Source organism: Desmodus rotundus, chromosome 3, assembly GCF_022682495.2.
Source record: "Desmodus rotundus isolate HL8 chromosome 3, HLdesRot8A.1, whole genome shotgun sequence".
NCBI classification, from domain to species: Eukaryota; Metazoa; Chordata; class Mammalia; order Chiroptera; family Phyllostomidae; genus Desmodus; species Desmodus rotundus.
Genome location: NC_071389.1, coordinates 99037216 through 99325573, shown reverse-complemented (window position 1 = coordinate 99325573; position 288358 = coordinate 99037216). Strand labels below are relative to the sequence as shown.

The following is a 288358-nucleotide window of genomic DNA, read 5'->3' as shown; positions in this document are numbered from 1 at the left end:
TTCTCTGAAGATGAGTTAGGTCAGGCTTCAGCCAGAATAGGTGTATTCCAGCACTAGTGTTCTTTAACACTTGTGATCCCAGGTGTTGATCTTTGAACAAATGAGGTGTGTGAAGAAACATTATAAGAACAGAGGCAGGTCTGGGATAAGACAGGTGGGGCTGGCATCAGATGGAAGACAGGGAGACTTACATGGGGCTAGCATCAGTTGGATAGCAGAAAAGTGAGCGTGGCTGGTGTCCGTCTGAAAGTAAACAGATGTGGAAAATCTGTATCCTTTTTAAAGATAAAAAGAGGTGACCAGGGTTGGTGTCAGTTGGAATACTGGGAAAGTTATGTAAGACTAGCTTCAGTTTAAGTGTATTCTTGTGTCTTGTATAAGGGAGTGTTTAGGTCGACTTTGAGCATGTGTCTCTTCTATTTTCTCAAGACCACTTGTTGAAGAGACTGTCATTACTGCAGTGTAGATTTTTACATCGTTTGTCATACATTACTTGTCCATATAAGTGAAGGTTTATTTCTGACCTGCCTATTTATTTCCATTAATCTTTATGGATTTTTTATGCCAATAACATTCTGTTGTGATTATTATTTCTTTGTAGTATGGCTTGAGATCTAGGATTCTGACACTTCCAACTCTATTCTACTTTATCAAGATTATTTTGGCAATTTGAGTCTTTTTGGTTCCATATAAACTTTAGAAGTATTCATTCTGGTTCTGAGAAGACTAAAATTGGTATTTTGATAGAAATTGCATTAAACCTGTAAATTGCTTTGGAAAGTATGATCATTTTTAGCAATTTAAACTTTCCTACTTATTATCATGATTTTTTAATGTGTCTCCTTTTCAATTATTTATTATCTTACAATTTTGATTCTACAGGACTTTCACATATTTAATTTCATTGGTTTCCCAACACTTCATTCCTCTTTATGCAGCTGTAAATGGGATTCTTTTCTCTATTTATTCTTCAGATTTTTTGTTTAGATTTTATTTATTCATTTTTATACAGAAGGAAAGGGAGGTAGAGAGGGAAAGAATCATCAATGTGTGAGAGAAGCATGGATCGCTTGCGTCCCACACATACCCAGTCTGGGACCTTCCAACATTCTGGACATCTGCCCTGACTTTGAAGTGAATCAGTGACTTTCAATATTTGGGATTGATGTGGATCCCAGCCCATGGGATCCGTGTGTTGTGGCAGCAATGGACAAATTCAAATGGTCTACAGAAATCTTGTGGAGAAAAAGGGATGGCATGGCCACTCTCTAAGTGAGAGAGAGGGCGAGAGGGCCAGAGAGAGCCCAAGAGAACCTGACCCCTGCCTGGACAGGTTTTTATTGCTTTTCTGGGCACATTACATCAAGGATGGTCCTCATTTACTATGCACAAGTTCACTGTAGGTGATTACCTTTTACAGACAATAAAGGACAGAATGCTGCTAATTACTTCAAAGGAAGGATGTTACAGATCAAGGGGGAAAGTGGTTGAACTGGTTACACTCCATACTTGGGAGGCTTAGCACAGACTTTAGGAAGTTAAAGGTAGTCAGTAAACATTTGCTGCCTCAATCCAGGGTGAGGGAATTTTAGCAAAAGCAAGTCTCATAGCAGCCTAGGTACATTGCAGGCCTGATTCCCCACAGGAGAACCTGTCTGTGGGTGTGGGTCCTGTGTGCCAGACCTCACACCCACTGGCTTTTCCGAGTGGGCACTGGGCTACATTTCCCACGTGTGGAACAGTTCCCTATATCGGATGATGCCCAATCCACTGAGGCACACTAGTCAGGGTTCTTCATATTTTTTGTTATTTGTGTATATGAATATGACAAATTTTGACATGTTAACATTGTATTTTGATACCTCAGTACATTTGTTTTATTAATTCTATCCATTTTTTGTTTGATTCTCTTGGGTTTCTCTATCTATTCTGGTATCAGCTGCAAAAAGTGACAGTTTTACTTTTTTATTTATTGAAAAATTCATTGATTTTTTTTTCTTTTTAGTATGCTGTAGCTAGAAGTTCTAGCACTAGATTGAATTAAAGTGGACAGAGAGGACATTTTTTTTCTTTTTTCTCATCATAAAAACAAGACTTTCTTTTTTCCACAACTGAGTGTGATAATAGCTGTGGGCTTATCCTACATAGTCTTTATCAAGTTGAGGGATTTTCTTGGTATATTCATTTGAGTGTATTTCAATCATAAATTGACACTGAATTTTGCCAAATTCCTTTTCTGCAACTTTTTGATGATCACATAATTATATTTCCTGATTTGATAAGTCCTCTTAATGTTTAAATGATGTGGAACCAGATATGTATTTTAGGTAAATCCTACTTAATTATAATGTATAATTCTTTGAACATACTTGCCGCGACCGGCATGGCTGGATCAATCAGGTCCTGAAGGAAGGCGACAGGGGATTAAGAAATAAAAAGGAAGAGTCAAAGTGGGGCCAGGTGGAGTCCCTTCTCTTTGATGCAGAGGAGGAAACTCTTTATTGGTAAAGTCAGGCCGTATTTATTGAGCAAGCTTTGAAGCAGAGCATGAGAAAGACAAAACCCCAAGGCTAGGTACATTTTCTTTTCCTAAGAAAATTTCTTGCTCCTTCTTGGTACAGTGATCTAGCAAGTGGCCAAGTCATTCTTTTCTTGCAACAATCTTCTGCGGCCTAGGGCAGCTGTGCTGCCCCCGAGGCCTGCATTCCAACTCCTTTGGCACACATTATCCTTCTTGGCTCTCCACATCTCCCCTCTCTTTTTTCTAATTGCACCTGATGCAGCTTTACTCGCGTATGGAATAGTTGGGCTCGCAGTTTTTGGCAGACTGGGTAGCAATTGATGCGGATCCCGGCCTGCAGGATCCGTGTGTTGTGGCTGAGATGAGACACATCTCATCTCATGAGACACCAAGGCAGGCCCGATTCTCCACGGGAGAACCTATCCATGGGCTTGGGTCCTGTGTGCTAGACCTCACTTCCCACTGGTCTTTCTGAGTGGGAGCTGGGCCCACGCCACGCAGAACGGTCTCCTATAAGCAATGACAGCTAACAGGGTTACAAATAGGGTGGAGGCATCATAGGAAGCAGCTTGCTGATTGACCAAGCCTTGTGCTTGCTCAGTCAGTTTTTTCAGTTGTCCCTATGTAGGAGATTCAGCCTGGCTGGTGCTATGGGCCAACAGCCTCGGTACCCTTTCCCTGGGTTGTCTGGGGCTTATCCTGAGCCGTTTCATCTTTCTCTCTAGGGTATCCAGGAGCGGAGGCTCATACGGTTCCATCACAGATGCAGACCAGTCTCTCTGGGACCCAAACAGGTAAGGATGCAGATGCAGGGAATAAGCACACCTATTCCCTTCCCCTTGTTATGATAGGGTCAGGACTCTGCCGTTGACCTGTGGCAAGATCCTTCCACTTGGCAGAAACGAGATCTGTGGTAACTGGAAAGAACCGGTGTTTTTCTTCTGCAGGGGTAATCCCTTGCTCATCACAATTCAAAAAATTAAGGGTATATAAGGCTAATCCTAACTGTCTTTGGGGTGTATTCACATAGTCTCCCCCTTTTTGTTTTTCAATATAGGTTTTAAGGGATCTGTTAACTTGCTCTATAATGACTTGCCCCTGAGAATTGTAAGGGATGCCGGTGGTGTGAGCAATGTGGAAGTATGTACAAAACTGCTGAAATGCCCTGCTGCCGTATGCAGGTGCATTGTCAGTTTTGATCTGTGTGGGGCGTCCCATAACTGAGAATGTCTGGAGACAGTGAGAGACACTTTATAATGCTTTCTCCAGTGTGACAGGAAGCCCATGTGAAATGAGAAAAGGTATCAATGGTTATGTGAACCCATGCCAATCGGCCAAACTCAGGGATTCATAGATGGGTAGGCTGAAGTCTACGAGGACTGACTCCAACGACAGGTGAGGGGAGGTGCATGATGCAGTGAGGGCAGTGTTTGACAATCTGCCAAGCCAGTTCTCTAGTAATAGAGAACACTTTTGGAAGGGTTGTGTCATTGACAAGAAATTGGGCATGCATATCTGTGGCTTGTTGCACAGGGGTATGCACCAGAGCAGAGACTAGTAGGTCAGCATTATGATTGCCTTCCCCCAAGGGTCCAGGTAATTGACTATGAGAATGAATATGTTCAATGAAAAAAAGGAAGGCTCTATTGTGTACTAAAGACTGTAATTTGGCAGAGATGAAATAATTCCTCGGAGGAAATGTGTCCAAGGATTGCTGACTCAATATGTCATACGGTATGGACAACATAGTGACTGTCACTATAAATATTGATGGGCTCTGCAACAAAATGAATTAGGTCCATACAGACAGCATAGAGGTCAACACGCTGAGCAGATGAAGAGGGGATGGTTTCAACCCAAGTTTGCTGAGGGGTATAAACCCTGGCTTTTCCTGAACTTGACCCATCAGTGAATACTATTACTGCCCCTGAAATGGGAGTCGTAGTTACAATTCTTGGAAAGATAGAAGGATGTCTTTGAGAAAACCAGAGGAGTTTATCGGCAGGATAATGATTATCTATTTGTCTGGGACAAGCAGCTAAGGCTATTTGCCAATAATCCACAGTTTCCCACAGCTGTATTTGTTGAGCAGCAGAATAGGGGACTATAATTTTATTTGGCTCCAGCCCTAACAATTGTTTGCATCTTCATCGCCCTTTACTGATTAACCAGCAGACAGCTTCCAAGTAAGGGAGTAAAGATTTCATGGGGAGGTGAGAGACATGGAGGCATTCTAGAATGCCCTGGGTTTGCCAAATAGCCCCCATGGGAAGATAAGGGTTGGGTAAGATAAGGACCCAAACTTCTTGAGTCGGGTCAATCCAGGTAACCTGGGAGTCTTGAATAGCTTGCTCTACTAATTGTAGAGCGTGCGAGGCAGCTTCATCAAGCTGCCATGGGGAGGAAGGGTCAGGGCTTCCTCTAAGAATATTAAACAGTGGACTGAGCTGTCCTATGGTTAATTTTAATGTGGTTGGATCCAATTAATATCACCCAGTAATTTCTGAAAATCATTGAGGTTTTTAAGAGAATTGCTCCTGATTTGGAGCTTTTGGGGAGGAATATGTCATCCTTCAATAATATAACCTAAATAAGAAAATGGGTGTTGTTTCCGTACGTTTTCCGGGGCTATTGTTAGCCCCCATTTTTCCAGTTGGGGGACTACTTCTTGGAACAGGGAAAGAAGTAACTCCTCATTTTGATGAGACAGTAAAATATCATCCATATAGTAGATAATATAAGCCTTCAGGTATTTGTCACAAATTGGTTGGAGGGCTCATGCCAGAGACTTTTGACAGAGAGCTGGACTGTTGTCCGTGCCTTGGGGTAACACCCTCCAACAGTAACGCTGCATGGGGGCCTGTTGATTAATGGAAGGGACAGAAAAGGAAAACCGCTGACAGTCTCGAGGCAAAAGCGGGACAGTGAAAAACGCTTTCTGCAAATCAATGATTATGAGATGATAGTCCCAAGGGATGGCTGTAGGAGAGGGCACACCAGGCTGTAAGGGGCTCATAATTTGCCTGGTCTCATTGACCTTGCACAAATCCTGCAACAATCACCATTTCCCTGATTTCTTTTTTATGACAAATATAGGAGTATTCCAAGGACTCATAGCAGGCTGAATGTGGTGGGCTTTTAGTTGTTCTTCTACTAATTGTTGAGCTACTATTAATTTCTCCCCCATGAGGCACCACTGGTCCACCCATATGGGACTGTCAGACAACCAGGTAATGGGGTCAGCCGAGGTTACCAGAGGGGGAGCTTTTACCAGGGCCCCTACCCTAAATTTGAATGCTGAGTTTACGCCCTGAGTCCCAGATATTTTGGGCAAGGGGCTGTCTCCATGGGCATTGTCCTACTTTGGTTATTAACTCCAAGCCCTTGATGAGGCAGCAATCCTTGATTGAACATAATTTGAGTTACAGTTTTAGAAGGGCTATATAAATATACACCCATTTCAGATAATATATCTCTTCCCCATAAATTCACAGAAATTGAAGGAAGGACATTGGGTTAGAACCATCCTGAATGCCCTTCAGCATCTTGCCACTTGAAAATTTTTGTGCTTTGCAGAGGAGTCTGAAGATGTCCTACACCCTGTAATTCAGTGGATACTTCTTGAAGAGGCCATGCTTGTGGCCAATGAATTTGCAAGATAACAGAAACATCAGCCCTGGTATCTAAGAGGCCTTTAAACAATTTTCCTTCTATGGTAAGGTTCATCTGAGGCCGCGTCCTTTTAATAGCTTGTATCCAAAAAGCTGCATCAAAGGAGCCAAAGGCTCTATTCCCTTGAGGTTCATTAGTAACAACCTTTCCCATGGCCTTATAAGGGAGGAGTAGCAATTGTGCTATCCTTGTCTCTGGCAATACTTGAATGATGACAAAGGCCTGTGCTATTACTTCCAACTCTCCTGGATAGTCCTCATCTATGACTCCAGGGAGAACTTGGAAACCTTTAGCAGTGAGACTGCTTTGTCCTAAAATGAGTACTATGGTACCAGAGGGCAATGGCCCGAAAAACCCTGTGGGGATGACTTCAGGACCTATTTCAGATGTTAGTACATGTCAGGCGGTGGGGCAGAGGTCCAATCCGGCACTTTCTGAGGTGGCTCTGGACAGTTGGAAGGCTGGAATTCCTGAATCAGGGCCCCTATTCTTTGCTGGGGCTGGGCTGGGCCATGAGGAGTTTCCCAATGGTCCTCGGATGGGCTGACAATTAATGTCAGTTTTAGAGTGGCACTCATTAGCCCAATGTTTATCCCGGTGGCAGCGAGGGCAAAGAGCTGGGGCAACAGGGGTCTTACCTTTGGGCCCTGCGTTCACAGTGCCTTTTCCCATTTTTTGAGGACAGTCGCGTGAAGTGCCCACTCTGTTTGCGGTTAAAGCAAGCACTCTTTGTCTCCAAGGTTCCTTTGAGAGCGGCTGCAAGAGTAACTCCTTGAATGTAGGAGGGGCCAATATCTGCACAGATTCTAATAAAATCATTAAGATTCCCCTTCTTATATGGCCTTAGAGCAGCTTGGTAGACCTTATTTGCATGTTCAAAAGCTAGCTGTTTAACTAATGTATTACCGACCTCGGGATCCCCTATCAACCATCCAGTAGCCTAGAGGAGACAGGAAACAAAATCCTGATAAGGCTCTTCTGGCCCCTGCCGGATTTTGGTGAGGTCTTGAGATTTTTCTCCTTTTGAAGGAAGGTGGCGCCAAGCTTTGGTGGCACATGCTGTAATTTGTTGGTAAATTTGTAAGGTATACCCTAGCTGATTCTGCAAATTTTCATATAATCCAAACCCAGTAAGTATTTCAAATGTAACAGGTATGTTATGATTTCGATTCTTGTCTGCCCATTGTGAGTTTTCTTCATACCAATCAAACTTCCACATTAGGTAATCCACGCCCCCACCCCCACCCCTGCCCCATAAGCATGCTTTGGCTAGTACAATCCAGTCCTTCGGTGCCATGGTTTCAGAGCTAATGGTATCAAGAAGAGCAAGGGAAAAGGGGGGATGTTGGCCCGTACATACTACAAGTGCGTTTTAAGTCTTTTAGAGTTTTAAAGGAGAGGACCTCATGATATCTTTGTCTGTTGTTAGGATTTTGTGGGTCAGGCCTCTCAAACACAGGGAATAGCATAAATCCCTGTATGTCCTCTCCCAGATTTACAGCTTGTAGTAAAGCCTTTTGTAAGGGAGTAGTTTCTGGTGGTCCTACTGGACCATGATAAGGAGGAGGAGCTTTGGGGGATGAGGGATTAGTGGGAGAAAGTACTTCAGTGAGCTTAGCTCTATCTCGAAAGGATAGTTGGGACATTTGCTTTACTATCCTACTACTGAATCCTCATCATCAGAATTATCGGGGAACTCATTCTCTTGCATCCTCTGCCGCTGGTCCTCAGTGGCTTCCTGTTCTAATTCTTGTTCAAACTCTGGCAGCAGCGGCTCGTCACCGGGCTCTAGCAGGGGAGCAGTTGCCTTCAAAGTAGTAAATCCCTCTACAGTAGTAGTGAGGGTTTCAGCGACTTTTTTTTGTACCCTGCGTTCCTCTTTTACAGGATCTAAAGCTTCCCTAATCAGTCCACAAAGTGAAAGCAAAGATTGGAAGGCGCGCGCACCCTTCTGCTGTATATCTCTCCCTTATTTTCTGGCCTACCTAATCCCAAGTATGTTCATTTACCGTGCCTTCTTCAGGAAACCAAGGACAAGTTTGCTGTGCAAAGGTTAAAAATTGTTCCAGCTGAGTGGCGGGGACTTGAGTACCGCGAGCAAGCAATATGGAGCGCAATATTTGTATCTACAACTGCCTCTTGGCGGATCCACAATTCCCCATTTTTACACCTCATTGCTATAAATCCTTTTCACTCCCCCACTTACTGTACCGTGGCCACTCGGAAGTGTCTCCTCGTCTTCTGGCTGAGGCGTTACTTCATACTCAGGTCCCTGTCTTGGGTGCCACCTGCCACGACCAGCGCGGCTGGATCGATCAGATCCCAAGGGAAGGCGACGGGGAATTAAGAAATAAAGAGGAAGATCTAGCAAGTGATCTAGCAAGAGGCCAAGCCATTCTTTTCTTCCAACAATCAGTCTTCTGTGGCCTAGGGCAGCTGCACTGAACCAGAGGCCTGCATTCCAATTCCCTTGGAATTATCCTTCTTGTCTCTCCACAGGGCTAGGGCTAGGGCTCAGGCTAGGGTAAGGGTTAGGGTTAGGGCTGGGGACAGATTTAGGGTTAGTGTTGGTATTAGAGTTAGTTTTAGGATTGGGGTTAGTGCTATGGTTAGGCTTAGGGTTAGGGTTAGGGTTAGGTCTAGGGCTGGGGTTAGGGCTAAGTTTGGGGTTAAGGCTAAGTGTAGGGTTAGGGTTCAGTTTAGGTTTAGGGTTAGGATTACGGCTTGGGCTATGTTTGGCATTACGTTTAGGGTTAGGGTTACAATTAGTATTAGTGTTAGGGTTAGGGCTAGTGTTAGGATTAGGGATAGGACTAGCATTAGAGATAGGAATAGCTATAGGGTTTGAATTAGGGTTAAAGTTAGGTGTATGCCTAAGGTTAGGGTTAGAGTTATGGTCAGGGCTATGGTTAGGTTTAGGTTTGGTTTAGTGCTAGCACTAGTGTTAGTGTTAGTGTCAGTGTTAGGACTAGGGCTAGGGTTAGGTTTAGGGTAAGTGTAGGATAAGGTTTAGGAATAGGGTTAGGTCTATGGCTAGGGTTAGGGTTAGTTTTAGGTTTAGGTTTATGGCTAGGTGTAGGTTTAGAGTTAGGTTGATGGTTACGGCAAGGCCCAGGGTTAGGGTTAGTGCAATGGCTACAGTTAGGGTTAGGTTTAGGGTTAGGGTTAGATTTAGGGTTAGGATTAGTGTTACAGCTAGTCATATGGCTAGGGCTCAGGCTCAGGCTCAGACTATAGCTAAGGCTAGAGCTAGGGCTAGGGTTAGGTTTAGGGTGAGGGTTAAGGTTAGGGCTAGGGTTCGGGTTAGGGTTCGGGTTAGGTTTTGGTGAGGGTTAAGACCAGGGGTGGTGTTAGGATTAGAGTCAAATTTAGGGCTTAGACTAGGATTTGGTCAGCTTTAGGGTTAGGATTATATTCATGGTTAGTGTTTTGTTGGGAACCGCCCTGCCTGGTTTCAGAAGCTGTAACCCCCCATAGTTAGGGCTGAGTCAGAATTGGGACCATAAGCAACTAAGGAGACAAAGCTTATCTCCCTGGCAGGGGTGCCATCTCTGCCCACTTTACCCTCCTTGGCCCTGAGCTTGACCAGTTAGCCAATGACATGTAAGATTCCTCAAGGGAGGAACAACCTAAGACAGGCATGGTCACGAAAAAGACCCACAGGGAAGGACTCTGGGGGCTATAGAAAAAGGGGGTGATAGACCCTCACCCGTCGGCTTTCACATAGCCTGAGTCCTCATTCTGTCTGCAAGAAGTCCCCTAATCTCTTGGCTGCCTTACTTCCTCTGCCTGACTTAAGCCTGAAACAATGACAGAGGGCAGTGCAGTCCTGTACTGGAAAGGGCAGATTCTCCGGGGGCGATCAGGCCTAAGAAAGAATGCATACAATCCTGTGAAACCTGCTTTGTTTATACCCTCAGCTTAAATGATAAGGGTCCAAGCCTGAAATGAGTTTGTTTACCAAAGTTTTATAGCCCTTTAACTAACTGACCCTAACTCAGAATAAGCCCTCAAAGTTCTTTGTATGTTATCTATTGTTTGACCCTTACTGCCTGACAATGATTGAGGAACTTTATCTGTATTCCTGTGCAAAATGAACCTAATAAAAGCCCATGGAGGAAAAGGCTCTTGGCCCTTCTCCTTTGAGAGATCAGCCACCTCTCCTCCCCAAGCAGATCATGTCTTGGTAGACTTATTCTCATCTGTGGCAGATGGGGTGGGGGGACTCTGTGGGCGGAGCCCCCCCACAGTGTTTGGTTTAGGATTATGTTAGGGTTAATGCTAGGGTTAGGGTTAATGCTAGGGTTAGGGTTAGGGTTTTATATTACTACTAGGACTCAGGTTAGCATCAGGTTAAGGCTTGGACTAGGGTTAGATTTAGGGTTAGGGTTAAGGAATGGTTAGAGCTAGGACTTCGTTTACATTTAGGGTTAGGGTTAGGGTCAGGGTTATGTTTTGGTTTAGGTCTAGGGCTAGGGTTAGGGTTAAGTTTATTGCCAGGGCTAGAGTTATGGCTAAGGTTAGAGTTGGTGTTAGGATTGGGGCTAGGTCTAGGTCTATTCCTACAGTAAGGGTTAGGTTTAGGGTATGTTGGACGCCTAGGGCTAGGGTTAGGGCTAGGGTGTGCATATGTCAAGGGTGTGGGTTCGTGTTAGGTTCAGGGCTGTGGTTAAAGTTAGGGCTAGGGCTAGGTTTTGGGTTAGCGTTAGCTTTAGGGTTAAGGCTAAGTTTAGGTTTAGGGTTAAGATTATGGCTATGTTTACAGTTAATGTTAGTATTGGTGTTAGGGCCAGTGTTAATATTAGGGTTATGGTTAGTTTTTGCATAGGAATAGGACTAGCTGTAGGGTTTGAATTAGGGTTAAAGTTAGGTTTACGCCTATGGTTGGGGTTAGGTTTATGGTTAGGGCTAGTGTTAGGTTTAGGTTTAGGTTTAGTGCCAGCACAAGGATTCAGGTTAGGGTTAGGGAAAGGACTAGCACTAGGTTTAAGGCTAGTGTTAGGTATAGGTTTAGGGTCAGGGTTAGGGTTAGGATTGGGGTTAGGATAGGGTTAGATTTACATTTAGGGCCAAGTTTAGGTCATGATTAGGATCTGGATTAGGGTTAGTTTAATGTTCTGGCCAAGGTTAGGGTTAGTGTTAATGGTAGGGCTAAGTTGAGGTTTAAGTTTAGGTTTAGGGTTTGGGTTACAGTGAAGGTTACTGTTAGAGTCAGTGTTGGGTTTATGGCTAGGGTTAGGTTTACATTTGGTTTAAAGCTAGAGTTAGGTTTGGCTTAGGTTTAGGTTTATGGTTAGGGTCAGATTAGGGTTAGAGTTAGGACTGGGTTTAGAGTTAGGGTTTCTGTAAAGCTTAAGGCTAGAGTTTGGTTAGGGTTAGGGTTTGGACTAGGATTAGGGTTAGGTTTTAGGCTAGGATTATGTTTTAGGTAAGGGCTTGGGCTAGAGCTATGGTTAGGGCTATGTCTAGGGCTAGGGCAATGTACAGTTTCACAGACAAAAAGGCATTGTAGTGAAGTAATGTGAAATAACTGTCTTAAATTTCTTTCTTTTTTTTTTTGCAGGTCACAGGATTTTTTCATTCTTTATTTTTTTAAATATATTTATCGATTATGCTATTACAGTTGTCCCATTTCCCCCCCTTCACTCCACTCCATCCTGCCCTTCCCCTGCCTTACACATGTGCCCCCCCTCTATAGTTCATGTCCATGGATCATACATACAAGTTCTATGACTTCTACATTTCCTATACTACACTTACCCTCCCCCTGTCTATTTTCTACCTACCATTCTCTAAGTAGCATATAAATATGCTACTTATTCTCTGTACCTTTCCCCACTCTCTCCCCCTCCCACTCCCCTGTTGATAACCCTCCATGGGATCTCCATTTCTGTGGTTCTGTTCCTGTTCTAGTTGTCTGCTTAGTTTGCTTTTGTTTTGGTTTTAGGTGTGGTTGTTAATAACTGTGAGTTTGCTGTCATTTTTACTGTTCATATTTTTTATCTTCTTTTTCTTTGATAAATCCTTTTAACATTTCCTATAAGATGGGCTTGGTGATGATGAACTCCTTTAACTTGACCTTATCTGAGAAGCATTTCATCTGCCCTTCCATTCTAAATGATAGCTTTGCTGGATACAGTAATCTTGGATGTAGGTCCTTGCCTTTCATGACTTCAAACACTTCTTTCCAGCCCCTTCTTGCCTATAAGGTCTCTTTTGAGAAATCAGCTGACAGTCTTATGGGAACTCCTTTGTAGGTAACTGTGTTCTTTTCTCTTGCTGCTTCTAAGATTCTCTCCTTCTCTGTAATCTTGGGTAATGTAGTTATGATGTGCCTTGGTGTGTTCCTCCTTGGGTCCAGCTTCTTTGGGACTCTCTGACCTTCCTGGACTTCCTGGAAGTCTATTTCCTTTGCCAGATTAGGGAAGTCCTCCTTCATTATTTGTTCAAATACGTTTTCAATTTTTTGTTCTTCCTCTTCTCCTTCTGGCACCCCTATAATTCGGATGTTGGAACGTTTAAAGATGTCCTGGAGGTTCTTAAGTCTCTCCTCATTCTTTTGAATTCTTGTTTCTTCATTTTTTTCTGGTTGGATGTTTCTTTCTTCCTTCTGGTCCACAGTGTTGATTTGAGTCCCAGTTTCCTTCCCATCACTATTGGTTCCCTGTACATTTTCCTTGGTTTCTCTTAGCATAGTCTTCATTTTTTCATCTAATATGTGACCAAATTCAACCAATTCGGTGAGCTTCCTGATTACCAGTGTTTTGAACTGTGCATCTGATAGGTTGGCTATCTCTTCATTGCTTAGTTGTATTTTTTCTGGAGCTTTGATCTGTTCTTTGATTTGGGCCATTTTTTTTGTCTTGGCACACCTGTTATATAAAGGGGCGGAGCCTTAGGTGTTCACCAGGGTGGGGTAACACTGGTTGCTGCGCTGTGACACTCTACGTGGGGGAGGGGCCGAGAGGGAGCAATGGCGCTTGCTCTGCTCTCTGCGGGTTTTCAGTCACTCCCTCTGCTACCCACAATCAAATTGGGCCCCTCTGGTACTGATTCCCGAGTGGGTGGGCTTGTGCATGCTCTAGGACCCTATGTGTCTCTCCAATGAACTGGCATGTGAGGCTGGGAGTTTCTCCTGCTGCTGCTTCAACTTCCATGGGTGTTTTCATCAGAGGTTTGAGGCTTTATTTCCCCGTGCTGGAGCCCTGGGTTGCATGATCTGTTTCGCTCCCCGCCATTCCTCCCGGCTTATCTATGTGCAAATGTGGGGTCACAGGGTCTGCCAGCCACCACCTTGTGGGGTCTGCTAGCTGCAGCCTGGTCTGCCCTGTTCCACAATCTGCCACCTCGCTGGGTCCGCCAGCCCCCACCTTGCCGCAAGTCCTCTCCACCCAGCCGCCTGTCTCTGCCCCTCTGCCACTGGTCTGGATGAATGTTTTTTCCTTATCTCCTTGGTTGTTGGACTTCCATACTGTTCAATTTTCTGTGAGTTCTGGTTGTTTCTTGTTTTTAGGTTGTTGATGTCCTTGTTTTGGTTGTGCGAGTAGGCACAGTGTGTCTACCTATGCCTCAATCTTGGCCGGAAGTCCCCCTGTCTTAAGTTTCTTGAAACCTGGAAGTTGTCTGAATTTTCATGGAAAGTATATGTTGGAAGATCTTCTGATCACTCTCAGCATTCTTGTCCCACTTGCAAAGCCACAGTGCAGTGTTTCAACACATGTAAATTCAGTGTATACCGGGTGAGATTTGGGAGTGCTTATTACCAGAGACTACAAGTATGAAATACAAAATCGTGTTTGTATTTCATAATTGGAATACAATACTGAAGGACAGAGACAACCATTTGCATGGTTATGTTTTTGAAGCTGTGCTCTTATGTTAATATAGATTGTGTGGTAACTTTGTTACTTCTAGAGTTGTTAGAAGCATAGAAATAAAGTTCTCTTCAGAAATCAGATATGGGATTGAGAAGATGGCAGCAAGGTAGGTGGAAGCAGAGCCCAGTTCTCCTTGTGCCCAGCTGGAACTCCTGGCTGATCTTCTGAGGAGTGGAGTGAACAGCCAATGGAATCCCCGTTTGTGTGAGGTTTGGAGGTCAAAAATTGCAGAGGACATTGAAAAGCAGACAGAGAGGGCATTGTGCTGGGATGGTAAGGTCCCCAGGATCTGTGCGGCAAAAAAGGCTGCTGCAGCTCCCGGTCTGGAGCCTGCCACAGGATATGAGGAGGAGAATTAGATCCCCTACCAGAGCAGGGAGGGCAGCCCGGAACCAGGAGGGACCTGGATGTTGGAAGTGGCTGGGGGGAATAGAGACAAAGTGGGAGACACAGAGGCAGTACACATCCACTGGGACTGTGGATGCCAGCACCTGAGAAATTGAGGTGCCAGGCAACACCTGGAGAAGAGAGGAGTTGGGCTGTGTCAGACCCTGACTAGGATAGTTTCCAGACTGGTGGGATATTTAGGCTGTGTGAAAAGCTGTGCACTTGTTAAGAATGGCAGGCAACTGCTTTGTAAGATACTCTCTAGCAACGGCTGTCTTTCCCCGAGGGTGATTTCAGCTGTGCGCCCAGATACTGGGTGGCTGAGTGGAACCTAGTGCCTTGCTTGTCTCACACTGAGCACCCAGAGGCTGATTGGAGCCTCATGCCCAAGACTGACTGCCTGAGTGAAACAGTGTCACTGAGATTGGCTCACACTGTGAGCAGCTCACACTGGGTGGCTGATTTGAGCCTGGCAGCTCATGGAGGACCAGGGATGGAGGCTGAGAAACTGAGAATACTGTGGCCCAGACGTGGTCCCCATCCTCTCAAAACCAGGGAGGGAGAAAAGTAAAGCCCAGCCCCGCCTCTCCTTGTGGCATCCAGGAAGACCAGCAAACTTGCTGAACGTTGAACAGGTTTAAAGTCAGCAGGAAGCTTATTTTTTTCTTTTTGGCTCCTCTCTCCTTTCCCCCCCCTCTTTTTTTTCTTTCCCCCAAGTGAGACAATAAGACATGGAGTTAGGAAGCGTCCAGAGACAGATTGAAAGGGGAAGCACAAGACTAACCACAAAAACTGAGAAACTGAGACAAATGTCCCTTCACTATTCCATAGAGCTGGCATTTTATTGTTTATGTGTATTATTATTATCTTGTCATTATTATTAACACTTTTATTTTATTAGTATTTTTTTATTTCTCTTCCTTATGCATAGTTTTCCTCGCTTTCTTTCTCTGCTTAATTACATTGTTGGACTGGTTTTCATTTTTCTCTCTTTATTGTATTTTAATTTTCCTTCTTTCACTTCACCCATCCTGTAATAACACACAACTCTTGATCGGGTACTTTCTATTTTGATTATCCAAATCATATATTTCTTATCATATTATTGTTGTTCCAGTACTATTGTAAATAATTCCTGTTCCATACAACTGTACACACTACACAGCAACCCTCCGTGATCAATCCTGAGCATTATTATTATTGTGGTTAACTCTATTCTTTCTCACACTACGCCTAATTTCTATCATTTACTCTCACATTATCTCATCATCTAACCTTGCATAAGCTCTCTGTTTTCTGGATCCAGCTCACAATCATCCTCCCCTCTAACAAGAGTCTTATCTCTCTTTCACCTTTTATAAAAAGTGGCTAGTTGGGTGAAATATCACAGTTAACACTACACTTATCCAAAGAATCTCCTATCTCTTCCCTACTTGCTGGTACTTTAAATCCCATAAAATACTCTCCTGCTGTCTTAATCCATTTTGCCTCCCCCTGCCACTGATCACATACAAGAAAAGGTGGGAGCTGGCAATAGCAGTATACCTGCTGGAGGAGAAAAACCACCAACAAAGGAACCACCAAAAGCTAAAAACCCAAGTACAACAAGAGAGCCCACACAAACAGAAGAAAGGGCAAACCTACAGCATCCAGACAAGGAGAGCAAAATGACAAACCACTGAACCCCAAGGATTTCCCACCATAGAACTATAACCTACAAAGACAGCTAGCAAAGCAAAACATCAGGAAGAGTGGAAACAAACAAAAAGAGTCACCTAGAATGTGGAGACAAAAAAAGAACATGCAATCAAAAGGAATAGAAGACTCCACATTAAAACCGCTAAACGAAGTTGAGGTAACCAAACTATCAGATATAGAATTCGATATAACGGTTATAAAGATGCTCAAAGAACTCAAACAAACTACAAGGAACTGAGTGAGAACTACAATAGTATGAAAAATGAAATAGAAACTATAAACAAAACCCATGAAGAAATGAACAATAAAATCTTAGAAATAAAAAAACACACTAAAGGAATTACAAGCAGGCTGGATGAAGCAAAGAATTGAATCAGTGAGCTGGAGGACAAGGTAGAAAATATTACCCAGATACAGCAAGAGAGGAAGAGACTCAGAAAGAATAAAGAGGTGATGAGGGAGCTTCAAGACAACAAGAAACATAATAATATCCATATAATAGGGTTACCACAAGGAGAAAGAGAAGAGCAAGGGACAGAAAACATGTCTGAAAAAGTAATGATGGAAAACTTCCCTAATTTGATGAGAGAAAAAGTCACACAAATCCAGGAAACACAGAGAGTCCCAATCAAGAGGAACCCAAAGAGGCCCACTGCAAGACACATCATAATTAAAAAGGCAAAATTCCAAGACAAAGAGAGGATCTTAAAGGCAGCAAGGGAGAAACAGGAAGTACCATACAAGGGAGCCCCAATAAGACTAGCAGCTGACTTCTTGATGGAAACGATCCCAGCCAGAGGAGAATGGTAAGAAATATTCCAAGTAATGAAAACCAGAGCTCTGTAACCAAGATTACTGTACCCAGACATGCTCTCAATTAAAATGGAAGGCCAAATAAGCAGCTTTCCAGACAGAAGAAGTCTCACAGAATACACCTCCAGCAAATCAAGGCTGCCAGAGATGATAAAGGGATAGCTCTAAGAAAAGGAAGGAAAAGAGTAAGAGAAAGAGGAACACAGGTATGAACAAATGGCACCAAATTAGTACCTATCAATAATAACCTTAAATGTAAATGGATTAAATGATCCAATCAAAAGACATAGAAGAGAGAGAACCAAGATGGCGGCGTAGGTAGACACATTGCGCCTCCTCGCACAACCAGAACTGACAGAAAATCAAACGGCAAGGAAGTCCGACACCAAGGAGATAAAAAATAAACATTCATCCAGACAGGTAGAAGGGGCTGAGACGGGCACCAAGGCAGAGAGGACTCATGTTGCCGTGGCGGGACCAAGACTGGTAGAGTGTGGGACGAACGTGACACTAGCAGACCCTGAGGCCCCACATTCGTGCACAGATAAACCGAGAGGGCCGTACTCAAAGTAGGGGAGAACAGGGCAGGTAGAGCGGTGGGTAGCACCCCTAGACCCCACACTACTGCACAGATAAACCAGGACAAACGCGGGGAGCTAGGCAGACTGCATAACCCAGGGCTCCAGCGAGAGGAAATAAAGCCTAAAACCTCTGATTGAAAATGTCATTGGAGGTTGGGGCGGAAACAGAGGAAACTCCCAGCCTCAGAGGAGAGGTCCTTGGAGAGACCCACAAGGGACTAAGGCGTGCACAAGCCCACCCAGTCAGGAGCCAGCACCAGAGGGGCCCAATTTGATTGTGGGTAGCAGAGTGAAAGAGTGAAATCCGGTGGAGAATGGGGTGGGCGCCATTCCTCCCTCTCTGCCCCTCCCCCACATACAGCATCACAGAGCAGCCACCAGTGTCACCTTGCCCCAGGGAACACCTAAGGCTCCGCCCCTTTAAGTAACAGACGCACCAAGACAAAAAAAAAAAAAAAAAAAAGGTCCAAATGACAGAACACTTCAAAGCTCCAGACAAAATACAACTAAGCGAGGAAGAGATAGCCAACCTATCAGATGCACAGTTCAAAACACTGGTTATTAAGACGCACACAGAATTGGTTGAATTTGTTCAATAACTAGATGAAAAAATGAAGCCTATGCTAAGAGAAACAAAGGAAAATGTACAGGGAACCAAGAGTGGTGGGAAGGAAACTGGGACTCAGATCAATGGTGTGGACCAGACGAAGAAAGAAACATTCAACCACAAAATAATGAAGAAACAAGAATTCAGAAAAATGAGGAGAAGCTTAGGAACCACCAGGACGTCTTGAAACGTTCCAACATCCAAATTATAGGGGTGCCAGAAGGAGAAGAGGAAGAACAAAAAATTGAAAACTTATTTGAACAAATAATGAAGGAGAACTTCCCCAGTCTGGCAAAGGAAATAGACTTCCAGGAAGTCCAGGAAGCTCAGAGAATCCCAAAGAAGCTGGACCCAGCGAGGAACACACCAAGGAACATCATTATTACATTGCCCAAGATTAAACAGAAGGAGAAAATCTTACAAGCAGCAAGAGAAAAGAACACAGTAACCTACAAAGGGGTTCCCATAAGACTGTCAGCTGATTTCTCCAAAGAGACCTTACATGCAAGAAGGGGCTGGAAACAAGTATTCCAAGTCATGAAAGGCAAGGGCCTACATCCAAGATTGCTCTATCCAGCAAAGCTTTCATTTAGAATGGAAGGGAAGATAAAGGGCTTCTCAGATAAGGTCAACTTAAAGGAGTTCATCATCACCAAGTCCTTATTATATGAAATGTTAAAGGGACTTACCTAAGAAAAAGAAGATAAAAAATATGAACAGTAAAAATGACAGCAAACTCACAGTTATTAACAACCATACCTAAAACAAAAACAAAAGCAAACTAAGCAAACAACAAGAACAGGAACAGAACCACAGAAATGGAGCTCACATGGAGGGTTATGAACAGGGGAGTGGGAGGGGGAGAGGGGGGAAAGTACAGAGAATAAGTAGCATAAATGATAGGTGGAAAATAGACAGGGGGAGGGTAAGAATAGTGTAGGAAATGTAGAAGCCAAAGAACTTATAAGTATGACCCAAAGACATGAAATATAGGGGGGAATGTAGGAGGGAGGGGGTGGGCAGGTTGGAGTGGAGTGAAAAGAGGGAAATTGGACAACTGTAATAGCATAATCAACAAATATTTTTTTAAAAAGACATAGAATAGCTGAATGGATAAGAAAGCATGATCCACACACACATATGCTGCCTACAAGAGACCCACCTCATGACAATAGACCTATACAGACAGAAAGTGAAGGGCGGGAAACAAATTTGCCAAGCAAACACACAGGGGAAAAAAGCTGGAGTAGCAATACACATATCAGACAAAATAGACTTTTAAAAAAATGGCCATAAAAAGAGACCCAGAAGATTACTTCATAATACTCAAAGGAAGAATCCACCAGGAAGACATATATGCACCCAAGATATATGGGTGTAAAGATATATGCACCCAACATAGGAGCACCCAAATACATAAAGAATATCTTGGAGGACTTCAAGAAAGATATTGATAGCAACACAATTATAATAGGGGATTTCAACACTCCACTGTCAAAAATGGATAAGTCTTCCAAGTAAAATATCAGCAAAGATATTGAGGCATTGAACAATGTCCTAGATCAAATTAATGAAACCGATATATATAGAGCCTTTCATCCTGAAGAAGCAAAATGCACATTGTTTTCAAATGCATATGGAACATTTTCAAAGATAGACCACATGATAGGACACAACACAAGCCTCAACAAAGTCAAGAAAATTGAAATCAAGTCAAGCACTTTCTCTGACTACAAGGGACAAAGAATGGGTCAAGAAGGAGATCAAGGAGAAACCAAAATGTTTCTGGAAACAAATGAAAATTAACTCACACCAATCCAAAACTTATGGGACACAGCAAAGGCAGTCCTGAGAGGGAAGTTCATAGTGATACAGCCCTACCAAAAAAAAAAAAAAAGAAACATTTCAAATAACAACCCAACCCTACACCTACAAGAACTCCAAGAACAACAACAAAGACAGCCCAGAGCAAGTAGAAAGGAAGAAATAACCAAGATCAAAAGAGAAGTAAATGACATATAGACTAAAAGGACAATTCTAAAGATAAATAAATCCAAGAGCTGCTTCTTCAAGAAGATAAACAAAACTGACAAGCCTTTCAGCGAACTCATCAAGAAAACAAGAGAGAGGGCCCAATTAAACACAATCAGAAATCAGAGGGGAGAGATTACAACTGATACTACAGAAATACCAAGGATTGTGAGAAATTACTATGAAGAACTATATGCCAAGAAATTTGAAAAGCTAGGTGAAATGGACACATTTCTAGGAAAATATAATCTTCCAAAACTCAATGGATAAAAAGCAGAAAGCCTGAACAGACCGATAACACCTGATGAAATTGAAGCAGTAATCAAAAAACTCCCGACACACAAAAGCCATGGACCAGATGGTTTACAGGACAATTCTAAAACGCACTTAAGAAAAAGCTAAGCCCTATAATTCACAAACTATTCAAAAAAATCCAAGAAGACAGAAGACTCCCAAACTTTTTATATGAAGCCAGCATTATCCTAATCCTAAAACCAGATAAAGACACAACAAAGAAAGAAAACTTCAGGCCAATATCGCTGATGAACATAGATACTAAAATCCTCAAGAAAATATTGGCAAACCACATCCAGCAATACAAAAAGATCATACACCATGATGGAGTAGAATTCATCCCAGGGATGCAAGGTTGGTACAATATTCACAAATCAATAAACATAATACATCACATAAACAAAAACAAAGACAAAAATCACATGATTATATTAACAGATGAGGAAAAAACATTTGATAAGGTACACACCCCTTTATGAAAAAAACATTCAGTAAAGTGGGAATAGAGGGAGCATTCCTCAATATAATAAAGGCCATATATGAGAGACCTACAGCCAACATCATACTCAATGGACAAAAACTTAGAGCTTTCCCACTAAGATCAGGAACAAGACAAGGTTGTCTACTTTCACCACCTCTATTCAACATAGTATTGGAAGTCCTGGCCACTGCAACCAGACAAGAAAAGGAAATAAAAGGCATCCAAATTGGAAAGGAGGAACTGAAGCTGTCACTGTTTGCAGATGACATGATAGTGTACATGGAAAATCCTATAGACTCCACCAAAAAACTACTCGACCTAATAAATGAGTTTGGCAAAACAGCTGGATACAAAGTCAATACTCAAAATCAAAGGCATTCCTGTACACCAACAACGAAACTGCAGAAACAGAAATCCGGAAAAAAATCCCATTTGATATAGCAACAAGAAAAATAGAGTACCTAAGCATCAACCTAACCAAGGAGGTAAAAGACCTGTACTCAGGAAACTACACAATACTGAAGAAAGAAATTAAGTTAGACACAAACAAATGGAAGCATGTACCATGATCATGGATTGGAAGAATTAACATCATCAAAATGGCCATACTACCCAAAGCAATTTATAGATTCAATGCAATCCCTATTAGAGTACCCATGACATATTTCACAGATATGGAACAAACATTTCAGAAATTTATATGGAACCATTAACGACCCTGAACAGCTGCAGCAATTTTGAGAAAGAAGAACAAAGCAGGAGGGATCAGAATACCTGATATCAAACTGTATTACAAGGCCACTGTAATCAAAACAGCCTGGTACTGGCATAAAAACAGGCACATAGACCAATGGAACAGAGTAGAGAGCCCCCAAATAAACCCAAGTCTGTATGGTCAATTAATATTTGATAAAGGAGGCAGGAGCATAAAATGGAGCAAAATAGCGTCTCCAACAAATGGTGTTGGGAGATCTGGACAGGTACGTGCAAAAAAAATGAAACTCGATCACTAACTTACCCTATACACAAAAATAAATTCAAGGTGGATAAAAGACTTAAATATAAGTCGTAACACCATAAAAGTCTAGAGGAAAACATTGGCAGGAAAATCTCAGACTTTCCACACAGCAACATCCTCACAGACATGTCCCCTAAAGCAAGGGACATAAAGGAAAGAATAAACAAATGGGACCTCATCAAAATAAAAAGCTTCTGCACGGCCAAAGAAAACAGCATGAAAATAAAAAGAGAACCAACAGTCTGGGAAAACGTATTTGCCAATGGTACCTTGGACCCGGGTCTGATCTCCAAAATATATAAAGAACTCACACGACTCCACTCCAGGAAGACAAACAACACAATTAAAAAATGGGCAAAGGACTTGAACAGTCACTTCTCCAAGGAAGACATACAGAGGTCCCAGAGACTTATGAAAAGATGCTCAGCATTGCTAGTCATCAGAGAGATTAAAATTAAAACCACAGTGATGTACCATCTCATACCAGTCAGACTGACCAACATAAACAAATCAACAAACAAATGCTAGAGAGGATGTGGAGAAAAGGGAACCCTAGTACAATGTTGGTGGGAATGCAGACTGGTGCAGCTACTGTGGAAAACAGTATGGAATTTCCTCAGAGAACTGAAAATGGAAATCCCTTTTGACCCAGCTATTCCAGTGCTAGGATTATACCCTAAGAGCCCTGAAACACCAATCCAAAAGAACCTATGCACCACAATGTTCATAGAAGCACAATTTACAATAGCCAAGTACTGGAAGCAACCTAAGTTCCCATCAGCAAATGAGTCGATCAAAAAACTAAGGTATATTTACACAATGGAATTCTATGCAGCAGAGAGAAAGCGGGAGCTCCTACCCTTTTCGACAGCATGTATGGAACTGGAGAGCATTATGCTAAGTGAAATAAGCCAGGTGGTGAGGGACAAATGCCATGATCTCCCCTTTAAGTGGAACATAATCAATAGAAGAAAAAAGCAAACATAATATAACTAGAGACATTGAAGTTAAGAATAATCTAACAATAGCCAGAGGGGAGGCGGGAAGGGACAGTGGGGAGAAGGGTTTTCAGGAACTACTATAAAGGACACATGGACAAAATCAATAGGGAGAGTGTCTGGGGTGGGGTGGAGGGATGGGGAGAAAATGCAGACAACTGTAATTGAACAACAATAAAATTTTTTTTAAAGAAAAATGTAAAGGGATTAAGATGTACAAATTGTAGTCATAAAATAACTACATGGGGATGTAAAGGGCAGAGTAGACAATATAGTTAATAATATTATACTAACTATATGGAGTCAGATGAGTATTAGACTAGTTGGAATGAGCATAAAGTATATAAATGTCTGATTACTATGTTGTAATATTGAAACTAATATGAATTTGTCAACTAAAATTAAAAAAAATTATAGAAGTCAAAAAAAAAAAAAGAGAAGGGTGGGGTGGAGTGGTTGGAGGTAAGCCCTAGAGATACATCCAGGAGCAGCAGCCAGAGTAGCTAGCTCAGTTGGTTGATAGGGAGGGAGCAGATTCCTTTGGAGGATCATCTGGTAAGTTGTCCAATGGTGGGGCTGAAGGGGAGCTAGCCATTTCCTCTGTTTGCGGTGGTGGACTTTTATTATCAGTTTCAGGAACTATGCCTGCTGTTGACCCATAGACCCCTTCTTTTTGTCTAAATTTTCCTGATCATGAGGATTTCTTGTGTGAATAGGGATGAGAGCTGTCCCAACTAGGCTCCAGATTAATAAATTCCGATTTCCTACTGATGCCCCATTCTCCTGGTACCATTTCAATTTCTGCCCTACTTTTCCCCACACTTCTAAATCTAAAGAGCCTTTATCTCGGAACCACAGACAGTAGCTCTTTACTGTCTTTAATAACTTTGTTAAATTCCATTTTTTAACCTGACATCCCGCAGCCTTAAGAAGCTGCTGAAATAGTCGAGAATACTTTCCTTGCTCCTTAGAAAGTGTCCAGCCCATATTGGTGGCTGGCATAGTTTTTTACTGTCGGTTTCATCCTCTCCCACCGTCACTCCGCCTAACTAGTTCTGTATGCCTCTTCTGACTAATTGCTGGGGAATGAGATAAATGTGGTGAGCTACAGTGTGCTGCTTGTGAGGATGGCCCCCAAAGCTGTCACCCGTTGGTCATCCCCTCCTCTCTTACATGTCTTGGTTTCTCCCCGCACTGTCTAAAACAGCCAGGGGGGCTCGCAGTGCTGGGTGACCAACCGTTATATCACGCTTGCCTGGATGAGCCAAAAATTAAATTGTGGTGATTGGATTTCCCTATGAGGTCCCTACATATCTCAGGGATTGACCCCAGACACCTCTGCAAGGCCCCCACTCACATAGGGATGCTCAAGAATTCAGTCTGGAGTGAAAAAGTGCCTCTTTTCTTTGGAGTCTGGCGGGGACCGGAGCACTCATTCAAGTTACTTTCTGGCGGAGGGCTACTTCCCAGAGTGCCTAGAGGTGGAGGGAGGAGATAATGTGAAACTGAATGCAAAATGTCCGCAAGAGAGGCGGCCTGGAAGAAATCCCCTTTTCCCTTATCTTAGACACACCAGGGCATAACCAAAGAAAAAAGCTACTGGTGCCACTGTCCCTTACCTGTAGGGTGGAAGGTGCCAAATCACATCTGACTAGGTGTGCCTTCCAGGACAATGGCTCGTACTCTCTGGCTGATGCAGGTCCTGAATCGAGGGTCCCTGTTCACGTGCCTGATGGGGGGTGGGGATTTGCCCAGCAGAGCTCTCCCAGCTGCTGTGGATGAAAAGAAAGGAGTCCTCCCTGACACAATCTGTTGTTCTGGCGGGAAAGGAGGTGGTAATTCCCTCTAGTGGAGAATGCCCTGAGCCCTCCTCTGAAATGGCTTTTATTGGGATTAGTATGTGCAGGGGTAGACAGCATGGATGCATAGCCCATCAAATAATAACCAAATGCTATAGTTAATAGAAAACAGATACTATCTATAGATAACAATGGAAGGAACACAGAGATCATCTCAGGTTCGGGTCTGTGAAACATGCTCACACCAGGTAGTTGTTAAGGCATGTTAATGAGGTAAGGAGTTCACTCCTTATCTTTTGAACTCCATCATCTGGCTTATACCAACAGGGCTATTGCTAGGCAGAGCAGGCTTCAAAGGATACAATGTGTATTTCAGGTCTGATTTCCCAGGGGAACCCTGGATGTTAGTATTGAGTCGTGTCTGCCACTCACTTTCCTAGTTTTCCAGGGAGACTTATTGGCCTCTTCCAAGGCTTTTCTCAGTGGGGCTATAGTCTCTGAAACCACCAACAGTGTGCTTTAAACTTAAGCACATTCAAACACTACACAGTTACTCTCCAAGAAGGAAAACATACTGAGAGTGCACAGTAAGTTCTCCTACATACATTTTCCTCATACACTTAAGCAACTTCTAGATTTCAAGTAATTTAAGACAGTCCTTTCACGTACTTTAGCTTAGCCCAAGCCCAAACCCTACCCCTAACCCTAACACTAAACCTAACCGTAACCCTAGCACTAACCCTAAGCCTAATCCTAGCCCTAATGTTAACTTTAACCCTAATCCTGAACCTAACTGTAGCCCTGTCCCTAACCCTATCCCTAGTCCTAGTCCTATCCCTAAAGCTGTACATAACCCTAACCCTAGCCCTAGCAAAACCCTAACCCTAATCCTAACCCTAGCCCTAACCCTAGCCCTAGCTCTAAATTTAACACTAGCCCTAGCCCTAACCCTAAACATACCCCCAGCTGCAAAGCTAACCATATCTGATTTCTAAAGGGAACTTTATTTCTATACTTCCTACAACTCTAAAAGTAACAAAGTTACCACACAATGTAGAAAAACATAAGAGCGCACCTTAAAAAGCATGACTGGGAAAATGGTTGTTTTTGTCCTTCAGAATTGTAATCTCTGCTGATAAGCGCCAACAAACCTCGCCTGGTATGCATTACACTTAAACAAGTTCAAACACTACACTGTTGATATGTGGAAGGAAAGCAGGCTGAGAGTGAGCAGTAGATTCTCCTACATATATTTTCACATAAGCTTAAGGAACTTCTAGATTTCAAGTAATGTGATGATGCAGACCCTGGCCTGCAGGGTCCATGTGTTGTGGCTGTGACAAACAAATTCACATGGGCTACAGAAGTTCTGTGGAGAAAAAGGGATGGCATGGCCACTCTCTAAGTGAGAGAGGGCCCTGACCCCTGCCTGGACAGGCTTTTATTGCTTTTCTGGGTACATTACATTGAGGATAGTCCTCATTTACTATGCACAGTTTTGATGTAAGTGATTACCATTCACAGATAACAAAGGAAAGAATGTTGCTAATTACATCAAAGAGAAAGATGTTGCAGATCGGGGGGAAAGTGGTTGAACTGATTACACTCCATACTTGGGAGGTTTAGCACAGATTTTCGGAAGTTACTTTAGAAATATGCAGCAACCATTTACTGCCTCAATCCAGGGTGAGGGAGTTTTAGCAAAAGCAAGTCTCATAGCAGCCTAGCTACAATGCAGGCCTGATTCCCCACGGGAAACTGATCCATGGGTTTGGCTCCTGTGTGCCAAACTCACTCCCGGTCGGTTTTCCGTATCAGGGGCAGGGCTACATTCACCATACCATGGGGATAGGTTCTCTATAATGTAACACAACACTTTCATCTTTCTTTCTACAATGTGTTTCTCTCCTTGAAACTGTATGTTGCCCTAGACCTAGAACTCGCCCCAGCCGTAGCCCTATCCCAAACCCTAACCCTAGACCTATCCTTACCCTAGCCCAGCCTTAGGCCTGGCCATAGCACATACCTAGGCCTAGCCCTAGCCCTAACCTGAAACCTAACCTTAACATAAACCCTAACCCTAGCCCCAAACCTAAACCTAACACTCACCCTAACCCTAGACCTAAACCTAACCCTATCCCAAACTCTAACACTCTCCCTAAACCTAACCTTGACACTATGCCTAGTCTTAACTTTAACCCTAAATTAAAACCTAAACCTAGCCTTAACCTAACCAAAAACCTAATCATAACCCTAACCCTCATATTAATCCTCACCCTAAACCTAAAGTTAACCCTAGCCCTAACTATAAACCTAACCCTAGCTCTAGCCCTAGCCCTAACCCTAACTCTAACACCAGCCCAAGCCCTAAACATAACCCTAACCTTAGCCCTAGACCTAAACCTAATCCTAATCCTAACCCTAATGCTACCACTAACCCCTACCCTACCTATATCTGATTTCTTTGTTTTTATTTTTAAAAATTATTATAACAATTTTAATTATTTTTAAAATATAAATAGTATTTTTATTTGTTTGTTTATTTATTGTTCAAGTACAGTTTTCTGTCTTTCCCCCCACCCTTTCCTACCACACAACCTTCCCCACCCCATTCCCCTGTTTCCTCTCCCCTCGTTATTGTCCATATGTCCTTTTTTCCCCTTTTTTGAAATATTTATTGATTATGCTATTACAGTTGTCCCATTTCTGCCCCTTCACTCAACTCCATCCTGCCCACCCCCTCCCTCCCACATTTCCCCCCTATAGTTCATGTCCATGGGTCATACCTATAAGTTCTTTGGCTTCTACATTTCCTACACTATTCTTACCCTCCCCCTCTCTATTTTCCACCTATCATTTATGCTATTTCTTATCTGTACCTTTCCCCACTCTCTCCCCCTCCCAATCCCCTATGGATAACCCTCCATGTGATCTCTATTTCTGTGGTTCTATTTCTGTTCCAGTTGTTTCCTTAGTTTGCTTTTGTTTTTGTTTTAGGTGTGGTTGTTAATAACTGTGAGTTTCCTGTCATTTTTACTGTTCATATTTTTTACCTTCTTTTTTTTAGGTAAGTCCCTTTAACATTTCATATAATAAGGGCTTGGTGATGATGAACTCCTTTAACGTGACATTATCTGAGAAGCACTTTATCTGCCCTTTCATTCAAAATGATAGCTTTGCTGGATACAGTAATCTTGGATGTAGGCCCTTGCCTTTCATGACTTGGAATACTTTTTGCCAGTCCCTTCTTGCCTGTAAGGTCTCTTTTGAGAAATCAGCTGACAGTCTTATGGGAACCCCTTTGTAGGTTACTGTGTCCCTTTCACTTGCTGCTTCTAAGATTCTCTCCTTCTCTTTAATCTTGGGTAATGTAATGATGATGTGCCTTGGTGTGTTCCTCCTTGGGTCCAGCTTCTTTGGGACTCTCTGAGCTTCCTGGACTTCCTGGAAGTCTATTTCCTTTGCCAGACTGGGGAAGTTCTCCTTCATTATTTGTTTGAATAAGTTTTCAATTTTTTGTTCTTCCTCTTCTCCTTCTGGCACCCCTATAATTCAGATGTTGGAACGTTTCAAGACGTCCTAAAGGTTCCTAAGCCTCTCCTCATTTTTCCGAATTCTTGTTTCTTCCAATTCTTTTCTGATTGGATGTTTCTTTCTTCCTTCTGGTCCACACCACTGATCTGAGTCCCAGTTTCCTTCGCATCACTATTGGTTCCCTGTACATTTTCCTTTGTTTCTCTTAGCATAGGCTTCATTTTTTCATCTAGTTTTCGAACAAATTCAACCTATTCTGTGTGCGTCTTAATAACCAGTGTTTTGAACTGTGCATCCGATAGGTTGGCTATCTCTTCCTCACTTAGTTGTATTTTTTCTGGAGCTTTGAAGTGTTCTGTCATTTGGGCCATTTTTTTTTTTTTTTGTCTTGGCGTGTGTGTTACTTAAAGGGGCGGAGTCTTAGGTGTTCCCCTGGGCGGGGTGACGCTGGTGGCTGCTCTGTGATGCTGTATGTGGGGGAGGGGCAGAGAGGGAGGAATGGCGCCCACCCCATTCTCCACCGGATTTCAGTCTTTCACTCTGCTACCCACAATCAAACTGGGCCCCTCTGGTTCTGGTTCCCGAGTGGGTGGGCTTGTGCACGCCCTAGGCCCCTGTGGGTCTCTCCAAGGACATCTCCTGTGAGGCTGGGAGTCTCTCCTGCTGCCACCCCAACCCCCATGGGCGCTTTCAATCAGAGATTTGAGGCTCTATTTCCCCTCGCTGAGCCCTGGGTTACATGGTCTGCTTTGCTCCCTGCCGTTCGTCCCTGTTTATCTGTGCGTGAATGTGGGACCGCAGGGTGCGACCTGCCACTCTGCCTGCCCCGTTCTCCGCCACTTTGAGTCTGGCCCTCTCGGTTTATCTGCGCGAATGTGGGGCCACAGGGTCTGCTAGTGGTCAGACTGCCTGCCCCGTTCGTCCCACACTCCACCAGACTCGTTCCCACCACGGCCATGCGAGTCCTCTCCACCCTGGTGCCCGTCTCCGCCTCTCCTACCGGTCTGGAGGTATGTTTCTTTTTTATCTCCTTGGTGTCAGACTTCCTTGCTGTTCAATTTTCTGTCAGTTCTGGTTGTGCGAGGAGGCGCAGTGTGTCTACCTAAGCCGCCATCTTGGTTCTCCATGTCCATGTGTCCTTTATAATTGTTTCTGTAACCCTTCATCCTTTCCCCCCATTATGCCCTCCCCTCTCCCTCTGGTCACTGGCAGCCTGTTCTCAATTTCAATGTCTTTGACTAAACATTGCTTGGTTGCTTGTTTTGCTGTTTAGGATCCACTTAAGGTGAGATCATATGGTATTTGTCTTTCACCGCCTGGCTTATTTCACTTAGCATAATGCTCTCCAGTTCCATACCTGCTGTCACAAAGGGGAGGAGCTCCTTTTTTCTCTCTGCTGCATAGAAATCCATTGTGTAAATGTACCATAGTTTTTGATCCATTCATTTACTGATGGGCACTTAGATTGCTTCCAGCACTTGGCTATTGTAAACAGTGCTGCTATGAACATTGGGGTGCATACGTTCTTTTGGATTGTTGTTTCAGGGTTCTTAGGGTGTAATCCCAGCAGTGGAATTGCTGTGTCAAAAGGCAGTTCCATTTTTAGTTTTCTGAGGAAATGCCATACTGTTTTCCACAGTGGCTGCACCAGTCTGCAGTCCCACCAACAGTGGAGTAGGGTTCCCTTTTCTCCACAGCCTCTCCAACACTAGTTGTTTGATGTTTTGTTTATGATGGCCATTATGACTGGTGTGAAGTGGTATGTCATTGTGGTTTTAATTTGCATCTCTCTGATGACTAGCGATGCTGAGCATCTTTTCATATATCTCTGGACCCTCTGAATGTCCTCTTAGGAGAAGTGTCTGCTGAAGTCTTTTGCTCATTTTTAAATTGGGTTTCTTGTCTTCTTAGAGTGGAGTTGTGTGAGTTCTTTATGTATTTTGGAGATGAAACCCTTGTATGACGTATCAATGGCAAATATGTTTTCCCATACTGTTGGTTCTCTTTTCATTTTAATGCTGTTTTCTTTAGCTGTGCAGAAGATTTTTATTTTGATGAGATCCCATAGGTTGATTCTATCCTTTATGTCCCTTGCTCTACGGGACATGTCTCTGAGGATGTTGCTGCATAGAATGTCTGAGATTTTCCTGCCTATGTTCTCCTCTAGGACTTTTATGGTACCATAACTTATATTTAAATCTTTTATCCACCTTGAATTTATTTTTGTGTATGGTGTAAGTTGGTGCTCAAGTTTCAAGTTGGTGCCATTTGTTGGAATGTAGATGTCCAGCTCTCCCAACACCATATGATGAAGATGGTATTTTTGTTCCATTTTATGCTGTTGCTCCCTTTGTCAAATATTAATTGACTGTAGAGACTTGGGTTTATTTCGGGGTTCTCTATTCTGTTCCAGTGCTCTATATGTCTGTTCTTGTGTCAGTACCAGGCTGTTTTGATTACAGTGGCCTTATAACACAGTTTGATATCAGGCATTTTGATCCCTCCTATTTTGTTCTTCTTTCTCAAAAATGCAGCAGCTATTTGGGGTGGTTTATGGTTCCATATAAATTTTTGAAGTGTTTGTTTCATATCTGTGAAATATGTCATTGTTACTTTAATAGGTATTGCATTGAATCCATAAATTGCTTGGGGTAATATGGCCATTTTGATGATGGTAATTCTTCCAATCCATGAACACAGTATATGTTTCCATTTGTTTGTGTCTAACTTAATTTCTTTCTTCAGTATTGTGTAGTTTCCTGAGTACAGGTCTTTTACCTCCTTGGTTACGTTTATTTCTAGGTATTTTATTTTTTGTTGTTGTTATATCAAATGGGATTTTTTTCCGGATTTCTGTTTCTGCAGTTTCGTTGTTGGTGTACAGGAATGCCTTTGATTTTGAGTATTGACTTTGTATCCAGCTGTTTTGCCAAACTCATTTATTAGGTCGAGTAGTTTTTTGGTGGAGTCTATAGGATTTTCCATGTACACTATCATGTCATCTGCAAACAGTGACAGCTTCAGTTCCTCCTTTCCAATTTGGATGCCTTTTATTTCCTTTTCTTGTCTGGTTGCAGTGGCCAGGACTTCCAATACTATGTTGAATAGAGGTGGTGAAAGTAGACAACCTTGTCTTGTTCCTGATCTTAGTGGGAAAGCTCTAAGTTTTTGTCCATTGAGTATGATGTTGGCTGTAGGTCTCTCATATATGGCCTTTATTATATTGAGGAATGCTCCCTCTATTCCCACTTTACTGAATGTTTTTTTCATAAAGGGGTGTGTACCTTATCAAATGTTTTTTCCTCATCTGTTAATATAATCATGTGATTTTTGTCTTTGTTTTTGTTTATGTGATGTATTATGTTTATTGATTTGTGAATATTGTACCAACCTTGCATCCCTGGGATGAATTCTACTCCATCATGGTGTATGATCTTTTTGTATTGCTGGATGTGGTTTGCCAATATTTTCTTGAGGATTTTAGTATCTATGTTCATCAGCGATATTGGCCTGAAGTTTTCTTTCTTTGTTGTGTCTTTATCTGGTTTTAGGATTAGGATAATGCTGGCTTCATATAAAAAGTTTGGGAGTCTTCTGTCTTCTTGGATTTTTTTGAATAGTTTGTGAATTATAGGGCTTAGCTTTTTCTTAAGTGCGTTTTAGAATTGTCCTGTAAACCATCTGGTCCATGGCTTTTGTGTGTCGGGAGTTTTTTGATTACTGCTTCAATTTCATCAGGTGTTATCGGTCTGTTCAGGCTTTCTGCTTTTTATCCATTGAGTTTTGGAAGATTATATTTTCCTAGAAATGTGTCCATTTCACCTAGCTTTTCAAATTTCTTGGCATATAGTTCTTCATAGTAATTTCTCACAATCCTTGGTATTTCTGTAGTATCAGTTGTAATCTCTCCCCTCTGATTTCTGATTGTGTTTAATTGGGCCCTCTCTCTTGTTTTCTTGATGAGTTCGCTGAAAGGCTTGTCAGTTTTGTTTATCTTCTTGAAGAAGCAGCTCTTGGATTTATTTATCTTTAGAATTGTCCTTTTAGTCTATATGTCATTTACTTCTCTTTTGATCTTGGTTATTTCTTCCTTTCTACTTGCTCTGGGCTGTCTTTGTTGTTGTTCTTGGAGTTCTTGTAGGTGTAGGGTTGGGTTGTTATTTGAAATGTTTCTTTTTTTTTTTTTTTGGTAGGGCTGTATCACTATGAACTTCCCTCTCAGGACTGCCTTTGCTGTGTCCCATAAGTTTTGGATTGGTGTGAGTTAATTTTCATTTGTTTCCAGAAACATTTTGGTTTCTCCTTGATCTCCTTCTTGACCCATTCTTTGTCCCTTGTAGTCAGAGAAAGTGCTTGACTTGATTTCAATTTTCTTGACTTTGTTGAGGCTTGTGTTGTGTCCTATCATGTGGTCTATCTTTGAAAATGTTCCATATGCATTTGAAAACAATGTGCATTTTGCTTCTTCAGGATGAAAGGCTCTATATATATCGGTTTCATTAATTTGATCTAGGACATTGTTCAATGCCTCAATATCTTTGCTGATATTTTACTTGGAAGACTTATCCATTTTTGACAGTGGAGTGTTGAAATCCCCTATTATAATTGTGTTGCTATCAATATCTTTCTTGAAGTCCTCCAAGATATTCTTTATGTATTTGGGTGCTCCTATGTTGGGTGCATATATCTTTACACCCATATATCTTGGGTGCATATATGTCTTCCTGGTGGATTCTTCCTTTGAGTATTATGAAGTAATCTTCTGGGTCTCTTTTTATGGCCATTTTTTTAAAAGTCTATTTTGTCTGATATGTGTATTGCTACTCCAGCTTTTTTCCCCTGTGTGTTTGCTTGGCAAATTTGTTTCCCGCCCTTCACTTTCTGTCTGTATAGGTCTTTTCTCATCAGGTGAGTCTCTTTCTAGGCAGCATATGTGTGGATCATGCTTTCTTATCCATTCAGCTATTCTATGTCTTTTGATTGGACTATTTAATCCATTTACATTTAAGGTCATTATTGATAGGTACTTATTCATTGCCATTTTTTCATACTTGTGTTCCGCTCTGTCTCTCTCTTTTCCTTTTTCTTAGATCAGTCCCTTTAGCATCTCTTGCAGAGCTGGTTTGGTGGAAGTGTATTCTTTTAGACTTCTTTTGTCTGGGAAACTCCTTATTTGGCCTTCTATCTTGATTGAGAGTTCCTGGGTAAAGGTTCTTGGTTGCAGGCCTCTGGTTCTCATTACTTGGAATATTTTTTGCCATTCTCTTCTGGTTTGGAGGGTTTCCGTTGAGAAGTCAGCTGCTAGTCTTATCGGGTCTCCCTTGTATGTTACTTCCTGTTTCTCCCTTGCTGCCTTTAAGATCCTCTCTTTGTCTTGGAATTTTGCCATTTTAATTATGATGTGTCTTGCAGTGGGCCTCTTTAGGTTCCTCTTGCTTGGGACTCTGTGTGTTTCCTGGATTTGTGTGACTTTTTCCCTCATCAAATTAGGGAAGTTTTCCATCATTACTTTTTCAAACAGGTTTTCTATCCCTTGCTCTTCCTCTTCTCCTTCTGATAATCCTATTATACGGATATTATTGTTTCATGTTGTCCTGCCTTTCCTTTAACCCCTCTTCATTCTTTCTGAGCCTCTTTTCCTTTTCTTTCTCGTTCTGGGTGTTTTTTCCTACTTTGTCTTCCAGCTCGCTGATCCGATCCTCTGCTTCATGAAGTCTGCTTTTGATTCGTTCTGTTGTGTTCTTCAGTTCAGAAATTGTATTGTTCATTTCATCTTGGCCCTTGTTGATAGTTTCCATTTCGTTTTTCATGTTGATATAGTTTGCAGTGAGTTCATTGTAGTTTCCCTGTAGTTTTTGGGTAATTGTCTGTGAGCTCATTAAGCTTCCCTATATCCAATTCTTTGAACTCAACATCTGATAGTTGACTTGCCTCTTTTTCATTTAGCATTGTTTCTGAGACTTCTTCCTTTCCTTTCATTTGGGGATTGTTTTTTTGTCTTCCCATTGTTTGTGAGACTCTTCCTGTTAGCCTCTGCTTCTTAAGTTGCTCTGTTCTGACCCCCTGGATTTATGGTGTAAACTTCCATGGTAGAATACCTGTGAGATTCAGTGGTACAGTCTCCTTCATCTCCTGAGCTTACTGATCTTAGGCTGTGGTTTATGTTGGCTCTGTGTATGTCTTTGGTTTTGGGTTGTTTTTGGCTCTTTCTTTGGTGGGTCCTTCCCACCAGCTGTTTATATGAGGGTGAGTCTGTTCCCCACCTCTTGTTTTCTGTTGTGCAGGTGTGAGCAGGTTGTGTTGGAGCTGGCTCTTCTGTGCGTACAAGATTTTGAGGCTTTTCTCTTGCTCTTGTTCACTTGTTTGTGCTGAGTAATTTCTTCATTATTTAATTGTATTTCCAGATAGGTTCTGGGTTGAGTTAGTGTGACTTCCACTCCCTCCTTCATCTTCTTCTGTTCTTAGCTGTTGGTAGTTCCTTTGTTGGTGGGTTTCCTCTTCCAGGAGGTATCCTGGTGTTCACAGCTTCTACCTACTCTTTTTTGTGATAAGTTGTAGGGGGAAGGTGAAATGGTTTAAGACAGTAGGAGTGTATTATATGATATTTAAAGTACCAGCCCTTAGAGAAGAGATAGGAGATCCTATGGATATGTATAGTGTTAACTGTGATAATTCACCCACCTAGCCACTTTTTAGAAAGAGTAGAGAGAAGATAAGACTCTTGTTGTGTGTGTGTTGGGGGTTGGGGGGATTGTGAGTTGGACCTAGAAAGGTGTGAGCTTGTGGGAGATGAGATTATGAAGTAAAGTGAGAGTGAAGGGTAGAAAATAGGTGTAATGTGGGAGAGAATATAGTTAACCACACCACTAATAAAGTTCAGGAAACAGCAAAGTGGTCTGAGATCTGGGAGGGGTTCTGTGTAGTGTTTACAAATGTATGGAACAGCTATTATTTACAATAGTAATGGAGCAACAATCATATGACAGAATCTATGTGATCTGGATAACTAGAATGGGGGTATAGGTCCTAGAGTAGTGTGCTAATGTAACACAGTGAAGTAAAAGACAGTTAATTGACAATACACTATGAAAGAGAGAATAAGGGGAAATCAGTCAAACAATGCAAATTAACCAGTCAAGCTAAGAAGACTAAACAGAAAGAAGAGAGATACAAAAATACTAATAAAATTAGTGATGTAAGAATAATGAAAAAATAATACAAATATACAATAACTTGCAAGTTGTCTGGAGTAGCAAAGTGAAATTTGTTTCACTGTCTCAGGTGTTGGGATGCCCCCTCTTTGGGTCCAACTCTGGTCTTTTCACAGTTCCAGGTTTTATTGTCTCACTTGTAGGGATTAAAAAAAAAAAAAAGAGGGAAGGAAGAAGAGACATAAAGGGAGATAAAGAAGGAGTAGAACAAGAAAGAGGAAAGAGAGGAAGAAGGTGTTAAAAGAAAGAAAAAATAATAATAAAGAATTACTTTAAAAAAGAAAATAAAAAGCCTCCTGCTGGCTTCAAACTGGCCAAGCCAGTTTTGCTGGTCTTTCTGGCTGCAGCCACCTGGGGGGCGGGAGGAGGCTAGCCCATCTCCTTACCCGCACTCAGGCAGCCTCTGGCCCAGCTCTCCAGCGGCCGCCCTGAACCCACAGGTTCAGGAACTCACCCTCCTCCGGACTATGGATGCAGGTGCGGGGCCTTCCTTGATTCACACTCTCCTTGGTGCCTGTGGTCTCAGGTCCCTCAGAGTTGCACTCTCCCTGTGCTTCAGATTTGGGCTCTCTGCCCCCTACACCTCCGCAGGAACACTGGGTGGGTGGCTGAGTGGAGAGGAGACTGGAGCTGCTGCTGCAGGAGAATTCTCCAAAGTGCCCAAGAGTGTCTTTTTCTTTTTGAGAAAATCCTCCTGCTAAATCCTGCCGCTCCATACAAGGAAGGGCCTGTCCTCTCACACAGCCCACCTCTCCAGCTAGACCAGGGACTGTCCAGGTCAGGGCCCCACATGGCCCAACTCTCAACCCTCCCCAGCCGGCACCCTCAGTCTCCGTGTGTTTACCAGACTTCGTCCTTATTCTCCTCCCTGAGACTTCAAGCACCCAGGTCTCTCTTGGTGCTTTTCAAAGCTTGTTTGGTAGGGGAGGGAGCCTTTACCTCGGAGTCCTGCAGCAGGCCTGGCAGGCGCAGGCCTGGCAGGCGCAGGCCTGGGGCTGCAGTTGCGCTGGTCCCAGGGACCTTTTTGTCCTGAAGCAATCCCCTTACGTCTGTTTCTTCAGTGTCCTCTATACTTTTTTGTCTCCTGTCTTCATAAATGCTGGGGTGCTGTTGGCTCTTTGTTTTGTTCCTCAGTAGACTGGCTAGGTGTTTCACCCGTGTGCAGCGGGAAGTGGACTCTGCTCCCACCTATCTCAACGCCATCTTCGATCTCTCCCCCTCCTTCTCCTTTAAATCCTTCTCCAGCCCCTAGTCAGACCACCACCATTATGCAACAATGTTTCTGAGAGACTGCCAAAGCCAGAGATTGGGAAGCTCTGTCTGCTTTCCCCACTGTCACTAAACAGCGTGGGCAGCCAACACATGAGCCTTTGCCTTTTGAGATATACAAAGATTTGAAAAAGTATTAAAGACAATGGGTTTCTGTCGCCTTACACTATGGGGCTCTTATCAGTCATCACTGAAGGACATAGGATGGCACCTTGTGATCAGAAAGGCTTAGCTGGGACTGTCCTAATGCCCGCCCAATTTACAGTCTGGCATTCAGAATACACCGACCACTACCTCCGCAAAGCAGCTGAGAATAACAGCAGCGAAAATCCATTCCAGCTTAACATGCTTCTCTGGACCGAACAATATGAATCCTCTAAAGAGGTGAAAATGGACCCTCTGGATTGCTCCCGATGCTCCCAGGCTGCTTTCCATGCCCTAAAGATGGTTCTAGAAGCTAAAGTCCTTGGGCCAGGCTCTTTCGTTAACATTCTGCAAGGAGCCACAGAGGCTTATTTAGATTTTGTTGATAGACTGCAAGAAGCAATTAGAAAACAGGTTGAGAGTCAGGAAGCAGCCAAAACCCTTTCATTACAGTGGGCTTATGAAAATGCAAATTGCGATTGTACGGCTGTACTCAACCCTCTCAAACTGACCACCACCGATATTAGTCAATTTATCAAGGCTTGTCAGGATGTGGGCACTGAACAGCATCCAGCCACGTTGCCAGCAGCTGCCATAAAAGGGGAGATTAAATGCTTTCATTGTGGCAGACCTGGACGCTCCCATCAGGAATGCCGGAACAAACTACAGAAAAATCCAGACCCTCCCGGTAAAGATTGCCCACGATGTGGCAAGGGCTAACACTGGGCCAATCGATGTAGGTCCCAATATGATAAAAATGGCAAACTGCCTGCACCTCAGGGAAACAGGCAGAGGGGCGCAAACTCTGGTGCCCTGAACTCCCATAGGAGTTATCCACGCAGTGACAACCGATTGTTTTGGTCCCAGAAGCCTGCCCAGTCACCGATCTCTGAGCCACATCGTCCTCTGAGGATTGGACTTGGTCACTACCCAAGAGCTCATCTTAAAAGAACAGAATGAAATCCTCATAGCTCCTATGGGGGTAGCCCCTCACTGTCTGAGGGCACTGTTGGATTGATTTTAGGAAGGTCTAGCATTATGGCTAAAGGGATTTTAGTTCAGCCTGGAATAACTGATTCTGATTATCAGGGAGAAATCAAAATTATGACCAGAGCCTTTGGATATCATGTCATTCCTGCCCAAACTTGTATGGAACAACTTCTTCTTCTTCCCTGTACAGTGCCAAATATTCAAAATATTGAGAGAGGGGAAGGAGGCCTCAGTAGTACTAGTAACCAATCTGTTTTTTGGACCACTGCCATTAAATTAAATAAACCTCTTTTACAAATCAAAATCAAAGACAGAATCTTCCATGGCCGACTAGATACAGGTGCAGATATCTCTGTAATTTCCAGCCAATATTGGCCTCCAGATTGGCTGCTAACAGAGGCCGGCATTTCTCGACCACGCATAAGTGCCCGGTCCCTCAGATGCTATGACCCTGACAGACAGCTAGGGCAAATTCAGCCCTATGTCCTTCCAGCCCCACTTAATATTTGGGGACAAGCCCTTCTTACTCAGTGGGGAATGAAAATCACTGTCCCGCCTTTTCGCTAGTGGCCAGTATTAAATATCTCCTCCACTCCACACATGGCCTTCAGATACACCTGTGTGAGTCTATCCGTGGCCACTGAAAGGGAAGAGGTTAGAAAAAACCCATGAATTAGTAAAACAACAATTAGAGGCAGGACATATTGAGCCATCTAGAAGTCCATGGAATACTCTGATTTTTGTAGTTCCTAAATAATCAGGGAAATGGAGGCTTATGCAGGGTCTTAGAAAAATTGAGATACTTCAACCAATGGGAGCCCTCCAACCTGGAGTCCCAAATCCAGTCTGCCTCCCTGAGGATTGGCCACTTCTACTCATTGACTTAAAACATTGCGTTTTTTACAATTCCCTTAGCTGAAAAGGACAGAGAGTGATTTGCTTTCTCTGCCCTGGTTCTTAACAACTCTCAACCATTACAGAGATTCCACTGGAAAGTTCTGCCTCAAGGCATGTTAAATAACCCATCTGCCAGTATTTCGTCCACCAAACCTTGCAGCCTGTCCTGGAAAAGTTCCCTAATTCTGTAATATATCATTATATGGACTATATCCTGATTGCTGCCCTGTCTTCTGAGACACTAGCTAAGACTTATGCTTATTTAAAGGAAGCCATATCAAATGAAGGCTTAATTATAGCTCCTGAAAAGGTCCAACAGTCTGAGCCTTGGATATACCTGGAGCATGTTCTTTTTCACTGGACAATTTGGCTTCAAACACTCCAAATTAACCCACCAGAATCCCAACCCTTAATAACCTCCAGCAACTACTGGGTGTTATTAACTGGATTCGACCTAGCCTAGGAATTACCACACATCATCTTACTCATTTATTCAATACTTTAAAAGGAGACTCTGACCTAAATTCCCCTAGAACTTTGTCCCCCCAGGCTCTCCAAGAATTAGACCTTGTCAATCAGCATATTAATAAAAGGCAGCTCACAAGAGTTGACTGCCAATTTCCCATCAGGCTATTCTACTTTCCAACTCTAGGTACCCCCATGGGACTAACTGGTCAACTATTACCTCAGTTAGGCATGATAGAATGGCTTTCTCTCTCTCATCAGCCTCAATGTACTAGTACCACTTATGTTACAGCTCTATGCCAGCTTATTATTAAAGGTTGTGGGAGAACTCAACAACTTTTCGGCCATGATCCAGCCATCATTCATGTCCTGCTTACCCAAATCTATTTCTAATAGCTGTCCAGTCAGTGTTTAGAATTTCAATGTGCTATCACAGACTTTGTGATGGAAAATAGAAATTAGCCTGCCCTCAGACAAATTATTACAAAACATCCCAATTCTCAATATTCGTGTGAGAGAGAAAATTAGTAAGATCCCTACCCCCAAAGCAAGAACTGTTTTTATTGATGGCTCAGGCAAAACAGGGAAAGCCACCATCATCTGGCAAGAAAATGAGGAATTGAAACACTGTATTTCTTCTGGTCATGTTTCCACTTAACGGGCTGAACTCTCAGGACGCATTATGGCTCTCCAACAGTGGCCTCACGAGCCCTTAAATCTGCTTTGTGACTCTGGTTATACTGTATATACTCTCCTTCCTATAGACAAGGCTCTTATTAAGGGGTCCATTGACCTTCCTGTACTCTGTCTATTTTTAACCTTGCAAACTTTGTTAGATAAAAGGGAACATATTCTGTTTGTTACTCTTATGCATTCCCATACAGGTCTCCCTGGTCCTCTGTCTGAAGGCAATGCCAGAGCTGACGCTCTGGTGAGCACAGTAGATACATTTCAAAAGGCTGGCTGTTGCCTCCCATCAATTTTTTCATCAAAATAGTCACGCACTTCGCAAGGAGTTCAAACTCCCATGCTCTCAGGCCAAACAAATTATTAAAGAATGTCCAGATTGCCAGGCCTTAGGTAAGGCATTGGCCTCTATTGGCATTAATCCCAGAGGCCTAGAGCCACAAATAATCTGGCAACCTGATGTCACCCATTGCCTCCCTTTTGGGGAGTTTAAATTTATTCACGTCTCTATTGATACTTTCTCCAGAGCATTACATGCTTCTGCCCTTACGGGTTAGGGTTAGGGTTAGGGTTAGGGTTACATTTAGGTTTAGTGCTAGGGTTATGTTTAGGGTTTAGTTTAGGGTTAGGTTTAGTGTTATGGTTAAGTTTTGGATTAGGGATAAATGGGTTAGGGTTAGATTTAGGGTTTGGGTTATGGTTAGGTTAGGGTTATGGCTAGGGCTAGGGTTAAGGTTAAGGTTCGGGTTAAGGATAGTGTTAGGTGAGGGTTAGAGTTGGGGTTAGTGTTAGGGTTAGAGTCAGAGTTAGGTTTAGGGTAGGGCTATAGCTGGGTTTATGTCTAGAGTTAGGGCCAGATCTAGGGCTAGGGCTAGGGCTACAGTTAGGGCTGAGACTAGGGTTAGGTTTAGTTTAGGGCTAGGGTTAGGTTTAGGGTTATTGTTAAGATTTGGGTAGGTTTAGGGTTAGGTTTATGACAAAATTAGATTTAGGTTTAGGGTTAATGCTAGGGTTAGGTTAAGTTTAGGATTAGGGCTAGTGTTAGGGTTACTTATGTTTAGGGCTAGGGTTACTTTTAGGGCTAGGGTTAAGTCTAGGGTTAGGGTTAGGGTTAGATTTTGGATTGGGGCTAGGGCTCAGTTAGGGTTAAATTTAGGGATACATTTAGGGCTTGTGCTAGAGTCAGAGTTCAGTTTAGGGTTAGGTTTATGGCTTGTTTAGGTTACAGGGAATGTGGGAGATGTGTCTTAGGGGGTTGTCAGTTCTGACCTGAGGGAGCTTTAGCAGCCATTCAAATCCATAAGCTTCTGTATTCTTGCCACTACGATCAGCTTTTTTATTGCAGACTCACTGGGACAATGCTCTTAAGACAAACTATTCTTACAGGAAGGTCTGTTTTTCCTCACCTAACAAAATAACCTGAAGGGAATAACTGTATGTATTTTTTCAAAATAGTAAACACATACATTTATAGCTCAGAATATTTTTTATGTTAAAAACTTGTTCTTTCACTCATGTCCCTAAAGCACTGAGAGATCCTGTGTGGGGGAGCTTTACCTCAGAGCCCCCCGTCCACCACGGATGAAAATAAGTCTACCGAGACATGATCTGCTTGGGGAGGAGAGGTGGCCAATCTCTCAAAGGAGAAGGGCCAAGAGCCTTTTCCTCCATAGGCTTTTATTAGGTTCATTTTGCACAGGAATACAGGTAAAGCTCATCAATCATTGTCAGGCAGTAAGGGTCAAACAATAGATAACATACAAAGAACTTTGAGGGCTTATTCTGAGTTAGGGTCAGTTAGTTAAAGGGCTATAAAACTTTGGTAAACAAACTCATTTCAGGCTTGGACCCTTATCATTTAAGCTGAGGGTATAAACAAAGCAGGTTTCACAGGATTGTATGCATTCTTTCTTAGGCCTGATTCCCCAGGAATCCGCCCTTTCCAGCACAGGACTGCACAGCCCTCTGTTATTGTTTCAGGCTGAAGTCAGGCAGAGGAAGTAAGGCAGCCAAGAGATTAGGAGACTTCTTGCAGACAGAATGAGGACTCAGGCTATGTGAAAGCCGAGGGGCGAGGGTCCATCACCCCCTTTTTCTATAGCCCCCCGAGTCTTTCCCTGTGGGCCTTTTTTTGTAACCATGCCTGTCTTAGGTTGTTCCTCCCTTGAGGAACCTTACCTGTCATTGGCTAATTGGTCAAGCTCAGGGCCAAGCAGGGTGAAGTAAAATGGGCAGAGATGGCACCCCTGCCAGGGAGATAAGCTTTGTCTCCTTAATGGCTTATGGTCCCAACTCTGACTCAGCCTTAACCATGGGGGGTTACAGCTTCTGAAACCAGGCAGGGCAGTTCCCAACAATCCTGGGTGATGTTAACTCCTTGACCTTTTGATGGTTTATGAGGGTCATCCAGGAGGCATAAGAAGGCAGTAGCCCATGTGTCTCAGGTAGTAAACTTTCAATGTAGAACAACCATGTACATGACTACCTAGCTGTTCAACTATCTTGCATTTAATACAACACAGTATATCCTGGACCAGCTTTTCACTAGGTGAGTACTGTCTTTCTCCACAGCACAGGGTGCCTACATTCAGCTTCTATCTTGGGAATATTTGTCATTTCTTCGAGCATCAGTTTGCCTGTCTGAAAAGTGGGCAGTAAAAAAATTTTGCATAGTTTTTGGTGGGATTAATTTAATCTGCCATGGCCAGTGCATACCTAGTGCTTTGTTGGGAATAATACACTGCTAGACTTGCTCTGGTTGTTCATGTGTATAATATTCTACTCTCTTTTTTAAAATATATTTCATTGATTATGCTATTACAGTTGTCCCATTCCCCCCCCCTTTATTCTCCTCCACCATGTACACCCCCCCACCTTAGTTCATGCCGTGGGTTATACATATAAGTTCTTTGGCTTCTACATTTCCTACAATATTCTTAACCTCCCCCTGTCTATTTTCTACCTACCATTTATGCTACTTATTCCCTGTAACTTATCCACATTCCCCCTCCCCTTCCCTGCTGACAACCCTCCATTTCTGTGGTTCTATTCCTGTTCTAATTGTTTGCTTAGTTCATTTTTGTTTTTGTTTTTGTTTTTAGGTTAGGTTGTTGACAGCTGTGAGTTTATTGTCATTTTGCTATTCATATTTTTGATCTTCTTTTTCTTAAATCTAAGTCCCTTTAACATTTCATACAATAAGAGCTTGGTGATGATGGACTCCTTGAATTTGACCTTATCTGAGAACCCCTTTCTCTGCCTTTCCATTCTAAATGAAAGCTTTGCAGGATAGACTAATCTTGGATGTAGGTCCTTGCCTTTCATGATTTCAAATACTTCTTTCTAGACCCATCTTGCCTGTAAGGTTCCTTTTGAGAAATTAGCTAATAGTCTTATGGAACTCCTTTGTGTAACTCTCTCCTTTTCTCTTGTTTCTTTTAAGATTCTCTCCTTATCTTTGACTTGGTTAATATAATTATGATGTGCCTTGGTGTGTGCTTCCTTGGGTCCAACTTGTTTGGGACTCTCTGAGCTTCTTGGACTTCCTGGAAGTCTGTTTCCTTTACCATATTGGGGAAGTTTTCCTTCATTATACTTTCAAATAAGTTTTCCATTTCTTGCTTTTTTTTTCTCCTTCTGGCACCCCTATGATTCGGATGTTGGAACGTTTAAGGTTGTCCCAGAGGTTCCTAAGCCTCTCCTCAATTTTTTGAATTCTTGTTTATTCATTCTGTTTTGGTTGAATATTTATTTCTTCCTTCTGCTCCAAGCCATTGATTTGTGACCCAGTTTCCTTCCCATCACTGTTGGCTCTTTCTACATTTTCCTTTATTTCACTTTTCAAAGCCTTCACTTGTTCCTTTATTTTACGACTGTACTCAACCAATTCTGTGAGCACCCTTATTACTAGTGTTTTGAACTGTGCATTGGACAGTTTGGCTATCTCTTTGTCGCTTAGTTGTATTTTTCTCTGGAGCTTTGATCTGTTCTTTCACTTGGGCCCTTTTTCTTTTTTCTTTTTTTTTGTCTCAGTGCACCTGTTATGTTGTAAGGGGCAGAGCCTTAGGTATTCACTAGGGCGGGTCAACCCATGTCACTGCGTTGTGGTGCTGTATGTGGGGGAGGGTCCGAGAGGATAACAATGCTGCTTTTTCAGCCATCTGCCATCTTTCAGTCACTTCCACCACTACCCACAATCTAATTGGGCCCTTCTGGTGCTGATTCCTGGATGGGTAGGTTTGTGTACATTCTAGGACTCTGTGAGTCTCTCCAACACACTTTCCTGAGAGGCCGCAGGTTTCTCCTGCTGCCTCAGCACCCACAGGTTTTTTCAGTCAGGGATTTTGAGGCTTTATTTCTCCACAATTGAACCCTGGGTTGTGTGGTCTGTCACGCTTCCCAGTTGTTTCTCCTTGTTTCTCCACACATAAATTTGGGACCACCTGCTCTGCCAGTGGCTGCCTTGCCTGGTCCACCAGCCACCACCTTGCCTGCTCCTGTCCTCCAGCCACTGCCTGCCTTGTCATGAGTCCTTTCTGCCCAGCTGCCCATCTCTGTCCCTGCTACTGTTTTGGATGAATGTTTCTTATTTAACTCCTTGGTTGTCAGACTTCCGTACAATTCAATATTTTGGCAGTTCTTGTTGTTTTTTGTTTTTAAATTAGTTGTTGTCCTTCTTTTGGTTGTACGAGGAGGCACAGTGTATCTACCTACATTTCCACCTTGGCTGGAAGTTCTAATTTTCCACTTTCTTATGAAAACTTCTCTGCCTCTTTCCTTGCTGGCCTGTGGCCATTCAACATGTGGAAAAGCACATGGAAGACAACCTGTTAATAAATTATATATGCTAAATTTCTTGTCATGATTTTTGTACTTATGGGTTTTTTTTCCAATTATTTTAGTATTTCTTTTTTTTTATTGTTCAAGTACAGTTGTCTTCATTTCCCCACCAACAATTCACCTTGCCCCACCCACCCCCACCTCCCACCCTTGATCCTACCCTTCTTTTGCTTTGTCCATGTGTCCCTTATATGTGTTCCTTTATCACCCTTCCCCTCTTTTTATCCCATTATCCATCCCCTTCCTCACCCCTTTGATGACTGTCAGTTTGTTCTTTACTTCCATGTCTCTAGTTCTATTTTTCTCGCTTGTTTGTTTTTTTGATTAGGTTCCAATTTGAGGTGAGATCATATATTTGTTTTTGACAACCTGGCTTATTTCACTTACCATAATGTTCTCTTTGATTTAATGTTTTTGGTTTCTTTAGAAATATACCATATGATCTCACCTTTAACTGGAACATAATAAATAGAAAAAAAAAGGAAACAAAATATAACCAGAGACATTGAAGTTAAGAACAATCTAACGATGGACAGGGGGGAGTGGGGAGGGGACAGTGAGGAGAGGGGATTACAGGAACTACTATAAAGGACACATGGACAAAATCAAGGGGGAGGGTGGAAGTGGGGGAGGGACGGGGGTTTGGCTGGGGTGGGGTGGAGGGATGGGGAGAAAAGCCACACAACTGTCATTGAATAACAATAAAAAATTAAAATTTAAAAAATAAAATAAAATAAAATAAAAAGAAATATACCCAGGAGTGGAATTGCTGGGTCATAAGTCAGTTGCATTTTTTACTTTTTTCACTTTAAAAATTTGTTTTTGCTGTTGTTCAAGTATAGTTGTCTCCATTTTCCTCCCACCAATCACCCCCACCCCAGCCATCACCACGTCCTACTCTTGATGCTACCCCCATTTGGTTTAGTCCAAGCTTCCTTTATACATGTTCCTGAAACCTTTCCCCATTTTCTGCCCTTATCCCCTCCTACCTCCTCTCCGGTTACTGTTGCTTTGTTCTTAATTTCAATGTTTCTGGTTACATTTTGCTTGCTTGTTTGTTTTGTTGATTAGGTCCAAATTATAAGTGATATCATATGGTATTTCTCTTTCACCACCTGATTTATTTCACTTAGCATAATGCTCTCCAGTTCCATCCATGCTGTAGCAAAGGGTAGGAGCTCCTGCTTTCTCTCTGCTGTGTAGTATACTATTGTGTAAATGTACCATGTTTTTTGATCCACTCATTTACTGATGGGCACTTAAGTTGCTTCCAGCACTTGGCCATTGAAAATTGTGCTGCTATGAACATTGGAGTACATAGGTTCCTTTGAATTGGTGTTTCACGGTTCTCAGGATATAATACCAGCAGTGCAATTGATGGGTCAATAGGCAGTTCAATTTTTGGTTTTCTGAGGAAATTCCATACTGTTTTCCACAGTGGCTGCACCAGTCTGTAATCCCACCAGCAGTGTACTAGGGTTCCATTTTCTCCATATCCTCTCCAAACTTTATTATTTGTTGCTTTGTTTATGATGGCCATTCTCACTTGTGTGAAGTGGTATCTAATTGTGGTTTTAATTTGCATCTCTCTGATGGCTAGTGATGCTGAGCATTTTTCATATGTCTCTGGGCTCTCTGTATGTTCTCCTTGGAGAAGTGTCTGTTCAAGTCCTTTGCTTGTTTTTTAATTGGGTTGCTTGTGTTCTTAGGGTAGAGTCATGTGATTTTTTAATATATTTTGGAGATCAAACCCTTGTCTGAGGTATCATTGGCAAATATGTTTTCCCATATTGGTTGTCTTTTTATCTGAATGCTGTTTTCTTTAGCCAAGCAGAAACTTTTTATTTTGATGAGATCCCATTGGTTTATTCTTTCCCTTATATTCCTTGCTTTAGGGGACATATTGGTGAAAATATCGCTGCATGGAATATCTGAGATTTTCCTGCCTATGTTCTCTTGTATGACCTTTGTAGTGTCACAACTTATATTTAAGTCTTTTATCCACCTTGAATTTATTGTTGTTTATGGTGTAAGTTGGTGATCGAGTTTCATTGTTTTGCCAGTAGCTGTCCAGCTTTCCCAACATCATTTGTTGAGGAGGGTATTTTTGCTCCATTTTATGCTGTTCCCCCCTTTGTTGAATATTAACTGACCATAGAGACTTGGGTTTATTTCCGGGCTTTCTGTTCTGTTCCATTGGTCCATGTGTCTGTTCTTATGCAAGTAACATGCTGTTTGATTATACTGGCTTTCTAATACAGTTTGGTATCATGATTGTGATCTCTCCTACTTTACTCTTCTTTCTCAAAATTGCTGAGGCTATTCAGGGTCATTTATGGTTCCATATATATTCTTGAAGTGTTTCTTCTATATCTGTGAAATATGCCATTGGTACTTTAATAGGGATTGCACTGAATCTATAAATTGCTTTGGGTAGTATGAACATACTGATGATATTAATTCTTTCGATCCATGAACATGGTATATGTTTCCATTTGTTTGTGTATTCCTTAATTTTTTTCTTCCGTGTTGTGTAGTTTTCTGAGTACAGGTCTTTTACCTCCTTGGTTAGGTTTATTCCTAGGTACTTTATTTTTTTTGTTGCTATATCAAATGATATTTTTTCCCAATTTCTGTTTCTCATATTTCATTTTTGGTGTATAAAAATGGCTTTGATATCTCAATATTTACTTTGTATCCTGCTGTTTTGCCCAATTCATTTATTAGGTCAAGCAGTTTTATGGTGGAGTCTATAGGATTTTCTATGTACACTATGATGTCATCTGCAAACAATGACAGTTTTGTTTCCTCATTTCCAATTTGGATACCTTTTATTTCCTTTTCTGGTCTGATTTCTGTGTCTAGGACTTCCAATACTATGTTGACTAGAAGTGGTGAAAGTGGACAGCCTTGTTTTGTTCCTGATCTTAGGGGGAAAGTTTTGTTTTTGCCCATTGAGTATGATGTTGGCTGTAGGTCTCTCATATATAGCCTTTATTACGTTGAGGAATGCTCCCTCTATTCCCATTTTGCTGAGTGTTTTTGTCATAAATGCGTGCTGTACCTTATCAAATGCTTTTTTCCTGTCTATTGATATGATCATGTGATTTTTGTGTTTGCTTTTGTTTATGTGATGTATTATATTTATTGATTTGCGAATATTGTACCATCCTTGCATCCCTGGGATGAATCCCACTTGGTCATGGTGTGTGATCTTTTTAATGTATTGCTGGATGCAGTTTGCTAATATTTTCTTCAGGATTTTAGCGTCTATTTTCATCAGTGATATTGGCCTGAAGTTTTCTTTCTTCCTTGTGTCTTTATCTGGTTTTAGGATTAGGATGATGCTGGATTCATAAAAAGAGTTTGGGGGTCTTCCATCTTCTTGGATTTTTTGGAATAGTCTGTGAAGGATAGAGGTTAGCTCTCCCTTAAATGCTTTGTAGAATTCTCTTGTGAAACCTTACAGTCCAGGGCTTTTGTGTGTTGGGAGTTTTTTGATGACTGCTTCAATTTCATCAGCTGTTATTGGTCTGTTTAGCCTTTCTGCTTCTTCATTCAGTTTTGGAAGATTATATTTTTCTAGAAATTTGTCCGTTTCACCTAGGTTTTCGAATTTCTTGGCATATAGTTCTTTGTAGTAATTTCTTACAATCTTTTGTATTTCTGTGGTATCAGTTGTAATCTCTCTTCTTTCATTTCTGATTGTGTTTATTTGGGTCCTCTCTCTTTTTTTCTTGATGAGCCTACTTAAAGGCTTGTCAATTTTGTTTATCTTTTCAAAGAACCAGCTCCTGGATTCATTGATCCTTACAATTGTGCTTTTAGTCTTTTATGTCATTTAACTCTGCTCTGATCTTGGTTATTTCCTTCCTTCTACCTGCTCTGGGCTGTCTTTGTTGTTGTTCCTCGAGTTCTTGTAGGTGTAGGGTTAGGTTGTTTATTTGAGATGTTTCTATTCCTTTTAGGTAGGCCTGTAGTGCTATGAACTTCCCTCTCAGGACTGCCTTTGCTGTGTCCCATAAGTTTTGGGTTGTCGTGAGTTCATTTTCATTTGTTTCCAGAAACTTTTTGATTTCCTCCTTGATCTCCTTCTTGACCCGTTCATTGTTTAATAGCATGCTATTCAATCTCCATGTGTTTGGGTGTTTTCGTGTTTTTTCCTTGAGTTTGATTTCTAGTTTTAATCTCTTTTGGTCAGAGAAAATGCTTGATATGATTTCAATTTTCTTGAACTTGTCGAGGCTTGTTTTGTGTCCTATCATGTGGTCTATCTTTGAAAAAGGTCCATGTGTATTTGAAAAGTGTCTTTTGCTTCTTTGGGATGAAAGGCTCTATATATATCAGTCAATTTCATTTGATCTAGCACATTGTTCAATGCCACAATTTCTTTGTTGATATTTTGTTTGGAAGATCTACCCATTTTTGACAATGGGGTGTTGAAATCGTCTACTATAATTGTGTTGCTATCAATATCATTCTTGAAGTCCTCCAAGATTTTCTTTATGTATTTGGGTGCTCCTATGTTGGGTGCATATTTCTTTACAATGTTTATGTCTTCTTGATGGATTCTTCCCTTGAGTATTATGAAGTGATCTTCTAGGTTACTTTTTATGGCCCCCTTTTTTGAAGTATATATTGTCTGATGTGAGTATTGCTACCCTGACTTTTGTTTTTTCATGTCCATTTACTTGCAATATTTGTTTCCAGCCCTTCACTTTCAGTCTATGTAGGTCTTTTGTTCTGATATGGGTCTCTTTCTAGGCAACATATGTGTGGGAAATGCTTTCTTATCCATTCAGCTATTCTATGTCTTTGATTGGAGCCTTAATCCATTTACGTTTAAGGTTATTATTGTTAGGTACTTATACATTGCCATTTTATCGTACCTGTATTCCCCCCGCCCCTCTCTCTTTCCTTCCTTTCCTTTAAGCAGTCCCTTTAGCATCTCTTGCAGAGCTGGTTTGGTGGAGGTGTATTCTTTTAGACTTGTTTTGTCTGGGAAGCTCTTTATTTGGCCTTCCATTTTAATTGAGGGCCTTGCTGGATAGAGTCATCTTGGGTTTTTGTACCATTCTGACTGTCACTGTCCACATTTATCCACAGTGCACAGAAGTGGACCTGCTTGAGAGGCTGTTCCCACTTAGCTTCTCCCACAGCCAGGGGCCATTTACAGTTTGTTTGTTTTCCATTCATGACATGTTGCTGACATTGTCTTTTCCTCTCATCTGAGGTTCTGGTGAGTATTACTTTTCATCAAGTCATGCTCTAGAATGTTTACCCTACCCTGATAGTCTATCACCTCTGATGGCTTCCTGTTTTAAATAAAGCAATTAACATCAAAGCCTGTTAAAGATTTTTTTTAAGTTTAGCCAATACACTTCTTTAAGCACAATGAGCTCTCTTATTGGTATCCAAATATCCAAGCTCCCCATAGGTACTAACTTTTGAACCTGTGCTGGCTTTATCCTCAGGTTAGTTTTAACCACAGTCTCCTCTGGTCTTAATAACCCTGCTCCTATGCAAACTCATGATCCTTGCCTCAGCTCAGGCCTGCACCACCTCTCACCACACTTCTCACCACAATTCTCACTGTTATCTCTGATTCCTGGTTCCCTCCTAACCAGTCCTACTTTGCCAGCTTGATAGTTGTATATTAGAGAACTAATCCTGTCACTTCTCCTGTGAGTAGAACTACCAACAGCTTCCCTTCAGCCCAGAGAATAAAGTCTCTATTATCTATACAGTGTTGAGGCTGTTCCTCACGTTTCTTCTCCCGATCTCATTTCTTATCATACCATCCAATTTGGTCTGCTGTCAGCTGGCCAGTTGGAAGATGGTTAAGGGCTTTAACAGGGAGGCACCCCCACTGAGACTGAACTTTGAAGGTAGAAACATGAACAAAATGTAGACTTTAGTTAATAATATGTCAATGTTTGTTCAACTGTAACAATCCTGCAAAAAACTAGAAAGAAAAAAAATTAAAAGTAAACTAAGAGAAACCCAGTGCAGGAGGAACCAAGAAGGTGGTAGAGAAGGTAGAAGCTACACTAACCTCCTCCCAGGACAAACTGGAATTACAAGTAAATTATAGAAAAATCATCCTGAATTACCACCAAAACATCAGCTGGAGAGAAGAAGTCTTATAACCAAGGACTTACAAAAGAAACCCATCATCACATTGAGACTGGTAGGAAATGTGAGAGACCTGACTGGGCTCCCATGGGTGGCTGCTAAAGATCTAGAGGGATACTTCAAGGGTCAGGGGATTTCCCCTGAGAAGTGTGGGGTCTAAACTCCTGGCCAGGCTCCCCAGCCTAGAGCACCAGAACTGGGAAAGGTGACCACATAACATCTGGCTGTGAAAAGCAGCAGGTTTCTTTCCACCAGGGAGAGACAGCTAGAAATGCAGCCATCCTCTTAAAGGACCAATGCACAAAATTTTGTTTGCAGCCACTTAATCTGGGATCCCACAAAGGAAGGGCAGAGCATACTAGAGCCATGTGAAGATAGTCTGGGGTTGGTGGCTCTGGGGAAAGCTGAAGGATTAGCCACCATAATCTTTGTGCTCAGTCATCCCCATACTACATAAGCCATCTTTCTTGGACAGAACAATCCCCTCCATGCAGCATCAGCCAGGAGGGATGCCATGTTCCCACCTGCAGAAATGCCTCTCACTCCACCCTGTGGTGCTTAAGCCCTACTAAGGAGTCATCATCTGGTGTTTCCTACAGTGACAAAGCTTACCAGGCAGCCTCGGCAGATGTGGATCACTGACACAGATCTGGCCGCAGGGTCTGCTGTTGTGGTGGCAATATGCAAATACACACGGACTACAGAAATCCTGTGGAGGAAAAGGGATGGCATGGCCACTCTCTAAGTGAGAGAGGGCAAGAGGGCTAGAGAGAGCCCGAGAGAGAGAGCCAATCCCTGCCTGGACAGGCTTTCATTGTTTTTCTAGGACCCTTACATCAAAGATGGTCCTCATTTACCATGCACAGGTTCACCACAGGTGATTACCTCTTAAGGACAACAAAGGACAGAATACTGCTAATTACTTCAAAGATAAGCATGTTACAGCTTAAGGGGGAAACTGCTCACACTCCATACTTGGGTGGTTTAGCACAGACTTTAGGATGTTAAAGATACTCAGTAAACATTTGCTGCCTCAATTCAGGGTGAGGGAGTTTTAGCAAGAGCAAGTCTCATAGCAGTCAAGGTACAATGCAGGCCTGATTTCCCACTGGAGAACCTATCCATAGACGTGGGTCCTGCCAGCCAACCTCGCTCCCCACTGGCTTTTCCGAGTGGGGGCTGAGCCACATTTCCCACACTTGGAACGGTTCCCCACATCTCCCCCCTTGTTTTTAGTTAGGACTGCTATAGATCCCACAAAGCTTGCTACTTGCTGGTCTCTCATACAACCCTGGGAAAATAATCTGCAAATGCAGCGAAGTACACAGAGCATTACTATAACCAGTAAGTAACCAGTGGCTCCAAAGACCCACATTCTGGTTAAGTTCATCAAACAGGTTTTTTGGGTTTAGCCAGCTGAGATTGTCATGGAGGGTTTGGAAAAACCTCTTGCTTAATCAAGCACTGAATGTCCTGCAGCTACTGATGCAATTCTAGCTGCAATTTAAATTGGTAGAAAAAGTCCCTCTAGGTGAGGTTGAATATCACTCCAGGAGTACTGGATGGAATTTCACTTCAGGGTGGGTGATGTACAGCTTGGAGAATCCTGGATTGGAAGAGTCCAATGGGGTAGAGGTGGGTCGCTGCCAGGGAAGCCTTTTCTCATATGGCTTTACCCTCTTCATCAGTGGCTCCAAAGGTCCTTCTGGAGAGAAAAAACAAGCATACCCTCTTCCCCAAGTTAATAGTGCAACTGGGCCTTCCCATTTTCTTTCCCCTAATGGGTCTTTGTATGAGACCAAGAGGTGTGGGACTGCTTTGCCCAAGGTGTTTGTCTATGGGTGTCTTTAAATTATCATCACAACTCAAAAAATTGTACGTATTTATTGCCAACATGGTTAAAATCTTGGGTGGTAGTGAGTAACTTCTGTTTGCCAAATTATTTGAGGTTGCAAACCTCTGGGGTTAGCACAGAGAGCAGGGTGATGTGCAATCCCCAGAGTGAGGAAGTCCCTGCCCCAGGAATTAAGTGGGGCCAGGAGGAAGTAAGGCTGAATTCGTCCAACTTGCCCATTTGAACCAAAACATTTAAGAGACTACACATCTTTCCAGGGTTGAGAAATGTCCCCATTCCAGTTATAGAAATGTAAACATTGTAGAAATCCTTTTCAAAACTAAGTACATTGGGACCTCCCCTTGGAGACGTGCAGTCTGCTGCTAGGCACGCGAGGAGGCTGGGTGCTGCGCTGAACGGCTGCCCCCCGGGGCAGCCAGCAGGGCAAGATCATGCAGGCGCTGGGCTCAGGGAAAGAAGGCTAAGGGGACCAATGTCTCCTCCACCCCCGCCCATACTGGGCAGAAAAACCTGGCCCCAAAGCGCCAGGAGCATGCACGCACTGGCGCCAGGACTGTGCCCTGAGTGCACTTGCACCCACTCCCTAGCTGAGCTCACTGGAGGAGGCTGTGATGCCTGCTGCAGCTGGAATGGACTAGGGAAAGGGCCTAGCTAGTGCGCATCGGCCTCTTCCTCTTTTTGTCCAAGCTTTTCCCGACTATGAGGGCTGCTGTGCCCTGCTTTTCCCCATATTCCAAATGTAAAGATCCCTTGTCTGGGAGATATTCAGCAGCCTTAAAAAGCTACTGAATTAGCTGAAAACATTGCTCCTGTTCCTTAGAGAGCCTGTTCCCCATGGTAGAGGATTTGTAGAAACCTTTAAAGAAAATTTTTTAATCAAATAAAAGAACCTTTTCTGAAATTCCTCCCGCCGCAAACGTGGCAATTATAAAACCAGTTTCAGTCTTGCTTTTTACTCCACCTGCTCCTTTAAATCCTAGTTCTTGCTAGTGAGGAGAATGTAGTGGGTCAAAATGTGCTGTTGGTGAAAGACCATTAGGGAGAGGGGCACTGGACTTTCCCAGTACCCTAACCGTGCTTATGGGTCTCCGATCCTCCCCAAGCGTTTAGAACCTCGAGGATGGGGCTCAAAGCGCTAGGTGACCAGCCTTTGTATCACGCTTCCCCAGATGAGCCAGAAGTTAGATTAGGTTATGTTGGAGGTCCCTATAAGGCCCCTGCACATTTTGGAAATTGATCCCAGACACCCTCGCAAGGTTCTGACTCACAAAGGAACAACTGGTTTCTCGGGCCCAGGGAAGGAAGTGCCTTTTGTCTTCAGAGCTTGGCGAATGTCAAAAGCTCTCATACAAAACCTGTGACTAACACTAAATTCTTCTGGAAAGCGATCTTCGGAGTCCAGTCGAAACCGAAACACTCATTCCCTATCTGCTTTTCCTTATGCAGGTGGACGGAGCGAAAAGGCAAAAATCGAAAGGACCGCAAGAGGTGGCTTGAAAGAAAGAATTTACTGAGATGCTTTTAAAATATCCCTGTAACTAGCTGCTGTTTTTAAAGCTGATTAAAGGAAAGTCTTTGCTCTTTCTCCCAAGGCTAGACCTAGTTGGGGGTTGTGCCGTGGGGATGGGCTTGTGAGTGATTTTATAGTGTGCCTCTCATTGCGTGGACTTTTGCTTGAGGTTGGCAGGGAAACCTAGTGTTCTGTCCTGGACCATGTCTAGCTTATCCTCTCATGGGTGTCTTCTAGCAGCAAGCACCCTTGTGGCTTTTAACCACTCGACCTGTGCCCGCGAGATTGCGGCAGATGCTTGGGAGAGAGAGCAAGGCTCCTGATTACTAAAGAAGGTACAGTTGCAAAGCGGTCGCAAGAGAGGGCGACCTAGGAAGAAAACCCTTTTCCTCTGAAATACAACACACCCTACGACCTAACCGAAAAGCACTCGGTGTCATCAGCCCTACCTGGGCTGATGTGCGCACCCCAACCTAGTTGGTGTGTTGACTACAACTGTGGCTGGTAGCCCTGGGTCCCTGTTCCTGAGCGCCAGATGATGCAGATCCCGGCCCTCAGGATCTGCTGTGGTGGTGGCAATATCCATATACACACGGACTACAGAAATCCTGTGGAGGAAAACGGATGGCATGGCCTCTCTCTAAGTGAGAGAGGGTGAGAGGTCTAGAGAGAGCCCAAGAGAGAGAGAGCCAATCCCCACCTGGACAGGCTTTCATTGTTTTTCTAGGCCCCTTACATCAAAGATGGTCCTCCTTTATTATGCAAAGGTTTGTTCTGGGTGGTTATCTTTTGCAGAAAAAGGAGAGGATGTCGCTGAATACATCAAAGGAGGATATTTGCAATGTAAAGGGAGAAGTGGTTGAAACGACTGTGTTCCGTACCTGGAAGGTCTAGCCCAGATTTTGGGAAGATAAAGATACTCAGTAAACATTTGCTGCCTCAATTCAGGGTGAGGGAGTTTTAGCAAGGGCAAGTCTCATAGCAGTCAAGGTACAATGCAGGCCTGATTTCCCACTGGAGAACCTATCCATGGACGTGGGTCCTGCCTGTCAACCTCTCTCCCCACTGGCTTTTCCGAGTGGGGGCTGAGCCACATTTCCCACACTTGGAACTGTTCCCCACAGATCACTGGGTGCTTTGAGATTTCAGCGGATCCTCTCCCAGGAACAGTGCTAGTAAAAGCAGGCCTTGGTGCACAGCTTAAGCCTTTCCACACACACCCTAGCCCAGCAGGGGAAACCACAAGCTGTGAATCACTGATAGCTCCAAACAGGTTGTCCAGGGCCAGTCACATATAGCATCTCAAATAGGTCTGCATCAGACTCTTTGCAGATCTACCTAATACACAAAAACAAATACAAACAGGTGCCCAAATGGGAAGACAAAGAAACAGGCTCCAAATGAAAAAACTAGAGAATTCTCTAGAAAAAGAGCTAAATGAAATGGAGGCAAGCAATTTATGAGATATAGAGTTCAAAGTAATGATTATAAGGACACTCAACAGCATGAAAAAGACATAGAAACCATTCAAAAGGACTAGTCAGGCTTCCGATCAAGATGGTGGCAGAGGTAAACATGGCTCACTTCCTCACACAACCACATCTAAACTATAGAACAACCACCATTCAGAACCATCAGAAATTGGGTAGAATGGAAGTCTGGCAACTATGGAATTAAAAAAACCACAAGCATCCAGACTGGTAGTGGGGAGGGGAGGATACATGGAATGAGCTGATCCCACATCTACATGTGGTGGATAAAATTTTAGGAGGGATATCTCTGGAGTGAGGAGTCTGAGCCCCACACCAGATCCCCAGGGCAGAGTTCCAGTACCAGGATGAAATGTCCTCATAACATCTGGCTGCAAAAAGCAGTGGGTACAGAGTGGGTGGAAGAAACTTCTGTAGTCTCAAGCAGTTATTCTTAAAGAACCCACACACAGACTTACACAGACTCACTCTCTTTGAGCTCCGGCACCAGGTAGTAGCTTGAAAGACACCAGTGGGTAAAGGAAGAAACTGAATTATTTGGCATCAGGGTGAGAGCTGGGGGACAGCTTTCTCCCAGACACAAAGGTGGGCAGAGGCCTTTGTCCTTTTTCTGAACCCTCCCCCGACAAAGTAACAGAGCCAGCAGGTGGGTGCCATATCTGAGATTCCATCAACCTGGCTAACACTGCTTGCCCCACTCTAGACATCCTCTGAGACTCCTTTCAACCCAACTCATGGGCCGACCCAAGTTGTTAACAGTGACTTTTCCATATGAATGGCTGGTCTTGGCTCATGCTTCAAACTTCCTACATCCTCTCAAACCAGCAACAACTGGCCTCAGTGCATCCCCAGCCCCTACCTCTTACTAAGTGTCCCCAGGCCCATTACTAAGAGCAGCCAGCCTAGACTCATAACTTGGCTTTGCTTTGGAATACCTAGCCCAGCATAAGTAGTAGACAACTCATATTGTTATATAGCTTAAGAAGGGTGACCTTGGGCAAATCAACACAAGTGAAGGCTGACCTTGGCCTGCATCACCTGGGAAACTGCAGAGCCTGTGCACCAAGTGGACAGCTACAGATCACGTCAGAACACCACCACCTTGCCCCTGCACAGCTGATCCTCCATGGAGGGTGAAGGTTATTGGTCAGTGGTCACAGCAAGTCCCTGAAGCTGGGTAAATCCCTCCCAATGACCTGCAACAGTAATCAAGGTTCAAGTGCAAGAAGAGGGTTACTCAGCTTACACAAAGGGCACACCTTGAGTACCCAGAATGGGTGATAGGAGAGGCTGTGCCACTGAACCCTACAGGACTCACCTACTATATTAGGCCATGCTACCAAGACAGGGAGCCATAGAAGCTCTACCTAATACATAGAAACAAACACGGAGAGACTGCCAAAATGAAGAAATAAAGAGACATGGCCCAAATGAAAGAACAAATCAAAAAATTCCAGAAAAGGAACTAAACAAAATGGACATAAGCAATCAATCAGATACAGAGCTGAAAAGACTGGTTATAAGAATGCTCAAGGAACTTAGTGTGGACCTCAACAGCATAAAAAAGATCCAGTCAGGCCCTGGCTGGTGTGGCTTAGTGGATTGAGCACCAGCCTGCAAACTAAAGGGTTACCGGTTCGATTCCCAGTCACATGCCTGGGACATACCTGGCACATGCCTGGGTTGTGGGCCTGGTCCCCAGTAGGGGGCACATGAGAGGCAACCACACATTGATGTTTCTCTCCCTCTATTTCTCCCTCCGTTCCCCTCTCTATAAAAAATAATAAAATAAAATCTTAAAAATAAAGATCCAGTAAGAAATGAAGGATACACTAATTGAAATAAAGAACAACTTACAGGGAAACCACAGTAGAGTGGATGAAGCCATGAATCAAATCAATGATTTGGAACATAAGGGAGCAAAAACAGCCAATCATAAAAACAAGAAAAAATAATCCAAAAAAATGAGGATAGTGTAAGTAGCCTTGGGACAACTTCAAGTGTTCCAACATTCATGTTATACAGGTGCCAGAAAGAGAAGAGAAACAGCAAGAAACTGAAAACCTATTTAAAAAATAAGGTAAGAGCCCTGGCTGGTGTGGCTCAGTGGATTGAGTGTCAGCCTGCTAACCAAAGGGTCGCTGGTTCAAATCCCAGTCAGGGCACATGCCTGGGTTGCAGGCCAGGTCTCCAGTTGGGGGTGTGCTAGAAGCAAGCACACACTGATGTTTCTCTTCCTCACTTTCTCCCTCTCTCTAAAAATAAATAAATGGCAAGCACACACTGATGTTTCTCTTCCTCACTTTCTCCCTCTCTCTAAAAATAAATAAATGAAATCATTAAAAAAATAATGAAAGGACACTTCCCTAATTTGGTGAAGGAAATAGACATGCAAGTTCAGGAAGCACAGAAAGTTCCAATAAGATGAACACAAAGAGCCCGACACTAAGACACATCATAATTGAAAAGCCAAAGGTTAAAGATAAGAGAAAATCTTAACACCAGCAAGTTACCCACATGGGAGTTTCCATAAAACTGTAAGGTGATTTCTTAAAAGAAACTTTGAAGGCTAGAAAGGGTTGGCAAGAAATATCCAAAGTCATGAGGAGAAGAGACCTACAGCCAAGATTGCTCTACTCAGCAAAGCTATCATTTAGAATCAAAGCGCAGATTAAGAGCTTTGCAGACAAGAAAAAACTAGAGGAGTTCATCATCACCAAACCATTATTATATGAAATGTTAAAGGGAGTTATTTAAGAAAAAGATCAAAACTATGAACAGTAATATGGCAAAAGAATACATATCTATCAACAATTGAACCTAAAAGGCAAACTAAGCAAACAAGAATAGAGACAGAATCATGGATACGGAGAGTGTTTTGATGGATGGAGGATGGGAGGGTGATGTGGGGTAATGGTGACATTTTAAAGAAGGTGACATTTTTAAGAAGGACAGATAGGTAGTTACAGAATAGCCAGTGGGGGTATAAATTACAGTATACAAAATGGAGTAGCAAAAGAACTTATATGCATGACCCAAGGACATGAACAATGGTGTAGGGATTGCCTTGAGGGAGTAGGGGGTGCTGGGCGAAGGGGGACAAATGGGGAAAAATGGGACAACTGTAATAGCACAACCAATAAAATATAACAAAAAATAAGTCTGAAATAAGAATGAAGTATCTGAAATAAAAAACACATTAGAATGAATAAACAGTAGGTTAGAAGAAGCAGAGGATTGAATATGCAATTTGGAAGACAAGGTAAAAAAGGACCCAATCAGAGTAGCAAAATGAAAAAATAATTTTTAAAAATGAGGATAGTTTAATAGACCTTTGGGACAACATGAAGCATTACAACATCTAAAGGAGAAGAGAAAGACTAAGGCATTAAGAATGTATATGAAGAAACAATGACCAAAACCTTCCCTAATCTGCTGAAGGAAAAAGACAAACAAGTCTAGGAAGTGCAGAGAGTCTTAAAGAAGATGGAACCAAAACAGGCCCACACCAAGAAACATAATGTCTTTAAGGCAAAGCTCAAAGACAAGGAGAGAATCTTAAGATTCACAAGAAAAAAGCAATTAGTTAACTAAAAGGGATCTCCCATAAGACAGTCATCTGATTTCTCAAAAGAAACATTTCAGGCCAGAAGGGACTGTCATGAAATATTCAGTGATGATTAGCAAGGACCTACAATCAACTACTAAACCCAGCAAGGTTATCATTTAAAATTGAAGGAGAAATAAAGAGCTTCCCAGACAAGAAAAAGCTAAAGGTGTTTGTTACCGCCAAACAATGTATTAGGACAATGTTAAGGGCTTTGACAGAGAAGGAGAAGAAGAAAGGAGACAGAGAAATAACAAAGGAATATAGTTTAATAAAATAAAAAGGCAATAAATATGGATGTGTCCAGCATCATCCTAATCCCAAACCCAGATAAAGAAACAACAAGGAAAGAAAACTACAGGCCAATATCTCTGATGAACATGGATGCTAAAATCCTCAACAAAATATTGGCAAACAACATTCAGCAATACATTAAAAAATCATATACCATGATCAAGTGGGATTTTCCCAGAAATGCAAGGATTGTACAATATTTGCAAATCAATAAATGTAATACATCATATAAAGAAAAGGAAAGACAAAACTCACATGATCATATCAATAAACATGGAAAAAGCATTTGATAAGGTATGGCACCCATTTATGATAGAAATACTCAGCAAAGTGAGAGCAGACGGAGCATACATTAACATAATAAAGGCCATTCATGAGAAACCTATGGCCAACATCATACTCAATGGGCAAAACTAAAAGCATTCACATTAAGATCAGAAACAGGCCCTAGATGGTGTGGCTCAGTGGATTGAGTGCTGGCCTGCAAATCACAGGGTCGCCTCTTTGATTCCCACTCAGGTCACATGCCTGGGTTGCAGGCCAGGTCCCTGGTAGGGGGCATGCTAGAGGCAACCACACATTGATGTTTCTCTCCTTCCCCTCTCTAAAATAAATAAATAAAATCTTTAAAAAATATTTAAAAAAATAAAATATACCTTTTTAAAAAAAGATCAGAAACAGGATAAGGATGTCTGCTTTCACCATTTCTATTCAAGACAGTATTGGAAGTCCTAGCTACAGTGATTAGATAAGAAAAAGAAATAAAAGGCAACCAAATTGGACAACAGGAAGCAAAACAGTCATTTTTTGCAGATGACATGATAGTATACATGGAAAATCCTATAGACTCCACCTAAACCTACTTGACCTAATAAGTGAATTTAGCAAAACAGCAGGATACAAAGTCAATATTCAGAAATCTAAGGCATTTTTGTATATTGACAGTGAAATATCAGAAACAGAAACCAGGAAAAAAATCCCATTTGATATAGCAACAAGAAAAATAAAGTACCTAGGAATAAACCTTACCAAGGAGGTAGAAGACCTGTACTCAGAAAACTATACAACACTTAAGAAAGAAATTAAGGAAGACAAAAATAAATGGAAGCATATATTGTGTTCATGGATTGGAAGAATTATCATCATCAAAATGGCCATACTACCCAAAGGATTTTTAGATTCAACGCAATTCCTATCAAAATACCAATGACATATTTAACAGATGTAGAACAAACATTTCAAAAATTTGATGGATCCAAAAAGACCCTGAAAGACTGCAGCAATTTTGAGAAAGAAGAACAAAGTAGGAGGGATCAAAATATCTGATATCAAACTATATTACAAGGCCACAGTAATCAAAATAAGAAACATAGATCGATGGAATAGCATAAAGAACCAAGAAATAAATCCAAGTCTCCATGGTCAATTAATATTCGACAAAGGGGGAAGAAGCATAAATGGAGTAAAAATAGCCTCTTCAACAAATGGTGTTGGGTGATGTGGACAACTACATGCAAAAAAATGAAACTTGATCACCAACTTACACCATACACAAAAGTAAACTCAATGTGGATAAGAGACTTAAATATAAGTCACAACACCATAAAAGTCCAAGAGGAGAACATAGGCAGGAAAATTCTCAGATATTCCACACAGCAATATTTTCACATATATAGCCTCAAGAGTAAGTGACAAAAAGAAAAGAATAAACCAATGGGACCTCATCAAAATAAAAAGCCTCTGCATGGCTAAAGAGAACATCAGCAAAATGAATAGGGATCCAACCATATGGGAAAATATATTTGCAAATGACACCTCAGACAAGAGTTTGATCTCCAAAATGTATAAAGAACTCACGTGACTCCACTCCAGGAACACAAACAATCCAAATAAAAAATACGCAAGGGACCTGAACAGATTCTTCTTCAAGGAGGATATACAGAGGGCCCAGAGACATATGAAAAGATGCTCAGCATTACTAGCCATCAGAGAGATGCAAATTAAAACCACGATGTGATACCACTTCACATGGGTCAGAATGGCCATCATAAACAAATCAGCAAAGAACAAGTGCTGACAAGGTTATAGAGAAAAGGAAACCCTAGTACACTGTTAGTGGAAATGCAGACTGGTACAGCCACTATGGAAAACAGTATGGAATTTCCTCAGAAAACTGAAAATGGAACTGCCTTTTGTCCCAGCAATTCTACTGCTGGGATTATACCCTAAGAATCCTGAAACACCAATTCAAAAGAACCTATGCACCCCAACGTTCATAGCAGCATAATTTACAGTAGCCAAGTGCTGGAATCCAACCTAAGTGCCCTACAGTAAATGAGTGGATCAAAAATCTATTTTACATTTACACGATGGAATACTGCACAGCAGAAAGAACGAACGAACTCCTACCCCTTGACAGCATGGATGGAAGAGCATTACATTAAGATCATTATATTAAGTGAAATATGTCAGGTGGTGAAAGACAAAATGGCATGATCTCACCTGTACATGGAATGTAATCAACAAAATAAGCAATGAAGAGAATTATAACCAGAGACATTGAAATAAAGAACAAAATGACAGTAACCAGAAGGGAGAGGGGAGGGGAATAACAGGGTAAAGAAAGGGAAGGGTTGTCAAGGAGCATATATAAAGGACCAGTGGACAAAGACAAGGGGGAGGAGGAGGAGGAATGAAGTTGGGTGGTTGGGGGTGGGTAGGGCAGAGGACAGTAATGGGGGAAAATGGGGACAACTGTAATTGAAATATTTTTTAAAAAATTTTAAACCAACATAGACATTGATATGCACATAATTTTGATATATATTTGTTACATTAATTAATAAAGAGTGCCATCCAATGGGTAAATAAGTCCCACTTTTTATTATCAAGGGGCTCACAGAATCTAGGGTAAAAATAGTTTGGAGTTTGGTATACGGCATTCCAGAGTTTTTAAGCATTTTGGAATTAAAGAAAGAGCAGTAATAAGCTCTTAATATTCTGACATTACTTTTTTAATTTAAGATGGGATTACTGGATTCTACTATTATTTGGGTGAGGAAGTGTTGTTGATTGATGCGGATCCCGGCCGACAGGATCCTGTGTTGTGGCAGCAATGGACAAATACACACAGACTACAGAAATCCTGTGGAGAAACTGGACAGCATGGCGACTCTCTAAGTGAGAGAGAGGGTGAGAGGGCAGAGAGCCCAAGAGTGCCCAACCCCTGCATGGACAGGCTTTTATTACTTTTCTGGGCACATTACATCGAGGATGGTCCTTATTTACTATGCACAGGTTCACTGTAGGTGATTACCTTTTACAGAAAACAAGGGACAGAATGCTGCTAATTACTTCAAAGAGAAGGATGTTACAGCTCAAGGGGGAAAGTGGTTGAACTGGTTACACTCCATACTTGGGAGGTTTAGCACAGACTTTAGGAAGTTAAAAGTAGTCAGTAAACATTTGCTGCCTCAATCCAGGGTGAGGGAGTTTTAACAAAAGCAAGTCTCATAGCAGCCTAGCTACAATGCAGGCCTGATTCCCCATGAGAGAACCTGTGTGCCAGACCTCACACCCACTGGCTTTTCCGAGTGGGAGCTGGGCTACATTTCCCACATATGGAACAGTTCCCTATAGTTGATATTCCTCTGTAATGGAGTTCTGGCATCCTTTTCCATTTACCTTTGTATAGAATATCTAGTGCAGCTGAGACGTTAGTCACCTTCTACCTCCAGATTAGTTATGGTGGTGCCAGCCAAGGCCAGAGTGGTGGAGTCAGAACTCTGTAATAACTCTGTGATTCTTACTAGAGCAATCACAGGCCTAACATTTTACTAAAGCATTTGTATCACCACTTGTGTATGTCCAAGTGTCTTGTCCATCTCTGTGCAAGAAGCTGTGAATGTATGTCCAATTAAAATCGATACTAACATTTTCTCATTTTGGAGCCAGTCAATAAAACATTATGCAGTTACAAACTTAGGTTGAGTATAATCACTTTATGATTTGATCTTACGTATTCATTTTTATTACCTAAACATAAGTCTCATTTCTCAGGCAGTAACACTGAAGTCAGAAAAAGAAAATTCTCCAATTCTAAGGAACATAGAGATTATTGACACTGAAATCAGTCTCTGAGATTTAAAGTATTTACTTATACAGCATTAATTATGGAAGAGGCTTAATAACTACAAAACAGTAAGGAAAACACATCGGGATAGAGTATGACTTAAATCAGTGAAGGGAAGTGGTAAAATTGCCCTTGAATCTATTATAGACTGGAGCTTACACTATTGACCAAACCATATTTGTTGCACATTACAGTTGAGAAAAATGCTATTATAGGAGGTGACAGAAAATGGGTTTTTAGGTTGAAAAAGGATAACTGCTTTGGTGTTGCATTCTATAGTGTCAGTTGCATTATAAGAAAGATTGTAAAACCAAAAAAAAACACCAGCTGCTACTCAGTGACTCCATTTGTTAGGCTGTCAGCCCACCAATGGCCCCAGACTGTAGTGGTATTTTAAGCAATGCAATTCCAGATTTACCAACAAAACATGAGAGCTCCTTAGATTTTCTTGTACTGAAATATCAGTAAATGACTCCAATGGGTATAGAGTCACATGCCACATATGAATGTGAACAACGGACTGCATTTACAATGATAGTCCTGTAAAATTATAATGAAGTTGAAGTTCCTGTGATAAATGGAAACATTTGCGGTTCTTTGGGATTTTTTCTTTTTTCCGACAGGAGCAATGTCTGTGGGGCTTGGCAATAGATTTACTCTCATAGCACCTCAATTCTGAGTGCATAGTTGACATCCCAACGCCGTTGAATGTACCTTTTCTATGTTTACACACATTCAGATGAACTAAAACTTACCATTGTGCTATAATCACCTACAGTGGTTAAGTATGGTAACATGCTGTACAGACTTATAGCTCAGAAGCAATAAGCTCCCTAATGCCCAGGGGTGCAGTAGGTAAAGGGGTCCAGGGGTGAAGTGCAATTTGTGACGTTCACTGTTGGGAACCGCCCTGCCTGGTTTCAGAGGCTGTAACCCCTCATGGTTAAGGCTGAGAGAGTTGGGACCATAAGGCACTAAGGAGACAAAGCTTGTCTCCCTGGCAGGTGTACCACCTCTGCCCACTTCACCCTGCTTGGCCCTGAGCTTGGCCAGTTAGCCAATGACAGGTAAGGTTCCTCAAGGGAGGAACAACCTAAGACAGGCATGGTTACAAAAAAAGGCCCACAGGGAAAGACTCGGGGGGCTATAGAAAAAGGGGGTGATGGACCCTCGCCCCTCGGCTTTCACATAGCCTGAGTCCTCATTCTGTCTGCAAGAAGTCTCCTAATCTCTTGGCTGGCTTACTTCCCCTGCCTGACTTAAGCCTGAAACAATAACAGAGGGCAGTGCAGTCCTGTGCTGGGAGGGGCGGATTCCCTGGGGAATCAAGCCTAAGAAAAATACATACATGCCTGTGAAACCTACTTAATTTGTACCCTCAGTTTAAGAGATAAGGGTCCAGACCTGAGATGAGTCTGGCGCCTAAAGTTTTATGGCCCTCTAACTAATTGGCTGTAACTCAGAATAAGCCCTCAGAGTTCTCTGTAAATCTTGTATTGTTTAACCCTACTGACTATGATTGATGAGCTTTATCTGTATTCCTATGCGAATGAACCTAATAAAAGCCCCTGGACAGAGAGGCTCGGGGCCCTTCTCCCCTTGAGAGAAAGGGCCACCTTTCCTCCCCAAGCAGATCATGTCTTGGTAGTCTTTTTCTTAGTCCCTGGCGGAACCTGGGGGGCTGCATTAAAGCCCCCCCGACAGTTCACACAGTAATAAAATTACCTACTGACATACTTCCTAGAATGCAACTCATTGTTAAGTGAGACATGACTGCATAAAACCAGAAAATTTCAAGTTTTTACATTAATCACTGTAGTTACTTACATAACATCATAACTCATGTTTATCTGTTTACTACCAGAGAGTAAATTAGTGATGCTTTAGTGTTGTTGCTTAATTTGAGCTTAAGGAGACAACCCCAAGAGTTTAAAAACAAATGGCATATATGACAGAGGACATACAACTATAGGTGTCAGAACTGGGCCAAGAACACAGGACTTTGTTTTCTAAGGTCAGTTGTTCTTTGTGATACTGTTCTCCAAAGTTGCTGTGATGGACTATCCAATTTTTCTGTGTTATATTCCCATCGGAGAATCATCTGTACTCATGTAAGTGCAGGATACCTGTGATGATCGCCAGTCTTCTTCTCTGTCACAGCATTGTCTATATCAGGCTTCTCTCTGGGCCTGAGCCTGGGCGTCCTTCTTCCTCCCTGATGGAGCCCCTGTTCCATCAGAGCTCTGCCTTCCTGCTTCTCACAATCTGTACACAAAGGGTTCTCACCCCTCCAGAGCAATGAACTTGCCCATCTGCAACACAGGATGTTGACAGAAAAAGGGGTCTGCCTTTTAGATCTTATCCAGTGTAGCTTGTAATGCTTATATTTTATTGTTTCCTTTCTATCAGAACCAGAACTATTATACACAAAAAAGAATGAACAAAAATGGAACATAATTAGAGAGTCAAAGCAGAATTTAAAGCAAGGGTGATTCAGGATCATATGCAGAACTAGCAGAGAAATTATTGATAGGTGATTTAAAGAAGAGAAAAGCTAAGGAAAATAGAGGCCCGGAAGGCTATTTCTCCAGTCCATCTGACAAGGCATGGAGAAGAGAATGGGAGAATGGATGTGTGGGTTTGTATGTGCTGAGGGGGTGTTCACGTGCAGTTTATTTTAGATTTGATTATTTTGCTCTTTTAAATAAAGTGAATATCACAGAACTCTTCCAATCTGATTCATATGGAATAAAATACCATGATTTTTCTATTTGGGGATAAAGACATTTTAATCTTTTGTAGATGCTGAAGACCTTCTCTAGTGACAGCCCTTTGAGAAATGTAGGCACAACTATGTCCAGTTACAAACACTTACTACATCTTTGATTTAATTCTCCATATTCAAAATGATGTGTTTTTTTCTTATTTTCCTTCATTGTAAATGACCTAAAAGTTGGACATACCTGTCTACAACCACAGTCAGGAGTATATTTTATTTTATTTTATTTTTCTTTCTTTTTTTAATTTTCTTTTTCCTTTTTAATATATTTATTGATTATGCTATTACAGTTGTCCCATTTTCCCCCCTTCACTCCACTCCATCATGCCCACCCTCTCCCTCCCACATTCCCCCCCTATAGTTCATGTCCATGGGTCATACTTATAAGTTCTTTGGCTTCTACATTCCCTATACTATTCTTACCCTCCCCCTGTCTATTTTCCACCTATCATTTATGCTACTTATTCTCTGTACCTTTCCCCCCCTCCCCCTCCCAATCCCCTGTTGATAACCCTCCATGTGAGCTCCATTTCTGTGGTTCCGTTCCTGTTCTAGTTGTCTGCTTAGTTTGCTTTTGTTTTTGTTTTAGGTATGGTTGTTAATAACTGTGAGTTTGCTGTCATTCTTACTGTTCCTATTTTTTATCTTCTTTTTCTTAGATAAGTCCCTTTAACATTTCATATAATAAGGGCTTGGTGATGATGAACTCCTTTAACTTGACCTTATCTGAGAAGCACTTTATCTGCCCTTTCATTCAAAATGATAGCTTTGCTGGATACAGTAATCTTGGATGTAGGCCCTTGCCTTTCATGACTTGGAATACTTCTTGCCAGCCCCTTCTTACCTGTAAGGTCTCTTTGGAGAAATCAGCTGACAGTCTTATGGGAACCCCTTTGTAGGTTACTGTGTCCCTTTCACTTGCTGCTTCTAAGATTCTCTCCTTCTCTTTAATCTTGGGTAATGTAGTTATGATGTGCCTTGGTGTGTTCCTCCTTGGGTCCAGCTTCTTTGGGACTCTCTGAGCTTCCTGGACTTCCTGGAAGTCTATTTCCTTTGCCAGACTGGGGAAGTTCTCCTTCATTATTTGTTCAAATAAGTTTTCATTTTTTGGTTCTTCCTCTTCTCCTGGCACCCCTATAATTCGGATGTTGGAATGTTTCAAGATGTCCTGGAGCTTCCTAAGCCTCTCCTCATTTTTCCGAATTCTTGTTTCTTCATTCTTTTCTGGTTGGATGTTTCTTTCTTCCTTCTGGTCCACACCATTGATTTGAGTCCCAGTTTCCTTCCCATCACTATTGGTTCCCTGTACATTTTCCTTTGTCTCTCTTAGCATAGCCTTCATTTTTTCATCTAGTTTTCGACCAAATTCAACCAATTCTGTGAGCTTCTTGATTACCAGTGTTTTGAACTGTGCATCTGATAGGTTGGCTATCTGTTCACTGCTTAGTTGAATTATTTCTGGAGCTTTGAAGTGTTCTGTCATTTGGGCCATTTTTTTTTTTTTTGTCTTGGTGCTTCTGTTACTTAAAAGGGCGGAGCTTTAGGTGTTCCCCGGGGTGGGGTAACGCTGGTAGCTTCGCTGTGACGCTGTATGTGGGGGAGGGGCCAAGAGGGAGTAGTGGCGCCCGCTCCACTCTCTGCCGGATTTTGGTCACTCCCTCTGCTCCCCACAATCAAATTGGGCCCCTCTGGTGCTGGTTCCCAAGTGGGTGGGCTTGTGCACTCTCTAGGCCCCTGTGGGTCTCTCCAACGAACTGGCATGTGAGGCTGGGAGTTTCTCCTGCTGCCGCCCTAACCCCTACAGGTGTCTTCAATCAGAAGTTTGAAGCTTTATTTCGCAGAGCTGGAGCCCTGGGTTGCATGGTCTGCTTTGCTCCCCGCTGTTCGTTGGCTTTATCTGTGTGCGAGTGTGGGGCCACGGGGTGGTACCTGCCACACTGCCTGCCCTGTTCTCTGCCACTCTGAGTCCGGCCCTCTCGGTTTATCTGCGTGCAAATGTGGGGCCGCAGGGTCTGCCAGTGGTCAGTCTTCCAGTGGTCAGACTTCCTGCCCCGTTCGTCCCATACTCTGCCAGTCTCGGTCCCGCCACGGCAACTCGAGTCCTCTCCGCCCTGGCTGCCCGTCTCCGACCCTCCTACCAGTCTGGATGTATGTTTATTTTTTATTTCCTTGGTGTCGGACTTCCTTGTAGTTCGATTTTCTGTCAGTTCTGGTTGTGGGAGGAGTCACAGTGTGTCTACCTACCCTGCCATCTTGGTTCTCAGAAGTATATTTTAAAGCAACTCCATAAGAAATGTAAAAACAATTCTTTGATTAAACCAGTAACAGAAAAGGAGAGGTAGCGTCTTGGAATTGTTTCTCCTCTGCCACTGTCAGCCACATTAATAGGACAAGGGTCAAGAGATAATCATGTTTAAGAACTTTTATTATTCTTGACAGTTCTTCCAAAGCTCAGGGCTTCTCCATTTCTTAAACTTAATTTGAATTGTTGTTCTTGTTGTTTTAATACAAGAAACAGCCTTTTGATGGGGAAGCAGTTTTGGAGTTTGAAAATGATGGAAATTACTGAAGTACAAGGAGACTTGAATATGAATTCACATATTTATTAGTACTAGGTCAACATGAGTAATAAAATATAGATGCAATTGTTTACTAGACATTTCACAGGTGGATAACATAACAATCTATAGTTTGCTAAACATATTTAAAATAGTCTGTTTTTTCCTTGTTCTTTGGTTAAATGTGGGCCAAAAAAAATCTTCCAATTACACTGATTTGCTTTTATCCCTTGTCATGCGATTTCAAACACCACAGTGGAGAATGCTTTGTTCAGTCCTCATCAAAGCTGAACTAAACAGTGGTTTTAAACATTTATGTTAAAGTTACAGTTCACTTTTTATTACCTAGAAAAAGTTAGGTACTTGCTGACTACAACTGAATAATATTTTTCTTCTTAGCCACATGAAAACTAGATCTTATCATTGGTCTAGCAGATCTTAAAGAATCAGTTGCAATGTACCACAGCTGAAAACTGAAGAGTAATATTTATCAACATTAAACATACACTTGGTGAAGTATGCATAAATATTTCTTCATATAAACATAACAAAAAATTAGCTCAGAAACCCTGAGCACATGTCCACTGTTGTCAAAGTCACCCATAAATACCAGCTCACACTGAATACAAAAGCACGTTCTACTCTGACTCCGGCCATCATGGAGATTCTATACAAATGTGAGACTTCTCAGCTTCCCTCCTCCATCTCTCTTCTTTCTCTCTTCCCACACAACTCCATCCAAAGGAGAAGAAGGGACTCCAACAATTACAGAAGCATCAAAAATGACACCAATGGCAGTACCCATCCTCTCCAACAAAATAGAACATTTAGCATTTTAGTCAATTCAGAGAAAAATAAAACATTTTTTCCCCTCAAAATGTAAGGAAATCTATTTGTAGCATTACATTTAAAAGTGTGATTTTTGGTCAGAGGACATGTGACTTCCTAAATCCTACCTACTAGGTGAAGTTCACAGAATAAAAACCAGGAAGCACTTGCCAAAGCTAAGTAACAAAGGTGTAAGTTTTTTATTGAGAAGATGCCAGGTAACAAGAAATTAAACCCCAGGTTCTCCTTCACTCTCCACCCCACACAGGGTCTTCTACTTTGCCATATGTATTGCTGTATATGGCTTTGAAACATGACACCATTATGAAGTCATAAGTTTAGGTAGCATAAGTTTTGTTTGGACACACTCAGCAATGGAGGATTAAATTCAAATATGTGGATGTGATACATTTTTTTTTTAGCTCAAAAGAACCCAATTTGACTTACTCTGTTGAGAATAACTGTTACAGAACAGACGGGGTGGGGGGTGAACAATATATTATTACCAAAAGGACCCCCCCTTTCTCTCTGGGGGTCCCCCCCAACCTACTGGGTTCACCTTGCTCACCACCAGAGGAAAGATGTCTCTCAATGCCAAAGACTGGTGAAAAGGAAAGAAATTATTTATTTAAAAGTTATACAGACTTAAAGTAATGACTTAATGTTTTCACTAAAATACTAAAGTCCTTTAGAATACCCACAGATGCACAAAATCCCTCCTTCTCCCTCACCCAGTCTGGGGTACCGTATCTCAGGAAAAGAAGTAGAAGTTCGTAATTCAGGGTCCCGGCACCATCAGCTGTGTCACTGCCACGGGGTCTCCCCTCTGCCAAAGCCATGTGGTCCTCTCTCCGGTATGGCTGCCGCGCTTGGGTTTTAATCCCAGCGCCAGTCTTCCTCTACAGCCCCATTTCCAACTCCTCCTACCATCAGTTACACCTGCCAGCATTCCCATATTCTTCCAGCTTTACTGGGCTGCCATAGTAAGTCTGGGCAGGTGTGGCCCCACAGCATGGAGTCAATCTTCTCCAAGCTTCCACGCAGGTGCTATAACCAGGGGGAGTTGCCTCCCAGTTACATCTTGGGTGGAAGTCACTCCCATCTCCCTGGCTCAAAGCATGGCCACAGCTATTTAACATATCTATGAAACCAGTTAAAGGTTATAGATATGTTAAATGACCATGCCAGAGATTCGCTGCACAGCTGTTGCTATACAAAAGAGCTCTGATGGCCCCGCTCCATGTGTCCCTTTCCCCAGCTCAGGCTTGTGGGGCTGAGGACATCCAATATATATTTTTCTAATATTTCCTGGACACCTTGAGTTCTGGACCCCATTACAAATCCCTATTTGGGGCCCTCCTCTTGGCTGCACCCTATTACATAACAACAGAGATAATTTACACTCAAAGTCTGGTCAAGCCATCATGCTTGACCTTAATCACAAGGCTGTCCATGGTGCCCAGACCTGCTGGGAAGGCCTGGCTGCTCTCCACTGAAAAATTTCTGGGGTGGCCTTTGTAAAGCAGCAATTCACTAATTTGCTTTTTTTTGTCTGTTTCTGTCTTGCAAAGTAGGAGTTGACAAATTTCTTTTTTTTTCCACCAACAACAATGCTTAGAGAATGATTTTCTTTTTCATGTATACTGAGAACCACAAATTGAGGGTACCTCATTCCTGACAAAACAAGATAGTAAGAAGCTAGGAGAATTTCTGGGCAAATGGAATGGGGAAACTGAGACAAGAAAATTAAACAAAGCCAAACAGCTGAGTGGAAGACCTTTGCAGAGAATACATAATGACCCTGGCCATAAACCACAGGCCTCTGGAGAAGAGAGGAAGAGGAATTCTAATGCAAATAGAGAGAGAACACCAGAACAAAGTAGCCAGCTTGGGAGGAAGCCTCAACTTCCCTTTTGGCTCTGGCTCCCAGGGGAAACAGCACATTTGTGCTCCCCCTAGGGATTTCCCCCTCTCAAATTCCGAAGGTTCCCTGTGAATAAACTTGCTTCTGAAAGCTCTAGGTAGGGTGGATATTAGGGTTTTAACCCACCACCTTCTTCCCTGATATTAATAAAAACACAATTATAATCCAATCCCTGTCTCTGCCTTTTGGCTCAGCAGTGACAGGCAGCAAGCACTCTAGACTTGGCTGCTCTCTGGTTTCACTGATTTGCTAAAGATAATGATACTGATAGTTAACATTTGGCAAGCACTTACTATGCACCCAACCACATTTCAAGTGAGGTATTAATCATCCAAAACAATTTTCATTTTATAGATTTTACAAAAGAAATTGAGAAGCAAAAGTAAAGTTAACACTCCAAGCTCACATAATTGTTTTGTTCAGGGTTCAGGTCAGGCACTTTGGATCTCTGCAGGCACTTTGTCATGATTATCAGGAGATAAAAGGAGAAGTAAAACATGGAAGATAGTGACATTGTTCTTAAGATTTTTTTTAAAGGAAGAATATTTTTTGATCTGGATTTTTAATATATTTTTCTTCATTCAACATTAAGTTTCTCCTATGTGCCAGGTACTATATGTATGTATGAAACACTCCTGCCCTCAATGAGTCTAGGCAAATGAGAAAATAAAGTTTTAGAGAGTCCAATTGTCTGAGGTCACATTGTTGGAACATACTAAATCATGGGAGTCAAATCTAGATCTATCTGACCCCAAAGTAGATGCTGGGGTAAGGAGTTTGAATTTTATCATGAAAACAGAGCAATTGAATGATGTGAAGTTGAGAAGTCATATTGAAACCGGAAAAGACACTGGCATTTGGGCTGTATGTCACTACCAAACCCAATAAGCAATGACAGCGATTGAATCTTTATGGGTGCTTTATTCAGATGGCCGGCGATCTATGAAGATGGTGGGTTCAATCTCTAATAGACCATCTTTTCCTTCTCTTTCCAGGCCAGACTTTCTATAACAGGGAATAAACAAAGTGTGGTGAGGGCATTGAAATTCAGGGAGGATTAGGTGAAAGAAGCTGCAACATTCCTGTCCTGGGCAGTTAGCTGCTAGCTGGGGCAGTGGTGGTCATCTGTCTCTCCCTGGAACACAAAGGCCCAGATGCCTCCAGTTGTCCCCAGGCGGTCAGCTGTTTTCCCAGGAACCAGGACAGGCCTTATCTGTGGTTTCTGAAACAAAAGTTTTAACATATACATTACTTGCTAGACTTATACCTTTTTACCTTAAACTAAAGTTTTCCAACTCTTGAGTCCCCTATCAATATCAGATGGTTAATAAAGAGTTCACTCAGGACAATTAGGGAGATTAGAAGAAGAAAAAATTTAACCTTGCACACTGAGATGCAAGGTCGCTCTTTTATATATGACGTAGCGATCCGTGTTGAAGGAAACAGGTTTTTATTAGCAGGTTTCCAACTTTAGGGGAGGAGTTAGGGCACTCCTGCTCAGAGCTTTTCTCTCCCACAAGACCCAGAACTTGTCTTACTCCCCAAAAGACCACAGGCCAAAACCTGCCCAGAAGTTCCCCATTTCTTTATCTGTCCTTAAGCTGGTCACACAAACAGATCTTCATCCTTTCTGGCATGTGCACTTGTGGGTTTGGTTAGGTTGGAGTCGCTCAAGAAACCAGATGGGGGCAGCAAGCTAAGAAGCAGGGAATAAGAGGGAAAGTGGAGCTAACCTAAGCAGGTTGGGGAGCCAACCAAGGGAGGTTAAGACCAGTTGTTCTCGCTCAGTTGTTCTTAGGGGAGGGTTTTTAAGCACAAAAAGGCGCAAAAACCCATGGAGGGTAACTGGTTGGGATGTCAGAGTCTGACTGGCTAGAGCTGGTTGCTGGGTGCCATTTCTGCTGACCATTGTTCTTGATACATCTTGTCAGGCTCAAGTTAAAGTTGCTTCCTGATATGCCAGTTAGGCTGAACCCAGACCCCAATCTTAGCTGAGCATCTGTTTGTCCTGGGTAGGGTCAGCAGGCAGTTTCCCAGGCTACAGTTTCCCACAGTACACTTTCCTGCCTGATGATTTTCCATTTCTTCTAGGTCTACCTAGGTTGTCAGGTTTCACAGTCACCATCCTCTTGCAGTAGCTCTCTTTTTCAGAATCTGAGATGTGCTGATCTCAGTCTCCATGTAGCAGTCCAGGATCTGTGTGCTGTGCTGCAATGGATCATAGTGTCCCAGAAGCTGAGGCCCAGGGAGGCACATGTCTCAGTGTGGGACCCTGACTCTAGGAGTGGGCTTCCATCCAGGCAGGGTCTAACCCCCTGGTGGGGCCTGGCATCTACATGGTCTCATGAGTGCTCCTGCCCATTCAGTGAGCAGGGCCAAAGGCCCAGAGGCCCAATACGTCCAAAAGGCCAAAAGCCCAGAGAGAGAACTTGAACCAAGCTCCAAAGTCCCATACCAAGAGAGCAACTTCTCTGGACCAAGCGATTAACCGAGGGAGAGCAAAAGAGAGAGCAAACCAGTCTGTTCCTCTCCTTCAAAAAGGCCCTCCCGAAATCCAACATGTGCAGGAAGCCAGTGAGAGTGTCCAGCTTTTCCTGTGGTACATCAGTGTCTGACATTTTTGTCAGCTCACCAGTGTCTTTGACCCTCTTTCAGGTGCCATTTTTAGTCAGGGCAAAAGTTTCCCAATCACACATAGGCACACAGGCATCTGTTCATCCAGGGTGGGGCATCTGTGCCCCCCCCCGCACCAAGGGCAAGCTGGTGCAGGTTGGCACAGCCAATTTGTCTTTGTTTACAGTTTGCCTCTGGCAGCAGCCTCCTTCCATAGCCTCTCCCTCTGGGTAGGCAAGGCTGCATTAATCTGTCTTTGTTATGAAATATCCCTTAAACACTGTGCCTTCCACTCTGTCAGCACCTGTCTGCCTTGGAGAAGTCAAAAGATATTTTTAATCTGCTGCCTGGCCAGGCTCCCCCCAACCCCTCCTTTTTGCTTGTGGGTGGGGTTCCCCTGAACCTGGGTTTTCTCCTGTTTTCCAGTGACCTCTGCTCCAACCTACACCGTCACAACAAGACCAAGTGAGACACTTTACATTCATCTAGGGGAAAAATGAGGGTTCACACTAAAGGCAGTGACAGTGACTAGAATAAAGGAAAGGAGGTGAGGTCATCTGGGAAGTAGAATAGAATTACTTGGTGACTAGATATGGAGAGAGAAGTGAAGAGGTGAGGCAAAAATTTCTGCTAGATATCTGGCTTAGGGGACTGGGTAAAACAGCTGGGACTTTCTCCTAGAGAATGCAGGAATAGAAATAGGTTTGCAGAGAAAAATAATTTTTGGCTCTGTTAAATGAACCATCGAAATGAAGCTCTCTGGTTGAAAGCTGGATATAAACCATTTTTGCTATGTTCATTTTGTGATATCGAAACTTATATTTTCAAAAATAGCACACATTAGATCAAACCAGAAAAAGTAACTAGGTAAATTTCTTAAAGTTGACATGCTAAGAATATCACATTTGTGTGTGATCGCTTTCATGGAATAACCTGGAATCTACTGTTTTATTAAATGAGGCATCCTATGTACAATAAAACAAGTAAAAATATTTAAAATTGTATTGTCCCTACAGTATATAAAAGGTAAAGCCATGGGCATAGAAGTGATTGCCTTGAGGAGATATGTACAATAAGAAAAAAAAGAAAACTTGGGGAATTAGGGAGATTCAAGTTACATTTCAGTGAAACATGCTAAGGTGAGCAGTGGAAGTCAAGGAATGTAAGTGTACCAGAAATGACTTATCAGCTAAGTCTTACGAGACTGGGGAACACATCTGCCTTTTGTTTCTGTTACAGCAGATGTGGGGAACTGTTCCAAGCGTGGGAAATGTGGCTCAGCCCCCACTTGGAAAAGCCAGTGGGGAGAGAGGTTGGCGGGCAGGACCCCTGTCCATGGATAGGTTCTCTAGTGGGGAAATCAGGCCTGCATTGTACCTTGACTGCTATGAGACTTGCTCTTGCTAAAACTTCCTCACCCTGAGGCAGCAAATGTTTACTGAGTATCTTTATCTTCCCAAAATCTGAGCTAGATCTTCCAGATATGGAGCATAGCCTGTTTCGACCACTTCTCCCTTCACATTGCAAATATCCTCCTTTGATGTATTCAGAGACATCCTCTCCTTTTCCTGCAAAAGATAACCACCCAGAACAAACCTTTGCATAATAAAGGAGGACCATCTTTGATGTAAAGGGCCTAGAAAAACAATAAAAGCCTGTCAAGGCAAGGGTCAGGGTGCTCTCCTCATGAGAGAGTGGCTGCCCCATCCCTTTTCCTCCACAGGATTTCTGTAGTCTGTGTGTATTTGTACATTGCGGCCAGGATCTGCATCATCTGGCGCATCCGTGTCAAGCAGAGCCTACACCAGTGCCTGGCCAGTAGGAACCTTATACATATTTTCCGAGTCAAATGTTGAGAGGGCAGGGAAGCCACAAATGCCATTTGCTATGGCAACTAGATGATTGGGGATGTGTGCCAGCAGGATGGCAGGCAGTAAGTAAAAATAGGAGAGGAGAAAGTGAAGACCAAAAGTGAGGGCTTCTCTTCCCAACTACTTGGCTGAGAAAAGAGATGTGGTAGTAGTTAGAGGGAGACACACTGGTAGGATTTTTTAATTTTAAGATGGAAAATTTAAGTATATTTACATGTTATGTGGTAAGAGCCAATGGAGAAAAAAATAGTTTAAAGTTATATGAGAAAGGAGAATGAGTGAAGCAAGGCCCCCAAGAAGGCAGAAGTGAATGCATTCCAGAGCAGGGGTAGTTTAGCATGGGATTATAGAAAAGCAATAAGCTGCTGTGTGGCCATAGAGACATTTCTGGTAAAGATTTAAGAAGTTATAATTTCAGACCATCTTATGTGGCTACTTTGAGTCCCTACGTTTATAAGGCCCACCATGCCAGCCTCTCCTGAGCTTGTTAGATTTAGTATGTGACCCCTTTTTCGTCCACAGTTCAAATACCTTACAGGAAAAAAATTCTGATTATATTTGCACTCCAAATTTGTGGAGCAGGTTCTGTTACCTTAGTCTGGTGATTTCCAATTTTTCGTTTTATGGCATGCATAAACTAATTACTAAAATTCTGCAGGTCACCGAAAAAATGTATGTTTTGCCAATGTGACCCCCAAAATAGGTGTAATTTTGATTCATTCACATCAGATACCTATTGTTGTATTGGCTATTGCCATTTTTTAAAATTTGACAATTAAGTTTAAAGAGGTCAGTGTCCCTGACTAAATAGTCAGGTACTGTGTGTTTTAAAATTTTTTTCTGGCACACCAGTGACTCACCAGATGAAAATTGCTGCTTTAACCAAGTCGCTTTTTTTTTGAAGCTTGGGTTGGCATCTGCAAAATAGTCTGTGGTACCTCACAAGGTCCCTTCCAGGGAGTAATTATAACAATGCTCATGGAGCCAGGATTAGTGTTGTTAGTTGATTTCATCACCTTAAAGTATGCTACTGTCCCCATCTTACAGATGAGGGTTCTAGGCTGAGTAATCAGCTCACATTCACTGTGGTCGTGTATGCAGCTCTGGGGCCTGTATGTTTCCTGGAGCTGCCCTTCCCACATCCCACAGCTCACGTAACCTCTTCTTCAGTTACTCTTTAGATTTTGGAAAGGAATAGAATATCGTAGTTACAGTCCATGGGTATTTACCCAGTTGAGGCTTCCAGATCAGGGGTAGGGGGTTACGGATTGGGGGTAGCTTTCTTTCCCAGTCAGAAAGTGCCACCTATATACTTCAGGGAGACATCATTTTTCGGGCAGTATGGGCTAAACCAAGGCCAGAAGTGCTGTCACTACCAAAACCCTCCATAATACTCCGAATTGGCGCCTCTCGGTTCTCTCAGGAAAAAGAAAGTAGGGGTAAGGCCCTGGGCAACCACGTACTTTCTGCGCAGAGCAGCCGCAAAGGCGGGGTTTGAGGTGGGCGGGGCGCAGGGACTTTGTGGCGGGAGCCAAGGCGTAGGCGGCCTGCCATCTCTGGTGGGGGTGGTTTGCAGCAACTCTCATCTCTCTCCCGTCCTTCCCGCCTTCAGCCTCGGCCTCCTTACCCGGGCGCGGAGCCCATGAGGGCGTGGGCCCTCCGCCGCTTTTGCGGCTTCTCAGTGCTGCGGAAGCGCCCCGAGCCGTCTAGGTCATGGCCGTAGCCTGAGATTGGAGCAGGAGGAGAAAGCGTAGGAACCCCAGGCGGCAACCATGTCTGAGAAGCGCGCGATCGCGCAGGCCGCAGGCGGCAGCTGGGTAAGCGTGGAGTTCCGCCGCGTGGCCCAGATCGAGGCCGCCAGTCAGGGGACGGGAGGTTAGTCCAGATCGCGGTCAAAATCTGGTGTCTCCTGGGTGCCGGGCACGGACGCTGAGGCAGGAGCGCGACAGCGCTTCCGCTGGGGCGGGAACTTCGGCTCCTGGAAAGTCGGTCCGGTTCCGGGTGAGCCTGCCTAATTCATCCCGAGGCACTTCTAGCCCTGCTCATTGCTAGACAAAACTATGTTTTGGTTATTGTTTCAAAAGGTGCCAGACGGGACCGTGAATGTAAATAATTTGGTTCTTTCTAAATTTTCCATTCATGGGATAGTCGATACCCTTTTTGTGGTACAATTTCTGGCCAGCCTGCCTAGAGGATGTGTGGGAAACCTTTAGAACCGTCATTCGGCTCTCCAGGGGAAGTTGGCGTTGGAGTCTGGCAGCCCCTTTCTACTCCTTGATTTCTAAGCAATCGCAGGAACACTTGGGGAATAGGATTTCAGACAAAGCTGAGGATCCCAGGGCCCGGCAGAGGAACATGTTCAGGTCGGTCTCTTTTTCCAGTTTAAATGAGGTTCATATGGCATCTGAGGCCCTGATGTGATTGGCCTGGATTCAGCAGAACAGGTTTTGTCGGTGGCACTATGGTTTCCCATGGAGGAACACTAAGCATACAGAGTGTCGTTTCTTAAAGACATTTTCTTTTCTTTCGTCTATTTAAAACAGGAAATATAGAAATGTTACAATAAACAGAAACTCTAGCACCAAGGAAACATTTTATCAAAAAAAGAAATTTTCGAAAAACTAAATATGATTATCGGCTTTAGATTCTTAGCTTACCTACCTAAATTTGCTTTTAAAGAATGCTAAATGATTATATTTGGTCATGTGAGTCCCGCCATTAGTAGAACTGAAAGGACAGGTGAGGTAGGAAGAGTCCTAAGTAGAATGGAGGCAGCAGAGCTGGTTTCTAGTCCTAGTTCTACAACAACCAGTGTACACCAGGCAGGGTGCTGACACAGCCTTGCCCCTCAGTGCCTAATCTGTAAACAGAAGCCTTGGTAATGTTGAAGGCTCCTCCCTGCCAAAGTGACTTCTTATTACTGAAAAAGCATGGGGGGGAATCCTCATTTCAAAGATAATATTTCTGGAATGTAGAACATTTGTCTTGGTAGGGGAGGAAATTCTATATAATTGGCTTTTCTCATTTTGTTTCTGATTATGTAAAAAGTAGACTGACTGGTCATCTTCCTGCCCCCTAAACAAAAACCAAACTTCCAGGTCCTCCTGTTTTTTTTTTTTTTTAATTGATACACAATAATTACAAGTCAGTGACCCAAATAGTAGCCTAAGAGGTAGTATCCTTCATTACTTTGCATACCTACAACATTCAAATACATTACTATGTCTAGCTAGGTTTACCAGGTAAAGATTTTAGGTTTTATCCTTCTCTACATTCCTGTGGTTCAGTTCCTTGGCATTTTTGACCAAGATTTTGACTGTCTCTTGAGACTCTTGTTTACCTCACCATCAGTCTGCCTTCAACAGTATGTATTGCAATATTAGTGTAATCTAACATGTAAATATGATCATTACTGCTTTACTTAATTTTTTCATTGGCTCCCCTTGGCTTACGGGATAGAAAAATGACCTGGCAGGTTAAAGCATTATAGCATGGTGATTAGATGAGTATGCTTGGAATCCCAGTCTCCACCATTTATTAAATGTATAATTTTGGGTACGTTACTTAACCTCTCTGAATTAATAATAATGTTTACCTCAGAGGATTGTGAAGACAACTGCAACCTGGAATCTAGTAAGTCCTCAATAAACATTAGCTGTTATTTTTCTTATTACTCTATTTTTGGCATGAATGATTGGTCAGAATGTATCGGGATTTCCTGAGTAATAAAAGTATTCAGTCCTCTCTTATTTACTAATCTATACAGGAACTGGAACCAACCCTAAAAATGAAAATTGTTAATTGTGTGCTTAGAACAGGAACTTTTGAGGAATGTTTACTTAAATAAACCTAGACAATTTATTTTGGAATTCCTTCTGTGAATCCTGATGCTAATTTGGGCACAAGTAGATTTCCTGTCCATTCTTTTCTCATCTCTAATGGTATACAAAGTCAGAATTGATAAACTGCAGTTAATACTGAAAATGAGTTTTGTTGGTGCTTGCTATACTTGTAAAATAATTAGCATGGACAGGTGGCAGAATCCCGTCACTGGTCTTTTTGAATGTATGGTGGCTGCGAAAGCAGTGAATACCTTTAATTCTGTATGTTCATGTCATATGCCAGTACCTCCAAATTATTCATATTTCCTGCTTGCGTTTTCTGTTTAATATCACTTTCAGGTGCTATTTTCTACAGCTCCCAGGACTTCAGGACTTAATCTTATTTTAATGTGTTGGAATTTTCTTATAGCTTCATTTCATGACTTCAGGTTCTTAAGTGCTACTAATACTCTATGGGAACAGTGCCTATGTATAAGGAATTGGCTGACAACTTTTTTCTACCTTGTTTGGCAGAGAGGTGTATCGACCTGAAAAAGATTTTGGCAAAGATATGTATTGACCTGAATAATAGAAAGGAATCAAGTATTTACTGCAAGGAATTATTGCCTTCAGAAAAAGGGAGGTGTGAATTTTTTTTTTTTAACATGCAACACGTGGATGGAAGTTCTTTTTCTGCATGTATATAACAAGTTGTTGCATCATTTGTTGAAAAGACTTTTTTTATTCACTGTATTGCCTTTGTAACTTTTTTACAGTTTAGCTGTCCATATATGTGTCGGTCTGTTTTGGATTCTCTGTTTCGTCTATTTGTTTATGTTTACATCAGTATCATGCAGTGTCTGTTACTGGAAGTTTATAGTAAGACTTGAAACAAATAGAGTTGCTTCTACGACCTTGTCCTTCTCTTTTAAAATTTTTGTGGCTTTTCTGGGTTCTCTGCATTTTAGAATTATAGAATCAGCTTATGAACTACGAAAAAATTAAAAGCCTGCTGGCATTTTCATTGGGATTGTGTTAACCCTAAAGATCGTTTTGGGGAAAATTGAAAACAATATTGAGTGTTCTCATTCATGAATGAGGTATCTCTCCATTTATTTTAGATTTTCTTTAATTTCTCTCAGCTGTGTTTTGTAGTTTTCAGTGTATAGTTCTTTCAGAACAGTTGTTACATTATTACCTATTTCATATGTTTGTGCTATTGTACATGTAATGTAAATATAATATAAATGTAAATTCTTTAAAATGTTTAAATTCACAATTGTTTGTTTTCAATATATGGAAATAGAGTTGATTAAGAAATATGTTTAATTGTCATAAAATACACATAACAAAATTTACCCTTTAACCATTTTAACTGTATATATAATTCATTAGTGTTAAGTATGTTTACATTGTCGTATAACCAATCTCTAGAACTTTTTCATCTTGTAAAACTGAAACTTTATGTCCACTAAACAGTGACTCCCGTTTATCCGTTACTGATCCCCTAGTAACCACCATTCTGCTTTCAGTTTCTGACTTTGACTACTTATAGAAATCTCATGTAAGTGAAATCATATACTGTTTGTCTTTTTTGTGACTAGCTTATTTTACTTAGGGTATTTTCAGGATGGATGTTGACGCATATTGTCTTCACTGTTGAAGGCATGTGTAGCATATGTCTTTTCCTCCTTTAAGACTGAATAATATTTCATTTTTTGTATATGCAACTTTTCATTTTTCCATTAATCTGTGGATGATTAGTTGGGTTGCTTGTAACTTTTCACTGTTGTGAATGATGCTGCTGGAACATGAATACAAATATCTCTTTGGAGATCCTGCTTTTAGTTCTGGATATCTACTGAGAAATGGAGTTTGTGGAATAATTGGGTAATTCTGTTTTGAATTATTTGAGGAGTCACCATATTGTTTCCCCCGTGGCTGCACCATTTTACATTCCCACCTACAAGGCTCTAGGGTTCTAATTTCTTCACATCCTCACCAAACTTCTTATTTTCCTGTTGTTGTTTTTTTGTTGTTGTTTTTGTTTTTGATAGTAGCCATCCTGATGGGTGTGAGGTAATATCATGTGTTGGATTTTGCATTCATCTAACGATTAATGATTTTGAACATCTTTTCACATGCATGTTGGCCATTTGTATATCATCTTTGGAGAAATGTTTATTCAAGTCCCTATTCAAGTCCCTTGGTCTTTTATAAGTTGGATTATTTGGGTTTTTTTCTTATCAAGTTGTAGAAGTTTCTTATATATAGTAGCACATCAAATGTATGATTTACAGATATTTTCTTCACAGATTGTCTTTTCACTCTGTTGATTATGTCTTTTGATTTACAGACATTTAAAAGCTTGATAAAGACCAATTTAAACTTTGTAATTTTGATGAAGCCCATATCTGTTTTATCTTTTTCACTTGTGTTCTAGGAGTTTTAGTTGAGGTCATTATCTATTTTAAGTTACTTTTTACATATGGTGTGAAGTAGGATTCCAGCTTTATTCTTTTTTTTCCTGCTTTTACTTTTATTTATTAATTTAAGTTATATTTTATTGTTAATCCTACTACAGTTGTCCTGTTTTTCTCCCTTTGTCTCCCTCCACCCAGGATCCCCCTCTCCCAGGAAATCCCCACACATTGTCCATGGGTCATGCATATATGTTCTTTGGCTTGTATTCACTATGTTGCACTTTACATCTCCATGATTATTCTGTAACAACCAATTTGTACTTTTAATTCATTAACCTTTTTTGCCCATCCTTCTGACACTCCCTCCTATCTAGTAACCATCAAAACATTTTTTTATTCTGTTTCTATTCTGCTTGTATATTTATTTGTTTTTTAGACTCAATTGTTGATAGATAGGTATTTATTGCCATTTTATTGTTCATATGTTTGATCTTAAAAAGACCCTTTAACATTCTATATAATGCTGGCTTGGTAGTGATGAACTCCTTTAGATTTTTCTTGTCTGGGAAGCTCTTTATCTGCCCTTCCATTCTAAAGGATAGCTTTGCTGGATAGAGTAGTCTTGGTTGTATTCATCACTTTGAATGTTTGTCAATCCCTTGTAGCCTGCAAAGTTTACTTTGAGAAATCAGCTGATAATGGATGGAACTGGAGAGCATTATGCTAAGTGAAATAAACCAGGTGGTGAAAGACAGATATCATATGATCTCACCTATAAGTAGAACTTAATCAACAAAACAAACAAGCAAGCAAAATATAACCAGAGACATTGAAATAAAGAACAAACTGACATTAACCAGGGGGGAAGGGGATAACAGGAGAAAGAAGGGGAAGGGTGGTTAAGGAACATGTATAAAGGACCCATGGTTAAAGCCAATGGGGAGTGGGGTGGGGATAGGATTGAGTGTTGGAGGTAGGATGGGTGGGACAGGGGGGAGTGGTAGGTAGAAAATAGGGACAACTGTAGTTGAACTACAATTTTAAAAAAAGAAGAAATTAACAAAGAAGTCAGCTGACAGTCTGTGGGAGCTCCCTTGTAGGTGACTAACTGCTTTTCTCTTGCTGCCTTTAAGATTATCTCTTTGTCTTTAACCTTTGGTATTTTAATTATGATGTATCTTGGTGTGGTCCTCTTCAGGTTCATCTTGTTTAATACTCTGTGTAGTTTCTGAACTTGTATGACTTATTTCTTTCAACAAGTTAGGGAAGTTTTCTGTCATTATTTTTTCAGATAGGTTTTCAATTTCTTGCTCCGTCTTCTCCTTCTGGCATCCCCATGATGTGAATGTTGGTATACTTGAAGTTGTTCCAGGGGCTTCTTACATTATGCTCATTTTTTTTAGATTATTTTTCTTTCTTGTTGTTCTGATTGGGTGCTTTTGCTTTGTTATAGTGCAGATTACCGATTTGATTCTCGGCTTTATCCACTCTACTGTTGATTCCCTGTAAATTGTTCAATTAGTGTATCCTTCATTTCTGACTAGATCCCTTCATGCTGGTGAGGTTCTCACTAAGTTCATCGAACATCTTTATAACGAGTGTTTTCAACTCTGTATCTAGTGAATTGCCTGTCTCCATTTTGTTTAGTTCTTTTTCTGGAGTTTTGATCTGTTCTTTTTCTGGAGTTTTGATCGTGTTTCTTTGTCACCTCATTTTGGCAGCCTTCCTGTGTTTGTTTCTATGTATTAGGTAGAACTACTCTGTCTCCCAGGTGTGGTAGAATGGCCTAATGCAGTAGATGTCCTGTAGGGTCTAGCAGCACAACCTCCCCTATCACCCAAGCTGGGTACTTGAGGTGTGCCCCCATGTGGGCTATGCACACCCTCCTCTTGTAGTTGAGCCTTGATTGCTGTAGGCACGTCCAAGGTCAGCCACCACCTACATTCTGTCCAGGTCCACCTGGCATAAGCTACAAAGGGATCTGCAGATGACTGCTGCATGTGCTGGGCTTGGAAGTGCCCTGGCGAGGCCAAGCTGTGTGTCAAGGCTGACTGATGCTAGTACCAGTCCTTGGGCCACTTAGCAAGAGGTACAGGGCTCACTGAGGCCAGATGTTGCTTGTTTGAGAGAATTTAGGAAAATCTGAAGCATGAGCCAAGACAAGGCATTTGTATGGAAAAGCCACAGGAAACAGCTTGCGGGGTCCAGGTAGTTGGGTGGGGCACTACCTCAGGCACTTGCCAGGGTGGGGCAAACATTGTGAACCAGGTTGATGGAATCTTAGATATGGCACCTGCCTGCTCACTCTGTGGGGAGAGGGCCCAAAAAAGGAACAGTGGCCTCTGCCCGCACTTCTGTCAGAGCTGGGAGAAAGCTACATCTCCAGCACTTACTCTTCTGCCCGACAATTCAGTTCCTCCCCATATGTCTCTGGCACCTTTCAAGCTGCTGCCCTGTGGTTGAGCTTAGAGGGAATGAGTCCAAGAGAGTCCGTTCACAGGCCCTTTGAGAGGAACTGCCTGGGACTCCAGAAGTTTCTGTCTTCCACAGCCTCAATGTCTTCTGGGTTTTATTGCCACAAGTTATGGGGACTTATCTTCCTGGCACTGGAACCCTGAGCTGGGGGGCTTGATGTGGGGCTGGGACCCCTCATTCCTGAGAATCCCTCCCAATTGTCTACCACACATGGGTGTGGGATCAGCCTGTCTGCATCTCTGCCTCTCCTACCAGTCTTGATGTGGCTTCTTCCTTAATTTCATAGTTGTAGGACTTCCATTTATCTTGATTCCTGGCAGTCTGAATTTTGGTTGCTCTGTAGTTTAGTTATAATTTTAATATGGTTGTGTGAGGAAGAGGAGCCATGTTTATCTATGCTGCCGTCTTGACCAGTAGTTCAGCTTTATTCTTTTCATGTAGAAAGTCTGTTGTATCAGCACTCTTTGTTGAAGCAACTGTTTTTTCCCCATTGAATGGATTTGACACTTATGCCAAAAATCAGCTGGACATAAAATATATCACCAGGGACCCATCAAGATGGGCCGCGTTTGCACCAAGACCGTGAAGAAGGCGGCCCCGGTCATCATTGAGAAGTACTGCACGTGCCTGGGCAATGACTTCCACACCAACAAGCGCAAGTGTGAGGAGATCACCATTATCCCCAGCAAGAACTCTGAAACTAGGTAGCAGGCTACGTCACACATCTCATAAAGCAGATTCGGAGAGGCCCTGTGAGAGGCTGCAGGGAGAGAGAGAGAGAGAGAGAGAGAGAGAGAGAGAAAATTACATTCCCGAGGTCTCAGCCCTGGATCAGATCATTGAAGTTGATCCTGACACTAAGGAGATGCTGAAGCTCTTGGACTTTGGCAGTCTGTCCAACATGCGGGTCACTTAGCCTACAGTCGGGATGAATTTCAAAACACCACACAGAGCTGTTTGAATCTTTCCACTGTAATATTATCAATAAACCACCGACAACTAAAATATACGTGTGTGTGTGTGTGTGTGTGTATATCAGTCTGTTTGTGGACTCTCAATTTTATTCAGTTGGTGTATATGACAGCCTGTCTTTTGCTTCCATGTAGGCAGGTCACATGTTTACCAGGTACTGTGATCTTTAAGTTGGGGATCATGTGTGAAACAAATGGGAGTAACTTTCGACCTTTTTCCTATTCAAAACAGATGACCTGATTGATAAAAGTTGTATGTCCTAGTTTATCTGAACTGTTCAGGTCATGTTGAGAAAGCAGGTGAGGGGGTTAATAGAAATTGTCTTTTTGCCCAGTTACATACTGGCCAGACCAGATGCTTTAGTGTTAGAAAAGAGATGGCTGGGTAAGTAAAGGACTGCACTGTGCTTTGCTTGAGGAGCTGTCTATGTTTGACTGCTGCTACCTCTTACTCAGGTTGCTGCAGTCCAGGCTATCTGCCATATATGTGTGCTAATTCTATTTGTGGAGAAATTTCGGCTAAGAATAACACTGTAATACAGTGGTTAGTAGCACACACTCTGGAGGTATGTGATTCTGGATGGAATACCAGCTTAGGCAGTTAACTAACCATTTGAGTTGGGCAACTTACTCAAATTCTCTTCATCTGAGTTTTGTCAGATGAAGATAATAATGGGGATAATAATGGTTCCTTTTTCAAAAGATTGTGGTGAGGATAAAGTGATAGTATGAGTAATGTGATTTGATCCAGTGCTTGGCACAGTGTCTGTTGCTGCTGTTACAGGATAATTTTTGCCTGAATATAGCTCAGGATTCTTTGTAATAGACTATCCTTGTATTTATTTCCCTTTTTAATTTTGCATCTATGAAATGAGAGCAGAGATATTTTCTTTTGTTGCTACCATTGTTCCCAGCATCCACCTGCCATATTGTAGAGCTCAGCAAGTATGTGTTGAGTGAATTAATCAGTTGGAGTTGAATGTTTTTCTTCTTAAAGAAAGTTGATACAGATGGGAATATTTAAAACATAGTTCTTGGCGTCTTGGTTTGCTTTAAATTGGGTAGTGGTTAGTAAAGTAAGAATTTGAAAAGTTGAGTGAAAAGCAGTTTTTTGTGTGTGTGTTGGTATTTCAGGGTCCTTAGTCTGTATTCCCAGAAGTGGAATCACTGGGTCAAAAGAGAGTTCCACTTTAAATTGTTGAAGGATATTCCATATTGTTTTCCACAGTGACTGCACCAGACTACATTCTCACCAACAGTGTGCTAGGGTTCCCTTTTCCCCACATCCTCGCCATCGCTGTTGTTCGTTGATTTATTGATATATTCATTCTGACAGGTGTAAGATGATATCTCATTAAGGTTTTAACATGCAGTTTTCTGATGATTAGTGATGCTGAGCATTTTTTCATATGTCAATGGGCCCTCTGTATGTCCTCTTTGGAGAAGTATCCATTCAGGTCTTTTTAATTGGATTGTCTTCCTTGCCGTGAGTTGTATCAGTTCTTTGCATATTTTAGAGATTAAACCCTTATCAGAGGTATCATTGGTGAAAATGTTCTCGTGGAGAGCCAAGAAGGATAATGTGTGCCAAGGGAGTTGGAATGCAGGCCTCGGGTCCAGCACAGCTGCCCTACGCCACAGAAGATTGATTGTTGCAAGAAAAGAATTACTTGGCTGCTTGCTAGATCACTGTACCAAGAAGGAGCAAGAAATTTTCTTAGGAAAAGAAAATGTACCTAGTCTTACGATTTTCTTTCTCACGCTCTGCTTCAAAGCTTGCTCAATAAATAAGGCCTGATTTTACCAATAAACAGTTCTGTCCTCTGCATCCCAGAGAAGGGACTCTACCTGGCCCCGCTTTGACTCTTCCTCTTTATTCCTTAATCCCCCCTCTGCCCTCGGGGGTCCTGAGGGCAGGTGAGGGGGGATTAAGGAATAAACAGGAAGAGTCAAAGCGGGGCCAGGTGGAGCTGATCCAGCTGCACTGGTCGCAGCACGTTCTCCCATACAGTGGGTTCCCTATTTGTCTTGTGGATGGTTTCCTTAGCTGTGCAGAAGCTTTTTAATTTGATGTAGTCCCATTTGTTTGTTTTCTGCTTTGTTTCCAGTGCCTTAGGAGATATATCAGCAAAAATATTGCTATGTTGGATATCTGAGATTTACTACCTATGTTTTCTTTTGTGATTTTTGTGGTTTTGCAACTTATATTTAAGTCTTTTGTCCATTTTGAGTTTATTTTTGTGTATGGTGTAAGTTAGTGGTCTAGTTTCATTTTTTTGTATATACCAGTCCAGTTTTCCCAACAGCATTTATTAAAGAGGCTGTCTTTGCTCTATTGTATGCTGTTGCCACTGTTGTGAAATATTAGTTGCTCACACAGATGTGGGTAATTCCTGGGCTTCCTGTTCTATTCCATTGATCTGTATTTTTGTTCTTATGCCAGTACCAGGCTGTTTTTATTACAGTGGCCTTATCTATGTGGCACTAAAAAAGAAGAAACTTACATTTTGCAACGGCATGGATGGATCTGGAGAAAATTAAGCTAAGTGAATTAAGCCAGTCAGTAAAAGAAAAATATCACATGATCTCACTTATGTGTGGAATCTAATGAACACAATAAACTAATGAACAAGATAGTAAATGAAGTTTAGACACATAAAACAGACTAATAGCTTTTGGAAAGGAGGTGGGGTGGGGATGATATGAAAGATAGTGAAGGGATTAACCAAAGAACATTTATGCACAACCTATGCTGATGGACAATATGGGGATTTACTTGGGGTCAGTAGAGAGTGGGGACTGGGTGGAGGTGGGAAAAGGAGAAAAATCGGGAACAACTGTGTAAGCATATAAACAAAAGAAATTTTAAAAATTAAAAAGAGCCCTGGCTGGTGTGGCTCAGTGGATTGAGCGCAAGCCTGTGAATCAAAGGGTTGCAGGTTCAATTCCCAGTCAGGGCACATGCCTGGGTTGTAGGCCAGGTCCCCAACAAGGGGCACATGAGAGGCAACCACACATTGATGTTTCTCTCCCTCCCTTCCCCTCTCTAAAATAAATAAATAAAATCTTTTAAAAAAATTTTAAAGCAGTTATTTTATATTTAATGAATGTTTAGTGTGTCCAACATGATAACCATCTCATTTATCCAACTATTTAATGTCATGCTAGAAAATGTATATATTTTTTTATGGAAAAGTTATTTATCTGGAGAAATAAGAAATACAATTGTTTTTCTAACTCATTTCAATATTATTAGGAAAAAGAAAAGAAAAGCCTTCAGTTATAGTCATTTACTTGATTTTTAAAACCATTTGTGTTCTTCATTTTGTGCATGTATTTTAAAAGTTTTCTGAAAGCCTTATTTTTGATGAAGCATTTCACTAACTGGATAGATAGATAAAATGATATAGGTTAATAGTAGCAAATGTGTGAATTAGTAAAGTAGTGAGAGCTTATACTAAAACATACTTTTCTTATGTGTTTTTGTAGTAACAAAGAAGTGACTGACTGAATCTAGTGTCAACACTTTCCAATTATGAAAACTGGTTTTCCACTAGAAAATACCTCAAAATAAGATTTTTTCCACTTAGAAGTACAATAGACCCATCAGTTTACACAGTTATAGTCTTGGTTCCTTACCTTACGCATACAATTCAAACTAAGGTATCTCGTTTTTAATAACTTAACATTGTACATGATGTGATGATGTACTTGATGATAAGGAGCGTTAGTGTTACATATAATAGAAAAACTGTGCCTAGTGTGCTTAGTTGAGCATCTTAATATCACCAAGGACCTGGTGGGCTCATTGCATTTATATGTTCTGCTCTTCCCAGTATATTGACTTTTGGTCTCTAGGATTGATCTCCTCTGGTCTTAAGATGGTTGACAAAACTAAGGTCACATCCTTACACAACAATGCTCCCAAACTGGAAACAGTAATTTTTTTTATATGTCCTTAGAAGAGTGAAGATAGGTCCATAGACCTTCCCATTTATTTTTGCTATATTCCATTGGCCACGTTAGGGCCATATGGCTCATTCCTAACTTAGATCTTCGAGTTATCCTCATCAGTTTGGCTAGTCAGGATTCATTTCCTGGACCTGAAGAGCTCTCTAGTCAGCAGTCTTAAGGAGGTGACTATTCTAGCTCAAGCACACAGTTGCTGAAACATGACACAATTGGGAATTTGTTAGCAAATATCTCTTGGGCAGTATATGAAGTCAACATTTTCTGCCACAAAAACCTATTATCTGTTCAGTTCATGGTATATTTAGAGAAATACTGTGTGTTACCAGCCTTTGAGAGGTGTTGTGCAGTATAGGAGTAAAGTTAAATGGAAAAGGAGGCTACAGGGATGTGGTAGGGACAGGGAAGACAAGAAATGTCAACAGCTCTCAGATACTATTGTATTGAGTTAATGATATTTATGAACACCACTTTGTATGCCACTTATATTGGGGTCAGCAAACTGTGTTATGTGAAGAACCTGACAGTAAATATTTTAGGCTTTGCAGCCATATAGTCTCTGTTGCAGCTACTCAACTCTGCCAATGTAGCACAAAAGCAGCCATAGGCATATGTAAATGAGTGAGCAATACGTTTCAGTAAAACAGTTTGCAAAAACTGGCAGCGCATTTGGGCTGTAAGCTGTAGTTTGTCAACCCTTGCTCTAATATTTGAGGGCACTAGTTTTTCCCCTACTCCTTTTCCTCCTTTAGGATGTTTTATATTTTTACTCACTTATTTTTAAAATAAAGTTTATTTTAGAATAGACAGAAAAATTACAAACATAGTATAAAGGCTCTCACACCTATCTTCTCTCTTATTAGCATCTTACATGAGTATAGTATATTTGTCAAAATTAATAACCAGTATCCATACATTATGATCAGCTAAAGCCCATACTTTATTCAGATTTTCTTGGCTTTTACCAAATGCATATTTTCTGTTCCAGTATTCTGTTACATTTACTTGTCATGTCTCCTTAAGTTCTTCCTCTTGACTGTGATAGTTTCTCAGGCTTTCTTCTTTTTTGATGACCTTCACAATTTTGACAAGTACTGGTTAGGTAATTTGTTGAATTGCCCCTAATTAGGATTCATCTGATGATTTCTTGGTGATTAAAGTGGGTTTATATGTTTGGGGGAGGAAGCCCACAGAATTGAATTACTCCATTGTATCAGGGATACATATCACTTTTGATGTTAACCTTCTGTCTGTGTTAGTCTTTGTTTGTTAGTATCCACTGTAAAGTGTGCCTTTCCCCCCCTTTTTTGGCAGAGAAATGGCACCAGATGTTAGACTGGTGGCATCAGTCCAGGTCTTGGTTCAGCAACCTCAGTACTTGAGGTCTGACTAAGAAAGAATTCAGAACCAAGGCTCAAACTATAAGAGAAAGTTTATTTAGAAAGTCACAAAAGTAGAAGAAATGGATTCAGGAAACAAGTTTCAGAGGCAAAGGAGGGGCTGTTGGAGCTTAGGAGAAAGAACAAGGTGCCCTGCCTGGTGTGGCTCAGTGGATTGAGTGCCGGCCTGTGAACCAAAGGGTGGCCAGTTCTATTCCTAGTCAGGGCACATGCCTGGGTGCAGGCCAGGTCTCTTGTTGGGGGTGAGCAAGAGGCAACCACACATTGATGTTTCTCTCTCTCTTTCTCCCTCCCTTCCCCTCTCTCTTAAAATAAATAAAATCTTTTAAAAAAGAAAGAGGCAAGGAAAAGACCCCTAGGGAAAGAGGGTAGGGAAAAATGGGCATACTCCATAGAGAGAGCCACACTGGGTTGTCTTGAAGGCTTTTATCTCCTCGCTGATTTGGGGGGATTTCAGGGGAGGTCCGAGGGGAGGATCTCAATAAACTGTTCGTCAACTTTCCAGGTGTGTCCTTTCAGGGTTTTAGTCTCTGATGATTGGTTGGTGCCAGGGCAGGGGGTCATTCGTCAATGCAGCTGGTTCTCCAGTTGGTCATGGTGTCACTAGTCTGGTTTTACTGCTTTTCTGGGCCTGAAGCTGAAACAACAGAGGCCCAGATGTGATGCTTAAGGAATGGCCATGCCAGAGCCTACATGGGAGGCACATGAAGCCACTCTTTGGTCCCTTGTTGCTCCTCTAAGAGGGTCTATCACATGACTAGTGACGCTAGGGGAGGAAAGGTCAGGGGAGGATCCAAGCCACATGACCCATGATATGAAGGGTCAGAGGGTCTAAACCCCGTGACCAGCGATATCTTAGGGGAAGAAAGGTTACCCTGGGGGATGAGGTCTTTGTTTTCCTAGTTTGCCAGTTGCTAGGCACCTGGGCTTTCCGCCTGGTGACCTGTACCTGGCCCATTGTCCTTGCTGTGCTCATGCCTGTCTAACTGCCTACCACACATTTTATACTGGAGTCTTTGGAAGGAAGTCACTATGTGCAACCCAATTTAAGAAATGGGAAGTTTTACTCCATCTCCTTGAGGGCAGAGTATCTGCAAATTATTTGGAATTTTTTGTCTAGATTTGTCTATTCTCCCCCATGTGTTTCTTAATTTTGTATTTTAAAGAAATATTTTCTTTCTTTCAGAGAAAGGAGAAGGAGGGAAGAAAGGGAGTTAAACATCAATGAGCTAGAGAAACATTGACTGGTTTGCAGGCTGGCACTCACTCCACTGAGCCACACCAGCCACAGGGCCTCCATTTTTTTTATTAAACCATTTTATTAATATAGGCTCATAGATATTTACTTTATAATTGGTGTTATAATGCAATACTGCTTTATTTATTTCATTGCTCAAATTGTTCTAGCTTTGGCCATTGGGAGCTCTTTGAAATGCCACTGCCCCATCCCTGCCTTATTTGAGCATTTAATAGTATAGCATTACAAAATGCTCAGGCTTCTCTTGTATGTTCCCTGCCCCAGTTCTAGAATTGGCCATTTCTCCAAGGAGCTCTGGTTCCTTTCATTGGAGAATGGTATTTGAAACCAAGGCCTAGACACTAGATGCTTATTGCTGTTGGGCTATTGGGGTGTTGTTCTTTCAGACTTTCTCACATGACAGAGCAAGAAAATGTATGTGTGTATACCAGCCCATGTATACATACACATATCTATAAATATTTCTGTATGTGACCATCTTTATCTATGTGAAGCTAAAATAAGCTTATAAGGACATCTTCAACTCCAACCAGTTATGACATGGTTTCCTCCCCTTGTTTATTTGTAACCTTCCATTCCAGTGATGAGAAAACTGACCATTTGCTACCACTTACTTGATTGTTCAATTCCAGTATATATGTATAGTGGTTTCAGAATAGTTACCTGTACTCTTGTGGGGAAGGACCTTATCAATTAGAGCTGTACAGTGCTTACAGATTCCAATAATTCCTAATGTTAGTTAGATTACCAACTTTTTCCTACTCTTGTAAATGAAATTGATTCATTCATTTGTAATGTAGGTAGCTTCTCTGTCATATTCTGTGTTCCATGATAAGATTTCCTACCTCCTAAATATTTTATTTAATAAGCACATACTAAGAACCTCTTTGTGCTCTGAAGGTCCATGGGTTTTGACAAATGTATTTATCTACCATTACAGTTTCATACAGAATACTCCCCTGCACTTTATCTATTTAACTGTATTTCCTCAATTTTTAGCGATCACTGATTTATTTACCATCTCTATAGATTTGCCTTTTCAAGAATGTATATAAATAGAATCATACACTCTATAGCCTTCCAGACTTGTTTCTTTCATTTAGCAACATGCATTTAAGATCCATCATCCAACAATTTCATTGTTTTAATTTGCATTTTTAATGACATGTTGAGCATCTTTTCATATGCTTACTTGCAATCTATCTTCTTTGCTTAGGAGCCTGCTGAGATCCCTCCCCATTGTTTTACAATTAGGGGATTTATTTACTCATTTAACAAGAAATATGGAGGCATGACTGTTTCAGGATTGGTTCATTAGCAATTGAACATTGTCATCAAAAACCAAGGTGCTTTTTTAAAAAATTAAATTTATTGGGTGACATTGGTTAATAGCATTTTATGTTTTAAGCACACAATACAATATATAATACATAATCTATATATTGCATTGTGTGCTTGCCACCACAAGTCTGGTCTTCTTTCATTACCCTATATTAGACTCCCTATACCCTTTTCAGTCTCTTCCTTGCCCCCTTCCCCTCTGGAAACCACCATACTGTTGTGATTTTTTATGAGTTTATTTGCCTTGTTTTTTTCTTTCTTTTTAAAAATATTTTATTTATTTATTTTTGGAGAGGAAGAGAGGAAAAAAGAGAGGGAGAGAAACGTCAGTATGAGAAAGAAACATCGCTCAGTTGCTTCTCCAACTGGAGACCTGGGCTGCAGTCCAGGCATGTACCCTGACATAGAATCAAACCATAGAATCAAATCGACCTTTCATTCACAGGCCAGTACCCAACCACTGAGCCACACCAGCCAGGGCTATTTTTTACTTTCTATTTTATATCCCACATATGACTGAAATCATACAGTTCTTATCTTTTTTTTAAATGATATTATTTATTTATTTTTAGAAAGGGGAAGGGAGGGAGAAAAAGAGGTAGAGAAACATCAATGTGTGGTTGCCTCTTGCATGCCCCCCACCAGAGACCTGGCTCACAATCCAGGCTTGTTCCCTGACTGGGAATTGAACCGATGACCCTTTGGTTCACAGGCTTGTGCTCAATCCACTGAGCCACACCAGCCAGGTTATCCTTTTCTATCTATCTTATTTCGCTGGGATGATAGTATCAGGGACCATCCATGCTGTCACAAATGGCAGTATTTCACCTTTTCTTATGACTGAGTAGTATTCCATTGTATATGTGTATAACATATTTATCCAGTCATCCATCAGAGGATATTTAGGTTGTTTCCATGTCTTGGCTACTGTGAATAATGCTGCAATAAACATAGAGATACATACATCTTTACAAATAAATGTTTTCAAATATTGTAGCATTATTAATTTTGCTGTTTTTATTTATTAGCTTTAACGGTTCATGTATGTGTGTGTAAAACCTTCAGAGGTTTTTTATTTTTATTTTTTAATATATAAGATCAGTTTGCATGCTATTTATTTCTTTTTCCTTACTAATTACTCTGGCCAGAACTAGTACTACATTGTATAGAAGTGATGAAAGCAGGTATTCTTTTCTTGTTCCAAATCTCAGAGAAAAAGTTTTTCAGCCTTTTACTATTGAGTGTGATGTTAAGTGTGGGCTTTTCATATGTGGCCTTTATTATATTGAGATATGTGGTTTCTTTATATTCTAGTTTTTGGATTTTTTCTTCATCGTGAAAGGGTGTTCATTTTGTCCAATGCTTTTTTTCTCCATCAATTGAGACGATCATGTGTTCTTTCCCTCCTTCATTTTAACATGGTGTTCCATTGATTGCTTTTATATGTGAACTATGCTTACATTCCAGGAATAAATATCATGGTGTATAACCCTTTTCATATGCTGCTAAATTTGGTTTGCTAGTATTTATTGAGGATTTTTGTATCAATAGCATAAGGGAAATTAGTCTGCAGCTGTCTTTTCTTTTAGTGCCTTTGTCTAGCTGTGGTATAGGTAATGAATGATTTCTTCATAGAATATGTGAGTCCCTCCAATCTGTTTTTGAAATGACTTTGAGAGAGATTGTTGTTAATTCTTCCTTAAATATTTGATAGGATTTTATCAGTGAAACTGTCAGGTTCAGGGCTTTTTTTGTTTGTTGGGAGGTTTTTGGTTCAATTTTCTTAATTAGTACTTGGTCTATTCAGAAGTTCTCTTTTTTTCATGATTCAGTCTTAGTAGATTGTTTCTAGGACTTTGTCCATTTAATCTAGTTTATCTAATCTGTTGGTTTACAATTGCCCACAATTGCTCTTACAACCCCTTTTTCATTTCCAATTTTAGTAATTTAAGTCTTCTGTTTCTCTTGGTCAGTTTCACTAAAGACTTGTGTTTTTTATCATATTTTCATAAAATCAACTTTTAATTGCTCAGGCTGGTGTAGCTCAGTGGATTGAGGGCAGGCCTTCGAACCAAAGGGTTGCTGGTTTGATTCCCAGTCAGGGCACATGGCCTGTGTTGTGGGCCAGGTCCCCAGTAGGGGGCATTCAAGAGGCAACTATACATTGATATTTCTTTCCCTCTCTTTCTCCCTTCCTTCCCTTCTCTCTAAAAATAAATAAATAAAATCAACTTTTAATTTTATTTTTCTGTATTATTTTTTATTATGCATTGCATTTATTTCTGCTCTAATCTTTATTATTTTCCTTCTTGCTTTGTGTTTAGTTTGCTCTTTTTGAGTTTCAATGATGAAAGGTTAGAGTGTTGATTTCAGATCTTTTATAAACAAGCATTTACAGCTATAAATTTATCTCTAAGCACTGCTGCATTCAATAGCTATGTGTGCTTTCAGCCCTGGCTGGTGTAGTTAAGTGGATTGAGTGCGGGCTGCAAACCAAAGGGTTGCCAGTTTGATTCCCAGTCAGCGCACATGCCTGGGTTGTGGGCCAGGTTCCCAGTGGCAGGCCACATGAGAGGCAACCACATATTGATGTTTCTCTCCCTCTCTTTTTCTCTCCATTCCCCTCTCTGTAAATAAATAAATAAAATCTTTTAAAAAATAGCTATGTGTGTTTTCATTTTTGTTCATCTGAGAGTTTTGTAACTTTTCTTGTGATTTCTTTTTTGACCCATGGTTATTTAGGAGTATCTTGTTTAATATTTACATGTTTGTGAATTTTCTAAAATTTCTGTTACTGACTTCTAATTTTATTACACTGTGGTCAAGAACATAGTTTGTAACAGTTTTTTAAAATTAACTCAGATTTGTTTTATGGACTTCCTATGTGCACATAAGAATGTTTATTCTGCTGTAGTTGTATAGTGTTCAATAAATGTCTATTAGGTCTACTTTGTGTATAGGGTTACTGAAATATTCTGTTTCCTTGTTGATCACCTAATTGTTCTAATTGTTACAAGTGAGTATTGAAGTCTCCAACTATTGTTGAATTGTCTATTTGTTCCTTTATTTTTTTAAATTATTTTATTGTTGTTCAATTATAGTTGTCTGCATTTTCCCCCCACCAATCCCCCCTACCCCAGCCAAACTCACCTCCATCCCTTGCTTCCACCCTCCCCCTTGATTTTGTCCATGTGTCCTTTATAGTAGTTCCTGAAAATCCTTCCCTCCATTGTCCCCTCTCCCCTCCCCTCTGGTTATTGTTAGATTGTTAATTTCAATGTCTCTGGTTATATTTTGTTTGCCTTTTTCTTTTTTTGATTATGTTCCAGTTAAGGTTGAGATCATATGGTATTTGTCCCTCACCGCCTGGCTTATTTCACTTAGCATAATGCTCTCTAGTTCCATCCATGCTGTCTCAAAGGGTAGGAGCTCCTTCTTTCTCTCTGCAGCGTAGTATATTTGTTCCTTTGTTTTTAAAGGATATGGGTGCAAGTGGGTGAGGGAAAGTGAATAATTGTGTTGGATTACACTCTCGAATAAAAAAGGTGCAGAGGATGAGCAACAATTTATACAAAAATGTAAATTCCTAATAGTAAAAAAGCTCAACTTCCCTTGTAATCAGGGAAATGCAAAATAAAATGAGACAACTGTTAAATCTAATTAGCAAAATTAAAAATTATTTAGTCTTTTGGTATGGGGAGACAGGTATTTTCAAACACTGTTAATGAGACAAGTTGTTCTTTCTAATATTTTTGACAATTTAAAGTTTTTTGGCTTTTTTAAAAAACTTACATTTTATTATGACTATTCTTCCCATATATATCACCTTACTTCCACAATTAGAAACAAACAAGGCCAGTTTTATTTCATGTGCATTTTCTATAATCTGTCATTAAGTGTCAGCTGAATTGAATCTAAGCTTTTTGTTTGTGGTAAGAGTACTTTAAGTGGTATAATTTTCTGTTATATCACATTATACAGTAAAGAATCTTTGTTTTTTTGATGTTATGAATTGATCAGGCTTCAGGTGTTGTCAGTTCAATGTTTCCCTTGTGAAGTGCCTCATTAATTTTTATGTAATAGTTTTTACAGCCATTAATGGTTATTGCCCAGATTCACTGTTTCAGTGAGATTTGAAAGTGGACATAAGTTAATCATTCCTTCTGTATTCACTATTGTAATTCTTTTTTTTTTGATGGGTGGCTGTCAAGTGATCTTTAATTGAAATATTTTCCTTTGTAGTTCTTAACTAGCTGGGCATCCCACTGCACCGTTGTTCATGTTACCTATGGTGTCATGAGTATGGCGGCTATCAGCATTGAAGCCCACAGACTGAGCATTACCCAGGATCCCTTTAATGGTTCCACAGAGTTCTCTAGCTAAAGATTGGTGTCACTTCTGTTGGGCTATGTTGACAGTCTCATCAAAAGTGGTATTTTCACTGTGATTATTTTTTTTTCTCTTTCTGTTTCTTGGTAGTCACCTCAGTCTGGGCCTGGCTCTTCTGAATGGTCAGTTTCACTGTAATCCTCAGACCTTTCTAATCATCAGCTTCTTTGGTGGTTTTCACCAAACTTTTAAAAAAGTATTTCTTGAATGTTTATTACATGCCTTGTACAATTACAAGCATTTTATTTTTATTATTGTTTATTCTATTACAGTTGTCCCAATTTTTCCTCCTTTGCCCTCCTCTGCCCACCCCACCCCCAGCTCTCACAATCCCCACACCTTTGTTCATTTCCATGGATCATTCATACATATTCTTTGATTAGGCCCTTCCCCTTCTTTCCACCATTCCCGTCCTCTCTACATCCCCTCTGGCAGCTGTTAGTCTCTTCCATGTTTCCATGTCTCTGATTCTATTTTACTCCTTTAACTTATTTTGTTCACTAGATTCCTCTTGTAGATGAAATCATATGGTATTTGTCTTTCACCTTCTGAATTATTTCACTTAAAATAATAGTCCCTAGTTCCAACCATGCTCTTGTAAAAGGTAGGAATTCCTTTTCTTTCTGCTGTGTAGTACTCCACTGTGTAAATGTACCACAGTTTTTTAATCCACTCATCTACTGGTGGATACTTAGGATGTTTCCAGGTCTTGGCTATTGTATATAGTGCTGCTATCAAATAGGGGTGCATGAGATCTTTTAATTGGGATGTTTTGGGATTTTTAGAGTATATTCACAGCAATAGAATTGCTGGGTGGAAAGGCAGTTGTATTTTTAATTTTTTGAGGAAGTTCTATGCTGTTTTCCACAGTGGCTGCACCAGTCTTCATTCCCATCAACAGTGCTCTAGGGTTCCCTTTTCTCCACAACCTCACCAGCACTTGTTGTTTGTTGATTTCTTCATGATGGCCATTCTGACTGGTGTGAAGTGGTATCTCATTTTGGTTTTAATTTTCATCTCTCTGATGGCTAGTGATGCTGAGCATCTTTTCATGTCTCTGGGCTCTCTCTTTGTCCTCCTTGGAGAAGTATCTTTTTAGGCCTTTGTCTCTTTTTAATTGGACTTTTTGCCTTCCTGGTGTTAAGTCATGAGTTCTTTATATATTTTAGAGATTGTAGGTTAAGTGAAGACAGTCTGGCTTCCTCACCCAGGTGTCTGGGTAACTAAGGGAAGCAGTGTTCCCCTAGCCTTGGAGGAGCCTGATAAATAGTGTTCTCATAGCCTTGAGACTGGGTCCAATAAACTATTCCCATAATGTCAAGTAGGCTCGCATGCGCAGAATTATGTTATGCTATATAATTTTCTGGCATTTTTCTGGCTTTGCCTCTAGTACTTAAACAGGTAGGGACTCCCTTCTAGGTGCCACTATGGTGCCACACTGAGGAGCAAGGGCCATGATGTGTGCCACACAGAGACATGCAGATAGACATGCAGCTTGCAGCGTACGTGGCTCGCCCACCCATGAATAAAGGCATGCCAGACATCCCAATGGCTCCATGAATATTTTCCGCCTGCACAAATACCATGGACCTACCCGGCCTTGAATGGTCACAACACAGAGATCAAAACTTTGTCCTATGTATTAGTGGCAAATAATGTTCTCCCATATAGTCGATTCCCTTTTCATTTTGATGGTTTCTTTAGCCATACAGAAGCTTTTTAATTTGATGTACCTCCATTTGTTTATTTTTTTCCTTTGTTTCCCTTGCCCTAGGAGAAATGTTACTGACTATGTTTTCCACTAGGACTTTTATGGTATCACTGTTACTGAATAGCAACTAGGGTCTCACTGCCCACCACCACCTTCAAGGCAAAGGTTTGATGATAAATGAAAGGAGCTTTTATGGAAAATCTTCACAATTTTGGAATAACAGTTTTTCACTTGCATTAGTCATTTAAGCCTGTCAGTTAAGGCTTAACTCTAACACCTGAGTTCTCCTAGCATTCCCGTTACTTTTAATTGTCTTATTTCTATACATTTAGTTTAAAAATGAAAACAAAGTAAGATACAAAAGCTACTCAATATTTGGAAGATTTGCAGGCTTCTGTCTTAGAGGTCATCCCCTGTAGAACATCCAAAGAAGAATAACCCTGCCACCATCTGCCAGGCCAGCCAGACTCAAGGCTGCACCTGGAATTTCTTCCCATCCAAAATACTGTCTGTTGGGAAATGCAGGCAGCTACAGCATGATCATCCAAGGCATCTTCAAGGAAGGAGAGAGCCTGAGAGCCAGAGAGAGACTGTGCCAGCCCATCTGAGAGCCCTTCTTTTATTTCAGATCTTCTTGCCCATAATTCCAAGCACTCTGGAGGCATTCAGCTTCTCAGCCAATCCCCTCCTAGACTGTTTACCATTGCCTTGGCAAGCTCCTCCAATGGATCTCTGTATCAGACAAGAGAAAGATATAAAAGACATCCAAATTGGAACAGAGGAGGTAAAAGACTTAAATATAAGTCTCTTGAGTTTATTTTGAGTTCATTCTGTTGTATGGTGTAAGTTGGTGGTCTAGTTTCATTTTTTTTTTTGCATGTAGCAGCCCAGTTCTCCCAACACCATTTATTGAAATGACTATCTGTACTCCATGTATGCTGGTGCCCCCTTTGTCAAATATTAATAGACCATTTAGACATGGTTTTATTTCTGTTTCTGTATTCTGTTCCATCGATCTATGTGTCTGCTCTTATGCCAGTACCAGACTGTTTTATTACGGTGGCCTTGTAATAGAGTTTGATATCGGGTATTGTGATCCCTCCTACTCTGTTCTTCTATTTCTAGATTGCTGAGGCTACTCAGGGCTCCTTTTGGTTCCGTATAAATTTTTGAAATGTTTGTTCTAGATCTGTGAAATATGCCATTGGTATTTTAATAGGGATTGTGTTGAATCTGTAGATTGCTTTGGGTAGTATGGACATTTTAATGATGTTATTCTTCCGATAAATGAACACCATAAATGCTTCCATTTATTTTTATCTTCCTCAATTTCTTTCTTCAGTGTTCTATAGTTTTCTGAGTACAGGTCTTTAACCTTCTTGGTTAAATGTATTCCTGGGTACTTTATTTTTATAGTACTATATAGTAAATGGGATTTTTTTCCCTTAGGTTCTGTTTCTGATGGCTCACTGTTGATGTACAAAAATGACATCTATTTCTGAATATTGACTTTGTATCCCACTATGTTGCTGAATTCACTTATTAGGTTGGGTAGTTTTTTAGTGGAGAATATAGGGTTTTCTATGTACACTAACTATCATGTCCTTTGCAAATAATGACAATTTTACCTCCTCCTTTCCAGTTTGGATGCCTTTTATTTATTTTTCTTGTCTGAACACTGCATTAGAATATCCAGTACTATGTTGAATAAGAGTGGTAAAAGCTATATGCTTCTTTTGTTCCTGATCTTAGGGGGAAAGCTTTTAGATTTTGCCCATTGAGTATGACGATAGCAATAGATTTCTCGTATATGGCTTTTATTATGTTGAGGTATGCTCCCTCTATACCCACTTTGCTAAGTGTTTTTATCATAGATGGGTGCTGAATTTTATCAAATGCTTTTTCAGATCCTATCAATATGATCGTGTGATTTTTGTACTTCAATTTGTTTATGTGGTATATACATTTACTGATTTGTGAATATTGTGCAATCCTTGCATTCCTGGGATAAATCCCATTTGATCCCAGTGTATGATCTTTTTAATCTGTTGGTGGATCCAGATTGCCAGTATTATGTTGAGGATTTTAGCATCTATGATCATCAGATATATTGGCCAGTAAACACCTTCTTCATTGTGTCTTTCCTGGTTATGGTATTACAATAATACCGGCCTCTTAAGAAGAGTGTCGGAGTCTTCCCTCTTCCTGAATTTTTTGGAATAGTGTGAGGAAGTATAGGGGTTAGTTCTTCTTTCAGTGTTTGGTAAATTCACCTGTGAAGCCATCTGGTCCAGGGCTTTTGTGTGCAGGGAGTTTTTTGACTAATGCTTCAATTTTCCTAGTTCTTGGTCTATTCAGGCTTTCAGCTGCTTCTTGATTCAGTTTTGGCAGATTGTATGTTTCTAGGAATTTATACATTTCACCTAGTTTGTCCATTTCTTGGCATGTCGTTGTTCACAGTAATTTCTTACAATCCTTTGTATTTATGTGGTATCAGTTGTTACTTCTCCTCTTTTGTTTCTGATTTTATTTATTTGGGTCCGTCTCTTTTTCTCTTGATGAGTATGGTTAAAGGTTTGTCAGTGTTGTTTATCTTTTCAAAGATCCAGCTTCTAGAGTCATCGATCCTTTGAATTGTGTTTTTGGTCTTTATGTCTTTTAATACAGTGCTGATCTTGATTATTTCCTTCCTTTACTCACTCTGGGCTTTGTTGTTATTCTGCTAGTTCTTCTAAATGTAGCATTAGGTTGTTTACTTGAGATTTTTTGTGTCTTCTAGGGTAGGCCTATAATGCTATGAACTTCCTGCTCAGGACTGCCTTTGATATGTCCCATAGATTTTGGGTTGTTGTATGTTCATTTTCATTTGTTTCAGATACTTTTTGATTTCTTCCTTGATCTCACTGTTAACCCATTCATTATTTAATAACATGTTATTCAGTGTCCATGTATTTGAATGTTTTTGAGTTTTTTCCTTGAGGTTGGTTTCTAGCATCCAACTGTTGTGATCCAAGAAGATGCTTGATTTGATATCAATTTCCTTAAATTTGCTGAGGCTTGTTTTGTGTCCTACCATGTGGTCTATCTTTGATGATGATCATGTGCATTTGAAAAGAATGTATATTTTGCATCTTTGGGGTGAAATGCTCTGTAAATATCAGTGATGTGCATTTGATCTAGAGTGTCCTTCAATGCTACAATAGCCTTGTTGATTTTATTTTTGGATGATCTATCCATTGTTGACAATGAGGTATTAAAATATCCTAGGATAACTGTATTGCTGTTGATCTCTTTGTTAGTCTTCCAGGATTTCCCTTATATAGTTAGGTGTTCCTATGTTGGGTGCTTATATGTTTACAAGGTTTGTATCCTCTTTTAGGACTGCTCCATTAAGTATTATGTAGTGACCTTCTTTGTCTGTTGTTATGGCCTTTGTTTTGAAGTCTATTTTGTCTAATATAAGTATTGCTACTTCTGCTTTTTTTTTTTTTAATGTCCATTTGCTTTGAATATTTTGTTCCATCCCTTGACTTTCTGGCTGTATATATCCTGTGTTCTGAAGTTGGTCTCTTGTAGATAGCATATATGTCAGTCATGTTTTCTTATCCATTCAGCTATCCAAACATTATTAATGGTTGGTAGGTTATTCATTGCCATTTTTTCTCTTTGTACCCATGTTCTCTCTTTTTCTCTATTCATCTTCTTAAAAAGAGTCCCTTTATCATCTCTTGCAATGCTTGTTTGATGGAGCTGTACTCTTGTAGCCTTTTTTGTCTGGGGTGTTCCTTATTTTGATTTCCATTTTTAATTGAGAACCTTGCTGGGTAGAGTAGTCTTGGTTGCAAGTCTTTGCTTTTCATTACTTGAAATATTTGCTGCCATTTTTTTCTAGCTTGTTGTTCATCTCTTGAGAAATCAGCTGATAGCTTTATCAGAGCTCCCTTATATGTTATAGCTGTTTCTCACTTGCTGCCTTTAAGATTCACTCATTGATTTTAATTATGGTGTGTCTCAGAGTGGGCTTCTTTGAGTTCATCTTAATAGGACCCTTCGTGCTTCCTGAATTGGTGTCACTTTTTCCCTCACCATGTTAAGGAAGTTTTCCGTCATTTTTTCATACATGTTCTCTATCCCTAGCTTAGTTTCTTTGCCTTGTGGTATCTCTGGTATGAATATTGTTATGTTGATATTGTCCCACAGCTTCCTTAAACTGTCTTCATTGTTTTTGAGTCTTTTTTCATTTTGTTTGGTGTTTTTTTTTCTTGCCTTGCAACTCACTGATTCAATCCTTTGCTTCCTCTAGCCTGCTTTTAATTCCTTCTAGCATATTCTTCATTTCAGATACTGTATTTGTATTTTCTTCTGGTTCTTATTCATAGTTTCTATGCCTTTTCTATGCTCATGTAGTTCCTTCTAAGTTACTTATAGCTCTCATAATGTCCCTGTCATTCTCATGGAGTTCCTTGAACACCCTATAACCATTACTTTAAACTCTGTCTGATAAATTGCTTGCCTTAGTTTCATTTAGCACTTTTTTTGGGGATACCTCCTTTCCTTTTGATTGGGGTTTATTTCTTTGTCTCCCCATTTTAGGTGGCTCTTTCTGTGTATTAGATTGACCTGCTCTGACTCCTTGTTTTTGTGTAGTGGCCTTCTGTTGTAGGAGACTTGTGGGATGCATTGGTGAAGTCTCCTTGATCTCCTGAGCTGGATGCTATAAGGATGTCCTTTATGTGGTTTATGTGTGCTCTCTTGTTGTAATTAGGTTTTGGTTGGTGTTATCTCGTTCATTGGAGGATTCTCCCCTCTGGCTGGCTGAGTGAGAGTCACAATCCCCCACCACATCTTATATGCTGTTGTACAGGTGCTATCAGAACAGAACAAAACAACCTAGGAAACAAAACCCACACCAGCAAAAATACCAACGCAACCACAACTGGAATATCAACAACAAATGAAGAAAGATTAATAAAGGTAGAAATAGAATAAGAATGTTATCAGAAAGAAAAAAGATTATGAGATGTCTAAAGGAAAGAAAAATGATTTTGAGAAGATGGAGGAGAAATAATCAGAGTAAGGAATATAACCAGCTTAAGAAAGAAAAAATAAAATTTAAAATGAAAATTTGAAAGGACAGGAGGAAGGCAAAATGGAGTAGGACAGAGAAACAGTAAAATAAGATTTGAAATAAAAAATTGTGAACATCTAAAGATAAAATTGAAGAAATGCAACAACAACCATGGTATCAACAACCAACGAGCGAAGATTAATAAAGATGGAAAGAGAATAAGGATATTGTAAGAAACGGAAAAGGAATGTGAGATGACTAATGGAAAGAAAAATGGTTTTGAGAGGGTGGAGGGAGGAGAAACAGTGTAGAATAGAAACAAGGCATAGAAAGGGAAATGAAATTTGAAATGGAAATAGAAGGAAAGAAGAAGGCAAAGTGGAGTAAGAAAAGGGAAGAGTAAAATATAGGATTTGAAACAAAACTAATGAATTTTAAAAAACTGAAATAATAGGAACAAAATTAAAGAAAAATAATAAATATTAAAATGCTATGGAGGAGAAAAAAGAACTCAAATAATGAAAAAGAATGACATGGAATTTGTCTCAGCAGAATTGAGTTTTGCTTACTGTCTTCTTCTGGATCTGTATCTGATAGTGTCAAATGGTGTCCCTGTCTAGCTTTAGGCAGCCTGTGTGAAGCTACACGTGATCCACAGTCTGTAGGTAGTTCCTTCAGGCTTGGCTGATCCTTGCTATTCGTCCCTGCTGGCTTTTTATGAACACAGGGCCCGGGGATGGTTCATCTAATGTTCTACAGCACCGCATGTACCACCTCCAGCCACCTTCAGAGGGGGCTTCTGATGTGATTGGCAGGGTGTGATGTGTGGGTCTCCTTTGGGTGGTGCTTCTCAGTCCTCGGGAAAGATGGTGGGTGTGTTCCCCTACCTGTGCCACATGTCTTGGTTTGTCCCAGATTATTTCCAATAATGTATAGTTTCTGATGAATTAGCTGTTTCACGTGAGGGTCCAATCTGTGTGAAAGGGTCAGCTTTTTCTTGCTTGGCACTTATGGCAACTCTGTATAAGAGCCGAGAGTGGGCAGCACCCTGTATATCCCTTGCTGTGCCGATTTATAATCTCTGTGCTCTGCTGGTTTCAATGAAATAGAGACTGAGGAACCTGCATAGCTTGTCAGTGTCTGGTAAAATTTCAGAAAGGACCCTTTTGGAGATTCTCTTTCTTTCCCCTGTGGTTATGCACAGGACAGGGGGTTCCTGAACCTCTCCTCACTGCTCTGCAGTTTGCAATCCTACAGTTGCAAACCGTAGGGTTGGGCATGCCTTCCTCTTCCCAGAGGTTGGTACTCCGAAGTGTGAGAGGACCTGCCTGACTGCAAAGAGTCTCAGGCACTCAGCTCTTGTCCATCTAGCTCTCTGCCCACTGCTCTCAAGAGACTCAGACCCAAACTCTCCATTTTTTGCAGGGCCCCCTTCCCCGCCTCACTAACTGCACTGGGTAGAGCCCCTCAGTTCCTTCACTGAGCAGCTTTCTTATTTTCCTGCTCATCTGCATTCAGTGGGAACAAACTGTGCTCTCAATCTGGTTTCTTTGCTGGCAGGGCAGCTGCGTGTGCTCTGTGGTCCCTGCCCAGCCACACTTCAGCACCCCTTTTAAAAAGTTTCCATGTGAAACCCATACTGTAGCACAAAGTCACTAACTAGTTCTCCATGCACTCCACCTGCCCAAAAGGCAAAAAGTCTCTCTGGGTCAAGGCTGCCTGCAGCCTTCCAGTGCCTCCTACAGTTTTAGGAGATAGAATTTCTCTCTGGAACTCTCCTCATTAACACTGCAGTTATGGATGTGCTGCTTGCTGTGTATGTGCAGCCTGAGTCTCCCAGACTCTGTATCATTCTCCCTGGTCTCTCTAGATTAGAGTTGGGGGTTCCCTGTGCAGGACCTGAGGCCCCTGCTCCAGGAGAAGAGGGATCAGCTAAGTTGCATTTTCTATCTGGTCTCTCCTCTGCTGCAGATGTCTCGTACTGGGTATTTCCCCTTCAACTTATAAAATCTCTTACTGAATGGGGCAAAGCATCCTCTGTACTCTTTGGCTTCAAATATTCCTATCAGCTGAGATTCCGTTGATTGTTCAAGTCACTTGTCAGAAGATCAGCTGAAAATCCATACTGGGCGGGGCGGGGGAGGGGGCATGAGCAAGTGGGCTCAGCTTCCACCTACTCTCACCCTCCATCTTCAAGTGTTCACCAGACTTTTTTGAAAACAGACCCAGGGGGTCAATCTTGCGGGCCAGGGCAGACTTGGCACTGACTTCACCACCAGCCTACCTTAGGTACGTTGGGGTTGAACTTCAGCCACATCGGATCAAAGTCCTCATTGTGAAGACAGCTGGTGTTGGATTAACCTGGGTTAGGGAGTTGAAGAAAGTTGCACCTAAGCCTCCTCCAAGCAGAAATTGAAAGTCATTGAAATTCTTAAACTTTCCCTAATCAGGTATTTGGTTACCCTGAGATATAGAAGAGCAAAATAAATGCTTCCTTTCTTTCCTCCTCATTTAATAATGACTTGGTTTTCTAACATCCTCCAAAGATTGATGGATTTACAAATTTGAAGTCTTTGCCCAGTGGGAGTTCGTTCAGCTTGACTCCTGAATCCTCTTGATACAAATGTAGTCTTTGATAGCATCTTTGCTTTTGGCAAGATACCGTATTTTGCCATGTATAATGTGTTCCCATGTATAGTGTGTACCCATGTTTTTGGCCCAAACTTTCAGGAAAAGAAAATTTTCATTTTAATTTTTAAATTAATTGATTATATTTATAAACTGATTATCATATTCCAGGGTATTATTTTGCATATAGATATTGTTATTGCTTTCTAGAGTTACACTTTTAACATATAAGCATAAATAAATTGAAAACATGTATATAGATACAGAATTAGTACTACACATGTACAATTTTGAGGCAATTTTTGCCTCAAAAATTTGGGCAAAAAGTACACATTATACATGGCAAAATACGGTAAGTTCCAGGAGCATGTGTGCGTGTGTGTATATTTTTCCCCAGACCTGGAATCAGCTGTTTGTACACAAAGTCCTATTTTCTTTTAGTGGGAAATGATATTTTAAGGCCACAGTTCTGGGCCCTGGGGGTGCTAACTTTTGGGTTGCTTATTTTTTCTAGGACTTTTCAATGGGTAGAACTAGGAAACCCTAACTATTTTTCTTTAAGGCAATATATAATCATATGTATTGATATTTATAGACCAAATTTAGGATTTCGAATTTTTACTTTGATTTTGTTTATGTCTTTTTCTCTTACAAAGAAAATATTGTTCCCTAGTGACAATAGCATAGTAACTTACTAATATTTACTGCATTTTACTGCTGTAGTCCCCCTTTATTAATGGAGAATACATTATAAGACCCCAGTGGATGCCTGAAACTGCAGATACTACTGAATCTGTATATAGTGTGTTTTCTCTCTATATAATAAAGTTTAATTTATAAATTAGGCACAGTAAGAGATTAACAAAAATAACATATAACCAAAACTTAAATTTGGCTGCCTGCCACAATGAAAGTCAAACTCATGAGACAGGTGCTGGTGCAAAAGGAAAGGGGTTTATTCAGGTGCCATGACCTAGAAGAATGGTGATCTCTGTGGACTCCAGTCTCAAAGACCATTTCCCCTTCCTGCTCAAGTGTAGTTCTTACAGAAATAAGGGGGAGAAAGTTATTTTTCTGTCCAATTTTCTTGCTAGCCTTTGGCATGCTCAAGCCCTATGCATTCATCTTTCTAGTTTTTAGGGCATTTGAGTTCTGTCCCTTTATCTTTCTAGCTTTTGGCATGCTCAGGTCCTGTTCATTTTTCTTCTGTCTCTGGGTGTGGGGAGTTGGGTCCTGTCCATTCTTCTTTTTAGCCTTTGGAATGCTCAGTGTAAGAACCTCCCCCTGTACCATCTTGGCCAATGGGGGAGAATCAATGGGGGACAGGGGCTATGGGACCCTGCACATGGGAAGAGCTGGTACCTGGGTTCCTCTGCTCATTCCTCACTGGGGTCTGTCCCTCCAAATTGACCAGCCAGCTGCCCTCTGCCTAAGGTAATAAACTGTTAATAAAATAGAATGATTATAACAATATACTGTAATAAAAGTTACATAAATGTGATCTCCCTCTGATAATTGATATGGTAATTGATATGGCTACTAAATGATTAATGGGCAGGTAGTGTCTACATCATGGATATGCTGGACAAGGGGATGATTCAGCTCAGGGGTTTAGCTTCCATCTCTGTTGCCTTCACTCCTTTTCCTTCTTCCTGTATGTAACTACTTTTTGTTGGATGCTTATTTTCTCTTCCATCTTGTGTTTTGTTTTTAAATATAATCAAATATATGTGTGTGTAAAAGTATTCATATTCATCCTTTCTTAAATTAAAACTACTATACATTTCACAGTATTTTGTACCTTGCTATTTTTTTTTAAGTTGGCATCATATCCTGGGCATTACTCCAAAGCAATATATAGAGATCTCCTTTTTACTGATGTATAATATACACGTGTGTGAATTTATTATACTTTGCTGAATGAAGTCCCCATCCCACTCCTTTTTTTGGCTAGTAGAGGGTTGCTCTAGCCTTGTGTATATGACACATCCTATTTTTGTCATTTTTTTCTTTGGGACAAATCCCTAAAGTAGGATTGTTGCTTCAGGGGATAAGTATGTAAGTAAGCTTGCTGGATGTTTTCTTATTGTACCATTTTTTATTCCCATTAGCAGTATAAGAAAATATTGTCAAACGTTTGAATTTTTGCCATTCTTATAGTAAAAATTATATATGAGTATATCTTAATTTAGCATTTTTCTTATTATGAATATGTTTGTTGAAGGGCAGTTTTGGTGCCTTATTCTGTGAACTGTTTGTTCATATTTCTTGTCCATCTTTCTATGGGTTGTTAGCCTTTTTCTTGATTTTTTTACAAGCATTTTATGTTAGAGATTAGTTAGCTGACATAAATAGTATTTTTTTCACCCAATTGTACAGTTTTTTAATTATAATTGGTTCTTATTGATTATAATTTAAAACATGATAATTTTTGGCCCTGCAATTCCACTTTTAGGAATTTATCATGAAGTGCTATATAGTTATATATATAAAAGGATATTAATTGTCCCAGCAATTTCACTCCTAGGTATATAGCCAAGGGAACTGGAAACATATTCTTAGAAAATCTCGTACACCAGTGTTTATAGCAGCGTTATTTACAGTAGTCAAAGGTAGAAACAATCTAAGTGCCTATTCACTGATGAAGACATAAAGAAAATCCAGTATACTTAAACAATGAAGTGTTTGGCCATAAAAGTGAATGGTGAACATGGATGAACCTTGAAAATGTTATGCCAAAAAAAACCCCAAAAAACCCCAAACAAAACACAATAGGTCATATGTTGTATGATTCCATTTATGATTCCTTTTGTATATGATTCCAGAGTAGGCAAATCCAGAGAAACAAAAAGTAGATTAGTGATTGTCAGGGGTTGACTTGAGAGAAGAATGGGGGTGATTGCTAGTGGGTACAGGATTTTTCAGGGGGATAATGAGAATATTCTAGAATTGGATAGTGGTAATAGTTTTATAACTTAGTAAATATACTAAAAACTGCTGAATTTGAAAATGGTAAATTTTATAGGACGTGAATTATATCTCAGGAAAACATAAAACATGCACATCATTAATCTAATCATTAGAGCACATTAGACAAATTCAAATTGAAGAATATTCTACAAAATAACTGGTAAGAGTATGTGTCAAGGTCATGAAGGCAAAAAATAAAAGTTTTAGGAACTATCTTTTCAAATCAGAAGATCCCAAGGGAACATGAGAACTAAATGCAATGTGAAATCCTGGATTAGATTCTAAACCAGAAAAAAGTAAAAATAAAATAGTGGGAAAATGGGGAAATTCAAGTGAAACATGTAAATTAGCTAAACTGGTATAGCAATATTAATTTCCACATTTAGAAAATTATACCACAGTTATATAAGATGATAACATGTGGGGAAGCTGGGTAAATGGTATACAGGAACTCTGCACTGGTTTTTACCTTTTCTGTAGGTTTAAAAATGTTGAAACAAAAAGTTTAAGAATTATTAATTGCAACAACATTTAAAAAATGAAAACTCCATAAACATTCATCAGTAGTGGAATGCTTAATGTTATGGTACATTTATACAATGTAATAATGTGTAGCTATTACAGAGAACAAGGATTTGCATATAATGATATGTAAAGAGAGAGATTAAAGTAGACAAGGTAATATACATGTTCTGTTACCATTTATGTAAAAGTATGTTTTTACTTATGAATGTCTCTTCATAAAAATATATAACAAATTTCTAACATTGTTATTACCCATGGAGAATAAAACATTTATTCCCTTACTTTAAGGTTTTACAGCTTTCATATTTATGTAGCAGTTGTAATTTTTTAAGCATATGTGTTTCATAAAAAATAATGCAAAACCACAATGCACTCTGTTGTTTTTACTGCTTTATAAAATATTAGGTGTAAGAGAAATTCTACATCCTAGTATGTAGTTCCTTAAACAATGATTAAACAATGAAGTATTTAATACTTTAAAACTGTCTTTCATAAGGTTTTTTTTTTGATATATTTATTGATTATGCTATTACAGTTGTCCCATTTCTGCCCCTTCACTCAACTCCATCCTGCCCACCCCCTCCCTCCCACATTCCCCCCCTATAGTTCATGTCCATGGGTCATACCTATAAGTTCTTTGGCTTCTACATTTCCTACACTATTCTTACCCTCCCCCTGTCTATTTTCCACCTATTATCTATGCTACTTATTCTCTGTACCTTTCCCCACTCTCTCCCCCTCCCAATCCCCTATGGATAACCCTCCATGTGATCTCCATTTCTGTGGTTCTGTTTCTGTTCCAGTTGTTTGCTTAGTTTGCTTTTGTTTTTGTTTTAGGTGTGGTTGTTAATAACTGTGAGTTTGCTGTCATTTTTACTGTTTATATTTTTTATCTTCTTTTTCTTAGGTAAGTCCCTTTAACATTTCATATAATAAGGGCTTGGTGATGATGAACTCCTTTAACTTGACCTTATCTGAGAAGCACTTTATCTGCCCTTCCATTCTAAATGATAGCTTTGCTAGATACAGTAATCTTGGATGTAGGCCCTTGCCTTTCATGACTTTGAATACTTCTTGCCAGTCCCTTCTTGCCTGTAAGGTCTCTTTTGAGAAATCAGCTGACAGTCTTATGGGAACCCCTTTGTAGGTAACTGTGTCCTTTTCTCTTGCTGCTTCTAAGATTCTCTCCTTCTCTTTAATCTTGGGTAATGTAGTTATGATGTGCCTTGGTGTGTTACTCCTTGGGTCCAGCTTCTTTGGGACTCTCTGAGCTTCCTGGACTTTCTGGAAGTCTATTTCCTTTGCCAGACTGGGGAAGTTCTCCTTCATTATTTGTTCAAATAAGTTTTCAATTTTTTGTTCTTCCTCTTCTCCTTCTGGCACCCCTATAATTCGGACGTTGGAACGTTTCAAGATGTCCTGGAGCTTCCTAAGCCTCTCCTCATTTTTCCGAATTCTTGTTTCTTCATTCTTTTCTGGTTGGATGTTTCTTTCTTCCTTCTGGTCCACACCGTTGATTTGAGTCCCAGTTTCCTTCGCAACACTATTGGTTCCCTGTACATTTTCCTTTGTTTCTCTTGGCATAGGCTTCATTTTTCATCTGGTTTTTGAACAAATTCAACCAATTCTGTGAGCATCTTGATAACCAGTGTTTTGAACTGTGCATCTGATAGGTTGGCTATCTCTTCCTCGCTTAGTTGTATTTTTTCTGGAGCTTTGAAGTGTTCTGTCATTTGGGCTTTTTTTTTTTTTTGGCTTGGTGCCTCTGTTACTTAAAGGGGTGGAGCTTTAGGTGTTCACCAGGGCGGGGTAATGCTGGTGGCTGCTCTGTGATGCTGTATGTGGGGGAGGGGCTGAGAGGGAGTAATGGAGCCAGCTCCCCTCTCCACTGGATTTCAGTCACTCCCTCGGCTACCCACAATCAAATTGGGCCCCTCTGGTGCTGGTTCCTGAGTGGGTGGGCTTGTGAACACTCTAGGCCCCTGTGGGTCTCTCCAACGACCTCTCCTGTGAGGCTGGGAGTCTCTCCTACTGCCGCCCCAACCCCCACGGGCGCTTTCAATGAGAGGTCTGAGGCTTTATTTCCCCGCGCTGGAGCCCTGGGTTACGACGCGGTCTGCTTCACTCCCCACCATTCCTTCCGGTTTATCTGTGCGCGAGTGTGGGGCCGCGGGGTGCTACCTGCTCCTCTGCCTGCCCCCGCTCTGAGTCCGGCCCTCTCGGTTTATCTGCCCACGAATGTGGGGCCGCAGGGTCTGCTAGTGGTCAGACTGCTTGCCCTGTTCGTCCCACACTCCGCCAGTCTCAGTCCTGCCAGGGCCACTTGAGTCCTCTCCGCCCTGTGCCCGTCTCCGCCCCTCCTACCGGTCTGGATGGAAGTTTATTTTTTATTTCCTTGGTGTCGGACTTCCTTGCCGTTCGATTTTCTGTCAGTTCTGGTTGTGCGAGGAGGCGCAGTGTGTCTACCTACGCTGCCATCTTGGTTTTCCAGGGGTTTTTTTGTTTTTGGTCTTACATAAGTTTTTAGGAATATTTGTGCAGTGATTCATTGTTTGGTTGCTGTGTCCTACTTTGAATGAAATCCCAGAATATAGCAGTTTTGCACAGTGACTTGTTTTAATGACAGATTACACACTTCTGTATAGCCAGAGTGATGTAAGACTTTTTTAGTCACCTCTCTCTTTAGGAAGGAATCACAGTTTTAGTTGACAGAGCTGAATCTGGAAGTTTCTTTTCTTCTCAAGCAATATAATATTAACTCCTCACATTAAAAAACAAAAAACAAAAAACAGTGCTTATAGTTTCCTGTGATTGGCAGTATACAGTCTTTTGAACAGAATGCTAGGGACCTTGCTGTTTACTCACCTAAAACCTAACATCTTTTTTTTTTAAGTATTTTTTATTGATTATACAATTACTGTTTTCCCATTTTTTTCCCCTTTATTCCCCCTCCGCCTGTACGCCCCCCCACCCTCCAGCATTACCCCACCCTTAGTTGATGTCCATGGGTTGTATATGTAAGTTCTTCGGCTTCTCTGTTTCCTATAGTGTTCTTGACCTCCCCCTGTCTATTTTATGCCTCTCAATTATGCTTCTTGTTCCCTGTGCATCCTTACCCCCACCATTCCGTTCCTCCTCCCCACTAAAAATCATCCTTGTGATCTCCATTTCTCTGGTTCTGTTCTGTTCCAGTTGTTTCCTTAGTTTTTGTTTTTGTTTCTCAGGTTCGGTCATTGATAGTTGTGAGTTTGTTGTCATTTTACTGTTCATAGTTTATGATCCTCAATTTCTTAGATAAGTCCCTTTAACATTTCATATAATAAGGGCTTGGTAATGATGAACTCCTTTAACTTGACCTTATCTGGGAAGCACTTTATCTGCCCTTCCATTCTAAATGATAACTTTGCTGGATAGAATCATCTTGGATGTATGTCTTTGCCTTTCATGACTTGGAATACTTCTTGCCAGCCCCTTCTTGCCTGCAAGGTTTCTTTTGAGAAATCAGCTGAGAGTCTTATGGGAACTACTTTGTAGGTAACTGTCTCCTTTCCTCTTGTTGCTTTTAAGATTCTCTCCTTATCATTGATTTTGGGTAACTTAATGATAATGTACCTTGGTGTGTTCTTCCTTGGGTCCAGTTTCTTTGGGACTCTTTGGGCTTCCTGGACTTCCTGGAAGTCTATTTCCTTTCCCAGATTGGGGAAGTTTTCCTTTATTATTTGTTCACATAAGTTTTCCATTTCTTGCTCTTCTTCTTCAACTTCTGACACCCCTATGATTTGGATGATGGAACGTTTAAAATTGTCCCGGAGGTTCCTAAGCCTCTCCTCATTTTTTTGAATTCTTGTTTGTTCATTGTGTTACAGTTGGATTTTTATTTCTTCCTTTTGTTCCAAATCGTTGATGTGAGTCCCAGTTTACTTCCCTTCACTGTTGGTTCCTTGTATATTTTGCTTTATTTCACTTTGGGTATGTTTCTTCCTTTGTTTTGTGACCAAGCTCAATCAGTTTTGTGAGCATCGTGATTACCAGTGTTTTGAACTCTGCATCAGACAGGTTGTTGATGTCCTTGTCGCTTAGCTCTTTTTCTGGAGTTTTGATTTGTTCTTTCCATTGGGCCATATATCTTTATCTCCGTGCGTCTGTTTCCTAGTAAGGGGGGCAGAGCCTTAGGTATTTGGCAGGGTGGGGCAACCCTCATTGCAGCATTGTGGAGCTGTCTGTGGGGGAGGGGTCAGAGGGAACAATGCCCTGGCTTGCTCTGTTCTAGCCCTACTTTCCAACAAACACTCCTGTGAGACAGTTTTTCCTGCCACTAGTGTTTTACAGCTAGTTCAGAGCCTTCATTTTCCCCTTAAGCCAGCCCATAGTCCACACTGTTTGCCACCTTGCTGCATATCCTCTCTGCAGGGCTGCCCTGCCTCCTGTCTCCTCCCCTCCTACCATTCTTTGTGAATGTTTCTTTAACTCCTTAGTTGTCAAAGTTCAGTGCAGTTTGATTTTCTGGCACTTTTGGTTTATTGTTTTTAAATTGGTTGTTAATCCTTCTTTTGGTTGTGCAAGGAAGCAAAGTGTTTCTACATACACCTCCATCTTGCCAGGATAAAAGCTAACTTCTTCTTCTTTTTATTTTTTAATTTTTACTGTTATTAAATTACAGTTGTCTGCATTTTCGCCCCATCCCTCCACCCCACCACAGCCAAACCCACCTCCCTCCGCCACCTCCACCCTCCCCCTTGATTTTATCTATGCGTCCTATCCGGTAAACCCCTCTCCCCACTGTCCCCTCCCCAATCCCCTCTGGCTATTGTTAGGTTGTTCTTAACTTCAATGTCTCTGGTTATATTTTGTTTCCTTTTTTCTTTTGCTGATTGTGTTCCAGTTAAAGGTGAGATCATATGGTATTTGTCCTTCACTGCCTGTCTTATTTCACTTAACATAATGCTCTCCAGTTCCATCCATGCTGTTGCAAAGGGTATAAGCTCCTTCTTTCTCTCTGCTGTGTAGAATTCCATTGTGTAAATGTCCCATAGTTTTTTGATCCACTCAATTGCTGATGGGCACTTCGGTTGCTTCCAGGACTTGGCTATTGTAAATTGTGCTGCTATGAACATTGGAGTGCATAGGTTCTTTTGGATTGGTGTTTCAATGTTCTTAGGCTATAATCCCAGCAGCGGAATTGCTGGGTCAAAGGGCAGTTCCATTTTTAGTTTTCTGAGGAAATTCCATACTGTTTCCCACAGGGGCCACACCAGTCTGCATTCCCACCAACAATGTACTAGGGTTCCCTTTTCTCCGCATCCTCTCCATCATTTGTTTGTTGATTTGTTTATGTTGGCCACTCTGACTGGTGTGAGATGATACCTCATTGTGGTTTTAAGCATCTCTCTGATGGCTAGTGATGCTGAGCATCTTTTCATATATCTCTGGGCCCTCTGTATGTCTTCCTTGGAGAAGTGTCTGTTCAAGTTGTTTGCCCATTTTTTAATTGGGTTGTTTGTCTTCCTGAAGTGGAGTCATGTGAGTTCTTTATATATTTTGGAGATCAGGCCCTTGTCTTAGGTGTCATTGGCAAATATGTTTTCCTATAGAATTGGTTCTCTTTTCATTTTAATGCTGTTTTCTTTAGCCATGCAGAAGCTTTTTATTTTGATGAGGTCCCATTCGTTTATTCTTTCCTTTATGTCCCTTGCTTTAGAGGACGTGTGTGTGAGGATGTTGCTGTGTGGAATGTCTGAGATCTTCCTGCCAATGTCTTCCTCTAGGACTTTTATGGTATTATGACTTACATTTAAGTCTTTTATCTACCTTGAAGTTATTTTTGTGTATGGCATAAGTTGGTGATCAAGTTTCATTTTTTTGCACATAGCTGTCCAGATCTCCCAACACCACTTGTTGAAGAGTCTATTTTTGCTCCCTTTTATGCTCCTGCCTCCTTTGTTCAATATTAATTGACCATAAATACTTGGGTTTATTTCTGAGCTCTGTGTTCTCTTCCATTGGTCTGTCTGCCTGTTTTTATCCCAGTACCTGGCTGTTTTGATTACAGTGGCCTTGTAATATAGTTTGAAATCAGGTATTCTGATCCCTCCTACTTTGTTCTTTCTCAAAATTGCTGCAGCTATTCGGGGTCATTTATGGTTCCATATGAATTTCTGAAATGTTTGTTCTATATCTGTGAAATGTCATGGGTACTCTAATAGGGATTGCATTGAACCTATAAATCGCTTTGGGTAGTATGGCCATTTTGATGATGTTAATTCTTCCAATCCATGATCATGGCACATGCTTCCATTTGTGTCTTCCTTAATTTCTTTCTTCAGTGTTGTGCAGTTTTCTGAGTATAGGTCTTTTTCCTCCTTGGTTAGGTTTATTCCTAGATACTGTATTTTTCTTTTTGCTATATCAAATGGGATTTTTTTTCCTGATTTCTGTTTCTGCAGTTTCGTTGTTGGTATACAGGAATGCCTTTGATTTCTGAGTATTGGCTCTGTATCCAGCTGTTTTGCCAAATTCATTTATTAGGTCAAGTAGTTTTTTGGTGGAGTCTATAGGATTTTCCATGTACACTATCATGTCACCTGTAAACACTGACAGTTTCATTTCCTCCTTTCCAATTTGGATGCCTTTTATTTCTTTTTCTTGTCTGATTGCTGTGGCGAGGACTTCCAACAGTATGTTGAATAGGAGTGATTAGAGAGGGCATCCTGATTTTAGTGGGAAAGCTCTAAGTTTTTGTCCATTGAGTATGATGTTGGCTGTAGGTCTGTCATATATGGCCTTTATTATGTTGAGGAATGCTCCCTCTATTCCCACTTTGCGAGTGTTTTTATCAGAAATGGGTGCTATACCTTATCAAATGCTTTTTCCTCATCTATTGATATGATCATGTGGTTTTTGTCTTTGCTGTTGTTTATGTGATGTATTATGTTTATTGATTTGTGAATATTGTACCATCCTTGCATCCCTGGGATGAATCCCACTTGGTTATGGTGTATGATCTTTTTAATGTATTGCTGGATGCGGTTTGCTAATATTTTGTTGAGAATTTTAGTGTCTATGTTCATCAGCGATATTGGCCTGAAGTTTTCTTTCTTCCTTGTGTCTTTATCTGGTTTTGCGATTTGGATGATGCTGGCTTCATAAAAAGAGTTTGGGAGTCTTCCATCATTTTGGATTTTTTCGAATAGTCTGTGAAGGATAGAGGTTAGCTCTTCCTTAAATGCTTTGTAGAATTCTCCTGTGAAACCATCTTGTCCAGGGCTTTTGTGTGTTGGGAGTTTTTTGATGACTGCTTCAATTTCGTCTGGTGTTGTTGGTCTGTTCAGGTTTTCTGCTTCTTCTTCATTCAGTTTTGGAAGATTATATTTTTCTAGAAATGTGTGCATTTCATCTAGGTTTTCAAATTTCTTAGCATATAGTTCTTTGTAGTAATTTCTTACAATCCTTTGTATTTGTGTGGTATCAGTTGTAATCTCTCCTCTTTCATTTCTAATTGTGTTTATTTGGATCCTCTCTCTTTTCTTCTTGATGAGCCTACTTAAAGGTTTGTCAATTTTGTTTATCTTTTCAAAGAACCATTTACTGGATTCATTGATCCTTACAATTGTGCTTTTAGTCTTTTATGTCATTTAACTCAGCTGTGATCTTGGTTATTTCCTTCCTTCTACTTGCTGTGGGCTGTCTTTGTTGTTTTTCCTCGAGTTATTGTAGGTGTAGGTTAGGTTGTTTGTTTGAACTGTTTCTATCTTCTTAAGGTAGGCCTGTATTGCTATGAACTTCCTTCTCAGGACTGCCTTTGATGTGTCCCATAGGTTTGGGTTGGTGTGAGTTCTTTTTTGTTTGTTTCCAGAAACTTTTTGATTTCTTCCCTAATCTTGTCCTTGTCCCATTCATTGATTAATAGCATGCTATTCAGTCTCCATGATTTTAAGGGTTTTGGGTTTTTTCCTTTGGGGTCGGGTTCTACTTTCAGTCCCTTGTGGTCAGAGAAAATGCTTGGTATGATTTCAATTTTCTTGAATTTGTTGAGGGTTGCTTTGTGTCCTATCATGTGCTCTGTCTTTGAAAAAGTTCCATGTACACTTGAAAAGAATGTGTATTTTGCTTCTTTGGGATGAAAAGCTCTTTGTATATATCAGTTAAGTCCATTTCCTATAGGGTATTGTTAAGTGACACAATATCCTTGTTGATATTTTGTTTAGAGGACCTGTCCATTTTTGACAGTGGGGTGTTAAAATCCCCTACTATAATTGTGTTGCTGTCAATATCTTTCTTGAAGTCCTTCAAGATTTTCCTTATGTATTTGGGTGTTCCTATGTTGGGAGCATATATATTTACAATGTTTATGTCTTCTTGGTGGATTCTTTCTTTGAGTGACCTTCATAATCGAAGTTACCTTCTGGGTCTCTCTATGGCCCTTCTTTGGAAGTCTATTTTGTGTGATATGAGTATTGCTACCCCTGCTTTTTTTTCCTGTCCCTTTCCTTGAAAAATTTGTTTCCAGCCCTTCACTTTCAGTCTCTGTAGGTCTTTTGTCCTGAGATGGGTCTCTTATACGCAGCGTATATGTGTGTCATATTTTCTTATCCATTCAGCTATTGTATGTCTTTTGATTGGAGCATTTAATCCATTTACGTTTAAGGTTATTATTGATATGTAGTTATTCATTGCCATTTTTTCATACCTGTGTTCCTCTCTCTTTCTCTTTTCCTTCCTTTTCTTACAGCAGCCCGTTTACCATCTCCTGCAAGCTGGTGTGGTGGAGGTGTATTCTTTTAGACTTCTTTTGTCTGGGAAGCTCTTTATTTGGCCTTCTATCTTGATTGAGAGCCTTGCTGGGTAAAGTAATCTTGGTTGCAGGCCTCTGGTTCTCATGACTTGGAATATTTTTTGCCATTCTCTTCTGGCTTGGAGCGTTTCCATTGAGAAGTCAGTTGCTAACCCTGTTGGGGCTCCCTTGTATGTTGCCTCCTGTTTCTCCCTTGCTGCCTTTAACATCCTCTCTTTGTGTTGGGATTTTGCTATTTTAATTGTTATGTGTCTTGCAATGGGCCTCTTTGGGTTCCTTTTGCTTGGGACTGTCTGTGTTTCCTGGATTTGTGACTTTTTCTCTCATCAAATTAGGGAAATTTTCCATCATTACTTTTTCAAACAGGTTTTCTATCCCTTGCTCTTCTTCTTCTCCTTCTGGTATCCCTATTATACGGATATTATTTCGTTTCATGTTGTCCTGCATTTCCCTTAATCCCTCTTCATTCTTTCTAAGCCTCTTTTCCTTTTCTTGCTCTTTGTGGGTGTTTTTTTGTACTTTGTCCTCCAGCTTGCTGATCCGATCCTCTGCTTCATCAGGTCTGCTTTTGATTTGTTTTGCTTTTTTCGTCACATCAGAAATTGTATTGTTCATTTGCTCTTGGCCCTTGTTGATAGTTTGTTTCCTTTTTCATGTTGATATATTTTGCAGTGAGTTCATTTTAGTTTTCCTGTAATTTCTTGTAGTTCTCTGTGAGCTCACTGAGCTTCCTTACAACCACTGCTTTGAACTCAGTATCTGATAGTTGACTTGCCTCTATTTCATTTAATATTCTTTTCTGAGGCTTCCTCCTTTCCTTTCATTTGGGGATTTTTTCTTCGTTTTCCCATTGTTTGTGAGACTCTTCTTGTTAGCCTCTGCTTCTTGAATTTATCTGTTCCTACTCCCTGGGTTTATGGTATGAACTTCTATGGTAGGATGCCAGTGGGATTCACTGGTGCTGTCTCCTTAATCTCCTGAGCTTCCTGGTCTTGGGCTGTCGTTTATGGGTCTAACTCTGGTGTTTTCAGATCTCCTGGTTTTATTGTCTCACATGTGGGAAAAGGAGAAAAAAGAAAAAGGGCAGGAAGGAAAAAGGAATAGAAGAGAAAAGGAAGGAGGAAGGAAGGAAGACGGAATAAAAAAAGACTGGAGGAAGGAAAAGAAGAAGGAATTTTAACAAAAATTAAAATAGTCAATAAAAGAAGGCAGGACGAAGTAATAAATAAGTAAAGGAAGGAAGGAAGAAGGAATAAAAAAAGAAAGAAGGAGAGAAAGGATGAAGGAGTGAAAAGAAGGAAGAAATAAAAAAGTCTTCTGCTGCCTTTAAACAAGTCAGGTCAGTTCTGATGTTCTTCCTGTATGTGAAATGGGAGGGGGTGGGTGGAAGGATTGGTTTCACTTTTCTCCCTTCCTGAGCCACACTCTTGGCTGTTGGCCTGCCTCCAGTCCAGTTCCTCAGGGTCCTTCTGCTCCCTGCTAGGCCTTTAGTCCACCAGTTGTGCTGCCCTTGAGGTGCACGAGTTAGGGGCAACTCACTCTCCACCTTCTTGCTCTTTACTGTCCTAGATGCTAGGGGCTCTGGGTGCTCCTTCAGGAGTTCAGCCCAGTAGTTCAGCACTCAGTAGTTCAGCCCCCTACTGAGTCAAGTCTTTCCAGGGACTGCAGTCTCTCCTAGCTCTGGAGCTCCCCTCTGCTGGGCATTCTGCCTTCCTCTTAGAGAGTAAGGCCTGCAGTGCTCTGTAGGCAGGGGCTAGGTCGGAGGTCTTCAGTCCCTGGTGTTTCAGGTGGTGTCTCCCCACGCAGCTAGGCTGTTGATAGTGTTGCGCACCGATCCGGGCTTTGGGCCTGTGTGCCCGGACAGCCGGGCTGCTAATCAGAGTGTGCACCCACCCTGGCTTCAGGTGTTTTAGGCCTGTGCACCAGGGCAGCTGGTTTGCTGACCTGGGTGTGTACCAACCAGGCTTCAGGTGTGTACTGGGGCTGCTTATCTGGTGTTCACAGTCCAGGGGCTGAGAGGGTAGGGGCACAAGAGGCCATGGAGGCTGCGGAGAATTGGCTAAACAGCTGCTGAGTGCCTCTATTTTCTCTGTTTCTTTTTGTGAAATTCCTCCTATTCAAGCCCCCCAGTCCAAACAAGCACCTGGCCTCTCACACAGCCCAACCTGGCTCCCTCCCAAGAATCCTGCAGCAGACCCTGTGCCCCGGTGAGGGCTTTTGCCACCCTGGTCCCCGTGCTGGTCCCAGGGACCTTGTTGTCCTTAAGCACTCTTCTTACTGTCTGATCTCTCAGTGTCCTCTACAATTTTTGGTCTCCGATCTTCATATATGCTGGAATACTGTTGGCTGTTCGCTCTGTCCCTCAGATCAGCTAGGTGTTTCACTGGTGCGGAGGGGAAAGTGGACTCCGCTCCCACTTATGTTGCCGCCATCTTCCTCTCCTCTAAAAGCTAACTTCTAAAATGCTAGGAAAATCATCTCAGTTAAAGTATTCCTGCAGTTAGCACCCTATGTGTAAGAGGCAGCTGAAAGACAAGTCTAGACCTGCAGCTGTTTCTGGCTGTATTTGACATTTATTTTTAAAGAAATCGGTCTTAATCCATAGGGATGTCTTGTCATCCTCAATTACACAGGCTTCCTTTCCTTCAGTGTAGGCTGCTTTGGAAAATCTTTTTTTTGAAAGGAGGAGGATACTTTTACATGGTTTTGGGTATTTCACATGCATATACAGTCAGCCCTTAGTATCCATGGGTGTTGCTTCTGTGAATTCAAACAACCTTTGATAGAAAATACTGGGGAAAAGTTACATTGTTGCTGACATGTAGTTAGGCCTGGTGTGGTTGCTGTGTTGCATCTGTGCTGAATGTGGACCTTATTTCCCTGTCACTATTACCTAAACAATACAGTATAAAAACAATTTGTAATGCATTGTATTAGGTATTATAAGTTATCTAGAGATGATTTAAAGTATACAGGAAAATGTGTACAGCTTATATGCAAATACTATGCCATTTTATACAATGGACAATACACATGCGTGGATTTTAGTGTCTGTGCCTGGTAGGGGAAGGGGGTGTCCTAGAACCAATCCTCCACAGATACTGAGGGACTACTGCATATGGAAATATATACACACACACACTTTTCTTTAATTTTGGTAAAATAGACATAACATAAAATTAACCATCTTAATTGTTTTTAAGTGTACGGTTCAGTAGTGTTAACTATATTTACATTGTGGTGCAACCAATCTCTAGAACTTTTTCATCTTGTAAAACAAATTATATGCCCATCAAACAAAAATTATGTTTCCCCCTACTGCCAGCCCTTGTCAACCACCATTGTGCTTTGGTTCTATGTGTTTAACTACTCTAGGTATCTCACATAAGTAGAATAATACAATATTTGTCTTTTTGTGAATGGCTTATGTCACTTAGCATAATGTCCTTAAGATTTATTAATACTGTAGGTTGTATTTTAAGTCAAGTGACACTTACTATCTCCCTTCTCCCGACACTAATACCGTGAAGTATTTTTTTTTTAAATCTGGTTTTCAAACAGTAATATTTCAGGAATTCTTGGTTTCCTCTCTAACCTCAAATGCCTATGATACCTAGCTACTAGTCTCTTCTAAAGTACAATATCAAAGTGACGTTTTATGAATATTATTCTTTTTTAAGATTTTATTTATTTATTTTTAGAGAGAACAAAAGGGAGGGAGAGAAACATCAATGTGTGCTTGCCTCTTGTGCGCCCCATGCTGGGGACCTGGCCCTTAACCCATACATGTGCCCTGACTGGGAATTGAACCAGCAACCCTTTGGTTTTCAGGCTCTCGATCAATCCACTGAGCTACACTAGCCAGGGCAGAAGTATTTTATTGAGTTATGTTTGGACTGAGGGATGAGATTAGAGAGCCACAGAAGGAACTTCAAAACAGTCTTTAAGAATTAAACTCATGAGGGCATAAGAAACTACTTCAGAAGTAAGTGGCTTAAAGCAGCAACCATTCATGACAGTTTTGGGGATTAGCAGTTTGGAGTTGGAGGCTATTCACTAGATTTGATTGTAGTTACACTTCTACAGTCATCCACAGGCTTGATTGGAATTGGATGATTTTCTCCTATGTCATGGAGTTGGTGATGGCTATTCACTGATTGATATAAGGGGCATCAATTAGGAGGGCTTCAAGTACTCTCATTTTCCTGTTCCTAAAAGGGATTTCTCCACTTGGTCTTTTTTGTTTTAAGAATTTTTGTCACTTTTATGTTTTTTTAAAGATTTTATTTATTTTTTAGAGAGGGGAAGGGAGGGAGAAAGAGAGGGAGAGAAACATCAATGTTGACCGGAAATGGAACCGGCGACCCCTTGAAATTCAGGCCATAACTCAACCACTGAGCCACACCTGCCAGGGCTCCACTTGGTCTTGAAGGCCTCTGGAGGCCCAGGTTCAAGTCCATGTTGTCACTTCGCCTGACATCTGTTTGTTAAGCCAGCCCCAATCCAGGAAATTGGAGAAATAGACTGCACCTATTGATGGGATTGGCAGCACAGTTATATTGCAAAAGTGTGTGTAGAGGAACAAGAGGAACCTGGGGCTCATTTTTGCAGTCTTGTGCAGGAGTGATAGGATGAAATTTGCATTTTAGAATTACTACTCTTGAGTGTAGTGTCAAGAAAGATTTGAAAGGGGTCAGGGAAGAGGAGTCAAGGCAGGATGAAGAGGCCATTGAAGTTGTCTATGGGAGAGATGATAATGTGTGTAAAGGCATCATGACACACTTGCTTTTAAATATCTCAAGATGTTCCATACTGATTTATAAAAGGACAAAATAAAGACGGGAGACACTGAACTGATTGCGAGAGGCTGTACTAGATCAGGCTCAACTGGAAATAACTGGCTATGTTTTGATAAAGCCTTTCTAATTAGCTCAGATAATTTAAAAGAGAAATCTGTGACACTCTTTTTCTCAGCTACTGGCCACAAGGAACTTACAAAGAATTGAAAGTAAGGAAGATTTATATTTTTACCTTATATCCAGTTGCCCACACAAAGTTACCATCATACCCAGGCCTGCCTTCTGCTTTTTCTCACCTATCACTGTTACTGGCTAGGGATGCATGATAGTTCAATTAAAGTAATTTATGTAGAGAGGAGAGTAGTAATGTAATATTTGCATTTTAGAAGGGATTTAAAAATTTTTTTTAAACTATAAAGTGAACAAAAAGGTGGGTTGTCTGGTTTTTTGCAAGGTGTTAAAAATGATAGCATGAAAATATATGCACACAGAATAAAGTGTATATCTTTTAAAATATTTACTCAGCATTACAGCCACATGGGTCTCTATCCTGGTGGTCTGCATAAATAAGCCTTCATTTCCTTGGAAAGAGCACCAAACTACAGAAGCTGCAAATGAAAAATAGGGTAGTCTTCCTATTCTTTCCACTTGTAGCTGTTTTTCAGTTTTCTGAGATTCTTGTATACATGATGCTTGATAAATAAAACAAATGATTCGAGAGGAATAGGCTGTTTATTGACATTCACCCTATTTGCTGACTGGTTGGAAGCAGTTGTTTTGCAGTATAGGGTGCATTAATTTTTTTAAAGATTTTATTTGTTTATTTTTTAGAGAGAGGGGAAGGGAGGGAGAAAGAGAGGAAGAGAAACAGCAGTGTGTGGTTGCTTCTCACTTGCCCCATACTGGGGACCTAGCCTGCAACCCAGGCATTTGCCCTGACTGGGAATCGAAATGACAACCCTTTGGTTTGCAGGCTGGCACTCAATCCACTGAGCCATACCAACCAGGGCATTCTTAATTTTTTAAAATCTATATACTAACATAGTTTTTTCTCCTTTTTAAAATTTACCTATTGTATACCATTTCTTTGTTGAAGAAACTGAGTCACTTGTTTCATTTTTTTTCTACATTCTAGATTTTGCTGTTTTTAAAGCCAAGAGAAAAGACATTAGTTTTATTGTTATGACTCTCGTCTTCCTACATTTACTTTTGTCTTTTATAACATTGAGATTTTTAAGGAGAACAGGCCAGTTGTCTTGTTGAATGCCCCACAGTCTGGATTTATCTGATCATTTCATCCTAATTACATTCTAGTTAAATCATACAGATGTAATTTTACCTTTTGAAGATTTAATATAAACATAGGAATAGTGTGTGTTTTATAAAGTCTTTTGTAAGTTCACTTCCAGTTCTACCAAGTGCTAGCAATGTCCGTGATCTTGTCATAAGCATTGTCAGAGTCAAAGAACATTAAATTGACAGGAATTTTAGATTCCATCTCCAGAAGTCACAACTGCAAAAGACTAGCAGAATAGGCACAGTCTTAAAACAGAAACAGAAAGCTGGATTTTGACACTTTTAGTTATGGAGTATGTTTTCAGTTTTTACCTAATTTTTATTGTTTTTCCTCCAACCACTAAATTTAAATCATCTATGCTTCCCTGAAGCTTTTGAGCATATGACTCTAATGCCTACCCATCCTAGATAGCTAGGGAAACTCAGGCTTAGAGCGGCTTAAAGATGCTGAGGAACACATAATTAGTAAGAGAATAAATAGTTAGGTCATGGAACCTCAGTCTCTTAAAGGCTCAGTTGATTTTTTACCAAAATTCCAGTGATTTGTATTGATGGGATGAACAGAAAGCCTATAATCTTGGTACTTTCTATAATTAGGGAAGATGAAAGAACCAGGGATACTGCAGAATGAAGTTATATCTTAAAGATAGGTTCAAAATTTACAATGTGTGTGTGTGTGTGTGTGTGTGAGACACCACTTTAGGATAATGGATTTTAAAAATCCCTTTACTCTTTTTCATAATAACTTTCTTCATTTTTTAGCTACAAGGCTTTGGCCGACCAAGTGTGTACCATGCTGCTATTGTAATCTTCCTCGAATTCTTTGCATGGGGCCTATTGACAACTCCAATGTTAACTGTAAGTATTGCTGAACTGGGTCCTTGTTTATAAGAGCAAAAGAGAAGTGTTTAAGCATATGTTCACAGGGACATATGTCTAAATATGTGTTAGAGAGTAGTTCTTGACAACAGTTTAAGACTGTTTAGTCCATTGGGTTGTTTCCTCTGTGTAGATGGAACCATCTGCAACAAAACACCTGGGCTGCTTGTAAATATTCCTGGGTAGCAACACACTCCCACTGAACTAGAATCTTGGTTCATAATGAATAAACTATATATTTTAAAAGATAGTTAAAATGGCTTAGAAGAAATTATCACAAACCTTCGTTGAAGTTTATAAATTACTTTATATGGATGTGCTGGCCTTTGACTTAAGAACATAGTAAATAGGAAATTGGTAATTATAATGTAACAATGAAAGTGATGATGGTAAGAATGTCCAAATTTCTATTTTTGGTAGCTTACCTACAGATACATATATGTTTTAATTCTCACCAGATATATATTTATTGATTTTAGAGACAGAGAGAGAGAAACATCAATGTGAGAGAGAACCATTGATTGGTCGCCTCCCATATGCATCCCAACTGGGGATTGAACCCACAACCTAGGTATGTGCCCTGACCAGGAATTGAACCTGCACCCTTTTGGTGTATGGGACAACACTCCAACCTACTCAGCCACTTGGTCAGGGCTCTAGCCATATCTTTGCAGAGGCTGTGTTGAATTCCTTAGAAAGAATTTAGATGTTTGCTGTGTGGTTAGAGGAAAGGGAGATGCTAAGAAAAGATTGGGGTATAGATTTTAGGTGGCTAGTAACTATTTAACACTTTTAATAAAGATATTTTGAAATTGGCTTAAATTTCAGTTGCCTTAATTGCTCTTGAAAAATCATTGCAATTAACTCTTCCCAATCACCATTTCACCTTACCCAAGAGAATCCCTTTGGATACAAATAAACTTTGTTTGCAATTAGGTTTGGAAAATAGAGAACTGAATTGGGTGGCTATTAGCCTTACATAAGACTTCGCTATCTACACTTTCAAAAGTTTTAAATTCTTGTGCAACATTTAAAATACAATATGATTAATTAAAATTACAACTTGGGTGGAGAAGTCAATTCACAAAATTGCCATTGTTTTTTACCCTGTTTTATTCTTTCTCATTGTGCTACTTTTTTCTTCCTAATGCTTTACCATAGAAGGTAACTGGTTAGTTAATGGATATAAGTAGTCCCCAGTTTAAGTTTCATTAGATTTTGCCTGCTGTGCTCATCACAGTTTGCCTCAATGTGGCAAACACAGTTAGTACTCAATATGTATTTTCTTTGAACAAATATATGTATTGCAGGTACACACATATATATGTCCCCGAGTGATTGTTTTCTTCAACACATATTGTTGGTATGAATATAGACACATCCGTCCACTTATTTTAAGAAACTGTGTTACTTAATTTTTTTGCCCTAGTTTTCTGTTTATTTTTACTCCAGCTTTTCTAGGTTACAAAGTTAAGAGTTTCAAAAGTATTTTTCTGATGAAACCAGTTGCTTATAATCTGTTGTGGTCACTCAGCAGGTTTCTCAATGCACAAGTAATCCTGTAGTCATTCTTTATTTGTTAAAAATTCAAATTGAATTAAAGAATGCTTTAATATTTTTGATTCCCCGTCAGAAATTCTGCAGCCTCCTTTTTGACTCTAGACTAGATTGTCAGATCCCTTTTAATTTTAATTAAACTAGTTAATTTTAATATGCCCCAGGGACTGATGTACCTTCTTTCTTCTTGTCCACAGCAGGTTCTTTTCTTTTGTGCCCCTATTAGACCCAGGCAGCCAGCCAAAATGCTGCTCTTTTATCTCTTTGCAGTTTCTAAGCAGTGGTGCTATTTGCAAGGATTTGGTTAAAATGAACGTTTATTTGTGAGGAGCACAGAGTTGCTAGTATCACTTTGATACTCTGTAGTGTCACAGAAGTGTTTCTGTGTTAATAGATGTGCTTATTCTTATTTTCTAAACTCTTTGATGTTACTAAATTAAGCCAGATGTCCTTTACTTTTCTATCTTCCTCAGCCTTTATACCACAGTTTGCTAATAACTCTTTTGTTTGTTTGTTTTAATGCAGAGGAATGGTTCACTCTTTCAGAAAAAAAAAAATTTCCCTCTGGCATATCCATTTCACTTTCAGTCTTTTTTGGTTGGAAAAAGAAGTGAATAATAATAGGTGGTTAGATGAGGAAAGGACAAAATTAGGGTTTATCTCATTGCAGCTGGATTCATTTATCCTATCCTTTATGTTGTGGATTTCTAGTTGTTGGCATCGTGAATCTGTCACCTACCACAGTTTAACTATTAGGATGGTGGTGGTTCTCATGTGTGTTCTTTATTTTTAAACTTACTATAGCTAGTGGACAGAACTCCGTCCTGTTTCCATCAAAGTGAGAAAAACAGTTTTGAGATCAGGATTTGAAGATACAGAAGAGCACATGCATATTAATATTTTGTTCAGTCTGATTATCTACATTTAGCATTCATTAGGACCCCCTGAAGTAGTGTAGAACAATTTACCTCTTCTTAGTAATTTTTTCTGTGAGATTTGTTTCCTGTTTTACATAGCCATGTCCTGGATTACAATTTTAGTTTGTTAATTAAGCATTGTCAGAAAGGTGTCCATGCTTAAAACGCTGAAGCAGATTTGTAAAATTGATTTCACACAAGAAGCCTTACCTTTTAGTAGTAGTAGTTTGTACAAGAAAATGAAATGCCTAACATTCTACCATCAGGTCAGAAGCACATCCTCTTGAGAGCCTGATCTTATTTTAATGTAAATAAAATACCTGTAATCTGATTAAACTAACGTAAATGTCTTCAGATATGTTTAAATAGAGCACTTATTTCAATAAAGATATGCTTTCATTCTTGTAGTTTGCAGATTTTCTTTTGTAAGTGACCTTTCTGAAATCCTGCTAGAGATTCTGGGACTCAGTATTTCCTACTATTCTGTCCTCTTCATATGGTGACCTAATAATTCAGAGATTGCTCAGTAAACACTTTTCTGACATATTCATTTCCCTATTTTATCCCTTTTTCCTTATATGTGCTTATTTACAACAAACATATATTCTATCTTATCAGCCTATTATTGGCTCTGCTTTTTTTCACTACATTAGTGTTTCCTCTTGGGAACTGAAGTGGGTGGGGTGGGATAGGACTGTTTGCCAGGCATTTTTGGCTTAAGACAAAGGCACTTCATTGGGTGATTTGCTCTTTACATGAAAAGGAAGTAAAGTTCTAACTATAGTCACACGGAGACCATCTTGCTTTCTGGAATCTAGATGTTTCAGGCTCATCTTATGGTTTTGATAGTTTTTTTTAATGGTGTTTTGACCATCGTACCAGAAAGTAAATTTCAGAATGAAACCAGTTTCAAGGCTTTCTTTCCCAGATGGTAGAAATGCTACACAGCATTTCAAGGACTTCCCTTCTTTCTTGCTGACATAGCGTTTCTTGTGATGTTGGAACACATGGCAATATTATCAGACCAGGTTCCTGACTATTGAGTTAGTTGTGAGACATGTCTGCTTCCTCCCTCCTCCCTGCCTCAGTTTACTGTTTATTCTACCTAGGTGGTAAAAGGCATTTCCTGGCAACCAGGATGCTAGACACTAGCCCATAACAGCAGTGCAGTCTCAGAGTTATTCCTATGCTGTCTCCTGCCTCAGCAGGACTGCTGGTAGCTCACTGGGAAGTAGAAGTCACAGTGATGGAAGTGAGCCAAGAGGAGGCTGCTTTTAGTGCACTGGAAGGTCAGAGAAACGGGGGGCCTGGAGACAGGTTGAAGGATTAAGCCCAAGATGACCTGCCACTGCCCTCTGTTCCCCTGGTTACAAGTTTTATGGGAAGCAGTAGAGTTTAGGACAAAGGAAGTAAAAAGTTCATGCCTGAGAAAAGGCATGGGCATACTCCAGAAAGAGCCTGCACTGCATACTTTGTCTTGCGGGTTTTTGTCTCTCTTCTGTGGGTGAGAATCTTAGGGGAGGGTTTAAGCAGAATATTTATCAGTTTAGGTGTGTGTCTTTTTTAATTTAATTCTTTTTTATTGTTATTGTAGTGTGTTTTTAATATGCTGATGCATCAACGTGAGCATATAGGGGAGTTTGGGATTATTCTCTGGTTAGCTCCATTGCTTTCTTTACTTTTAACTTGGGTCTATCTGGTTCTAATGGGGTTTTGTTGTTCCTCTGACAACATCAGTTCTTGGTTTTGGCTGGCACAAATGGCATTCACTGGGTCTCTCCAACCAGGGTGATTAAAGCTATTTATTCTCTGGTTAGGGAGGAGAGGTTCTCCCTAACCAGAGAATTTGTCCTCAAGTGTCCTTGTTTAGGACACTTGTTTAGACCTTTCTTGCAATTCACCAGCTATCTTTAAATAGTTTAAATTATTTGGCTGTATTAAATTATTGTCTCAGTTTCCCCATTCCACTTGCCCAGGAATTTTCCTAGCTTCTTACTATCCTGCCTCAGTATGTTGTAGTCTGTATATAAATGAACTTTTGAATGCTTAAAAAAACACAGTGTTGATTTCCAATTTAATACAATTATAAGAAAAGTTGACATGGAAACATAAGATAGCCATTGATGGGTCTGCTTGTCTTAAAATTTGATATATAAAATGTTTGGAGTGCAGCCTTATTTTGTAATAGATTTACCAGCACTTTTAATACATTACTATATTGCTTTCTGGCATCCATTGTATATGATGGAAAGTAAGTTGTTAATAAGTATCGTTTTCTTTATGTCAGGGTGGTGCAAATTATAGTCCACAAGCCTGATCTAGCCTATTGCCTGTTTTTATGTAGTCTGTGCACTGAGAGTAGTTTTTACATCTATAAATGGTTGGGAAAAAGTCATACGAAATATTTGGTGACACATGAAAACTATATGAAATTCAAATGTAAGTCTCCGTAAGTAAAATTTTGTTGGACCACAATAAAACCTACTGAATATGGGTGCTTTTGTGCTACACTGGCAGAGTTAAGTAGTTGCAACACAGACCATGTACCCTAAAATGTTTGCTACGTACTACCATATGTCCCTTCACAGGATAAGTTAGTTCTGCTATACATGGTGATTCATTCGTTTTCTTGATGGTTTAGAGATTTTCTTTGTTTTTCAACAATTTGACTATGCTGTCATGTGTCTAAGTGTGGATCTCTTTGTGTTAGTTTTACTTGGGGTTTGTTTAGCTTCTGGGGTCTGTACATTAACATTTTTAATACTACATTTGGAAAGTTTGGGGCCATTATTTTTTGAAATATTTTTGCTACTCCATATCTGCTTTCCTTTTGGGACTTTAATTATGCATATGTTGTTACACTTGATAATGTCTCGCAGGTCTCTGAGGTGAAGTTCCTATGTTCTTTTTTTTTTTTTTCTTAATTACTGTCAGACTTTTGACTGACTTTTGGCATGACAATATAAAGAGGTCAACTTATTCTGTCCAGTAAAGCTGGGCAAACAATCAAAAACAGCCATTTCAGTGCTCTGGAATTCAACCAAATACATACAACAGACTGGGAAGCATTTATTCATTAAGCCACTAAACTTCAGGCAAGAATAGTGAGTTTGCAGTTCTGAGCTATATACTTTTGCTCTAATAAATTGTAACTATGAGTATAACAGTTTCAGAGTCCTGACTTTTAGCAAATCACTTGGAATCCATTCTATTCTTGATAGATGATGTTTGGATTTCCAGTTTTTGCCTATTACAAATATTGCTGTTGTGACATTTTTTTACATGTTTTCTGATGAGCACGTGTATGTGTATATATATATATCTTGTAATACATATACCTAGGAGTAAAATTGCAGGGTTTCATTCAACTTCAATATACACTGCCAAAACGTTTTCCAGAGTACTTGAACCAATTTATCCCCCAAATAACCAGGCTTCACATCTTCACAAGCAATTAGTATTTCATTTTAGCCATTCTGATGGGTATAGTATGGTCTTAATTTGCATCTTCCTCATGATCAATGAAGTTAACCCCTTTTATATATATTTATTGGCCATATGATTATCTTTGTGAAATGTCAATTCAAGTGTTTCATCCATTTTAAATAAATGGGTCTGGTCTTTTCTCATTTGTAGGAGTTCTTCATATATTCTGGATGCAAGTTCTTTTTTGGCATTTATGAACATGTATTTTGTGCTTTTACACACAAACATCTGTTGCTGGTATCTTTTCTCTGTCCTTGGATTGCCTTTTACTCTCTTTAATAGTGTCTTTTGATAAACAGAAATTTACAATTTTTGTGTAATTCAGTTTATTAATTTTTTTTCTTTTGGTCAGTTTTTTCTTAAAATTTGTTTAAGAAACTTTCTTCTTTCCCAAAACTTTATTGATTTATTTTTAACACATAGAAAGAACTCATCTAGAAAAAATTTCCATCCCGGAATTTCTTTTTCTTTTTAAAATTGGCTATGATCTTTAAAATCGGCTATGCCTAGTTCAAGAGTATTAAACTTATTTTCTATATTTTGGAACATGGAAAGCATAGTCATTTTAAAGTCTGTGTTGAATAATTCCAAAATGTTAAGTCTTCGATAGTCTGTTTCTGTTTGTATTTTTGCTTGTTTGTTACTATTTTTTGTGTATGGTGTCTTCCTTTTATATCTGATTGCCTTTGATTATGTACTGGTTATTATATACATTTGAAAAAAGTATGTATGTGTGTTTGATTTGCAGCCTAGATGATAGTCTTTTCAGCAGTGATTTTAGATTTTTTCTGTTAGACATATGGAGGTGCTGCCAGTCTGGAATCATTATAATCCAATTTTAAGGCTTGATGTTTCCTGAACTACCTACGTGATGTGAAACTGAGCTGCAGGCCCATACCTGGGTTAATAAAAACCTTTGTGGTACCTGCTTAAAATTGTTGGTGATAGAGGGGGAGGTTAATTTAACAATTCATTTTTGCTGCAAATGCTTTTGTAGCAAATGCAACTGAGTGGAGTACCTTTTTAAAAAAGATTTTATTTATTTATTAGAGAGAGGGGAAGGGAGGGAGAAAGAGAGGGAGAGAGACATCAGTGTGTAGTTGCCTCTTATGCACCCCCAACGGGGGGACCTGGCCCGCAACACAGGCATGTGCCCTGACTGGGAATAGAACCTGCGACCTCCTGGTTCTCAGCCTGGCACTCAATCCACTGAGCCACACCAGCCAGGACTAGAGTACCTTTTTAGGTTCTTGTGTTATGTAGATTTCTGCCTCACTAGCTTGTTACCTTTCCATATATTTAGGATACTTTTCATATTTTATTGAAACTTAAAAATTGTTCATTGCATGGTTCCATCTTACTTACTATTAACAGAAGCGGAAATCCTTCCCTTTAATTTGCTTTTGAATTTGGCTTGATATCTGTTTGCCTTTTATAGGTTCTACATGAAACATTTCCTCAACACACATTCCTTATGAATGGTCTCATTCAAGGTGTAAAGGTAAGAATGATTTTTGTGTGGTTCATTGTGAAGAAAGCCAAGAATTTTTGTTTAACTCTGGAAGTTTAAATGGGGTTTAGGAAAACAATTACTATTGCTTGGGAGACCTAAATCTAAATTTTTAGCTGGATTAACAATGTCTAAATAAAATATAATTCAAGTACATAAGGCATAAAATGATTTACTTGTAAGAAAAGTACTTTTTTAAAATTAACATGTGCACTGCAGTTTATGAAGTGGTTTAATTCTTTGAACTTTTTATTTCTCTGCCTATCAATAAAATAACATGGGCAAATGTTATTGTCTTCTTTTGAGAAAAAGTATCAAGACTTAGTTGGGTATATAGTCTTTTGGCAAGGCTGGTATTCTAACCACAATTTTCTGAGTTCTCAACCTTTTAACTTAATTAGCCTTAATTTATTGTTTAAATTTTAATGTGATATTTATCAGAAAAGATTATAAATATGTAACTTTTTAATTTAAATGAAATGTTAAAATATAATGTTATTGTCCAGTTTCACTTTATAGTAAAGTATACAGGAATAGCATTTAATTTGCCCTTCCCAGCTTTGGACATATAAATCTGTTCATAATTATACTTTGTGCTGAACAGAACACTTAAAGTTATGCCCTAATAATTTGCTGAATTCAGCGATAGGAATTTACTGAATTCAAAGCTTTGAGCAGCATTAATTGGAATGAATGCTATTTATTATTTGCCTATTTTGAAAAATAATTTGAGAATGTTTATGAAAACATAAGTAAAACAAGGCAATTTAAATAAAACTAGAAACAAAAAGTTTTTAATACTTACTGAAAACAAGAGGCATATTATCAAGAATCTGGCATTAGTTATTTAAGCACCAGGGTAGATAAAAAGAAAAAACTAAATATATGAGAGAGAGCATTGATCAAAATGATAAGGTAAGTTTGTCCTTACAGTAGATTCTTGGCAGAGTTCATAGATCTTTTGTCCTGTGGACTCGTTAATAAAATGTGTTTCAGTCTCATTCTGCAAAATAAAACCAACCATGTTACACTCTAAAGCTGAATGCCATACTTCCACTTAGAGACATTCATGATGTTTAAAAAAGAAAAAAAAATGAATAAAACAGAAGGTTTTAGTTTGATTCAAGGTCTTGGACAGACTTATTCAGCTTCAATAACTGTTGAACTTCAACTTACTAAATTTATATACTTCACTAATTGTTTATTATTTTAGAGGTGGGGGTATAATGATAGAACCCTACAGCAAAGCATAGCTCTATTAAGATATCTCAATATGCATGTGAGCACAGTGGAATAAATGTGGCTTCAGATTGCTTTAGCTTTTAAATCTCTGCTGTGTACCTATGTTATTCTTAGTCATAGAATTTAACCTCCCTAACCTCAGTTTCATTATTCATGAAATGAGAAGGATAAAAGATCTTTCTAATAGGGTGATTATGATGATTAAATGAGTTTGTGCATATAAAGCTATTAGCAAAGCATCTTCATGTGCTAAATACTCGATAAATGTTGCAAAGAAAAAAAAATTAAAAACCAAAAACTATTAGAAAGAAATCTGGTGATCATCAGTTGTTTCAGGAAACAACTGTTTTTTTTAGAACAAGAATTTAGAAAGAAAAACATTGAGTTATTTACACAAATATTTTATCTTTGGTATGTCAAACCATTATGATCAAAATTAAAAGAAAATGACAAAAATTTTTTTTGCAATATATACTATAGAAGGAGGAATACATAATCGAGTTCACAGAGTAAACCCATAGGAAAATGACTATATCCCAGAAAGGCAAAGAAGGATGTAAGCTGGTGAGTCTATTGAGAATAACAGCATAAAAATAAGTTTATCATAAGTAAGCAGTGAATCTCAAAATAAGTAAGGTAATCTTTTCACAAACATATTGGTTAAAAAGTTTAAACTGAAAGAACTACTTCACTGTATGCAAGTTGGGCCCCCATGCATACTCAATGAGAAGATAAAGTGCTATAGCATTTCCAAAAGGCAGTATTTTAATATCCTTAGAAATATTCACATATTTTAACAAAGTAATTTTATTTCTAGAGAATTGTTCTAATCAAATAGTTATTCAGATATTCCAGCAAAGAGCTATTTGTAATAGTACACATGGAAGTAATTAAATACCTTAAAATTAAAAGAACAAATATGTTGTGGTATAGCCATATGATGTTATTAATACAGGCATAAAGAACACATTTTTTGAAGAACATCATACAGTAAAAGGATATAAAACTATACAGTATGGTTTCAGTTTTGTTCAGTCCCAAAACACATGTATATGAGTGAGGGTGGGAGGTTGGGGGAAGGATTAAAAAGGAAGCACCTGAAGTTTGAAAGTGTATGAATTTATGGATGATTTTTAGTTTCCTATTTTATATCTGTTGTTAATCTTTGTAATTTTTTTTTGGTTAACTTTTACTTTTTAAGTTCATTATTATACTGCATGAAAGAGAAGGTTTAGATTTTGGGTGAGCACCAAGAAAGGACACAAGAGTAAAAACAGTTCTCCAGTTTTAGTTTTGGGTGTTTTGTTTTGTTCTGTCTTTTTTGGTAGTAGCTTCATTGAGATATAATTCACATACCATGCAAGTCACCCATTTATGCAGTCATCAGTACACATCAATTTTAGAACATTTACTACCCCCCCCCAAAGTAATCCTGTACCCATTAGCAGTCACTCCTCATTTCTCCTTCACCTCTTTATCCTTAGGCAAATACAAATCTACTTTCTTCTCTATAAATTTGCCTGTTCTGGACAGTTCAAATAAATGGAATCATGCTGGGTAATGGTCTTTTGTGACTGACTTCTTTCACTTAACATAAAATTTTCAAGGTTTACCTGTATTGTAGCACATAATTAGTTCTTCATTCTTTTTATAGCTACTATTCCATTGTATGGATATACCACAGTTTATCCATTCATCAGTTGATGGACATTTGGGTTGTTTCTACTTTTTGGCTGCTATGAACATCTGTGTACAGGGTTTCACGTGGACATGTTTCCACTTCATCCTTGGTGTACACCTAGAACCACAATTGGTGGGTCATCTGGTAACTTGATTTTTTTTTAATGCTTTCAAATTAGTTTATTTCTTAACCCTGTTTCTGACTAGCAATATACTTGCCTAGCAATATCTCCTAGACTACTGAAAGATGGGTGGCTCAAGCCTTGAACAGTAATTTTTTATCTCGGTATTCATGCGCATGTGTACTCTCTCTCTCTCTCAATAATATTGTCAGACTTAAAAATTTCAATTCTCCAATAAATCCATCAGCAAATTCTGTAGTACTACCTTCAAAATAGGTGTGTAATCAAAACAGTACCTGGTTCCTTCTCAGTAAGGAATCTGCAACCAATCCAACCTTTTCCACTGGCAGCTTCCCTGTTTTCTTCTCGATACCCTTGTTGATGTTGCTGCAGCCACAACCTCCTCAGTCTGAGGGCTTTGTAGCTACTGTTTTGCTGCTTGGATTGTTTTCTCTGCCATACTGGCAAGACTCATTAACTCTCAACCCCTCACCCAGATGTCAATTTTAGTAAAGTTTTCACTGACAAATTACCATCTTAAATAATGTGTCCTCTTCTCATTAGTCTTAGTCCCCCTTCTCTGCTTTGTTTTTCTCTCTTGTTTTGTTATTCTTTTTTTTTTAAATTGAATTTATTTGGGTGACATTGGTTAATAAAACCATATAGGTTTCAAGGTTACAACTCAATAAAACATCATCTGCTGTTGTATTGTGCACTCATAGCCCAAAGTAAAGTCTCTTTCTGCATCCATTTATCCCTTTTGCCCACTTTCACCTACCCCTGCCTTTTGCCTCAGTCTATCACTATACTGTTGTCCATGTCTATGTGTTTTGCTTACTCTATCCAAACAGCCCCCAATCCTCTCCCATCTGATACCTGTCAGTCTGTTTAATGTATCTATACTTCTGTTTCTATTTTGTTTGTTAAATTATTTTATTACATTTCACATATAAGTGAAATCATATGGTATTTAACTTTCTCTGACTGGCTTATTTCACTTACCATAATAATCTTAGGTACATCCATCCTGTTGAAAAAGGTAGGAGTTCCTTCTTTTTTGTGGCCGAATAGTATTCCATGGTGCAAATGTTCCACGGCTTTTTTATCTACTGATCTACTGAGGGGCAGTAAGATTGTTTCTGGATCTTGTCTATTGTAAATAATGCTACAGTGAACTCAGTGGTGCATAAATTCTTTCAAATTAGTGTTTTAGGTTTCTTCACATACATTCCCAGAAGTGGGATTGCTGTGTCAAAAGACAGTTCCATTTTTAATTTTTTTAGGAAATTCCATACTGTTTTCCACAGTGGCTACTATACTAGTCTGCATTCCCACCAACAGTGTTCTAGGGTTCCCTTTTCTCCACAACTTCACCGGTACTTGTTGCTTGTTGATTTATACCTCATTGTGCTATTAATTTGTATCTCTGATTCGTGACATTGAGCATCTTCTCATGTCTATTGGCCATCTGAATGTCCATTTGTCTATTCAGCTCCTTTGAACATTTTTAAATTGGGCTGTTTCCTGTGATGTTGAGTTTGTTAAGTTCTTTATGTATTTTTGAAATTAACCCCATATCAGAACTATCATTGGCAAATATATTATCCCATTCAATGGGTTGCCTTTTTATTTTGCTGATGGTTTCTTTTGCTGTGCTTTTTAGTTTGATATAGTCCCATTTGTTTATTTTTTCCTTTGTTTCCCTTGCCTGATGAGATACAGAAGCAAAAATATCACTACTAGAGGTGTCTGAGATTTTACTGCATAGTCTTCTAGGATTTTTATGGTTTCACAACTTACATTTAAATCTTTTATCTATTTTGAGTTTATTTTTGTGTATGGCGTAAGTTGGTTTCATTTTTTGGCATTTACCTGTTCAATATTTCCATGACCATTTATTGAAGAGACTGTCTTTACTCCAGTGTATATTCTTGATTCCTTTGTCATGTGTTAAGTGACCATAAATGTGTGAATTTATTTCTGAGCTCTCTGTTCTGTTCCATTGATCTATATACCTGTTCTTAGGCCAGTACCAGGCCTTATAGAGTGTTATCTGGTGGTATGATATCAGGTATTGTGGTACCTCCGACTTGATTCTTCTTTCTCAAGATTGCTGAGGCTATTTGGGTTTTTTTTTTTCCAAGATTTTATTTTTTTATCTTTAGAGAGAGGGGAAGGGAGATAGGAAGAGAAACATCAGTGTGTGGCTGCCTCTCATATGCCGCCAACTGAGGACCTGGCCTGCAACCCCGGTACTTGTGCCGTGACTGGGAATCAAACCTGCAACTCTTTGGTTACCAGGCCTCTGGTGGCTTAGTGTATGGTGGCTCAATCCACTGAGCCACACCAGTCAGGGCCTGGGTTTTTTTTAATTAAATATTTTACCGTCATTCTATTACAGTTGTCCCAATTTTTCCAACCTTTGCTGCCCTCCACAAACCCACTATTTGGCAATTTTTTTTGGTTCCATATAGATTTTTGGAGTATTTGTTTTAGATCTGAGAAATATGCATTAGTATTTTAATAGGGATTGTGTTGAATTTATAGATTGCTTTGGGTAATGTGGACATTTAAGTGGTGGTAATTATTCCTATCCATGAACATGATATATCCTTCTACTTACTTTTATCTCCCTCAGTCTCTTTATTCAGTATCCAATAATTTTCTGAGTATAGGTCTTTTACCTCTTTTGTTAAATATATTTGTAGGTACCTTTTTTGGGTTTTTTTGCTGCAGTGAGAATGTTTTCTTAATTTCTCTGTCTTATAGTTCATTATTAGTGTATAAAAATGCCATCATTTTTTAATATTAATTTTGTATCTTGCTACTTTACTGAATTTATCTATTCTAGTAGTTTTTGGTGGAATCTCTAGGGCAAGGGTGTCAAACTCATTTTCACTGGCGGCCACATCAGCCTCATGGTTGCCTTCAAAGGGCTGAATGTAATTTTAGGACTGTATAAATGTAACTACTCCTTAACAAGGGGAAAGGAGTTTGGTGCTGCTGCCAGGTAAAAAAAGGTGCAGGGCTGGATAAAACAAGGGGCCGGATTCGGCTCAAAGTTCTTGTGTTTGCCACCTGTGCTCTAGTGTTTTCTATGTACACTAACATGTCATCTGTGAATAATAACAGGTTTCCTTCCTCTTTTTCAATTTAGATGTCTTTTACTTCTTTTTCTTGTCTGATGGCTGTGGCTAGGACTTCCAATACTATGTTGAATAACTGTGATGAAAGCAGACATTGCTGTCTTAATCTTAGGGAAAATGCTTTTTAGCGTTTGTCCATTGGATATGATATTAGCTATGGACTTGTCATATATGGCCTTTATTATTTTGAGGTATGATCCCTCTATTCCGACTGTGCTGATAGTTTTTATCATAAATGGGTGCTGGATATGATCAAATGCTCTTTCAGTTACTGTGATCTTGTGATTTTGACCCTTCATTTTGTCTATGTGATGTGTCACATTTATTTATTTGCAAATATTGTATTAACCTTACATCCCCAGAATAAATATCATTTGATGCTGTATGATCTTTTTTTTTTTAAAGGAAATGAACTGCACCGTTTTTGTTTTATATGCGTAATAGAGAAACTGCCTCACACAGGATTCGAACTTACACAGTGTCTCACTCCCATGTTCGTTTCCAAGGGCAGTGTCTTAACCACCAGGCCACCAGAGTAATACGTATGATCTTTTTAATGTATTGGTGTAACCAAAAGCAGGTCTGGCTGCCTGCCACTATGAAAGCAAATACTAAAGTGGTTTATTTTCAGATGGCAACAGCCTGGAAGATGGGGGACTCACATCTTAAAGCCCAACTCCAAAGCCCATCTCTCCTTGGGAAGATGGGGGACTCATGTGTCAAATACATCTCCACCTGTCAGTGGAGGCAGAGGTTTTTATAAGGAGGAAGAGAGAAACACAACAAAGAGATTTAGGGAGGGGGTTGAAAGGTTCTATATATACAGATTAGCACAGTCCATTCCAATAACAGAAGTCCAGTGTGCATCATTCTGATTTGTCGTTACGGATTCACATCATCTTGACTTCACATCATCCTGGCTCCACAGTTGAATATCAGGAAATCTCCTGGAACTGAGATGCTTGAAGGTCAGAATCTATATCTTTTTTTTTAAATATATTTATTGATTGTGCTATTACAGTTGTCCCATTCCCCCCCACCTCACTCCACTCCATCCTGCCCACCTCCTCCGTCCCTCATTCCCCCCCTATAGTTCATGTCCATGGGTCATACTTATAAGTTCTTTGGCTTCTACATTTCCTATACTATTCTTACCCTCCCCGTGTCTATTTTCCACTTATCATCTATGCTACTTATTCTCTGAACCTTTCCCCCCTCTCCCCCTCCCAATCCCCTGTTGATAACCCTCCATGTGATCTCCATTTCTGTGGTTCTGTTCCTGTTCTAGTTGTTTGCTTAGTTTCCTTTTGTTTTTGTTTTAGGTGTGGTGGTTAATAACTGTGAGTTTGCTATCATTTTTACTGTTCATATTTTTGATCTTCTTTTTCTTAGATAAGTCCCTTTAACATTTCATACAATAAAGGCTTGGTGATGATGAACTCCTTTAACTTGACCTTATCTGAGAAGCACTTTATCTGCCCTTCCATTCTAAATGATAGCTTTGCTGGATAGAGCAATCTTGGATGTAGGTCCTTGCCTTTCATGACTTGGAATACTTTTTGCCAGTCCCTTCTTGCCTGTAAGGTCTCTTTGGAGAAATCAGCTGACAGTCTTATGGGAAGTCCTTTGTAGGTAACTGTGTTCTTTTCTCTTGCTGCTTGCAAGATTCTCTTCTCTTTAATCTTAGGTAATGTAATGATGATGTGCCTTGGTGTGTTCCTCCTTGAGTCCAGCTTCTTTGGGACTCTCTGAGCTTCCTGGACTTCCTGGAAGTCTATTTCCTTTGCCAGACTGGGGAAGTTCTCCTTCATTATTTGTTCAAATAAGTTTTCAATTTTTTGTTCTTCCTCTTCTCCTTCTGGCACCCCTATAATTCGGACGTTGGAACGTTTCAAGATGTCCTGGAGCTTCCTAAGCCTCTCCTCATTTTTCCGAATTCTTGTTTCTTCATTCTTTTCTGGTTGGATGTTTCTTTCTTCCTTCTGGTCCACACCGTTGATTTGAGTCCCACTTTCCTTCTCATCACTATTGGTTCCCTGTACATTTTCCTTTGTTTCTCTTGGCATAGTCTTCATTTTTTCATCTGGTTTTTGAGCAAATTCAACCAATTCTGTGAGCATCTTGATAACCAGTGTTTTGAACTGTGCATCCGATAGGTTGGCTATCTCTTCCTCGCTTAGTTGTATTTTTTCTGGAGCTTTGAAGTGTTCTGTCATTTGGGCCTTTTTTTTTTTTGTCTTGGTGCTTCTGTTACTTAAAGGGGCAGAGCCTTAGGTGTTCACCAGGGCCGGGTAATGCTGGTGGCTGAGCTCTGATGCTGTATGTAGGGGAGGGGCTGAGAGGGAGCAATGGAGCCAGCTCCCCTCTCCACCGGATTTCTGTCTTTCACTCTGCTACCCACAATCAAATAGGGCCCCTCTGATGCTGGTTCCCGAGTGGGTGGGCTTGTGCACGCTCTAGGCCCCTGTGGGTCTCTCCAACGACCTCTCCTGTGAGGCTGGGAGTCTCTCCTGCTGCCGCCCCAACCCCCATGGGCTCTTTGAATCAGAGGTCTGAGGCTTTATTTCCCTGGCTGGAGCCCTGGGTTACGTGGTCTGCTTTGCTCCTCTCCGTTCGTCCTGGTTTTTCTGTGAGTGAATGTGGGGCCACAGGGTCTGCTAGTGGTCAGACTGCTTGTCCCGTTTGTCCCACACTCCGCCAGTCTCGGTCCTGCTACAGCAATGTGAGTCCTCTCAGCCCTGGCTGCCGTCTCCGCCCCTCCTACCGGTCTGGATGAAAGTTCATTTTTTTATTTCCTTGGTGTCAGACTTCCTTGCCGTTCGATTTTCTGTCAGTTCTAGTTGTGCGAGGAGGCGCAGTGTGTCTACCTATGCCGCCATCTTGGTTCTCCCCAGAATCTATGTCTTTTAAACTAGTTCCTACGATTCTTATACAAACATGCTGTTCGTTTACAAGTCACATATATTAGTCAGAGTCAGCAATTTAAGAAAAATGTCAAAAGAATGGTGGGGTGGGTTATAATTTCCCATGGTTACAATTTTCCACTGTTACATTACTGGATCCAGTTTGCTAATATTTTGTTGAGGATTTTAGTATCTTTGTTCATTGGGGATATTGGCCTGCAATTTTCTTCTTTGTAGTGTCTTTATCAGGTTTTAGAATTAGGATAGTGCTGGCCTCATAAAATGAACTTGGAAGTCTTCCCTCTTGGAATTTTTGAAATAGTTTGAAGAGGATTGATGTTAGTTTTTCTTTGAAGGTTTGGTAAAATTTGCCTATGAAGCCGTCCAGTCCAGGACGTTTGTTTGCTGAGAGTTTTATGATTACTGCTTCAACTTCATTAGTTGTTGTATTCAGATTTTCTGATTTTTTTTGACTTGGCACATGGTGTGTTTATAGAAATTTATTAATTTCACACAGGTTTCCAATTTGTTGGTATACAGTTGTTTATAATATTTTCTTACAGTCCTTTGTATTTCTGTGTTACTTCTCTTTCACATCTTCTTTTATTTATTTGGGCCCTCTATTTTTTTTTTTCCTTCATGAGTCTCATTAAAGATTTGTCAATCTTTTCAACAAACCAGGTTGGTTTCATTGATTTTTTGGGTTGTTTTTTACAGTCTCTGTGTCATTTTCTTCTGCTCATATCATTATTATTTCCTTGCTTCCACTGACTCAGGGCTTTGTTGGCTTTTTTTTCTTGTTCTTTGAGGTGTAGGATTAGACTGTTTGAGATTTTTCTTCTTTTGTTAGGCCTGTAATGCTATGAACTTCCCTCTGAGGACTGCTTTCGCTGTGTCCCATAGATTTTGGGTGGTTGTGCATTCATTTTCATTTGTCTTCAGGTAGCTTTTGATCTCTTCCTTGATCTCACTGTTAACCCATTCATAGTTTAATATCATGTTATTTTGTGTCTGTGTGTATGAGTTTTTCAGTTTTTGGTCTTGTGATTGATTTCTCATTTCAGAGCATTATGGTCAGAGAAGATGCTTGATATGATTTCCATCTTAAACTAATTGAAACTTTTTGTGTGTGTCCTAACATGTAGTCTGTCCTAGAGAATGTTCCATGTGCTCATGAAAAGAATGTATATACTGCAGCTTTGGGGTGAAATACTCTGAAGATATAAATTATAACTATCTGATCTAGTGTGTCATTCACCACTGCTGTTTCCATGTTGATTTCCTGTCTGGAAGATCTACCCATTGATGTCCATGGGGCGGTTAAATCTTCTACTATGACTATTACTGTCAAACCATCTCTTTATGTCCATTAGGATTTGCTCTGTATATTTAGGTGTTCATATGTTGGGTGCATAATGTCTACAAGACTTATATCTGCTTATTGGATTGCTCCTTTTATCATTATGTAGTGTCCTTTTTTGTCACTTACTATATAGTCTTGTTTTAAAATCTATTTTTGTCCTGTAAGTATTGCTACCCCGACATTTTTTTAAAATATTTTTTATTGATTATGCTATTACAGTTGTCCCCAATTTTTCCCTCTTTGCCCCCCTCTACCCGGTACCCCCATTCCCTCTGGCAATCCCCCCTCTTAATTCATGTCCATGTGTCATGCATATAAGTCCTTTGCTTACTCCATTTCATTTCCTGTACTGTTCTTAACATCCCCCTGTCTATTCTGTACTTAGCAATTTGTACTCTTTAATCCCAGCACTTTTACCCCCATTCTCCCCCTTCCCCCTCCTAACTACTAACCCTCCAAAAGATCTCTATATCTATGATTCTGTTTCTCTTCTGCTTGTTTGCTTAGTTTGTGTATTTTTAGATTCATTTGTTGATAGTTGTGAATTTATTGCAATTTTAGTTTTGATCTTTTTTATGCTGTCGAAGTAGCCAGTGAGTTCCCTGATCATCCAAATAACCAGCGTTTTGAACTCTGCACCTGACAGATTGCTCATCTCCATTTTCATTTAGTTCTTTTTCTGGAGTTCTGTTCTGTTCTTTCATTTGAACCAGATTTCTTTGTCTCCTGATTTTGGCAGTCTCCCTATGTTTATTTCTGTGGATTAGGTAGAGCTGCTTTGACTTGCTGTCTCAGTAGCTTGGCCTGTTGTATGAAAGTACAGCAGTAAGTTGAATGGGGTAGAGCCTTAGGTAATCACCAGGACGTGGCAAACTATGTAAACCAAGTTGATGGACTGCTCTGTGACTCTGTTGTTGAGGGCTCAAAAAGAGAACAGTGCTGCTGCCTGGCTTCTGGTGTTTTGTCTAAGAGGAACCTGTCCCCTGGCACTCACCCTGATGCTTTGACACTTTAATTTCTCCCATTATGCCACTGTTGCCCTTCCAGCTGCTTCCCTAGTACTGGAGCCCAGAGGGAGTAAGTCTGCTTAAGTCCTGAGTCTGTTATGGGCTCTTTAAGAGGATACTCCTGAGAATTCCACAGGTTCTTCTGTTACCCCACCCCAGTTGGTTTTTAAAACCCGAAGTTATGGGGATTTATCTTCCTGGCACTGGAACCATGGGTTAAGTGGTCGGGTGTGGGACTGGGACCATTGCTTCCAAGTTATTACTCCTGATTTTTACCCATGACATGTGGGTGGGGGACTGCCCATTCCTCGTCTCTGAACCTCTCCATGCTTCTCCACATCTCTGCTCTTCCTACCTGTCTGGAGGAATGTGACTTACTTAATCCTTGGTTGTTGGACTTCCAAACAGCTCCATTTTCTGACATTTCTGGGTAATCATTGTTTTGTAGTCTAGTTGAAATTTCTACTGTGGTTGTACAAAGAAACAAACTATGGTTACCTGCACTTCCATCTTGACCAGAAGTCCCCAGCTTTCTTTGCTTGTTGCTGTTTACATGGAATTTTTTTTAATCCTTTCACTTTCAGTGTGTGCGCATCTTTTCTTCTAAGGTGCGTCTCCTGTAGACAGCATATATTTGGATCATATCTTAATATGCGCACCTATCCTTTGTCTTTATTTTTACAGTAGAAAATAATGCTTTATTATATCATACAATTGAATACTTATAAGAGTTACAGAATGAAATGGAGTCATTTAGAATGACAGCATAAGGAGCTTGCTGGACCCTCTCCCTGTAAAACAACTTAGTGAAAATTGTAAAACAAAAATTTTAAGTCTCTGAAAATAGTCTTTTTTTTAAAACAGATCCAATTTACCTTTTTCAATTTATTTTCTTTTATTTTTTTATATGTATTTTAAATTGCTGTTCAATTAGAGTTGTCTGCATTTTCTCCCCACCCTTCCACCCCAACCCAGCCAAACCCACCTCCCACCTCTGCCTCCATCCTCACCCTTGGTTTTCTCCATGTGCCCTTTATAGTAGTTCCTGAAAACCCTTCTTCCCACTATTCTCTCCCCAATCCCCTCTGGCTATTGTTAGATTATTCCTAACTTCAATGTTTCTGGTTATATTTTGTTTGCTTTTTTTCTTTTGTTGATTATGTTCCAATTAAAGGTGAGATCATATGATATTTGGCCCTTACCGCCTGGCTTATTTCATTTAACATAATGTTCTCCCGTTCCATCCATGCTGTTGCAAAGGGTATAAGCTCCTTCTATCTCTCTGTTGTGTAGAATTCCATTCTGTAAATGTACCATTGTTTTTGATCCACTCATTTGCTGACGGTCACTTAGGTTGCTTCCTGTACTTGGCTATTGTAAATAAATGTGCTGCTATGAACATTGGGATGCATAGTTTCATTTGAATTGATGTTTCAGGGTTCTTAGGGTATAATCCCAGCAGCAGAATTGCTGGGTCAAAGGAGTTCCATTTTTAGTTTTCTGAGGAAATTCCATACTGTTTTCCACAGTGGCTACACCAGCCTGCATTCCCACCAACAATGTACTAGGGTTCCCTTTTCTCCTCATCCTCTCCAACATTTGTTTGTGGATTTGTTTATGTTGGCCACTCTGACTGGTGTAAGATGGTACCTCATTGTGGTTTTAATTTGCATCTCTCTGATAGCTAGTGATGCTGAGCACCTTTTCATATGTCTCTGGGCCCTCTGTATGTCTTCCTTGGAGAAGTGTCTGTTCAAGTCCTTTGCCCATTTTTTAATTGGGTTGTTTGTCTTCCTGGAGTGGAGTTGTGTGAGTTCTTTATATATTTTGGAGATCAGGCCGTTGTCTGAGGTATCATTGGCAAATATGTTTTCCCATACTGTTGGTTCTTTTTGTAATTTGGTGCTGTTTTCTTTAGCCATGCAGAAGCTTTTTATTTTGATGAGGTCCCATTTGTTTATTGTTTCCTTTATGTCCCTTGCTTTAGGGGACATGTCTGTGAGGATGTTGCTGTGTGGAATGTCTGAGATGTTCCTGCCAATGTTAACCCTCTAGGACTTTTATGGTGTTACGACTCATATTTAAGTCTTTTATATACCTTGAATTTATTTTTGTGTATGGCGTAAGTTGGTGATAGAGTTTCATTTTTTTTTGCGCGTAGCTGTTCAGATCTCCCAGGACCATTTGTTGAAGAAGCTATTTTTGCTCTGCTTTGTGCTCCTGCTTCCTTTGTCAAATATTAATTGACCATAAAGACTTGAGTTTATTTCTGGGCTCTCTGTTCTGTTCCATTGGTCTATGTGCCTGTTTTTATGCCAGTACCTGGCTGTTTTGATTACAGTGGCCTTGTAATACAGTTTGATATCAGGTATTCTGATCCCTCCTACTTTGTTCTTTCTCAAAATTGCTGCAGCTATTCGGGGTCATTTATGGTTCCATATGAATTTCTGAAATGTTTGTTCTATATCTGTGAAATGTCATGGGTACTCTAATAGGGATTGCATTGAACCTATAAATCGCTTTGGGTAGTATGGCCATTTTGATGATGTTAATTCTTCCAATCCATGATCATGGTATATGCTTCCATTTGTTTGTGTCTTCCTTAATTTCTTTTTTCAGTGTTGTGTAGTTTTCTGAGTACAGGTCTTTTTCCTCCTTGGTTAGGTTTATTCCTAGATACTGTATTTTTCTTTTTGCTATATCAAATGGGATTTTTTTTCCTGATTTCTGTTTCTGCAGTTTCGTTGTTGGTATACAGGAATGCCTTTGATTTCTGAGTATTGGCTCTGTATCCAGCTGTTTTGCCAAATTCATTTATTAGGTCAAGTAGTTTTTTGGTGGAGTCTATAGGATTTTCCATGTACACTATCATGTCACCTGTAAACACTGACAGTTTCATTTCCTCCTTTCCAATTTGGATGCCTTTTATTTCTTTTTCTTGTCTGATTGTTATGGATAGGACTTCCAATACTATGTTGAATAGGCGTGGTGAGAGAGGCCTTGTCTTGTTCCTGATCTGAGTGGAAAAGCTCTAAGTTTTTCTCTGTTCAGTATGATGTTGGCTGTAGGTCTCTCATATATGGCCTTTACTATGTTGAGGAATGTTCTCTCTATTCCCACAATGCTGAGTGTTTTTATAATTAATGCGTGCTATACCTTATCAAATGCTTTTTCTGCATCTATTGATATGATCACGTAGTTTTTGTCTTTGCTTTTGTTTATGTGGTATATTATGTTTATTGATATGCGAATATTGTACCATCCTTGCATCCCTGGGATGAATCCCACTTGGTTATGGTGTATGATCTTTTTAATGTATTGCTGGATGCGGGTTGCCAATATTTTGTTTAGGATTTTAGCATCTGTATTCATTAGCGATATTGACCTGAAGTTTTCTTTGATATGTCTTTATCTGGTTTTGGGATTAGGATGATGTTGGCTTCATGAAATGAGTTTGGGAGTCTTCCATCTTCTTGAATTTTTTCAAATAATCTGTGGTGGATTGGGGTTACATCTCCCTTAAATGCTCTGTAGAATTCTCCTGTCAAACCATCTGGTCCAGGGCTTATGTGTGTTGGGAGCTTTGTGATTCCTGTTTCAATTTCATCAGGTGTTATTGGTCTTTTCAGGCTTTCTGCTTCTTCTTCAGTGAGTTTTGGAAGGTTATATTTTACTAGAAATTTGTCCATTTCATCTAGGTTTTCAAATTTCTTGGGATATAGTTCACGTAGTAATTTCTTACAATCCTTTGTATTTCGGTGGTATCAGTTATAGTCTTTCTTCTTTCATTTCTGATTATGTTTATTTGGACCTCTCTCTTCTTTTCTTGATGAGCCTGCTTAAAGGCTTGTCGATTTTGTTTATCTTTTCAAAGAACCAGTTCCTGGATTCATTGATCCTTAGAATTGTGCTTTTAGTCTTTTATGTCATTTAACTCTGCTCTGATCTTGGTTATTTCCTTCCTTCTACCTGCTCTGGGCTGTCTTTGTTGTTGTTCCTCGAGTTCTTGTAGGTGTAGGGTTAGGTTGTTTATTTGAGATGTTTCTATTCTTTTTAGGAAGATCTGTAGTGCTATGAACTTCCCTCTCAGGACTGCCTTTGCAGTGTCCCATAGGTTTTGGGTTCTTTTCAGTTGATTTCCATTGTTTCCAGAAACTTTGATTTCTTCCCTAATCTCATTCTTCACCCATTCATTGTTTAATAGCATGTTATTCAATCTCCATGTTTTTTAACGTTTTAGGGTTTTTTCCTTCAGATTTGTTCCTAGATTCAGTCCCTTGTGGTCAGAGAAAATGCTTGATATGATTTCAATTTTCTTGAACTTGTTGAGACTTGCTTTGTGTCCTATTATGTGATCGGTCTTTGAAATTGTTCTTTGTGCATTTGAAAAGACTGTACATTTTGCTTCTTTGGGATGAATGGCTCTCTATATATCAGTTAAGTCCATTTCATCTAGGGCATTGTTCAGTGACACAATATCCTTCTTGATATTTTGTTTGGAAGACCTGTCCATTTTTGACTGTGGGGCATTAAAATCCCCTACTATAATTGTGTTGATATCTATATCTTTCTTGAAGTCCTCCAAGATTTTCTTTATGTATTTGGGTGCTCCTGTGTTGGGTGCATATATATTTACAATGTTTATGTCTTCTTGGTGGATTCTTCCTTTGAGTATTATGAAGTGTCCTTCTGAATCTCTCTTTACAGCCCTTCTTTGGAAGTCTATTATGTCTGATAAGAGTATTGCTACCCCTGCTTTTTTTTTCCTGTCCATTTGCTTTGAAAATTTGTTTCCAGCCCTTCACTTTCAGTCTGTGTAGGTCTTTTGTCCTGAGATGGGTCTCTTGTAGGCAGCATATGTGTGGGTCATGTTTTCTTATCCATTCAGCTATTCTATGTCTTTTGATTGGAGCATTTAATCCATTTACATTTAAGGTTATTATCGATAGGTAGTAATTCATTGCCTTTTTTTCCTACCTGTGTTCCTGTCTCTTTCTCTTTTCCTTCCTTTCCTTACAGCAGTCCCTTTAGCATCTCTTGCTGAGCTGGTGTGGTGGAAGTGTATTCTTTTAGACTTCTTTTGTCTGGGAAACTCTTTATTTGGCCTTCTATCTTGATTGAGAGACTGCTGGGTAAAGTAGTCTTGGTTGCAGGCCCCTGGTTCTCATTACTTGGAATATTTTTTGCATTCTCTTCTGGCTTGGAGCGTTTCCATTGAGAAGTCAGTTGCTAACCTTATTGGGGCTCCCTTGTATGTTACTTCCTGTTTCTCTCTCTTGCTGCCTTTAACATCCTCTCTTTGTCTTGGAATTTTGCCATTTTAATTATGATGTGTCTTGCAGTGGGCCTGTTTGGGTTCCTCTTGCTTGGGACTCTGTGTTTCCTGGATTTGGGTGACTTTTTCTCTCATCAAATTAGGGAAATTTTCCATCATTACTTTTTCAAACAGGTTTTCTATCCCTTGCTCTTCTTCTTCTCCTTCTGGTATTCCGATTATACGGATATTGTGACGTTTCATGTTGTCCTGCATTTCCCTTATTACCTCTTCATTCTTTCTGAGCCTCTTTTCCTTTTCTTGCTCTTTGTGGATGTTTTTTTCTACTTTGTCCTCCAGCTCACTGATCCGATCCTCTGCTTCATCAGTTCTGCTTTTCATTCCTTCTACTGTGTTCTTCAATTCAGAAATTGTATTCTTCCTTTCCTCTTGGCCCTTGTTGATAGTTTCTGTTTCCTTTTTCATGTTGATATAATTTGCAGTGAGTTCATTGTAGTTTCCCTGTAGTTTCTGGTAGTTCTCTGTGAGCTCAGAGAGCTCAGTGAGCTTCCTGATAACCATTGCTTTGAACTCAGTATTTGATAGTTGAGTTGCCTCTTTTTCAGTTAGCATTCTTTCTGAGGCTTCCTCCTTTCCTTTCATTTGATGATTGTTTCTTTGTCTTCCGATTGTTTGTGCGACTCTTCTTGTCAGCCTCTACTCTTGTATTGATCGTTCTTTTTCCCTGGGTTTATGGTATGAACTTCTATGTTAAAATGCCAGTGGGATTCATGGGTGCCATCTCCTTATTCTCCTCCACTGACCGGTCTTTAGCTGATGTTTATGAATCTAAAAGGGTCTAACTCTGGTCTTTTCAGAGCTCCAGGTTTTATTATCTCACCTGTGGGAAAAAGAGAAAGAAGAAAAAGAAAGAAGAAGGATAAGGAAAGGAAAAAAGGAATAGAGAAGGAATGAAAGGAAGGAAGGAAGGAAGGAAGGAAGGAAGAAGGAATAAGAAAAAGATGGGAGAAAAGGTAAGAAGGAATTTTAACAGAAATTAAAATAAAAAAATAAAAGAAGCCAGGAAGAAGGAATAAAAAATAAAACGATGGAAGGAAGAAGGAATAAAACAGAAAGAAGGACAGATAGCTATAAGGAATTTAGGGGGAAAGGAGGGGGAAATAAATAGAGAGAAAAGAAAAAAAAAAGTCTTCTGCTGTCTGTAAACCAGTCAGGGTAGTTCTGCTGGTCTTCCTGTCTGTGAAATGGGAGTGAGTGGTTGGAGGGATTGGTTTCACTTTTCTCCCTTCCTGAGCCACACTCTTTCCTGTTGTTCTGCCTGAAGTCCAGTTTCTCAGGATCCTTCTGTTCCCCCCTAGGCCTTTATTTCACCAGTTGTGCTGTCCTTGAGGTGCACCAATTAGGGGCAACTCACTCTCCACCTTCTTGCTGTTTGCTAGGGGCTCTCCGTTCTCCTTCAGCATAGTTCAGCCCCCTACTGAGTCAAGTCTTTCCGGGGACTGCAATCTTCCCTAGCCCTGCAGGTTCTTTCTGGGTGTTCTGCCTTCCTCCTAGAGAGAAAGTAGGCCGTGCAGGGCTCTGTGCACAGGGTCTAGGTGGGAGTTGTTCAGTCCCAGGTGCTTCATGAGTGGTTGCCCCCAGGCAGCCAGATGGTTGATCAGGTTGCATGGCGGATCAGCGGCTTTGGGTCTGTGCCTGGGGGCAGCCAGCCACTGATCCAGGTGCACAACCACCCCAGGTTTCAGGTGTGGGCACCCGGGCCACTGATTGGAGTTCTCACCCACCAGGCGCTTTTGGCCTGCGAGCCGTTGATCTGGATGCACACTGTTCCCCAGCTTTGGGCCTGTGCTGCTGCTCCGCTGATCAGGTTGCGGGCCCACCCAGGGTTTCAGTAGTGGGCGTCCAGTCCGCTGATCGAGGTGCGCACCCACCTGTAGTTTCAGGCCACTGATTGGGCTTGGCGCCCACTGGGGCGCTTTGGGTCTGTGCGCCCACCCAAGGTTTCAGTTTGGGGCGCCCAGTTCACTGATCTGGGTGCGCGCCAACCAGGCTTCAAGTATGTGCTGGGGCTGCTTATCCCACATTCACTGTCTGGGGGCTGAGGGAGTAGGGACGCAAGAGACCTCTGCTGCTGCAGAGAGTTCTCTAAGTAGCCTCTGAGTGCCTCTATTTTCTCTTTTTCTTTTCCTGAAATTCTTCCTATTCAAGCCCCCCTGGTCCAAACAAGCGCCTGGCCTCTCACACAGCCAGCCTCGCTCTCTCCCAAGAATTCTGCAGCAGACCCTGCGCCCCGGCCGGGGGATCAGCCGCCCTGGTCCCCGTGCTGGTCCCAGAGACCTTATTGTCCTTAAGCACTCTTCCTACCATCTGATCTTTCAATGTCCTCTATCTTTGGTCTCCGATCTTCATATATGCTGGAACACTGTTGGCTGTTCGCTCTGTTCCTCAGATCAGCTAGGAGTTTCACTGGTGCCTAGGGTAAGTGGACTCCACTCCCACCTATATCGCTGCCATCTTCCTTCTAAATATATTTATTGATTATGCTATTACAGTTATCCCATTTCCTCCCCCTTGACTCCACTCAATCCTGCCCACCTCCTCCCTCCCACATTCCACCCCTCTAGTTCATGTTCATGGGTCATACATGTAAGTTCTTTGGCTTCTACATTTCCTACACTATTCTTACCCTCCCCCTGTCAATTTTCTAACTACCATTTATGCTACTTGTTCTCTGTACCTTTCCCCCTCTCTCCCCCTCTCACTCCCCTGTTGATAACCCTCCATGTGAGCTCCATTTCTGTGGTTCTGTTCCTGTTCTAGTTGTCTGCTTAGTTTGCTTTTGTTTTTGTTTTAGGTGTGGTTGTTAATAACTGTGAGTTTGCTGTCATTATTACTGTTCCTATTTTTTATCTTCTTTTTCTTAGATAAATCCCTTTAACATTTCCTATAAGAAGGGCTTGTGATGATGAACTCCTTGAACTTGACCTTATCTGAGAAGCACTTTATCTTCCCTTCCATTCTAAATGATAGCTTTGCTGGATAGAGCAATCTTGGATGTAGGTCCTTGCCTTTCATGACTTGGAATACCTTTTCCAGCCCCTTCTTGCCTGTAAGGTCTCTTTGGAGAAATCAGCTGACAGTCTTATGGGAACTCCTTTGTAGGTAACTGTGTCCTTTTCCCTTGCTGCTTCTAAGATTCTCTCCTTCTCTTTAATCTTAGGTAATGTAGTTATGATGTGCCTTGGTGTGTTCCTCCTTGGGTCCAGCTTCTTTGGGACTCTCTGAGCTTCCTGAACTTCCTGGAAGTCTATTTCCTTTGCCATATTGGGGAAGTTCTCCTTCATTATTTGTTCAAATGAGTTTTCAATTTTTTGTTCTTCCTCTTCTCCTTCTGACACCCCTGTAATTTGGATGTTGGAACGTTTAAAGGTGTCCCAGAGATTCCTTCCGGTCCACAGTGTTGATTTGAGTCCCAGTTTCCTTCCCATCACTATTGGTTCCCTGTACATTTTCCTTGGTTTCTCTTAGCATAGCCTTCATTTTTTCATCTAATTTGTGACCAAATTCAACCAATTCGGCGAGCTTCCTGATTACCAGTGTTTTGAACTGTGCATCTGATAGGTTGGCTACCTCTTCATTGCTTAGTTGTATTTTTTCTGGAGCTTTAATCTGTTCTTTCATTTGGGCCATTTTTTTTTGTCTTGGCACACCTGTCATATAAAGGGGCGGAGCCTTAGGTGTTCACCAGGGTGGGGTAACACTGGTTGCTGCCCTGTGACACTCTATGTGGGGGAGGGGCTGAGAGGGAGCAATGGTGCTTGCTCTGCTCTCTGCGGGTTTTCAGTCACTCCCTCTGCTACCCACAATCAAATTGGGCCCCTCTGGTGCTGATTCCCGAGTGGGTGGGCTTGTGCATGCTCTAGGTCCCTGTGGGTCTCTCTCCAACGAACTCTCCTGTGAGGCTGGTAGTTTCTCCTACTGCCGCTTCAACCCCATGGTTGTTTTCAATCAGAGGTTTGAGACTCTATTTCCCTGTGGTGGAGCCCTGGGTTGCGCGGTCTGCTTCCCTTCCACGCCATTCCTCCTGGTTTATCTAGGCGTGAATGTGTGGCTGCAGGGTCTGCCAGCTACCACCTTGTGCGATCTGCTAGCTGCAGTCTGGCCTGGCCCGTTCCATAAATCGCCACCTCGCTGGGTCCTCCAGCCGCTGCCTTGGTGCTAGTCCTCTCTGCCCTGGCTGCCCATTTCCACCCCTCTTACCGGTCTCGTCGAATGTTTCTTCTTTATCTCCTTGGTTGTTGGACTTTGATACAGTTCAATTTTCTGTCAGTTCTGGTTGTTTTTTGTTTTAAAATTGTTGTACTTCTTTTGGTTGTGGGCGGAGGCACAGTGTGTCTACCTACACCTACATCTTGGCCGGAAGCCTACTGCTCATAGTTTTCCTTTTTCTTTTCCTTTCATAAGTTCCCTGTAATGTTTCATATAATAAGTACTTGGTGATGATGAACTCCGTTTTTCTTGAACTTATCTGGGAAGCATGTTTTCTACCCTTCTATTGTAAATGAGAGCTTTGGTGGATAGAGTCATCTTGGATGTAGGTCCTTGCTCTTCATGACTTTGAATACTTCTTTCCAGCCTCTCTTTGCCTGCAAGGTTTATTTTTAGAAATCAGCTGACAGTCTTATGGGAACCCCTTTGTAGGTAATTCTCACCTTTCCTCTTGCTTCTTTTAGAATTCTGTGTTTATATTTGATCTTGGATAACTTAATGATGATGTGTCTTGGTGTGTTCCTCTTTGGGTCCAACTTCTTTTGGGACTCTCTGGGCTTCCGGGACTTTCTGGAAGTCTTATTTCCTTCACCAGATTAGGGAGTTCTCCTTCATTATGTTTTCAAATAAGTTTTCCATTTTTTGCCCTTCCTCTTCTCATTCTGGCACCCCTATGATTCAGATGTTGGAACGTTTAAAGTTGTCCTGGAGTTTCCTAAGCCTCTCCTCATTGTTTTGTATTCTTTTTTCTTCATTCTGTTTTGGTTGAATGTTTATTTTTTTCTTATGGTCGAAACCGTTGATTTGAGTCCTGGTTTCCTTGTTGTCATTGTTGGTTCCCTGTACATTTTCCCTTCTTTCACTTTTCATGGCCTTCATTTTTTCTTCTATTTTGCAACCATATTCAACCAATTCTGTGAGCATCCCGATTACCAGTGGTTTGAACTGTGCATATGATAGGTTGGCTATCTCTTTGTTGCTTAGTTGTATGTTTTCTGAAGCTTTAATCTGTTCTTTCATTTGGGCCTTTGTTTTTTTTTCTGGTTTTTTTTGGTCTCATTGCTCCTGTTACTTTGTAAGGGGCAGAGCCTTAGGTGTTTACCAGGGCAGGCCAACCCATGTCTCTGTGTTATGGTGCTGCATGTTCTAGAGGGGTCCAAGATGGAACAGTGCCGCTAGCTGTGCTCTCTGCCAACTTTCAGTCACCCCCTCCACTACCCACAAGCAAACTGGGCCCTTCTTGTGCTGATTCCCGGATGGGTGGGTTTGTGTATGTTCTAGAATCCTGTGGGTCTCTCCAACGAACTCTCCTGTGAGTTTGGGAGTTTCTCCCACCCCCGCAGCCCCCACAGGTTTTTTCAGTCATATTTTGGGGCTTCGTTACATCCCCGCAGTGGAACCCTGGGTTTCGTGGTCTGTCTTGCTCCCCAGTTGTTCCTCCTGGTCTATCCTCATGCAAATGTGTGACCGCTTGCTCCGCCAGCTGCCTCCTTGCCCTGAGTCCTCTCCATCCCAGCTGCTCTCTCTGCCTCTCCTACTGGTCTAGATGAATGTTTCTTATTTAATTCCTGGGTTGTTGGACTTCCATACAGTTCTACTTTCTGTCAGTTCTGATTGTTTTTTGTTTTTAAATTTGTTGTTGTCCTTTTTGGTTGTGCAAGGAGGCATAGTGTGTCTACCTATGCGTCCATCTTGGCCAGAAGTTCAATTTTTTTAAATGAGGATGTGTGATTATTTCTAAAGAACGTACTTTATTTTATGATTATCCTCTCATATTTTAACGATTACTAATTTAGACTTGTTCATCTTAATAATTAAATAATTACAAAGGAAAAAATACTCATACTTCATTCTACCTCTCAGATTCCCAAAGTCTTACCTTTCAATCTCTTCTCTACAGCATTTTTAATTTTTATGGAATTAAAATATGTGGCAGACATTGGTATATGAATAGCAATAAGAAGTGGTATCAGTCATGGTTCTCCAGAGAAACAAAACCATAAGAATGAATATATAGCCATATATACATAAAAAGAAAGGAATTTACTTTAAGGAATTGGCTTACAGGACTGTAGGGCCAGCAAGTCTGAAATATGAGGTCTGTCTGGAAAAAGTCCTGCTATTGTTAATATAATGACAGCGGTTTTCACTACATTGATGTAACCTGGCAGCTGAGGAGAGTGGACTGAAATGCATATGTGTCAACAATGACAACTTCATTATACTAGTCAGTGGGGGCAGTAGACACTGTTGAGTGAGCATGTGTGCTGTGTGACCTTCACATTCAAAATTACTGAGCATGTCGAGCAACATATCTGCATCCAGTTTTGAGTTAAACTTGAACATTCCTCCATGGAATTTATTCAGGTGATTGAGAGTGCTGCAACTATGGGCAACTGGTGATTGACAGCCTCATCATTAACAACATGCCCACTCATGCATCACATCTTGTGCAGAGTTCTTGGCAAAATATCAAATCACCCAGGTGACTCAGCACCCTTACAGTCCAGATTTGGTGCCCTGTGACTTCCTGCTTTTCCCTAAACTAAATTCAGCTTTGAAAGTGAAGAGATTTCAGACCATCATGAGATTCAGGAAAATACGATGTGGCAGCTGATGGTGATTGGGAGAACTTTGTGACATCTTAGGTGCCTACTTTGAAGGGGAATGAGGCATTATTGTCCTATGTACAGTGTTTCTTGTATCTCGTATCTTCAGTAAACGTCTCTATTTTTCATATTACATGGCTGGATACCTTCTGGACAGACCTTGTATGGAGGTCAGGTCTGTAGACTGGCTGGAAACTGTGCTATAGTCCTGAAGCAGAATTCTTTCCTCTCCTGGAAACCTCAGATTTTTCTTTTAAGGCCGTCAACTGATTGGATGAGGCTCTCCATATTATTGAGAGCAATAACCTTTAAAGCCACTTGTTGCAGATGTTAACCATATCCACAAAAATATTTCACAGCAATACCTACACTAGTGTTTGATTAAGTAACTGGTACTATAGCCTGGAGAAGCTGACACATAAAACAAACCATTACAGAAGTTTGGCTACAGTTTGTTAGAACTAAAACTCCAAATTGAGATGCTGTGGTTTGACTGACCACTGGTAAGCAGGTGCAGAGGGAGTGATTGTAATCATTTTCTCCATTAAGTCTGATCTCCCAATGTCTGCCTTGAAATTTCTAGAAGCTTCTTTCTTTAACATACTTTCTAATTATAAAATGAGATATCTTCACCCTGGCCTAGTAGCTCAGTTGCTTGGAGCCTGGTCCCATGCACCAAAATGGTGCACATTCAATCCCCCAGGACCTCCACACATATCTGGGTTGCAGGTTCGATCTCCATTTGGTCGTGTCCTTGAGGCAACCAACCAATGTTTTTATCTTACATTGATGTGTTCCTCTCTCTTTTCTCTCCCTGCCCCTCTAAAGTCAATAAAAAAAAAACATCAGGTGAGTATTTTTTTAAAAATTAGATCTCTTCATTGGTATCCTAAACTGAAACTAAGTGGGCCAGATGTCCAGGGTTGATTTATGCCTTGGAGTGATCAGTGTGAAGAAGGTACTCTAAAATTGGCAGTCTTGATCTTATCTAGCTTTCACATCACAGCAAGGGCTTGGAAAAGAGGGGAAAGTAGAAAACCCAGTGAGCCAGCTCAGGTCTTGGCCACAGGGTTTCACATGCAGATGTACTTCCTCTCAAGTCTAATCAAGAAGATGGCCACATAGATCCTCCACCACAGTGCTCTTCTAGGGGCATTTATTATGTGAAGAGTCTCTGTAGTCCTAGGGGCTACTATTTTAATGAATTAAATCATCAAGCAGCTTTTTAGTGTCATAGCTTAGCATGAGCATCCAGAAATTGTTGGTCAATGTTTTCAATATTAAAAAAAATAAAACCAACCAAGATGCCTTTCAAGTACCCTCATAGCTGCCATTATCTGTAAATAAAATTGTTAAAAACAACCTACTTGAGAGATATTACTTCACAAGTTCTAAGTATAGTATTTTGTAACAGACTGCTGCTTTATTAAAAGATATTTGAGAGAACTGGTAAATAAATAAGTTTAAGTGTGTGCTTTAGGTTAAAGATACTGAAATGTCAGTAACAAATTAGCTTAACAGTTGGTTTGAATTGTGGGTTAAGGGATTAGGGCTCAGGTTCTAAAGCCACCTCACACCTGGGCTGAATCCTGCCTCTACTGCTTATGAGCCCTGGGCTTCAGGGTGTAGTTAGTTACCCTAATAGTACCTACCTCAAAGGGTAAGACATTCATGTGAAAGCATAGAACAGTTGACGTGTATGAACACTAGCTGTTAATTACTGTTATTACTTTAAAACACATGCTGAGCTTTCTTGGAATCAAAATTTGTAGTGGCCCTACTACTGAGAATAAGAAAAAGCTTGTTTGTATTTAAATTTATTTATTTTACTTAAAATAGGTTTTATTTATATATGTTATTTCATTTTATTATATATTGAACATATTTAGTTAAAAATTTTATTAAGTTTACTTAAACTTATTTAATTGAAATACAAACAGGCTTTTGTGTTTTGTTTCTGCCTTCTTTCAGTGAATCTTCCCTACATCTCTCCCACCTTAAAAATGAAGAGAAGTCATTATTAGTAAAATACTGTATGAAAACTCAAAATGAGTGTTTCTAATTTGGGGGTAATTCATGTCTACATATTGCAAGATCCTCCTTGCTTATTAAGGAATACTGAAAATTTGTCATAAAATGTGAGAAAATCACTAAATGCTTTCTTGGTCATTCGTGCACAGGGTAAGGGGGTATTTGAGGTGCCCAGCGGCACATTCCCAGTTGAGGTTAAAGGCAGCCTTCTGTCTTCTTATTTCAGATATCATACTGTAAATGTGTCCTTTTTCTATTCCATTTAGTGCCACATTTTTTTTTTATTTTTGTGCCTTTTATTGCTGATTTTGCTGTTTAAGATGGCCCCAAGTATAGTGCCAAAGTGCTACCTAATATTTCTGAGTGCAAGAGGGCTGTGGTGTGCCTCATTGAGAAAATATTGTGTTAGGTGAGCCTCATTCAGGCATGAGTCATAGTGCTGTTGACTGAGAGTGGAATGTTAATAAATCTACAATTTATATTAACTAAGGTACCTTTGAACACAAACACACATAAACCAATGTTATATATAGATTGATTGATGGAAATATGTGGCCAGAGTCTCACAGGAACCTAACCTTGTGTTTCTCCATGTGTAGTGGTTCCATATTTGCTAATTTAGGTTCTCAGCATCCTTATAGAGTATAACTACTGTGAATAATGAGAATCAAATATATTTCTGATGAAGTCCAGGGCTTTGATGTCAGTCCAGTTTTAATTTTTATTCTTATTTGCAAAATGTGCTTAGCAGCTTTGAAACTGATGAAATGCGTGCCCAATCAATCAAGGTACAAATGTCCTTCTCACTCTGTTGCTTTAATAATGTGGCATCATAGGATCTAGGGCCAGATTGCATAGTAAAAAAAGCAACTCTGGACAGATGAAAATATTTGATTTTTAGGAGATACAGATTTTCCAAACAGAAACTGTATTATTAGATTGTATTTTAGTATTTTAATATAAAAGTAGGTCCTCCCAGAGGATATTTTTAGTATCTATTATTGTCACTGAGAATTTGATGGAAATAATGTTGTTTAATCAACGGATTAAATTACAATTTAAATTCCTAACCAAGAAGACAATATATTTTTTTTCTATAAAAACTACATTATTTTAATAGCTTTAATATTTGGCCTTTTCATATTCTTTTGAAAGTGGCATTACCTTCCATATTTTAAAGCATTGTATAAAATCTGAAATTAGAACTGTATAAAACTTTTCCAGGGTTCTTTGTGTTTAAAGAATTTGTGTTACTGTTTTTGTGGTGATGATTATTTCTATAGCCATATCCTTAAATTTTTTTACAAATTTTTCTTGACCAGTTTTATACTATCCAGGTACTCAGGTATTTGATATTTTTAGAGAATTTTCATGCAGCATAAAAGATTTTCTTTTCCAAATTTCATGGAACTGATAGTCTCAAGTCCTGAATTTGAGCCCTGCTTCTGTAGTCATTAGCTCTTTTTTTAAAACTTCTTCAAAATTGAAGAAGTTTAAAAACAATTTTTTATTGTTGTTCAACTACAGTTGTCCCCATTTTCCATCCAACCATCTCCCCCACACCACCTACCCCTACCTCCCACACTCAATCTTACCCAACCGACCCCCCGCCATTGGTTTGTCCATGGATCATTTATACATTTTCCTTGACAACCCTTCCCCTTCTTTCCCTGTTATCTTCTCCTCACTCTCACCACCATCCTCTGGTTACTGTCAGTTGGTTCTTTATTTCAGTGTCTGGTTATATTTTGCTTGCTTGTTTGTTTTGTTGATTAGGTTTCACTTATAGGTGAGATCATATGGTATTTGCCTTTCACTGCCTGGCTTATTTTATTTAGCATAATGCTCTGATGCAGAGTCCGGCCAGCGGTGTCCACAGTGTTGTGGATGCAACAAACAAATTCACACAGACCACAGAAGTCTTGTGGAGAAAAAGGGATGGCATGGCCACTCTCTGAGAGAGAGGGATCTCTTCGACCCTTGCCTGGACAGGTTTTTACTGGCTTTCTAATAGCGTATATCAAAGAAGGTTCTCATTCATTATGCTCAGGTTTGCTTTAGGTGATTACTTTTTACAGATAACAAAGGAAAGGATGTTACTGATTACTTCCTACAGATTAACAAGGAAAAAATGTTGCAAATGCAAGGGACCGATAAGAGTGATTGGTCTGGTTATACTCCATCCTGGGGAGAATTAGCACAGACTTCAGGAAGTTACTTTAAAGATATCAGTAAACATTTGCTGCTTCAACTCAGGGTGAGGGAGTTTTAGCAAAAGCAGGTCTCAAAGCAGCCTGGGTATAATGCAGGCCTGGTTTCACACGAGAAAGCCAATTCGTGGGTTTGGCTCCTGTGTGCCAACTCGCACCTGTTGGTTTTCCGATAGGGCTGCGCTACACTTGCTACACCAAGTGGATCAGTTCCCTATAGTGCTCTCCAGTTCCATCCCTGCTATAGCGAAGGGTAGGAGCTCCTTCTTTCTTTCTGCTGCATAGTATTCCATTGTGTAAATGTACCTTAGATTTTTTTATCCACTCATTTACTGATGGGCACTTTGGCTGCTTCCAGCACTTGGCTATTGAAAATTGCACTGCTATGAACATTTGGGTGCATAGGTTCTTCGTCATTAGCTATTAAAGAAAATCACTTAATACAATACTTGGTCTGTTACTCTTGATACAAGAACACACTGAATGGCCTAGAAATCCCCTCTGGTTTAGAAATTACAAGGAATAATATTTTATTTCAGAGGGACCAAAAAGCTTTTCTTTTCAGTTTGATACCTTCCACTGAGTCTTTCTATCACTTCCCCTTCAGTTTACCTGCCCCGTGGCCTTGGGTTCTGGGTTTACTAGTGGCTGGTTGTAATTGGTATCCTATTCCTTTTCTTTTTAGCGAGGAGACCTTGCAAACTACTGTGAATTGATTTTTCTCTTAAAAGTTATATTCATTTCACCAAACCTCTTTGAAAGCTCTTATTTACCAGGCCCTGTGATAGGCCCCAAGAGTAGAGTTGAAATGGAAACAAGCCATTCCTCTGACCTAATCTCAATTACTAATCCAAATAACAGATAATTGTAATAGAGTGTTATAATTACAATAGAACAAATATGTACCACGTTAATTTCTGCTTGAGTAGCTAAGAGAATGCAGGAGGAGCTGCTTCTCACCCAGAGTTGTAATGGATGACTAGTAGTAAACCAGGTACAAGTGTGGAAGTGCACACAGGCACAACAAGGGTCTGTGAAAAAGCACATTTCCAAAAAATGAATACGGTATATTCAGAAAACTAAAAAATATTCTGTATAGCACAGCATAGGATGTGTATTAGGTGCCAGATTTTGGGTGATTCTATCTATATGCTATGCTGAGGAATTTCAAAAACATACTATGAAAATTCAAATGCACAGAATTAGAACATAATATAATGAACACCCATGTATTATTCATCATTCAGTTTTATTATTTATCAACATTTTTCCCACTCTTGTCTCATCTATCCTGGTTTTTCCCCACTCACTTTTATCTTTTGTATTTAAAAGCAAAGTTCAGACACATTATTTCAAATTGACATACTGAAGAATTTAAACTCTGCACAATGGAGACCATAGCTGGGTTTTAAAGAAGGGATGAAAGAGCTGAGATTTACAGCTTATCATTGCTCTTGGGATATGTGGAGGACATATTCCTGGGAGGTAGGTTAGGGGCCAGTTGGAAGATGGTTTTATTTTAATTCATGTAAACCGTGCTGAAGTGTGTTATAGCAAGGGGAGTATATAGAGAAGTCATTATAGAGAAAATTGTCTAAACAATAGCCTTGGGGAGTAGAGGGATGGAGGAGGAAGCTTTGGAGGGCTTCTTAGCCAAGGTGGAAAGTGTGGGTGTCTGGTCAGGTTTATAGTTGTCCTGCCTTCTTATAACCAGACAAAAACGGACATTCAGCTGCCTGTCTCCACAAAAGCCAAACTTGTCAGGTAGATGCTGATGCAAAGGAAAAGAGGTTTTATTCAGGTGCTGTGCGACCTAGGAGAATGGTGGACTCCTGTGTCAAAGACAATCTCAGCATTCTGCCCAGGCCCTAAGTTCTTATATGGATAGGGAGGGGAGGGATTTTTTTCCTATCCAATTATCTTGCTAGCTCTTTGAATGCTCCAGACCCTATCCATTGATATTTCTAGTTTCCTGCACACTCATAAGAATCTCCCCCTGCCACAATCTTGGCCAGTGGAGGGAGACTCCCCCATGCTCCGACTAACTGTTTTTACAGAAACATCATCTGCTGTAGTTTCTTCCCTAAGTTTCAGTTACCTGTGGTCAACTGCAGTCAAAATATTAAATGAAAAACTCCAAAGTAAACAATTCATATGTTTTAAATTGCACACCATTTCATCAAAATGGTGTGCAATTTACAGTGACGAAATCTTGCACAATCTCACCTGGCTCATGAACGTCCCTTTGTCCAGAATATCCATACTGTATGTACAGTGCAATAAGATATTTTGACAAAGAGAGAGTATATGTCAGTATTAGCTATTGTTAGTAATTTATAAATTACACTTTATCATGGTTATGTGCATATAGGAAAAAAACATTTTGCCATGTATAATGCGCACCCATGTTTTTGGCCCAAACTTTCAGGGAAAAATCTTTCACTTTAATTTTTTAATTCAGTTTTTTATTTATATTTAGATACTTGTTTTTTGTATTATAAAGGAATTTAAGCATTTACTTTTGAACATATTATGGTATAAGAAATTTTATGTACCTGTAACAAACTGGTACTACCCATGTATAATGCGCACCCTTATTTTTCCCCTAAAAAATTTAGTCAAAAAAGTGCTTATACACTGCAAAATATGGTAGTATATACAGGATTTTGTACTATCTGTGGTTTCAGGCAACTATTGGGGGTCTTGGGATGTATGGGGGACTGCTGTAAAGGCAACAGTATGTATCTTAAGTGTCCTAGTTAGAGAAGTCCATTTGACTATAAGCATGGAGCTCAGAAGAGAGAGATTGGAAATCTGTTTGTGCTGTGCAGACAGAGCACATGAAGAGAGGACTGTGTCACCAGCAGGGCCTCAGGGTCAGGCCTTGTAGCCACCTCAGAGGATCCAGAGGTCAAATGGGAAATTGATATGAAAGTGGCCAGCCAAGAGAGTGACTGACCCTCAACATGAAGTTCTTTACTTTGTTTGTTTATGTGTGGTGTTCTTGTCTCTTGTTTCCCCTTACCCTCAACTCTGTTAAGTTTTATTATTTCCTTCCTAAGTTAGCAGGAAGATAGAACTTTAACTTCTCCTATGGACATTTGTTATACACATGCTTGTTCTGTTTATCCCTGTTAGCTTACAGGTGGTTTGAGAGTAGAAGGTGTGTATTCATTTGGGTGTCTTATTGCACCAGTTAATTCACAGCTTTTTACACAATAGATATGCTGTACATATTTATTAAAACAAATTAAGATTCCGGCTTCTGCCCTGGCTGGTGTAGCTCAGTGGATTGAGTACCAGCCTGTGAACCAAAGAGTCACTGATTTGATTCCCAGTCAGGGTGCATGGCCTGGGTTGCAGGCCAGGTCCCCAGTTGGAGGTGCACAAGAGGCAACCACACATTGATGTTTCTCTCCCTCTCTTTTTCCCTCCTTTCTCCTCTCTCTAAAAATAAAGAAATAAAATCTTTTGAAATAAACTTTATTAAAAAATTCTGGCTTCTTCCCATACACTTGGTATATGTTTGTCTTAAGGGCCAACTATGGGTGTGTATGTATGGGTGTGTGTGTGTATTTTATATCACCTCTCTTCCAGTTTCTCCCAGAAAACAAGCTCTTACCTCTTTCCTCGTCTAACAGCATATTTAGGAATTTTATCAGATATTTTTTAAATGGCAGTTTGTATTTAATGTTTGAAGTTATTCTGCTTTGGGACCAACAAAATGAACTATAACATTTAAAAATTTATTTAGAAAATACAAGTTACAAGTAATTGGAATATTGTATCATAAATCTGATCATTGCTTCTGTTTTCTTCTCCAGGGCCTACTCTCTTTTCTGAGTGCACCGCTCATAGGTGCTTTGTCTGATGTTTGGGGGAGGAAGCCCTTTCTCCTGGGCACCGTCTTCTTTACTTGCTTCCCAATTCCACTGATGAGGATCAGCCCTTGGTGAGTGACTTAGCCTTTCATCATCATGACTGTTTTGGGTCACATATGAATAATACATCTGCAAGAGCACTTCTTAACCAATTCAAAGCAGTTGCGTATGTGTTTTCATATGATCTCTTTGGTAACACCAAAAGCCAGTTTTGGCAGTTACCATGTTGCCAGTGTTATAAATGGGGAAATGAAGAGATTACAGAATTAAATCTGAAGCGAAGAAATAGAAATAAAAGCTGTAATTGTCATGAGATGAGTTACAGCATGGAGTCTCAGGAGGGAGCTGAGGATCTTTGTACTTAATGCTGTGGCTCAGTTGACTTTGCAAATGTATTGTTTTTGTCAGCTCATTGGTCTAGAGCACTGATATGACATAGCTTATGTCAGTAGGCAGAGGTCACTTTCGTGTATAATGTGGTGAGACCAATAACCTATTCTGAATCATAATAGGAAATTTTAAAAAAATTTATTGATTGATTTTTAGAGAGAGAGAAAGACATCAGCATGTTGTTCCACTTATTTATGCATTCATTTGTTGATTCTTATATGCGCCCTGACCGGGGATCAAACCCACAACTTTGGTGTATTGGGACAGTGCTCTAGCCAACTGAGCTACCCAGCCAGCACCATGATATGAATTTTAATTTGATCTCATTGTTTGTGATGAATAGGAGGAGAATAGAATACTTAGCATGTAAACAAGTCTGTTTAGTCACCAAGATGAATTGAAATTTGCACTAGAGCTATAACTTACTTGTTTCTGTAAGAGTCCAGAGGTTGGTATTTTGGCCAAAATTCCTGTTGCTAAACTCAGCAATGTGAAGGACCATGTTTTAGAATGGAAGGTTTTTGTGTTTTGTTTTTAATGCAATTAATAGATTTTCTTTTTATGGCGCATGTAAAAATGCCGTCATTTTATTATTTGATAAGAATTTTTTAAAGGTCAACATTTGTCACATTCAAAATTTGTTGGGAACCCATAATGGATCATTTTAGTTTTTACCAGATGAAAAATTTTTTAAAATACTTTTTGTTATTAGTTCTTTCTGTTTAAGAACATTGTGGAGGTGCTCCGTCCAGCAGAGCTCCCCCAGTCACCTCGGATGAGAATAAATCTATCAAGACATGATCTGCTTGGGGAGGAAAGGCTAACCAGTCTCTCAAAGGAGAAAGGCATTAAGCCTCTTTCTCAATGGGTTTTTATTGGTTTTAGTTTACATAGAAATACAGGGTGTATATGTAAACCTCATCAATCATTGACTGGCAGTAATGATCAAGGAATAGATGACATTCAAAGAACTATAAGGGCTTATTCTGAGTCAGGGTCAGATAGCTAGAGTGACTCCAAAGGGTCATAAAACTTTAGGAAACAATTCATTTTATGCTTTGACCCTTAACATTTAAATTAAGGGCATTCTTAGCAAAGCAGGTTTCACAATTTTATGCATTCTTACTTAGGCCTGATCACCCCTGGGGGAATTGCCTTTCCCAGCAGAGCTGCCCCCACCTCTGGCATTGTTTCAGGCTTAACTCAGTTGGTGGGATGTGGGCTGCCAAGAGGTTAGGAGACTTCTTACAGATAGAATGAGGACTCAGGCCATAACATAGCTGAGGGGTGAGGGTCCATCACCCCTTTTCTGTAGTCCCCTAAGTCCTTCCCTGATGGTCCCTTTGTGACTGTGCCTCTCTTAGCCTGTTCCTCCCTTGAGGAATCTTACCCATCATTGCCTATCCAGCCATCCTCCAGGGGCCAAGCAGGGTGAAGTAAAGGGGGCAGAGGCTACTCCCCTGCTGGGAGGATAACTTTTGTCTCCTTAGTGTCTTATGGTCCCAAGGTCCCCTAGCTGTTGGGCCTTTTCACCTGTCTGTGGGGATACAGCTCCTGAAGCCAGGCAGGATGGTTCCCAACAGAACATAACATGTTTTTCCAATGAATTAGGGCTTTATTTTTAGTGTCCTCTTAATACATTAATTTTTTTTTAATTTTTTAATGATTTTACTTATTCCCTTACATTTTTCATGGTGCTGATTTTGCTACTCCTATTGACTAATGAATAATGTTAAATAAAAGATATGATTGTGGACTTATCTTTCTCATAATTAAGGAAGTGTTGTAGAGTTTTATCATTAATGTTAAGCTAGCTTTTATAACCAGCTTTTAGATAGAAAAATACTCATTCTATTTTAACCAGAGATGTTCTTTTTGAAAATGAACATTCAATGTCAAATTATTAAAGATGCCTTTTTGCAAAATGGAGATCATTTGATTATTCTTCTCCTTATATTTGCTATTATAATGAATTATATGAATATATATTTCTAATATTGAAACATTATATCTAGGATAAATCCTCATTTTTGTTCTATGACATTCTGTTTGCTAGTGTTCTGATCGGGTTTTTTTTTAAGGCATCTATGCATATGATAAAAATTTTTGGACTTAATTACATTAATTTTTTTTGTTATCTTTTGTGTAGCTCTTGTAAAGTTATTTCTTATGTATGCTGTCTCTTAACTAAAGCTTGGAAATTTAGAGAATTTTTATTTTCTTGTTGGCATCCTTAAAAACTAACTACTTATTGAAACTGCTTGTACTGATACCTTTTAAACTGACAAAATTAGTATGTTTCTGCTTCTTTATCTCCATCTTGATCATCTTTTATTAGTTGTCCTTTATATTTATACATGCATATTTTTAAAATTTATTTTTTGATTTATAATCTACATGATATCTTTGGCTCTGTTTATAAAAATGTACATACACTACCTCTCCTGTGGGTAATTGAAATGATTTTTTTAGGTGGTATTTTGCAATGATTTCCGTGTCTGGAGTCTTCTCAGTCACGTTCTCTGTGATATTTGCCTATGTAGCTGATGTCACTCAGGAGCATGAACGAAGTACTGCTTATGGATGGGTAAGATAATAAATTTTGTTTTTTAACCAGAAAAATAATTAACATTCTATCAAAAGTTTACTGAAAAGTGAAATTTAAAATAAGTAGTAAATACTGACTTACATAAAAGAAAATCTAAGGTAATTGAAATAAAATACGAGACTTATAAAAAGTTAAAAGATGGCAAGATAGAAATTGCTATTAATTCTCTGGTTTTAGAACTGGAAGATTACCAGGAATGTGTGAGTTCCTAGTTGTAAAATATTTTAAAAGTTGATTTGTTTTTGTTAGCTGATCTCTTGACAAATCATAAACAGTTTATAGATTAGAAGTCTCTGTGTACCTAATTTGAATTGAAGAGGTGTTAGAATCTCAGCCATGTTAATCTATTGTTATATTACTGGTTGTGTCCCAGTCAGTTATTTGGGAAATAATACTGCAGAAAAGGCATTGCACTCATTCATTCAACAAGTAATTGTTTAATGCATTGCAAAAGTTAAAAAAAACCTTTTTTTTGGATAATTGAGTATTAGATAATCATTTCTAATTTTCCTAGGCATGATAATGGCATTGTGGTCAAATTGGCAAAGAAAGACCTGTAGAAGATGACAGGCTGAAACCTTTATGTCAGAGTGTCACTCTCTGAGAGCTACTCAACTTGTTCAGGGGGAAAAGAGGGCGTGTGGGTATGTGTTCAATGGGTGAACCTGTAGTGGCATGTGGGTGTTGTTGAAGAAGAAAAATTTATTTGTCTTACCTTCTAGGGACTTTAACTGGCCTAATAATTACATTGGCATAATACAGATCAACAGGAAAAAAACCAAATTTAATTTAATATATACAGGAGCCCCACAAAGACATAAACAACACAAAGGTAGTTAGGCAGTTGGGGCTTATATGCTATCATGAGCTAAGGAGAAGAATGAGGGTAAGGTTCTGGGGTCTCAAAGGAAGAGGAAGACAATTCACAGAAAGACGAAAAGAGTAAATGATTGGTAAACCAATGTTTGCTGTGTCATGCAGATAAGTCTTTCTGATATAAACAGGTGTCTTTGGTAATAGCTCTCTTTCTGGTATAGTCTCCCTATCTAGTAAATCTTTTAGGCTGTTAAAGGGAGAAGTATAAAGCTTTTCCTAAGTCTTTTAGGTCTTAGTTAAAATTTTCCATTTCAACCCCACTTTCCCTCTAGCTGCTACCTGCTCTCTATTCCCTTCCTTTTCCCCTTCTTCCCTAAATGTCTCGTGCCATGTCCTAAAGCCAGAGTATCTCCAGAGTGTTGTGGAGGAGAACAGAGGGATCTGATAGGAAGGCTTCAAAGAAGGCAGCATGTTCAGGATGGCCCTTAGAGGTTGGTCAACAGAGAGTTTAGAGGTGCCAAAAGCCTCTTTTATCACACTTGTTATGCAGACTGTCTCTACATTTCAGAACACACCTGTTGAGATGCTAATTTCCCTTCTATGTTACTAGATTTTTGATCCTTGCTTTCAGCAGGAGAAAAAAAAAAACCATTCACAAAGCTATTGTGCTGAGCATTAGGGCTTTGAGGAAAGATTTCAGAGAGAGTTCTGGAACCAGTGAACTTAGCTCCCCTCACTAGCTGAGTTCTTCATCTGTAAATAATGCCTGCTCACAGGGGTACTGAGAGAAGTCACTGGGAGACGTGTGCAGCACAAGTATAGGGCTGCCTGGGTTTGGTCAAAGGACTCAGGATCTTAGCTAATGTATTTCTATGAGATTAACATTTAAACTGGTTAAGTTGGGGTAAAGTAGATTGCAGATGCTGCTTCATAATGTGAATGTTTCTCATTCAATCAGTCTGAATAGAACAAAAAACATGAAGGAAGCTGATATTTGTTAAGCACTACTATATTCCATGAACTTTGCCAAATGTTTTACTTATATCATGTAATTTATTCATAACATCCCAGTAATACAAATATTTTTATCATTTTGTAGAGAAGGATATTGAGGTTTGGAAAAGTTACGTAATTAGTAAAAGGTCCCAGGATTCAAAGTATTAGATCTGGGATTTATTCTCAGTTCTATCTGACTCTACAAAATCTAGAGTGAGACACTATGAAAGGAAAATAGTCCCAAGAATCTTTACATTTATTCCTGTGTATTTCAGATGTGGAGATGACAAAACTAAAAGAGAAAAAAGAGAAGTTTGCAGTTTACCTATCTTAGAGATATAGGAAAATTTATTGCTAATTAACAGGATTGTAGCTGAGGTTCTAAAAAGCTGAGGTTTTGAGATCTGTGAAAGAATATATAATATGTGTACCTTTACTTACTGAAACTCCTCCAATAAGCCAAGAAAGTGGTCATTCTCAGGGCCACAGCAATGAATAGTCATATTAACTAAGTTAATGCTTATTGAGAAGTTGCTATGGTGAAGTCATCCTTTAGATTTATTTACCAGAGTCATATTGAATTTTAAGTGAGGGAGGGGTTTAGATAAATATGCAGACTAAGCATGTAGGCTGCTTTAAGCTTTAAGAAAGATACAGCATTTTGCATAGAATTTCATGGAGTCATTGATCCCAGAAGCTCATTTATTTACCCAACAAATACTTTCTAAGCATCAATTGTCTGAAAGTAATACTAGTCTGATCAAATAGACTAGTTAGGAAACTACTGCAGCTCTCTACCCCCTTCTGATATTTGAAATTTTGTGTCTTACCTTTTTACTTTTGTTTTCGTATTCCATGATTAAGTTGGCTTCCAGAATAGTCACTATTATATAGTTTAATATTAAGCAGAGATTTCACTAAAGTCCTGTTATTTCTCACTATTGAGATATATACAGGGTGGGGCAAAAGTAGGTCTACAGTTGAAGTTCTTTACTCTTAGAATGCTGTGGAATTACAAAAAGCAGTTTCAGCTGAAATTTAGCAGCTGTGGATCTGACTATACATTTTAGTGGGGGAAAATAATTTGAGAGATTGGAAAATGGCTTTAGTTCCTGTTATCTATTTGAAATTAAGGTAGTTATTTAACAGTTTTATTACTGTTTATTTGTATATTGTATGGTAGAGTATCTTTGCAATTTATATACAAAATGCGAAAAGGATCAAGATGATGGAAAACTTAGGAATAAATGAATGATTAACCCATTTTGTGCAGATACTTTGTGCACCAGAGGACACTGCAGCATCCCTTAGTACATGAGATGCTGCAGCCATGCTCCCTTAGCTGTTTGCATGTCATTGCAACTCACAATGTACTGATGTGTTTGCCTTGGTCTCTTGAATAACATGGAAAAACCTGAAGGACAGGAACTCTGTCTTCTTATTTATCTGGTACATAGTGGGTATTAAATAACTATTGAATCAATGAATTTGTGTTCCCCAGATTGGAATTCTGTACACCCCCTTTGTTCACCAGAAATGATTGTATTTGACTTACAGTATTTTTAGTGCACCAATTTCAGATATGTTGTATTTTTCTAAATTTAGTTGGGGTATGATGAAGGAAGGATGTCATTTGCAACCAGGAGTCATAATTTTAATCATAAATAATGATTTCTGTGGTTTCTGTAGGAAAAATGGTTTTGGGATTGCCTGAGAGAGTGGGGGGTGCTGGGTGAAGGAAGGCAAGGGGGGGGATTGAGACAACTGTAATAACATAATTAATAAAATATTAATAAAATAAAATAAATAATATGGAGATGGAAATAATAGTAAAAAAAGTTTTTTTTCTGGCCCTGGCTGGTGTGGCTCACGTGGTTGGAACATCATACCATATACCAAAACATTACAGGTTCAATTACAGGTCAGGGCACATACCCAGGTTATAGGTTCAATCTCTGGTCAGGGCATCTGTGAGAAGGCAATCAAGGGATGTTACTCTCTCACATTGGTATTTTTCCCTCCCTCCCTCCTTCTCCCTTTCTCTGTCTTTCTCACTCACCTTTCCTCTCTCTCTAACCAATGAAAAATTGTTCTTGGGTAAGGCTAAATAATAATAATAAATAATTTTTGTTTTCTTGCCCTAATTGTTTTCAAATCACTTATTTGACCCACTACTTCATCTAACCGCCCACAGATGCCATCTTCCCTGGGTCAAGCACTTCTGTCCTTACAGCACCAGCCTGGAGGAATGTATTAGCCTGGTGTTCCAACTCTCTGTAGCCCCACCTGGCCGAGTTCATGACCTGCAGAAAGGTCTGCTGTGGCTTGGGCACCGTGCACTCTGCCTTGGGGAACAATTAAGGAAATTCAGAAGAACCCAATAATAGTGGTATGGGCATTCAGTGAATTGTGTGGTTCTGGAGCAGTGGGCCATTTTTTCACTCCCTGCACAACCCTGGTGCTGTCAGCCAACAGTAGACCCATGAGCCCTGTCTTTCAGATTTCCAGTGGCCCTGCCCTGCTGAGCTCATATTGGCAGGCTGCTCTCAATGGGACTTTTGGTGCAATTTTTTTTTTTTTTAGAAGATTTTGGCAGAGACTCAGACAGACACTGAGTTATGTGGCTCTGGAGCAGGGGCCATTTTTCCCTCCCTATGTGCCACTAGTGCTTCTCCCCCAGCAGGAGACTCACTACCACCCTCCTGCTGAACTTGAGTCCTGCAGAAAAATCTGCTGACTGCACCCAATTTGCACCTGTGGCATACTTTTTCTTGGGAAGCTATTGTCAGAGACTAGGACAGGCACTGAATTGTGTGGCTCTAGAGTGGTAGCTATTTACCCTCAACCCCCCTCCATGCCACTGTTGCCATCCCCCAACAGGAGACCCACTAGCCTTGTCCTTCTGACTCCCATTGGCCCTACTCTGCTGAGCTCATGCCCTGCAGAAAAGGCTGCTGGCTGTACCCAACCTGGACCTGCAGTGCGCTTTTTCTCTTGAGAGACTCATGTTGGCAACTTGGACAGGCACTGAGTTGTATGACTTCAGAGCAGGGGACATTTTTCCCTCCACACACCACCACTGTTATCCCTCAGCTGGAAACCCAGTAGGCCTGGCCTTGCCACCCTTAGGGGTCCCGCCCTGCCAAGGTCATGCCCTGAAGAAAAATCTGCTTGTTGCACCCAGCCTGGACCTGCAATGTGCCTTTTTGAGGACGCCCTGATCAGAGACTCAGGCAGAGACTGAGTAGTGGGGCTCTGGAGTAGGGGCCACTTTCAACCCACTCAGTGCCTGACCTACAATACTCTCATATAGGAAATCCACTAGTCCTATTTGCCTGAGCTCGCACCTTGTGGAAGAGCCTGTGGGCTGTGGCCAGCCTGGGCCCACTCTGCAGTCTTTGAAAGGCTCTTTCAGAAATACAGGTGGCCTCAAGGGGTTGTGGAACAGCTTACAGAGAGAAGCCGATCTCAGGGTGCCTTGAGGCCTTTTACTGATCTGCCCTCAGACTTGGAGCTGCTAGAAATTGACCTTTATACAGGGATTATCCTTTCCCCCACACACCCAGGCCCAGTAGAGGAAGCAACAAACTTGGATTACATGGCAGCTCCAAACACATAGCCCAAGGCAGGTTACAAGCAGCATCTGACATTGACTTGCACCAGAGTCCCTCCCAAGTGGACCCAGAACCAGCACAACCCAGGGTGGGCTTCAGACCACACCAGAGTACAACCAACTAACCACACAAGTGACACATTCAAAGGAAGATCTTGGCAGGCACCAGACTCTTCTGGGTCCAACTCTGCTTGGGGAGGAGGGGGCAGGTCTAGCATAGCAGTTCATACTATGTGGTCAGGGTTTATCCTTATGATTAGCCAGAACCTGGGGTTATCCCACTCACAGATGGGCCAACAGCAGTCAAGACACAACTACAACAGGAGGGCTTATATAACCTACCCAAGAGGCATTCCTAGAACACCAGCTAAGGTGATCAGGAAGACTGTGCTGCTGACTCCCATAAGACACCTACTACATAAGAAATCATACCAACATAAGGAGACACAGCAGATCTACCTAATACACACAGACAAATATGAAAAGGCAGGCAAAATGGGGAAACAGAGAAAACATGTCCCAAATCAAAGAACAGGAGAAATCCCCAGAAAAAGAACTAAATAAAGATAAGGCAAGCACTCTACCAGATACACAGTTCAAAACAACGCTTATACAGATGCTCAGGAACTTGGGAGGACAATGGATGAACTTAGTGAGAACGTGAACAGATACTGCGTATTAAAGGGACATCGAAACCATAAAAAAGAATCAGTCAGAAATTAAGAATACAATACCTGAAATGAAGAATTCACTAGAAGGAATCAACAGCAGGGTTGATGAAGCCAGAGGATCGAATCAGCAATTTAGAGGTAAAGATCACAGAAAACAGCCAAGCAGAGGAACAAAAAGAAAAAAAGAATTTTTAAAAATGATGGAAGTCTGAGGCAGGGGTCCCCAATCCCCAGGAAGTGGACTGATACCAGTCTGTGGCCTGTTAGCAACCAGGCCACACAGCAGGAGGTAAGCAGTGGGTAAGCAAGCAAAGCTTTGCTGACATTACTGCCTGAGCTCTACCTTTTGTATCCCCTCCCCCCACCTCTGATCCATGGAAACATTGTCTTGGACAAAATGAGTCCTTGGTGCCAAAAAGGTTGGGTGGGGACCGCTGGTCTAAGGGACCTTGTGAACAATATCAAGCGTAACAACATCTGATTCGTAGGGGTATCAAGAGAGGAGAGAGCACAAGGGATTTGAGAAACTATTTGAATAATGGCTAAATATTTCCCTAGCCTAGTAAATGAAAAGCACATACCTGCCCAGGAAGCAGAGAGAGTACCAATCAAGATGAACCCAAAAAGGCTCACAACAAAATACATCATAATTAAAATGGCAAAGGTTAAAAAAACAGAGTCTTATGAGCATCAAGAAAAACTTAGTTACTTTCTATAAGATTGTTAGCAGATTTCTCAACAGCAACACTTCAAGCCAGAAGGGGTTGGCAGGAAATACTCAAAGTGATGAAAAGGAACTACAATTAAGAATACTTTACCCAGCAAGGCTGTAATTTAAAACTGAAGGTAAATTAAGGACTGTTTCAGGCAACAAAAAGCTACAGTATCCAGAAATCAATTAATATGATAAGCCACATAAACAAAATGAAGGGGAAAAATTACATGATCATATCAATAGATATAGAAAAGTATTTAACAAAATGCAGAACCCATTTATCCTAAAAACTTTCAGCAACATGAAAGTAGAGGGAACATAGCTCAACATAATAAAAACCATATATGCCAAATCCACAGCCGATATCATACTCCATCATAAAAACTAAACAGGTTTCCTTTAAAATCAAGAACTGGGGGTGTGTACTTTGACCACTCTTATTCAGCATAGTACTAGAAGTCATAGCCATAGCAGTAAAATAAGAGGAAAAACTAAAATGTATCCAGTTTGGAAAGGAAAAAGTAAAACTGTCATTATTTGCAGATACCATGATACTGTATATGAAGAACCCTAGATTCCACCAGAAAACCACTAGAACTGATCAATTCAGTAAAATAGCAGGATACAAAATAAATACCCCAAAATCTGTTTCATTTTATACACTAATAGTGAAGTAACAGGAGAAAAAAAAAACTAAGAAAACAGTCAAATTTAAAATTGCATTTAAAAAAAAGTACCTAGAAGAAAATTCAACCAAGGAGGTAAAAGACCTGTACTCATAAAATTCTAAGATACTGAAAAAAGAAATTGAATAAGATACAAATAAATTGCAGCATATACCATGGATATGATGGATAGGAAGAATTAACGTCATAAAATGTCTGTACTACCCAAAGCAATCAATAGATTCAACACAATTCCTATCAAAATCCCAATGACATATTTCATAGAACTATAACAAATAATCCAAAAATTTACATGGAACCACAAAAAACCCCAAGTAGTCTCAGCAATCTTGGGAAAGAACAATAACCATATTACTACCTGATACCAAAGTATACTACATGAAATCAAAGCACTATGTTACTGGCATAAAACCAGACACAAATGAACAGAATAGAGGCCCCGGAAACAAACACACACCTCTATGATCCTTTAATAATGGACAAAGAAGGCAAGAATATACGATGGGGTAGAGACAGTCTATTAAATAGTGTTGGGAAAATTGGACAGATACATGCAAAAAAAAAAAACGATCACCAACTTACACCATATACAAGAATAAACCCAAACTGGACTAAAGACAAATGTGAGACTTGCAGCCATAAAACTCCTAGATGAAAATAGGCAATAGAATCTTGGACATTTCTGTTAGCAATATTTTTTTTTATGATAAATCTTCTGGGCAAAGGAAACAAAAGGAAAAATGAGCGAATGGGACTGCATCAAACTAAAAAGGTTTGCACAGCAAAGGAAACTGTCAACAAAATGAAGAGACAACCCACTGAATGGGAGAAGATAACTGCCAATGACATATTCAATAAGGGGTAGATATCCACAATTTTTAAACAACTCAGCACCAAAATATATATGGGGTCTGTCCAGAAAATATCCAGCCGTGTAATGTGAAAAATAGAAGCATTTATTGAGGAAGATACAAGGAACATTCTGTGTAAGACAGTGACACCTCAGTCCCCTTCAAAGTAGGCACCTGGGGACCTCACACAGTTCTCCCAGTCACCATCAGCTGCTTCATCGTATTTTCCTGAATCTCATCAATGGTCTGAAATCTTCACTTTCAAAGATGGTTTTGAAAGTGAAGATGAGTTTGGGGAAAAACCAGAAGTCACAGGGTGCTGAATCTGAGCTGTAGCAGGGTGAGTCAACTGAGTTATTTGATGTGTCACAAAAAACTCTGCATGAGATGTGATGCAAGAGCGGGTGCATTGTCACGATGAAGCTGCCAATCACCAGTTGCTCATAGCTGTGGCCTTCTGAATCATCCAAATAGTTTCCGTGGGGGAATGTTCAAGCTTAACACAACATTGGATGCAGATTCGTTGCTTGTTCTACCTGCTCAGTCATTTTGAATGCAACAGCCAGAGTACAAGGTGTCTACTGCCCCCACTGACTACTACAGTGCAGTCATCATTGTTCACGCATGCACATTCCAGTCCTCTCTCCTTGGTCGCCACATTACATCAATGCTGCATAAACCATTCTCAATATATTAACAATGGCTGGACTTTTTCTGGACAGACTACATATAATTTATTTTTTAAGTATGTTTTATTGATTATGCTATTACAATTTTCCCAATATTTTCCCCTTTATTCCCCCTTAGCCCTACACCCCCCAACCCTACAACATTTCCTGCCCCCTTAGTTCATGTCCATGGGTTGTACATATAAGTTCTTTGACTTTGTTTGTCATACCATTCTTAACCTCTCCCCATCTATTTTATGCCTACCATTTATGCTTCTTATTCCCTGTACCTTTCCCGCCCATTCTTCCTCTCCTCCCCTCCATGATGTCCATTTCTCTGATTCTGAGCCTGTTCTAGTTTTTGCTTAGTTTATATGTTCTTTTTTTTTTTAGGTTCAATTGTTGATAGTTGTGAGTTTGTTGTCCTTTTACTGTTCATAGTTTTTGATCTTCTATTCCTTAGGTAAATCCCTTTAACATTTCATAATAACAAGAGCTTGGTGATGATGGACTCCTTTAACTTTACCTTATCTGGGAAGCACTTTATCTGGCCTTCCATTCTAAATGATAGCTTTGCTGGATAGAGTCATCTTTGATGTAGGTCCTCGCCTTTCGTGACTTCAAATACTTCTTTCCATCTCCTACTTACCTATAAGGTTTCTTTTGGGAAATCAGCCGAGAGTCTTATGGGAACTCCTTTGTAGGCAACTCTCCTTTCCTCTTGCAGCTTTTAAGATTCTCTCTTTATCTTAGGTAACTTAATGGTGATGTGCCTTGGTGTGTTCCTCTTTGGGTCCAATGTCTTTGGGACTCTCTGGGCTCCCTGGACTTCCTGGAAGTCTGTTTCCTTTGCCAGGTTGGGGAAGTTTTCCTTCATTATTTGTTCAAATTAATTTTCAACTTCTTGCTCTTGTTCTCCTTCTGGCACCCCTATGATTCTGATGTTAGAACATTTAAAGTTGTTCCAGAGTTTCCTAAGCCTCTCCTCATTGTTTGAATTCGTGTTTCTTTATTCTGTTCCAGTTGGGTTTTTATTTCTTCCTTTTGTTCCAGATCATTGAGTCCCAGTTTCCTTCCCTTCACTGTTGGTTCCCTGAATATTTTGCTTTATTTAACTTTGGGTAGCCTTCATTTGTTCCTTCATTTTGGAACTGAGCTAAATCACTTCTGTGAGCATCCTGATTACCAGTGTTTTAAACTCTGCATCAAACAGGTTGTCTTATCTCCTTGTCACTTAGCTCTTTTTTGGAGTTTTGTTCTGTTCTTTCATGTGGGCCATATTTCTTTGTCTTGGCACACCTATTATGTTGTAGGGGGGCAGGACATTAGGTATTCAGCCAGGCGAGGCAATCCTCTTTGCTGTGTTGTGGTGCTGACTGTGGGAGAGGGGTCAGAGAAGAAACCATGTGACTCACTTGGCTCTAGCCCCGCTTTTTTTTTTTTTTTAACTTTTTTTTATTGTTGTTCAAATACAGTTGCCTCCATTTTCCACCCCCACTCCCCCAACCCCAGCCATCCCTACTTCTCATTCTTGATCCTACACCTCTTTGGTTTTGTCCATGTGTCCTTTATAGATGTTCCTGAAAACCCTTCCCCCTTTTCCTGCTAATATCCCCTCCCCTCTGGTTACTGTCAGTTTGTTCTTAATTTCAATGTCTCAGGTTATATTTTGCTTGCTTGTTTGTTTTGTTGATTAGGTTCCACTTATAAATGAGATCATATGGTATTTGTCTTTCAGTGCCTGGCTTATTTCACTTAGCATAATGCTCTCCAGTTTCCTCCATGCTGTTGCAAAGTGTAGGAGCTCATTGTTTCCTTCTACTGTGTAGTATTCTATCATGTAAATGTACCATAGTTTTTTGATCCATTCACTTACTGATAGGCATTTTAGGTTGCTTCCCGCACTTACTAGCCCCACTTTCCAACAAACTCTGCTGTGTGAGACTGGGAGTTTCTCCTACCATAGCAACCCCCACAGTTGTTTACAGCTAGCATGAGTCTTTAGTTTCCCATTCAGCCAGCCCCTCCTCACTTGAGTGGTCCACAGCCTTGCCTTGGTTCCTGTCCTCCCACCCGGCTGCCCCCCTCTGTCCCTCCTACTGGCCTGGTGAATGTTTCTTTAATTCCTCTATTGTCGAAATTCCATATAGTTTGATTTTCTGGCACTTCTGGTTGTTTATTGTTTTTGATTGGTTGTTATCTTCCTTTTGGTTATGTGAGGAAGCAAAGGGTTTCTACCTACACCTCCATCTTGGCTGGAACTCCCCCCTAGTTGTAGTATTTTCTTATATTTTTTTGTAGTTCTGTCTCGTCCATTGTCACTTCTCAGTTTTTCTTTTTTTTTTTTAAGTCTTCTAATGTTCAATTATAATTATTCTTCTAAGATAATCAACTGCCATACAGGATGGCTCTTCCCACAGCAATCTAAAATGCCATTTTTCCTTTATATACACTTAGAAAATGTATGTCTTTACCAACTTGGAGGAAAAGCAAAATCCTGATTGTAGGGTTTCTCAAATTATAATGTTTTTCCCAAACTGGATTCAATAAGAGCATGGAGCCTTCATAGTCTCTCGGGCTTCTGCTTACATTAATGATCTGTTTTGGGACCAGGCTAGAGGGCTGGCATTCCATTGGAAGGCTGCCATTCATTGCTCCTGCTGCTACGGTAGGGAATTAAAAAATGAGAAACCATACTTGTCATCTGAAGAATTCTTTAACATTTGATTATGTGGTTAATAGAGACCAAGGCTGTGCCTTGATTTTCTCTCTGTGAAAGACATACTTTAAGTAAAAAATTTCTTGCAAATCATCATCTATTATCAGATATTGTAGAATTTTTATCATGGTATCATGGTATCTTTTCAAAAGAAAGAGAAAAGAAGTTCTTTGTAGGAGTTGTTTTGTTTGTTTGTTGTATATTAAATGTCAATGATCACAGAAACTTCTGACTTTTCTTCATTCTAGACCTGCATTGCTGAATATTTTATTGCTTTGACTTCAGTTCCCTGAGGGATCTTGGACAATGAGATTCCCCCCCCACACACCCATTTGGCCATAATTTGAAATTCCTTTGATAAATACTAAGTACTTTCACTTCCCAGGGTATAAAAATTCACCAGCTCGAGACTTACAAAGCCAGTTATCCAAAAGTGAAAGAAAAGAGACTGTAAGTCATCTCCTTTTGTTTCTACTTCTATTGTTTGGAGGGCCTCCACAGTTCTAGTATCTGTCCCATAACCAAATGTGGCCACTGCACATTGCTCCGATGCTTCTTTCAGAGTATCTCCCCATGTGTGTAACTGGGCATCCCCTGAATGATCCAAATACTGATACTTCCAGTTGACTGGAGGATACTTGGCCTTGGTCGCCTTCTGCTCCTCAAACTATAGTCTCTATTACCTTCTTCTTCCTGCATCACGATTTCCTCTCTCTTTTCATCTTGATGAGTCTGGTTAAAGGCTTATCAGTTTTGTCTAGGTTTTTAGGATGTGCTTTGGTGTGGTCTGAAGCTTTCCACCAGGTTGCCTGACTTTGGGGCCTTCTGGGAGGTGCAGGCCAATGTCAACCACTGCCTGTGCCCTACCTAGATGAGATAGGAGTTACAAGGAGTTGTCCAGATGGTTGCCACTTGTGCTGGGGTTGGAGGTATTTGGAAGAGGCCAAGTTGTGAACTGAGGCCACTGCCACTAGTGCTGGGCCTGGGGTCACGTATCAGGAGGTGCAGAGCACACTGAGGCCAGATGCTGCTTGTTGGAGGTTTGTGAACCTTTGGGAGAATTTAGGAGAGTCTGAAGCATGAGCCAAGATTGGCCATTTGTAAAGAACACTGAAGTGGCTTGAGTGGGCCTGCAAGTTGGGTGGGACAGAGTATCAGGGAATTACCAGGGCTGGGTTAATAGTGTTAGCCAAGGTAATGGAGACTCCGATATGGTGTTCACCTGTGCCTAAATATGGAGGGCTCAGAAAAGGAACAGTGGCCTCTGCCAGCATTTCTGTCTGGGAGAAAACTGCCCCTCCAGCCCTCACTCTGATGCCAGACAGGTTAGTTCTTCCTTGTATGTTTCAAGCTGCTGCTTCAGTGCTGGAACTCAGAGTGAGCTAGTCTGTCAGTGAGTAAGTTCCTGTGCGAGCCTTTGAAGAGGAACTCCCAGGACTCCAAAAGCTATCTGTCTCACTCACCCATAATCCCTGCTGGTTTTTACAGATAGAAGTTATGGGTACTTCTCTTCCCTGCACTGGTATACTGAGATGGGGGCCTGGTTTGGAACTGGGACCCCTTGCTCCTTTGAGGGAAACCTCTGTTGCTGAGATATTCCTCCTGATTTTAACAACCACATGAGGGTACAGGACCAGCCCATCCTGTGTATCTGCCCCTCCTACCAGTCTCCATGTGGCTGCTTCTTTGTATCCTTATGTATTGGACTTCAGTTTAGTTTTCAGGAGGCTCTCAATGATGATTTTTTTGTAATTTAGTTGTAATTTTTATGTAGTCATGGGAGGAGGTAAGTACAACGTTTTCCTACTCTGCCATCTTGACCAAAAGCTCAAACAATGCATATTTTTGGGAAATGATAATCAAGGACAATCCCTGGGTAATTTGTAGATTCTTATCATAAGCCCTGCAGGCATTTTTCACACCCTTCTCCCCACATCCCCATTTCTCAATTAAAGAAGACTAAAGCATGTATGTTTTTAAAAAAATGGGGAAGGTTTTCACAATTATTATTTTTAATGACATTATTATATTTTACTCTTGTAGCTTTCCAGGATATCTCCAATTAGTTAATAGTGAGTGAAAAAAAATCTTAAAACAAAATTACTTTAATTTTTCTTTCTTAAAATTTTTGTGCAATGCATTCTTTTGTCTTGTTTAAAACCAATGGAAAGATGACTGTAGGTATGCACCTACAGTGTTCCTGTTCTCACCCAGTGGGACTCTGGGTGAGAACAGGAACATAGGTATGTACCTGCTGCACAGGGGACCTGGGTGAGAGTGTGCTTTTTCCACAGGTCTCAGCCACCTTTGCAGCCAGTCTAGTAAGCAGCCCAGCCATTGGAGCATACCTCTCAGCCAGCTATGGAGACAGTCTTGTTGTACTGGTAGCCACAGTGGTGGCTCTTCTGGACATCTGCTTCATCTTGTTGGCTGTTCCAGAATCTTTACCGGAGAAAGTGAGACCACTCTCCTGGGGAGTTCAGATTACTTGGAAACAAGCAGACCCTTTTGCGGTAAATAAAATTATGGAAATACTTTTCTAAGTATCTTTCTAAGTCATGCAAATAAAAGAATACTTGCCCAACTTCAAGCATCCCAGCAGTTGTTAATCCATTTCTGTCTCCAGTAAAAATACAAAAAAAATAAATAAATTTACAAGGAAGGGATTGAGGTAGACTGTGCACCAAGGAATATATAGAATTGATATTCCGTAAGTCAGGCATGTGGTTATCACAATGGAAGAGAGAAAAACTGTCTATTTAATCCCTCCCTGAGGAGGGAAGACTTTTTTTGTTTTGTTTTTCGCATGGTGGCTTTTATTGCTTTTTTAACAAAATATGTGAAGGTGGCCATTTGAAGTAGTTGTTTTTATTCACTGAAATTCAAAAAGGATAAACGTATTTGGTCTGACTACTTATTTTCTAAGTTGTCGAAATACGTCCACTTAGACCAAAGGCTTTGAACTTGTTTTACAGATTGAATGGATTTTTTGTTTTCTAGAATGTTATTTATTTTTTTGGCATGGGAGAATCGTATTAACATCTCAAAAAAGTACTTAGAAGAAAACTACTCTCTCTCCCCTCTTGGTTGAAGAAAATATGTTCAGGAAAAAAATTAACCAGAGATTTGATTTTTGCTTTTTATCTCCCAAGTTTACCTTTTAGGAAAAATACCTGTAATAAGAAAACTAGCTCATCAGAAATTCTTTTCAAAAACACGCCCTTGGGGACCCTGCCCATTCTTTTTTAGCCCCATCTGTTTTGCCACATGGAGAAAGAAGGAAACCAGGCATACACCCACAGCTGGTCGGACCTCCCACCTAATTTGTCAGCTAGCTTACAGACAGATTGAATACTAACATGTTAAAGAATAGAGTGAATTTATGTGTAATGAAACCCCTATCTGTTTATAGCTTTAAAGAAGTTGTATTATGAATGAAAAAGACGAGATCTTCTTAAGTGGTTCTGGAGCATTGTGTTTTCAGGGTCTGTTTATAGGATGTTCAGGGTCTGTTTCAGGTTGTGAACCAGTATTGTTAAATGAAGATGAACAAGTGTGTGTATCTGCACGCACTTAAGCTGTAATATTTGAAATACATACCTAAGAAATTAGGAATCGTAACCTCAATAGAGAGATGGTGATATATTTAATGTTAAAGTTTTCTTCCTTTTATAATCCATTCAACCTTCGTTATCCACCTTAACAATAAAGCCATTATCGCAGAATATCAGCAACATTAGTTTCTATTTGCTTTTTTTAATTTTTCAGTTACAGTTGACGTACAATATTTTATTAGTTTCAGGTGTACACCCCTGTGATTAGACATTATATAACTTATTAAATGATCATCCTGATAAGTTTTGTACCCATGTGACACCATACATGTTATTAGAATATTATTAACTATATTTACTATGCTGTTTGCTTTTTATGTCTCTTTCTGCTTTTTCCTAGTCACTGAAGAAAGTTGGAAAAGATTCTACCGTCTTACTAATCTGCATTACCGTGTTTCTTTCTTACCTTCCTGAAGCTGGACAGTATTCAAGTTTTTTTCTCTATCTCAGGCAGGTGGGTAGTGGGTGCCTAGTGGCTTTTGAACATAAGGAAAATTAAGATTGGCTTCTGTCTAAAGGTATTTGGGGAAAATTCAGTGTAAAGAACAATAATTGTGTAAACTTGTTCCAAGTTATAAATGTAGGTGCTGACATATAATTAGTAGGCACGAAACCTTTAATGCAATGATGTTTTAAAATATAGTAAAATGTTTATTGTGGAAAAAAATTCCTTGAGAGTTATACATAAAGAAAATTAGCAGAAAGAATTTATCATAATGTCTTAAATCTTTATATTTTTAATATTTATTTATTCTTAGAGGAGAAGGGAGGGAGAAAGAAAGGTCAATAACCATCGATGTGTGAGAGAAACATTCATCAGTTGCCTCTCATACATGCCTCAGCTGGGACCTGGCCCACAGCCCAGGCATGTGCCCTGACCAGGAACTGAACCAGTGACCTTTTGTTTTGTGGGAGGACACACAACCAACTGAGCCATTACCAAAAAGGCTAACATTTTAAATCTTTGATAATATCCATTAAATTTTACAGAGAGGAAAAGTTTACTTCAAAGTACCCTGCCAGCTTGGTGAGCCATCCTTAGTAGACCACAGTTCAGTGTTGCTGTGGATTCCAAGGTGGCTCACAAACAATAATCAAAGTAATCTTCTGTGTCCTCTTACTTTTTCCTCTTTAAAAACTTATACTTTATACCCTCAAAAGGAAACTGACTTAGGACATTTTTTTTAAGTTCCTTTTTCCAGCTTTTCTTTCAGGTTTCTGAGATTGCTGAGACCGGAGTCACTTTCCCTTGCAGTTCAGCCTTGGTCTTTTACTGATTTCACTGGAAGTCCTAATCATTTACTCTACTTGTCAGAGGAGTCCTCCTTAGATGAATTCCTCTATTTTGGAGATATTTTTATTTTTATATATTTTTAAAAGATTTTATTTATTTATTTTTAGAGAGAGGGGAAGTGAGGGAGAAAAAGAGGTAGAGAAACATCAATGTGTGGTTGCCTCTCACGTACCCCCTACTGGGGACACAGCCTGCAACCCAGGCATCTGCCCTGACTGGGAATTGAACCAACAACCCTTTGGTTCACAGGCTGGCACTCAATCCACTGAGCCCCACCAGCCAGGGCTGTCTATTTTGGAGATATTTTTAAATGAAACTAATTAAATTTGCCATTTTAATACTTTTGCTGAGATTATGACACTAATATTTTGCATGGCAGCATATAAGTAAAACTACTTTCAAGCAGTTCTGTTTTGTTCATTTTGCTGGGTGGGTGCTAGAGATTTAGAGGGAAGAGTGGTGATGGTTTAATTGTGCCTTGAATTAAATATGCATTTAATGTAGAAAAAAGGGGAAAGCCCAAACAAGAGGGTGAAAAATCATGTCTCATCTACTCACGTGTATAATAAAGAACTGTGAATAACTTTTCTACCCTTTTTCCCTATATACATATGCTTATTATCACTACCATGACCACCAATAGTTACCACAGATTGGAATCATTCTGTTATTTTGTATTTGTGCTTACTTTAAAGAAGTTTAACACACATTTTAATTAAAGTTGCATTTGATGTTTGTAAGTCTTTTATCTGATAAGGATCTTATTTCCAGTGTATGTGTAGAACTCTTACGACTCAATAAAAAGACAACTAACTCAACTGAAAAATTAGGCAAAGGGTTTTAAATAGGTGTTTCTCCAAGGAAGGGTATATAAATAGACCAAAAGTCCATAAAAATATGCTCAACATCATTAGCCATTAAGGAAATGCAAATGAAAACAAGATACCACTTTACACCTGTTAAGTGGCTTAATCAAAAAAACTGACAAGGATATGGAGATCTTCATAATGCTAGTGGGAATATAAATGCTGTAGCCACTGTGGGAAACAGGTCCTCGAAGTGTTCAACATAGGATTCCTAGCAAACCTTTTCTTAGGTATATAGCCAAGAGAAATGAAAAAAAGCGTATCTATACAGACACTTCTGTGCAAACTATTATTCATAATAGCCTAAAAGTAGAAACAACCTATTAAGTTGACAAAAGAGTTCATTTATTTTTTTTCCTGTGAGATGGCTCTAGTAGCACTTAGTTGTCTTTAACTTCACTTGAAACAATTTTGTTGGATTATATTGTGACAGCTGTCATATCAGTGTACATTTAAAAAAACTTAATCAAAATTGGTGAATTTTTGTATAGCCATTTTAATATTGAAGATGGAAGAAAATACGCAACATTTTTGTCATATTATGCTTTATTATTTCAAGAATGGTACAAACACAAGTGAAACGCAAAAAAAAGACTTGTGCAGTGTATGGAGAAAGTGCTGTTGCTGGTCAAACGTGTCAAAAGTGGTTTGCGAAGTTTCATGTTGGAGATCTCTCACTGGAGTACACTCCACAGTCGGGTAGACCAGTTAAAGTTGATAGCAATCACATCAAGACAGTACTGAGAACAATTAATGTTATATCACACCGGACATAGCCAACATACTCAAAATATCCAAATCAATAAAGTTATTGGTGAAAATGAAAAATATGTCTTTTATTTTATGGGGAAAAAATACTAAACAGACTTTCTGGCCAACCCAGTATTGCAGGGGTGTCAAACTCATTTTCACCAGGGGTTAGGGTTAGTCGTAGTTGCCTTTAAAGGGCCGAATGTAGAGCTCCTTGCCCCTAGGTAAGGAGTAGTTACATTTATACAGTCCTAAAATTACATTCAGTCCTTTGAAGGCAACCACAAGGCTGATGTGGTCCCCGGTGAAAATGAGTTTGACACCCTTGCAATATTGTATATCAACTCGTGAAATGGATCATCAAATGTGGTATATTTATACACAGGAATGTTACTATTTCTCAATTAAAAGCAATGACATGGGCAAAAGTAGGTTTACAGTTGTACAAAAATAATAAGTAGTAACAACAATACTATATCATGTACTCACAACTGTGAACCTACTTTTGCCCACTCCTGTATATTCTTGTGAGGTTTTCTTTGTCAAGTGTTTTAAGTGTTAACAAATTTACAGATGTTTTTATATAATCCATGTTGTTTTAGATTTATTTACACATTTACTATTTCTTTTTTAATGAAGTAAAATTAACATATGTACTACTTTAATGGCTCTTCATTATCATAAGTCATTGAGATTGCTTTCATTCTATGTAAAGAACATCTTTTCTTTAAGTGCATACCTGCCATTTACAAAATTAATCAGCTCCCTGCCTCTCACTGCCTTCCTGCTTTCCTTCCATCCTCCCCACCCCACTCTTTTTGTCTGAAAATGCCTTTAATTCTAACCTGCATTGTTTGGAAGGATAATGTTTCTTTTTCTATTTTTCTGTTCATGCAATTCAGCCCTTGACCTTTTCATCTTTAATCATTTTTTTCTTTTCAGTTTATTTAAACTTAAAAAATGTTTACCCACTTCTTATTACCCACCCCCACCTGCAACCACCAATAAGTTATCTGTATTTATATGCTTTTTTCTTCTTAATTTAAGATTCCACATACAAACAAGATCACATGGTATCTGTCTTTCTCTCTCTGACTTACTTCACTTGAGCATAATGCCCTGGAGATCCATATATATTGTTGCAAATGGCAAGATCTCATTCTCTTTTAATAATATTTCTCTGGGTGTACATGTGTGTGTACACCACACCTTTATCCATTTACCCATCAATAGAAACTTTTTTATGGATTTACACAACATATTTTTTTATCCTTTTATCCATTAGTGGCTACTTAAGTTGTTATATTATCTTGGCTATAGTAAATGACACTGTAGTGAACATGGGGTGCATAAATATTTTCAAGTTAGTGTTTTGGGTTTTTTTAAATAAATGTCCAGAAGTGGAATTGCTGGATTGTATGGTAGTTCTATCTTTAATTGTTTGAGGAACCCTCCATACTGTTTTCCATAATGGTTGTACCAGTTTCTATTCCTACTAACAGTGCATGTGGATTCCCTTTTTTTTTAATCCTTGCCAACACTTGTAATTTCTTCTCTTTTTGATAATATCCATTTTAACTAACACAAGATAATATCATTGTAGTTTTGACTTGCATTTCTCTAATGATTACAGATATCAGTATCTTTACATGTAAGGCCATCTTCATGTCTTCTTTGGAAAAATCTGTATTCACTTTGATGCCCTTTTTTTTTGTGCTATTGAGTTCCATGAATTCTTTATATATTTTGGGTATCAGACCCTTGTCAGATATGATATCCAATTATTTCCTCCTATCCATTAGTTTGCTTTTTCATTTCGTGGATGACTTCCTTTTCAGTTTGCTATAGTTCCACTTGTTTGTTTTTGGTTTTGTTGCTGTTGATTTTGGTGTCATATTCACAAAATCATTGCCAAGACCTATATCAAGGAGTATACTGCCTATATTTTCTTATAGGAGTTTTTTTGCTTTCAGGTCCTGCATTCAAGTCCTTAACCTATTTTCCATTAATTTTCGTATATGGTGTAAAAAGGTGGTCTAGTTTCATTCTTTTACTTGGGATTTCTATTTATCTAATATTTATTTATTTATTTATTTATTTCACTCAAAACTTCCTTTTTTAACAAAAATCTTCTATTTTTTAAATTTTTGTTCAAGTACACTTGTCTCCATGTTACTCACCCACCACACCCACCCTCCCCACCCCTCCCTGCTTCCAATCCTTAAACCTACACCCTTTGGCTGTCTCCATGTGTCCTTTATATCCTTCCCCCTATGTCCTGAAAATCCTTCCCCCTTTTCCCCCTACCCTCCTATCTGGTTACTGTCAGTTTGTTCTTTATTTCAATGTCTCTGGTTATATTTTGTTTGCTTTCTTCTTTTGTTGATTAGGTTCTAGTTAAAGGTGAGATCATATGGTATTTGTCCCTCACCACCTGGCTTATTTCACTTAGCATAATGCTCACCAGTTCCTTCCATGCTGTTGCAAAGGGTAGGAGCTCCTTTCTCTCTGCTGCATAGTATTCCATTGTGTAAATGTACCACTTTTTTTTATCCACTCATTTACTGATGGGCACTTAGGTTGCTTCCAGTACTTGGCTATTGTAAATTGTGCTGCTATGAACACTGGGGTGCATAGGTTCTTTTGGATTGGTGTTTCCGGGTTCTTAGGATATAATCCCCACAATGGAACTGCCGGGTCAAAAGGCAGTTCCATTTTTAGTTTTCTGAGGAAATTCCATACTGTTTTCCACAGTGGCTGCACCAGTCTGCATTCCCACCAACAGTGTACTAGGGTTCCCTTTTCTCCACATCCTCTCCAACACTTGTTTGTTGAATTGTTTATGAAGGCCATTCTCACCAGTGTGAACTGGTATCTCATTGTGGTTTTAATTTGCATCTCTCTGATGGCTAGTGATGCTGAGCATCTTTTCTTATATCTCTGGGTCCTCTGTATGTCCTCCTTGGAGAAGTGTCTGTTTAAGTCTTTTGCCCATTTGTTAATTAGGTTTTTTTTATCCTGGAGTGGAGTTGTGTGAGTTCTTTATATATTTTGGAGATCACACCCTTGTCTGAGATATCAATGGTAAATATGTTTTCTCATGTAGTTGGTTTTCTTTTCATTTTAATGCTGTTTTCTTTAATCATGCAGAAGCTTTTTAGTTTGATGAGATCCCATTTGTTTATTCTTTCTTTTATGTCCCTTGCTAGGGACATATCAGTGAAAATATTGCTGTGTGGAATGTCTGAGATTTTCCTGCCTGTGTTCTTCTGAAGGACTTTTATGGTGTCACAACTTATATTTAAGTCTTTATCCACCTTGAGTTTATTTTTGTGTATGGTGTAAGTTGGTGTTCAAGTTTTTTTTTTTTTTGCATTGAGCTCTCCAGGTGTCCCAACACCATTTATTAAAGAGGTGATTTTACTGCATTTTATGCTTCTGTCCCCTTTGTTGAATATTAATTGGCCATAGAGACTTGGGTTTATTCCTGGGCTCTCAGTTCTGTTCCATTGGTCTGTATGTCTGTTTTTATGCCAATACCAGGCTGTTTTGATTACAGCCTGGTATTGGCACAAAGGCCTGGATTACAAAGGCCTATTACAAAGGCCTAGTGGCCTTGTAATACACTTTGATATCAAGTATTGTGATCCCTCCTACTTTGTTCTTTTCTTAAAATTGCTGCTGCTACTTCGGGTGTTTTATGGTTTCATATAAATTTCTGAAATGTTTGTTCTATATCTGAGAAATGTGTCATTGGTACTTTAATAAGGATCTATAAATTACTTTGGGTAGTATGGACATTTTGATGTCCATATGATAGGGATACCAGATGGAACAGAAGAAGAGCAAGGGATAGAAAACGTGTTTGAAAAAGTAATGATGGAAAACTTCCCTAATTTGATGAGCCTCCTGTTAACTTTAAACCCGCCCAGTGGGTTATGCTGGTCTTCCTGGATGCTGCAGGCAGAGGGGGTGGGGATAAGTTTTTTTCCCTTTCTTGTGGTTCTAGGAATACGAGAGCGGGGGTTCCTCAGTCTGGGCTACAATATTCACAGGTGCCCAGCCTTCTGCCCAAGCTTTTAGAGCACTGCACAGCCCATATTGTCCATATGCCCCTGTCTGTCATCTTTAATCCACCTCGTGGGGCCACCCTTTGATCAGTCCATGAGGTGCACCAAGCGAGAGCAACTTGCACCCCTCCTCCTCCCACTTTGCTGGCATAGGCGCTATGCTCCCACAAGGTTCATTCAGGGCAGTTTAGTTCCCCTGTTAAATGAACTCTCTGGGGACTGCTACCTCTCTGAGCCCCTGCTACTCCATTTTTTATGAGTCCACGAGGCACCCTGATTTGGAACAAATTGTACCCCCCCTTCCTCTTCGCTGGCCCAGAGGAGGTGCACAAGATGACCTTGCATAGCAGCTGAGACCCTTTTTCTCTTTTGCAAATTCCCTTGGGCTGCCGGTGACTGTACCTAACAAATGCCCGGCTTTCCACACAGGCCAACGCTCTGGCCAGTCACGGCTCAACTCTTCTCCCATCTCTAGGTGTCACCTGGCTCCCTAATTTCTCTGGTATTGTCCCAGCCAGCGACCACAGTCCCAACCAGGGGAATGCTGCCTGCTGTGGGTCTCCCACAGTGTCTTTATTCCCTCAGTGACTTCAAGCATCCAGGTCTGGTCTCTCTTGGTGCAGAACTGGTTTCCCTGCTCTGGGAGGGCAGGGACCTGTGAAGTTACAATCAGTGACCTGTCTATCCTCCAAAGCTTCTGAGGTAGCTGTGGTCCCTGTTGCAGAGCCCAAGGAGCTCTGCAGTCATGGACTCCCATGTGAGGCCCAGGGACCTTCCCGTCAGCCAACAAACTCTCTTACTGTCTGTTTTTAAACATCGTCTGCAATCTTTGGCCTCCAAACTTAATATAAGCTGGGATTCCATTGGCTGTTCACTCTGTTCTTCAGAATATTGGCTTGGTGTTTCAGTTAGGTGCAGGAGCAAGTGGGTTCAGTTCCCACCTACTTCACTGCCATCTTCAGAGCTCTTATTTATTTTTTGAAATCATTTTTTATTGTTATTCTATTATAGTTGTCCCAATTTTCCCCCTGCCCTTCTCTGCCCATCTCCATCCCAACTTCCACAGTCAATTCCCGCACTGTTGTCCATGTCCATGGGTCATTCATACATGTTCTTTGTCTACACCCTTTGCTTTCTTTCCCCTATTAGCCCCCTTCTCCCTCACCTCTGGTCACTGTCAGATTGTTCCTTATTTCCATGTCTCTGGTTCTATTTTGTTTGTTAGTTTATTTTGTTCATTAGATTCCACTTATAAGAAATAATATGGTATTTGTCTTTCGCTGATTGGATTATTTCACTTAGCATATTCTCTAGTTCCATACATACTGTCACAGAAGAAGGTAGGAGTTCCTTCTTTCTTTCTGCTGCATAGTATTCCATTGTGTAAATGTACCACAGTTTTTTAATCCACCATTTACTGGTGGGCACTTAGGCTATTTCCACACTTGACTGTTATAAATACCCTTGCTGTGAACATAGGGGTGCATGAGTTCTTTTCAATTGGTGGTTCAGGATTCTTAGGGTATGTTCCCAACAGTGGATTGCTGGCTCAAAAGGCAGTTCCATCTTTAGCTTTTTATGGAATTTCCGTACTGTTTTCCATAGTGGCTGCACCAGTCTGCATTCCCACCAACAATGTACTAGGGTTCCCTTTTCTCTGCATCCTTGCCAGCACTTGTTTTATGTTGATTTATGAATGATAGCCATTCTCACAAGTGTAAGGTATCTCATTGTGGTTTTAATTTGCATCTCTCTGATGGCTAGTATATTGAGCATCTTTTCATATGTTTGTGGGCCATCTGTATGTCCTCCTTGGAGAAGTATCTATTCAGATCCTTCAGCCATTTTTTAATTGGATTGTTTGTCTTCCTGGTGTTGAGTCGTATGAGTTCTTTATATATTTTGGAGATTAAACCATTGTCTGATGGATCATTGGCAAATATATTCTCCCATACAGTTGATTTCCTTTCCATTTTGATTTTGGTTTCTCTAGCTGAACAGAAGGTTTTTAGTTTGATGTAGTCCATTTGTTTATTTTATCCTTTATTTCTGTTGCCCTAGACAATATATCAGCAAAAATATTAGTATATGGGGTATCTGAAATATTTCTGTATATGTTTTCATCTGTGGGTTTTATGGTGTCATGGCTTTTATTAAGTCTTTTACCCATTTTGAGTTTATTCTTGTGTATGGTGAAAGTTGCTGGTTTGGTGTCATTTTATTACAGGTACCAGTCCAGTTGTCCCAACACCTTTTATTGAAGAGGCTTTCTTTACTCCATTGTATGTGTCTGCCCTCTTTGTCAAAAATTAACTGATTGTAGATTCATGGGTTTATTTCTGGGCTCTCTATTCTGTTCCATTGATCTATGTGTCTGTTTTTATGCCACTAGCATACTGCTTTGATTACAGTGGCCTTGTAGTATAGTTTGATATCAGGTATTGTGATCCCTCCAATGCTGTTCTTCGTTCTTAGGATTGCTGAGGCTAATCAGGGTCTTTTTTGGTTCCATATAAATTTTTGAAATATTCTTGATTTGTAAAGTATGCTGTTGGTATTTTAATAGGGATTAGATTGAATCTATAGATAGCTTTGGGTAGTATGGACATTTTAATGATGTCAATTCTTCTAATTCATGAACGTGAAGTATACATCCTATTATTTGTATCTTTGTCAATTTCTTCAGTGTTCTGTAGTTTTCTGAGTAAGGTCTTTTAACTCCTTGGTTAAATTTATTCCTAAGTACTTTTTTTTTTTTGTTGCTGTAGTAAATGAAATTTTTTCCTAGTTTCTCTTTCTGATATTTCATTGTTGTACAAAAATGTCTTCGATTTCTGTATATTGACTGTATTCTGCTATTTTGTCAACTTCTCTTACTAGGTCGAGTAGTGTTTTTGTTGGAGACTATAGGGTTTTGTATACGTACACTATGATATAATCTGCAAACAGTGACAGTGGTACGTCCTCCTTTCTAATTTGGATGCCTTTTATTTATTTTTCTTGTGTAAACACCGTAGCTAGAACTTCTAGTACTACGTTGAATAAGAATGGTGAAAGCAGACAACCTTGTCTTGTTCCTGATCTTAGAGGGGAAACTTTTAGTTTTTGCCCCTTGAGTATGATGTTGGCTGTAGGTTTCTTGTATATTGCTTTCATTATGTTGAGGTATGCTCTGTCTATTCCCACTTTCCTATGTGTTTTATCATAAATTGGTGCTTGATTTTTATAAAATGCTTTTTCAGCTTCTGTTGATATGATCATGTGATTTTTGTCCTTCATTTTGTTTATGTGGTGTAAAACTTGTACTGATTTATGAATATTGTACCATCCTACTCTCCTAGGGATGAATCTCACTTGATCATGGTGTGTGATCTTTTAATGTATTTCTGAATCCAGAGTGCCAGTATTTTGTTGAGGATTTTAGTAGCTATGTTCATGAGAGATATTAGCCTGTAGTTTTCTTTGTATTTTGTGTCTAACCTGGTTTTGGAATTAGGATGATACCCCCTCATAAAGAGAGTTTGAGAGTCTTCCTTCTTCCTGAATTTTTTGGAATAGTTTGAGGAGGGTAGGAGTTAGGTCTTTAAATACTCATTGAAATTCACCTGTGAAGCCATCTTCACAGGCTTGTGTGTGGTGAGTTTTTAAAAACTGCTTCTGTTTCGCTTGTTGTTAGTTAATGCAGGCTTCTGCTTCTTCTGGATTCAGTTTGGCAGATTGTATATTTCTAGAAATTTGTGCACTATGCCCAGGTTGTCCAATTTCTTGGCATAAAGTTCATAGGAATTTCTTAAAATCATTTGTATTTCTGTGGTATCAGTTGTAACTTCTCTTTCATTTCTGATTGTGTTTATTTGGGTCCTCTCTCTTTTTTTCTTGATGAGCCTGCTTAAAGGCTTGTTGGTTTTGTTTATCTTTTCAAAGAACCAGCTCCTGGATTTATTGATCATTAAAATTGTTTTTTTAGTTTCTATGTCATTTAGTTCTGCCCTGATCTTATTTCCTTCCTTCTCTTCGCTCTGGGTGTTGTTGATCCTCCAGTTCTTATAGATGTAGGGCTAGATTGTTTATTTGTGTTTTTTCTATCTTCTTTAGGTAGGCCTGTATTGCTGTGTCCCAGAGGTTTTAGGTTGTTGTGTGTTCATTTTCATTTGTTTCCAGACACTTTTTTATTTCTTCCTTGATATTGTTGACCCCTTCATTATTTAATAACATGTTATTCAGTCTCTTTATATTTGAATGTATTTTAGTTTTTTCCTCATTTAGAATGTTATAATCTCCCTTTGGCAAACTACCAGGGAGTTTGTATCTTTGATAGAACCCATTAATCCACAATGGATATCAATCCATTGTGATCTGAGCATATGCTTGATATGATGACAATTTTCTTGAATTTGTGGAGACTTATTTTGTGTCCTATTTGGTCTGTTTTTGAAAATGTTCCATGTGCATTTGAAAAAAAATGTATATTTTGCTTCTTCGCAGTGAAAGGTTCTGTTCGTATCAATTAAGTCCATTTGATCTAGAGCATGGTTCATTGCCACAATATCAGTATCCTTGCTGATTCTTAGTTTGGAAGATCTATTTATTGTTGACAGTGAGGTGTTAAAATCCCCTAGAATGACTGTGTTGTTGTCAATATTTTTCTTAAAGTCCTTCAGGATTTTCTTTATATATTGAGGTGCTCCTATGTGGGGTACATATATTTTTATAAAGGTTTTACCCTACTGTTGGATTGTCCCTTAAATATTATATACTAACCTACTTTGTCCCTTTTTATGTCTTTTACTTTGAAGTCTATTTTATCTGATATAAGTATTGCTACTCCAGCTTTATTTTAGTGTCTGTTTGGAATATTTTTTTCTATCCATTCATTTCAAACTGTGTAGATCTTTTGTTCTGAGGTGAGTCTCTCATAGACAGCATATGTGTGGGTCATGTTTTCTTTTCCATTCAGAAATCTCATGTCTTTTGATTGGAACATTTAATCCATTTTCATTTAAGCTTATTACTGATAGGTACTTATTTATTGCCATTTTTTCTGTATCTTTCTCTCTCTCCTGTCCTTTTTATAGCAGTCCTTCTACCATTTCTTGCAGTGCTGGCTTGGTGGAGATATACTCTTTTAGCCTTTTGTCTGTGAAGCTCTTTATTTCATTTCCCAGTTTAAAAAGAGAGCCTTTCTGGATAGAGTATTCTTGATTGTAGGTCCTTACTTTTCATTACCTGTGATATTTTGTGTCAGTACCTTCTGGCTTGTAGTGTTTCTGTTGAGAAGTCAGTTGCTAACTTATTGGAGCTCCCTTGTATGCTATTTGGTGTTTCTCCCTTGCTTCCTTTAAGATGTTCTCTTTGTCTTTAAAATTGCCATTTTAATTATGATTTGTCTTGGCGTATGCCTCTTTGCGTTCATCTTTATTGTGACCCTCTGTCCTTCCTGAACTTGTATTACTATTTCCCTCACCAATTTAGGGAAGATTTTTCTCATTATTTTTTCAAACAGGTTTTCTATCCCTTTCTTCTTTTCTTCTCCTTCTGATATTCCTGTAATGCAAGTGTTGTTACATCTCATGTTGTCTGAAAGCTGTCTTAAACTATCTCCATTCCTTTTGAATCTTTTTTCATTTTGTTGCTCTGACTGTGTATTTCTACCTTGTCTACCAGCTTGCTAAAACAATCCTCTGCTTCATCTAGCCTGATTTTAATTCCTTCTAGTGTATTTTTCATTTCAGATATTGTATTCTTCATTTCCTCCTGGTTTTTATTCATAATTTACATGTCCTTCTTCACGCTGCTATAGTTCCCATAAGTTCCTCATAGTTTTCACTGAGTTCCTTGAGCATCCTTATAACCATTATTTTGAATGCTGTGTCTGTTGCTTGCTTGCTTCTGTTTCATTTAGCTGTTTTTCTGGGGATTACTCCATTCCTTTTGATTGTGGTGTTTCTTTGTCTCCCCATTTTCAGTTACTCTTCCCCCCCCTGCCCCCCGCCCCTGCTTCTCAGGTTGCTCTGCTTTGCCTGCCTGTCTTTATGGGTTTGACTTCTGGAGCTGGAGCTCTGTGGGACTCAGTGGTGCAGTCTCTTTGATCACCCAATCTGAAGGCCTCAGGAGTGCCCTTTATATTCAGTTTATTTGGGCTTTGATTCTTGGTGGCTCATTTATTGGTGGGTTTTCTCCTCCAGCTGGCTAAGTTGAAGTCTCAAGTCCTGCCATGTCTTGTATGCTGTTAACCAGCTACTGGTTAACAAAGCACTATTACCAAAAACCAAAACCCATGCCAGCAAAAATAACCCCATACCACACCAGCAATATCAACAGCAGTTGAGCAAGGATTAATAAAAATGGAGAGTGATTAAGAATATTATAAGATTGTAAAAGGGAATATGAGATAACTAAAGGAGAGAGAAATGATTTTGAGTGGGAAGTGGTGGAGAAATAATGAAAAGGAAACATAAACAAGATGAAAAGGGAGAGAATAAAATATAAAAATGTAAGTAAAACAGGGAAGGACGATGGCAAAATGGAGTAAGAAAAGGGAAGAGTATATTCTGTGGTTTGAAATAAAATCATAAAGTTAGTGAACCAAAGGGAACAAAATTGCAGAAAAACCACAGAATAACAATGACATCTGAGCAAAGATCAATAAAGGTGGAAAGGGAATAAGAATATTATACATAAGAGGAAAGAGAATATGAGATGTAAATCCAGTAAAGAAAAATGATTTTGAGAGGGTAGGGGGAGAAAAAATAATACAAGTAAAGAATAGAATCCAGGCTAAGAGAGGGAAAATAAAATAAAATTCCTAAGCAGGACGAATGCAAAATGGAGTAAGACACGGGAAGAGTAACCTATGAGATTTAAAGCACAAAAAATAGTGAACAAATAGGAACACTGTTGAAGAAGAACAGCAATAACTGTAATATCCATGCCAAACAAGCCACACTTCATAAAAGTAGAAAGGAAATAAGAATATTATAAGGGGGAAAAGAATGTGAGCTAAGGGAGGAATGCTTTCTTTGAGAGAATAGAGGGAAGAGAAACAGTAAGAATAGGAATAGGAACAAAGCATAGCTTGGGAGAAAATAAAACTTACTACACAAATAAGAAAGCCAGGAAGAAGGCAAAATGAAGCAAGACAGGAAAGGTGCAATGTGAGATTTGAAATAACAATAAAATAATACAAAATCTAAATGAAAAGAATGAAAAATAAAAGACAAAGAATAGTGAATTAGTTAGATTACATTTGAAGGAAAAGAATAAATATGAATATTAAAAGGCGATGTGAAAGGAACAAAAAAAAGTGTAAATTGATGAAATTCATGTCTGCCATTTGGTGCTTGCCTTCTGACTTCTCTTTCTGGATCCACCTCTGGTTTTTATCAGCTAAAGGTCCAGGTGTGGGTTGTCCCAACTTCTGCCAACACCACCTGTATCACCTTCACCTGCCTCTAGAGGGAGTTTCTGTTGTGATCAGGATGGTGGGACCTCTGGGTTTCCTCTGGGAGAATTGTGGGTGTGTGACCTCTGCCCCTGCACTGCCTGCCTTGGTCTGTACCAGTTGATTTCCAATAATGTGTACTTTCTGATTAACTAACTATCTGTATCACAGGGTGGGGGGCAATCTGTGTAAGAGGTTTAGCGCTCTCCTGCTTGGTGTTGACAACAGCTCTGTGTGCGAGCAAGGCCAAACAGGGTCCTGTCCCCTTGATATACCATTTTCTGATCTCCCTGCTTTGCTGGTCTTAGTGAAATACGGCCCTAGAAGCCAGTGTATTTTGTCTCCCTGGGAGAAGTTCAACATAGTCCCTCTAGGCATTCCTCTTGCTGTCTTTCCCTTGCAGAAATGCAACCTGCAAGAAGTGGGAGCTGAGTGTGGCCTTCCCTTCCCAGAGGCTGGATTGCTGCCAGGGAAGGAGGCTCTCTCTGGCTTTAAATAATCTCAGGTGCACAGCTCCCATGCTTCCAGTTCCCAGTCCATTGCCCTCAAAGCAGAGAAAGGCCTGTACTCTCCACTCTGGACAGCCTCCACCCTTTCAGCTACACTGGACTGGTGCTCAGAGATCCCCTTGCTTCGCACTTTTCTGATCAATCTGCCAGCTGTACTGAGTGGGAGCATACTGCGCCCTCAATCCCTTCCCCTTGCTGGCAGGGAAGCTGTGTGCTAACTTCCCGCCCAGCACACCTCAACTCCCCTTTTAAAGAGTTTCTCTGGGCATTCCTTCTACAGCTCTGAGTGACTGTGTGGCTTTCCATACATGCCACCTGTCCAAAACGTCAAGAGTCTCTCACAGTCACAGCAGGCTGCATCCAGCCTCCTTCGCCTAACCCAGGTGCAGATAGTATCCCTCTCTCTCTGGCACCCTCCTAGTTCACATTTGCCATTGAAGCTATGGGTGTGCCACTTGCTGTGTATGTGTACCCTGGCTCTCCCTGACCTTGTGTACCCAAGTTGCTCCTGGCCTGGGCCGGAGAATTCCTTGCCCTGAGAGAGGAGGGAACCACAAAGCTTTCGTCTCTGACCAGGCTCTCTGTGGCTGCAGGCGCAACACGAGGTATTTCCTCTTCCACTTATAAAATCTCCTTACTGCCTGTTGTGAAGTGTCTTCTGTACTCCTTTGCTTGCAAACTGCATATCAGCTAAGAATCCATTGAATGTTCAGTTTATTTTTTGGAAGATCAGCCAAGTATCTGACTTGGGTGCAAGAGCAAGTGTAATCAGCTTCTACCTACTTGGCCGCCAACACTCGTTATCCCCAACAGTATTGAAAAAACCATCTTTCCATTTCTTTATGTCACCTTCAATTTCATCATTAATATTTTACAGTCTTTTTTAAATTAATTTATTTATTTTTATTCAGTTACAATTGTCTGCATTTTCTCCCCTTCCCTCCACCCCACCCCAGCCAGTCCCACCTCCCTCCCCCACCTCTACCCTCCCCCTTGATTTTGTCCTTGTGTCATTTATAGTAGCTCCTATAAACCCCTCTCCCCACTATCCCCTCCCCACTACCCTGTGGCTATTGTTACAGTGTTCTTAATTTCAATGTTTCTTGTTATATTTTGTTTGCTTTTTTCTTTTGTTGATTATGATCCAGTTAAAGGTGACATAATATGGTATTTGTCCCTCACCACCTGGCTTATTTCACTTAGCATAATGCTCTCCAGTTCCATCCATGCCATTGCAAAGGGTATAAGCTCCTTCTTTCTCTCTGCTGTGTAGAATTCCATTGTGTAAATGTACCATAATTTTTTGATCCACTCATTTGCTGATGGGAGCTTAGGTTGCTTCCAGTACTTGACTTGAACAGACACTTCTCCAAGGAAGACATACAGAGGGCCCAGAGACATATCAAAAGATGCTCCGCATCACTAGCCATCAGAGAGATGCAAATTAAAACCACAATGAGGTACCATCTCACACTGGTTATAGTGGCCAACATAAACAAATCAACAAACAAATGTTGGAGAGGATGCAGAGAAAAGGGAACCCTAGTGCACTGTTGGTGGGAATGCAGACTGGTGAGGCCACTGTGGAAAACAGTATGGAATTTCCTCAGAAAACTAAAAATGGAACTGCCCTTTGACCCAGCAATTCCGCTGCTGGGATTATACCCTAAGAACCCTGAAACACCAATCCAAAAGAACCTATGCACCCCAATGTTCATAGCAGCACAATTTACAATATTTTACAGTCTTAAATATACTAATCTTTCTCTTTCTTGGTTAAATTTATTCCTACATATTTATTCCATTTTGGTGTTGTTGAAAATGGAATTAATTTATCTTTCTGGTAGTTCAACATTATTTTTTTCTGTGTAAAGAAAAAATAGATTTTTTTTGTTAGGTATTTAATTTTATTTTTTATTATTTTTATTAAATTACTGGTATAACATTAGTTAATAACATTATATTCATTTCAGATGTACAATTTTTTAGTGCTCGCCACCTGAAGACTTGTGTTCTTTTGTCATCATGTATTTGACCCCCTTTACCCTCTTCTCCTCCCCCAATCCCCTTTCCCTTTTGGTAACCACCATCCTGTTATCCATATCTGTGAGATGTTTTTCATTGCTTTTTGTTTGTCTTGATTGTTCATTAGTTATTTTTTGTCTTATATCTCACATGTGAGTGAAATCATGCTGTTTTACCCTTTTCTGTCTGACTTACATATTTCACTTAAACACAGTGTCCTCAAGATCTATCCGTGTCGTCCCAAACAATATTTTATCCTTTTTATGACTGGGTACTATTCTATTTTATATATGTACCACATCTTCTTTATCCAGTCATTCGTCAAAGGACACTGAGGTTGTTTCCATGTCTTGGCTATGGTGAATAATGAATACTGCAGTGAACATAGGGACACATAAATCTTTATGAATAAGTGTTTTTGAAGTTTTCAGGTAGATACCCAGAAAAAGGATTGCTGGGTAATATGGTAGTTCTGTTCTAAATTTTTTAAGGAACCATCACACTGTTGTCCATAGTAGCTGCACCAATTTACATTCCCTCTAAGAGTACACAAGTGTTCCTTTTTTTTTGGTAATAATCATTTTGAAAGTTTTGATGTGGTATCTCATTGTGATTTTGATAAGCATTTCCCTTGTAATGAGTAATAGTGAGCAATTTTTCATGTACCTTTTGGCCATCTGTATCTTTTCCTGGAAAAGTGTCTATTCAGATCCTTTGCCCGTTTTTAATTGAATTGTTTTTTATGCTTTTTTTAGTAATGTTTATGAGTTCTTTATATATTTTGAATATTAGCACTTATCAGAGGTATCATTTGCAGTTATCTTTTCCCATTCAGTTGGTTGCCTTTTTGTTTTGTTGATGGTTTCTTTTGCTGTACACAACCTTTTTAGTTTGAAATAGTCCCATTCATTTTTTTTTTTTTAACTTTCTTTGCCTTTAGGGTCAAGTTCACAAAAGCCCTCTGTGAGAATACGGCCCATAAGTTTAGTGCCTATTTTTGCTCTCTACTATGTATTTTATTGTTTGAGATCTTGAAGTCTTTAATCCATTTTGAGTTAATATTTGGGTATCATGTCAGATAATAATCTAGTTTCATTCTGTTGTATGTGTAATTCCAGTTTTCCCAACAACAATTATTGAGGAGACTTGACTTTCTCCATTGTATGTTTTAGGATCCTTGGTTGAAAACTATTTGCCCGTATAGGTGTGAGTTTACCTCTGGGCTTTCAATTCTGTTACATTAGTTTATGTGGTGGTTTTTCACCCAGAACTGTACTGTTATTATTATTACAGCTTTGTAGTATAATTTGAACTAAGACTTTCTTTTTTCTCAGGATTGCTTTGGCTATCCAGGGTCTTTTGTGGTTCTATACAAATTTAAGGGGTTTTTTTCTTTTGTTCTATTTGTGTGAAAACTGCCATTGGGACTTTGATAAGGATTGCGTTAAATCTATATACTGCTTTACGTAGGTAATGTCGCCATTTTAACAACATTAATTCTTCCAATCCAAAAACATGAAATATCTTCCCATTTCTTTGTATCTTCAGTTTCCTTCAACAATGTCTTATAGTTCTCAGAGTATAGAGTACAAACTTCACCTCCTTTTTAAAGACATTTCCAGACTTCCAGCCAAGATGGAGGCATTGGTAGATACACTTTCCCTCCTCACACAACCAAAAGGACAACAAAGAATTTAAAAACAAATAATAACCAGACCTACCAGAAAATCGATCTGTATGGAAGTCCAGCAATGAAGGAGTTAAAGAAGAAACATTCATCCAGACCAGTAGGAAGGGCAGAGAAGGGCAACCAGTGTGGAGAGGACTTGAGGCAAGGCAGCAGTGGGCGGAGCTGGCAGTCCCACATTTGTGTGTGGATAAACTTGGAGGAACAACTTGGGAGGAAGGCAGACCACACAACCCAGGGGTCCAGTGCAGGGAAATAAAGCCTCAAAACCCTTGACTGAAAATACCTGTGGGGGTTGAGGTAGCAGGGGAAATTCCCAGCCTCACAGGAGAGTTTGTTGGAAAAACTCACAGGGTCCTAGAACATACACAAACCCATTCACCCGGGATTTAGCACCAGAGGGCCTAATTTGTTTGTGGGTAGCAAAGGAAGTGACTAAAAGCCAGCTGAGAGCTAAGAAAATGGCATTGTTCCCTCTCAGACACCTCCCCCACATACTGCGCCATAACAGTTGCCACACCCTGGTGAATATCTAAGGCTTCACCCCTTACTATGTAACAGGTATGCCAAGACACAAATTATGGCCCAAATGAAAGAACAGATTAAAGCTCCAGAAAAAGTACAACTGAGCGATGATGAGATAGCCAACCCAGCAGATTCAGAGTTCAAATACCAGTAAGTAGGATGCTCACAGAAATGACTGAGTATGGTCACAAAATAGAGGAAAAAGTGAAGGCTATGAAAAGCGAAGTAAAGGAAAATATACCAAGAACCAACAGTGATGGGAAGGAAACAGGAATCAACGGTTTGGACCAGAAGGAAGAAATAAACATTCAACCAAAACAGAGTGAAAACACAAGAATTCAAAAAAAAAAAAATGAGAGTCTTAGGAACCTCCAGGGCAACTTTAAACGTTCCAACATCCAAATCATATGGGTTCCAGAAGGATAAGAGGAAGAGCAAAAAATGGAAAACATAATGAAGGAGAACTTCCCCAAACTGGCAAAGGAAATAGACTTCCAGGAAGTCCAGGAAGCTCAAAGAGAGTTCCAAAGAAGTTGGACCCAAGAAAACATACACTAAGGCACATCATAATTACATTACCCAAGATTAAAGATAAGGAGAGAATCTTAAAAGCATCAAGAGAAAAGGAGACAGTTTCCTACAAAGGAGTTCCCATAAGACTATCAGCTGATTGCTCAAAAGAAACCTTGCAGGCAAGAAGGGGTTGAAAAGAAGTATTTGAAGTATTGAAAGGCAAGGACCTATATCCAAGATGACTCTATCCAGCAAAGCTTTCATTTGGAATGGAAGGGCAGATAAGTGCTTCCCAGATAAGGTCAAGTTAAAGGAGTTCATCATCACCAAGCCCTTATTATAGGAAATGTTAAAGGGAGTTACCTAAGAAAAAGAAGATGAAAATTACAAATAGTAAAAGGACATCATACTCACAACTATCAACAACTGTACCTAAAAAATCAAAAACAAACTAAGCAAACAACTAAAACAGAAACAGATTCACAGAATTAGAGATCACATGGAGGGTTATCAGCAGGGAATGGATGGGGAGAGAATGGTGGAAAAGGTACAGGGTATAAGAAGCATAAATGGTATGTAGAAAATAGTCAGAGGAGGTTAAGAATAGTATAGGAAATGGAGAAGTGAAACAACTTATAAGTATGACCCATGGACATGAACTAAGGTAGGCGAATGATGGTGGGCAGATTAAAATAAAGTAAAGGCTTTTCTTAGGTGGTATTCTTTTTGTTTTGATTATAAGTAGGGTTGTTTTCTTTATTTCTGTTTCTGATACTTTGTTGTTAGTGTGTAGGAAGGCTACAGATTTTTGTATATTTTATATCCTTCAACTTTATTGATTTTGTATATATGTTCCAACAGTTTTTTGATGGAGTCTTTAGGATTTTCTAAGTATACTATTATGTCATCTGCAGATAGTGATAGTTTTACTTCTTCATATCCAATGTGGATGGGTTTTGTTTTGTTTTTTCTTTTTCTTGCCTCTTTGCTGCTGCCAGGATTTCAATACTATTTTGAATAAAAGTGGAAAGAGTGGACATCCTTGTCTTTTTCCTGATCCTAGAGGAAAAGCTGTGTGTGGGTTTGTGTGGATGTTTTTGTGATCTTGTCATACATGACCTTTATAATGTTGGGGTACCTTCCCTGCATACCTGCTTTATTGTGTTTTTATCATAAATGAACATTGAATTTCACAAAATGCTTTGCCTCTATTGAGATGATCATATGACCTTTTGTTAAGAATCTTCATTTTGTTAATACAGTATAACATTAACTGATTTGCAGATGTTGAATAATCCATCCTTTCCTTTCTGGTATAAATCTTGCTTGATCATGGCATATGTTTTTTTTAATGTACTGTTAATTTAGTTTGCTACTAATTGGTTGAAAATTTTTGCATCACAGATATTATCCTATATGTGGTAATTTTCTTTTTTTGTCGCATCCTCTGGTTTTGGTATCAGGATAATGCTAGCCCTGTAAAATGTGTTTGGAAGAATTCTCCTCTGTACTGTATTTTGGAAGAGTTTGAGAAGGATTGGTATTAATTCTTCTTTGAATGTTTAATGGAATTTACCAGTCAAGCCATCTAGTCCTAGACTTTTGTTTTTTGAGAGATTTTTGATTACTGATTGAAGATCCTTGCTAGTAATCAGTCTGTTTGGATTTTTTATTTCATTGTGATTCTGTGTTAATAGATTATATGGTTCTAGGAATTTATCCATTTCTTCTAGGTTGGCCTTTGTTGACATATAATTGTTTATTGTAGTCCCTTATAAACATTTGTGTGGTATCAGTTGTAAAATCTCCTCTTTCATGTCTGGTTTCATTTATGTGAATCCGTTCTCTTTTTCCTTTGGTTATTCTGACTAAAAGTTTGTCAATTTTCCATTGTGTAAATGTACCATAGTTTTTGAGAACAGGCTGACAATGATCAGAGGGGAGAGGGGAGGGGATAATGGGGGAAAATGGTGAAGGGTTTAACAGGAACAATTATAAAGGACATATGGACAATAACAAGGTGGGCTGGAAATGGGGGAAGGAGGTGGGGAGGACTGGGGTGATGGAGAGGGGTGGGGGAGAGGAAGAAAACTACTTGAACAACAATAAAAAAATTAATAAAAATAGTAAAATAAGTTATTTGGGGAGAAAGAAAATTATATAGGTCAGAAGCTCAGATCTACAAAAACGTGAATGAGTATTGGAAAAAGATGAAATGAAGGTGAAATAAAATATTTTATTTTTCTTAGAAGTTTGTCAATTTTGTTTATATTTTCAAAGAACTAGTTCTTAGGTACATTGATATTTGCTATTGTCTTTTTAGATTCTATGTCATTAAAAAATTTAAAGTCCTTTTTCTGAATTTTATAGAATTTTAATGAAGGGGGAAAGAATTTAACTTTTTAAAAACTTGATATTTAAAACTAAAAGTTTTAGGCATTTCAGAGGTATATTAAGGTTAAGAGGCTTAGAAATCTTTGCCAGCTAACTTTGGCTGCTTGTTAGAATCACCATGAAAGCTTTTCAAAACATACCTTTGTATATGCCCAGAGAATATGATTCATTTGGTCTCAAACAGGTTGCAGAATCTCATTGCTCCCCTCAGCTCTCCCCTTCTTTCTGCTTCTTTGTACCACATGATTTAATGTACAGCCAAGCTGAGAGCCACTGAATTTGCTAGTGAGTAAATTCCAAATTCTGTATCAAAAGTCAGATTTAGATCATTTTCTTTGTATTTTTTCTAATGCTTGATAACATCATATTTGTTTTTTGGTGGGTTGGGGATGGGAAGGAATATGAAACAATAGCTAGGCATATAACAGAAAATATCTTTAAAATATCTGCTAAATTAAGTTGTGCCTGCTTGTATTGTTTTTTTAAAAATTAGAGTTAGATATAAATTTCTAGTTAAATAGGTTCAGCTTTCAGCATTGCCTTAATCTGACATTGTCAAGGCTTTATGAAGTTTTTTCAATTGTTTAGTCCTATAGCTTTACTAGAATACTATATTTCTTATTTTTATAATATCTGTGTTAACAATAGTAGTTTCTCCCCCCACCCTGCCCCCTATTTTCACAGGTCATAGGTTTTGGATCTGTTAAAATTGCAGCATTCATAGCTATGGTAGGAATTCTGTCTATTGTGGCTCAGGTGAGTGTCATTTTACTAATTTCTTTTTTAACATTCGTATTCTTAAATAACTAGGTTCTTAAATAACGGGAAGCTACAAAGAAATGTTCTGCCTTAGTTCCACCTCCTCCCCTGCCATGGTAACATCTGGTATATCTATGGTACAATTGCAGACTCAGTAAACTGACATATATATGATCCTCAGAACCATCCTATTTTCAATAGAATGTTGAGATTGGGATTTGGGAGTAATTTAATACAACCTTTCAGTATTTTCTAGAATACTTGTTACCTCTACTGGGTACATTCAGCAAACAAAAATTTGCTTTCATAACTACCGACTACAATTTAACTAACTGCAGATATCAAAAAGTATACTGAACCAGGAGAATATGTCAATATTATTTTAATGTTGAGAAGTAAGTGGAAGTGAAAAGCAGAAGTGAAAATCAGCAACCAGTTCAACCTCTGATATCCCCAGGACTGAAGAAATATGGCAAATCATTGCATTAGAATATATGTATAAGCAAAGAACATTAAAAATTTCCTCATCTCTTATAAATATAGGACCCCAAAAGGCAGGATATATGTTCTTTAATTTAGTTCACTGATATACTTGGGGTGCATTCACTATATCATATGGGACTTCTAAAGGCTATTTCCCTAAAACAGCTACTTACTGCTTTAAAGTAAATTAGTCCAAGGGTACCATTCTTCTGTAGAGGAGAAATGAGAAGACTGCTAAACTGTTTTTGCATAAATACTAGAATTGGCAAGGATAATAGGAATGTGCCAAGGCAAAGGGCTTTTTTGTTGTTGTTAAACTGTATCAGCAAATATAAATTATGTTAAACTTCCAACTTGCTCATGATTTGGTTTTTTTATGTTAACTGTAGTTAGCCAATTAGCCCATCCTTTATCCTATACCTTTTCAGGCTATCTCAACTAGATTTTTAGCTGACTATATTTATTTAAATCAAGTTTTTATCAGTCCAACTTTGTGAAACTGCTAACGTCCAGCAAAATCATACATATTCTGTAAATATTCAGCAGGGGGTTGCTATTCAGTGGTGGTAGGTGTTACTCACTAAATGATTAGTGTTTCTCAGAAGACACTGAGGCCATGTCCCTCTCAATCACAATAACTTGTGAATGGCTCTGATTACCTTTTTGGGAAAGTGCTAGCAAAGTACCAGATAAAACAGATTTTTGGGAAGGAGGCTGAAGGCACTGAGTCTCAGGTCAGTAAGAGAGCTGCTGAAGTTCCAACTCTTTAGAACTATATTAGTACCAAATGGTCTTCCAGGCGGTCCCTGTTTACCATTATTGGGCTTCTCTGACAGAGCCTGCCTGCATCAAATCTGTGAGTTCATGTGGATTCTCAGGAGTATCTCCTTTGCTTTGCAGACAGTCTTTCTTACCATCTTGATGAGATCATTAGGGAATAAGAATACCGTCCTCCTTGGCTTGGGTTTCCAGATGTTCCAGTTAGCTTGGTATGGTTTTGGATCTAAGGCCTGGTAAGCCTCTTTTGTGGATTCTCATAAAGTAGCAGAAAGATACATCTTTTAAAGGATCTTGAGTTGGTTGAGTGTGGTGTGAAGGAAGCAAGGGTTATTTTACTGGTTTAATGTGTTCAACATTTCAAAAACTATATAGACTCAATTTGGGGAAGGGTGGAGCTGTGTAATTTAGGATTATTTGCACAGATTGTCTTTACCTCATTGTCTTTCACTGAGTTGTTACTTAAGGAAATGTGTATGCTTCCTCCTCCAACCCCTTCAAAAATTTTATGTCTACCTTTTAAACACATTTGTCAGTTTTTAGGGACATCACTCAAAAAACAAAAAGTCAAGGAAAATGATCGGGTTTATTGCTGTAATTAGCTGAGTGACCTCGAGCAGTGATGTAACCTTTATAACATAAAGCATTTCAATTAGATTAATCCTAATAGCTCTTCCAAAATCATGTGTGCTCTGAGGCAGTTGTTACAGCTTACATATTATATTCCCTTAAACAGCGAGGTCAGGATAAGCCCTGGAATCAGAAGAAATAAAAGGAATCCTGAGTGCTGTTTTGTTAAGTGCCAAGTTTCTCTGTGTGCCTGATTATCAAATACCAGAGTTCATATCTCTATTTCAAATATTAGAGTTAGTCCTCATTTTCCATACATGGCATAATTTACAGAAATTATAAATGCTTTAGAGGTCAGGAGATAATTCTTGTTCTTTAAGATTTCAGTCCTATGAGCTTTGTTTCAGTAGATGAATCAGTCAAACTCATGCTATTGTAAGAAGATTTTGTTAACCTTTCCTTTTTCCTTTTCAGTAAGGATGTGCATGTTTGCCATCCTCAAGGAAATCTGGCCAAGCACGGTTTTAAGTCCATTTGGGGATTCATATTCCTTACATTTATGCCTAATATTGATACACACTTAAGTTCCTTTTACTGACAAAAGGAGAAAAGTCTAAAGCAGGGGTGTCAAACTCATTTTTACCAGGGGCCACATCAGCTTCACGGTTGCTTTCAAAAGGCTGAATGTACAGGACCCAGATATCTTAGGATTTCATCGCACTACTCAGAATGGTGCACATTTTAAAACTTATGTGAATTGTTTATTTCTGGAATTTTCCATGTAATATTTCCCAATGAGGGTGAACTGGGGTAATTAAAAACCTCAGAAGCTGAAACCGTGGATAAGGCGGGACCACTGTAGTCCCCTGGAGGCCCTGAAAAAACTGCTACTTTCTATCACTGTTGCAGAGTACACCTTCACACTGATTGGGAAAATATCACTAAGAAAAAACACTTTGGGGGTCTGAAATCCATTTACGAAGCCAGGACCAAGCCCTGTGATCAGCATATAAAGCTCAGTTCAGAAGATGGCAGCAAGATAGGTGGGAACGGAGTCCACTTCCCCGTGCGCATGGGTGAAACACCTAGCGAACCTTCTGAGGAACAGAGCCAGTAGTATCCCAGCATATATGAAGATTGGAGGCCAAATATTGTAGAGGACACTGAAAACTCTGATGAGTAGGTGAAAGCTATGAACACCAGAATATCGACAGGAAGAGGAAACCCACCAACAAAGGAACCACCAACAGATAACTACAGAAGAACGTGAAGGAGGGAGTGGAAGCCACACTAACTCAACCCAGGACCTATCTGGAAATACAACTAAGGGGTGGAGAAATTACTCACAACAAACAACTGAACAAGATAAAGAGAAAAGCCTCAAAACCTCGTACACACACAAAAAAACCAGCTCCAACACAACCTGCCCACACCTTCATAACAGAATACAAAATGTGATGGATGGACTGACCCTCAGTTAACCAGCTGGAGGTAAGGACCCACCAAAGAAAGACCCAACAACAGTCAAAAGGCAAAGACATACAAAGAGCCCATATAAACCACAGCCCAAGACCAGAGAGCTCAGGAGATCAAGGAGACTGCACCATTGAAACTCACAGGTATTCTACCATAGAAGTTCACACCATAAACCCAGCGAGTCCGAACAGATTAATTTAAGAAGCAGAGGCTAACAAGAAGAGTCTCACAAACAATGGGAAGACAAAGAAACAATCCCCAAATGAAAGGAAATGAGAGAATGCTAAATGAAATAGAGGCAAGTCAACTATCAGATATTGAGTTCAAAGCAGTGGTTATAAGGAAATTCAATGAGTTCACTGAGAATTACCAAAATAACTACAGAGAAACTATGATGAACTCACTTCAAACTACATAAACATGAAAAAGGAAATGGAAACTATCAACAAGGGCCAAGAGGAAATGAAGAATACAATTTCTGAATGGAAGAATACAGAAGGAATCAAAGGCAGGCTCAATGAAGCAGAGGGATAGGATCAGCGAACTGGAGGACAAGGTAGAAAAAAACACCCAGAATAAGCAAGAAAAGGAAAACAGGCTCAGAAAGAAAAGAGGGGTTAAGGGAAATGGAGGACAACATGAAATGTAATAATATCCATATAATAGGAATACCAGAAGAAGAAGAAGAAGAAGAAGAGCAAGGGATAGAAAACCTATTTTAAAAAAGTAATGATGGAAAACTTCCCTAATTTAATGAGAGAAAAGGTCACACAAATCCAGGAATCACAGAGAGTCCCAATCAAGAGGAACCCACAGAGACCCACTTCAAGACACATCATAATTAAAATGACAAAATTCCAAGACAAAGAGAGAATCTTAAAGGCAGCAAGAAAAAACCCAGGAAGTAATATACACGGGAGCCCCGATAAGACTAGCAGCTGAATTCTCAATCGACACACTCTAAGCCAGATGAGAATGGCAAGAAATATTCCAAGTAATGAAAACCAAAAGGGCTCTTAATTAAAATGGAAACCTCAAAGAATATACCTCCTCCAAACCAGATCTGCAAAAGATGCTAATGGATTTGCTTTAAGAACAGGAAGAAAAACAATGAAAGGGAAAGGAACATGGGTACAAAAAAATGGCAAAGAGTAAGTACATATTAATAATAACCTTAAACGTAAATGGATTAAATGCCCCAATCAAAACACAGAATAGTAGAATGGATAAGAAAACGTGAGCCATGCATATACTGCATTCAGGAGACCCAGCTCAGAACAAAAGACCTACACAGACTGAAAAAGAAGGGCTGGAAACAAATATTCCAAGCAAATGGACAGGGGAAAAAAAAAGCTGGGGTAGCAATACTCATATCACACAAAATAGACTTCAAAAAAACAGCCATAAAAAGAGACCCAGAAGGTCACTTTATAATACTCAAGGGAAGAATCCATCAAGAAGACATTAACATTGTAAAGATATATGCTCCCAACATAGCAGCACCCAAATACATAAAGAAAATCTTGGAGGACTTCAAGAAAGATATTGACACCAACACAATTATACTAGGGGATTATAACACCCCGCTGTCACAAATGGACAGATCTTCCAAACAAAATATATATATGGCCTTTCATCCCAAAGAAGCAAAATACACATTCTATTCAAATACACATGGAACATTTTCAAAGACAGATCACATGCTAGGACACAAAACAAGCCTCAGCAAATTCAAGAAAATTGAAATCATATCAAGCATTTTCTTTGACCATAAGGGACTGAAACTAGAAACCTCAAAGAAAAAAAGCCTGAAACACTCGAAATGATGGAGACTGAATAGCATGCTATTAAACAATGAATGGGTCAAGAATGAGATTAGGGAAGAAATCAAAAAGTTTCTGAAAACAAACGAAAATGAACTCACAACAATCCAAAACTTATGGGACACTTTGAAGGCAGTCCTGAGAGGTAAGTTCATAGGGATACAGGACTACGTAGCCTACCTAAAAAAGATAGAAACATTTCAAATAAAGGACCTAACCCTATACATACAAGAACTTGAAGAACAAGAACAAAGACAGCCCAAAGGAAGTAGAAGGAAGGAAATCACCAAGATCAGAGAAGAATTAAATGACATAGAGACTAAAAGCACAATTCTAAGGATCAATAAATCCAAGACCTGGTTCTTCAAGAAGATAAACAAAATGGACAAGTCTTTAAGCAGACTCATCAAGAATAAAAGAGAGAGGACCCAAATAAACACAATCAGAAATGAAAGAGGAGAGAAGACAACTGATGCCACGGAAATAAAAAAGATTGTAAGAAATACGAAGAGGTATATGCCAAAACACTTGAAAACCTAGGTGAAATGGACAAATTTCTAGAAAAATATGACCTTCCAAAACTCAATAAAGAAGCAGCAGAAAGCCTGAACACACCAATAACAGCTGATGAAATGGGAACATTAATCAAAAGGCTTCTGACACACACAGCCCTGGACCAGAGAGTTTCAAAGCAGAATTCTACAAAGCATTTAAGGAAGAGTTAATCCACATCCTCCACAGATTATTCCAAAAAATTCAAGAAGATGGAAGACTCCCAAACTCTTTTTATGAAGCCAACATCATCCTAATTCCAAAACCAGATAAAGACATAACAAAGAAAACTTCAGGCCAATATCCCTGATGAACATAGATACTACAATCCTCAAGAAAATATTGGCAAACCACATCCAGCAATACATTAAAAAGATCATACACCATGATGGAGTAAAATTCATCCCAAGGGTGCAAGGATGAAGGATGAAACCATATGATCATATCCATAGATGTGGAAAAAGCATTTTATAAAGTACAGCACCCATTTATGATAAAAACACTCAACAAAGTGGGAATAGAGGGAGCATTCCTCAACATAATAAGGGCTATGTATGAGAGACCTACAGCCAACATCATACTCAATGGACAAAAACTTAGAGCTTTCCCACTTAGACCAGGAGGAAAACAAGGATGCCTGCTTTCACCATTCCTATTCAACATACTACTGGAAGTCCAGCCACAGCAATCAGACAAGAAAAGGAAACAAAAGTCATCCAAATTGGAAAGGAGGAAGTAAAACTGTAATTTTTTGCCGATGACATGAAAGTGTACATACAAAATCCTATAGACTCCACCAAAAAACTAATTGACCTAATGAATCAATTTGGCAAAACAGCTGGATACAAAGTCAATACTCAGAAATCAAAGGCATTTTTGTATATCAAAAATGAAATGTCAGAAACAGAAATCAGGGGAAAAATCCCATTTGATATAGCAACAAGAAAAATAAAGTACCTAGGAATAAACCTAACCAAGGAGGTAAAAGAACTATACTCAGGAAACTACACAACACTGGAGAGAAATTAAGGAAGACACAAACAAATGGAAACATGTACCGTGCTCATGGATTGGAAGAATTAACATCATCAAAATGGCCATACTACCCAAAGCGATTTATAGATTCAATGCAATCCCTATTAATGTACCAATGACATTTCACAGATTTAGGACAAACATTTCAGAAATTTATATGGAGCCATAAACGGCCCCAAATAGCTGTAGAAATTTTGAGAAAGAAGAACAAAGCAGGAGGGATCACAATACCTGATATCAATGTGTATTATAAGGCTACTGTAATCAGAACAGCCTGGTACTGGCATAAAAACAGGCACATAGACCAATGGAACAGAACTGAGAGCCCGGAAATAAACCCAAGTCTCTATGTTCAATTAATATTTGACAAAGGAGGCAGGAGCATAAAGTGGAACAAAAATAGCCTCTTCAACAAATGGTGTTGGGAGATATGGACATCTACATGTAAAAAAATGAAACTCGATCACCAGCTTACACCATACACAAAAATAAATTCAAGATGGAGAAAAGACTTAAATATAAGTTGTAACACCATAAAAGTCCTAGAGGAAAACATTGGCAGGAAAATCTCAGCCATCCCAAGCACCAACATTCTCATAGACAGGTCCCCTAAAGCAAGGGGCATAAAGGAAAGAATAAACAAATGGGACCTCATTAAATTAAAGAGCTTTTTTTTTTTTTTTTTAAATTAAAGAGCTTTTACATGGCTAAAGAAAACAGCATTAAAGAAAAGAGAACCAACTATATGAAAAAAAGATATTTGGCAATGATACCTCGGACGACTGATTCATCTCCAAAATATATACAGAATTCATACAACTCTACTACAGGAAGACAAAAAACCCACTTAAAAAATGGGCATAAGTCTTAAATAGACACTATCCAAGGCGGACATACAGAGGGCCCAGAGACCTATGAAAAGATGCTCAGCATTACTAGCCATCAGGGAGATGCAAATTAAAACCACAGTGAGATACCACCTTACACTGGTCAGAATGGCCATCATAAACCAATCAACAAACAAGTGTTGGAGAGGATGCAGAGAAAAGGGAACCCTAGTACATTGTTCATGGGAATGGACACTGGTGCAGCCACTGGGGAAAACATACGGAATTTCCTCATAAAACTAAAAATGCAGACATTGAGGTTGGCAACAGTCTAGCAGTGGCCAGGGGGGAGTGGGGTGGGGACAGTGGGAAGAGGGGATTGCAGGAACTATTATAAAGGACACATGGACAAAATCGGGGGGGGATGGTAGGGGTGGGGGAGGGAGGTGGGTTCAGCTGGGGTGGGGGGGAGGGAAGGGGAGAAAAGGCATACAACTGTAATTGAATAACAATTAAAAAAAAAAAAGAAAGAAAACTAAAAATGGAACTGCCCTTTGACCCAGCAATTCCGCTGCTGGGATTATACCCTAAGAGCCCTGAACACTAATTTAAAGGAACCTATGCACCCCAATGTTTATAGCAGCACTATTTACAATTGCCAAGTGCTAGAAGCAACCTAAGTGCCCATCAGCAAATGAGTGAATCAAAAAACAATGGTAAATTTGCACAATGGAATTCTATGCAGCAGAGAGAAAGAAGGAGCTCCCCTTTGCAACAGTATGGATGGAACTGGAGAACATTATGCTAAGTGAAATTAGCCAGGCAGTAAGGTGCAAATACTTTATGATCTCACCTTTAACTGGAGCATAATCAACAGAAGAAAAAAGCAAACAAAATATAACTAGAGACATTGAAGTTAAGAACAATCTAACAATAGCCAGAGAGGAGGGGGAGGGGACATTATGGAGAAGGGTTTTCAGGAACAAGTATAAAGGACACATGGACAAAACCAAGCGGGATGGTGGAAGCAAGGGAGAGAGGTGGGTTTGGCTGAGGTGGGGGGAGTGGTGAGAAAATGCAGACGACTGTATTTGAACACCAATAAAGTAATTAAAAAATAATAATAAAAGGGCCGAATGTAATTTCAACTCCTTAACAGTTAAAGAGTAGTTAAATGTATACAGTCCTGAAATTATTTCAGCCCCTTTTGAAGGCAGCTGGGAGGCTAATGTGGCTCCAGTGAAAATGAGTTTGACACCCCTGCTCTAAAGGAAGCAGGCTTGGAAGTCTGCAGGATAACATCCTGCACTTCAGGTTTCTGGGTTTTTTCCCCATTGGTAACACAGGATGCTTTGTTGAGGGGTAGAAAATGAGTGGCTCAAAGACAATGTGAAGGGGAGCCTTTGAGAAGTACAAAGAAAAAGTGGAAAATTGGTGGGGGAAATGTGATGTTTATAGAAACAAGAAATCTTTTTGAATTTCATTGAATTAGCTTACATATCAAGGTGGCCATAAGGAAGTCAAGAAGAACAGATTTGGAAGGCAGTAAAATAAAATAAATGAAACTTTCCCAGCCTTTGAAGTGACCAATAGTAACAGGGTGACCTACCACTTTCCAGGTTTAAAAATATCCATTATTAAAGAGGAAAAATTAAATGTAACTTAACATGAGGAAAAGTATTTTGTGCTTTCACTGCTGATTGTAGTCTGAGCATCAGGCTCCTTGGGGCTTAGCTTGTCATCTGATTGCAGCCTGTGATGTCATTGCAGGATGATGTGGGCAGCGGGGACGGTGGCCGCCATGTCCAGTATCACGTTTCCGGCAGTCAGTGCCCTCGTCTCTCAGAATGCAGAGTCAGATCAGCAAGGTGAGGTCACTGTCACCTGTCTGCTTTCCTCCTCAGTTGAGACATACCTGCCAGAAACATGAGCCTCTCTGAGCCTGTCTTCACATCCATGTGGTCCCTTCTCAATGATTATACCTATTTACTTCTACAAATAGGAAGGTTCTGTTTTCCTTCCTGCTCTCATGTTTCCTTCACCTTATACTCATGTTTTTAAAATGTGGGCTCAACAGTTGAGAATACCAAGAATTACATATAGAACTGTTTTTGCCTTTTGGTTTTTGATTTCTCTTTAGTGTGATGCCATCAAATTAACTAGGCTATAATCATATTTTAACAGATGTCTATTAAATAATGACTAGTTAGTAAAACAATGAGCTCTTGATTTAGTCATTGTAGTCACTAACATTTCTTTAGTGTGGAATCTAAGTTCATTTGCTTAATTTAGGAAATGATTCTTTGAGAGGATAAGGAAAAAAATTAATCTGTGTAGTTGTTGATAATTGGGTGCAGAGTGAGAGATAAAGTTAAGGTGACTATGTGGAGAGAAGTGTATAGACTCTTCCTTCACCTTTCTTGTGTCTCTGGTTTCCCCATCATGCAGTTCCTACTACCAGAATTAATCCTTTTCCATTGTCATCTTTAAATGACTCATCTTACTGTGGTCAGGAAGTAGTAAATTTTAGAAAGAAAATTTAAGTGGATTAGTGCCCTTTAGAAAGTTTCAATAATATGGATAAACCTGGAGAATGTTATGCTAAGTGAAATAAGCCAATCAGAGAAAGACAAATACCATGCAATTTCACTCATATATGGAATGTAATGAACAAACTGAACTAACAAGGAAAATTGGGACAGACTCATAGATGGAAAACAGGATGACAGCTAGGAGCGGAGGGATTGATGTATTGAGCAAAAAAGAAAGGGGACTCATGGAGAAGTGTGGTGATTGCAGGGGAGTGGGGGATATAAGGGAACTAAATGGTAATGGAAAAAAATACAGGGAAGATTAAACTTAAAAAGTTTCAATTAAAAACTATAGGAAAAAATAGTGTATTTATGGCACCTATGTTTCCGTATCAGAAATTAGCTATTTTATTCACATCCACATTTTAGAGTAGTTTCACTTGACCACAAATCCTGTGTCCCTGGCCATGGTAACTCTGCTGGCTGCACATCCCTGGAGAGGTGTTGGGACTGAAGTGGTGAAGGTGTGCCATCTGAAGATGGGTATGCTTGATGCCTGACAGACACAGTCCTGTTTTCCTGTCATAAATTCTCTTTGGCTCTTTTTATGCTTATATATATATTAATAAAGGTGTTTCTAAATGTCTGCATACAAAATTATTACTGCACATGGTATTAGGTTGAATTATCTTTGACCATCTTTAACCTACAGAAATATGCATTTCATACAGTTCAAGCTAATTTTTTACCTGCCATGTTGGAAATCAGATATATCTAGAAATGGGCACTTACAGGATTTTTAAGTGCAGGTCTGCAGAAAGATACATCAGAGATGAGGAGCTCACCTTAAGGAACAGAGTCTGCCCAGAGGGGCTGGGACCACACAGCATCAGGACTGTAGTGAACTCACATGGACAGGGCTACAAGAATCAAAAGACAGATTTTCATTATAAAAGCACCATTAGATAAGTAGAACAGGAAAAATCTTAATCTACCAAAAAAGTGGAAATTGTCTGTAAATGGATAATATTAAAGTTTTTCATTTTATTATTCCCCATTTATAGGAATATCTAGCTTTATGGGGGGAGTTCAGCCCTTAATGGGTTTTAGAAACATCACTGTGATGTGATGACAGTGGATGTTAGGGCCCAGAGTGATAACATTAAAAGGACATGGTAAAACCAAAAATAGATTTGTTCAATGAATGGAAATATAATGGGTAAAATCCCTAACCTCCTTTCCTTAGCATGGAGTACTCCATTCCATTGAGTCAGTATATCTTAGTTTGTAAGAAACTTAGGTTAAGTCCCAGTCTTGAGATACTTGTCGGGAGAAGACTGGCTTCCTTGTTTGTTTGGATTTAGGAGTTGCTCAGGGGATCATAACTGGAATAAGAGGACTATGTAATGGCCTGGGACCAGCACTGTATGGCTTCATATTCTACATGTTTCATGTGGAACTGACTGAGTTGGAACCAGAATTGAATTCTAACAATGCTGCTCTACAGGTAATTTGTTGATAAATCTAGTTTTATAACAATGTTATGTGTGACTGTAGTAAAATCTTCTGACCTTAAATTTGGAGAGAGTCCTTATTTGTGTAATATTACTGTTATATCTGACAGTAGTGAGTGCTTTGTTAAGTGCTTCCTGGGATTGGGGAAGGATCATTTCAGTGATTTAATATCTTATATAAAAGATTTGTTTTAACTATGTTCAGATTCTGTTCTCACTTACACAGTAACTCTGATCAGAATGCTGTCTTCTGGTAAAGCCCAGACTAAATAAAATATAAAATGACATATAATTCCAAGTTGAAATTGAACTAGAGTTCTTTTCCTATTATTTATTTATTATTTCTTTCCCCCTTCCTTCTAAGCAATATTTCATACAGATTTCTGTACAAAATTGGATTAATGTTTATGTACAGAATGCATGATCTGAGGTTATAGGATAAAATTAGAAATAACCAACTGTTACTTATGGGTTTAATTAAATTATTGAGAAGTGGTAAAAAATCAGTAATTAATTATCATATTCCAAACTCTAGGCTGAAGGAAAATTTGCCTTGACACTTAATGAAACATTTGCTCAAGAGAAAATGATTCACTTTGAGGTGGTACGGGGTTTTTTTGGTCATACAGAACTAATTTTGCATTGAAAAGACTAACCAAATTCTTCATCTCCATTTGTTTCCCACACACTTTAGGGAGCTGTCATCCCAGGCCCACCATTTTTATTTGGGGCTTGTATAGTTCTTATGTCTTTTCTGGTTGCCTTATTCATCCCTGAATACAGTAATGGAATTAAAAAACATAGCAACAACATTAGCGGCAACCTGACCAACACCCCAGAACCGGTCAGTGATGAGGACATTGAGCCACTGCTGCAAGACAGCAGCATCTGGGAGCTCACTTCCTTCAAGGAGCCTGGGAGTCAGTGCACTGAACTATAAACTTGACAGAAAAGGAAATTCTGCGGATACCACCTCTCTGAAGTTGTTGGGGAGCCACACCACATGCAGACATTTTGGTGCTGGAGGAGATGCTAGTGGCATCCTCTAGGGCCAAGTTTGATAAGTAACTTTTGCCTCCCTCTTCTTCCTCCTCCTGTTTCTTCCATTCTTTTTCTTTCTGTTTGTACCTAGAACAAGTTAAAATTTGAAATACATTGCCGCAAACAATTGCAACTCTCAAAGTTATCTGGAGTCCAGACTTTGAAAATCAAATAGAAAACGTCATATCTGCTAAAAAGGATGGCTTTCCTTTAATACCTCCAGATTAAGAGTGACAGCAGTTTTCCATGTCCTTTTCAGTAGAATTGTAGGATTTTTTTGGTCCTCTCATCTCTGGCCAGATTTACGGTAAAGAATCCCTTCTGATTTTCTTCCTTTCTGTTTCTCTGAAAAGTGCCCACTTAGCCCATTAGTGTTTGAGTGGCTGCATGTAGATTCAGTATCAGGGATCTATTGCCTTTGTTTGAAGGTCAAACAAAAACCTAGTCTTAATCTCTTTTCCTCGTCTCTTCTTAATATTGTTGGCTAGAATGAAATTCATCATATACACCTCTGAATATTAATAATATTGGTCAGTGATGTTCTTTACCAGTGAAGAAAATTTTTCTTATAAATTTAAGTTATTAAGAAACAGCAATTCAGATTCCTCAACCTAGTGTCTTGGTCATATCCAAAGGTGATTTTACAGAAGAAAACACACATCAAACATTCTGGTAGCAACATAGAAATCAGAGGGTGCTTCTATTGGAAGGTGCTTCTAAGAATGTTTTCAACAATGTAAACATTCCTAAGTGAGGATGAGCATTAATAACTGGATACCAGTGGACTTTATATCCAAGTTCAGACTCATATAATTCATTATTATTTGTTCCTTCCCACATCTCCTGGGTCCTTCTCAATTTTTCTCATTATCACACCCCTGCCTTAACTGCTCTGTGTAGTATGCATTTGTTTTCATTAGATCTTTATTTCCATCAGTTTATCTGACTTTTGAATCTCATGGGAATGTGTATATCAAATTTGTTTCTAAAATACGATGGTTTAGGAAGTTCAGTTTCACAATAAGTGTCTTGCTAATTTTTTGAGATGTTTTAAGGACAAAGAAAACTTTACAGATGTAAATGCATTTTGCTGAACCAATAAATGAACCATTCAATAGGGCCTACCTTTAACATAGCACTCCTTTGAAAGTTTTATAGGTTTGAAATATATGTAGATATTTGTAAGAAGTTTTAAATTTTCTTGATGGAGCGCTGTATAAATCTTGTGTTTATAAATATAATGAAGGTGTTGACAGAAAAATTATATATATACAACTTTTATAAAGGATTATGTACTGACTGAATACATTTAAAAGAAAATATATTTTGAAACCAATTCTGCTATGAACAGAAGTGATATATCTTTTTACTGTGTTGTTGGTTTTTAAGTTAAGCTTCCTAATGCATAATAAATTTATAATGGATACATCTATGATTCTTGTTTTTTTTTTTTTTAAACAAATAGTATTGATCTTTGGGTTCTCTTTTCAGTGGCTTTCAACTAAAATAAATTGCTAATCCTTAAGCTAATGCAAAATGTATATGCATTTTCAAAAAGTTTAATTTTTAGCAAACTTCCTTCAAAAATTCTCCCTTTAATAACAGATCATAACCTTTCTTTATCTTTTTTAAGAAGCAGGGACACATTGTCCTGGCCAGTGTAGCTCAGTTGGTTGGAGTATTGTCCTGTAGACCAAAAGTTCATGAGTTGAATTCCTGGTCAGGGAGCATACCTAGTTAGTTGGCGCATATGAGAGGGCAACCAGTCAATGTTTCTCACATCAATGTTTTACTCTCTCTTTCTTTCTCTCTCTCTCTCTCTCAAAGGCAATGAAAAGGTGTCCTCAGGTGAAGATAAAAAAATGAAAAAGCAGGGACACATATTTATACACCTGTTTTGATTAGTAGCATTATTCACAATAACCAAAAGGTGGAAGCAACCCAAATGTCCATTGTTATGTGAATGAATAAAAAAATATGGTATATACATAAAATGTGGAATATTATTCAGCCTTAGAAAGGAAGGAAATCCTGATTGATATGTGCTACATAAAACATGGGTGAACATTGAAGACATTATGCTAAGTGAACTAAACCATCACAAGAGGACAAATTCTGTATGATTCCACTTTTATGAAGTATGTAGTGAAATTCGTCAGACACAAAGTACAATAGTGGTTTCCAGGACTAGGGGAAAGGGTGAGTGGGAAGTTATTTATTGGGTAGAGTTTCGGTTTGGTAAGATGAGAAAAAGTACTTTTTAAAAAAGATTTTATTTATTTATTTTTAGAAAGGGAAAGCGGGGGAGAAAAAGAGGGACAGAAACATCAACATGCGATCGCCTCTCAGGCGCCCCCCACTGGAGACCCAGCCCACAACTGAAGTATGTGCCCCAACCAGGAATCGAACCAGCAACCCCTCCTGGTTTGTGGTCTGGCACTCAGTCCACTGAGCCACACCAGCCAGGACAGATGAGAAAAGTTCTGAAAATGGATGGTGAGGATGGTTGCACAACAATTTGTACTTAATGCCATAGAACTTCTTTAAAATGATTAAAATGTATAGTTTGCCAGTATTTTTAGAACGGTATGATAGAATCTTTGTTCTTTACCACTGCTTATCAAAATTGTGGTTTCTTTACCCACTATAACAAATGGCATTATTTTTTTTAATTAGGTAAGTTTTTTTAATTGAGATAAAGTTCACCATTTTAACCATTCCAAAGTGTATTATTCACTGCTTTTTAGCTTTTTCACATGGTGGTGCAGCTATTAGCACTATCTGATTCCAGAGGAATTCTATCATTTCAAAAAAGAAACCCCATACCCATTAGCAATCACCATCAATAGCTGCATCCCCATCGCCTGGCAATGAATACTATGCTTTCTGCCTATGGATTTGCTTATTCTGGACATTTCATATAATGGAATCATATAATATGTGTAACCTTTTGTGTCAGGCTTCTTCACTCAGCATGTTTTCAGTGTTCATCTACATTATATCATGTCAAATTTTATTCCTTTTTAAGGCTGAATAATATGCCATTGTATGTATATACTACATTTTCTTTATTCATTTATCAATTGATAATTTATCATTTAAATGTCAATGAACATTTGGGTTGTTTCCACTTTTAAGCTATCATTAATAATGCTGCTATGAACTTTCTTGTCCTGTGTGAACATGTTTTTAATTCCTCCTAGGTTTACACCTGTAAATGGAATTGCTGGCTATGTGAGAATGCTACATTTAACCATTTGAAGGATTGTCAATTTTTCACAGCAGGTGCACATTTAACATTCCCATCAGTAACGTAGGAAGGCTGAATTTTCTCATATGCTTGCCAACACTTGGTTATTTTCTGTTTTGTTGTTGTTTATAGATATTCTAGTAGGTTTAAAGTCATACTCATTGTGGTTGTGACTAGCATTTTCCTAATGACTAAGGATGCTGAGTACTTTTTCAGGTACTTGTTTGCTGTTTGTGTATTTTCTTCAAAGAAATGTCTACAAGTCTTCTGCCCATTTTTGATTGGGATGTTTGTTGTTGAGTTGTAAGAGTTCTTTTTTTTATTTTTTTCTACTTTTTTATTTTTTAAGATTATTTTTAGAGAGAGGGGAAGGGAGGGAGGGAGAAAGGGAGAGAAATATCATTGTGTGATTGCCTCTCATGTAACCCCAACTGGGGACCTGGGCCCACAACCCAGGCATGTACCCTGACTGGGAATCGAACCGGCAACCCTTTGGTTTACAGCCCTCACTCAGTCCTTTGAGCTACACCAGCCAGGGCTGTAAGAGTTCTTTATTCTGGATGATAGATTCTTATCAGATATATGATTTGCAAATATTTTCTCCCCATTCTGTGGATTGTCTTTTAACTTTCTTGATAATATTCTTTCATGTACAAAAATTCAACTTACCAATTTTTTTCTTTTGTTACTTGTGCATTTGGTGTCATATCTTTATCAGGTTGTAAGAAGTTCCCTGCGATTGTGGTTCGGTGTGTGTGTGTGTGTGTGTGTGTGTGTGTGTGTTTTAATCATGAACGGGTGTTGGATTCTGTCAGATGCTTTTTTTGCACCAGTTGAGATGATTGTGGGTTTTTTTTTCTTTGTTAACATGGTATATAATTCTGTCACATTGGTTGATTTTCATTTGGTGATTCACCCTTGCATTCATTACTTGGATAAATACTATTTGGTCATGGTATGTAATCCTTTTAATATGTTGTTGGATTCAATACACTAATTCTTTTTAAGATTTTTGCTTCTATATTTATAAGGGACGTTAGTCTTTCCTTATGATGTCTTTCTCTGGTTTTGGTAATGCTGACCTCATAGAATGAGTTGGGAAATGTTCCCTTCTATTTTCTGGAAGGATTGGTGTTGATACCTCTTTAAACAATTGCTAAAATTCTACTATATTAGTCAAGTGTCCCACAACAACACTTTAAACAGAGAACTTAATATAAAGAATAGTGTACTATACTGTTAACTAGACAATTGAAAGAGTAAAGCAAGAGAGCTCCAAGGCAATGGTTCTCAAACTTCAGTATACATCAGGTTCAATTGGAGGGCATGTTAAACACAGCTTCCTGGTCACATCATCACTTACTGACTCAGCAGTTTGGGTGGTGCTGTAGGATCTGCATTTTTAACCAGATCCCAGGAGATAATGGTGTTGCTGGTCCTAGGACCACAGTTGAGAACTAGTGTTCCAAGGTATCATGGGGCTAACAAGTACAACATTCTCTGGATTGAGGGAACAAAGGCTACACATTTGAGTTATTAAAATACAGAATTTGGGGGAGGGTCACAGAATCTGTAGTTGGGCTTCAGACTTTTGATGAAGTGCTGCCAGCTAGCCAATGGTGGTGTTTCTTGGCTTGAAGGTAAGGTCTCTGGGGGTGGTGCCTGGCCCTGGCACAGTGTACCTGGTTCTGCACACAGTGGAAAAACTACAAACTGGGTTCAGCTGCTGGTATGGGAAGGAATTATCACTGCCAGTGAGAAGAAGCATTGCTAGAATGGAGCTGTTAAAAATAAGAAGCAGATAGTTGAGTTAGTCCCTCCTCTTCCTCTTCAGTGAGCAGTTCCCTCCTAGCACCCTTTCCTAAGACAGAGCCAGCTGGCAAAGCCTGTAAAGGGGAGGTTGCAACCTGAGAGACAGTACTGAGTCACTGACCCTATCAACACTTGCTACACATGTGAGCTTGTGTGCAGCCACCAATGAACTCCATTTTCTATATAATGAGATGTAACTATCTTATATACCCATGATGCTCCTACCCTCTGCAAAATTAGAAGATGCAAAATCTTAGCGGTCAGGTATCTATCACTGGACCATGTTATCTGAAAATTCTCTTCCAAAAAGATAAAATTAGCCTCCAAGAAAACTTGGATAATGTGATAAGGAGGAAAGAAAAGATAATGTTTACTTTGTACAATTACACACAAACCAGCAAAAAGGAGGAGATATGTATGCAACTGCTCTGTACTCTTTTTCTGTGACTGGTTATGTGGCTTTATCTTCTGCCTCTACCTATTCTATATTTCCTTGGCGTTCACCAGAACCTCAGCTTGTTGAGATTCTATCTGATAGGTGATATAATGTAGCTCTTCATTCCTAAAGGATCTGAATCCTCAGTAGCCCTGTCCTATTTGTTGTTTTTTGTTTTTTATATCTATAGTTTTTCACTAACTTTTCTACTAAGCCTCATAGTACTAAGAGGTGCCTCAGAGAATCCACTGAGTTCCACACATGGCCTTCTTTTCCCCACTGACGGGCAGAAACCCATTTGCCTCAGTCCCTGAGGAAGCTGGGTGGCAATTTAATCTTTTGGTGCAATGAAACCATAGTTTCACTTTTTGGCAGTATTACCTACACATCTTGCACTACAAGCTGTCAAAGTTGCAGAGATGGGTTAGTAGGTGTAATGGCAACAGTAGCCTTCACTCCACTTTCTCCTTTGAATCCCAAACCCTTGTATTCTAGCTTTGAGAGACACATTATGTATCATCTCATGCAAAGCAGGTACTACATCCTATTAGATCCCCATCCTTTAGGGTTTTTACGTCTTTGCTTGTTTTAACTTCTTTATCTTGATTCAAATTCTTTGTATAAAATTATATAGTTAAAATACTTGAAATAGCTGAAGTTTAAACGCTTAGAAAATTTAAAACAATGGTTACAGATAAGTACCATGAAAGTCTCATGGCACAGTTGTATTTAAATGGGGAAAAATTACATTTCTGTATTCTACCAATGAACAATTGAAAAAAGTAAATAAAAATTCTATTTATGACTTCCACTCAAGATGGAGGTGCAGGTAGACAAGCTTCGCCTCCTCACACAACCACAAAAATAATTACAACTACATCTCAAAACAAATAACACCCAGAACTGTCAGAAAATCAAACTGTGTGGAAGTCTAACAACCAAAAGACTTAAAGAAGCCACATTCATCTAGACATGTGCCTTTTACCCACCCTTCCACCCAAGAGGTAGGATGCAAAAGAGCTCTATCTAATACACAGAAACAAACATGGGGAGGCTGCCAAATTGAGGAGAAAAAATATGGCCCAAATGAAAGAACAGAACAAAACCCCCCAAAATAACTAAAGGAAATGGAGATAGCAAACCTATCAGATGCAGAGGTCAAAACACTGGTGATCAGGATGCTCAAAAGAATCATTGTGTATGGCAGCAACATAAAGGAAGAAATGATGGTTAAATTAAGTAAAATGAAAAATCTGCAGGGAAGCAACCATGAAAGGAAGGAAGCTGGGATTCAAATCAACAATTTGGAACATAAGGAAGAATGAAACATTCAACAAGAACAGAAAGAAGATACAAGAATTCAAAAATACGTGGATAGTATAGGAAGACTCTGTGGCATTTCCAAACATGCCAATATCCAAATCATTGGGATGCCAGAGGAGGAGGGGAAGAACAAGAAATTAAAAACTTATTTGAAATAACAGTGAGGGGACTTCCAACCAAGATGGAAGTGTGGGTGAATACTTTGCCTCCTTGCACAACAAAAAAGGACAATAACAAATTTAAAAACAAAAAACAACCAGAACTGACAGAAAATTGAACTGTATGGAAGTCCAACAACCAAGAAGTTGAAGAAATACTCATCTAGACTGGTAGGAGGAGTGGAGTTGGACAGCCTGAGTGGAGAGTAAGTGCAGTGAGGCATGCTGGCAACGTGGCAGGCAAGGCAGTGGCTAGTGGTCCTATATTAGCATGCAGAGAAACCAGGAGGAACAACGGGGGAGCAAGACAGACTGTGCAAACAAAGTCCCCAGTGCGAGAAACAAGACTCAAAATCTCTGTTGTAAGACCCTGTGGGGTTGCTATGGAGGGAGAAACTCCTAGCATTATGGGAGAGTTCACTGGAGAGACCCACAGAGTCCTAGAACATATACAAACCCACCCACCTGGGAATCAACACCAGAAGGGCCCAATTTGCTTGTAGGTAGCAGGGACAAGAGCTAAGCAAGTGACATTGTTCCTTCTCAGACCCCTCCCCCATATTCAGCGCCACAACACAGCAAAGAGGGTCGCCGCGCCCTGGCAAATACACTTACAGTGTAACAGCTGCGCTGAGACAAAGAAATGTGGCCAAAATGAAAGAAGAGGTCAAAACTCCAAAAGTAAAACTAAGTAAGGAAGAGATAGGCAACCTATCAGATACAGAATTCAAAATACTGGTAATCAGGCTGCTCACAGAATTGGCTGAGTATGGTCACAAAATAGAAGAAGAAGTGAAGACTATGAAAAGTGAAATAAAGGAAAATATACAGGGAACCAACAGGGAAGGGAAGGAAACCGGGACTCAAATCAATGATTTGGACCAGAAGGAAGAAATAAACAGTCAATCAGAACAGAATGAAAAAACAAGAATTCAAACAATGAGGAGAGACTTAGGAACCTCCAGGACAACTTTAAACTTTCCAACATCTGAATCATAGGGGTGCCAGAAGAGGAATAGCAAGAAGTTGAAAACATTTGAAAAAATCATTAAGGAGAACTTCCCCAGTCTGGCAAAGGAAATAGACTTCCAGGAAGTCCAGGAAGCTCAGAGAGTCCCAAACAAGTTGGACCAAAGGAAGCGCACACCAAGGCACATCATAAGTACAATACCCACAATTAAAGAGAAGGAAAGAATCTTAAATGCAGGAAGAGAAAAGGAAATACCTACAAAGGAGTTCCCATAAGACTGGCAGCTGATTTCTCAAGAGAAACCTTTCAGGCAAGAAGGGGCTAGAAAGAAGTATTTGAAGTCATGAAAGGCAAGGACCTACAATTTAAAATTTATATGGAAAGATAGTATGTACAACAATTTTGAAAAAGAATAATGTGGGCATCATATACCCAATGGTACGAAATACTCTGCAGCTACAGTAATCAAAATGTCTTGGATGAAGGACAGAGAAAGAACAAAAAACATAGGCACAACCCCACACAAGCATGGCTAACTGATATTTTATAAGTGCAAAAGGCCTTCATTGAGAAAAGGTGAACATGTTCTAATTCCATGCAACTGCTGTATGGTAGATCATTGTGCCAGTGGTCTCCCTTATAACTTAGTTCTTCCAAATCCTTTCAATGTATTTTCCACATAACAACTAGAGGGATCCTGGTAAAAGTGTCAGACCTTGTTTGTCATGGGTCTAACAGCTCTGGCCCCCTACATTGGCCCAGAGACTGCAGGTGTACTCACCCCAACTATGCTGCCCCGTCCACTCTTGGCCACCACTAAATCCCCCAGGCTGGCTTCTACTTCGGGGCATTGTCATGTTGTTCCCCTTCCTCAAGATTCCTACTTCATGTGTTTCTTTACCTTTAGGTTTATAATCATCTTTAATGATGCCTTCCCTGACCATCCTATTGAAAATCACCATCATTCAGTCCCCAACACAACCTCTACTACTTGGAGCTTTACTCTGCTCTTCCAGAAAAAGATTAATGTTTTCCTTCCCTTAGTTGCAAAGCAGAAACAACAAACTGATCTGAAGGTTCATCCTGCACACAGAAATTTGTTCTCAATCTCATTTTGTGTTTGTGAATTCAGAGTAGGGTCTACTCACTTCCACATCAGACCAGGTGGTTTGCTCTCTGCCTTCTTAGCATCTACCTTGGAGGGCCTGCCAGGGAGGTGCTTGAGGTGCACTACTCATGGGCTGAGCACTGGGTTGGGAGCCAGGAGCAGCCAGAAGTCTGAGCTCTGGTCTGAGGGAACTTACAGCAATAATCTGGAGAACATACAGGCCCGGGGGAGAATCACAATACAAGACACCAAAAGGGGCAAATATCCACTTATCAATGAGGAGAAACCCTGTTTGGGAAGGAAACAGTGGAGGACTGCTAGGTGGAGCCTCTGCCTTGGACCAGCCTGGATGCTCTTCTTTGCCTCTGACTGTATTTCCCACAATACAGTTTCAGGCCACTGTCCTTTACTTGCTGGGACTTTCAGCCTTGGTTCTTTCTAAATGAGATACATGCCTTCTGTCCCTTAACACATACCCTTTTAAACTATCTGAATTGAATACATGGCTGTTGTATTTACCATTTAATTTTTGTTATTTTTATTTTCATTTTTGTCTGTCCTTAAGTGATTTGTAGGCTGTCTGCTGTCCTTCAGCCTCATGGTCCCAGGTCCTCCCTTTCAGTGCACTGCTTATATTATAGGTCCAGGTGCAGAGCTTGTGGGAGTTCCTGAGTCAGAAGCCGTAACAGGTGCTGCAGCTTAGGGAGAACACACTCCCACCCCTGCCCAGAGTCTTCTATTCCCCAGAGCAGGTGCCTTCTCTGATATCCGGCACTTGGTAGGCTTTGAGGTTCAGCCTCTTCAGTTTCTGATTCTTTTCTATCATGTCCAGGGTAATGGCTATCTTGTTTTAACCTATCTATGAAATTTGGATTTTATTCTTTTTGTTTCTTTTTTTTTTTCTTTCTAGTTCTGTGATTGATGCATAGGGAGTAGGCATCTTGACTAGGTCTTCCTGTTTAAAGTTTTTTTTCCTGGCCAGTGTAGCTCAGTTGGTTGGGCGTCACCCTGAAAAGCAAAGTCACCCATTCGATTCTGGATTCTGGGAGTGACACATGCCTGGGTTGCGGGTGTGGTCTGCAGTCCTGGTGAATACAAGAGGCAGCCAACCAATGTTCCTCTATCACGTGGATGTTTTTCTCCCTCTCTTTCTCGTACCCTTCTCCTCTCTCTAAAAATAAATTAATAAAATCATTCTTTTAAAAAAGTTTTTATGTGGCCCTAACTTGTGGCTGAGATGGTTGGAGCCAGAAGGTTGCAGGTTCAATTCCTGGTCAGAGCACATTCCTGGGTTACAGGTTTCCCAGTTGGGGCACTTAACAGGAGGTACCCAATCTATGTTTCTCTCACATGGATGTTTCTCTCCCTCTCTCCTTCCCAACCCCTCTCCAATAACCAATAAGCCTATCCTTCCTTGGGTGAAGACAAAAAAAAATTGTTATGTGTTTGCCTGATCTTTTCTTGATGTTGGGCCCAGGAATATCCCCACAATTGATTCCTGTTACCAGTGCAACTCTGCTGCAGAGGCTGTCACAGTACCTCCTGTTCCCACTGAGGAAAACTGCACACATAGATCTCTGTAATACTAGAATACATAGATCTCTGTATGTTGTCATTTTAGTTCCGACAGCACGATTTTATATCTTGGTTATTTGGGATAAGAAGAACTAAAAAGCCTTGCATTTTCTAAAATCTGTACAAAGGAACATAACTTAAAAATATGTTGTTATGTGTCAGCCTGTGAACCAAAGGGTTACCAGTTCAATTCCCAGTCAAGGTACATGCCTGGGTTGTGAGCCAGGTCCTCCAGTAGGGGGCATGCAAGAGGCAAGCACACATTGATGTTTCTCTCCCTCTCTCCTTCTCTTCTCCAAAAAAAATTAAATCAAATATTAAAAAGAAAATTAAATGTTATGAATAACCCCATGTGATTTGGGTAAAGAGTAATGTGGAGGTTATTTAGTCCCTTCATTCTCAAGTATACATTGTTTTCAACTCTGCCTGAAATTAGCTTCATTAAATTAAATCATTTAGTGTGTTCAACAATGCATGTGAAAATAAATGTATTGCAAAATATCAGCATGTATTGGGTGTATTAGACTATTAAGGTGTTTTACCGATACATCCCTTAGGACAAGGGTTATAAAGGAAAGAATAAACATCAAACTAAAGAGCTTCTGTACAGCTAAAGAAAACATCAACAAAATAGAAAGGGAATCACTGTACAGGAAAACATATTTGCCAATGATACTTCAGACAACGGTTTGATCCCCAAAATATATAAAGAACTCACATGACTCCACACCAGGAACAGAAGCAATCCAATTAAAAAGTGTGCAAAGGGCCCTGGCCTGGTGTAGCTCAGTGGATTGAGCGCGGGCCTTCAAAGCAGATGGTTGCCAGTTCGATTCCCTATCAGTGCAAATGCCTGTGTTGTGGATCAGGTCCCCAGTAGGGAGCGAGTGGGACGCTACCACACATTGATGTTTCTCTCCCTGTCTTTGTCCCTCCCTTCTCCTCTCTCAAAAATAAATAAGTAACACGTGAAACCCGGCATGGGTGGACACCTGGTTCAACGTCCTGGGTGCCCACACCTGAAACCCTGGGTGGGTGCGCACCCTGATCAGCCGCTCGGGTACCCAACAACACAGGCCCAAAGCCAGGATCGGTGTGCAACCTGATCAATGGACTGGTTGCCCCTGGGTGACCACACCTGAAGCACCAGGGACTGAACACCACCCACCTAGCCCCTGCTCACAGAGCCCTGCAGGGCCTACTTGCTCTCTAGGAGGAAGGCAGAACACCCAGCAGAGGGGAGCTGCAGGGATAGGGAAGACTGCAGTCCCCAGAAAGATGACCCAATAGGGGGCTGAACTACCCCAAAGGAGCACCGAGAGCCCCTAGCATCTAAGACAGCAAAGAGCAAGAAGGTGGAGTGTGAGTTGCCCCTAATAGATGCACCTCAAGGACAGCACAACTGGTGAACTAAAGGCCTAGGGGGGAACAGAAGGACCCTGAGGAACTGGACTGAAGGCTGGACAACAGCGAAGAGTGTGGCTCAGGAAGGGAGAAAAGTGAAACCAATCCTTCCAACCACCCCCTCCCGTTTCACAGACAGGAAGACCAGCAGAACTGACCTGCCCAATTTAAAGCCAGCAGAAGACTTTTTTTTTTCCTTTCCCCCTAAATTCCTTCTTTCTTTCTGTCCTTCCTTCTTTTGTTATTCCTTCTTCCTTCCATCCTATACTTTTTTATTCCTTCTTCCTGCCTTCTTTTATTTATTTATTTTAACTTTTGTTAAAATTCCTTCTTATCTTTCCTCTGATCTTTTTTTATTCCTTCCTCCTTCCTTGCTTCCATTCCTTTTCTATTCCTTTCTCCTTCCTTCCCTTCTTTTTTTTTCTTTCTTGCTACTATCCCCACAGGTGAGACAATAAAACCTGGAGCACTGAAAGATCAGAGTTAGATCCTGTTAGACCCATAAACGTTAACTCAAGACCAGTGAGCTCAGAAGATTAGGGAGACAGCACCACTGAATCCCACTGGCATTCTACCATAGAAGTTCATACCATAAACCCAGGGAATCAAAACAGATCAATTTAAAGAGCAGAAGCTAACACGAAGAGTATCAGAAACTGGCAAGACAAAGAAACATTCCCCACATGAAAGGAAAGGAGGAAGCCTCAGAAAGAATGCTAAATGAAATAGAGGCAAGTCAACTATCAGATACAGATTCAAAGCAATGGTTATCAGGAAGCTCACTGAGCTCTCTGAGCTCACAGAGAACTACCAAAAACTACAGGGAAACTACAATGTACTCACTGCAAACTATATCAACATGAAAAAGAAATGGAAACTATCAACAAGGGCCAAGAGGAAATGAAAAATACAATTTCTGAACTGAAAAACACATTAGAAGGAATCAAAAGAAGACTTGATGAAGCAGAGGATCGGATCAGCGAGCTGGAGGACAAAGTAGAAAAAAACACCCAGAAAGAGCAAGAAAAGGAAAAGAGGCTTAGAAAGAATGAAGAGGGATTAAGGGAAATGCAGGACAACATGAAACATAACAATATCCGTATAATAGGAATACCAGAAGGAGAAGAACAAGAGCAAGGAATAGAAAACCTGTTTCAGAAATAATGATGGAAAATTTCCCTAATCTGAGGAGAGAAAAAGTCACCCAAATCCAGGAAACACAGAGAGTCTCAAGCAAGGGGAACCCAAAGAGGCCCACTGCAAGTCACATCATAATTAAAATGGCAAAATTCCAAGACAAAGAGAGGATCTTAAAGGCAGCAAGGGAGAAACAGGAAGTAACATACAAGGGAGCCCCAATAAGCTTAGCAACTGACTTCTCAATGGAAACGCTCCAAGCCAGAAGAGAATGGCAAAAAATATTCCAAGTAATGAGAACCAGGGGCCTGCAACCAAGGCTACTTTACCCAGCAAGGCTCTCAATCAAGATAGAAGGCCAAATAAAGAGTTTCCCAGACAAAAGAAGTCTAAAGGAATACCTTCCACAAAACCAGCTCAGCAAGAGATGCTAAAGGGACTGACTGCTTTAAGGAAAGGAAGGAAAAGAGAAAGAGAGAGGAACACAGGTATGAAAAAATGGCAATGAATAAGTACCTATCGATAATAACCTTAAGTGTAAATGGATTACATGCTCCAATCAAAAGACACAGAATAGCTGAATGGATAAGAAAACATGACCCACACATATGCTGCCTACAAGAGACCCATCTCAGGACAAAAGACCTACACAGACTGAAAGTGAAGGGCTGGAAACAGATTTTTCAAGGAAATGGACAGGAAAAAAAAAGCAGGGGTAGCAATACTCATATCAGACAAAATAGACTTCCAAAGAAGGGCCATAAAGAGAGACTCAGAAGGTCACTTCATAATACTCAAAGGAAGAATACACCAAGAAGACATAAACATTGTAAAGATATATGCACCCAACATAGGGGCACGCAAATACATAAAGAAAATCTTGGAGGACTTCAGGAAAGACATTGACAGCAACAAAATTATACTAGGGGACTTTAACACCCCACTATCAAAAATGGACAGGTCTTCCAAACAAAATATCAACAAGGATATTTTGTCACTAACAATACCCTAGATGAAATGGACTTAACTGATATATATATAGAGCTTTTTATTCCAAAGAGGCAAAATACACATTCTTTTCAAGTGTACATGGAACATTTTCAAAGATAGACCACATGATAGGACACAAAGCAAGCCTGTATAAGTGCAAGAAAAGTGAAATCATATCAAGCATTTTCTCTGACCACAAGGGAGTGAAACTAGAAACAAACCCCAAAGGAAATAACTCAAAACACTCAAAATCATGGAGACTGAATAGCATGTTATTAAACAGTGAATGGGTCAAGTACAAGATTAGGGAAGAAATTTTAGGAATTCTAGAAACAAATGAAAACGAACTCACAACAACCCCAAACCAATGGGACACAGCAAAGGCAGTCCTGAGAGGGAAGTTCATAGCAATACAGGCCTACCTTAAAAAGATACAGACATTTGAAACAAACAACCTAACCCTATGTCTACAAGAACTCGAGGAACAACAACAAAGACAGCCCGGAGCAAGCAGAAGGAAGGAAATAACCAAGATCACAGCAGAGTTAAATGATATAGCGACTAAAAGGACAATTCTAAGGATCAATGAATCCAGGAGCTGGTTCTCTGAAAAGATACACAAAATCGACAAGCCTTTAAGAAGGCTCATCAAGAAAAAAAGAGAGGGTCCAAATAAACTCAATTAGAAATGAAAAGAGGAGAGATTACAACGGATACCACAGAAATACAAAGGATTGTAAGAAATCACTAGGAAGAACTATATACGAAAAAATTTGAAAACCTAGATGAAATGCACAAATCTATAGAAAATATAATCTTCCAAAACTGAATGAAGAAGCAGCAGCAAACCTGAAGAGACCAATAACAGCAGACGATATTGAAGCAGTAATCAAAAATCTCCTAACACTTAACAGTCCTGGACCATATGGTTTCACAGGAGAATTCTACAAAGCATTTAAGGAAGGGCTAACCCCTATCCTTCACAGACTATTCAAAAAAATCCACACTGATGGAAGACTCCCAAACTCTTTTTATGAAGCCACCACCATCCTAATCCCAAAACCAGATAAAGACACAATGAAGAAAGAAAACTTCAGGCCAATATCGCTGATGAACATAGACGCTAAAATTCTCAACAAAATATTAGCAAACCGCATCAAGCAATACATTAAAAAGATCATCCACCATGACCAAGTGGGATTCATCCCAGGGATGCAAGAATGGCACAATATTCGCAAATCAATAAACATAATACATCACATCAACAACAACAAAGACAAAAATCACAGGATCATATCAATAGATGTGGAAAAAGCATTTGATAAGATACAGCACACATTTCTGAAAAAAAAAACACTCAGCAAAGTGGGAAGAGAGGGAGCATTCCTCAAAATAATAAAGGCCATATATGAGAGACCTACAGCCAACATCATGCTCGATGGACGAAAACTTAGAGCTTTCCTGTGGGGAAGTGTTCCAAGCGTGGGATACATGGCTCATTCCCCACTCGGAAAAGCCAGTGGGGAGCGAGGTTGTTGGGCAGGACCCACGTCCATGGATAGGTTCTCCAGTGGGAAATCAGGCCTGCATTGTATCTTGACTGCTATGAGACTTGCTCTTCCTAAAACTCTCTCACCCTGAGGCAAGCAAATATTTACTGAGTATCTTTATCTTCCTAAAATCTGGGCTAGACCTTCCAGGTATGGAGCACAGCCGATTCAACCACTTCTCCCTTTACATTGCAAATATTCTCCTTTGATGTATTCAGCAACACCCTCTCCTTTGTCTGGAAAAGATAACCACCCAACACAAACCTTTGCATAGTAAAGGAGGACCTTCTTTGATGTAAGGGGCCTAGAAAAAAATTAAAAGTCTGTCAAGGCAAGGGTTGGGGCACTCTCCTCTTGAGAGGGTGGCTGCACTGTCCCTTTTCCTCCACAGGATTTCTGTAGTCCGTGTGTATTTGAATATTGCAACCACAACAGATCCTGCTGGCCTGGATCTGCGTCACTTTCCCACTAAGATCAGGAACAAGACAAGAATGCCCTCTCTCACCACTCCTATTCAACATAGCATTGGAAGTCCTAGCCACAGCAATCTGACAAGAAAAAGAAATGAAAGGCATCCAAATCGGAAAGGAGGAAATGAAACTCACTGTTTGCAGAGGACATGATAGTGTACATGGAAAATCCTATAGACTCCACCAAAAGTCTTCTTGACCTAATAAGTGAATTTGGCAAAACAGGTGGATACAAGCCAATACTCAGAAATCAAAGGCATTCCTGTACACCAACAACGAAACTTCAGAAACAGAAATCAGGAAAAGAATCCCATTTGATACAGCAACAAGAAATATAAAGTACCTAGGAATAAACCTAATCAAGGAGGTAAAAGACCTGTACTCAGAAAACTACACAACATTGAAGAAAGAAATTAAGTTAGACACAAACAAATGGAAGCATGTGCCATGCTCATGGATTGGAAGAATTAACATCATCAAAATGTCCATACTATCCAAAGCGATTTATAGATTCAGTGCAATCCCTATTAAAGTACCCATGACATATTTCACCGATATAGACCAAACATTTCAGAAATTCATATGTGTGGGAGAGCTTTACTGCAGAGTCCCCTGTCTGCCATGGATGCAAATAAATCTACCAAGACATGATCTGCTTGGGGAGGAGAGGTGGCCAATCTCTCAAAGGAGAAGGGCCAAGAGTCTTTTCCTCCATGGGCTTTTATTAGGTGCATTTTGCACAGGAATACAGGTAAAGCTCATCAGTCATTGTCAGGCAGTAAGGGTCAAACAATAGGTAATATCTAAAGAACTTTGAGGGCTTATTCTGAGTTAGGGTCAGTTAGTTAAAGCGCTATAAAACTTTGGTAAACAAACTCATTTCAGGCTTGGACCCTTATCATTTAAGCTGAGGGTATAAACAAAGCAGGTTTCACAGGATTGTATGCATTCTTTCTTAGGCTTGATAATCCCAGGGAATCCGCCCTTTCCAGTACAGGACTGCACAGCCCTCTGTCATTGTTTCAGGCTTAAATCAGGCAAGGGAAGTAAGGCAGCCAAGAGATTAGGAGACTTCTTGCAGACACTATGAGGACTCAGGCTATGTGAAAGCCGAGGGGCGAGGGTCCATCACCCCCTTTTTCTATAGCCCCCAGAGTCCTTCCCTGTGGGCCTTTTTCGTGACCATGCCTGTCTTAGGCCGTTCTTTCCTTATGGAATCTTACCTGTCATTGGCTAACTGGTCAAGCTCAGGGCCAAAAAGGGTAAAGTGGGCAGAGATGGCACCCCTGCCAGGGAAATAAGCTTTGTCTCCTTAGTGGCTTATGGTCCCAAAGTCTCTGACTCAGTCTTAACCATGGGGGTTTACAGCTTCTGAAACCAGGTAGGGCGGTTCCCAACACACATGGAACCATAAACGACCCCAAATAGCTGCAGCAGTTTTGAGAAAGAAGAACAAAGCAGGAGGGATCACAATACCTGATATCAAACTGTATTACAAGCCCACTATAATCAAAACAGCCTGGTACTGGCATAAAAATGGGCACATAGAGCAATGCAACAGAATAGAGAGCCCAGAAATAAAACGAAGTCTCTACGGTCAATTAATATTGGACAAAGGAGGCAGGAGAATAAAATGAAACAAAAATGGCCTCTCCAACAAATGGTGTTGGGAGATCTGGACAGCTATGTGCAAAAAAATGAAACTCGATCACCAACTTACACAATACACAAACATAAATTCAAGGTGGATAAAAGACTTAAATATAAGTTGTAACACCATAAAAGTCTTAGAGGAAAACATTGGCAGGAAAATCTCAGACATTCCACACAGCAACATCCTCACAGACACGTCCCATAAATCAAGGGACATAAAGGAAAGAATAAACAAATGGGACCTAATCAAAATAGAAAGCTTCTGCATGGCTAAAGAAAACAGCACCAAATTACAAAGAGAACCAACAGTATGGGAAAACATATTTGCCTATGATACCTCAGACAAGGGCCTGATCTCCAAAATATATAAAGAACTCACACAACTCCACTCCAGGAAGACAAACAACACAATTAAAAAATGGGCAAAGGACTTGAACAGACACTTCTCCAAGGAAGACATACAGAGGGCCCAGAGACATATGAAAAGATGCTTAGCATCCCTAGCCATCAGAGAGATGCAAGTTAAAACCACAATGAGGTACCACCTCACACCAGTCAGCATGGCCAACATAAACAAATCAACAAACAAATGTTGGAGAGGATGTGGAAGAAAGGGAACCCTAGTACATTGTTGGTGGGAATGCGGACTGGTGGCCCCTGTGGGAAACAGTATGGAATTTCCTCAGAAAAGTGAAAATGGAACTGCCCTTTGACCCAGCAATTCCGCTGCTGTGATTATACCCTAGGAACCCTGAAACACCAATCCAAAAGAACGTATGCACCCCAATGTTCATAGTAGCACAATTTACAATAGCCAAGTGCTGGAAGCAACCTAAGTGCCCATCAGCAAATGAGTGGATCCAAAATCTATGGTATATTTATACAATGGAATTCTATGCAGCGGAGAGAAAGAAGGAGCTTATACCCTTTGCAACAGCATGGATGGAACTGGAGAGCATTATGCTAAGTGAAATAAGCCAGGTGTTGAGGGACAAATTCCATATGATGTCACCTTTAACTGGAACATAATCAACAGAAGAAAAAAGCCAACAAAATATAACTGGAGACATTGACGTGAAGAACAATCTAACAACAGCCAGAGAGGAGTGGGGGAGGGGACAGTGCGGAGAGAGGATTACAGGAACTACTATAAAGGGCATATGGACAAAATCAAGGGTGGGCGTGGAGGTGGGGGAGGGAGGTGGGTTCGGCTGTGGTGGCGTGGAGGGATGGGGAGAAAAGGCATACAACTAAATGAATAACAATAAAAAAAATATTAAATGCAGATAAATACTAAAAAAAACAAGAATCAAATAGCCTTTTTTCTGGGTATATTTAGAATATATTTTCCTGCCTTAGTTAGAACAAGAAAAGAAATATCTTTTCCCGGAGTTTTTCGCAATTTGATTTTTATTTTTAACAAAGTAACATCAGCATATAGTTTAACATTTTTTAATAGTTCTGCAACATTTGTTAATTTTCCTCTTTCACCTCAGCCTGCCCTCAAGCATTGCCCCCCAGAATTAGCCGTTTTCACCTCTTTAATCTGCTTCTTTAAAATAACAAGTTTATATTTCTAAATTTTTATTTTTTATTCTCAGGTATAATGTACTCAGTTTTATGGAAAAATTAGCATTTGGCTTTCTTCTACATTCTTCCTTCCCCTTCTTCCACCATCAGCCCATACTTCCCTTCCTCCATTCTCCCCAGATTGTTCTATCACAATCTTTGGTTAAAAAACATTCAGTATTTATAGTAACCTGACCATGTAAATATATTAATCACAGCTGAGCCACGGGGTATACTGTGGTTATATGTTATTTACTTTTGGGACAGGCCTCAATCATAACTAACACCTTATTTTTTTGCTTAGTTTTCTATATATTTGGTACCATTTCCTTACTAAACTTTCTGACAGAACTGTAAAACCCCTCCATATTGTGAAACCTACCAGGAAATTTCTCAGTTTTGTCATTTTTTTCTGAGAGATGTCCTTCCTGACCTCTCGCATTTCCGTTTTGTGGACACATTGTTCTTTGGGCTTGCTCTGAAGCTTCTTCCAAGGAAATCTGTTCCCGGTTCCATGAGTGAGAAACACTGTTTCCTGGATCACATGTCTTCCTTGCATTATATCTCTGTTTAAAAAAACACATTAATCAACAGCTGTCTGAGAAAATGTATATGAAAGGCAAACTTTTTGAAACAAGGTTTATATTAAATTCTATTCTCTCATCTTGTTGATGGTTTGGCTGAGATTAATATTCTAGGTTGTAACTGATTTCATCTCAACTGAGAAGGCATTGCCCCATTATATTTTAGGTTCCAATTGGATACTTAGGTGCCAGTATCCAATGGCAAATCTGATACTATTCTTTCAGTTGTCCTCTGAATGCTTTAAGAATCTTCTCTTTAACTCTTTAACATCCCTGGGTTCTAAATGTTCAGGAAGATACCACTTGTTGAGAGAATCCTTTTTCATTCACAGTGCTGGTATGCCGTTATTGGCCTTTAAGATTTTATTTATTTATTTTTAGAGAGAGAGGAAGGGAAGGAGAAAGAGAGGGAGAGAAACATCAATGTGTGGTTGCCTCCCACGCTGCTGCCACTGGGGACCTGACCTGCAACCCAGGCATGTGCCCTGACTGGGAATTGAACCAGGAGCCCTTTGGTTCTCAGGCCCGTGCTCAATCCACTGAGCTACACCAGCCAGGGCTTTTAATGGCCTTTACATCAGAGAATCCATACCCTCAATTCTCAAAAATATCCTTGCATTATTTCTTTAGATAATTTCCTTCCTTTATTTCTTTTTCTTGTAAATGCATTTTTAATTATACTTAACATGCAATAATTTATTAGTTTTAGGTAACAACATAGTGGTTAGACATTTATATACCTGAAGAAGTGATCACCACAGTAAGTCTGGTTACCATCAGTCACCATACATATTACTACAACATTATTGCTTATATTCAATACCTATGCTGTGCATTACATCCCTGACTTATTTTATAACTGAAAGTTTTACTTCTTAATCCCCTCCCCCTTTTTCATCCATTCTGCCCCCATTCCACCTCCCGTCAGGGAATCATAAGTTTGCTCTGCATCAATGAGTTTGTTTCTGTTTTGTTTGCTTATTTGTTTTGTTTTTTAGATTCCACATATAATTGAAATCATAAGGTATTTCTCTTTCTCCAATTTGTTTCACTTAACGTAACACTCTCTAGGTGTACTCATATTGTTTCAAATGGCAATATTCCATTAAACACACAAACATACACATCTTCTTCATCCATTTATCTACTAATGGACATGGGTTACTTCCATATATTGGCTATTGTAGACACTATGGCAATGAACATAGGGGTGCATTTGTCTTTTTTTGAATTATTGTTTTCTTTTTCATCAGTTAAATTCCCAGAAATGGAATTTCTGGGTCATATGGTAGTTCTATTTTATATTTTTTGAGGAACCTCTATACTGTTTTGCACAGTGGCTGCACCAGTTTGCAATCCCACCAATAGGGCATAGTTCTCTTGTCTCCACATCCTCACCAACACTTATTGTTTGTTGATTTATTAATGATAGGTGTGTATAGGAGACTGTTCTGTGTGGTGTGGGCCCAGCTCCCACTCAGAAAGGCCAGTGGGGAGTAAAGTCCAGCACACAGGACCCACGCCCACGGATAGGTTCTCCCATGGGGAATCAGGCCCTCATTTTACCTAGGCCACTTTGAGACTTGTTTTATGCTAAAACTCCCCCACCCTGAATTGAGGCAGCAATTGTTTACTGCATGTCTTTAAACTAACTTCCTAAAATCTATGCTAAACCTTCCAAGGACCAGTGTAACCAGTTTAACCACTTTTCCCTTTACATTTGCAAATATCCGTCCTTTTTGATGTAATTAGCAACATCCTCTCCTTTGTTTTCTGTAACCACCCAAAGCAAAGCTGTGCATAGTAAATGAGGATCATCCTCAATGTAATGGGTCCAGAAAAGCAATAAAAGCCTGTCAAGGCAAGGGTCGAGGCGCTCTCCTCTTGACAGAGTGGCTGTGCCGTCCCTTTTCCTCCACAGGACTCAGTCGTCTGGGTGAATTTGTCAATTGCAGCCACAACACATGGATCCGGCCAAGGGCTGAGATCCACATCAGGTGCGAGGTGATATCTCATTGTGTTTTTAATTTGCACTTCCCTAATGATTTAACGATATTGAGCAACTTTTCATATGTCTATTGGCCATCTGTCTGTCCTCTTTGTAAAAATGTTTGTCCCAGTCCTCACATTGTTTTAATCACTTGGTTGGTTGGTGTTAAGTTGTGTGAGTTCTTTTATATTTTGTATATTAACCCTTTATCAGATGTATCACTGGCAAATGTCTACTTCCAATCAGTAGGTTGTCTTTTTGTTTTGCTGATGGTTTTCTATTCTGTGCAAAAACTTTTTAGTTTGATGTAATCTTATTTATTGATCTTTATTTTGTTACCCTTGCCCAAGTAGAAATATCCAAAAAAAAATTGTTCATGTCAGTGAGTTTACTGCTTATATTTTCTTCTAGGAGTTTAATGTTTTCAGGTCTTACATTTAAGTCTCTAATTTATTTTTAATCTATTCTTGTATATAGTATCAGAGGGTCATCTAGTTTAATTTTTTTGCATGTATCTGTCCAGTTTTCCCAACACCATTTACTAAAGGTACTTTCTTTTGCCCATTCTATATTCTTGCCATGTTTGTCATGGATTGACCATATCAACATGAGTTTATTTCTGGGATCTCTATTCTGTTCGAATTATATGTGTCTGTTTCTATGACAGTGACATACTGTTTTGATTACTATAGCCTCGTAGCATAGTTTAATACACCTCCAACTTTGTTCTTTCTCAAGATTTCTTTGGCTATTTAGGGTCTTTGTGATTCCATATAAATTTTAGAATTATTTTGTTCTAAATCTGTGAAAATTGCCATTAGTATTTTGATAGGGATTGCATTTAATATGTAAGTTGCTTTGGGTATTATGGACATTGTAATGATGTTAATTCTTCCTATCCATCAGCACAGTATATCCTCTCATTTATTTGTACCTTCAATTTCTTTCTTCAATGTCTTACAGTTTTCCAAGAACAGGTCTTTTATCTCCTACTTTAAAAATATTCCTAGGTATCTTGCCCTGGCTGGTGTGGCTCAGTGGATTGAACCCCAGCCTGCGAACCAAAGGGTCACTAGTTCGATTCCCAGTCAGGACACATGCCTGGAGTGTGGGCCAGGTACCCACCTGTGGTGCATGAGAGGCAACCACACATTTGATGTTTCTCTCCCTCTCTTTCTCCTTCCCTTCCCCTCTCCTTAAAAATAAATAAAATCTTTTTAAAAATTCCTACGTATTTTAATCTTTTTGATGTAGTTGTAAATGGGATTTTTTCTTAATTTCTTCCTATTAGTTTATTATTGGTGTATAAACACGCAACCAGATTTCTGAACATTAATTTTATATCCTGCTACTTAACTCATTTAATTGATAGTTCTAATAGGTTTGTGGTGGACTCTCTTAACATACTCTTTTAATAATGCCATCAGTATAATTTTATTACCACCTACCCTACTGGATTCTATTATGTATTATCGGGTGAAAAATAATGACAGTGAAACAATGGGATAATAAATCTTTGTAAAAATGATTTCTATGTGGTCTGTGATCACGGAAAACTGGTCCAGCCTTTGTGGCTGTTTGTGATCAGCCTTAATTTCTATTCTGAACCAAGGTTTTCTCTTCAGAAAGTGAGCATGGCACTGCTTGACCTAGATGCTTACCTCTTTCTGCAAATCTGAGTTCTCTGCAGATGCTGGATGATGAATTTCAATGTTTCGCCTTAGTCCAAAGCTTGCAAATTTAGGCCAACTGCCACCTTTTCCCAACCTCCAAATACCCACCTATGAATAGAGTGTGTCTACTCTTGGAATTTGCATGCATACCAAATAAGTGTCTGTTGATATAAACATCGTGTATTAAATTATTTACTTATTTATTTACTCTGCCGATTCAAATCTGAAATACACTAGTGCTCCAAGAAAGTGAAAAATTTTATCACTTTTGGCCAAAAAAAAAAAGTCAGTTAACAGGTCTCACATATTCACAAACCTCGTCTCCCATGCAATGGCACACCTGATAGTCACGCTATCCAGGTGTTGTTTCCTCATAGTTTCCTAATTGCCTAACATTCCAAACACTGTCTCATGTGCACACATACTGAGGCCTTCATCAGCCTAATTTTGCCCCACATACATATTCCTACTGACCCAGGCTCAGTATGCAAGTAATACTGTATCTACCCAACTCCCATGTCCTCAATGCCTGTTGTACTGACCACACACAACAAGCCTGCAGAGAAAGGCCTAAATCATGTGTATTTTTGTCTGAACCTGGACAACTAGAAACTGGGTCAGAACTTTCAGGATTCATTAGGGGTGGTATGGCAGGGTCACTGCAGCCAGCTGCTAAGAGAAATGACCAACTCCCTTGTGGGTCCAGCTGCTTTTATGGCTCTGCAAGACATTTCCCAGGTTCCTGCTCTGTAACCCTCAGAGCAACAATTAGGCTCCCTGGTGTGTGATATGGCCATGAAGATGTTTCTTCCTTAACTGTAGGTTTGCTGTTAGGAAGGCAGCGAGGAGCTGCCTACATTTTTGAGCCACTGGCCACATTCTGCACTATGTTCCCTTAGGCCCTGCTTGACAGCTATAGTTATCACAGGGTCTTGGTGCTTATTTTGGAGTTGGAGAAATTCAACTGCCCTGGGCAGAGGTTTCTTGGGCACAACAATGTCAGATCCCCAGGGGGCAGTTTGGGTCTTGTCTACCGGACCCAGAGGAGGCTAAAAGCAGGGACTTCCAGATTCCTGGGGCAGGATGAGAGGTGGAGGTTTCCTGACAGCAGCAGCAAGGCATATAATCAGGGTGTGTTATTGAGACTCCATGAGCTTGGCAGGTGCTGGTTAAACCTCAGGCTGTTTGTGACCCTTTGCCACACCTGCAGTGTATGGTGGTGTGGTTGTATGTACTCTGTGTCACTTCCGGGGCACGTGCTTGATGTGTGCCTGTCCCTCCAGCATCTGCTGTTAAGATCCTGCTTCACACAGCGCACTGGACTTGTCCTGTGATACTGGGAATTGGAGAGAAGGTCCTAGAACCCTCAGCTTGTGTTTTGGGCATTGAGGTAGGGACTGGGGCTGCGAGTGATTTCAAACCAAGTCAGGCAGGTGTGAGAAAATATTACCATTTCACAAATCTTTTCCATTTTCCCAATTCTGCCCTTCTCAAAAGAAAGGTACCTAGAAGAAGAATAAGTGACTGCTTATATCTCAAATCACTTATGGGGTAGCTTGGTGTTTTGTTTTTTGTTTGTTTTCCTTTGTGTAATATTTTTTTTCCCCAGGCAGCCTTGATTTGCTTTCCTTCTGAATATTTTTTTTACCTGACTTAGGCCCATCAAGTGACCTGGTTTCTAGAATTTACCACTTGAAAAACAATATAAAGAACCCAGTGTCTCAACACAATTTTTATTGACTTTTCAGTAAGTTTTCCCTTTTATTATAAAAATATATGGTAAATTTAATATGAAATATAAAGAGAAGAGGAATATCTGGCACAATAGACTCCCTTGAAGTTTCAACAATTTGAACAGCTATAACTCAACAAAGGATTCCTTGCTCAACACATAAACACATCTGAGAGATCCACATCTAGAGACGGGGAAATGGGAGCAAATAGGGGAGGCAAGAGAGAAGAGCTGAGAGGAGCCATGAATGCAGCCCTGCAGCCTGGAACTCACTGCCATGCTCAGCCCAGAGAGGAAGAATCAGGTTGCCACTGACACTCTTCAGCCAGGAGGTGCAAAGAGATTTAGTGAGCATTGCTGCAGGAGTTGGCAGTACAAGCTGCAGTTAACCCCAGTGGCCTGGGCAGGGACACAACACGGAAGTGCAGCCATGGTTGTCAGGCAGTCAGCATTCCAAACAGAGAAACAAGGCCAAGGAGCCTGGTCACCTCCCCCAACCTCCCAGAGCTCACCTCCACTCAACTCAGGTTGCATATCACATTATCTGCAAATCCGAGAATGGGTACAACAGAAACACTTTTTCCCTGAGTAAGAAGCATACTCTGTCTAATCCCAGTGATGGATAGAGGCACAGGGGAAACTGTGGAGGTCCACTGGTTACCATTGCTGAGAGAGCAAAGAAAAAAAAGTTGCCATCCAGGTTACCCTAGCTCACCCCACCCCCACACATCACAGCTGCACAGATAGGGGACATGTGGCTGCAGGGGACAGCATTGGAATTTCATGGATTTGGAGCCCCTCACCCACTGCATTGCTCTGCAGGGTTGGTCCCATGGGACCTAGGCACTGTGTTAGAGGAGAGGCTTCCTCCTCCCCAGAGAACACAGGCCATTTTCTACCATCCCTCAGAGATCTAAAAAGCTGGAGAAGTGGTAAAAAAAAACTTAACAAAAAAAATGTGATTCAGTACCACCTACTGGAAAACAATAGAAAGACTTCTTAGGCCTAGACAGAAAAGGAATCCATCAAATACCATGAATAACCACAGTAAGGAGGCAACTTATTAAGAAAATTTTAAATTCTCCAGAAAATAAACTTAAACACATGGAAATACATGATATAAATGACAGAGAATTGAAGACTGCAGTTCTGAAATACTCAGTGACATGCAAGAAAAAACATGCAGTTTAATAAACTCAGAAACAAAATCAATGGACAAAATGAGTACTTTACCAAAGAGATTGAAACTTTTAAAAAGAACCAAATGGAAATTCTGGAGATGGAAAACTCAATAAAAGAGAAAAACAATGGACTAGCAAGCATAAGAAATAGAGCTGACCAGATTAAGGACAGAATTAGTTATATACAAGATAAAAATCTAGAAATCACATAGAAGAAAGAAGAGACTTTGGCATTAAAAAAGTGGAAGGAAAATTGCCCTGGCTGATGTGGTTCAGCGGGTTGAGCGCTAGCCTGCAACTGAAAGGTCATAGCTTTCATTCCTAGTCAGAGCACATGCCTGGGTTACAAGGGCAGGGTCCCCAGTGGGGAGCGTGCAAGAGGCAACCACACTGATGTTTCTCTCCCTCTCTTTCTACCTCCCTTCCCCTCTGTCTAAAAATAATTTCTTTTAAAAAGTGAAAAGAAAATAGAAAATGACGGCAAAGTAGGTGGGAGCTGAGCCCACTTGCTTACGTACCCAACTGGGACACTTAGCTGATCTTCCGAAAAACAAGGTGAACAGCCAACAGAATCTTCGCTGATATGAGGTTTGGAGGCCAAAGTGTGCAGAAGATGTTTCAAAGCAGGTGGTAAGGAGGTTTTATATGCAGACAAGGAAAGCCCCTGGGTATGGCGCCAGAGACAACGGCTGCCATAGGGATGGCATCGGAGGAGAGCTGGGTCAGTGATAGCAGCCTAGTGGCTCCCTCCCCTCTCAGGGTGGGAAATCACAGACCTTTCCCAAGAGAGACTTGAACACACCTGAGGGGGAAAAGGCAGCACACATGGACAGAACTGGCAGTGCACCCAAGCTGGGGCAGCAGCCACCAGCAGTGCCAGGGAGTGGGGGCAGAGGGGATCCTGGTGACATCTGGAGCTGGGAGAAGAGGAGGGCCATGACTGGCCGTGACACAGATAGACTCTGGACTTGCCAGAGAGTTGGAGTGTGTGGAAAGCTGCACAGTGGCTCAGAGCGGCAGTGGCATCCACAGAGACTTTTTTCAAAAGGGGAACTCAGGCACAGTGGGCAGAGACCTTGCAGCTTCCCGGCCAACAAGGAGGGAGGAATGTGGGCACGATTTGCTCCCACTCGGTGCACCTCAGATTGATCAAAGGGGTGCAAAGCAAGGTGGCTTACTGGGGCCAGCCCAGTGCAACTATGCAGAATGTAAAGTGCAGGCTGCACAGTGCTGTGAGGGCAGTGGGCTGGCAACTGGGCACCTGTGACTATTGTAGCCCAGACAGAGCTCCCTTCTGTGGCGGAACCACCAGAAAGGGAAAACTGAGTCCAATCCCCCACTACCTGCAAGAACCAGGAAGATCTGCAAAACCACCCAGCAGGCTTAACAACCAGCAAAGGTTCCCCCCCTTCGGCCCCACCAAGAGTAAGATAGTAAGACCTGGAGCTAAGAGAAAACCAGAGACAGATCCAGAAAGAAGTCAGAAAGTGAACACCAACAGCTGAGAAAAATTTCACCTTTCTCTTTATCAGAACTTGCATGTTTTTATTTCTTTCTTTCTTCTTTTCGGTTTTTTTTAGCTTCTTTTGTTTGTAGGTTTGTTTGGTTTTGCTCCCATTCAATTTCATTTTAATTTTTTTTCTTCCATTTCACTCATATTCCAAATAACTCCCTACTCTTGGTCTTTTACTTTTTATTCTTTTTATTCAGATTATATATATTTTATATTACTGTTTTTCTTATTTTTTTATTGTTGTTCAGTTGGTTGTCCCCATTTTCCCCCCATTACTCTACCCTGCCCTGCTCAGCCCCCACCCACACCATATTCAATCCTCCCCCTTCCCCATTGTCTTTGTCCTTGGGACCTTTATACATGTTCCTTAACTTGAGCCTTTCCCCTCTTTCCTCTATTATCTTCCTCTCTCTTCCCCTCTGATTGCTCTAAGTTTGTTCTTTATTTCCATGTCTCTGGTTCTATTTTGCTCACTTGTTTGTTTTGTTGATTAGTTTCCAAACCCCACACCACATCCTTCCCTGGTCTTAATCCATCTTGCCATCTTCCTGAGCATTATTACTGCTGTTGTAAACTTTACTCTCACACTAAGCCATGTTCCTATTCCTTAATCTCACTATTTCTCCTCCATCTAACTTCTCATAAGCCCCCCTATTTCTTAGCTCACATTCCTTTTACCCTCTTATAACAGTCTTATTTCCTTTCCACTTTTTATAAACAATGCCTAGTTGGGCAAAATACCACAGTTATTGCTATACTTCTCCAATGGAATTCCTATTTTTCACTATTTGTACTTTAAATTAGATTGAATATCTCCTCCGTCTTACTCCATTTTGCCTTCCCCCTGACCCGGATCAGCTGAGTAAGGAATTTTATTCCATTTTTTCCCCTCTCTCAACCAGGGCTTTTACTTAACTCTTATTAGTTTGCTTCCCCCATTCTCTCAAAATCATTTTCTTTACTATAGACATCTCATGTTCACTGCTCACTTTTGTACAATATTCTCTTTCCCATTCCACCTTTATTACACTTCATTCAGCTGCCATTGCCAAGTACCCTGTTGTGGTTTTTCTGCAATTTTGCTCCTGTAGGTCCAAAACCTTTTCAATGTTACTTCAAGCCTCATAGTATACTCTTCCTTTACTTTTTTCTGTTTTTAGTGGGTTTTTAAAAGTATTTTTTATTGATTATGCTATTACAGTTTTTCCAGTTTTTTCTCCCTTTACCTCCTCCACCCTGCACCCCCAACCCTCCATTATTCCCCCTCCCCCTTAGTTCATGTTCATATAAGTTCTTTGAGTCCTCTGTTTCCTATGCCATTTTTATCTCTCCCCATCTATTTTATGCCTACTAATTATGCTTCTTCTTCCCTGCACCTTTCCCCCCATTCCTCCCTTCCCACTCCCCACTGAAATTCCTCCATGAGATGTCCATTCTCTGATTCTGTTCCTGTTCTAGTTGTTTGCTTAGTTTTTGTTGTTTTTCTTTTCTTTTAGGTTCATTTGTTGATAGTTGTGACTTTGTTGTCCTTTTACTTTTCATAGTTTTGATCTTCTTTTTCTTAGATAATTACCTTCAACATCATATAATAATGGCTTGGTGATGATGAACTCCTTTAACTTGACCTTATCTGGGAAGCACTTTATCTGCCCTTCCATTCTAAATGAAAGCTTTGCTGGATAGAGTATTCTCAGATATAGGTCCTTGCCTTTTTTGACTTGGAATACTTCTTTCCAGCCCCTTCTTGACTGCAAGGTTTCTTTTGAGAAATAGGCTGATAGCTTAATGGGCACTCCTTTGTAGGTAACTGTCTCCTTTCCCCTTGCTTCTTCTAGGATTTTCTATTTATATTTAATCTTGGGTAACTTAATGATGATGTGTCTAGGTATGTTCTTCTGTGGGTCCAACTTCTTTGGCACTCTCTGGGCTTCCTGGACTTCCTGGAAGTCTATTTCCTTCGCTAGATTGGGGAAGTTTTCCTTCATTATTTGTTCAAGTAAGTTTTCAATTTCCTGGTGTTCTTCTCCTTCTGGTATCCCTATTATTCGGATGTTGGAACGTTTAAAGATGTCCTGGAGGTTCCTAAGCCTGTCCTCATTCTTTTGTGTTCTTGTTTCTTCATTCTTTTCTGGTTGCATGTTTCTTTCTTCCTTCTGGTCCACACTGTTGATTTGAGTTCCAGTTTCCTTCTCATCACTATTGGTTCCCTGTACTTTTTCTTTTGTTTCTCTTAGCACAGCCTTCATTTTTTCATCTAATTGGTGACCAAAATCAACCAATTCTGTGAGCTTCCTGATTACCAGTGTTTTGAAGTGTGCATCTGATAGGTTGGAGCTACTTCACTGAATTCATTTATTAATTCTAGTAGTTTCCTGGTGGAATCTTTGAGGTTCTCTATGTACAGTATCATGTCATCTGCATATAAAAACAATTTCACTATTTCTTTTCCAATTTGCTTGCCTTTTATTTCTTCTTCCTGTCTGATTGCTATGGCTAAGTCTTCCAGTGTTATGTTGAATAAGAGAGGTGAAAGACAACATCCCTGCCTTGTTCCCTATCTTAAGGGGAATGCTTGTTTTTTTTACCTATGATGCTGACAATGGGTTTATTATGTATGGTCTTTATTATGTTTATGTAGGTATCCTCTATTCCCACTTTGCTGAGAGTTTTTTTCATAAATGGGTGCTAGATTTTATGAAATACATTTTTGCATCTATTAATAAGATCATGTGGTTTTTATCCTTCATTTTCATTTTAGTTATGTGGTTAATAACATTTATTGATTTGTGAATGTTGTACCATATTGCATTCCCTCAGTTTGTTAATTTTTTATTGAGGATTTTAGCATCTATGTTCATATGGGATATTGGCCTGTAATTTTTTTGTAGTGTCTTGTCTGGTTTTGAAATTAGGATAATGCTGGTCTCATAAAATGGGCTTGGGAGCTTCCCTGTATCTTGAAGTTTTTGAAATAGTTTGAGAAGTAGAGGTGTTAGTTCTCCCAGAATGTTTGGTAAAATTCATCTGTGAAACCATCTGTTCCAGGGCTTTTGTTTCTTAGGAGTTTTTTCTTTCTTTTCTTTCTTTCTTTCTTTCTTTCTTTCTTTCTTTCTTTCTTTCTTTCTTTCTTTCTTTCTTTCTTTCTTTCTTTCTTTCTTTCTCTCTCTCTTTCTCTCTCTCTCTCTCTCTCTCTCTCTTTCTTTCTTTCTTTCTTTCTTTCTTTCTTTCTTTCTTTTTTTTACTACCACTTCAATTTCACTAGGTGTAAACTCTCTTTTCAGATTCTCTGATTCTACCTCACTTATTTTGGAAGATTGTGTGTTTCTAAGAATTTATCCACTTCATCCAAGTTGTCCAAATTGTTGGCATTTAGTTGTTCATAATATTACCACAATACTTTGAATTACTTTGGTGTTAGTTGTTATTTCTCCTCTTTCATTCTTGATTTTATTATTTGGGCCCTCTCTCTTATTTTCTTGATGAGTACGGTTAAAGTTTTTTCAACTCTGTTTACCTTATCAAAGAACAGTTCTTGGATTCATTGAACTTTTGTATCATTTTTTAGATTCTATTTCATTTATTTCTGCTCTTATCTTTATTATTTCCTTCCTTCCTCTCACTTTTGGCTTCATTTGGTGTTCTTTTTCCAGTTCCTTTATGTGTAAAGTTAGATTATTTGGGCTTTTTCTTGTTATGTTTTGTTTTGAGATAGTTTTGTAATGCGATGAATTTTCTTCTTAGGATTGCTTTCCCTGTGTTGCACAGATTTTGGATCGTTGGGTTCACTTGTTTCAAGGTATCTTTTCATTTCTTTTTGATCTTGTTGACCCATTCATTGTTTAATTACATGTTATTTAGCTTCCATGCACTCATGTATTTTTCAGTGTTCTTCTTGTGCATGATTCCTAATTTTGTAGCATTGTAGTCAGAGAAAATGCTTGATATGATTTAAAACGTCTTAAATTTACTGAAACTTATGTCCTAACATGTGACTTTCCTACAAAATTTTCATACACACTTGAGAAGTATATATATTCTGCTGTTTATGTGTGAAATGCTCTGAGAATGTCAAATAAATCCATTTGGTCTAGTGTGTTATTTAAGGCCATTATCTCCTTGGTGTAGGCCTCTTTGGGTCCAACTGTTGTTTGGATTCTGTACTTCCTAGTCGGTGTGTCTTTTTCTTTCACCAGACTAGAGACATTTTGGGCCATTATTTCTTCAAATAGGTTCTCAATCCCTTGCTCACTCTTCTCCTTTTGGTATTCCTATTTTGTGGATGTTCTTATGTTTCATGTTGTTCCAAAGGTTTTTTATGCTCTTCTCATTCTTTTCAATTCCTTTTTCTTTTTGCTGTTCTGCTTGGGTGCTTTTTCTACCTTGTGTTCCAGATCACTGATTCAATCCTCTGCTTCTTCTAACCTACTCTCTATTTCTTCCAGAGTATTTATTTCTGATATTGCATTCTTTATTTCTCAATGGTCATTTTTAAGGTTTCTATGACTTTGTTTATGCTGGTGAGTGTCCTTATAAGCATTATTCTAAACTCTGTATCTAATTAATTGCTTGCCTCCATTTCATTTAGTTATTTCTCTTGTTCTTTCACCTGGTGCCTGTTTCTTTATCTTCCCATTTTGGCTGCCTCTTTGTCTATATGTGTTTCTATGTATTAGGTAGATCTCAAAGACTCTGGTTCAGACCTAGGTCAGGCACTGCCTGTGATTAGCCCTGGGCAACCTGTTTGAAGCTATTAGTGATCCACAAGTCTTGGCACCCTCTGCTGGGCCTGTTTGTATGCAGAAAGTACCAGGGTGTGCACCAAGGTTGGCTTTTGCCATTCCTGGGCCCAAAGGCAGGATCACCTAAGTCTCAGAGCCACCAGAGATCCACCTTAGTAGTTAAACTTAATCATTAAGATAATGTCTAGCTGTACGCCTCGGCATCCAGGGCTTATGCTACACAGAATGGGGCAGAGTAATTCCTGCAGAGGTCTATTGCTTCCCCCTAGGCTGATGGTACTTGGAGGGGGGTGCTCTGCCTGAGAAAGGTGGACTCTGGGGTATGCAGAATGCTTCAGCAGAGGAATCCTGGTGGCTGTATCTTCAGTTCTCTCCCCAGAGCCTTCAACCCCAGATGCCCCTCGTACATCTCTAGTCCACTGTGACCTCCCTCTGACCGAGCCGAAGTTAAGTGGCTGCAAACAGAATTTTGTGCATTTGGCCTTTTAAAAGGTGAAAGATTTATACAATCTTAAGAGAAACCAGAGTATGTGGGCATTGGCCCTTTAAGAGTCTCTGCATCTCCAGCCATCTTTCTCTGTCAGACAGAAACCCTGCTGCTTTCTACAGCTTGATGATATCTGGCTTCCTTTCCTGGCACTGGTGCTGTAGGCTGCAAAGTCCAGTTTGGGGTTTAGACATCACACTTCTCAAGGGGAACTCCCAGACACTGAGCTATCCCTCTGGAACTTCAGCTGCTGCCCATGAGACCCCTGCCAGCCTTCTCACATCTCCTCTACACTCCCTTCCAGTCACATTCAGGTGAAATGCTTTCTTCTGTCTGTCCTTGGTTATAAGGCTTCTCTCCAGCTAGTGTTCAGTTGGTTAGTCAGGATGATTTCTCTAAAATTTAGTTTTAATTCCATTTTGGTCCAGGGAGGAGGTTTGTGCAGCTTCCACTTACTCCTCTGCCATGTTGGATCTCAGGTCTTGTTTTCTTATCCATTCAGTGATTTTATGTTTTTTTTTTTTTTTTTTTTTTAATCCTCACCTGAGGACAGGCTTATTGATTTTAGAGAGCTAGGAAGGGAGTGAGAAAAAGAGGGAGAGAAACATTGTTGTGAGAGAGAAACACTGCTCGTTTACCCCAACTACAACTGAACCTGCAACCTAGGCATGTGCCCTAATAAGGAATCAAACCCATGACCTTTCAATTTATAGAATGATGCTCCAATTGACTGAGCCACACTGGCTGGGGTACAACCCTATGTCTTTTGATTGGAGCATTTAAGGCATTTACGTTAAAGTGATTGTTGATAGGTACCTATTTGTTGCCATTTTATTCTTTTAATGGAGTTCCTCTGTCTCCTTTTTCTTTCTCCTCCTCCTCCTCCCTCTCCTTTTTCTTCTTTCTTCTTACTTATTCTTTGCCCTTAAATATTGTTTGTAATACTGGTTTAGTGATAATAAACTCCTTTAGCCATTTCTTGTCTGGGAAGCTCTTTATTTCTCCTTCAATTTTCAATGAAAGCCTTGCTGGGTAGAGTAGTCTTGGTTTTAGGTCCTTGCTTTTCATCACTGTGAATACTTTGTGCCAATCCCTTCTGGCCTGAAATATTTCTGTTAAAAAATCAGCTGTCTAATGGGAGCTCCCTTGTAGTAACTGTCTTCTCTTGCTTCCTTGAAGATTCTTTGTCTTTAACCTATGGTGTTTTAATTGTGATGTGTCTTGACGTGGGCTTTTTGGGTTTGTTTTGTTTGAAACTCTCCACAGTCCTGGAGTACTGTGTCTTTTTTTTTTTTAATGGGGGAAGGGAGGGAGAAATAGAAATATTGATGTGACAGAAATATCAATCAGCTGCCTTCTGTACACACCCTGACTGGGGACCAAACCTGTGACCCAAGCATGTGCCCTGACCAGGAATGAACCAGCAATCTTTTGTATTGAGGAGTGGCCCCCAACCAACTGAACCACACTGGCCAGGGCTTATGTGTCTTTTCCCTTCACCATGTTAAGGAAGTTTTCTGTCATTATTTCTTCAAATAGGTTCTCAATTTCTTGCTTTCTCTCTTCTTTTTCTGGTAAAGCTGTGATGTAAGCATTATGATTCATTTTGTCCCAGAAGTCCCTTAAAATATCCGGTTTAAAAAATTTTTTTGTTTTAGTTGCATATTTCTGCTACCTTGTCTTCTCTATCACTGATTTGATATTGTTTCATCTAATCTGTTGTTTCCTTCTAGTGTATTCTTTAAGATATTGTATTCTTCATTTCTGACTGGTTATTTTTTATGGTTTCTATGATTTCTTTTTAATGCTGTTGAAGTTCTCACTAAGTTCCTTGAGCATCCTTATAATCATTGTTTTGAACTCTTTGTCTGGGAGATAGTTTGTCTCCACTTCATTTAGTTTTTTTCTGGGGATTTTTTAAATTTGGGGCATGTTTCTTTGTCTCCCCATTTTTTGGTGCCTGTCTGTATTTGTTTCTGTGTATTAGGTACATCTACTCTGTCTCCCAGGCTTGGTATGCTGGCCCCATGTAGGAGGTATCTTGTAGGGCTCAGTAGCACAGTTTCCCTTATCACCCAACCAAAGATCTCCAGGAATGTCCTGTGTGATTTATGGGACCTCTCTTGATGTAGTTGAGTCTTGATTGCTGTTGGACCCTTTGTGAGTGGGATCGACTCTTAGATTGTCTGATTGTGAGCATCAACACAAACCACAGTGTACGAGCTGCTGTGTGGGTGCTGATTACATGAAAGGAAGCTTGCCCCAGCTGGGTCTGGTGCCAACCAAGATCTCCCTATAGATGCATCACTTGTGGAGCTAATTGGTTCTTGATTCGTTGTGGTCTGAATCCAGCCACTGGCTGTGTTGGTTCTGAGGCCTTGGGAAGGACTTCAGTGCAGTCAATGTCAGGCACTGCCTGTGGCTGGCTCTGGGCTTCCTGATTGTAACTACAAAGCAATCCAGATTTTGGCTGTCTCTGCTGGTCCTGGGTGTGTGTGGGAGTGACAAATGTGTGCACCAAGGCCAGCTTCTGCAAACATTGAACCCTGGGGCAGCCTGAGATTGATCTCCACCTGTTTTACCTGCCTCCACCTACAAGCTTCCTATTAGGCTCTACCACTGAAAGATCCTCTGGCAGTACGCAAGTTGCATGACCTAGTTCCTCAGTGAGTCATCAGGTTCAGGCAATTGGTGTTCACCAGAATGATAGAGATTAAAACTCAGTGCTAACTCTGGATTTGAGTCTACCTAGCAAAAGTGCTAAGGTACACCAATTTCAGCCATAACCTACAGGATGCCTGCAGTCATTTGTAGTGGGGTAAAGTCAGGGAGTAGTCAGGGTGACGCCACCAGAGTTTATCAGACCCAAAGAGACCAAGATTTGGCCATGTGAAGGGAGCACTCTGCACAGGAATGGTGGCACTGGTTGGGTGTGCAAGGAAAATATCCCCCTACCCTAAAGCCACATAACTCAGTCTATTCTAAATTCTGGCTGGACCTCCTTCACAGCTCTAGCTTAGCAGGGCAAGGTCACCTAGAGTCAGGTGGTGGGGCTAGTGGATCTCTCATTGGATGCCATCTTTGTTCAGGCTTTTCAAAAATGGGGAGAACAGCTCCCATCCAAGTCAGACAATGCATCTCTGATACTCCCTGAATCTACCTGGACCTCTACACCAGGGACCCAGGCACCTGACTCTTCCACAGAACACAACCTTGGGCGGCAGGGACAGGGAGTTAGGAGGATGGAGCTCTTGCATTCCCCCAGGCTGATGCTATATGGAGGGGAGCGCTGAACCCAAGAAATATGGGTTCTGTGGGCCATGTGGGAGAGGAACTCAGCACAGGGACCCTGCTGGATTGTTTCTTCAGCTCTGTGCTCAGAGCCACACAATCCAGTTTCTTCTCACATGACTTTAGTTTACTTTGACCCCCCTCCTTCTATTGGATCCCAGGGTGAGTGTCTGTGAACAAAATTTTGTGCCATGGCCCTCTAAGAGGGTACCTTGGCTTCTAGTAGATTCCCATCTCGCATTGGCAGACAGAATCCACACTGATTTTCACTGTTAGATGTCATTAGGCTCCTCTTTTCAGCTCTGCTTCTCTGGTCTGGGGAGTCTGGTATGAGGTTGGGATTCCACACTCCTCAGGGGGTACCTTTGCAACCAAGATATTTCTCTGGATTCTCAACCAATGCATGTGGGTGCAGGTCCAGCTTTTTTCATATTTTTGTTCTTCCTACTAGTCTCAATGTGGCTTCTTCTGTAAATTCTTGGTTATAAGACCTTTGTTCAGGTAGTGTTCATTAAATTATTCAGGTTGATTGTCCTATAGCTGTAATTCCAGTTTGGTCCTGGCAGGATGTGAGTGTAACTTCCACTAGCTCCAACACCATCTTGGATTCTCTTGAAATCTCAATTTTTATATGTATAGATTTATGAGAATTTGGTCATATTATTTCTGTGTGGTTAGCCGAATGAATTATAAGCTCTGTCTGTGTCACAGGCCATATGGCAGCTTCACTTTAAGACAATAAACAAATACCTGCTTTCCTTGTATTCCTTCCCTCAAATTCCTTTATTCAGAAAATATTTATTGTGCACTTACACATACCAAGAACCAGTGAACAGGAAAAGATATTCATGTTATGGTGGTAGTTACAGACAGTATGTACATAGGCAAAGGGTTGAGGAAGGTGATTTCATGTAGCATTAAGTGTAGCGCGGAAATTGGTATAACAGAGTGTCTCTATGGGAAGCCACAAATCTGCTCTGGGTGACTGCGGGGTGGTGGTGTAAAAGAGTCCTGATGATTTTATCATGGCCTATGTAAAATAATTAGTGTTAAAGGATAACATGAAGGACTGTGGAGGGACAAAATGCAGTTAGAGCTAAAGCAGGCAAACTTTACTGGGGTCATGGGGTAAAATGTGCACAAAGTTCCCAGTGCAGTTTTATCCCCATCTTTGATTTTGGGGAGCATAGAATCACAGCAGGTGGTATACCTTTAGGGACCTCAGGTCCAAGGAGCTTACTGAGAGCCTCTGGGGTTTGGGAAAGTAGACTCTGGGGCCAGGTCATTGTTTCTTTTTGAGTCTGGAGACACATTTCAACAGTAAAATTTTGCATTTCATTTTATACCCCTATGTGCTATTAGCCCCAATTGTAGGAGACTAGATTCATGCCTGTGCCCTGCACGTGAGGCATGGGCAGTGTGGGCAGACCTATCTGTGGCAGGGCTGGCACTTTGTTTTCACTATAAGAGGCTGCAGTCACTTTAATAGGGGCTTGGAGTGTCAGGAGTACTGGTTGCATGTGAAATTATGTGGCTCACCTGTGACATTGACAATCTCTAAGTAAGACTCATTTGGGATTAAATAAATTGTATCCGACTCCGATGGCAAATGGCTGAAAAGGGTATGCCTTGTGGCAGATGCTATGCTGAAGCCTTCATGAGCTCTAACAAGTGCCTCACAAGCTCATCTTCCTGTCCTCGTGGCCTGCAGGTCCATGTCTTCTGGCCCGTCTTCTGGCCTGTCTTCTGGCATGTCTGGAATGCCATCTGCCTGAGGCCACAGTTGGTTTAATGGTGCTTTTCCTGGATGGTGACCTACACCTATTTGTGTCTATTCTGTGGTTGTTCCTGCATAGTCCCCATGCAGCCTCTTTTTTTTTTTTTTAAGATTTATTTGCCTTGGCTAGTGCAGCTCCGTGGATTGAGTGCTGGCCTGCAGACTGAAATGTTGCCAGTTTGATTCCTAGTCAGAGCACATGCCTGGTTCGCAGGCCAGGTCCCCAGTTGGGGGCATGAAAGAGGCAACCAATTGCTGTCTCTCCCTTCTTTCCTCTCTCTCTAAATATAAATAAATAAAATCTTAGAAAAATAAATAAAAGATTTTATTTAATTTTAGAGAGAGGGGAAGGGAGGGAGAAAGAGCGAAACATCAATTTGTAAGAGAAACAATGATCAGTTGGCTCTCGCACACACCCCAACCAGGGACCAGGCCAGAAGCCTAGACATATACCTTGATCTGGAATCAAACAGGCGACCTTTTGCCTTACAAGATGACGTCCAACCCACAGGGCCCCTTTCAACACTTGTACATATTTTTTGGATCATCTTTTATGTTATTTCTGACTTAAAGGAATCCATTCTATTCTGAATATAAATCTGTTGTCAAATATATGCACTGGAATATTTTCTTCTAGTCTGTGATTTGCATTTTTCCTTAATTAACATTATGTTTTGATGAGCAAAACTGTTTGATTTTGAGGAAGTCCTTTTTCAAGCCTCTTCTTTATCCAATCATCTGTTGAAGGACTCGATTGTTTCCATGACTTGGCCACTGTGAATAATGCTGCAATAAACATAGGGGTGCATATATCTTTGCAATTAAATGTTTTTTAGGTAGATACACAGAAGAGGGGATGCTAGGTGATATGGTGAATCTATTCTTAATTTTTGAGGAACCTCCATACTGCTTTACATTGTAGCTATATCAGTTCACATTTCCAACAGCAGTGAATGAGGGTTCCTTTTTTCCCACAATTCTCCAGCACCTGTTATTACTTGCCTTGTTGATAATAGCCATTCTAACAGGTATTAGCTGATGTCTCATTGCAGTTTTGCATTTCTCTAATAGATAGTGAAGTTGAGCATCTTTTCATATATCTGTTGGCCATTTGTATGTCTTCTTAGGAGAAGTCTGTTTAGGTCCTCTGCCCACTTTAAAAATGGATTGTTGGTTTCTTTGGTGTTTAGTTGTATGAGTTCTTTATATATTTTGGATATTAACTCCTTGTCAGAGCTGTTGTTTGCAAATATCTGCTCCCATTTTGTTGGTTATTTTTTATTTGGTTGGGCTTGCTGGTGGTTTCTTTAGCTGCACAAAAACTTTGTAGTTTGATATAGTCCCATTATTTTGCTTTTTCCTTTGGGGTCAAATTCATAAAAACTCTAAGACCAAGGTCCATAAGTTTAGTACCTATGTTTTCATCTATGTACTTTATTGTTTCAGGTGTTATATTTAGGTATTTGACCCATTTTGAATTAATTTTTGTATAGGGGAAACAGTCTAGTTTTATTCTTTTGCATGTGGATTTGTAAATTTTTGAGCACTACATGTTGAAGAGGATTTCTTTTCTCCAATGTATGTTTTTGCCTGTGTAAAAAGATATTTTCCCATATACATGTAGGTTTATTTCTAGGCCCTCAATTATGTTCCAATTTATCTGTGTGTCTATTTCTCTACCAATACCATGCTGTTTTCATTATCATTCCTCTGTAGTATATTTTGAAGTAAAAAACTGTGAAACTTCTGACTGTTCTTTTTTTCTCAGGACTACTTTGATTATTCAGGTCTTTTGTGGTGTCATACAAATCTGGTGATTTTTGTTCTATTTCTTTAAAAAAGGTCATTGGGATTTTGATAGTGACTGCATTAAATATATATAATGAATTTAGTGAATATGTTGCTTTGGTTAATATGGACATTATAACAATGCTGATGCTTCCAATACATAAACATGGAATATATTTCCATTTCATTTTATCTTTTTCAATTTTTAATAATGCTTTGTAGTTTGCAGTATAGGGGTTTTTCACACCCTTTGTTAATTCCTAAGTACTTTGTTCTTTTCATTGCAACAGCAAAAATGAATTGTTTTTATATTACTTTTTCAGAAATTTAATTGTTTGCATATAGGAATGCAATTGATATTTGTACATTGATTTTGTGTCCTGCCAATTTAATAATTTTGTTTGTTGTTTCTTATAGGTTTTAGTTGAGTCTTTTAGAGTTCTATATAAGCATTCATGTCATCTGCAAAAGTGACACTTTCACTTCTTCATTCTCAATTTGGATGCTTTTTATGTCTTTCTCTTGCCTGATTGTTCTGGCCAGGACTTCCAGTGCTAAGCTGAATGAGTGGTGAGAGTGCACATCATTGCCTGGTTCCTGATCTTAGAGGAAAAGATTGATGTTTTTCACAACAGTATGATATCATCTGAGGACTTGTTATATATGGCCTTTATAGTGCTGATGTACTTTCCCTCCATACCTATTCTATTGAGTGTTTTAATCATAAAGGGATGTTATCAAATACCTCTTCTGAAACTATTAAGATCATATAATTTTCATTTTTTAATTTTTTGTTAATGTAATGTGTTACATTGATTGATTTGCATGTGTGGAACCTTTTCAATGCCCCTGGAATGAAGCCCACTTGATCGTGATGGACAATTTTTTTAAATTTTAAATTGTTATTCAGTACAGTTTTCTCCATCGTCCCCCAGCTCCCCCTGCTCAGCCATCCCCACCTCCCACCTCTGATACCACCCCTCTTGGTTTTGTCCATGTGTCCTTTATAATTGTTCCTGAACACCTTTCCCCCTGCATTATCTGCCCCCCACCTTACTGTCATTTTGTTCTTTATTTCAATGTCTCTGGTTGTATTTTGCTTGCTTGATTGTTTGTTGATTAGGTTCCACTTATACGTGAGATCATATGCTACTTGTCTTTTGCAGCCTGGCTTATTTCACTTAGCACAATGCTCTCCAGTTCCATCCATGCTGTTGCAAAGAGTAGGAGCTCCTTCTTTCTCTCTGCTGCGTAGAATTCCATTGTGTAAATGCACTATAGTTTTTTGATCCACTCATTTACTGATGGGCACCAAAGCTGCTTCCAGCACTTGGTTATTGTAAATTGTGCTGCTATGAACATTGGGATGCATAGGTTCTTTTGGATTGGTGTTTCAGGGTTCTTAGGATGTAATCCCAGCAGTGGAATTACTGGGTCAAAAGGCAGTTCCATTTTTAATTTTCTGAATAAATTCCATACTGTTTTCCACCTTGGCTGCACCAGTCTGCATTCCCACCAACAGTGCACTAGGGTTCCCTTTTCTCCACATCCTCTCCAATACTTGTTTGTTGATTTGTTTATGATGGCCATTGTGACTGGTGTGAAGTGGTATCTCATTGTAGTTTTAATTTGCATGTCTCTGATGGCTAGTGATGCTGAGCATCTTTTCATATGTCTCTGGACCCTCTGTATGTCTTCCTTGGAGAAGTGTCTGTTCATGTCCTTTGCCCACTTTAAAATTGGGTTTTTTGTCTTACTGGAGTGGAGTCGTGTGAGTTCATTATATATTTTGGAGATCAAACCCTTGTCCAAGGTATCATTGGCAAATATGTTTTCCCATACAGTTGGTTCTCTTTTCATTTTAATGCTGTTTTCTTTAGCCATGCAGAAGGCTTTTTATTTTGATGAGATCCCACTGGTTTATTTTTTTCTTTATGTCCCTTGCTCTAGGGGACATATCAGTGAAAATATTGCTGCGTGGAATATTGCTGTGAGATTTTAAACCTAACCAAGGAGGTAAAAGACTTGTACTCAGAAAACTACACAACAATGAAGACAGAAATTAAGGAAGACAAAGAAAATGGAAGCATGTACCATGTTCATGGATTGGAAGAATTAACATCATCAAAATGTCCATACTACCCAAAGTAATTTATACATTCAATGCAATCCCTATTAAAGTACCAGTGACATAGTTCATAGATATAGAAGAAACATTTGAAAAATTTATATGGAACCATAAATGACACCAAATAGCTTCAGCAATTTCGAGAAAGAAAAACAAAGTAGGAGGAATCACAATACCTGCCATCAAACTATATTACAAGGCCACCGTAATCAAAACAGCCTGGTACTGGCATAAGAACAGACACATAGACCAATGGAACAGAATAGAGAGCCCAAAAATAAACCCAAGTCTCTATGGTCAATTAATATTTGACAAAGGGGGCAAAAGCATGGAGTAAAAATAGCTTCTTCAACAAATGGTGTTGGGAGAACTGGACAGCTACATGCAAACAAATGAAACTCAATCACCAACTTACACCATACACAACAATATATTCAAGGTGGATAAAAGACTTAAAAATGTTGTGATATCATAAAAGTCCTAAAGGAGAATATAGGCAGGAAAATCTCTGATGTGCAATTTTTAAAAACGTATTATTGTATTTGATTTCCTAGTATTTTGTTTAGGATTTTTGTATCCATATTCATCAGAGATATTGGTGTGTAGTATTCTTTTTCTGTGTTATCCTTGACAGGTTTTGGTATCAAGGTCATCTTAGCCTAATAAAATATGTTAGGAAGTACTGTCTCTTCTTCATTTCTTTAGAAGAGTTTGAGAAGGATTGGTATTACATTTTTAAAAACATTTAGTAAAATTCACTATTGAAGCCATCTGATCCTGGATTTATACTGTTTGGGAGCTTTAATTTCATGTCTAATTTTTATTTTGGAATGTAAAGCTCTTTTGAATTAAAGTACAGTTGACATACAAAATTATATTAATTTCAGGTCTATAACAGTGAGATTTTACATACCTTACAAAGTGATCACCACAAAAAGTCTACTATCCATCTGTCACTGTACAAAGTAATCGTGATATTATTGATATTCCTTATGCTGTAGCTTACATTCCTGTGACTTATTTATATTATAAATATAAATTTTTGCCTCTTAATCACCCCCCTTCACCTTTTTGCCCATACCCCCACTTCCCAACCCTCTGACAGTTACAATTTTTTCTGTATCTAGGAGTCAGTTCATTTTATTTCTTTACTTTTTTAGATTCCACACATAAGTGAAATGATATAATATTTGTCTCTCTTTGACTTATTTCACTTAGCATATTAACCTCTATATTTATCCATGTTGTCACAAATGCCAAGATTTCATTCTTTTCATGGCTGAGTAATATTCCAGTGTGCAGAATATTATCCACTCCTTTATCAGTTCATCTACTGATGAACACCTAGGTTGCTTCAATAACTTAGCTATTGTAAATAATGGTACAGTGAACAAGAGGTGCATACATCTTTGGGAATACATGTTTCATTTTCTTCAAATAAGCCCCAGAAAAGTACAATTACTAGATCCTCTTTTGTCTGATATAGACTTTGTTTTAAAGTCTATTTTGTCTTACAGTGGGTCCAGAGACACATAAAAAGATGCTCAATATTGCTAGCCATCAGAGATGCAAATTAAAAACCACAATGAGGTACCACTTCACACTGTTGAGAATGGCCATCATAAACAAAGCAACAAACAACAAGTGTTGGAGAGATTGTGGAGAAAAGGGAACGAACCTTAGTGCACTGTTAGTGGGAATGCAGACTGGTGCAGCCAAGGTAGAAAACAGTATGGAATTTCCTCAGAAAATTAAAAATGGAACTGCCTTTTGACCCAGCAATTCCACTGTTGGGATTACACCCTAAGGATCCTGAAACACCAATCCAAAAGAACCTATGCATCCCAATGTTCATAGCAGCACAATTTACAATAACCAAGTGCTGGAAGCAGCTTTGGTGCCCATCAGTAAATGAGTGGATCAAAAAACTATAGTGCATTTACACAATGGAATTCTACACAACAGAGAGAAAGAAGGAGCTCCTACCCTTTGCAACAGCATGGATGGAACTGGAGAGCATTGTGCTAAGTGAAATAAGCCAGGCGGTAAAAGACAAATATGATCTTATCTTTAACTGGAACCTAATCAACAAAACGAACAAGTAAGCAAAATATAACAAAAGACACTGAAATTGAGAACAGGCTGACAGTGACCAGAGGGGAGAGGGGAGGGGATAATGGGAGAAAAGGGTGAAGGGTTTACAGGAACAATTCTAAATGACACATGGACAATAACAAGTGGGAGTGGAAACAGAGGAAGGAGGTGGAGAGGGCTGGGGTGGTGGGGAGGGAGGAGGGGAGGGGTAAAGGCAGAAAACTGTACTTGAACAACATAAAAAAAATAAAGTCTAATTTGCCTAATATATGTATTGGTACCCCAGCTTCTTTTTAAAATTTGTTTTCATGAAATATTTTTTCCATTTTAATTTCAGTCACTGTGTTTTTCAATCTGGAGTCTCATGTAGACAGCATATGCAGGTATCTTGTTTTTTTTTAATCCATTCAGTCACCCTATGTTTTTTCAATGGAGTACTTAGTCAATTTCCATTTACTTACCAGCATGTTTTTGATGGTTGTTTCAATTTCTTCACTGTTGATCAATCTATTTAGATTCTTCATGACGCAGTCTAGAAAGTTATATATTTCTAGGAACTTACTCATTTCTTCTAGGTTATTGAATTTTGTGGCCTATAGTCTTTTATAGTATTCTAGTGTGATCCTTTGTATTTCTGTGATGTCTGTGGTAACTTCTCTTTTATTTCTGACTTTGCTTCTCTTTGTTTTCCTTAGGCAGTCTAACCAGTGGTCAATTTTATTGTTATTATTTTTTTAAAAAACAAGCTTTGTTTCTATTATTATTTTGTATAACTTTTTGTTCTCTTTTTCATCCAATCTTGCTTTAATTTTTATGATTTCCTTTCTTCTGCTGAGTTTAGGCTGCTTTTGTTCTTCTTTGCTTAGCTGTTTTTTCCCCATTCTGAACGAGGAGTTTTATTTTATTTTTTAAAAGATTTTATGCATTTATTTTTATAGAGAAGGGAAGGAGAAAGAGAGGGAGAGAAACATCAGTGTGTGGTTGCCTCTTGCACATCCCCTATTGGGGACCTGGCCCACAACCCAGGCATGTGCCCTGACTGGGAATTGAACCAGCGACCCTTTGGTTCACAGGCCCACTCTCAATTCACTGAGCTACACCAGCCAGGGGTTGTTTAGTTCTTTTTTTTAAAAAAGATCGATTTTTAATTAATTAATTAATTAATTTATTTATTTATTTTAGAGGGGAAAGAAGAAAGGGAGAGAAACACCAATGTGTGGTTGCCTATCATGTGCCCCTACTGGAGATCTGGCCTGCAACCCAGGCATGTGTCCTGACTGGGAATCAAACCAGCAACCCTTTGGTTCACAGGCTAGTGCTCAATCCACTGAGTGACACCAGCCAGGCCTTCTTTGTTTAGTTCTTTAAGATGTAATGTGGACTTATGGTCAAAATGGGGCATAGGTTGATATGCTTCACCTCCTTGTGTAACCAGAAGAAGGACCACAACTAACCTTAAAACGAAACACCCAAATCTGCCAGATAATCTAACTGTAATGATGTAAACTTCCCTCTTATTATTTCATTCACTGAATTGCAAAAGTTTTGATATGTCATTCTCACTTTTTATTTCTTCTTTAACCCTGTCATTTTTTAGTAGCATGTTGTTTAATCTTCACATATTTCGGGTTTTTAAACTTTTTTCTGTAGTTGATTTCTAATATCTAAAGTCAGAGAATATACTTGGTATGATTTAAGTCTTCTTAAATTTGTTGAGGCTAGTTTTGTGCCCCAGGATATTGTCTATCCTTGAGATTGTTCCTAGTGCACTGGAGAAAAATGTATAATCTGATGTTTTGGGATGAATTGCTCTTTAAAAGTCAATTATTTCAATTTGGTCTAATATGTCATTTAAGGCCGATTTTTATTTATTATGTTTGTAGGAAATGTCTGGAGTTGTAAATGGACTTTTAAGATCCCCAACTATGATTGTGTTTCTGTCAGTTTTTCCTGTTAGTTGTTAGTTGTTTCTTTATATATTTCAAGCTCCCTAATAGGTGCATATATGTTACAAAGTGTATCACCTTGGCCATTATGATTCAGTTGCTTGGAGCACTGTCCCATAACCAGAAGGTCATTGGTCAGGGCACATGCCCAGGTTGGCGGCTCAATCCCCAGTTAATACATGTGCAGGAGGCAGCTGATCAGTGGTTATCTCTGACATCAATGGTTCTCTCTCTCTCCCTTCCCTTCTTTCTTGAATGAAACCTTTAGAAAAAGAAGTGTTATGTCTTCTTCATATAGAATTCTCTTTATTGTTGGGGACTGCTCCGTGTAGTTCTGGAGACTGTAGCCCCACTGAGCAAAGCCTTGGAAGAGGCCAGTAAGTCTCCCTGGAAAACCAGTAAAGTGAGTGGCAGACACAACCCGATACTGACACTGAGGGTTCCCGTGGGAAATCAGAACTGAAATATCCATCATATCCTTTGAAGCCTGCTCTGCCTAGCAATAGCCCTGTTGGTATAAGCCAGATGTTTGAGTTCAAAGGATAAGGAATGAACTCCTTATCTCATGAACACGCCTTAACGACCACGTGGCGTCAGCATGTCTTGAAGACCTGGACCTGAGATGATCTCTGTGTTCCCTCAATTGTTATCTATAGATAATATGTTTTCTATTAACTACAACCTTCAGGCATTGTTTGATGAGCTATGTGTGCATGCTGTATACCCCTACACATACCGAACCTAATAATAGCTGTTAGGGAGAAGGGCTCGGGGCATTCTCCACCAGAGGGAATTGCCACCCCCTTTCCCGAGGGAACACAGATTGTGTCAAGGGCAAGTCCTTTCTTTTCATCTGCTGAGGCTGGGAGAGCTCTGCTGGGCAAAGGCCCCCCACATCTGGCGCCAGAACAGGGACAGACAATTCAGAACCTGCATCGGCCGGAGGCTACGAGCCATCATCCTGGAAGGCACATGTAGGCAGAAGGAATCTGTCACCTTTTATCCCATGGGTGAGGGACAGCGGCAGCAAGAGCTTTTTTCTTTGGTTATGCTGCCAGTGTGTCTAAGATAAGGGAAAAGGGGATTTCTTCCAGGTTGCCCCTCTTGCAGATGTTTTGCTCTGGGTTTCCTTCTCTCCTCCCTCTGCCTCTAGGCACTCTGGGAAGTAACACTCAACTAGAAAATAACTTGAATGAGTGGTCTGGTCCTGGCCAGACTACAAGGAAAGAGGCATTTCCTCACTCTATCCAGAGTTGTCAGGCATCCCTATGTGAGTGGGAGCCTTGTGAATGTGTCTGGGGTCAATCCCTGAGATGTGTAGGGACCTCATAGGGAAATCCAATCACCACAATTTAATTTTTGGCTCATCCAGGCAAGCGTGATATAACGGTTGGTCACCCAGCACTGCGAGCCCCCCTGGCTGTTTTAGACAGTGCGGGGAGAAACCAAGACATGTAAGAGAGGAGGGGATGACCAACGGGTGACAGCTTTGGGAGCCATCCTCACAAGCAGCACACTGTAACCCACCACATTTATCTCATTCCCCAGCAATTAGTCAGAAGAGGCATACAGAACTAGTTAGGTGGAGTGACGGTGGGAGAGGATGAAACCGACAGTAAAAAATTATGCCAGCCACCAATATGGGCTGGGCACTTTCTAAGGAGCAGGGGAAGTATTCTCACTATTTCAGCAGCTTCTTAAGGCTGCAGGATGTCAGGTTAAAAAATGGAATTTAACAAAGTTTAAAATTAAAGACAGTAAAGAGCTACTGTCTGTGGTTCCCAGATAAAGGCTCTTTAGATTTAGAAGTGTGGGGAAAAGTAGGGCAGAAATTGAAATGGTACCAGGAGAATGGGGCATCAGTAGGACATCGGACTTTATTAAACTGGTGCCTAGTAAGGATGGCTCTCGTCCCTATTCACACTAGAAATCCTCATGATCAGGAAAATTTAGGCAAAAAAGAAGGGACCTATGGGTCGATGGCAGGCACTGTTGCTGAACCGAATAATCAAAATCCACCGCTACAGAGGAAATGGCTAGCCCCCCTTTGGCCTCACCATAGGACAACTAGCTGGAGGAGCCGCCAAAGGAATCTGCTCCCTACCCCTCAACCAACTGAGCAACCTGCTCCAGCTGCTGTTCTGGGATGCATCTCCAGGGTTTACCTCCACCACCTCCACCTGCTCCACCCACTCCACCCAGTCCTTCTCCTTTAGATCCTCCTCCAGCCCCTAGTCAGACCACCACTATTATGCAACAATGTTTCCAAGAGACTGCCAAAGCAGGAGATTGGAAAGCTCTGTCTGCTTTCCCCACTGTCACTAAACTGGGCGGGTAGCCAATGCATGAGCCAATACATGAGCCATTGCCTTTTGAGACATACAAAGATTTGAAAAAGTATTAAAGACAACGGGTTTCTGTCACCTTACACTATGGGGCTCTTATCAGTCATCACTGAAGGACATAGGATGGCACCTTGTGATCAGAAAGGCTTAGCTGGGACTGTCCTAATGCCCGCCCAATTTACAGTCTGGCATTCAGAATACACCGACCACTACCTCTGCAAAGCAGCTGAGAATAACAGCAGCGAAAATCCATTCCAGCTTAACATGCTTCTCTGGACCGAACAATATGAATCCCCTAAAGAGGTGAAAATGGACCCTCTGGATTGCTCCCGATGCTCCCAGGCTGCTTTCCATGCCCTAAAGATGGTTCTAGAAGCTAAAGTCCTTGGGCCAGGCTCTTTCGTTAACATTCTGCAAGGAGCCACAGAGGCTTATTTAGATTTTGTTGATAGACTGCAAGAAGCAATTAGAAAACAGGTTGAGAGTCAGGAAGCAGCCAAAACCCTTTCATTACAGTGGGCTTATGAAAATGCAAATTGCGATTGTACGGCTGTACTCAACCCTCTCAAACTGACCACCACCGATATTAGTCAATTTATCAAGGCTTGTCAGGATGTGGGCACTGAACAGCATCCAGCCACATTGCCAGCAGCTGCCATAAAAGGGGAGATTAAATGCTTTCATTGTGGCAGACCTGGACGCTCCCATCAGGAATGCCGGAACAAACTACAGAAAAATCCAGACCCTCCCGGTAAAGATTGCCCACGATGTGGCAAGGGCTAACACTGGGCCAATCGATGTAGGTCCCAATATGATAAAAATGGCAAACTGCCTGCACCTCAGGGAAACAGGCAGAGGGGCGCAAACTCTGGTGCCCCGAACTCCCATAGGAGTTATCCACGCAGTGACAACCGATTGTTTTGGCCCCAGAAGCCTGCTCAGTCACCGATCTCTGAGCCACATCGTCCTCTGAGGATTGGACTTGGTCACTACCCAAGAGCTCATCTTAAAAGAACAGAATGAAATCCTCATAGCTCCTATGGGGGTAGCCCCTCACTGTCTGAGGGCACTGTTGGATTGATTTTAGGAAGGTCTAGCATTATGGCTAAAGGGATTTTAGTTCAGCCTGGAATAACTGATTCTGATTATCAGGGAGAAATCAAAATTATGACCAGAGCCTTTGGATATCATGTCATTCCTGCCCAAACTTGTATGGAACAACTTCTTCTTCTTCCCTGTACAGTGCCAAATATTCAAAATATTGAGAGAGGGGAAGGAGGCCTCAGTAGTACTAGTAACCAATCTGTTTTTCGGACCACTGCCATTAAATTAAATAAACCTCTTTTACAAATCAAAATCAAAGACAGAATCTTCCATGGCCGACTAGATACGGGTGCAGATATCTCTGTAATTTCCAGCCAATATTGGCCTCCAGATTGGCTGCTAACAGAGGCTGGCATTTCTCGACCACGCATAAGTGCCCGGTCCCTCAGATGCTATGACCCTGACAGACAGCTAGGGCAAATTCAGCCCTATGTCCTTCCAGCCCCACTTAATATTTGGGGACAAGCCCTTCTTACTCAGTGGGGAATGAAAATCACTGTCCCGCCTTTTCGCTAGTGGCCAGTATTAAATATCTCCTCCACTCCACACATGGCCTTCAGATACACCTGTGTGAGTCTATCCGTGGCCACTGAAAGGGAAGAGGTTAGAAAAAACCCATGAATTAGTAAAACAACAATTAGAGGCAGGACATATTGAGCCATCTAGAAGTCCATGGAATACTCTGATTTTTGTAGTTCCTAAATAATCAGGGAAATGGAGGCTTATGCAGGGTCTTAGAAAAATTGAGATACTTCAACCAATGGGAGCCCTCCAACCTGGAGTCCCAAATCCAGTCTGCCTCCCTGAGGATTGGCCACTTCTACTCATTGACTTAAAACATTGCGTTTTTTACAATTCCCTTAGCTGAAAAGGACAGAGAGTGATTTGCTTTCTCTGCCCTGGTTCTTAACAACTCTCAACCATTACAGAGATTCCACTGGAAAGTTCTGCCTCAAGGCATGTTAAATAACCCATCTGCCAGTATTTCGTCCACCAAACCTTGCAGCCTGTCCTGGAAAAGTTCCCTAATTCTGTAATATATCATTATATGGACTATATCCTGATTGCTGCCCTGTCTTCTGAGACGCTAGCTAAGACTTATGCTTATTTAAAGGAAGCCATATCAAATGAAGGCTTAATTATAGCTCCTGAAAAGGTCCAACAGTCTGAGCCTTGGATATACCTGGAGCATGTTCTTTTTCACTGGACAATTTGGCTTCAAACACTCCAAATTAACCCACCAGAATCCCAACCCTTAATAACCTCCAGCAACTACTGGGTGTTATTAACTGGATTCGACCTAGCCTAGGAATTACCACACATCATCTTACTCATTTATTCAATACTTTAAAAGGAGACTCTGACCTAAATTCCCCTAGAACTTTGTCCCCCCAGGCTCTCCAAGAATTAGACCTTGTCAATCAGCATATTAATAAGACAGCTCACAAGAGTTGACTGCCAATTTCCCATCAGGCTATTCTACTTTCCAACTCTAGGTACCCCCATGGGACTAACTGGTCAACTATTACCTCAGTTAGGCATGATAGAATGGCTTTCTCTCTCTCATCAGCCTCAATGTACTAGTACCACTTATGTTACAGCTCTATGCCAGCTTATTGTTAAAGGTTGTGGGAGAACTCAACAACTTTTCGGCCATGATCCAGCCATCATTCATGTCCTGCTTACCCAAATCTATTTCTAATAGCTGTCCAGTCAGTGTTTAGAATTTCAATGTGCTATCACAGACTTTGTGATAGAAAATAGAAATTAGCCTGCCCTCAGACAAATTATTACAAAACATCCCAATTCTCAATATTCGTGTGAGAGAGAAAATTAGTAAGATCCCTACCCCCAAAGCAAGAACTGTTTTTATTGATGGCTCAGGCAAAACAGGGAAAGCCACCATCATCTGGCAAGAAAATGAGGAATTGAAACACTGTATTTCTTCTGGTCATGTTTCCACTTAACAGGCTGAACTCTCAGGACGCATTATGGCTCTCCAACAGTGGCCTCACGAGCCCTTAAATCTGCTTTGTGACTCTGGTTATACTGTATATACTCTCCTTCCTATAGACAAGGCTCTTATTAAGGGGTCCATTGACCTTCCTGTACTCTGTCTATTTTTAACCTTGCAAACTTTGTTAGATAAAAGGGAACATATTCTGTTTGTTACTCTTATGCATTCCCATACAGGTCTCCCTGGTCCTCTGTCTGAAGGCAATGCCAGAGCTGACGCTCTGGTGAGCACAGTAGATACATTTCAAAAGGCTGGCTGTTGCCTCCCATCAATTTTTTCATTAAAATAGTCACGCACTTCGCAAGGAGTTCAAACTCCCATGCTCTCAGGCCAAACAAATTATTAAAGAATGTCCAGATTGCCAGGCCTTAGGTAAGGCATTGGCCTCTATTGGCATTAATCCCAGAGGCCTAGAGCCACAAATAATCTGGCAACCTGATGTCACCCATTGCCTCCCTTTTGGGGAGTTTAAATTTATTCACGTCTCTATTGATACTTTCTCCAGAGCATTACATGCTTCTGCCCTTACGGGCAAATCCAGGCCCACTGGCTTGAGGCTTGTAGCCATCTGGGCAGTCCACAAGTTAAAACTGGTAACGGACCAGGGTATACAGCCCGATCCACTCAAGATTTCCTACAAAGACGGGGAATTCAACACAAAACAGGCATCCGTTATAATCCTACAGGCCAACCAAATTGTTGAACGTGCCCATCATACTTTTAAAACTCTCCTTAACAAACAAAAAAGGAGGAGTCAGGAAACCTCTCCCAGAAATCGGATAATGCTGGCCATGTATACTTACAATTTTCTTAATTGCAATAATTCTCTTAACACACCGATCGAGAAACATTTCAATCAACAGAAGTTAGATAATAAGGGGCGCCACCCCTTAGTGTTATACAGAGATCCTTTAACAGAAGGAAAATAGTAGGGGCTGGTTGAATTGTTAACATGGGGAAGAAGATATGCTTGTGTTTCAGTCCCTATAGGTCCTTTGTGGCTACCCACTGAAAGAGTGAAACCCTACCAAAGGAGACTGACCTCACCCTTGTGGATAGCTCAGACCGAGAGGGTCCGGCGTCTCAAAGACCTGACCCAGATGACCATGACCAAGCGCCCATGTCGGATCCGAGCCCATTGCCAGAATTGGGGGAAACAGGCCACTCGGACCACTCCACCACCTGAACCCAAGGGGATAATGGGTGGAGACTTAAACACCCTTAATAGCAGGGCTGAAGAGGTCATGAAGGATGTGGGGGTACAAGACACTCCTGAAAATCAATTTCTAGCCTACTTGTCAGTAGTGTTCTCTAATTCCATCAAAACCATGTTGGTACTTTTCCTGTTAGCTTGTTTTGGAGGCTTGGGCCTCGCTGCTGAGACTTGGCATATTTACTGGAGCCATATCCTTGATCTACCCATGTTTAAGCTCCATACCTGGTGGAATTGGGAGCCTTCTTTATCTAGCAATGACGCCAAATGCACAGGAGGTGCCTGGCTCCCACAGGATGGACCTTTAGCGGAAAAATGACATTGGTTATCCGTCCCTACAAATACTGTCTATGTGTCAGAACATTTGCTGCTGACATAGAGCATCAGCTCGGGTGTAAAAACCTTCCACACTATGAGATACTCTTGTGTTTATCTATAACTTTTAAATGGTATGCACATGCCATCGATGGTAAGGAATTTCAAGCTAACGTCTCCCTCATAGGAGCCATAGGCTTTAAGGGAGAAAAGGATGAGGACAATAGTAATCCCCCAGATGTATCCCTCTGTAAAATTACGACAAAAACTACTGAGCCTGTCGCTTGGTCATTGTGTAGAGATCAACAGCCCTCACTCATTGATATTCCTAACACCCCACTAACAGCTGAAAACTGGGGTGCCAAGTAGAAAGTGTATGCTACTGTGGGTTCTACCATTGTCCCTGTCAAACCTGAAACTACATACAGTAGTATAGGATGGCATGGCAGAGGAACTGGAGCTCCTATTATAAGAATCACGTCCTCGAACTGCACTAGCCCTTGGCATTCTAATACTTGGAAAATGGGCCTCCCTTTCATAAAATGCCTTGTAGGATGCTTTCAATACAAAAAAAAGTTGAGTCCCAAAAGAGGTTTTTATATTATAGAGAATGTTAGTAGTTCCTGGGTTACTGTGTGTACTTCTCACCCATATCTTTTTCTAGCCATCCCAGGGATACCTCATTTAACCTCTAATAATAACTCTATGATATTTAGTCTCTGTACTTCCCCTGGATCTATCTGTGCTAGCTGTCTTACTCATGCTAATGTTACTCAATTCAATCTCACTCTGGTTTTTGTGGTTTGCAAACAGAAATCTGGCTGCTGGTTAATATTACCCGTGAATGGGAAGACCCAGGAGGCCTGGCTGCCCTCAACCATGCTCTCTCTCAAGTGAGACTGCGGTGCTTCTTAGGAACTCTCATTGCTTGTATTGTTTCTGCTATCATCATAGCTGCCTCTGCTGCAGCGGGTGCCACTGCTCTGGCTGAGTCCATCGAGACTGCTCATGCTCTTGATGCCCTCCTCACCAATACAGCTCAAGAAATGATCCAACACACACATACTGACCAGGAGATCCCTGCCAGGCTCTCTGCCATAGAGTCTGCAGTAATATGGCTGCGAGAACGACAGGATGCTCTTGTCACTCAACAACAACTCACTTGTGATCCAGACTTCTTTAAGCTGTGTGTCACTCCCCTGAAGTGGAACTCCAGTCAGCACTCATGGGAGGAGATCCAATAGCACTTGAAAGGGCCCTTTTCCTCCAATCTCAAAGGACAAATCGATCAACTCCAGCTGGAGCTATGTCAGCAACTTCAGGACATTAAGAGACTCACTGAGCAGGAGCTCTTTCAGACCCTGCATAACAATTTACAAAGGCTCAATCCAAAAACTTGGTTTGAAGGACTAAATTTGTGTGTCTGGGTCATGGGGGCTACGGGGTGCCTCCTAATTATTGTGGTCTTATGTGCCTTGAAATGTATATACAAATTGCTTTCCAGGGGCTGTCTATGCAAAGAGCAAGCAGCAGGCTCCATCGGACTTATCACCATGTCTGACATAACAAAAAAGGGGAATCTGTTGGGGACCACTCCGTGTGGCCTTGGAAGAGGCCAATAAGTCTCCCTGGAAAACTAGGAAAGTGAGTGGCAGACACGATTCAATACTAACACCCAGGGTTCCCCTGGGAAATCAGACCTGAAATATACGTTGTATCCTTTGAAGCCTGCTCTGCCTAGCAATAGCCCTGTTGGTATAAGCCAGATGTTGGAGTTCAAAGGATAAGGAGTGAAATCCTTAACTCATTAACAATCACCTGGTATCAGCATGTCTTGCAGACCCCAATCTGAGATAATCTCTGTGTTCCTTCAATTGTTATCTATAGATAGTATCTGTTTTCTATTAACTACAGCCTTCGGGCATTGTTTGATGAGCTATGCATGCATAATGTATACCTTTGCACACACGGATTGCAATAAAAACCATTTTGGAGAAGGGCTTGGGGCATTCTCCACTAGAGGGAATTGCCACTCCCTTTCCTGAGGGAACAACAGATTGTGTCCAGGATGACTCCTTTCTTTTCATCTGCTGCAGCCTGGAGAGCTCTGGTGGGCAGATCCCCCCACATTTTATCATTATAAAATTTCCATTTTTGTTTCTTGTTACCTTTGTCATATTGAAATCCATTTTGTCAGATATAAATATTGCTACCTCTTCTTTTCTGTGGATGTTATTTGCTTGGAAAATAATTTTCCACCCTTTCAATTTCAGTCTGTATTTATCATTGTAGCTTACATGTATCTCCTGAAAGCTGCATATGGCTGGGTTTTGTTTTTTGATCCAGTATTCTACTCTGTGCCTCTTTATTGGTGATTTTGGTCCATTTACATTTAGGGTAATTATTGATATATAAGGATTTCCTAGAGCCATTTTATCTTTTTTTCTGGTGACTCTGTGCCTCCACTTGTTTTATCCTTTTTTTTTTTAAATATATTTATTGATGATGCTATTACAGTTGTCCCATTTCCCCCCCCACTCCACTCCATCCTGCCCGCCCCCCTCCCTCCCACATTCCCCACCTATACTTCATGTCTATGGGTCATACTTATAAGTTCTTTGGCTTCTACATTTCCTACACTATTCTTACCCTCCCTCTGTCTATTTTCCACCTATCATCTATGCTACTTATTCTTTGTACCTTTACCCCCCTCTCCCCCTCCCACTCCCTTATTGACAACGCTCATGTTCTAGTTGTTTGTCTAGTTTGCTCTCGTTTTTGTTTTAGGTGTGGTTGTTAATAACTGTGAGTTTGCTGTCATTTTTACTGTTCCTATTTTTGATCTTCTGTTTCTTAGGTAACTCCCTTTAACATTTCATATAATAAGGGCTTGGTGATGATGAGCTTCTTTATCTTGACCTTATCTGAGAAGCACTTTATCTTCCCTTCCATTCTAAGTGATAGCTTTGCTGGATACCGTAATCTTGGATGTAGGTCCTTGCGTTTAATCTTGGGTAATGTAATTATGATGTGCCTTGGTGTGTTCCTCCTTGAGTCCAGCTTCTTTGGGACTCTCTGAGCTTCCTGGACTTCCCGGAAGTCTATTTCCTTTGCCAGAGTAGGGAAGTTCTCCTTCATTATTTGTTCAAATAAGTTTTCAATTTTTTGTTCTTCCTCTTCTCCTTCTGGCACCCCTATAATTTGGATGTTGGAACGTTTCAAGGTGTCCTGGAGGTTCCTAAGCCTCTCCTCATTTTTCCAAGTGCTTGTTTCTTCATTCTTTTCTGGTTGGATGTTTGTTTCTTCCTTCTGGTCCACACCATTGATTTGAGTCCCAGTTTCCTTCTCATCACTATTGGTTCCCTGTACATTTTCCTTTGTTTCTCTTAGCATAGGCTTCATTTTTTCATCTGGTTTTCAAACAGATTCAACCAAGTCTGTGAGCATCTTGATAACCAGTGTTTTGAACTGTGCATCAGATAGGTTGGCTATCTCTTTCTCACTTAGTTGTATTTTTTCTGGAGCTTTGAAGTGTTCTGTCATTTGGGCCATTTTTTTTTTTTTTTTGTCTTGGCGCGTCTGTTAGTTTAAGGGGCGGAGCCTTAGGTGTTCACCTGGGCGAGGTAATGCTGGTGGCTGCGCTGTGACGCTGTACGTGGGGGAGGGGCCGAGAGGGAGTAATGGTGCCCGCCTCACTCTCCTTCGGCTTTCAATCTTTCACTCCGATATCCACAATCAAACTGGGCCACTCTGGTGCTGGTTCCCGAGTAAGTGGGCCTGTGCACACTCTAGGCCCCGGTGGGTCTCTCCAACAACCTCTCCTGTGAGGCTGGGAATCTCTCCTGCTGCCACCCCAACCCTCACGGGCGTTTTCAATCAGAGGTTTGAGGCTTTATTTCCCCCGTGCTGGAGCCCTGGGTTGCGCAGTGTGCTTCACTCCCCGCCGTTCGTCTTGTTTATCTGTGGGTGAATGTGGTGCCGCAGGGTGCTACCCGCTGCTCTGCCTGCCCCGTTCTCCGCCACCCTGAGTCCGGCCCTCTGGGTTTATCTGTGCAAATGTGGGGCCGCAGGGTCTGCTAGTGGTCGGATTGCCTGCGCCATTTGTCCCACACTCCGCCAGTCTCAGTCCCGTCACAACCACGTGAGTCCTCTCCACCCCGGTGCCTGTCTCCGCCCCTCCTACCAGTCTGGATGAATGTTTATTTTCTATTTCCTTGGTGTTGGTCCCCCTTGCTGTTCGATTCTCTGTCAGTTCTGGTTGTGCGAGGAGGCGCAGTGTGTCCACCTACGCCACCATCTTGGTTCTCCATCCTTTTTGTTTTTGTCTGTTGCATATGCTTAGTAGTATTCTGTACTTTTCCTGTTTCCTCTGTTTTTAAAGTTCTATGTCTCAGTTTTAGGTTTGTGTGTGTGTGTGTGTGTGTGTGTGTGTGTGTGTGTGTGTGTGGCAGACTCTGACCAGCAGAGCCTGCGTATTGTAGCTGAAGATGAGAACAAATGCACACAGACTACAATAGTCCTGTGGAAAGAAAAAGGGACAGTATGGTACTCTTAGGATGAGAGTCCTATGGCTGCTTCTCTCAAGGGAAGAGTGCCTTGGCCACTCCTCTCAAGGGGAGAGTGCACCGACCCTTGCCTGGACAGGATTTTATTGTTTTTCTCGGGTCTTACATTGAAGAAGGATTTATTACCTACTACATAGAATATTGTTGTCTACATTTGAGGTGCAATTAAAGAAATGAAAATAACAAATGCAGAAGGGGAAGGTGGCAAGCTGATTATGCTTTGTCCTTCGGAAAATTCACACAGGCTTTGGAAATTACCTTGAAGATAGGCAATAAACATCTGTTTCAGACCAGGGTGAGGGAGTTTTAGCAAGAGCAAGCCATAACAGTCTGTTATGCATTTTCTAGGCCTGATTCCCACAGGAAAACCCAGTTTGAGGGTCGGCTCCTGCCCACTACTTTGCTTCTGTCAGTTTTCCATATGGAGCTGAGACACATTTGCCAGACTGAAACATGTGTGTGGTTACCATTTACTTTATGTAAAATAAAGTTTTCATACATGTAGTTCTTTAATTTTGATGCATTTAATCTCCATCCTTCTTTGCAATTTCAGACCTTTACCCTCTCCCATTTTATGTTTTTGTTGTTTTTATATTATCTGTTCATGCTATAAGTTGGTTGGCGATCTTGCTTGTAGTTTTGTGACCTTTTGTTCTTTCTTTCAGATAGAATAACCCCCTTGAGTATTGCCTGCAGTAGAGTTTTGGTGGTAAATTTCCTCAGCTTCTCTATGTCTGGAAAAGTATAATGATGCTGTAATTACTATTCTTGTATATTAATTTCTATTTCAGTAATTTGAATACTTGGTTATACTCTTAGCTTCTGAGGTTTTTGCTGAGAAGTCCAATGATAACCTCATGGGCCCTTTAAAGATAGGTTATTTTCTTCTTTATCCTGGTTGCCTTGAGAATTACTTTTCATCATGAATTTAAAAAAGTCTTATTTATTGATTTTAAATAGAAGGAGAGAGTGAGAGAGAAAAATATCTGTTGTTCCACTCATTTATACATTCATTGGTTGCTTCTTGCATGTGCCTTGACTGGAGATTGAACCTGCAACCTTGGTGTTTCAGGATGACACTCTAACCAGTTGAGCTATCTAGCCAGGGCCTCATCATTAATTATTGACTGTTTTAATATAATGTGCTTTAGAGAAGGCCTTTTTGGATTGAGGTAAGTGTTCTGTTCTGTTTGCTTTATGGATTCACGGATGAAGCTCTTCCCATAGATTTGAATTTGAAAAGGCTCTTTGTTCTCTTCTCCCTTTCCTCTTCTTCTCTTATGTCCATATCCTTATATTACTCTTCTGATGGAGTCAGATAGTTCTCATAGAGTTCTTTTTTTCTTATGTTCAAGTCTCTCTCTTTTCATTTCTAGTTTTCTGTTTTGAAACCACTAATTCTTTCCTCCATCTGGTCAGCTCTATTCTCTATGCTTGCTAATTCATTCTTCATCTTTTTTATTGAGTTCTTCATCTCCAGAATTTTTGTTTTGTTGTTTTAATTTCTTTGGTAAAGTACTTATTTGATTTTGTTTCTGAGTTCGTTAAACTGTTTTCTTGCATCTTGAGTTTTTGAGATCTGCAATCTTGAATTTTCTGTCATTTAAATAACATATTTCCATGTCTAAGTTTACTTAAGTTTATTTTTCTGGGTAACTTTTTTTTTCTTTCTGAGCTGCTTTGTTGCCTTCATTGTTCATGGAATTTGATGAACTCCTCTGCCTAGGCATCTATGAGTGGCATTTCTCTAGTAGATTGACAAGAAGTTTTCCTGTTGTGTTCTAGAATGTGATGCTGAATCACGAGTTTTTTTAGATTTGTAGCACTTCTCTGGCTTTTCAAATCTCTGCAGAGTGGTAGAAAATGGTTCCCTGGGAAGGGAGGCACCTCCTCTGGGCTTTGGTCGTTTTGGTCTCAGAGGACTAAATCCCAAACTCTGCTGGGGAATGTGGTGAATGCTGGGGTTTCAAATCTGTGAATCCCATTGCTGTCCCCTGCAGCCAGACCCTGCCAGCAGAGCAGCTGCAATGTGTGGGGGTAGGGTGAGATGGAGGAATTTGGTCACTTTGTTACTTTGCTTTCCCAGTAATTGGGAGTAGCAGATACTGTGGCACTGTCTCCTGGTCTCCACTGAACCCTGGGTTTAGTTGCAGTGTGCCTGTTGCTCAGGTAAAAAAAAAAATGTTTCTGTAGTACCTGTTATCAGATTTGCAGATAATTTGCTATGCAACCCAACACTCACTGCTACAGCTTCTTCTGGGGCCTGCTAGTTCTGGGGGTGTGAGGTGAGGTCGCTAGGCCCAATGGCTTTGCTTTGTCTGGAATGCCCATTGCCAAACAACCATGGCCACACCTCTATGCTTCATTCCTGCCTAAGTCATTGGGCTCAGCTGTAGTTTCTATTGTGTACCCCTTCAGGAATGCTCACTAAATGTTTTTTTTAAAAAAATGATTTTATTTATTCTTAGAGGGAGAGAAATATCAGTATGTGAGAGAAACATGAATTGGTTGCCCCTCCTATACTCCCAACAAGGGTCCTGGCCTGCAACCTAGACATGTGCCCTGACTGGGAATCACACCAGTGACCCTTCTCTTTGCGGAACAATGCCCAACGCACTGAGCCACACTGATAGTGTGCTCACAGAATCTCACTGCTCCTCCAGGCTGAAGGGAGTACTGGTAGCAACCAAATTCCTCCATTCTCCAGTGTGAGCCCTGCCTTGAGCTCCAGTCTGTGGGCTGTCTTCGTCTAATTTTAGCTATTCTCCCTCCTCACTTCCCTGGGTCACTTCCACTTGCCCACCTTCATATGTTTCAATGTACCAATGTCTTCAATGTGTTTGTGCATTGAGCAGGGCATTTTTTGTTAAATGATAGCTGTTCAAATAGTTGAAACTTCAGCTATTGAGAGACCATGGGGATCTCTTATACCACATTCCTGATGTGACCCCCTTTCTTTTTGGCATTATATATCCCAGACTTGAAGCTGAAAGAAGCCAACAACCAGAAGGTGCAACACCCCCCCAAAAAAAGAAAGAAAAAGAAAAGCAATCCCCACCCAAGAAAAGCTGTACTCAAAAAACCAGAAAAGGAAAAGCCTATCAAGATAGAACACTTTTAGACAATAATCTCTTTACTTGAGCTAGATTCTATAAAAATCAATGTGTCTATAATCCACCATACTAGCGAAGTCCAGACTTCTACACTCTTAAGGTTAAAAGCTATTCCACATCACTTCCACCTCTACCTACTTAGAATGGTGTCAGAGAAGGCTCAGTAGGGAGCATAGGGAGCATGGGTTTCTTTGCTTCAGCTCCTTGGTTAAATTTATTACTAAATATTTTATTGTTTTTGATACTATTGTAAGTGGGATAATTTAATTACTTCAGATAATTTATCATTAGTCTATAGAAATGCTACTGCTTTTTGTATGTTATTTTTATAGCCTGCAACTTTACTGAATTTATTGATTAGGTCTAATAATGGTTTTTTCTTGTGGAGTCATTAGGTTTTTCCATATACAAAATATCACCTGCAAAAAAGAGAAATTTTATCCCTTCCATTACAATCTAGTAATTTTCCTTTCTTTTTTAATGCCTGATTTTTCTGGTTAGGATTTCCAGTACTATGTTGAGTAAGTGTGATAATAGTGTGCATCCTTGTCTTGTTCTTGAACTTAAGAGTAGAAGCTTTCACCCTTTCACAATTGAGTATGATGTTAGTTAACTCTGGGCTTGTCATATGTAGTCTTTTTAATGATGAAGTACAAAATGGTCTTTTTATCATGGATGTTTGTTGACTTTTCTCAAATGTTTTTTCTGCATCTACTGTGATGATCGTGTGATTTCCTTCCTTTCATTCTATAACATAAAATTTATTTGACTTGCAAATCAATGTTTAATCCTCCTTGTAACACAGGTATAAATCCCACTTGGTCATGGCAAATAACCATTTAATGTGCTGCAAACTTGGGTTTGCTAGAATTTTGAGAATTTTTGCCTTGATATTCATCAGGATGTCGTCCTGTTGTTTTCTTCTAGTGTCCTTATTTGTCTTTGGTACATTTGTTTCCCCTAAGATAGCAGCTTAAGATTATTAACTCTGTCCTCATTTCTAATGTAGATATTTAGTGCTGTTTCTCTCAGCTCTGGTTTACATGCATACCACATATTTTGACCTGTTCTATGTATATTTTCATTTAGTCTATATATTAATTTCTCAAAAAAGTTCCTCATGAGACTTCTGGCCAAGATGGAAGTGGAGGTAGATACACTTTGCCTCCTAACACAAACAAAAGAAGGACAACAAATTTAGAAACAAAAAATAACCAGACCTGCTGGAAAACTGAACTGTATGGAAGTCTGACAACCAAGGAGGTAAAAAAGAAACATTCACCTGGATCAGTAGGAGGGGAGGAGACAGGCAGACAGGGTGGAGAGGAACAACTGCAAGGCGGTGGCTGGTGGAGCGGGTGGTCCCACATTTTTGTGCAGATAAACCAGGAGGAACTACTGGGGAGGAAGACACACCACACAACCCAGTGTTCCAGTGGGAAGAAATAAAGCCTCGAAAACCTCTGACTGAAAAAACCTGAAGGGGTTGAGGTGGGAGAAGAAACTCCCGGCCTCATAGGAGACTTCGTTGAAGAGACACACAGGGTCCTAAAATATACACAAAACCACCCACCCAGGAATCAGCACCACAAGGACCCAATTTGCTTGTCAGTAGCAGGGGAAGTGACAGAAAGCCAACCAAGCCCAGCAAGCAACACTGTTCCCTCTCAGACTCCTCCACTTACATACAACATCACACTGCAGCAACCTAGGTTGCCCTGCCCTGGCGAATACCTAAGGCTCTGCCCCTTACTACAAAACAGGCATACCGAGACAAAAAAACTATGGTCTAAATGAAAGAACAGATCAAAACTCCATAAAAAAATACCACTGAGTGATGAAGAGATAGCCAACCTATTAGATGCAGAGTTTAAAACACTGGTAATCGAGAGAGAACCAAGATGGCGGTGTAGGTAGACACACTGCGCCTCCTCGCACAACCAGAACTGACAGAAAATCCAACGACAAGGAAGTCCGACACCAAGTAGATAAAAAAGAAACATTCATCCAGACCGGTAGGAGGGGCGGAGATGGGCAGCCTGGGCACAGAGGACTCGAGTTGCGGTGGCAGGACCGAGACTGGCGGAGTGTGGGACGAACGGGGCAGGCAGTCTAACCACTAGCAGACCATGCGACCCCACATTCACACACAGATAAACCGAGAGGGCTGGACTCAGAGTGGCGGGTAGCAGATCCAGCGGCCCCACATTCGCACATAGATAAACCAGATGAACGACAGGGAGCGAAGCAAGACCGTGTAACCCAGGGCTCCAGTGCGGGGAAATAAAGCCTCAAACCTCTGAGTGAAAACACCCGTGGGGGTTGAGGCGGCAGCAGGAGAAACTCCCAGCCTCACAGGAGAGGTGGCTGGAGAGACCCACAGGGACCTAGAGAGTGCACAAGCCCACCCACTCAGGAATCAGCACCAGAGGGACCCAATTTGATTGTGGGTAGCAGAGGGAGTGACTGAAATCTGGCAGAGAGTGGAGCAGGCGCCATTACCCCCTCTTGGCCCCTCCCCCACATATAGTGGCCCAGCGCAGCGACCAGCGTTACCCAGCCCTGGGGAACACCTAAAGCTCTGCCCCTTAAGTAACAGAAGCACCAAGACAAAAAAAAATGGCTCAAATGACAGAACACTTCAAAAGCTCCAGAAATAATTCAACTAAGCACCGAAGAGATAGCCAACCTATCAGATGCACAGTTCAAAACACTGGTAATCAAGAAGCTCACAGAATTGGTTGAATTTGGTCGAAAACTAGATGAAAAAATGAAGGTTATGCTAAGAGAGACAGAAGAAAATGTACAGGGAACCAATAGTGAGGCGAAGGAAACTGGGACTCAAATCAACAGTGTGGACCAGAAGAAAAAAAGAAACATCCAACCAGAAAAGAACGAAGAAACAAGAATTCAGAAAAATGAGGAGAGGCTTAGGAACCTTCAGGACATCTTGAAACGTTGCAACATCCCGAATTATAGGGATGCCAGAAGGAGAAGAGGAAGAACAAAAAATTGAAAACTTATTTGAACAAATAATGAAGGAGAACTTCCCTAATCTGGCAAAGGAAATAGACTTCCAGGAAGTCCAGGAAGCTCAGAGAGTCCCAAAGAAGCTGGACCCAAGGAGGAACACACCAAGGCACATCATAACTACATTACCTAAGATGAAAGAGAAGCAGAGAATCTTAGAAGCAGCAAGAGAAAAGGACACAGTTACCTACAAAGGAGTGTGCATAAGACTGTCAGCTTATTTCTCAAAAGAAATCTTGCAGGCAAGAAGGGGCTGGAAAGAAGTATTCAAAGTCATGAAAGGCAAGGACCTACATCCAAGATTACTCTATCCAGCAAAGCTTTCATTTAGAATGGAAGGGAAGATAAAGTGCTTCCCAGATAGGGCCAAGTTCAAAGAGTTCATCATCACCAAGCCCTTATTATATGAAATGTTAAAGGGACTTATCTAAGAAAAAGAAGGTAAAAAATAGGAACAGTAAAAATGACAGCAAACTCACAGTTATTAACAACCACACCTAAAACCAAAACAAAAGCAAACTAAGCAAACAACTAGAACAGGAACAGAACCACAGAAATGGAGCTCAACAAGGAAGAAACAAAAGCAAACTAAGCAAACAACTAGAACAGGAACAGAACCACAGAAATGGAGCTCAACAAGGAAGTGGGAGGGGGAGAAGGGGGGAAAGGTACAGAGAATAAGTAGCATAAATGATAGGTGGAAAATAGACAGGGGGAGGATAAGAATAGTGTAGGAAATGTAGAAGCTAAAGAACTTATAAGTATGACCCATGGACATGAACTATAGGGGGCGAATGTGGGAGGGAGGGGATGGGCAGGATGGAGTGGAGTGAGGGGGAGGGAAATGGGACAACTGTAATAGCATGATCAATAAATATATTTAAAAAAGGCTTAGCTAATAAGAAATATTAAAAAAAACCACTGGTAATCAGGAAGCTCACAGAAATGGTTGAGTATGGTCATAAAATAGAGGGAAAAAGTGAAGGCTATAAAAACTGAAATAAAGGAAAATGTACAGGGAACCAACAGTGAAGAGAAGGAAACTGGGACTCAAATCAATGATTTGGAGAAGAAAGAAATATTTAACCACAACAGAATGAAGAAACAAAAATTCAAAAAAATGAGGAAAGGCTTAGGAGCCTCTGGGACTTTAAACACTCTAAATCTGAATCATAGGGATGCCAGTAGAAGAGGAAGAGCAAGAAATGGACAACTTATTTGAACAAATAATTAAGAAGAACTTCCCTAATGTGGCAAAAGAAATAGATTTCCAGGAAGTCCAGGAAGCTCAGGGAATCCCAAAGAAGTTGGACCCATAGAAGCACACACCAAGGCACATCATTATTACATTACCCAAGATTCACCATAAGGACAAAATCTTAAAAGCTGCTAGAGAAAAGGAGACAGTTATCTACAAAGCAGTTCCTGTAAGATTACCAGCTTATTTCTCAAAAGAAACCTCACAGGCAAGAAGGGGCTGAAAAGAAGTATTAAAGGCAAGGACTTACATCTAAGATGACCCTGTCCAGCAAAGCTATCATTTAGAATGGAAGGGCAGATAAAATCAAGCTAAAGGAGTTCATCATCACCAAGCTCGTTATATGAAATGTTAAAGGGATTTATCTGAAAAAAGATAAAAAGTACTAACAGTAAAATGACAACAAACTCACAAGTATTAACAACCTAACCTAAAAAACAAAAGCAAAAATGAACTAAGGAAACAACTACAACAGGAACAGACTCACAGAAATACACATCACATGGAGGGTTATCAGCAGGGAGAAGGGAGGAAAAAGTACAGGGAATAAGAAGCATAAATGGTAGGTACGAAATAGATGGGGAGGTTAAAAATAGTATGGGAAATGGAGACACCAAAGAACTTATATGTACGGCCCACGGACACAAACTAAGGTGGGGGAATGATGGTGGGCAAGGGGATACAGGATGGAGGGGAATAAAGGGGAGAGAAAAGAAATGGGACAAATGTCATAGCATAATCAGTAAAATATATTTTTAAAATTAAAAAAAATTCCTTATGAGACACGTTATTTAAAAGTAATAATTTAATTTTCAGATGTTTAGGGATTTTTGTTTTTTTTCTGATACTGACTTCCAGTTTTGATCCACTGTGTTCTGAGAAAACTGTATGATTTCAAATTAGTGTTTCAAGTTTCTTTGGATAAATTACCGGAAGTGGAATTATTGGGTCATAAAACAGTTCCATTTTTAATTTTTTGAGGTAACTTCACACTGCTTTCCTGAGTGGCTGCACAAATCTGAATCAGAGTTCCCTTTTCTCCATATCCTCACCAACACTTCATTTATTTATGAGAGCCATTCTGACAGGGATGAGGTGATTATATTGTTATGGTTTTAATTTGCATTTCTCACATAAGTGACATTGAGCATCTTTTCATGTCCACTGGCCACCTATATTTCCTCTTTGGTTAAGTGTTTATTCAGATCCTCTACCTATTTTTGGAAATTTTATTTTTGATGTTGAATTTTGTAAGCTTTTTATAAATTTTGGACATTAACCCCCTATCAGATATACCTGTGTGTGTTCTCCCATTCAGTGGGTTGTCTTGTCATTTTGTTGGTTTCCTTTGCTGTGCAAGAACTTTTTAGTTCAATGTAGTCCAAGTTGTTTTTGTTTCCCTTGCCTGAAGAGATAAACCAGAAACATGTTGCAATGAGAAATGTCCACGATTTTACTACTTATTTTCTTGTAGGATTTTTACAGTTTTGAATCTAAAATTTAAGTCTTTAGTACATTTTAATTCTTATGTGTGGCATAAGAAGGTGGTCTAGTTTCATTTTCTCTGTATGTGCCTATTCAAGTTTACAATTTATGTAATAAACTACCTTTAGCTCATTGTTTATGCCTCATTTATCAAGTACTGACTATAAAGGCAGTGGTTTATTTCTGGGCTCTCTATTCTGTTCCATTATTTTTGTTGCAAACATTTTGAGGCCGTGTTATTTCATGCAAAAACATTTAGAGTTGTTATGTCTCACTAGGACAGAGGTGGCAAATAAAAGGCCTACAGGCTAAATCCAGCCCTCCACCTTGTTTTATCTAGCCTGGCACCTTTGTTTCTATCCGGTGGCAGTGCCAAGCTCCTTGCCCCTAGTTAAGGAGTACTTACATTTAAACAGTTCTAAAATTACATTTGGCCCTTTGATAGCGACCGTGAGATTGATATGGTCCCCGGTGAAAATGAGTTTGACACACCTGGTCTAGGACTTTGACTTCATTATCATTATTAGTGTCCCTCTTCATATTTACCACTTTTATTTCCTTTAGTCTATGCTATTGGGTACTAATACAGCCATTTGTTTCTTTTATAATTTAAACAATATTTTTAGTGAAAAGGGAAGGAAGAGTGAAGGAAACATTCACTGATTGCTTCTTGCATGCCCCCAGCTGGAAACCTGGTCCACAATCCAAGCATGTGCCCTGACTGGGAATTGAACTGGCAAGTTTTCAGTTTGCAGGATGACACCCAACCCACTGTGCTACACCAGTCAGGGCTTGTTTTGTTTCTTAAAGAATACTGTCTGCATGGTATTTATTCCATTCTTTCAATTTCAATCTACATATATGCTGAAGTGAATTTGAAATGAAATTCCTGTAAATAACATATACTTGCATCGTGGTTTTTAATCCACTCTGCCCTTTGATCCTTTTGATTAGCATATATTGACCATTTACACTTAAGGTTAATTAGTGATAGGTTAGTGCTTTTATGTCTGACCATCTTTTTTGTTGCCTCTAGTTCTCATTTGTTTTCTTCTTGTCTGTGGGATACTTGTACATTTTAAATATCCATCTTGATTTAAATCTAGTGCCTGAGTGTATCTCATTGTTAATGGTTGCTGTGTATTATGACATACCTATGAGGTATCACAGTCCAATACTATGAACATTCTACCGCTTTGAATAAATTTAGTAGAACTTTACTTCCATTTAGGCCCACATTTTTAAATATCACTGACTTGAGTATAAGATGGTATAATTGTATCAATCATTAAATGATTTATAAAACTCATGAAAGACAGTCCATTATTATGTACCCACATTTCTGCTCTTCCTCTTGGTCTTTCTTCTTTATATTAAAAGGTTTTAAAATACTTTTCTATTTGAATAACTGCCTCTAGCCAATCATTAGTGGTAGGTCTTCTAGT

The 288358-nt window shown here is 40.1% G+C and overlaps 1 protein-coding gene and 2 pseudogenes across 6 annotated transcripts; 2 read left to right on the top strand and 1 right to left on the bottom strand.

Annotated features, from left to right (window-relative positions):
- Positions 1-77945: 77945 nt before the first annotated feature.
- On the top strand, positions 77946-262918 carry MFSD14B (major facilitator superfamily domain containing 14B). Of its 6 annotated transcripts, none has more exons than XM_053920618.2 (12): positions 77946-78226; positions 127007-127102; positions 134522-134584; positions 166275-166402; positions 169194-169308; positions 183359-183577; positions 185019-185132; positions 207437-207508; positions 208895-209007; positions 216825-216922; positions 218950-219092; positions 262251-262918. In XM_053920618.2, the coding sequence occupies exons 1-12, from the start codon at positions 78182-78184 to the stop codon at positions 262263-262265; spliced, it is 1221 nt and encodes a 406-aa protein (XP_053776593.1). In that variant the 5' UTR covers positions 77946-78181; the 3' UTR covers positions 262266-262918. The 6 variants fall into 6 exon arrangements, with proteins under 6 accessions (XP_053776593.1, XP_045044005.1, XP_053776592.1 ...); XM_024580744.4 differs by lacking the exon at positions 262251-262918 and adding an exon at positions 219794-221572 and having other exon boundaries at positions 77948-78226; XM_045188071.2 differs by lacking the exons at positions 77946-78226; positions 262251-262918 and adding exons at positions 78437-78772; positions 219794-221572.
- Positions 84729-86089, top strand: LOC112323099 (small ribosomal subunit protein eS17-like; annotated as a pseudogene).
- LOC112323134 (protein archease pseudogene) lies at positions 179989-181851 on the bottom strand (annotated as a pseudogene).
- Positions 262919-288358: the final 25440 nt, after the last annotated feature.

Coding starts and splice junctions, on each gene's coding strand:
- MFSD14B (XM_024580744.4), top strand. CDS start 78,182: ATGTCTGAGAAGCGCGCGATCGCGCAGGCCGCAGGCGGCAGCTGG. Junction 78,227..127,006: donor AGGCCGCAGGCGGCAGCTGG/GTAAGCGTGGAG, acceptor TTCATTTTTTAG/CTACAAGGCTTTGGCCGACC. Junction 169,309..183,358: donor GAAGTACTGCTTATGGATGG/GTAAGATAATAA, acceptor CTTTTTCCACAG/GTCTCAGCCACCTTTGCAGC.